Source organism: Pithys albifrons, chromosome 3 (genome assembly GCF_047495875.1).
Source record: "Pithys albifrons albifrons isolate INPA30051 chromosome 3, PitAlb_v1, whole genome shotgun sequence".
Lineage (NCBI taxonomy): Eukaryota > Metazoa > Chordata > Aves > Passeriformes > Thamnophilidae > Pithys > Pithys albifrons.
In genome coordinates this window covers 51,668,528-51,872,782 of record NC_092460.1, presented here as the reverse complement: position 1 = coordinate 51,872,782, position 204,255 = coordinate 51,668,528, and the positions used below count along the sequence as shown (strand labels likewise).

The following is a 204,255-nucleotide window of genomic DNA, read 5'->3' as shown; positions in this document are numbered from 1 at the left end:
AGGTGTTTGCGAGGGAATCAAAGCCCCTTCCACTCTGGGCATGACTTCTAATGAGTGTAAGAGAGAAGTTTGTTTATAGAGAAATCCTGCAGGAGCATCACATTAAGAAGACTTGGAAGACCATGGAAGAAGGAATTCTACATCTGAGGGAGATGGCAATGATGGAAGTGCTTTTTGGAAGGAGTGGGCAAACCAATAATGACCCTGACAAGGTCAGATGCACACCACATATGTGGTGGAGCCTTTCACACACAGGGCCAGCTGAATACACCGATTTCCTGGCATCCATGTATAGGGAAGAGAACCAAGAAACAGTGGGTGCTGTAGCAAATAAGCTCCGGGTATAGGAAGGCATGACCCACAGCCCACTGCAGGCCCGTATTTCTGCTGTAGAGACATTGGTTGCCAAGGTGAAGAATGAGCAGAGGAAATTTAGAGAGGAGATTAGAGCGGAGATTAGGGAAAGTCTCCAAGTGGCACCAGTGCGAATGAGAACCTCTGAAGTCAGAGCCAGACGCCCCCCAACCAGAGGAAGTGGACAGACCTCACGAACCAAGATGTGGTACTTCCTGGCCAAACATGGAGAAGACATGGGAAGGTGGGATGGGAAACCCACCCGTGCCCTTGCAGCCCGAGTACAAGAACTGAAGGAGAATGGAAGAAGGTCAGTGAGAGTAAGTGCAGTCCCAGTTTCCCATGGGCAAGAATCTGACCCACTGGAGGGCACCTCCCAGATGTACTCATTGAGAAAAGGTTCTGACTGCTATGACCAAGACCAGTGTTAGGGGGGCCCTGCCTCTAGCCAGGCAGAGGCACAGGACAACCGTGTCTATTGGACTGTGTGGATTCGATGGCCTGGCACATCAGACCCACAAAAGTATAAGGCTTTGGTTGATACTGGCGCTCAATGCACATTAATGCCATCAGGACATGTGGGCTCAGAAACTATTTCTATTTCTGGGGTGACAGGGGGATCTCAAGAGTTGACTGTGCTTGAAGCTGAAGTGAGCTTGGCAGGGAGAGATTGGCAGAAACACCCCATTGTGACTGGTCCAGCCACCCCATGTATCCTGGGCATTGACTATCTCAGGAATGGATATTTTAAGGACCGAAAGGGACATAGATGGGCTTTTGGAATAGCCACTGTAGAGACAGAAGGGATTGAACAATTGAACTCATTGCCAGGTCTCTCAGAAAGTCCTTCTGCTGTCGGACTGTTGAAAGTTGAGGAACAGCAGGTGCCAATTGCCACCACAACAGTGCACCGTCAGCAATACCGAACGAACCGCGATGCTGTGATTCCCAACCATAAGATGATCCGTGAACTGGAGAGCCAGGAGGTGGTCAGCAAAACCCACTCACCCTTCAACAGCCCCATCTGGCCTGCACGTAAGTCTGATGGAGAATGGAGATTGACTGTGGACTATCGTGGCTTGAATGAAGTTACCCCACCGCTGAGTGCCGCTGTGCCGGACATGCTGGAGCTCCAGTATGAGCTGGAGTCCAAGGCAGCAAAGTGGTATGCCACTATTGACATTGCTAATGCGTTCTTCTCCATTCCTCTGGCACCAGAGTGCAGGCCACAGTTTGCTTTTACATGGAGGGGCGTGCAGTACACCTGGAACCGACTACCCCAGGGGTGGAAACACAGTCCCACCATCTGTCATGGACTGATCCAGACTGCACTGGAAAAGGGTGAGGCTTCAGAACACCTGAAATACATTGATGACATCATTGTGTGGGGGGACACAGCAGAAGAGGTTTTTCAGAAAGGAAAGAAAATCATCCAGATTCTTCTGGGAGCTGGCTTTGCCATCAAATGGAGTAAAGTTAAGGGACCAGCCCAAGAGATCCAGTTCCTGGGAGTGAAGTGGCAGGATGGACACCGTCAGATTCCGACAGAAGTCATCAATAAGATCACAGCAATGTCTCCACCTACCAGCAAAAAGGAAACACAAGCCTTCCTGGGTGCCATAGGGTTCTGGAGGATGCATATCCCAGCATACAGTCAGATCGTAAGCCCTCTCTACTTGGTAACGCGTAAGAAGAATGATTTCCACTAGGGCCCTGAACAGCAACAAGCCTTTGACCAGATCAAGCAGGAGATTGCTCAGGCTGTAGCCCTTGGACCAGTCAGGACAGGCCCAGACATACAGAACATGCTCTACTCCGCTGCCGGGAATAATGGCCTGTCTTGGAGCCTTGGAGGCCGACCACTTGGATTCTGGAGCCGAGGCTACAGGGGATCCAAAGCCAACTATACCCCAACAGAGAAAGAGATCCTAGCTGCCTATGAAGGAGTCCAAGCCGCCTCAGAGGTGATTGGCACGGAAGCACAGCTCTTTCTGGCACCTCGACTACCAGTGCTGAAATGGGTGTTGGCAGGACAGGCTGCCTCTACACATCACGCCAGTGATGCTTCCTGGAGCAAGTGGATTGCCCTGATTATGCAGCGCACCCGTATGGGAAAACCAAATCGCCCTGGGATCCTGGAAATCATCACGAACTGGCCTGAAGGTGAAAATTTTGGTCTAGCGGATGAAGAGGAAGAGCAGGTGATGCGTGTGGAAAAAGCTCCACCATACAATCAACTGCCAAAAGAGGAAATACGCTATGGCCTTTTCACTGATGGCTCCTGTCGCACAGTAGGGAATAATTGCAAATGGAAAGCAGCTGTATGGAGTCCCACCCGACAAGTTGCAGAAGCTACTGAAGGAGAAGGTGGGACAAGTCAGTTTGCAGAGCTTAAAGCCGTGCAGTTGGCCCTGGACATTGCTGAACGAGAGAAATGGCCAAAGCTTTACCTCTACACTGACTCATGGATGGTGGCCAATGCTCTCTGGGGATGGTTAGACCAATGGAAAAAAGCCAACTGGAAACGCAGAGGGAAACCCATCTGGGCTGCCGATATATGGCAAGACATCGCCACCCGAGTAGAGAAGCTGATTGTGAGAGTCCGCCACATAGACGCACACGTGCCCAAAAATCGGGCCAATGAGGAACATCGCAGCAACCAACAGGCAGAACGAGCTGCACAAGTGAAAGTATCACAGATAGATCTGGACTGGCAGCACAAGGGAGAGCTGTTCCTGACTCGATGGGCCCATGATGCCTCGGGCCATCAGGGCAGAGATGCCACTTATAAATGGGCATGAGCCCGAGGGGTGGATTTAACCATGGACATTATCTCTCAGGTTATCCATGACTGTGAGACATGTGCTGCCATTAAGCAGGCTAAGAGAGTGAAGCCCCTGTGGTATGGTGGACGCTGGGATAAGTATAAGTACGGGGAGGCCTGGCAGGTTGACTACATCACACTGCCACAGACCCACCAAGGCAAGTGCTATGTGCTCACCATGGTGGAAGCAACCACAGGGTGGCTGGAGACACACACAGTGCCTCACACCACTGCCCGGAACACCATCCTAGGCCTGGAAAAACAAGTCCTGTGGCGACATGCACCCCAGAGCGAACTGAGTCAGATAATGGAATTCATTTCAAGAACAGCTTAGTTGCTACCTGGGCGAGAGAGCACGGCATTGAGTGGGAGTATCACATCCCCTACCATGCACCAGCTGCCGGGAAAGTTGAATGGTGTAATGGACTGTTAAAAACCACTTTGAAGGCATTGGGTGGAGGGACTTTCAAACACTGGGATCAACACTTAGCAAAGGCTACATGGCTAGTCAACACTAGAGGCTCTGTCAATCGAGCCAGTCCTGCCCAGTCAGAACCCCTTCAGACTATAGATAAAGTCCCCGTAATACACCTGAGAGGTATGCTAGGGAAAACAGTCTGGATTAACCCTGCCTCAGGCAAAGGCAAACCCATTTGTGGGATTGCCTTTGCTCAAGGATCTGGTTCCACCTGGTGGGTGATGCAGGAAGATGGAGAGACACGATGTATACCTCAAGGGGAACTTATCTCTGGGTAAACTACTCATATTACTGTATCTGTAAACATTTAAATGTTTGAAAAGTTTAAGTTTGATGTAGAGTATTGTCATGGGAGAGAATTTAGGGATAATGTTGTAGTTGGGAATTATTATGTAAATTCTCTCCCCTGCCACTAACTGTCCATGCCATTAGTTAACAAAAAGAGGTACCATCTTCTTCTTGATCGGTTGGGTGGGGGCAGGTTGTCTCTTTTGGTTTTGGGGACATTTTTTGACTTCTAGCTCGGCTGAACGCGGAGCGGGGTGTGTGCTGCTGAGGAGGGAAGCCATTTTTTCTCCTGCTCCTCGTTGCTGCTGGCTGCTTGCTGTTGCTTCTTGGGGAGTCATTTCTTCTTGCCACGGCTGTTCTCCTGGTTCCTGGGGACCCGGCCTCTGCTCCAGTCTCACCGCTACTTGCAGCATCACAGCCTGCCCGCCCCGGCTGGGGCAGCGACCTGGGAGAGAGAACTTGCAGCTGCTTTTCCAGGACACGCAGCGGTTCATCCCTTCCAGTTTTCCTTCTTCATTTGGGACAAGAGACACAGAGAGAGAGACAGAGTTCATCTGGGAGCTCACCCTGCCGCCAGCCGGGCTGTGACACTGATACTGCCTATAACTTTTCTCCAGGAGGAAACCTGCTGGTTTGGGGGGGGGTTGTTGTTTTTTTCTCTTGAGGTGTTGGGGAAGCGGTTTGCTCTGGTCTGTTTACATATATATATAGATATATCAGTTAAGAACAATTATCCTTCTTGTATCCATTGTCTGATTAAAGTTCCTTTCCTAAATTTGATAAAGAGTGGTGTGATTATTGTGGAGGAGGCCCCCTCCCTCCCTCCTCCGCTTGTGGGTAAACATTTTGGTTTTTCCCCTCAAACCAAGACAATCCTGTATTCATTACATTCCAGACATGTTCAAACAGATTTCTTCCAAGAGGTTAAAACATATTCCTGAGGAGGAAACATATAAAATATTTACATTTTTTTATCAGATTCTAAAAATATTTCAATGTGTTGCATAAAAATTAGGGAGACACATGTTCATACAACTGTGTAATCTGGAGATCAAGCACCCTGCATCTAAGAAGTATTGAGTGAGTTAAAACTGAGCACTAGTTTCTCAACCTGTACTGTAATAACCATGTTACTTTGCAGGATATTAAAAAAATTATATGAAAAAGGATTTTTAAAAATAATCTGTTTTCCTTCATCAGAAAGTTATCATGTAAATCCTTTATCAGTGACATTTTAAGCCTTCAAAGTGAAATTCTTGAAGACCCAAATCATATTATAGAGAAGTTAAGGTTGGAAAGCACCTCTAAGATTAAGTCCAATCATTAACCAAACACTGCCAAATCTCAAGTTATGTTGTCAGATAGGGATTTATTTTTCTCACAAGAAATATTTCTGGTAATGAAATTACTTTCTGGTATTATGGCATTTATTTTGCCCTGTGTATGAATTGTTTGTAATCATTTCATCCTAATAATATGGAAGAAATACTTATTAATCTAGTAATTTACCAAAGAACAATTAACATAAATTTCAGCGACTCCAAAGTGTCATCTATTTATCAAGATGACCTCTTTAAATACACATTTTCCAGTAATTATTTAAAAATTAAATGTATCAATAAAATTACTATTCTTTCTTTTTTCACTCTTGATAAACATTTCTTATGATCATGGTTTTGTTTTCATTAAAAGTCAGTAGTTGTCTTTATATAAAAAGTACATTTTCATACTGACAACTGTACCTTCTTTTGTGCATCACTTTCCTTTTTTCCTTTTATCATTCCCTCTTGTGACTCTGTGATGTCTTCATCAGCAATTATTAAATCATATGGGAAGAGTTAATATTTTGGAAATATCATGGTGTTAAGTATCATATTTCTAACACAATCTGACATACAGAGAGAAGGACTGTGTAATCAGCTTTCTAGTGATATGTCATTCATAGTTTGGGAGCTGTCCTATAATAGGAAAATGGAACGTTGTATGCAGACTTGAAACCTTAAGTTCATTGGAGAATTGAGAATTCTCCCATGAGGAAGCTGGAGACCGCAGTGAAGTCTCCCCTCAGTTTCCTCTTCTCCAGGATAAACAAAGCCAAGTGACCACAGCTGCGACTCACAAGCCTTTCCCTCTAGGATCCTTCACCACCTTCATGGCCCTCCTTTGGACACTCTCTAATAGCTTTACATCCTTCTTAAATTGTGGCACCCGAAATTGCACACTTGACTTAAGGTGAGGCAACAGCAGTGCAGAGCAGAGCACAACAATCACCTCCTTTGACTGGCTGGCAATGTTGAGTTTGATGCACTGCAGCTCACAGTTGGTCCTCCTGGCTGCCAGGGCACGCTGCCAACTCATATTCAACTTGCCATCAACCAGGACCCCCAGGTTCCTTTCCATGGCACTGGCCTTCAGTGTTTTGTTCCCCAGTCTGTCCATGCATCCAGAGTTGCCCTATCCCAGGTGCAGAATCCAGCACTTGCCCTTGCTAAAACTTCATACAGTTGCTGATTGTTCACTCCTCTAATTTGCCTCTGCCCTCAAGGGAGTCAACAGCTCCTCCCAATTTACTGTCATCCACTAACTTAGTATGCCTTTGAGTCCTGCACTCATGTCGTTCATGAAGATGTTAAAGAAAACTGAGCCTAAAATGGATACCTGAGGAACCCCACTAGTGACTGGCCATCAGCCTGATACAACTCCTTTTACTACATTCCCTTGGTATCTGTAATCACAGTCTACACAGTAATCATTGAATTTGAAGGTGATTTGGTGATCAACAGTATAATGATCACAATCAACAGCATCCCATCTCTTCTAGTAGTAGTTGATGGGTCCCCGTCCCATTAGTTGCTGATCAAATTGTGTCCTTCCAGCAAATGGAGACAGATACTAGACCTGACAAAGAGGACTTTTGAGGCACTCAGATTTTCAGTAATATCTTTTCTTCAGAGATCCAAGAAAGATTTTTGTAATCCTTCATTTCTTAGTGTATTTCTGTATTTTCTATTTATTTGTTAGGAAAAAAAATAATGCTACTGGCAGCAAATTCATACCTCTATGCAGTTTTGACAAACTGTATTTTTTTAGGTAAATAAAACCATCTTAACTCTCCCTTTAAGTGCATGAATTACACTGCACTGAACAAAACTGTGTTGCTGCAATGACTTCCATACTAAGCTAAGTTTGAAATAATGCCAATTGTTATTCAAAGACTGTACTAACACACAGTCTTCTGAAAATATGCATCTTTTAGCCACAAAGCCTTCACTCCTGATTGTCTCCCAAAGGATGTATATGCATGGTCTCTGCAAAAGTGCTTACCAGCAGTGAAATTTCAAGTTAAACAACCGACACAGCTAGGAACTTCTCACTTCTAGATAGTTCTAGCCTTTTCTTTCTGAAATGCCGTTGCTTAAACCTCAGAAAACTCAAACTTCAAAGTCATGTATCCCTTTTTCTAAGACTGTTGCACTGTAGCTCAACAATGCCAGCTGTGAAAGTTTAAGACATTATGGTTGCAAGTTTCTGCCATGCTTCCTCTTAGGAACTGTCATACCTGTAGCTAAGACAGATAAGCAAGATGTATGTTCCCATTTCAGCAGTTCAGGTTTCAGGCTAGTACCACTTCTTGAAGCCCTGTTGCAGATGTGATTGCACAAATGTATAGGGACATGTATATGTTTCCTTTCTCCATTTCTGGCTGTGCAATGAAAACATGTAGCAGCGAGGTCAGGCAAACCACTGGGAATGGCAGCAACCTAAACCACTGCCCCTCAGTGTGTTGAGGAATACATTCAGTGCAGGTAGCTCTGTGTGCAGCTGCAGTGCCAGCAGGAGATTGAGCTCTGGGTGGCAGGAAATGGCTGGAGTCCCAGGCAAGAGGCCATGAACTGGTGTTGAGCCTTGACATTAACAAAGGGCGGGAGAGTCCTGTGGCACCAGCTGGGTGACTGGACACTCAGAGACACAGTAGGAAGCAGTGATTCAGCTGGAAGACCCCAGACTATCGTGCACATAGACTGTGAGGGTCTGAAAGCCCATGTCCCTCCTTGAAGGCATCAACTCAAGCTTTTATTCTGTTGTTGCATCATTATTAAATTATTTTTAGGATCCAGATGTCTGAGACTCTACTCTGAGAAACCTCTGGTCAAACTGGTATGGAAACCTTGTCTGATGTGATAGTGTGGTGAGTGTACAGAGTCAAGTGGGGTACCTGTTGGCTCACTGGAGCTGCTCACAGTGAAGGGGCTTTGGTCCTGGCTCAGGTGTTCTAAGGGTGACTGCCAGACTGGCTCCTGCATGGTCAGACAGGAAAGTTTCCTTCACCAATTCACCACACCCTCTTACAACAGCTGTGTCATAAGTACAACTGTTTCACAACATACAGGCACAGAGCAACCTGTTGGCTAGCCTGGTCTGAATGTGACAGAAGAGAATTTCATATTTAGCTTACTCTTGAAGAAAATAAATGAAGATGCCATTTTTTACACCTTCAGTAAGAATAATGTGAACTTTATTTGCCTTAACAAGGAGGGAATGGGACTCTCCATTACCAAGTCAGTAGGTGACTGGTACATGACTCTAGCACTAGATTAGCACAGGCAGGACACTTCTGCCAAAAAGTCTACATGTGTCCTCCTGTGCTCTTGTGCCTTCCTGTATACTTGCTCTCTCTGCTAGACGTGACCTGCACCTCACAGGAGAGACCGGCTGCTGGCAAAGGTCATTCCTGCCTTTGGCTGTGGTTCAAAGGGCACCAAGTTTTGGCTCAGATCAAAGCAGGTCTCATGGTGTTCTGCCCTCATCCCTGAGGCAGAAATGGAGAGTGGGAAATGACCACTTGTGGTTGAAGTGCAGCTCACCCAGGATAACCTGGGTGCCAGCCAAGCCTTCGGTTTCCTTCCACTCTTGAAACTCAAAGCTGGTTACTGAACAACCCCAAACACCTGAGCTTTGGCTAGGCACAGCCATAGCCCAGAAGTGAGACAAGAGGGGCAGCAAGGGACCAACAGCAAGTAATTCACAACACTGATAATGCAGCCTGGCGGATCTCAGGAGAGCTTTCAAAGGTGTCCCAGAGGCTGCAGAGCCTCGCAGCCCAGGCCTGACGTGGCCGGAAGTGGCAGGAGGACAGGAAGAGTGGGAATGCCGGAAGCGAGGCAGGGAGGGCGGGGCATTCGCGGCACCGCCCTCCGGGCTGCCGCAGCGCCCCCTGGCGGCCGAAGCCGCCGCGCGTCCCGGCCCCGCAGTGCGTCCTGTCGACCGCGCCGTCCGCGAGGGGCGGGGCCAGCGCTCATTTCAATATCTCGCGGATGGTCGGCGCTGCGATTGGCTGGCTCTGAGGCAGCCCCCACCGCCGGCCCCCCGTGCCAACGGAGGGGGCGGGGCCAGCCGCGAGGGGGCGGGGACATGGGGCATTTGCATAGCGGCCCGGCGCGTGCGACGCGGGGAGGCGGCGTCGGCGCCCGGAGCGGGTTCCGAGTTTGAATCCGCGGCGGCAGCAGCGCGGGCGGGAACGGCGGCGGCCGCTGGGGCAGGAGCTGCCGCGGAACGCGGGGCCGCAGGTAGGGCGCGGGCGCGCGCGCGCTCGGGCCGCTGGGGCCGGGCTGGGCTGCGCTGGGTCGGGCGTTGCAGCGCTCGCTGCCCCGCGGCGCGGCGGCGGCAGCAGCGCGCATGCGCTGCAGGGGTGCAGCCCTGCACACACGCTGCATGGGAGCACGTGACGCGGCTCCAGTGCAGCGGCGGCGCGCATGCGCTTTACCGCTGCTTTCGCGCCTGGCGGCGGCGGCGGCGCGGCGACAGGTGGGTCCAGCGGGGGCGCGCGCCGGACACCGGACGGCACCGGGCACGCGCTTGAGCGCGGCCCGCCTCGACGAGGTAGTGGCGCGTGTTTGGGTGGGACAGGTGCGCGCCTGCCCCTCGAGAGCCTTCCCTCGCTCCCTGCCGGAATTGGGGTGGCGTGGCCTGGGTGGCGCTGTGGGCCACCAGGGAATGCCCACATTGGCATGGCGGGCACAGGATGTCACAGCACATGGGGGTTGTGGAAGCAACAAGGGGAAATGTTCCTACAATGATGGGCTGCAGGACACAATTCCTGAGGCATATGGATTCACTCGTTCGCAAGAAACCAGTGTTTCAATGGGGCAACAGAGAAGGCCCACTTGGGCCTTATTTGTGTGATGTCACCAGGAAACAAGGCCCAAACAGCTCATCCAGGTGTCATGGCCGCCCACATCAAACAACATGACACAGCCACATGCTTGAGTAAAGAAGGTACATTCAAACCACTAATCTTCTTCTAACGTAAGCATTTAAAATACTGAAACTCTTCATGGTTTAGCATTTTGCGCTTTTAATTCTGGGGCCTTTTAGAGGTGTAGCTCTGCCCTAGAGCGGTTTCTTGCTTTAGCACGTATTTCCTCTTAGTAGATCTCCCAATCTTTGACAGATAACCAGTGGCAATGCCAACATTAGGATGTTTTGCTGTTTAACAGTAATCTTGAAATAAATTTACGTAATGTGACATCACTGTGACCCTTAATGCAGATAGACTTGTTGGAAAAATTGGATGGAATTGTTGATGGAAAAGTATTTGCTTAAAATTAAGGGGTAAACACAGCTCTGCTGTTCTAGAGAGCAGTCAATGAGCTTCAAACTTCAGTGTGCAGTCAGAGGAAAATGACACTTGTGCAACAAGACAGCTTATTTGACATGGAAATGGGTGCAAGGAAGAGCATATTAACAGATATGTTTGTTCAATATCCTAAATTATGTAAGCAAATGCGTTGTTATCATTATGAATAAATAACCTGGAACATGTATGTGCAAGATCAGGGTACTCTACAAGCATGCAGTCTCTCTTTTGCAAGTTAAAATATATTGTAGGCTGTTAACTGATACACCAGTTTGATATACTTACCTTTATTACAGTTACAAATACTTATATTGTAAGTAGGTTTTTGAAAATGGTAGTGTGAAGAATGTGCTTGACCTCTGCTTTTAAATCCGCCATTAACAAGTTAAATATGCAAATATCAAATCTCAGTGTAAGAATTAAGTGCTTTTCTAATTGGATACTGCGTTTTGCAGTCCTTCAGGAAGGTATGAAGGAGAGTATTTCCTCAGATTTTAAGAATTCCTTGGAGGGATAAAAAGGCAAACACAAACACTAGTGTTTGACATGTGGTCTTGGGCAGGTAATTTGATTTCAAATCTATGCAACGGGCTAATGGTAGCTGTCAGGCCAATCATAAAATCAGTTGCCCAATAATTACATGAGGATCTGGCAACTGCACGCACTAATATTCCTCAAGTATGGCAGTTAAGATAACTTAGTTTTTATTTTAAAATAAATTTTAAATTTTTAAAAAATATTATTTTGTATGCTCCAAAAGTACCAAGTCAAGTTCCCATGTACATATAATCTGGGAAGGAATTGGACTAGTAATTTTGGATTTTCGTTATGTTCTTAGTTAAGAAAATGTGGTACACGTTGCTTGGAGTAAAAGGCTTTTTATCAGCTGCAGCCTTGCTCTCAAGCATAGCAGTGCTGAACTGATGCTTCCTGTGATAATGTGGAACAGTGTTGCATTTTCTGCGTGAATTAATTCAGCAAGACTGTATTGTATGTGGTATAGACTTGACACTGATCACAGCAGAATTGATTCATGGCAGGATACAATAACTATTATATGCACCATTTAAATAGTCATTTTGATGCTTTCATTGAGGGACCTTTCTTATTTCCTATCTATTGCAAAGTCTGTTTTCAAGAAGGTGCCGATTCCAGGAGTTAAAAATGCATGCCATACTTTGGCACATTTCTTGGTATCTCCTGCTTTATCTTGTATTGTTGTGCTCATTTCACATATTTGTAAGATCAACACTAATTCTAGTATGTTAGCTTTCCTGTAAAGCTATTACTCCTCTATTCCTGCTTCCCCTTTGGACATGAAATACATAGGCAAATGCTTTCCTACCAGCACAGGAGGTGATTTTGCCAGCTAAGACATCTAACAACCTATAGCTTAATTTTAAGTACCAGTTTTAGAGTATCTGGTGCAAAGAGTTTACATGATATTTTTAAATCCTGTGTTAATAACCAATTCTTAGTTAGTAATTAAATCCTCCTTTTAATTGTGTTTCTGCATTTTTTCTGTTAAAAAGCAGAAATATTTCCACATTGAAAAGTAGCTCACTAAACCAGATACTTTTATTTTCTTTTCAAAACAAGAAGAAAAATCCCATCCCTATCTAGATGATTTTAATAGTATAATCATTTATTAGGTTTATCTGGACTTAACTGTCAGAAACTATATCTATATAAATATATATATATGTGTGTGTGTGTGAGAAAAATCTAAAATTTATTCCTAAAATGTAAATAGTAAGGCCAAAAGATACTTTACCAGTATGTCGCTGTTACTTAAAAGTTTGCAAACTGAATGCATTTTTTTCCATTTGCTTTTCATGTCGTGTTTTTTTGTATTGTTTACATTATGATTTTGTTTTGGAATTTACTGCAGTAACACAGATGTTCATCATGGATTTCATAAGGGGTATTAGATGAGGAAAATAAGTTGCAAGTTATTAAACTATTATGATATGTGAATGTGGTGAGGGGAAGTGGTGGTGTTTGGTATTCTTCCCTCCCCAAAAATATTTTTATATAACACTTCTCTTGAATGCAGTGACATCTTAAATAGTTAATATTTTTGAGATAATCTGTTGCTGGATTCTTTGGTTCTCTTTAGTATGTGTTATTACTCTGAGAGATCTACTTATGCGCACAAAACAAGTGGGAGCTCATAAACTGGTCAACAAAAATGATTCTTTCATGATATAGAATAGAATCATAGAATCAATTGGGTTGGAAAAGACCTCCAAGATCATCAAGTCCAACCCTTGGTCCAACTCTAGTCCATCCAGATCATGGCACTCAGCGCCATGTCCAATCTGCGTTTAAAAATCTCTAGGGATGGTGAATCCCCCACCTCTCTGGGCAGCCCATTCCAATGCCTGATTACTCTCCCTGTAAAGAATTTTTTTCTGATATCCAACTTCAATTTCCCCTGGCAGAGCTTGAGCCCGTGCCCCCTTGTCCTATTGCTGAGTGCCTGGGAGAAGAGACCAGCCCCCAGCTGGCTATAACTTCCCTTCAGGTAGTTCTAGACAGTGATGATGTATTTGTAATTCTGACATTTTAGTTCTACTCATTGCACTCTATACTCTACTGTATGGAAACCAGTGTTCTAGTTCCACTCTACTGTAAAAAGCTGTTCATCAAACAGCAGTAATTTATCCACATACAGGACAGAGAGTAAGATAGGGCTGTTGCATGAGACAACAAAGTACTTGAGTTTTTGTTGTTTTGAGGTTTTTTTGACAGTTCATTAAAAGCAAAAAGAAATTTAAATTGTTCCCTAAAGTGATCTCTTTAATCAGGTGTTCTTACTGGACTGTCACAGAATGTCTTAATCTCTGAGTACAGTTTAGATATAAATTGTGTAGTACTTAACATTTAAAATATCTCTAGCTCAGTCTTGTTTTGGATATTAAAACCTGGTGGCTGATCCCAAAGAAGGTACAAAGAAGGTAACTATTAACGACTGCAAGTTTTGAGATATTTACTCCAGAGGATTTGCAGCATAGATTTTGTCAACTTTTGAGTTCTGGTTATCTTTCTAAGAGCAAAATTTTGCATGGTATTGTGAAATCTTAGTTTTCATTTACCTGAAAAGATTCTGCGTATCATTAGTACTGCGTTTAGATGTCTTACCTTTTTGGTGTGCATTTTTTTGTTACCTTTTTCCTCTCTATTTCTGTACCAACGAGGGTCAGGAAGTTCTTGAGCTCTTATGTACAACATTCAAGTCTCTTGAAGCATCAGTTCAATTATCAGCCCTCATATCAGACTATAAAAGTGTGTGTCATCAATTTTAGATACAAAGAATCAATATTAGTTATCCAGAAACTGGACCTTCAGGTTGCATTATTTTTCACAAGGGCAAGGGTTGAACTAAACGAAAAGGATGTAAGCAATTGAAGTGTGATTTAGAAAAGGAAGTCTGTTTTGTTTGGTTGGGTTTTTTTGTTGTTGTTGTTCTAAGTTGCATGTTCTGTATTTACTTGATGTTCTAATTCTTATCTCTGTTCTTTATTTATTATTTGTCTCCACATATATATAGGCAAAAAACCCATCCCAAAGTTGAGAGTGGAATTTGTTACGTATGAGTTTCATGCAACTTTGTGTTTTGTACTTTCATTTATGTTCTGTTCCATAGCACTAAACAAAAAACAAACAAACAAAAAAGCAGAATGCTGTTAATAAAAAATGATCATAGAATTGTAGAAAGGTTTGGGCTGGTAAGGGACCTTAAAGATCATCTAGTCCCAGCTCCCCTGCCACAAGCAGGGACACCTTCAACTAGATCAGGTTGCTCAAAGCCCCATCCAACCTGGCCTTGAACACTTCCAGGGATCAAGCATCCACAGCTTAACCACCTCACAGTGAAGTAACTCAGCATCCCCATACTAGAAAATTTTTTCCTAATATATAATCTAAATTTACTCTAATTTTGAAGCCATTACGCTTCGTTCTATCACTACGTGGTCTTATATAAAGTCTCTCTCCAGCTCTCTTGTAGATTCCTTTAAGGTACTGGAAGGTGCTGTAAGGTTTCCACAGAGCCTTCTCTTCTTCAGGCTGAACTATCCCAATTCTCTCAGCCTTTCCTCAGAGGAGAGGTGCTCCATCTCTCTAATCATCTTGATCATCCTCCTCTGGGCTCACTCCAACAGGTCAATGTCCTTCCTGTGCTGGGGCCCCCAGAGCTGGATGCAGCACTGCATGTGGGGTCTCACCAGAGTGGAGTGGAGGGGCATAAACACCTCCTTTGACTTGCTGCCCACGCTGGTTTTGATGCAGCCCAGGACACACTTGGCTTTCTGGGCTGCAAGTGCACATTGCTGGGTCACATCCAGCCTCTTATCTGCCAGTCCTGCTCTGCAGGGCTGCTCTCAATATGTTAAATGCAGGTATAAGTTTCATGCCTGCATGAAACAAAAAAAAAAAAAAAGGATGAATAAAGTTAAGTGGCGTGGCACTTAGAAATTCCATTAAGAAGACATATGTGTTTAACAAATACTAATTATCTTTTTTATTTTTTTGCTTAAACAAACATTGCAGTACAGGTATGTGGCAAAAATGCCTAATTGTGCCACAGCCCTACAAGTATTAATGGAAATCTCCTCAGTTCTAGCATGTAGTTCAATTTTATTTCATCATTGATTGTGAATTGTTCTATCCTTGATAATTCTTGAAAGGCTTGTTGGTTTTCAGTAAATACATGCAGTAGTAAGTATCAAAGATAATTAATTCCTGCAAATTTTGTAAGGAGGGGCTACCACTGTTGCCAATAAGGGAAATTGACAGTTACGTGTTGTTCTGGGGTCTTGTTTGTCAACATGCAGCTTCAGACTAGCTGTGTACCTTCACTCATCCCTTATGGTAAGGTACTAGTGATGACCTGAGTAAGAAGTAGCAAGATGACATTTATAAATTTAGGGGAAATGTGGATTCATTAGTTCCATTGCTCACTCCTTATCTTGTTTAATACCACTGACATGTACGTTTTAAAATTGCCTGAATATTTAACAGCAAATCTGCCCCCCCATTCTATTCCTCCCTCCCTCATTTGGCGTTATTTTTGAAAGTAAAGATTCCTTGGTGGTGTAGCTGAAGGCATAGCAGTAACTATATGGTATTAAATAAATGCCTGGTCCTCAGCTGTATGTCAGATTCCATCACAGATCTGAAAGAATTCACAGCACTGTATATATATATATATGTACATTGTATAAATGCCCTTTAGGTTCCTTTGGGAGTTACGAATACCTTAAGGGAATAAAAGAGCAAACCACGCCCTTTGCTGTATTTTCATTTGTGCATGTTATAAATGACTACAAACTGGATTGATGAGTTACCAGCTCTTATTTTTTCCCATGAACAAACATCAAATCACTTAAGAGCCCAGTAATTTTTTAAAAACAATGTATTTCCTGAAATATTTAGGTAAAATAATAGAGCTAGTTTGATGTGTGTAACTTGGATTTTTTAATACAGGAAAAATATTTTCCTCTTCTAGATGCAATTTCTGAAGATCCTCTTAACTAAATTCACATACTCAATGCACAGGTTTACTTAATTGTATGACACTGGCTGTATCAGGTAGCTGTTAAAATAACCTGTGCTGTCCTAAGCGTTATCCTTCATTTCACAGTTTGAAGAGAAGTTATAGTAAAATATCTAAAAACAGAAACAGGCCCCGAACAGACCAAAATCTGGCATGGAAGAAAGTTCTTCCTAGCTTTGCCTCCAAGTTAATGCAGTTTCTGTAAGGTCATTTTAAAAAGATGTTGCATTCTAATTTATTACTTCTTTCAGAAATGTGTTTAAGCACATAAACATACCTAATTTCAGACTTCAGTCAATACACTGAAAATTTGTTTCCTTGGTCCTACCTATCAAGTGGCTTGGAATTAGGAAAAGTCCTCAAATGTATGCAGACTTTTGACTTTCTGAACTTTAATATTCCTTGTCTAATGATCATCATGAACTCTTTCTTTTCCCCAGTAGTTTTTGTGAAGTTCTTGCAGTCCTCAGTGAGAGCTGACATGTTTCATGATATCAGCCTACTGGCTTCATAAACACAGGAATAAAGGAGGGTTTCAGTGGGTGGTCGTTTGACACTTCAGTTCCACTGCATTCAAATAGTAGTAGTCTCTCCTCACTGAATTTCATCAGTGTAAGAACTGTTTTGAGTAAACACACATGGGTTTTTCAACTATGTATTCAAATTTCAAGATTTTCTGCAGCTGTGCTAATAGAATCATAGAATTGATTGGGTTGGAAAAGACCTCCAAGATCATCGAGTCCAACTTGTGGTCCAACTCCAGTCCATTTACTAGATCATGGCACTCAGCGCCACGTCCAATCTGCGTTTAAAAGCCTCCAGGGATGGTGAATCTACCACCTCTCTGGGAAGCCCATTCCAATGCCTGATTACTCTTTCTGCAATGAATTTTTTTCGTATCTCTAACTTAAATTTCCCCTGGCAGAGCTTAAGCCCGTGCCTCCTTGTCCTATTGCTGAGTGCCTGGGAGAAGAGACCAGCCCCCAGCTGGCTATAACTTCCCTTCAGGTAGTTCTAGACAGTGATGAGGTCACCTCTGAGCCTCCTCTTCTCCAGGCTAAACAACCCCAGCTCCCTCAGCCTCTCCCCATAGGGCTTGTGCTCCAGTCCCTTCACCAGCCTTGTTGCTCTTCTCTGGACCCGCTCCAGCACTTCAATATCCTTTCTGAACTGAGGGGCCAGAACTGAACACAGTACTCAAGGTGTGGCCTCACCAACACAGAGTACAGGGGAAGGATCACTGCCCTGGTCCTGCTGGCCACGCTATTTTTGATACAGGCCAGGATCCCATTGGATGTGCCCACATGTGCCTCTGCATGTTCTTGAAGCTTTCTGACAAGGCAAGATGTTTGCAGCACCTAGACAGTGGGTTCTAGAACATGGGTTCTTGTTTTCTGTGGCTCAGTGAAGTGTTCTCTGAAATACTTTGCCAAGTAGTTTTGCCTATTCAAACCTAGTTAAGTAATTGAGTTTCCTCATATTGAGCTCCAAGCCTTGATGTTGCGAAGAAGGCCATGTCGCACAACTGCAGCTCTTTCGTTCCCCATCAGAACTTCCCTAGGATTTTGGCGATATGTTAGAAAATCTAGGACTGGAGATCAGGATTCACCTTTTGATGTAGGAATTTTGTAGGTGTTCTAAACATAGGATTCTCTTCTATCTAAAACATTGCTAGTGTGGAAATCGTAGTGTATATTTGTTATCAAAATGGAATATCACATTTTAATTTTGAAGTGTTAGGAGTTACTGTAAATTCCTATAAGCTGAAGCTGTGCTATGTATGAGGTTAGGAGTAAGCAACATGGGGTTATAATTGGCTAATGGTAATTGCTGCTTTTCAGTTTGCTGTAAACTTGATTTTTTATTTAGTAATAGGTCTTTGTGAATAAAAGCTTCAGTGTAATGCATAATGTGAAATTAATTGTAATGAATTAGTTCTCCAGTGTTCACATCTTTGTTTTTTGAGACATCTGTCTTTTGGGCATTTGAACTTCAAGTATATTTTAATTTAGTTTTCTAAATCTGTACAGAGACAATAATAATGAATGTAGTCTGTCTCATATGTGGCATGTGCTCTTTAGTGTACTGCAAATCATGCTAATACAAGGACCAAAAGAAAAGCCAGATGGTGTATTTTACCATTTTTTATGTTTGAAATACTGACAGTGGTGCTGATGAGTGCATCAGACAGCTACTGCTGGCATGATTAATCAGTGCTGAAATAAGCAGCTGCAGCTGGCAACAGACATGCAGTTACATAAGTTTAGACATTTTCATAAAAGATGTATTTTGGAGGGTGCGTTCTAGTTTTTGGGGAAGGAGTGGCTTACCATGTTGGGCTAATTTTGGATCCACAAGGACTGTTTTTGGTAGAAGATGAGGTATAATTCAACATTGATTTCCTTCAGAATCACCCCATGTGCTCTTACAGTTATTTTGTTTTAAAGTGAACATATTTGGATTTAGTAGGAGTGAAGCAGATATAGAGAAGCCCCCTCTAAAATTGATCCACTGTTTCTGGACAAGAGTGCACGATTGGTGTTTATGGACAGAATTAGAGCAGAAGCTCTATTGTGTTTAATTCTTTGTGCTAAATTGTGTCATTTGACAACCCCTTTGCCAGACAACAAGATTCCAGCAAAATTCCTGAAGTGCTTCAAGATATGAGTGTTCTTTGAAAAAGTTACACAATATGCTGCATCACTCATGCAGAATTTGACACTTTTTTCCTGCGGGCACTGATGATCTGGCATGTTCTTGGGGTTTTTTGTTAGCTTTCTTATAAACTTCCTTTTTTCCTCCCCAAGTACAATTTCTACTGGGCAACTAATATTACAGAATAATAAAAATAGGTTGGGCTGCAAGAAGGTATAGACCACTTTTTTAAGCAGTTTTTTCTTTTTTTTATCATTGAAATGAGCTTCCTCTTGAAAAGTATTCCCTCATGTTTGTCAGTTCTATGCATAGTCTGGCTCTGTATGTGTGATTGTTAATATGTGACACGGATTCTGAACTGCCTTCCAGTTGGGAGGGATTTGAAGTACACATACAAGTCCTGCATCACAGAGCTAGGAGGGCAGCCTCCTGATGGATTTTCGTTTATTTTACTTTTCTCTGTCCCAGTGGTGCTCTGAGTAGCTGCAGTGTTGCAGCTGTGCATTAATCACTTCCTGCCTGTCCAAGAAACCATTCCCCTGCCTACGCACACCCCTCCCGGGCAGTTTGTTGCAGTGTGGTAAAGAGGGAGGTGCTTTGCTATATGAATGTTTCATTCACTGCTGAGTTGTCACTGAGTGGCTGATCTTGTGTACACTGCAGCCATCTTAGCCTCATTTCCAGTGCAGCTGAGACAGTGCAGTTTCAGAATGGCTGACAAAGAGCTCTCGCTGCCGCAGTTTAACTTCACTCTATGCAAATGAGCAGAGCTGGTGGCATCACGTGCTCCACCCCTGCTTTGCTGAGAAACCATTTTGAACTTTGGTTAGGCAAAATTAACTAATTCTAAGCTGTATCATACACCTTTCCCTCCCCTCTTTCACTGAATTAATTCACAGACCTCTGTTTGGTCTCAGTTACAGGATAGATCACATGGGACAGGACAGATCAAAGGTCATACCTTCCTGTCTTGGTAATCAAATTATTTTGTTTTGGTTTACTTTCTGACCAGACCTATTTTATCCTGTCCCTTTCACAAAAGGCAGCATCAGACTTTTAACTAAAACGTAAAACCAACTCTACAAATTTTATTACATTTATCTAACCAAGTGGTTAATTTTAATTTGATTATCATGTTCTTAAAATGTATTTTTACCAATGATAGTTAACTACAAAGCATTGGAATAGCAATGATTATGTACATGCTGTTTTGCAGATAGCAGATATTAACTCCTCAAAAATAACTAAATTTTTCAGAATTACTACAAATGATAAAATTGAAATTTTGAAATAAATGTTTAATTTCTTTTGTATAACTTAATTGAAATCTAAGTTTCAAGTGCTAACATTTTCACACAGCCTTGTCAGTGTGTTCCTCTGTTGGCGGCCCAGGTGTCACCCTTAACACTCATTAAAATGTCGTGTCAGTGTCCAGGGAGATAAAGGTAGGAGAAAACAACAGTTAACTCTGAAGGAGCGTATAGATTTTTTTTGCACATGCTGTACTTGATTATCAGAATTTCATTTGTGCACCAACTATTTGAATAGTTTTTCATTACTAAATCATGCTGGCCTGGAACCATTCTAACACGGCTTGATAATTTTTGATGTTCCTCTTAAAACTCAGAATTGTCTCACTTTGCACATCTGCATCTTTTGGTAGAAATTTTGGGAACAAACAATTTCAGGCACGATTCTAAATGAACTGGAATGGACTGATGAACAAATGGAATACTGTTTAATGTATGCAATTCACTTTCAAATAGCTGACTTACTTGGTTTTTTAGAAATAAATGGTTACAAAGCACTTAGAACTGTTTGGAATCTTAAATACTTGTTCATGTTATGACCATTATTAAACAGTTGAATTGGACTTTCATTTTTAGCGATGATCTTCAGTAAACTTTTCCAAGTGGGTATTGCTTTTGAAGGAATTATGAATAAGGTTATTTTGTTCTTTCCTCCATCATCTTGATTTTCAGGTTGAGATCTGTCAGCTTCTCAAAATTTGTTTGGTAAATAACAATATTTTATGTAAATTTAAATGAGAAAAATGTGGGGGTTTTAGCATTGATAAGGAGTCAAACTGAGTATTTGCCCTTTCTAGAAGAAAGGTAGTGCAACATTAGATTCTGCTACTGCCTGGAAATCACCCATTTTAGAAAATTTATCACTCCTTTTCTGAAGTAGAAAAGCAGATACAACAACTGCCAGCCCTCCCTCCCCCCTTTCCTGCCTTTCCCGGTGTATTCTGATAAAGGTTTCTGCTGTAAAATATCTTGAAATAAACCACACTGGCTGATATAATGGCTTCACTGACAGTTCTCTGGTTCAGAAATGCACGTAATTTTCTGTGCCTTTCAAACACCACGCTGAGAAAACTTTGGGAATTACTAAAGTTTTATCTGACTTTCATGTGAATAATAATTTGTTCTGTTTCATGCTTTGGAGAAGTTAGGGGGAAGTGGGTGTTCTGGACTCTGTGTGTTGCTTGCAGAAGGCCTAGGGCCTTTCATTTTCATTTGTTTTGTGGTGGGTATTTTTTGTTATTCATTTGGGGTTTGTTGGGTTTTTTTTAGCTCAAGGTACTAGTGACAGATTTCATCATCGTTGGGTCTTGTGGGGTTTTTTCTTTTTATTTTAGACAAACTTTGTCAGTTAAATGTTTTAACATCTAAAATTGTCTGAATTAGGGAAATCACTTTGTGTCACTTTTTTGTGTACTTGTATATTTTGAGATTAATCAACTGAAATTTAAAATCTGAGGATGTTATCTTTGATAAGTACCTATTGAACCCATACAGGTAATAGTGGTTACTTTGAAACAGCTGGCCTTATTACTCGTGACTGACAAATCTTCTTTATAAGGTTACTCTGTGCCAGAGTAGGAAATTGTGTGGATATTGGAGGTTCCTGGTAATTGGCTGTGAGAAGACAAAAGTCCTAATAGCTCTGGGATGTTTCCACTGACTGTATGTGAAATACAGGGAAGACATTTTGGCTTTTTCTGTAGTGGCAGTCACTGGAGAACGTGATTTGAGTGTGCTATAGTTCAATCTCTCCTATTAAACCAACCAACCAAGCCACACCCCCACCGCGCCGCCAAAAAACCGAAACAAAAAACCAAAAACCAACCAAACAAAAGAAAAAACGCAAGCCAAATCAACCAAACAAACAAGATTAAAACAAACACCGCCTGGAAACAACCAAACTCCTCCGAACTCCCTGCTGTGCAGGCTGCGGGAGGGTCCCCGCCTTTGCCGGGCGCTGCCCCCGGCCCCGAGCGGGCAGGCAGAGCTGCCGCTGTCCCGAACCCAGGCGTTCCTGCATCGCACACCCGTCGCTCCTCCCTCCTCTCCCTGCAAACGCTTTGTGTTGGCAAGTAAGCTCTGTCACAGCCGGCGGCGCGGGAGGAAGGCGCAGGGAGGGGTGGGGGCGATGCCCGAACGTTCTAGAAGCGGGGTGGTGCTTGCCACAGGCTGCGGATGGAGAACTCGCCCGCCAGGCTGCCGGCAAGCTCTGGCGTGGATTTCCCATAGCGGACCGGAGCCCAGAACAGAAATGTTCCAAGACTTTTATTTTGCAGTGTCTGTTTTACTGTGTTGAGAATCACAGTATTATTCTGGTATTTGTGCACAAGGCTGTAGAGCTGGGGAGGGTGGGAGGGAGCAGGTGGGGACACGGCTGTATTTGGGAAATCCAATGGGGCTTTTTTGTTTTTTTCTTTTAAAGCAACATTGGTGCCCTTTATTTTTAAGCTCAGAGGCTGTTAATCTGATGATTCATTCTGCAAATGACAGCAGCATCACTGAAAGACATTCTGTGCAGCATTTAATGTGCTAACATACACAGAACAGTTTGAAACTAAGACAAGTCAAAAGATACTGTGACACAAAAGATGTTAATGATTTTCATTTTAATGTTACAGTCATGCTCGAATAATAATTATTTCTACCTTACACATCACTTAAGGTTTTTTGATACAGTAAATGAAGATGAATTGTAACAAACAACAATAATTTCCGTTTCTAAATACTTTCAGATACAAAATTATACCTTTTTGAGATTACAAATGAGCAAATTGTATTATGCTGTAATAACCTAGAACCAGCCATGCAGCAGATTACGCTTGCAGCAGAAAATGGGATGGATAATTCAACTATCTATAGCCTTGACGCTGCTGGCATTCTAAAGAGGAACAGTGAAGAGAACTAGAAGAGGCCCAGAGTGTAAAGCAGGCTCTTTTGGTCCTGAGGTCTTCTGGCTTTGCCCTGCTCAAATTGACAAGCATCACTGTCTCCGTTGCTTAGTTTCCTCACTAAATGGTGCCAGCCTGCAACTACAGATGTACATTGCTAGATGTGTTTCTAGGCAAACTTGATTTTATTCAGGGTTTCAAAAATTCATATTTACCACTAATATAGTAAACAGTATGGTTATTTGCATTGCATTGTTTCCTGCTCTAAGAGTTCCTGTAAGGCAGCACATGAGGGAAAAAGGTATTGGCAAATGATTCATCCTTTACATACGCACACAAACGAAGCCTGGCTTCATTATTTCTCCCCAAAACAGTATAGTGACTTTTAGAATAAGCATTTATAAAATGTAATTAATTTATTAATTTAATTGGACTTTGATTGGAATGGAAAAGATAAGAATTAAGGAATTAACTATGTGAAGTCAGAGTGAGGCTGAAATTCAGGCTTCTGCCTTTATCTGTTACTGTATCTTGGAGGTACTTGAAAAGATAAAACTCTGGATGAGAGGGTTTCTCTCCCCCCATTTCATCTGCCTAATGAAAAAAAAATTAAATGTGAAGTTAAAACAACAAATTAAATGGCCACACATGTTACACCTATCAGCATTAGGCTAAAAATGGATCCTTCTTACCTGGAACTGATATTTATTTGTTGTTGGTAATCTACGAAATACTGGAAATACCAGGTTCAGAAGCATTATGCGTTCCCAAGCATTATGCACACCCATATTTCTGGTGTTATTTCAGTTACTATAGAATCACTGTGAACAGTGCAGTGTGTAGCATCCTACTAGGAACAGGCTTCAAGGTGGAATTTCTTTTGTAGAGGCTGTTGTCAGTTTTCATTTTTATGAACAATAAGAGCAGCACTTGACTTTTGAAACTGATCTGGATTATTAGTAAGCAAATTATTAGAGGATATATTCTAGAACCCACAATAGTCTAGCGAGGGGGGAGAGGGCAGACGCGGAGGGGAAGGCTTTGCTGAGCAACATCCTGGTGCAATTTAGTCTTGAAATGAGGCCCCTTTATGTAAATTTTTACTGGCGCCAGCTAGCTGTAACTGCAGTCTTGGTTTATGCCGGCAGCAACTAATATGTGCCATGGATTTCTCCTTTGCACGGATTGCAGGAGCACTCTGGTTTCTGCACCAAAAGAACAGCACTGATTAGCGTGAAAAGGTATACAAAGGAACCTACATATAAGGAGATTGCTAGTAAGTGAACACACTGTGGAAACTTCAGCTTTTTTCTTTTTTTCCAGTGTGCTGTCTTGTGCTGGGCTGTAATAAATCTATGCTTGGTACTACTGCGTGGTATGTGGGAGGAGGTACTTCACTGCACATAGTTGCTGCAGCACTGATAGTTGGCAGCACAGAAGGCAGTACAAAGAGTACACTGGAGGCACTTGCAGTTGCAAGTTTCCTTGGAAGCTGTGGCATGCTCAGTGAGCTGCACCGGCACTCCTGACACATTCAGCTACTTGTGTGGAGAAGTAAGAATTCCAGCAGGCTTTAACAAGCAAATGGAGGCTACTAGCTGAGAGGTACACTAGTATAGCTTAGGCTGGCTAAAAAACCGTGCTCATGCTGCTGTGTAAACAAAACAAGATCTTAGTATCAAGATGGCCGACCTGGGAGTCTCCTTGTAGCTCATAATACTTATGCAAATGAGCTGCATGTCAGTGGCTTAGTCAGAGGAGGAAGCTCATTGTGCACGTGCCATCTTCTCGCCAGGTAAGAGAAGCAACTTGGTTTTTGCATTAATGTTTTAAAGGCCTTTGAAATTACTTTTTCCACTCAGGTTCCCACCCCCCTCCCCCCCCAATTTGGCACAATGCCAGGACTTAAATATACATAGCATTTTCTGGGAAGCCCAGAATTCATTTTTTCTGGCTATCATTATTTTTGAGTTGCCTTTGTTAAGGGAATGTTAACTAGAAACTACTGTAAAATGTTTATTTCAATAAAACCATGTTAAGAAATATTTTAATGTATAGTTTTGTTGGTAATGTTACTGCTTTTGTTTGGTTCAAACCTCTACTGTTTTGCTACTGTGTTATTTCTGTCTCTATAGTGACACCAGTTGATGCACATGGAGGCTTAGCAATACTCAGAGCTTACCCCTGAAAAGAGTGTAGAATTAACAAAGTTGAATCCACCAGTTCTGGGTTTTTTGGCTTCATGGTGTTATGAAGCATTTTCATTACCCTGACTGTAGTTTTAATTCTCTTCTTTTTGAGATTACAAAGCTGTTAAAGGTATTGGATGCTGAACTGTTGTCCGTGTATCTTTTAGTATAATGCACATTCTCAGGTGCATATATGTACATTTTAAAAAGCTGCTTTTGTAAATGGGGAAGTAGATCAGGATATTTATCTGCTCTCACCCCTCGGAAGACAATAACCTTGTCTTAGAGCAGCAAATTTTACCAAAATTACAGTACTGCTAATTACGTAACATGCTGTGTTGTGGTTATGCACGTAGTGCATGAAATGGCCGTATGGCGCAGATATGCCAGTTCTGCACAAACGTATTTGCGTTGTTTTTATTTTACAAGTCAAAGTAGTGACAGAGTGGGGGACTGGAAAGTGGAGACGGTAAAGAAAATTACTTGATAAGGAAGGTCTCTGAGCTAGAGAAAGGAAATAATTGGAGACGCATAAACAGGCCACCAAACATGGCCACTTGAAGGCAGACAGCGGCTCAAGATAGGGATGTAGACACAAAGTAGACAGGCCCATTTCGGTTGAAGGAAAAATGAGATTAATTGAAAAGAATAAAAATGTAGAAGGGCAAAGTAGGCATGTAGATTATTAGAACTTAAAATGGCAGTGACAGAGACTAAAAGCATTGGCGCCATTCTGAAATGGCATGTGAACTAAGGGCAACTGAGTAAATACGGTAGAGGCAGGAGCGTAACTGGCTGGTATTGAGGAGGGGAAATTTAATAGTGGTAGAGAAAGGTAAACTGCATTGATATGGCAGAGAAGAATGCTGCATGCCAACAACATGGGCCAAATAAGTCGCAGTTTGTAATTAGCTCGTTTACTTTGAAAGCTTTGATAACTTTATGGTGGTAACTTCAGATTTGATATGGACAGAATTTTGCTTGTCACTGAGAAGTCTGGTTATATGCATGTCCAGACTACAAAAAGTACAGAAATGAGGGGAGGGTGGGGGTGAGCGAAAATACAAATATAGGTATATGATAGATTTTCCTAAATAAATTACATTAAAAATAACTGTTAACAATTATAAAGGTTGTCCATAAATGTCAAATACTGTTAGAACCAGTCTTGCTTTCATTGCTATGTGAAAGAAGCAATTCAGGGCCCCTTCCTCCTTTTCTGTGCAGTGTGTGAAGATGGTGGAGGAGAAATGGCATTTAGTGGGGCATGAAAAATGTAGAAGGCTGATTAAAATGTTTCTGAGAGAAAACCTTGACTGGCAAAGCAAAGCATAACAAAAGTGAGATTGTTAAAAATTGAGACGTAATTCTAATGCTGATCTAGGTGGTAATGATAACATGGAATCACAGTGAATGGAATCACAGTGAAAGAGAAAAGGTAGACGATTACAGTACATTTTTTTATTTTTAAATAAAAGTGAGATTACATTACAAGATCACATAGGTGACATAATTATTTGAAACCTAGAAGTTACAAGGAAGATACTAAAGAGTCCATGATAAATATTTCTTAGCAAAAGCTGTAAGCAGGTCTTTGTAATCTCCATCCAGGAGTTCTAAAAGAGTTGGCTGCGATTACTTCTTTTCTGAGATGTCCCCCACAGTAACTCGAAATGGAAATTCCAGAAGACCTTGGAGACTTTTTATTTAAATAAAGGTCTAGCAAGATGACCCAAATAACTATATAGCTTCACATCAGTCCTGAAGAAAAATAATGGAGGGACAACAGAGTGCATCAGCAAAGTATATTGCTTGAATTAATGCTGAGGTGGTTTAATTGTTAAAACACTATTATAAAACACATATTCTTATGTGATTTGATTTAGAACAAAGTTCCTGGGTGTAAATATCCAGTATATATAATGCAGTTATGCCATGATAGTGTCACTGCCAATAAAACATAACATTGATTTTAAGGCCTTTCAAAACTTTTGAAGTGAATGAAAGAGGTAGCAGTCCATGCTCCCAGTAAAGTTTGTGATTGATGATGTAAAGTACTTATATTTGCTGGCTTAGAGGGAAGAAAGATTGACTCTTAGAGAGTCATTGGGATCATATGCTTAGTGGGACCCCTCAAACAGCCTACTATTGCACACCAAAAGCTGAACTTCTACATTTATAGATCATCCATCATAGAAAATACCTGCTTGGCAGGAGACTTTATCCTGGAATTAAGTGGAGATCATACAGACAAAATAGTTAACTAAAGCCCAAAATAAAAAGTTCATGTAAAACAACTGAAATTGTGTTGAATACAAAGAAAGAGTAAGGAAGTCATACTACTTTATTAAGTTATACTCAGGGTTATGGATGATTCTAAATGCTGGTGATGTGAATTATGGATCAATACAGATTGCAGTCCTGTTGTCCTTACTAGTTTTTTACAATGTTAACAAATTAGGAGGGTCCTGGCAAAAGGCACAAAAAATCACCCTGGCTCTAGAATAAAAGAATTTAATATATTTCTTAATGTGAAAGAATTTAAAAGTTAAGCTGGTAATTTAAGTTGGAAGGGACCTCTGGAGGTCATCTGGACTGACATCTTCTGCAAAGGAAGTTAACCTCAGAATTAGGCCAAGTTCTTTCAGGGTTTGTCAAGGGTGAATCATAGGATTTCCTGAGTTGGAAGGGACCCACAAGGATCAGCATGTCCAAATCCGGGGCCTGCACAGGACAGCCCCAGGAGTCACACCATGTGCCTGAGCGTGTTGTTCCAAACACTTCTGAACTCTGGCCAGCTGGTGCTGTGACCACTTCTCTGAGGAGTCTTCCACAGCTGCTGTTGACCAACTGTTTCAGTGTTTGACCACCCTTGTAATTAAGAACTGTTCTCTATCCGTATGGAATTTCTCTTGCTGCAAGCTCTGTGTGTTTCCTCATCAATGTTCTGTGCATCTCTGAAAACAGTCTGGCTTTGTCTTCTCCACAAACGCCAGTTTGCTTATTGTAGAACACAATTAGTTCTCCTCACTTAGTTACTCTTCATGCTACACAAATGCAGCTCATCTCAAAACATCCATCATGTTCTCCAGCCCTCAGCTCTCTTGGTGATCTTCTAGAGATCCTGCTTATCAATATCTCTTTTGCACTGAGTTCCAAAAGTAAATGTACCATATTTCAGATGCAGCTTCACAGGTGCCACGCAGAGTGGAACAATAATTGCCTTTGATGTGCAGGCTTTGTTTTCACTTACACAGCCCAGTCTTGAGTTTAAAAAACCAAATATATAAAGAAGTAATTCCATTGAATATAATCTTTCAGAAAGCAAAAATTACTACTAACATGGGCTCTCCAATCCAAATGGGAAAAAAACCAAAAGCAATGGAAAGTTGGAGACAGACCAATTCATCTTTTGAAGTGGTGCTGCTTTTTTAAATTTTGCTGTGAGTGAGTAAAGGAAGCGGTGAACTTCTTTTTCTTTTATCTCTTTACAGAAAGGCATCTAACTGTGATTTGAAAACGGGTTTAAAAGAATGGCTAGCCTATGGAATTTGGATTGGAACAGCTGATGTATGGCTTGCCCACTGTGGCAACTCTGCAGATGGGTTACAAGGGATAAGGCTCTCATGAAGTCTTCCACATAATCTAAATTTCTGGTTATTGTATACAGTTACCTAGTAGGGTTTCGTACAACTCATTACTACTTTGACTTGGTGATGAGAAGCCACAAAAGTAGTCTAGATCCTCTTCGCGAGAATAATTCTGCACTGTCTCCTCTTGCTGCTTTTAGCTGAAAAAGTTACTTAGATGATAAGTCAAAGTTAGCCAGAAAACCAAGTGCCTTTTTGTTTTCAGCAAATGGACGGCTAAGGACATTTAATGGTCTGATCAGCCCAGAAATTACTCCTTTTGTTCTCATGCTTTATGGTGTCTTCCTTAATTCTAGTTATTCAGTATTTTTCACCAGCCATGGTGATTTTGGATACTTTTGTTTCCCTCCCTCTCTTTTGAAAGGACAGTGGGCAAGGCTTAATCGCCAAGCAATGCAACTTGTTAACTATTGAATGAAAACACTTATGGTCAAGAAAAGTAAAACACCCAGTAATACTCAATCATCATAGTGGTTTGCAGTCAGTGACCTTATCTTGTTCTTATGTACAGATGTATTTCTCTTTTGTTGTGAGTCTTCTTTCTTAACTTGTGGTCAGACCTGCCCTAAAATTTCACCTTATGTGATGGGTTCCTTTTGTGCTTTTAAAACTGCTTTGTTGGTTTGTTGCGGGGAGCGGAGGGGGGGAAGGCAGGTATAATCAAAGAGAACAATATTTAAAACTGTGAAGAGTGGTGCGACTTTTATACTGCTTTGTTTTAGAACTTTGGTGACATTTGGATCATTCACAAGCATAGCTGTAAGTTCCAGTACAGGCCTGTGCGCCATGTGCTGCTGGGGCAGGAGGAAGAGGATCCTTTGTGCTCTGTCAGCAACCTGATAGAGGGAAGAGTGAAACAGTTCAGCTACTCTGAACAGACGATCTGAACTAGAGTTTTTCTTACGAAAGATTATTTGATCTATGCTGCAAACAATGAATATGTTATTTACCAAAAATAGTTCTAAAGTTTTCCATCTTTGATTAAGGTAGAGCATCAGCAAATTCCAGTGCAAAAAGTTGGTTTCATTATGGGGCTAGGAAGGGGAAATTTTTAAGCTCTCTTGCACCTGGATCAGCTATCAGAAGATGTGATGGGAAGAGAATTCTCATCGTGCTGTCCAGCCCAGGATTTTGTGCTGACTCTCCTAATGGCAGCTATTTACATAGTTGACAGCAGTGGGGAGGATGAAACTGATGTCTCATGAGCTAGTTCTCAAATTGAGAAAGCTGTAGAATTGCATCTGCTTTCTTCTCTTGGTGAGGATAAACTGAGAATCATGCATGCCAACATAAGCGCTGCATGTATGTTCCAGGACAGTATAAAAGAATTTATAAATAATTTGTGTTCTCCAGGCTAGGAAATTAGTGGTCAGCTTAATAATGGAGGAGAGGCATTGGAAAACCAAATCCAAGACTGTTCATTTGGGACAGAAAATCCAGCTATCATAGGAACTATAAAAATTAAAATGTTAAAGCTTAACTTCAACGCCATTTGAAGTAGACAATCTAAAATCTCAGGTTTGTTAATGAAAGTAGCATGTACCCTTGACTTACTAGAACCTGTTTGCTGCTGCATTTCCCTAGAGGAAGGTGAAAGCCCTTTGGTGATCAGTTGCAGTAAAACGAAAATGAAACTTCTCTTCCCAAGCAGCTGTGGTGATCAGCTATTCTGTTCAGATGCAGGGTATGTAGTAGTCTCAAAACTGTTGATAGTATCTTTCTTCTCCACACAGAGAAGGATTGTTGTGATACTGATGGAGCTTTGGCATCATTCTGGGAAGGCCATCACACTGTGAACAGCAGCCTTTTCTGTCAATTGTGCACTCTGAAAACAAGATGGAAATTCTCAGGATTTGTTGATTGTTAAAAAAACCACATTTGTCCTCTCAAAACAAATAGTCTGGGTTTTTTTAAAGTCCCTTCAAGCATCAACAATTTCTTACACAGTTTTCACTGGAACTGTACAAGATTTTAAAGAAACTAGTAACTGTTTCCAGAGAAAATGGATTCTCAGACCGCTCTCCAGCTCAACAACTTCTGCTACCCTTTTCTCAGTGTTCTATTATTTAGAGAAAGTCTTCCGCAAGAATGTTCTATGGTGACAAATGAATATGACCTGACCCTATTCACCTTTTGGGTACATAAATAAGATAGTTTTATGATCACAAATGCAAACTTTGGGAAAGGTGGTCACACAAACAGATTTGTCAGAAGAGTCTGTAATTAATCTGAAAAATTATCAGGAAACAGCTCAGCTGTGTTATGTGCCAGCACATGAAAAAAGTATGTATATTGATGTCTTCCCTCATTCAAAGAGAAATTTAGCCTTTGATTTTTGGGGTAAGGTGCAATAGCAGTTGCTCCTTTTCAGGAAGCAAGCAAGCATTGTGGCTTGCTGGTTCACTAGGCTAAAGTCAGCCCGTGAAGGAGGCTTTAAGGTTTAAAGTTTCTTGGTAGAACCTTTCTGGAGGTTGACTTGTTACAGCTAATCTTAAATCGTCAAAATTTAAGATGCTTGTCTTTGAGCTTTTTGAACCTTTTTTCAGTGGACACATTCCTAAGTGTAATTCATCCTGTCTGCTTCTGGGTGGCATTTGGGAAACTTTCTAGACAAGAAAAATAGGGTTTCTTGTCAATGGTCACTCTGAATGACTCTGTGTAGATGCATTTTTCTCCATATGATTTTTTGATGGAATTTGGGAAGTCAAGCAATCTAAAATAGCTGTATAAATTCTTCACGTGCTTCTGTGTTTATGACAGTGGTGTTACTGAATTGTTGCTTCATCTGCTCTTCTCCCTCCCAGGATAGTAAAATTAAGGATGGTTTTTGTTGAGCTACTTTGAGCTCTTCATAGAGCAGTTTTGACAAGTCTTTTACAGACCAAGTGCTAACCACTTCTGAAAGTGCTGGCAGTATCACTACAGCCTGGCCATTGATTTTTAGGACCAGAGTCAAAAGCTTTTTATGGATTGTTCTGTCAGAATTATTGACAAATAATGTATCAGTTAAGCTAAACTTGCAGCTCGTTTTTTTGATACTGTATACTACTGTGAATGCTAGTTCAGTGTTTTATACAGAATATCAATGCTTCAGGAATTTGTAAGGTTGTCATCTTGGTTTTGGAAAATACAATTACCTCATTACTGGAAGAAACTAGTTTTGCCTTTGTTCACTTCCATCCTTTCCACTTAGGAATGCAACACTGGAGTTGGAGGTGGCTCTAGACTCCAGTCTTTCTGAGCAGGACCTGGCCCGTGTCCTCAGCACATCACGTATCTAGATGTATTTCCCCGTCCCGCTAGGCTAGGAGGATGTATGATCTCACCAGTGAGCATCAAAAAACCATTGGTTGGCTGACTTCTGTTCACGCATTTGCTGACAGTAATCATGCACTGTTGATGGTGATGAGTGACTGCAAACTGAGACCATCTTTGAAATAATTCTGCAAGTGTAAATTGATCTCTTTTGAGGCCTGTAGCTTCTTAGTCTAAAGACAGGGGTCTTTACGTAACAGGTGGAACATCTCTGCAGTCTTCCTTTTCATTTTGCATTTGTATCATCCAAGAAACTGAGCCTGAGAGAACCTGCTGTCTAGTGTGGTCAAGAGGACATTTTGCATTTAATTTTTTTCTGCAAAAAGGATCTTACTGTTAAGAAATTGAGGAAACGCAAAGATGGATTATTTCATAGTCATGGAAAAGAGATGCCTTCAGACTACAAATTTTAATTTCAGTTTCTTAGGTTTAGAAGTCCACATTCCTTTGTAATATTAACAATAAGTTGTAATTCACAGAAAATAATTCAGATGCTTAAGACTAGAGTTTTGCTACGGATATGGCTATTGGCATTTGGTCATCCCACAAAACAAGACAGATGCAAGTGCTTAGCAGCTGAACTAATACAACATTTGCTGCTAATTGACTCCTTTTAACTAAGATTCATATTGCAAGATGAGAAAGTGCAATAGCTGCATTAATTTTATATTTATTTGTTTTATTTTGTCATTGAGACATTTGTGTAACATTAGCCAGGTTTGTCATCTATTTCAAACTGTTAACTAGCCACGCACTTGCTCTTTCTTCCCTGGTCACTTTTAAGGCTGTGATTTGAAGGGCTGTTACGTGAAGTGCGGGCGGTCCCGTGGTGTAATGATGAGCACTCCGGACTCTGGATCACAAGGTCATGAGTTCGAGTCTCAGTGGATACCGTACCGGGCAGTTCAATGCCTCCCTGCCATCCCATCCCCTCACATCTTGGATGCTCAGCAGGGTCAGCCCTGGTTAGTACCGGGTGCTGTGACAGTCCCGAGGACTTCACTGTCACTGTCCAAGCTCGCTCGGCCATGGCAGATGGACCTCAGGACTGAAACGGTGGGGCCAGTTCTGTGCACGCTGAGCCTCACCTAAAAAATCCACTGTGCAGGCTGGAAGGGCACACCCACGTGGGGAGAGCCCTGCTCAAATCTTCGTTAGCGAAGTTTGGCCATACCTACATACATACATACCTGAAGTGCATGCATGATTCCACTTATTTAGTATTTCATCAAAACATAGCTATTCTCAGCTCTCATCACAAGAGCCTACACCTAATTATTATTATTTCATTCTCTCCTCTTTCTTCCTTAATGCTTACTCAACCCAAAGAGAAATGCCACAGTATATAACTTCACGTAATAGAACTCTTACCAGACTACAATCAGGAGTATCACTTAATGCTTAAATGCTGCTTAATAAGGACAGGGGAGAGTTTATGAGAACAAGACTCTGTATGGACACTGACTAAACTATTTACTGTGGTAGTCGTGGCAGTGGTGGCACTTCCTCTGCCGGAGTTCTGAAAAGCTTACAGCCTCTTTTGAATACTATTACTGTATGCAAAGGATGCAGAGTAACCATGTGGGGCATAGGATGCTGCCCTGTAAAATACTCTTCAATAGGAAACCTCTCTGAATTAGATGACAGTCAGTGGGGGCAGTCACCTCATAGCAATATTATCCACAGAAACATGTTGACTGCATGGATTTCTGCAATCTGTTTTCTTTTCCTGCCACTGTAGAACATGCTACTTGATATCTGTATTTTGGTGAAGTCACTGAAGGTCATTTATATGGTTCTTTATATTGGTCCTTTCGTTGTAAGATAGACGGAGAACATGTATGGGCTTCATGCATCACACTCTTTGACTGGAGAGGGTTCAATCTCACTCATGACAGTAGGATTCTAATCCACAGTACCATAAATCTAGATAATATGCTGACTGCTCTGTGGTTTGAATTTTTTAATATTGTTGTTCCATGAAATTCTCTACTTCCTGTTCTTGCTTAAGTGGAGAAACCAGAAATCAGAAAAGGCAAGACAATTGCTGAAATGTAGTAGGACTTTCTGTAGCACTGTGGTGCTACATTTCTCACATGCAAATAGTCTAGAGGTATTTTATCTACACATAGCTATTTAGAAAAGCATAGGAAGAAAAGAGGCTTTTCCTGTCTTTTTGCTACCTTGTGATTTTTGGCCTAATGTTCAGACTTGGGGAAAAAAGTCTTTATGGGAGAGAATCACCAAAATGGAATTGTATAGGCAGATTCCTGCATATACAGAAAAAACACTCAGTGGTCCCTGAAAAAAATTACTTGATTGCATTTCATAAAACAGTTGTGAAAAGCTCACTTTTTCTTTAGGTATCTGATGTTATACAATCAGTGCTTCAAATATCTTTGGAAAAGGATTGGAATGAGGTGGGATTATTCAGAGAATGTAAGGTTTCTATGAATATTCTGAAATGGCAACTATCAACATTGCGATGGAACTCAGATGTTGCTAAGCAACTGTGGTAGTTCTGGTGGGCCACAGATGAATACAGTGTTTACAGCGGCGCTGCTGCTGTAAAGTGAGTCTGTCTAAAGCAGGATATCTAAAGAACCTAGTTTTTCTCATGAAACTTTGATTTCTTTCTCATTCTGCTGAACCTTCAAATTACTGCTTTTGTCAAAGATGGCAAACAAAAACCTGGCAATAAAACTCTTTTTGCAAGTTGATGTTTTTCTAGTGATAAACAGCACTTTTTACCAAATATTTTGGTCTTACATTTTGTGTTACAGTAGCAATAAGCTCCAGCTTTCCTGTTCTTTGATTTTTGTAATTTGGTGTGGGATTATATTGGATTAGTTGTGCATAGGCTGTAGTAGCAGAACTGGGAGGAAAAAAGTATTTCATTACACCTGAGTAACATATTCTGCTTTCACTATTTTTTCTTGTTGCATTGTATTTTGAAATCTAACTTTTTCAAGTTGTGAACATTCTTCTGAAATGAAATTTTGCAGAGGGAAAATGGGATGTGAAAGTTGAGACCTATGTATGAAAACGCAGTCTGCAGAAATTTAAAAAGTAATCATTTTAATCAACAAGTTTTGTAGGTCAGTGGATCTCGTTCAAAAAATACCTTGTAGTGTGTTACACTTCTAGTTTATCCTGATGTTTTCACACAGAAAATGTTGTATTTTTGATGGGCACTGTAAAGTCTGTCATTTGCTTAGTGTCCCCTAGTCTGGACTTCTGAAAATAACCTTCTCCTTCTAGAATGGGATCTTTAAGCCTTACAGTATATTTTGCCCTTAAAGACATTCACGGTAGTGTTTATTTGACATCCTGTTTGTCTACATTGTTATGTATGGTATTCCTAAATAAAAATTAAAAATCATTTTGTAAGATCTTGTCAAACTTTAAATTCCTTGCAGTGTCCTTAATTATATTCCTGTATATTTTCATCAGCAGTACTTACTGCCATGTCAGAACAGTAAAAAGACAAAAAAATGAATTAAAGAAAAAGATGCAAAATGAAGCACTAATTTTATTGGTTGACCAAAGAAAGGGAAGTGAGGTGCTTGGAATTAATATCTCATGTCTGACAGAAGTCTGTGTCTTCTATCAATTAGACTCTGTTTCTGAAACTTCATTTCTTATTTGTTGTATTAATTTTTTGCATATCTGACCAGAGATAGCAAACAAGATGAATTTTTTATTCTGGGAGATTGTTGCCTAAAGCTAAGTTCACTTTTGCTTATTTCAGTCTGATGATCTACTGTTTGCATATATTCTTCAGCTTCCATATACAGTTTTATTTAAAATCCTATGCAAATAAAACTAGATCCTTCAGTTCACAACCTAATTACCATTTTAGACTTTTCATATTGTAAGCCAGCTGATCACAATTTCCCTCATCATACATATCTATATAAATACAAAATATATAAAATATATTTTTGTGTGTGTCTATCCACATAACATATTCAAAGAGGTCGGGTTTTGTTTGGTTTTTAATGACTGAGCTTATTTGTAGAGGATTGTTTATCTTGAAAAGTAACTTCTCAACTCTGCAATTACTGCTCTCGCTGAAAATGTAACAGTCCTTCAGAAGACTGGTGAACTACTCACCTGACCACCTTTAGAAGCCCCATTTTATAGGGGTTTTTAATACCTGACAGGTAATGCTGATCTTGTGGTAGTTAGATTAGCAGTATAGCTAAATTCACAGAATAGCCCAGATTGGAAAGGACCTGAAAAGACAATGTGGTCCAACATTCCTTGGGGAAAAGTGCCTAAATGAGATTATGTAGCACCCTATTCAACTGCACCTTGAAAACCTCCAGTGATAGGGATTTTGCCACATCCTTCGTGATGTTGTTCTAATGAATCATTGTTTAATTAAAAAAAAAGTCTGTCTTAAATTGACATGGAAGTTCTTCCTTTTTATGCTTCTTCACCCACCAGCTGATTACAGCCAAATTTTAGCCCCACCCCCTCCATGGTAAAAAAAAATCTGAGACTATTTTGTTCAGCTTAGGCTTCTATTATATGCAGGTACAAGATGTTTATGTATCAAGAAATGGCAGAGGACTGTTGCCAAATGCAGTCTTTGAGTGTCCTTGTTATTACTGTTCATTCAAAAATATCCATAGGAAGAGTAAATTTTTTATTCTTTTAAAGAGCCAAGTACAAGAGGATTTTTCCATTGACTTTGAGGACATCATTCTGGTCCTCCTTTGCTTCTGTTCAAATACTTTTGTGTCTTGGAGTGTATGAGATGATGAGTACATTAGCATTAGGTCTAAGTCAGCACCTTAGAAATTGTGCTTTGCTGCTTGGTTAGGGTGTTGATGATGCAGATCAATATAACCACCACTTAAATCTAGTGTGGCATCATTTCAAAATTTATTCCTACTTGTGTGATATTTAAAAGTGTGGCAAGAAGATAGCAGTGAGAAAAGAGTTACCTCTTATAACAATTAAACCTAGGATGTTACACTTGATCTCAAAACAATTAACGTAAATGAAATACAAAGTCTAAGTCTACTGACTGCAGCAAGTATGGTCAGACAAGGGGTATTGTCAAAGGTTCTGGAAAGGAAGAATTCAGCCGAAATCAATACCCTTTCACATTACTTTTTGTAATCAAAGCCCCTTTCAAGACTAGTTCTATTAATTTATTTCCCTGACTGGAACTATATAAAGAAATTATCTTGGGCTTGTCTACTTTCTTCTTCCTATTCCTTGGGCAACTTAGCAAAGAATTAAGTCTGGCAATCAGTGTCTGCAGAGCTTGTTCTAACCATGACTAAGTTGAAGAATCATCTGTGCTATGGTTGCTTACATGTTTGATTATGAAACTTTTCAAGTGCAATCTGGCTGACATCATGGGTAATTTTTCTTACAAGTCTTTACAAGTTTGAGATGTGTCAAATCTTTGCCTAGCAGCAAATGCAGAAAAATAATTGTCTACCCATCAACCCAAGAGAATTTAATCTGCCGCTGTACACTTTTACTAGGGTAAATAAATCTTACTCTATTATTGAATGCTTGATATAGTAAGAAATAGACCTCCATAGAATTTTATTACAGAGTGAGTGTTTATCATTGTAGGAACATGAATTACCCTTCATTACTTAGGGTCTTTGGCATATTAATACAGTGGGGGTTACCAGCACTGAAAATGTGCTTTTTGATGTTTTTCTTCTGTATCTAGTAATGAACAGAATATGTGGTTGGTATTAGGTTTACAGGGCGTTTTTTCAGTTCCTATCATTCCACAACATTAGTTTCTTTCGGAAAACATTTAGCCTCTGATTAATGAATAAAGGTCTTGAGGTAAGGGGCACAGTTGCTAGTAAAATTTATTAGGAGTAGGTAACGGACATCTGTGGAGTAAGCTGCCTTTCCATAAAGAATGCTTGAGACAAGTAGTCCTAACACTAGGTACATATAATAAACTTTGGGTAAACTGTAATCTTTAGAAGAAACTCCTTTTCTGGGTTTTGGTCTGTTTGGTGTTGGGGTTGTCCAGGGTTTTTTTTTCTAATTTTAGTTTGAAGCTTTCCTATATACAGATTTTTGTCTTACTTCAGTTTAACCTTCCTATTGGGATTTCTGGTTAATTTTTGTGATTCTGTTTTCTTGAGTCATTTAAAAGATAACAGTCACTCTGACCAACTGCTTTGGCCACTTTTCTTCCTTCTCTACTTGCTCAATTGTGACAGCCTTGTAGAAAATACTTTTTTTCATACCAGAGGTGCTTATGTATACCTTACATATCTGATGGCGCTTTTCAGACTGCTGAAGACCTGGATTAGGTGGCTACACGTATCCTGTGTGCACTTGGATTCTCCGTTCCTTTTACGGCATTGACTTTGAGCTGCCTTTAAAATAGTTCCATGATACACAAACCTGGGGGTGAATATGTTAGAAAGTGTGGAAACCTCTTGAGTTTATGTTGTCAGTTCAGTACTATGGAAAATCAAACATCTGTAGATGATACTCGTTGTTTAGGTTGAAATGGTAAAATGCTGTACATGTAGATCATCGCTGCAGTTATCAGGGAACATACATTTATATAATAACTTTGAAATTTTATGCACTTTTTTTATCTCCTTTTGTATTTAATTTTTATTCTCAAAATTCCTTATGTATTTAGGGGGTTTCTTTTCTTGGGTCATCCTGCTCACCCTTCCAAATCCCAGAGTCTTTAGTTCCAACTGAGGAATTGTATGGCTGTGTCTCTGGTGAGGTGTGACTTACCGTAACTCAGGAGCCATGAAGAAGTCTCTGTAACAGTCTATGTTTAGTGAGGATTAGGTTTCATCTCTTGTGGACATTGTGGACTGCTCCACTGCCATCCTCACCAAACTGACATGGAGTATTGAACAGAGTAAGAAAGATGGGTTTTGTTCCTGCTCGCTTAGAAATGAAAGGGAGAAAGAAAACAATGTGCAAATTATAATAGTTTATGTTTTGATTTGAAAAGAGAATTAATTTCAGGAATTATTTTTGCTACTTAAAAAAAACCCCACACCAAAACATTAAAAAAACGCAAAACACAAAAGCTCTGAGGAAGTGAAGTGAACCGTGCGTGCCTGTAACGCCGTGGCAGGAAGGCAGGAGGGGCTGTGGGCGCCTTGGCCCCTGGTGCGGGCCGAGCTGCCCTCCCGCTCCGCCCCGGCGGCAGCCCCGGCGGCAGCCCCGGCTATTTTTAGCCCGTTGCCGGGCGGATTGGGCTGATGCAAAGCAGCTCTGCCACAGCCAATCCCGAGCGGGTATGCAAATCTCTGGCAGTCCCCACCGTCAGGCAGGGAGCTGCTGAGGGAACAAGATGGCTGCCGGGGCAATGCTCTGGCCTCTCTCAGGCACCTACTGAAGGAAAACTCATCGTTTAATGTGAGAAACAGGCAAAGAGCCCCTTCCCCTAAATCTCAGCGTGCTCATCAAGGTTCTGGTGGGTGAGTTTATGGAACTCAGTCCTGGGTGCTCTGCCTGTGTGGGGCAGGTCTAGTGCAGGCAAGGCAGCAGATGCATTACCCTCTTGAGGAACAGTGTTGGCCCTGGGGAAAATACTGATAGAACCCTTCCCACAGCCAACTCACCAACTGCTGTTGGAGTTCCATTTTAAGTCTGATTTTTTTGTTACTGAGAAAACCTAATTTTTGCCAAAAACATCATAAAAGGCACTTGGATGCACGGCAAACACCAATGCCTTAATGCAGTATCGCCTTTTTTGTTGATAGGTTTCCTTTCTATTTCTCCTGGCATTTGAGAAGTGACCTCAGGGAACCGCTGTCAGCATCAGGCAGCTCACCTCTGAATTCCAGTGTCACCAAGCTGCCAGTGTTGGAAAACCAAGGGTTACATCGTCACAGCTAGTTGTATATGGGATACAGGAACTAGTCTGGAAAATAGTGTCGGGGGGAAATACATTAATTTTTTCATTACACTAGTGTTATCCTGCATTGCATCTAATAGAAGACTTGTAAAAAAAATCTGCCTTTAAAAGGATGCAGATCTGCATACATGAACCTTCTCAAAACTGTAACCTGTTGAATTTTCCTGAAATTTTAAATTTATAAATTATTTCCTTATAAAAGGAAAAAATTTCATGTCTAGAAAAGTTTAAGCATGAACAGAACATCTTGCCTTGGATTTTTTTAAGATTGTTTTTCCACAGAGTTTTTCATAGTTTTTGATCTGCATGTGCATGAACAATTAATTCAGGTTGCTCAGGTTCTATGTTTGGAATATCAGAAGTTTGGTAAGTTTTTAATTGTGGATGTATTCTGGCAGTTAGTGTCCACTTCTGTGGAATTATTAGGTCTACGCATATTTAAGAATAATGGTAACTGTTAATCCTGTGCCAAAGAGAGAACTACAGTATAACATTGAAATTATGTAAAATAATACTCCAGAAATGTAACTTAAAATGCACTAATTCAGTAATGCAGTAAATCCTTTTTTTAATGGGAAGAAACAGTGTTTAACCTTGCGCTCAAAAAAATCAGTCTATAAAGAAAGCTGAACTTTGCTGTGACTGCTGTTTCAAACAGCAGTTACTTGTTTAGTGTTTGGGGATCTTGCAGCTGAATTGAAAGCTGATGTTTTGACTTGTTGATAAAAGTTGAAATCTCTCACACTTGTGGGAAGGAAGAGAACACATTATCACAGCCCTGTTGCTCTGGCTGATTTCCAGACAAGCAGTTTTACTAGTTTAATAACCTAAACAGCAGTTAAAATTTAGTTTACAGAGAAAGACAATACTCTCTTTGAAGGATTAGCTTAAAGTCCACGTGCTAAAGGTGTTTCTAACGCACTTGACTTGCTTATGAATTCTTCCTTGTTTCCCATACTTCTGTGTTCCATATATATATATGTATTTTCCTTGTAATAGTTATGAAGGCATAATCTAATGAACACATAAGGACGGACCATTCTGCACACCCACTAGCAGGTGAAATACCTTGGCTGCATAAGTGGACTTGTCAGTCGGGGGGTTTCCCCCAAGAGGAATCAGTTTTTCCCATGAGGCATTGGGGAATTGCAGCCTCATGGAGAAAAAACCTCTACAGTTAATAATTTGGTCTGAGGTTTACAGCCCATGTCAAAGGCAGTATTACCCTCTTGAGGTAGAGAAGAGCAAGACAGCTACTTAATTCATTGTGACGCCAAAGTGCGGTACACAATACCAACCTGTTTGAAACCAGTTTACTCTTGTATAAGAAGCCTTTAACACATAGTTTAGGTGTTTTCCTTAGTCGTAGATACACGTGCCCTTAGTGTTTTGTTGAACTTCAAGAACGCAGTTTGCAAGGGTGGAGTAGAATGTCCCCCGCTTTCGAGGCAGAAGTCATACTGCACTTGTGACAAAACACAGATTTTTCTGTTGGGATACTAGAAAAACACGGGCGCTGTGCAGGATCTGAATAAAGGAGTTTTCCAGCTGCCCTACTTGAACCCAGGTTGGATCTCTGCAAGTTTTTTGATTCAACAGTCAACATGACAGGAATTCAGTGATCTTAAAACCGCCTAAAAATGCTGCTGTGCCTTAAACACCGCTTCTTGACTGTGTCTGTGCCCGGCTGTGCCTGGCACTCGTGGGTCGGGGGTTGTGCAGCCGCGGGTCTCACGGGGAGGCCTTCACTTTCTATCAGGCCGTTTGGAAAATCCCTTTCGTACAACGCGCGCCCCCCGCGGCCGTGCCCGCGCGCGACGTCTGCCGCGTGACGGCTTGTTGCTGGGTAGAACTTCAGGAGCTCTCGTCTGATTGGCTGCGGCGCGGCTGCCCCGTGCAGCCGGTGGGAGCGGGGCTGGCGCCGTGCCCCCGCGGAGCCGCGGCGGGCGCCCCTTGGGGAGGGCCCGGGCACTGCAGGGCTGTGGCGCGGGGAAGCGCCCTGCCCGCCTCCCGAACGTCCAACCCAGCGCTGCAGAGGGGGCACTAATTAGCTAGTCGGGTTTGTAATCACCTTGTTTTGCTCTGTGTGCAGCTAGGTGAAATAGGAGAGGATGGTGGTGTAATTTTTTTTTCTTAGGAAGCTTCTTTCGGTTTCAGCCAACACTAATATAAAGGTAGTCTAAAAAGGAGGAAAACTCAAATCATCAGTGGTGTGCTAGAAATACTGTTTGTGCCTATGATAATCATGGCCTCTGTTTTCTTTATTGTGTTTAAAAACAAAGACATAGTTATATGTGGAGCTCACTAAGCTAGTGGTTTGTCTTCCATTCAGTCAGATCAGTAGACTTGTATTAGTGGTAGAAAAATGAATTATTGGCGCCTTATTTCAGCACATGTTCTGTAAGAATAGGTCACAAACAGGGGTTTTTTTCTTCTTTGAAAAACAGTTTCTAAATTTTTCACATATCAGTATTGGAATGAAGGATTTCAACTGAAAACTGCTTTTTATGAACCGTAACTTAAAAGGTAGGTTCTGTTCACCACTTTCATTCTTTAGGACTCTCCATCTAGAACAAAATACTCATGACCATTTGCTATCTCGCTTTCCTTGATTTGACTGTGCTCTATTTTAAATCGTATTTGAGCACTGATGTTCATGAACTTTACTTCATCCATGTAGTTCTTGTGCTTTGGCAATCATTTTATGGTTGTGGTACTTTTGGCCAGCACTGTGAGCCCCCCAGGATCCCTGTGCCCTTGCTGTTCTAGACCCATGATATTATGCAAACCCTATTATGCACTATTGTTTAGATTGCAGCTTTTCCCACCCCCACCCCTCCCATGTTTCCATGACCTTCCCTTTGTCTCCTGCCTGTTACTAGGCAGGATTCAGGCAGCTTCTTGCTGATTGGCTTAACGTTTCGAGCAGCTCATGGACTGCTTACCTGAGCATACCATACGATCGTAGGCTAATCCAGAGCATCTAACACCTTCCTTTGTTGCTTGAGAGCTGCGATCTCTCTACAGAGTAATAATAAGAAATAGTGAAATAGAGAAAAAACTTTTTAATTGACTTGGAGAAGAGACCTGCCCATGTTCCTGGCTGCACTGGCAGCCATGTAGCATTTTGTGCTATATAGCACACTTTTCATCATGAGAAATGTCCAAGTATTGGAGGGAGGTGCCTAATGGTGTTTGTGTCTTACATACTGAAGTGTATATGACTTTCAAGCTTAAAATGAAAAAGGGAATTTTCATATCTAAACAAATGTAGACAGTGTGTCGGTCTTCCAAAATTGAGTATTGTGTTTAAAAAAAGTCAAAGCCAAAAAATCATCCCAAAACCTACCTCCTTATTTACAGCATTTAACCCTTGCACATGCAGCTCTACGTGCAGGAGTCATTTTGTGCTGCTCTGTACAAATGCCTTTATTTGAAATAAAAGGTGCTCCTCCATTGGCTTGGGGCATGGGCCGCTCATTTCCTCCTTGTTACTTGGTCACATGGTGAGTAAAAAAAACAGAAAACACCCAAGCATCAGGTTAGGGAATGCTTAGCAAGCATAGCTAAACTTTATGTTAATTGTTGAGTATAAAGGGAGACTACCAAAATGCATTCACTTAGAACACTAGTAATTTTAAATGTTCTCTTTGTGCCAGGCTGAATTCACGTAGCTTTGCCCTGGTGGTGCTATCCGAAGGGCTGCCTCCTTGCCCCTTTGAAAGGCTGGAAGGCAGTATTTATCAGATGGCACCTGATTGGCTTACATAGCTGTGACCAAACCTATCTGGACTGGTTACCGATTGATTTGTTTCTTCTAATCACATGAGATCTGTTCCTTGGCTGCATTGTGCTCCCTTGTGGGTATGGCTGGAAACGCTTTAAGGCTGCTCTGCTGTGCTACATGATATTTTGCTGTCAGAAGATGAACACTAAGTGCTGGTTCATCTCTTCTGTGCTTATAATTTTGTCACAGTAGCTTTTATTGAATATGCTTTGGTATCTTTTATTGAATACTCTTTGATTGTAAAAAGTTGGGGGATTGAGCTGAAAATATGCATGAGTCACTCAAATAACCATCTAACAATGGAATTTTGAGAAGCCTATTTTTCTTGCAGGTTCTTTCTAGAACTGTATTAAGAGCTTTGTTTTTAACTAGACTTTGGATAATATCCTAAGATAAAAAATCAACTTAATTTTTAATCGTTAGAGAGTCAAGCAGTTTCATTCGGCATTTTTTAAAGAAAAAAGTAAGGATGCATCAGTATAAAGGTACTCTGATGTTTGACTTTTTAAGGCTGCTATTCCTGGCAAATTTAAAATGAAGTCTCATTTTCTCTGTATTTACTCTTATTTGATGTTAAAAGTATAAATGAAAAACTGCTCTGATGACTAAGGAAACTAGAACAGAAAATATTTAAGTTGTATTTTATGTTTACTTAAGTGATGCATTTATGCTTTTGATTTGAATGTTTCTGTTAGTATATTGTTTGGTCATAGGAAAAGTGAGATAGTGAATTTTGCAGTGTGTTTTGTAATTTCTTGTAATGCCTGTAAAAGAAAGCATTGTAGTCTGGGAGATCAAACTCTTCGCCTGTTGTGATTTTGATGCAAAGGCCCTGTATTCTTGTGCTGTGCTAACAGAAGACTCACTCATGGGTCCCTTATTGGGGGCCTTGGAATTATTCAAGGTTAACCGAGCCTGGAATTTTCTATTTATTTATTTTTTTTCTCAAATTGGCTCTGAGATAAAAATCTGTAACAGCATGCGTGTTGGTTGTAGGGGGATTATATGCATGGAACGTGAGTATGATTATCAGTGTTCTGTTACAGACAATCTGATACATGTTTTTTTAATGATGTGAAAAAATGTGCCTTACATTCTGAGTTCGTGGGAAGAAGGAAGGGATGTGCTTTCAAAAACTGCACGTGCACTAGAATGCTAAAGGTTTTTTACATGCTTCTTGTAATTTCAGGTTTAGAATTCCTGCATTAAATGTGTTCTCTTCTGAAGGAACATGAAAAAACTGTATTTAGCATGTAGATAGCTCTGGAAAGGCAATAACTGCTCACCTGAAATTCATATTTCATCTGACTGAAAATGGCTGTGTAATGAGAACATTTTCTAAAAACAACTAAACCAGAGTTTCAGTTCAGTGTTTCTTTAGGTGTTACATTTTGGTCCCAGTAGTGGCAATGCAATAATAGACAGTCTGGTTCAGAAAATCTAGTTCAGGCTGGCAAAAATTTTATCTTAATGGTATTATTTGGAGTCTATAAATACAGCTGATATAACATTTTGTCAAGAGATTTAGGTTAGAGGTTAGAAAGTGGTTCTTTGCCTGCAGAGTTGGTTGGGCACTGGAGCAGGGAAGTGGTCACAGTACCAAGCTTGGCAGAGCTCAAGAAGCGTTTGGACAAGGCTCTCAGGCACTCCTGGAGATGGTCGTGTGCAGGTCTGAGAGTTCGACTTGGTGATTCTTGTGGGTCCCTTCCAACTCAGTGTATTCTGTGATCTGTTCCTGAATGTGTGAGTCAAACTGTTGTTTAAGTACTGGTAGTAACTCTCCAAGGATTCCAGGTTATCTTGAAGAAAAGAATTGAAATAAACTGGAAGGGAAGCTCAATGTTAAGTTAATAGGAAGCACAAAAATTGCTTTCTGCTATGTCCCTGTTTTTGCCAGGCCATATTAACTGAGTGTAAAAGAAGCCTTTTAATTGTAAATTACGATTTGTCATGATTGTGGGGTTTAGAGTTTGTCTTAGTAGTTGAATTCATACTGGACTGTATGATATGTTCTGATCTTACAATGTAGAATATTGTAATTGGGTATAAATGTTAAATCATTTTCTTCATAAGCAAACTGTTCCAAGTAAACTAGGAAAGAGCAGCAGACCAAAGTGATAGGAGCTTAAGCATGAGGTGGTGAGGGAGCTTGACCACTTTAATCTGCTAAAGAGAAGGCTAAAGGGCCAATCTTAGGACTGCCTAAATAAAACTTGTGTCGGCAAGGTTGGTTACAGAATGGGGTGAAGTCAAATTGTTCTTTAGAGGCTCTGAAATCCGTTTCCTGAATTTTGGGACTTTGTTCATGGAACTGTAGAGTATCCTGAGTTGGAAGGGACTCAAAAGGATTGAGTGTGACTCCTGGCCCTGAACAGGACAACCCCAAGAATCACTTCATGTGCCCAGGAGGGTTATCCAAATGCTCTTGAGCTTGTGATTGCATAAATCCATCATTGATTTGAGCTAGTGTTGGCAATAAACCTACTTTCTTTTATCAATGAAATTTAAAAAATAATTTATATTCCATCTGAAAAGACAAAATGCAGTTTATTAATTAATTTCTCAGCTCTATAAATTAAAATGGATTGGGGGATGATGCAAAATGAATAATACTAAATGTTTAAAATGCATCTTTTGTCTAATAATTTTGCTGTATCAGTGTTATAAAATTGCTTATCTGATGCTTATGAGGAAAAAAATCATAGACCGATAATGGCCTGATTTATTTTCTCCTTTTCCATTTGCTCTAATTAGCTACTGTTACCTAAGTTAGATTTCACATGTTTTTTAGAGACTTAATAAAAGCTGGATCCTAGACAGGAATAACTTCTGGCGGTTTGTAGCTTCAATTGGTTAGCATAAGGTGATTCAAGATCTTAGTTGCTGAGTTACATTTAGCATATAACAACTCCCTTAACTGCTTTTGGCTTCAGAACGTTGTCATATATAATCCTTCAAAATTAGGCCCTAAAGCAAGATCACATGGAGAACAAGATATTTTTTAAAATCCCTATGGATTTGTTTCATTTAATGGAAACAAATAAGATTGTTTTGTATTTCAACAAAATCATTATAACTTCCTAGATAATGCTGAATTTAACAACTCTTATTGATTTGATGAGGTAGATTTTGTAACAATTTTTGTTTAGTTTTTTATAAATATTCTTTTTTTAGTATTTATCTGAGTGGATACAATGAATATAATTATATAGAGGCCAAAACCACCAGTTTTCCTTGAAAGAGGGAATTTTTCTACAAGGTGCTACACCACCTGTAGTTTTTATGGCCACAAATAGTAAAATATTATTGCAAATTGGACAAAAGTGGTCTAAAACCCCAAGTTTAGTTAACCGTAGTATAGATATGGAGAGTGAAGGTCTATTTTATCTATACAGAAGAAAGTATCTTAATGATGCTTTCAGAAATTCTTTCTATATAATATGAGTGTTCTTAAAAATTACTTGATAGAAAAATCTTGTAATTTTTCATGTCAATGATGATAAATTCATATCATGTCAATGATAAATTTTTACTTTCACAATTCTTTATGAACCTTTTTTTTAAGGGTCAAGATGGATGGCACAGATGAACCTCAGAAAAAAGTCTTTAAAGCACGGAAAACAATGAGAGTAAGTGATCGGCAACAACTTGAAGCTGTTTATAAGGTTAAAGAGGAGCTGTTGAAGACAACGGAAGTGAAACTGGTAAATGGAAAACATGAGAATGGAGATTCTGATTTAAATTCCCCTTTAAGTAATACAGATTCTATGGAGGACAAGAAGGAAGTTAATGGTATAGTTGACTTGTGTGTTAACTCTGAAGAAGAACGAACAACTTCTGATGAAATTAGTGAGGCCAAGAGCCTTGAAAGTAGGGCGGGAGACATAGTTAATGACACAGAACCCAAACCTCCAATGCTGTCTCCAGAAAATGTTACTCCTGAGCAAGATAAAGCTACTGATACTGCAATAACTTGTATGTCAGAAAATGGAGTGCCTGTTAGCAATAAAGACAACTTACATGAAGAAAATAATACAAAAAATGATTTGGACCAAAGAAAGAGTGACATCCCATTGGAAAATGAAAGTAAATTAGTCTGTGATATTAGTGACTCTTCTGAAGAGAAGGGAGAAACAAATGATAAAACTGTTAATTCCAGTTCACCTGGTGAGGAAAAGAGGACTGAAGCAGTAACTGTTGGAGAGGGTGTTGGAGAAACAGCCATCTCTAGCAGTATGGAAACTGACCAGGAAAAAGGGGAAGGCAGTGCAGGTCTTTCAGAAACCACTGTTCCGAAGCCATTAGATGAGCCAAGTCCAAGTATCTTGGACAATACTGACTCTATGGAAACAGATGAAATTATTCCAATTTTGGAAAAACTTGCCCCTGCAGAAGATGATCTGAGCTGCTTTTCTAAAAGTTCTCTGCTTCCAGTGGATGACACAGTTCCAGATTTAGAAGAGAAAATAGACAACTGTTTGGGTTCACCATCTAAGCAGGAGAGCAATGAAAGTCTACCAAAAGAGGCTTTCTTAGTACTATCTGATGAAGAGGAGCCCTGTGATGAGAAGGAGGAACGAGTTGAAGGGATACTACCAAACAAGCCAGGTAAGAATTTTTTAAATTGGTAGTTTCGATTCGAGATTTTCTCAATTTCTTAGAATGACTCACTAGTGGCACGTTTCTAAATCAAAAAGGCAGTCTTACCCACCAATAATGTTATGTAGTCTTAAAGTTTTCAAGAGTGGCATTTAAGGCCCAGAAAAAAATAAAAGTAACACTAAAAAACTATTGGTTTAGAAATCTGATTTGTTTTGATTTGGTTTTTGGGGGGCTTTTTTAATACTCTCTGCAAATTTTTGTGCAAACTTGGGTGAGGTGGTGGGTAGAAAAAGAGGAAAGATGAGTAATTGCCAGAGATGGAACAGAAAGATTTGTGAGAAGAGAAATGCATTAATTTACTGTTCTTGAGGGGAAGAAAGGGTTTCAGCTTTCCTTAACGTGGAAGTAATTGAGAAGAAGGAAAACATACATGGAATGCAGGCATACCACAACTCCTATTTGTAGTAACTTTTTCTTTTCCCCCACTAAAAGTATTGGAAGGATTTGATGAAAAACACAAGGCTTTTATTCATTTAACTCATGGTGGTTTTTATCTAGCTTTGATGACTATGGCAACTGAGTAACACTTTTAAATGTTAAGTGTGGGAAGCTGATCCTTTAAACTTCATGTAGTTAGCAGAAGATTTGAGTTAAACTGAATGGATGACCTCTGTAGTCTATTATTGTCAGAGCTTTGTAAGTTTTTTTTCGTTTTTGGCATAGGGCATTTGTTGTCATACTATTGCATTTCTGAAAATAAAACAGATTAATAATTTACAGATAAGTTGATGCTGCTCTTCTGGCTGTAATTAAGCAAGATGTTGTTTGAAATTATCTTTAGGTTCGATTTTTTTGTTGTTTTTTTCTCCCCCCCCCCGCCATAGTTATAGGTTTTTATGAAATAATGGCCATGCTAACCCAAGTGTTTTTAAATACGCTTGACTGGGTAGATATTCCATAGCTTTAACAAGATTCAGGTGTTTTTCAGTCCCTGGAAGTTAGTCACCATAGTTTATCAACTATTGTTTCACAGTTGATGGGACTGTCTTTAACTTATGTGAAATGGCATTCTGAGTCTTCAGTCTAAACAGCTTGAAAACTGGAGGTGGTAAGAATGTCTCTTCAACCAAGTATCAGACTCCTCCTTTTCTGGTATTTACCTTTAAATTTAGGCTAGTTAAACAGACAGAAGGTAGAGTTCACAGTTTCTTCTAAGGATCTTGGTCAAGTGCTAGCTGTTGCACTGATTGCAAAAGTGATACCATTGTTGTGCAATTAAAGACTTCCAGAAACTACTGGAGGTGGGGGAGGCAGGGAAAAAAACGTTGTGTGTACTTGTGTCAAAATTATAGTGTATTATGAGTCCCTTTTATAAAATGAATATTACAAATAAATTGATTGTCTATGTTCTCACTGCAGTTTAAGGGTTCTCTCATTGGAGACATTGGGGTTGCTTTTTCCAATTGTATGAGAAAACAGGTAGAGTTACCTTAGAAGATAAAGAATAACTTCTGTAAAGAGTCTGAAAATTAAAACTGTGTTGATTGCATAAAGATCATTTCAAGGTGCGCTGTTGGAGGCACGGGTGCAGGCTGCACAGTTAGGACGTAAGATTTCAAAAAGTCCAGATGAAAACCAGCGTGGCTAAACAATGGTGGAAGAATGGTACTAGAAGATTTTGTTCAAATAGGCAGATTAAGAGAACCTTTTTCTCAGGTGGAATTAGTTAATATAATAGCTATGTTGTCACAAGTGTTTGTAGTGAGAGATCAGACATTGGTAAACCTCAGAGCTCTTGGGTAAACAAACATACATAAGATAAGGAAGCCTAATTAATGTATTTGAACTCTCTTGAATATCCAAGCACAATGAAATGAAGTTGTCTTTGTGAAATGAAGTTGTCTATGTGTAAGATAGAAAGCCCTCATGGGGGAAATTATCAGTTGAAGAATGAAAAATAAATCTACAGTTACCTGTTCCAGAGACTGCACTGTGTGACGGAGTTAATAATTTGCCTAAAATGAATGGTAAGTAGTGAGGTGGCAGTTTGCTGATGGTATTGTGAAGAGCTGGAGAAGAATTTTACAATGCTGAATGACTGAGGGATAAACGTGGCAGGTAAAACTCATTGTGGTTATCTGCAAGTGGGATGCATAAGTACAAAAATGTTCATAACTTGATAGGAAGGTAAAACTGACTCACCACAGAAGAAAAATTTCTTGGTTTTATAGTAGATAGCTTTGAGGAAACACTGATAGTGCAGCAGTTGAAGAAAGCAGGTAAAAGAACACTGGGAACAAATTAAGAAGCTGAGGAAAACTTGACTGTGAGACCAAGCTCTTACATGTTTTTTATTAATTCTCTTTTTTTCCCACTCCCCATGTCAAAGGAGATAGCACAGAATTTAAAAAGGTACATGAATGAACAACAGGGAAGACCATGGAATTCCAGAGTAACATTAATTCAACCCCTCTGATGGCCTTTATTCCAACTTCCTACTTAAAGCAGGTCCAGTTATATCAGATGGCTCAAGGACCTTGGCAGTTTACTTTTGTGCTTCTCCACGGATGGATAAACCACAACTACTTCTAATTTGGAAGTGAATCTTACTGTGTTGGATGAAAGTTCAAATTTTTGTTTTGAGGGTATCCTCTTATTTTTTCATATCTGCATTCTCTTTCTGTCATTCTTGTTTTTCTTGCCTTTCCCGACATGGTTTTTAATAAGTATTCTAAATGCACTAGTTAAAATAGGACTGTAACGAGACTTTTGGAGTTCTGAGTAACACCTGAAGTTTTTCCTTCTGTTATAGAAGAGATGGAAGAGGAGAGAAGAAAGGAGAATGAGGAGGATAAAGAAGTGGCCCACAAAGAAGAAGAGAAACAGACAGAGAAAAGTATGTAATGTTAAAACTATTATGCTTCACTAGGTGGTTATGTGTTAGAAGCACAAAATCATTGAGGTTGGAGGGGACCTTTGGTGATTGTCTAGTCCCATGTCCTGTTCAAAACCACGTCAGCTAGGGCAGTTAGCTCAAAACTGTGTCCAGACCAGTTTTGAATCTGTCCACAGGTGAAGATTCCACAACTTTCCGGTGTTTGACGACCCTCACAGTAAAAAAGTTTTTATATATTTGAGTGGAATTTCCTGCATTTCAGTTTACATCCATGCCCTGTCACTGGTACTAAGAGTTTGGCTTTGTCTTTGTTCACTCTCCCCTAATGGCCTTCTCCAGTTGAACAATTCCAGCTGATGATGGATAGTGCAGTCTGTAAAACACCTTGATGACTCTACACTCTGTCTAGTATGCTTACATCTTTCTTGTATTCAGAAGCCCAGAACAGGACACCAGACTCAAGGTTCAGTCTCATGTCTCCTGATTAGAGGGGAATAAATACCTCCCTCAAGCTGCTGGCAGTACTCATCCTCAGGTAACCAGCATGTTGTTGGCCTTCTTTGCCAGCAGTGCATATTACTGGCCCATGTTCAACTTCATGTGCATGAAGACCACCAGGGCCTTTTCTGCAAAGGTATTTTCCAGCCAGTGAGTTCCCAGCCTGTACTAGTGCATGGGTTTATCCCTACACAAGTATAGTACTTTGCATTTCCTTTTGTGAAAATTCATGAGGTTCTTGTTTGCCCACTTCTCCAGTTTGTCAGTGTGGCTGAATAGCAGTATAACCATTTAATGTAGCAGTCACTCCTTCCAGTTTTGTATCATCTGCAAATTGCTGAGGATGCCCTCTTATCCCTTTATCTAGGTCATGAATGAAGATGTGTTAGTGTTGGTACTAGAGTAGCATCTGCTGGTGTGCATTGCCAGTGAGGACCTCTAGCTGGGCTGTGTGCCACTAATCACAGCTCTTGGAGCCCATCAGCACACCAATTATATGGGCCTGTCTTGGGCTCAGCTGGCAAAATGCCAACTGCCCAATACAGAGTCAGCCTCCCTCCCTCTGGCCGAGAAAAGGGAGAAGGGGGAAAAAAAAACAAAACAAAAACCTCGAAACTCATTGAAACTTAAACTAACTATATATATTTATACAGAAAAGAAAAAATTAAAAGAAACTACAATATAACTTACACAAGTTAGATGTAACAACAATTTTTTTTTTACCTCCTGCCAAAAACAGATTCCATCACTCTAGATCTATAAGCACCCCAAAAGACAACAAACAGAAAGTATAACAAAAATGTTTCTACTTCCTGAACTCAAACAAAATGTAAGTAGTGGCAGCAGCAGCAGGACCCACTCCAGCAGGGCAGCAGCTGCATGTCTTGCCTCTGCTGCAGCCATGATGGAACTGAGTGAACACCTCCTACTCCTGTATTCATATCTCAGGTTTGCATCATCTGGGATGAAATATTTCTTTGGTTGCTTAAGTCAGGTGACACCTGTCTCTCCTAATCTACGTAGATTCTCTGAGTCTGCTAATTTGAGGCCTAGCTAAAACTACCATAGGGCCATACATCACAAATTTGTCTCTGAGGATGTTTTGGTGTCAAAAGCATTACTGAAGACCAGATAAACATCATCCACTGCTCTGCCCTCATCCACGAAGCCAGTTGTCTCACCATAGGCAGCTATGAGGGTTATCACTGAAAATCATGAAATAAACTCTCCAACCAGTTTGCTAGGTTAGAAAACCAATGTCACTTTATTCATCACGCTGGGTGCTTGAAGATAGCTCCATAAAGCATGCACACCCAGCAACTTAATGGACCATGTTATATTCATGACACTAATACATACTCATCACAACTGTTACATATTCATTACATTTCTTGAATACATGCATGTATACTAATTATTTCCGTGGACTTATTTGGTTATGATTCCAGATCTTCTAATGAATCTTTTTCCCCTTGAGAGTATCTTAAATATGTGGTCAGGTCATAATGCACTTCTTTTATCATTCTTTGCTCTGGACACACAATCCTTTTTCTCAAAAGTAAGACATCTGCTAGTACATATTCATCACTGATATAGGTAAATAAGGAAGTCATAGCTAACACAAGACTGTTAGTCACAGATGTAAGGATCAAAACACTATTGTACTAAAGTTAAAAGAATTTTCTGCCATCTTCCCCCATTGCTGCATAGACTGTTTTTTAAAAGAAAATGTAACTTGTTTGGCAGCAGGCTGATAATGCATGATTTCCCCTTGATAAATCCATTCTGACTGTTCCCCATCACCACCTGCTGAATGTGTTTAGAGATAATTTCAAGAATTACTTCCTCCATCATGTTCCCAGCAACTGAGGTAAGGCTGACCGTCCTGTAATTCTCTGGGTCCTTGTTGTCCTTTTTGAAGATTATATGAAAACAGATGTCACTCCTGTCCTCAGGAACCTTTTGCTGGACATAGTGCCAGGAGCTGGAGGAGTGAATGAGACTTCTTTTGTTCTTTTGTGCTTCGCCACTGTGATGAAAATTACTTTTACAATATGATTCTGGTTTGAGCCTGTTCTTTGGTTCTATTTTTACTTCTTGCCCAAAAAGTAAGAAAAAAGTTTGAATGATTTTTCAGTCAGGCATTGGAGGTACAGGTTAAAATTTCATGGCTGGTAAATACAGTTCATTGCTGGCACAGTTATGATGCCATGAGAGAGACCCCAAAAATGGACTCTGAGCCAGGTTAGAGTGGGATAAGATAAAAAGGTAGATTCTTTAATGTCTAGGCTTAGGGCTTTTAGGAATACATGATGACGTGCCCCCTGAACACTGATTTCCATGGTTTTTATAATAATGTCCATGCAATCCCCAGTTCACACATCTCTTGGTCTAGTCCCCTCATGCTCCTGGTCACACCTCCTCAGGATTTGAGTCTGGGGTCAGTGGGACCCTCTGTTCTTCATTTTTGTCTTCTTTAGCACATATAGGGCTGTTGGAGGTTTTCCAGTGTTCTTAGACCTAAGATTGGCTTATGTTTATGTCTTGTTCTGCAGGCCTTTTGATATTCTTCAGCCTTCTACCTTGAAAAGACGTCTAAACAGCTAAAAGAATTTGAGCTACTGATATGTGGTAGGGATTAGAATAGATAAACATTGAACTTAAGCTGCCAGAAATATTAACACACTACATTTGCTTTTTTACTACAGTTACAAGTACTTCTAAAATCTATAAAAATGGAAAAAATCAAAAACTCCCTAGGCATCAGTTAGAATGAAGTATAGTTTTATTTGCCTGGAATCCTGAGAAGAGGATTCGTTTTTCAGAAGAGGGTTTTGTTTCACTTCTCAGAAGCCATGTTTTGTTATAGGATGGTGCTGAAAGGAACAGGAAGAACTGGAGGGAAGTTCTGGAGAGGAGAATGCTGGTACTGGAGTGATTTTGCACTTGGGGCAGTGATTTGGTGAATCGCGAATAGAACTCGCTGACAGTGCAGTACAGACACCAAAGGGACTGGTTTTTTGCTTTGATGTCATCAAGCACATTGTGCTCAAGGCAAATGAAACTTCAAAGTAATCATGACATTATGCAGATAACCTGTTTTTTTCAAGAGTTCCTCACCAACAGTTACATCTAATTGTTTCAGGTGAAGGATCAAAGAGAAAGCATTCCAAATCTGAGGACCTGGATGATGTTCCTTCTAAACACCCTCGGTACATGGGAGAAGATTATGAAGCAGAACTCCAAGTAAAAATTACAGCCAGAAAGGATGTTGACCAAAAATTACAAAAGGTATTCAGAATGGAGGTGCAGAGTGAAGAACGTACATGCTCCTGTCACTTGTGTAACCATCTTTGAATTGGCTCTCCTTTCCCATGCACTCCAAACACTTTCTCTTTTATGTGGTTGAGTGTTGGATGTAATTCAAATAACAAAGTTGGAGTAATTCATAGAGTCCTACATAGCCCTACTTTTAAGAAACCAAATATAATTTGAAAACTGTGCAGCAGGAGTTATAGTTGAAATGTATAAAATACTTGAATTCTAAGTCTCATATGACTAGACTGAGAATCTTGATAAAGGGAGGTCTTTCAGCATGGTGAAGTTTGTGTGTGATGTGCTGTATTGTGTGTCTAGCTTTAAAGAAAGGCAGTCTCCAAACAAGCCTGCAATCAACACAGCATTTTGCAGATTTTATTAGGGCTGTTAATCACTTATTGCACCATTGCTGTGTAAGGAACGTATGGTCTTGAAGAAAACCAATTGTGCTATTCTTCCATTCCATTCCATTAGTCAGCTACTGTGTTGTAACTTCATTAATGTAGGCTGGCAAAAACTGAACCACATTTGTTGCTTGTTTTTGTTTTCTAAGAAACTTTTTGCATTGCAATAGGTATAGAAAGCAGCAAAAAAGAGTTTATCAAGTAAAATTTTTGGAAATGGGTCTTTTTCCATTTTTAGCTTTAGCAAGAAAAGCAACACTGCATTTTTGCTAAGAGAGAATACATCTCAGAAATAAGGTTTTGTTAAATGTCTTTAGTTTCTCTTCTTTGAATGAGAGTGACCCTCTCAAGAACAGAAAAGTAGGAAGAAAAATTGATTTCTGTAGACACTTTCCTTTAAGAAAATATCTTCTGTTGTTAAGGTTCTTTATATATGCAGTAAGAGTTTATGCAGTTATCATGCTGCTATGAAATTAATTTCTTGAATTAATGGCAAAGTGTATTTGCCAGAATAGATGTTGAAACTCCTTAGCTGTGCAACCACACACTTAATAGGTGCCTATAGATTTATTTGATTGACTGAGCGCAGTGGTTGTCATTGTTCTGTTTATAGCAGGATACTTGTAAAGAGTTGAGAATATTTTTATAGATGGTCTTCCAAATTTTGGGATTACATTGTTATATGATAATTTTGCAGGTTATCCAGAGACTCTTAGAAGAAAAACTTGCCACTTTACAGTGTGTGGTATTTGACAAGACTCTGGCAGACTTGAAAACCCGAATAGAGAAAGTAGAATGTACCAAGAGGCATAAAACTGTGTTTACTGAACTACAGGTGAGTGTTTGTGTGTTCCACTGCATAATAGGGTCACATTGGAAAATAACTTCCTCAATATTTAGTACTAAGGCTTCTAGAGCTGTCAGTAGGGAAGCCATTTTGGCTCCACAACGGGAGAAGAGGATGGGGGGAACAGTAAATACTGATGTTCCTTTTGAGTTGTAAAGCTGTATTTTCCTAATTAGAAAGAGGAAAGCAACCAATTAATCATTAAAAAAAATCCAAGGCAGATCATCTTCTGGTAAACTGATTCATTAGCAGCTAGTAAACTGCTTTTCCATTCTGTTCTGTTCCACAACAATTTTCAAATAAATGCTAGGTATGAAAATACCTAATGCCTCTGTGAAGCCAGAAATTTGCTTAAAATGGAAAAGGGCAGAAAGAAGAGATCAATAGCACTGGACTTTGTTTGAACATTCTACTTTACATGTTGTTTCTTCAGAAACTAAATAATTAGCATGGAAACAAATAGCTGATGTTGAATACAGTAAGCTTTTTTTCTTGCATTCTTAGTAGAAAGTACATACTTAGTGGTGACATGAGGAACATCACAAAAATCGAAGAATTTTAAAGAGACAACACAATTAAAAGTTTGTCATAACAAATTCAAACAGTAAGGCTGTCTCAGTATTTAAAGAAATACAGTTTGCCAGACCAGCTCCTACTACATAACTCTTTCTTCTCCTTGCTGCATACAATTCATGTTGACTTTTTGTGAAGTGCCATCTAAGATGCTTTCAGTATACCTTTTTGCCATTGTTTGCCACTGTCTTGAGCCATCAGCTACACTATCAAATTAATAACATGATATAAGACTTTCATTCTTGTAGAGTTTTATTTAAACATGCCAAAGAGATTGTGCAATTGTAAATAGGAAGCAAATTAAGTCAGGTTGTCTCAAAGATACCTTGATTGTGATACACGTGTCTTTCTGCTGTTCTGAAATAAGATAGTTGTACTGTATTTCAAGGAAGAATAATTTCTCCTCGTATAAGATTGCCTTTGATTTGATGTCTTAGTTATCTGTCTTTTAGTTTGTATCACTTCTTGATGGTTCTTGGGGAGGACATTTATAGATTTGTGTTTTCTTCCTATTTAGGCTAAAATTGCTAGATTGACAAAGCGGTTTGGAGCAGCCAAGGAGGACTTGAAGAAGAGACAGGAGGTAAGAACTAGATACTGTTGTGTTTTGGGGTTTTTTCTGAGTTGCCTAAACCTTGTGTTGAAAAACAAAGAAAACACATATGCAGGAGGGTGTGATTTGGGTGTGGCATTCACAAAGTAGGTTTGTCTGGTTTGGTTAAAGACAGTGGTGTGAAAGAAGTCTTTTAAAATGTGTTAGCATCTGTTATGTAACTGTACAAAAAAACTGTACAAAAGCTTCTTTAGCCATAAACAAACTGTCTGTGGCTGAATCTAATTTATTTCAGTATGAAGAGTACAGTGTAAATACAAGTGAATCCCAGTACCTTGATTCTGGGGGTGGAGAGGCTGGAGGAAAGAGAGGATGTAAGAGAGTGAGGCAGACAGGACCACGGAGATTTAAGGGGGTTGTAAAATATACCAAGTTCTCCTGCAGTGTTGACTTCAGAAAATTAATCTCTCACACAGAAGTGAATGGATATGAAATAGAACAAAATCATAAGTTTGCAAGGTGACTTAGAGTTATTCTCTTATGGCTTTTCTTTCACTCTCCCATATGGTATAGAATTCAGCAAATGCACCTGCATCTCCAGGGAAAGCAGCAGTTGACACTGCAAATACAAACAGTGCCACATATAGGTAAGCAAATCACATCACTGTCACCATGTTAAAATTCATCATAGGATACTTCCGATACCTAATGTTGTGGTTAATCCCAATATTTTCTTTTTTTTAATTAAAGTCTTCTTCCTTATCTCTCATTGCTCTTCAGTTGTAAAATTCAGTTTGCATTCACAGAAGTCATAAATTGACAATGTTTAATGTATTCTTCGGTAAATTGAGGTGTTGTTTCATAGTTAGAAAATTATGGATAAAAGTGGAAGTTTAATTTCAAGAACAAGAAAATTCTCATGGTGAAAGGCAGACTTGGTGAAAGCACTTGAAAATGTGCAAATAATTCTGCACTCTTTCAGTAGGAGAATATCCAAAATTAATTTGCATGAGGAGCAGAAAATGGGTTTAGAAAATCTCAGTGAAAGTAATTGGTATAAAATAAGGGATTTTCTTCACCTTTGTACTGTTCATAAATATACCTGATGTGGCTTATTGAGAGATGCTAATTCAGTCTTCATACCGTAGAAATACTAGCACAGTGAGGCCGATGTTGGAGTCAAAGAGGAATGCAGGACAGAGCACACCAGCAACTTTTCAAGCCCCTGTGAGTGCAGGTAAGAAACTGCCTATGGACTATAAACACATTTCTTAAAATTTTTGTTGCTTTCCATTAAAGAAATAACTAACTAAACAGAGCAAAACCAGTTTTATTCCCTTTCTTTCTGACATGAAAATTCATTATTTTTAGCTCTCTAGCACATTCCTAGTTTATATTTTTGTGATGGGCTTACCACATATGTGAAAAAACGTGTTGATTTGGCCAGCCAGAGTTAGATTAGGGTAAATTAGTTGCTTCAGGGGACTCCACACTGGGTATGACAACAAAACTGGCAGAGTTTTGGCTGCCAAGAAGTGAAACACGTGGCTCAGTCCCCTTTTTGTACTTGATCATAGTAGGATGCTGATATCGTCCCCTCCACCTAATAGCTACAGATATTGAGAGGGAAACTAAATGGCAGTTATAAACCCCATTTCTTAAATTAATCATGTTGAAAAATGGTACCTCTAGATTAAAATTGTATAGGGAATGTAGACTCAAACCCAGCATTAATCACATTCATTGTAGTCTCACCATCCTTGGTTTTAAAAATAGTTTACTTAATATTAAGTAAACTTAATATTAAGTTGTGCTTAATATTAAGAGTGCTGAATTTGTTCCACAGAATTATCTCATATTAGGCATATACTGGCTTTCAGTAGCGTATTATGCTCCTGAGCTTTAGGTTTAATCCTGGAATTTTGTTCTATAAAAGTGAATGTTTTCTCTAATGCATTAATACTTGGTTTCAGTAGAAGCTTCTGGATACAATGTCCTACCTATGCAAGACAAATTAGTTCTAACTGACAAAGGGGTTTTTTCCTTGTGTTTTGTGAAGGACCAGTTGTTTTACCATTTCTGTAATGAGTGTTTAAGGTGCTGCTTTTTATGTTTTTTCAACAGTTAAATTTTGGAACTGTCTTCAAGCCTATTTGTCACAATTCTTTATATTTTTTTCTGGCACCTCTTTCAAGCAGAAGTACAGTATTGACTGTGTCTTTAACTGGGCCATTGCATATCAGTGTGTACAACAGAAAAATAGTGTCTATAGCCTTTATTTGCAAAAAGACAGGTAATCATGCACCACCTTTTTCATAGAATAGTTTGGTTTGGAAGGGATCTTTAAAGATCATTTAGTCCAACCCTGCTGCCATGGGCCAGGACGTCTTTCACAAGATCAGGTTGCTCAAAGCCCTTTCCAGCCTGATTTGAACACTTAAAATGATAGAGCATTCACAACTTCTCTGGACAACCAGTTCCAGTGACTTCACTGCCCTCATCATAAACTGTTTCCATTTTTTGTGTTGCAGTGAAACTTACCACTTGGTTCAAATACTTAATTGGGTTTTTTGTGTGTGTGTGTAGTGCCAGCTTCCAGTCTTGCTGCTTCTCCAACAGTTGTCAGTGGACATCCTAAGCTTCAGACTCCAGTGACATCCGCCAGCTCTTTGACGACAGCAGTTCTTCCCACAGCTAACACAGCTACGGTTGTAGGCACTAACCAGGTGCCCACTGCAAGCACTCAGTCAGTGGCTGTCTCGTTGCAGTCTTTGCCCGTAATCTTGCATGTACCTGTTGCAGTGTCATCCCAGCCTCCGATTTTGCAAGGCCACACAGGGACTTTGGTCTCTAACCAGCAGCCAGGCAGTGTGGAATTTATATCTGTACAAAACTCATCTACAGTTGGTAGCCTTCCCAAAACTACAGTGTCTTTGGCATCAACTAACACAACTAAACCAAATAACATCCAACATGTGCCCAGTCCTGGTATTCAAAGGAACTCTACAGCCAATGCTGGGTCAATAGGCACAACGTTGGCAGTACAGGCTGTTTCTACTGCACATCCTGTTGCCCAGACCACAAGGACTTCTTTGCCCACAGTGGGTACTTCAGGACTTTATAATGCTGCCAGCAGTCGAGCACCCCTACAGATGAAGATTCCCCTCTCTGCATTTAGTAATACAGCTCCTACAGAACCACCTTCCATTGCAGCGCCCAGGAGTGGTAAGTTATGCTTGAATGTTAACACTGGGAGAGGAAAATAATTGTCAAAGGGAAACACAAAACTGTACTTCTGTGGAAATTTGTTCATTAGTGTGTACTGGAAAGATGTTTCTTTCAGGTTGCATTTCTGTTGAAATTTTCAAGATGAAAATTGTCTCTATGGTAGATCTGTTTCAGACACTGTTGACAATAATCTCTCCTTAGGAGGAGTCAGCAGTGTGGCTTTGTAAGCTTTGTTTTATTTGGAACTTGATTTATGTAATTCTTAGCAGGAAGTCAGAAACTCCTCTATTCTACCATTAACAACTTGGAATTTATTTTTAATACAGCCTTTCAAAATAATGGTTGCCTTTCTAAGCACAGAGATACTCAAAGTATAATCGGTAACTTAACTTGCGCAACACTTAAAAGTGAACAAAATAGGAGAAAAAAACACAACTGAAAACGAACCTAGTTCCAAAGAAGTACACTTACAGTATTTGAAATAGTCTCTGAACACAAAAAATGTTCCAATAACGGTATCTAGATTAATTATTTTAAAATACTTCGTTTCAGTCTTTGACCATTCTCTGCACTTTCCATTTTACATACCTTGAATTTTCTTTCTAAGAGGTCTTCAAGATTTGTGAATTGGAGTTATAGCAAATTCCGCATTGGCACAATATAATGTTAAAATGAACTCAAGCAGAGCTTGATGTCAGAACTCGTTTAATTTCATTTTCCCATCTCTTAAGTTACCTGTGTTAAAACATGTCCTCCAGGGAGAGTTGGACACTTATGTTTTGTATTGGTTCTTAGCTGTAAAGCAAATAAAAATGATTTAACAGGATATAAAAAGGGTTGTGACAGATAAGAAAGAGTGACAAAAGGAAGGACTTATGTGTCCAAAAACTGTGTCTCATTTTATGAAGTTCACGGAGCCTTAGTGTATACCTTAGTAGATTTCTTACCAGAATTGAAACATTGATTTGGGCCAGCACTGTTACTGATAAATTCTGGTTAAAATGTAAAATTAAAATGGAAATGAGAAGAGAGAATTTGGATTTAAATGTTTACATCAAATATCCAAGCAATTTGTTAAATTTTTTTAAGTTTAGATACATGTTTGCCTGGGCTAGTAAAGGCAGTCAGTCTTCCTGCATAAATTGTCTCAGTTATATATTTTGCAGTCTGTTTAACCATCCGTTTTTCAGTCATTTTTTTGTACAAAAATATTTAATAATTATATTATTTTTTCAGTTTAGTACCATAATCAATTTGCATACAGATGGAGGAGAGGTTGGAGTTATACTTTGTCCTCAGATAGGGAAGAGTGTTGCCCATAAAATATTTATACTACATTGTCAAATTTAGAAGGAAGGAGCACATTAATCACACTTGAATACTTCTAATTGAAAATTAGGGCTAAATGTTAAATATGCCACATACTGAATTTTCAGTGTCAAACAATTTTGAATATTGCCTCCAAATTTGTGCAGTGGATAGCAGTAATTAGTACTCATTAATACTGCAAATGAACAATTTCTTGACCCCCCAGAAAACCAGACAAGCAGGCCACCAGCAGATACTTCGGCAAACAAGCGAACTGCTGAGGGGACAACACAGGTAGGCTGTTGATTGTTTCTATGTAAAATTCTAAAGTTACAATCCACAGGAGAAAAGTTCTTTACCTTTATTGCTTATAATGAAACAATTTTAGTTTCTTTCTGTGCCATCCTTTCTAGTTTCTGTCCATTTGTATTTTTCTTCTGATTCAGAGTATTATTTGGAGCATCAGAAGTTTTCTGATGGGTTTTGTGTAGGTAGATGAGTTAGTAAATCAGGAACAGGGCGGTCCCATGGTGTAAAGGAGAGCACTCTGGACTCTGAATCCCAGTGGGACCGTCCCCTGGCAGTTCAATGCCTCCCTGTCATCCCATCCCGTCACATCTTGGATGCTCAGCAGGGTCAGCCCCGGTCAGTACCGGGTGCTGTGACAGTCCCGAGGACTTCCCTGTCACTGTCCAAGCTCGCTCGGCCGTGGCAGATGGACCTCAGGACTTAAACGGTGGGGCCAGTTCTGTGCATGCTGTGCCTCACCTAAAAATCCACTGTGCAGGCTGGAAGGGCACACCCACGTGGGGAGAGCCCTGCCCAAATCTGCATTCACGAAGTCTGGCCATATGTAAATCAGGAACGCACTAAAAACGTGTCTGATAAAACAGAGCTCATATACAAAGAAAGTCTGCCTGATCTTTGTCTGGAGGGCTTGAGCTTAAAGCTACAAATACTTTTTAAATTATTGCAGTGCTCTCATTTTCACATTAATCCAGAAGTTAAAATTGGAATTCTAATGTTTGATTGCTAAATGTCATAGGAAAAAAAAAAAGAGGAAAAGAAGCTTTGTTCAGGAATAGCTACTTCATGATAAAGGAGAATTTGCAGTACTTCTGGATTCCTTGTCTAAAATTTGTTGAACTTTATTTGAAATTTGAAGGTTGAAATTAAGCTATTTAAAATTATTGATAAATAATTTTCTTTCTGTATATAGATATTTCATAAAGCACCTCATACTTTTACATTGCTGTTAACCAGAAGTTATTTTATTAAGGGGAATAAAATTAATTTCTTCTAGCCAAAATCTTCAAATTCATTAGTGTTTCAAGGTACAGTTATATTTAAATTGTATTCCAAAGCTGGAAGAAACTATGCTGGGCAATATACTGATTTTCAGCTGTTGCAGAAATAGTCTGGCAAAGGAAGTCAGTATTTTAGAGTATAAATTGTGCCTCACCCTACCTTTTTATTAAGGCATTTTGTAAAGAATGACTGTTTGGAATTTCATTTTTCAATGATACCTGTGGATTATAGCTATTAAAACACTTGTCAGTACTTGATACATAGGAAATCCAGTACCAGAATGGATGATGGAAGTGCAGTTTTAAGATTTAATTTTCAGTATAGGATACGTATTCTGGAATTTTGCTTTAGTTAGAGCCTGAAACCCAGAAAAAACGTTTGGAAAAACAGATTGTGTGTGATAGTGGTATTTAGCAGGAAGGTGAGCAAGGAGGAGGGAAATAGGACATAGGATGTTTTCCGGTTTTCAGTCATCTGTTGTGTATGTTCTAGGTTTGCTTTCCATGAAATCAGTTAAAGCATGTGTAATGCCGTGGTTAAAAAAGACCTGATGCATTTTAATTGACTAGTGAGGTCTGGAATTGACATGCCATGTCATTTGAAAAACCCAGATGATGCCACCTGCTTTTTGTTATATAAAATCCAAAATATTATATATTACCCCACACACTTCACAGCTCTGAGATCAAAAAGTAGTTGGCTGTGTGCCAAATACCTGTGGCATGTTTGATGGTACAACTTTGATCAATTGTTTCGAAAAGCAGTTGAAACAGGAAGAGACTTCATCAGAAAATAAAGCAGCAGTAGAAGCAGCACAGACGAACTTTAACTTCCCTGAGGATGTTCTCTTTGGCTTGGAGGAAGAGGAAGAGGATGCTAAGAGCATCAAAAACACCCACAAGCAGACTGGCTGGGCAGCTAACCTATTAAAACAGTGGCTGGCCAAAAATGGCAAGGATCCTAGCTTTGAATTGGTCCCAGTAAGTGAACTCAATGATACCTTAAAAGAGTTTTATTACACAATAAGAAATCACGATGGAAACACCTACAGTGTGGCAAGCTACAAGTCAATGCGGGCTGGCTTAAACCGGCATCTCAAAATGCCACCTTATAATCGTCAGATTTGCTTAATGAAGGACAAAGAGTTTGCCAGTGCAAACATGGTGTTTGAGAGCGTGCTGAAGATGCTGCGCATGCAGGGGAAGGATGAGACTCACCACCATCCCCCTATCGCTGCCGAGGACTTGCGTAAGATTAAACAGTCTGGTGTGCTGGGTTTGCACAGTCCACTGGCGCTCGTCAACAAGGTGTGGTTTGATTTGCAGTTGCATTTTGCCAAGCGAGGGAGGGAAATTTTGAGAGATTTGGCTCCAGATGCATTTGTTGTTGAGAAGGACAAGAACGGGCGTCGATATGCTATGTTTAGGTATCCTGGCAAAGGAAAAAATGCAGAAGATCCTCATAAAATGGGTAAAATGTATGATATGCCAGGGGACCCAAACTGTCCTGTTTTTTCCTTGGAACTTTATTTGTCCAAATTGCCTCCAGAACCCCCTGCCTTTTATCTGCACCCCTTAAAGCTAACATCAGAGCAAATGCAAGAGCAGCCTGTCTGGTACAAAAGAGAACCGATGGGTGTGAACTACCTAGGTACCATGATGCCCAGGATAAGTGTGGCAGCCAGGCTCTCTCAGCGCTACACCAATCATTCTCTTCGAACTACCACCATCCAGGTACTGTGTGAAGCAGGACTGGGGCCTAGAGAAATAATGGCAGTGACAGGCCATCGCTCTGAGTCTGCCATTAGACACTACTGGGGATCTGCAGAGGTTCGCTACAGGGCCTGGTCGGATATAATGGAAAATAATGCCCACAATTACCTGTATAGCAAGATCCCAAATGAAGTGATAAAAGAATCACTGTCTGGTGCCTCCACCTCTTCTGTTAAACACGTTGTTCTAAAACAAAACAAAATTTTATTTCCTACGAAATCTGTGGTGCGGCCTGGCACTAACTCTGTGGCTTTAGTCCCTGAGGGACACCCAGCTCTGAATTGCAAAAGCCCCATCCTGTTGAGCCACAGTTCTTCCAAGGTCTTTCTCCCCAAGAACATGAACAGTGGGAACCAAACTGCCGGTCCCCTTCAAGGCTGTTGTAACAAACCTGTGTTTATAAATCGTGTGATAAAACAAGAACCAATGACCTGATGCTTCTGTAATAGAACTGATTTCAAATGAATTGCTAAAATGGAAAAATGATCAGATTTGTTTTTTCACTTGGTCTACTAAGAAAATTTCTTATGGTCTAGTGAAGCAAGTAGTATCCTGTTTGCACTCATTATGTGAGCCATGGAACAGAAACTTAGAGCAGGGCTTGGAGTTGGTATGACTTTTTGTGGCAGCTGGGACTCTTTAAGCGGCTGAGCAGAGCAATTTTAAAAATATTAAAGGGAAATACTGATTTCCACTTAGCTGAATTTATGCTTTCTGCACTAAGAGCGTGGCTTTTATGTTTTGTGAAGAGTGTATTCATTGTACCATTTTGTGCCTGCTGGCACTGATGTAGCATCTTACAAATCAAATACTTGATTACTGAAGAGCATGGAGAAGGTAGAAGCTGAATGAAATAGACACAGATACACTACAAATATATACATATTCATAAAAACACCTGGAATTGCTTGACTACTGTCACCCTCTGTTCAAGTTGTTATCAGACCTACCAGAGTATTGTGCCTTTTTTTTCGTGTTTTTTTTTTAGCTAGATAATACTTTTGGCTTAAGATTTCAATCATTCTGTTCTCCAAAGACACTATTTGATAAGCATGGTATTAAGATCTCTTCAGTTGTGCCTGAAATGAGAAAAACATTCTCAAAAGAGCTGAAAACAGGTTTGTTGCTTAAATGGCAGGTAGATTTGAAGTGTTGTCTCTGTGCTTGTGAGAGTTTTTTTTGTGTTGCTTCTCACCCACCCCTTCCTTACATTTCACATCATCTTTACAGTATAGTCTTTGTCATTTTAGTATAAGTCTTCATGTCTTCATGAAACACATCATGTCTTCTCCACAGAACCCTAAACAAATGCTAGTTTTTGATTTTAACTTCTTCAGATTAGTAAAGTGATCCTGTCATTAAATTTTCCATAGATGTTTACAGGTTAGACATTCTCAGGATAGTTGATATAGTAATAATTTTTGTCAGAGAATCTGAAAAATACAGGACCTTCCTGTAAATAAAAACAGAAAACTGATCATAGAATCACAAGTTGTGGTAGGTCGACTTTGGAAGAAGAAACAGCATAGTGTTTAAAACTGGTTTTCCATTAATATTAACTCAATGAAGTAAGAATTGCTTTGCCCTTTTCAAGTGTGTGTACTCACACACACCATGCTAAGGACTTCACTGGAAGTGTTCATGTTACTCAGCAATGGACAAAATAGAGAAAAATCCCAGCTGAAATGACAGAATGACCATGATAAACTCTTAATTCTGTGGAGAACTTCCTTGCTGGGATAGGCTTTCAAATACTGACCAAGATTTATCACTGGTCTACATAGACACTGCTATAATCTGCACTTGATGCCTGAACTTTGGAGTTTTTATCTTGGCTGGTAATGTTTACCCCTGTGGCCTTGGGTAAGTTACTCACATTTAATGCATCAGTTTTCCCAAGTGTAAGACCTGCACATTGCTCGATTTTTTTGCTAGATCACGTTAAAGATTAAAATGTTCTGAAAGTTCTGTAGTCATATTACATATTATATTTACAGTCACTCTTTATTTGCTGCTGTTCTAATTATTGAGATCATTGATCAGATCTAATTGTTAATATAAAAATTATTTCTGCAGAGTCCTGTACTTCCTTAGTTGCAGCACTAACTTAGAACATCAGTGACTACAGGAAAGCAAGCATGGTTCAAGGATTATAATTTTGTCAAGCCTAAAGTAAATAAAAGAGAAATGGTAAAGAAATAATCCTTTCTAATATTTAGATAGAAGAAAAAGTAAAAAAACAAAGAGCAAAAGAGTTCTTAAAATACAGGAGAACAGTGTAGTAACTTATTCTAGGTATATATCTAGATACTTATTTAGGATATGTGCTGGTTTAAAGGCGAACCAGCAGGGGAAATGAACTCACCACGAGAGAGATTATAAGTCAGACCTAAAATTTAATAATAATATTACAATAGCAACACTGACACACAAGGGAAATTGCTTTCAACTCACAAAAACCCAGCAGTATAACCCAGTGTCCTGGGGCACAAACCCAAGGGGGGTTTGTTTGCCCTTGTGCTGAGACCCCTGTGGTTCCCCCAAGTCCAGAGCAAAAGGAAAAGAAAAAACCTGTTGGTGCAGACGAGGGCTGTGGTCTGGGCAAGAGCAGTGATCTCCTCCTGTCAAGGTCCTACTGCTGCTCTGGATCCGACGAGAGGTTCCCGAGGTCTTCTTACCCACCACTTATGTACCCTCAGGGAGCACTCAGTCCCTCCCCCTGGGTGGGGACTCACACAATGGGTGATTCACTCTGGGAGCCAGGGGGTGTTGAGCTGTTGATGGCCCATTAGCAGCTCCGCCCCCCTCAGGCTGGGTGTGAAGGTGATAATGGCTCCCTGGGCAGCTGCTGCTAATGGCCCATTGTCCTTGGGGAATGAATAGAGGGGGTGGAATACACAGGTTTGATCACCACCACACAGGGTTAGCTGGTCCCTCCAGCTGAACTAGGACAGGATAACATAGATTTCCAAATTTAAGGGATTCATAGAACTCATAATTCAGCCACACTGGCCAATTTAATTTCTTGTTTGAAGAAATTCACCCTAAACTTTTACCAGGATGGGCATGTATTGCTTTCCCCCCCACAAAAAAACACTCCTGTCTTTATCTCAGGTAGTTGCTTCTTCCAGCATACTGGCGTTGAGCATTTATCCTGCAGAAACAAGTAAGGTATGTTGCCAGGAGATGGTTGGTTTCTGTTCCCTTTTGCTGTGTGCTGTGGGCACACCGAGCACATGCCCTGCTCTGGTCCTGACTGCATCTGGGTGACTTACTGGTAACAGCGTATTGCTGATGGCTTCATTCTTTAACATAAATCTAGTTGTTGATTAAAATAGAAAAAGGGAATCTTTGGCCAATCTTGGCATGTCTCTGATACTTTTTGATTATCATTTGGCTTCTAACTTGATTTCCATTCTGTTAGCATATAATAGGGTATTTTTGGATTCTGATTTGTTGAATTCTGATTCTATTGGCACCAACTATACAGTGTCCTCTTACTACCTTCAGTTTGAACCTAATACCTCAGAGCTATTGACTGCAGTATTACTGGCTTCTGGGGTTTTGTAGGGGACAATTTCTTTTTAATGAGTATAGTGTTCCTAGTTTGGGCTGGAAGTATTGCTTCACAGGAACTGGGGTCATTGTTCACTAAGCTTTCCATTAATATTTGAATTAATTCTAATTAGTGGAACATCTTTCCAGAACTAAAAAAAATCTTTCTCCTGTTTCCCCTCCCACCTATAGTGTTAAATGAATCTTTGCTACATGTATCAGATTCTAGAAAAACTGAAGTAGACAGAGTTGGGTGTTTTGCTGCTTTTGTGAAGTCAACTTTGGCTGTGAGTGAAGTAATATGGGGAGTAGGGTGGCAAGTTTCAGGTCTGTCCTGCTCATTGCAATACAGGTTATACTTTGTGAACATCATGAATTGTACTTCTCAGTCAGGGTATCAGCAGAGAACTTCAAACAGCAGGATAACAGTTCCTTTTTTTTTCCTGTTATTTGCTCACTGTAAGTGAACTTGGTTGTTGAACCCACAGGTTAAGTACAGTTTGTTTGTCTAAACTTAAATTTAGGCTTTGGCTGTAAACTTGATGCAAAATTGTTACTCATCATTTAAAATTCACTTTAAAAATCTGAATATAATAAATATTCTTTGAAATAAATTTGTCATTTCTCTCTCTTGAATTTTCTAATTAGATCTTTTCCTAAAATAAGACTATTTCATTTTACTTGCCAAAAAAAAAACCCAAACCAAAAAAAACCCAACAAACAAAAAAACCCAGCACTTAGTTGTATCTCAGTTAGCTAAACTATTTTTCTTAATACTGGCTGCTATGTTATTGATTAAATTCCATTTCCCTTGATGGAAAGAGATGACTGAAAACAGTGGGGAATGACTGGGACCTTATATAATACATCCATAAATTTAGATTTGCCTCTCATTTTCATAATTCAGCTTTGGTACTAGTGCTACTTGGGTTTTGTGTGTTTTTCTGTTAAGTTTGGAAATCTCAGCTGTTACTTTTTATGAAGTTGGCACGATATCTGACAGTATGTTAAATATTCTGTGCTGAAGCATCTTTTCTGTACTCTGTAAAGCGATCCATTGTGCAGTGTCCCAAATACCTGAAAGCATTAGAAGGATGCTTTGAAACTGAATGTGTTCTTGGGTTTGTTGTTGTTTTAGTCTGGTATATCTGGTTATCCTAAACTGTACATCTTCTCAGTAATTGCTGTTTAGGGGCCAGCATAGTCGAAGTTTTCAGTAAGCAACTTGGACATATGATTTACTGTATGACTAATTTTCCTTTTCCAGCCTTCCTCTGTTTCTTGGTCCAAAAGGATGGCCACAGGGATGTGAGAGGGGGAATCCTACCATGTTTGTGTTAGTCTCTCATCTTCACCTTTTTCCTGCATCCACAGAAATTTAAGGGTTGTTGTTTAGTCCCAGTCATTTTGCCAATGGCCATTTCAGTGCCTTTGGTTCTAAAGTTGCATTTCTGAAGACATGACAAGCACTTTAATGTATTGGGGTAAATGTTATTGTTACCGAGGCAAAGGCATCTTTAATTATATAGCAAATCTTTAGAATGGTTTATAAGTATTTTAGTATGAATCCCAGTTATAGATAGAGGATTTATATATAGTATATAAAATATATGAATATAGTTATGATATACTGAGACAGTCTGTGAAAGCAGCTTTTATTGTATTGCAACATGAAGTAGAAGTGAACAAATTTGAACAGTATTTGTTGTGTTAAAAATGACTAGCATAAGGCAATCTTCAAGAACAATTGTGTCATATTTATTAAAACACCAGGTCAGGTGAATAGTCTTTTTTCCCCTGTTCCCTGCTCCACATGCACCTTATCCTCTTAAGGAGTAAACTTTTTTCCCAGTCTTAATTTCAGCTGTGCATTTCACTTTTCAGCTAATATTAGTGTTTAAAATTGAAGTCCACAGTGTCCTATCCATTTCCCATTGTTTCTGACATACCTTAATTTGTTTGGTTGAACTACAGTTTAATTTAAGCTATTTTGCTGACTGTTGGAAACTCATCTGGTAAAATGTTAATAAAGTACATTTATAACTTCTATCCCTTTACTTTCTAACGTGTAATAAACTTTGTGAATGTCTCTTGGGAAATAATGTGAGCAAAGTGGATATGTCAGCTTACAATTTATAAGCAGCTATTAATTCTATATTGTTGAAGCGTTATTGATTAATATGTTTCCTTGCATTTCATGGTTTTGTCACTGAAAATAAACATATATAATTATGTATGTAAAATGGGCTACTTGACTTTTGTCTCTGATCCTGGGGTTATGTTTATACTGTTTAAAATGCTACCAGCTCTCATCTACGAGGTGGAATCTTTGCCCGAGACTAATTAGAAATCTAAATTACAAAGATGTTACCAGGATGTCATGTAGCTGAATTGGATGACTGTTTTAAGGAACAAAATTAAAGTGAATCCGTTCTTGTGTGACTTTTAAAGTGATTTGTCTCTCCCTGCAATCATATCTGTGTTACCCTAAACCACACCCAGCTAATGAGAGCAGCTTTTAAAGAGTAAATATACTTGTGTATTGTAGGCTCAAATCTGTCATTTGGGGTCAAAAAATTTGAGAAAAATATTAAAACCATCTAACGGATTGTGTCATTAGTTCAGACATGGAAAACAGATTTTAAAAGCTGCATTAAACCAATCCAAAAAGTATTATAAATGTATTTACTGTTTAATAAGATGGTCTTCCATCATCCAAGATGGGCATCCCATATAATACTATCGGGAAACCATCACTGCACTTTGGGGAAACAAGGTAGATGTTTCACCCTCCAAGAGTAAGAACCAGTAAAGAGATGTGTGTGCACATACATACATACATGTATGTGTTTATTGTATACCCTTGTAACTGTTTGATTAAGGAAAAGCAAATTACAGCAGTAGAAAAGTACTTTTAGCATTTTGTCAAGTGTTGCTTTATAACTTTTAGTTGGAATATTGATTTCTAGTGTCTAAAACCAGCTTTTCTGGCAATTGAGCATCTTATTTATGTTCTCGTTAATAAGGGTAGCTAAGGCAATGCCTGCTCTTTGCACCAAAGAAATGAGAGGGCATATAATACTTAGTGGTTACTATGACTGGTTATTCATTTTTTCCATGCTGGAATTGTTTAGGAAGTGTTATAGTACCAATTAAATGCAAGGGGAACACAACAATCTTGTGAATGCCATAGGTAAAACTTCTCTTAAAAGTACTAGAGTATTATACGGGTATGCAACCACACACTATCAAAACATGTATTGTAGCCCTGTGGAATTTTGTTTGTGTAAACTATGATCTTCATAAACTGCTCACTTCATTGCATTATCATTTTCATTTTTATCTTGGTAAGAGAGAACAAATATGTTTGGTAACTGGTTGAGTAGATTTTCATGACATCTTTGCAAGGCTGGACTAATTACTTCAATTTTGTGGGATGTATTTCATTGGGAAAATTAACTATTAATGAGTGATAAGTCTGATTTGAACAGTCAGTGACTGAAATGTGCTCAAAAATGTATAAAAAATGTGATTTTCACAACTGCTTAGAATGTGCTTGAAATCTGTAGTTTTGTATATGGATGAGTGAAAATGAAATATCAACCTTGTAATTATGCAAACAAACACAGTATTGCCACCCTTTCCACATACACACTATTCCCAAAACATATTTTTAACATCACTCCCCATAATTTAAGGTTGACTTTGCTATTATATAACGCCTTGGTGCGTCATGTATTATTGTGGTGATATGATGCTTCATGGATTGTCTGTTTTACAACCCCCCAGAATTTTTTCTAGTTTGTAGAAACTGAATAATAAAATTGTCTGCACTGTGTCAGTGTGTCATACGTAATCTTCAGAATTTTGATCTTTACTACCCTGGAAGTAATTTTTATTTTGCAGTGTATTTTTTTTTGTTGTTGCATTTTTTGCCCCTTAATTTTTCACTTCTACATACTGAAATGCTCCTTTATAAAAAGCAGGTGGCATTACAATCAATAATATTATCTCTATGTGATGAACTGAGCTGTGGCGTTATATAATACCAAAATTTTTAAATCATATCCATCGTATCTGAATAGAGAAGGGCGTATTCAGAACTTTATTCAAAACACCAACATGGTTTTTCATGTGATACAATCCATGTGCATGTTACCAAGCTGTTCAGTTTGAGTTTTACAGAATCTTTCCCAGTTTTCTACAGTAGTTTGCCACTGACATACATATGCTGTGATGTTGTAAGTTCTGTGTTAAATTTCATAATTGTAGTTATTGTAGGAGGTAACCTCCTTTTCTGAATGTCACATCTGCCATACGTGCTTTGGCCTTTAAATCCCATCTCTTTTGCTACATTTGTTTTCCTTGTGGAATGGGAATAGCTTTTTTACAGACACCTACCCCCACCATTTTTTCTTTCTTTTCAAAATTGCAGTGGTGAATCAACCTAAATTGCAGCAGTAATGACCTGGAAAAGTTGCTGAATAGCAAAGCTGAGGTGATCTTCTTTCTCCCACTACGATGTATTTTACAACGGTGAAGTGGTTCAGCATGTGCAAGAATATACAATTATAGTAGCCTGTCTCAATGTCCCCTCATTTCTACATAGAGATGAGGAGACTGCTTCAGAATCACTCAAACACCAGAGACAGCCTTTAATGTTACTGTGAGGCTGATTCCTTTCTGATTCCCCTTTATTGATTTACTGTTTGCTGGTGTATAGTTTAATTATTAGGTAATGCAGTCAATGAAATACAGAATATAGTGACAATCTTCCAAAAGAAAGAAGAATGTTCTTAATTAAAAACATTTCATTGGTTTTATTACAAATCTTAATTGTGACTTCAGGTTCAGGTGGCCCTGTTCACTGCATTTTTGACAAGTTTAACCATTTTTATTGCCTCTAAGAACCCTTTTATTATTGTAGTTATTTTTTTAATATCTATAATATCCATATAACACTGGTTCTAGAAAGCTGATGTATAATATTTTTTTTTCTCAAGGACAATTATTATTTTTGCTTTTCCCCATAAGTATATTGTGTTTGTTGGTACATCTCTTTCTCAATACTTTCTTTAATTCTTAAAAAGCATGTGGATGGGCTTGGAAGAAAGTAGGTGGTCTGTGGTCCATGTGTATGCAGTAGGAAAATGCATGAATTTCTGAGTATAGGTCATTTTTACTGTTTGTTTGGAGAAAACCTTGAATTGAAGTGTAGTTACTGAAAGATGAGTAGAGATATTATGTAAGTAATTAAAACAAAGTCTTTCTAGTAGTTTTCATGGTAGAGAATATCTGAAAACATTACTCAGGATAATCAGTCCTATAGATCACATCTCAGCAAAACTTCTGCAGTTAGTAGAACAATTAGAAATATCAATTTATGGTATTAATTTGAGAAAAAAATGCAGAAATCTGAGCAGTTGGATTCATTTTATACATGCTTTTTCATTGTTTTACCTTCCATAAGCACCATAAAGCAGTTTCAGTTTCACTGCTGAGGAGGCGTTTAGAGGAGGTTATGGCTTAGCGTCTGTTTCAGGACCCAGCAGGTCTCATTCTGGTATTTGAAAGGGATGAGTATTTCTTCTTCAGTTTTGCCCTTTCTTCAAGGGTCTTTCAGTTGCTGCTTTCACAAGTTACGTGTTGGCCATTAAAATACTTTTCCTTCACCCTTGCCAAGTCAGATGTTTGCCTGGGGCGTTTGGCACACTGACAGATTGTTGCATGTTGGTAACTGCAGTAGGTTGGGATGTGACTTTGAAGCAGCTGAGATCGAGGGGCTGAAATTTGACCAGATTTTCTTTAAAGAGCACGGTTTTTGAAACAGATCAAGATTATAAATTGAAGGGCCTTCTCCTTGGTGGGCTGATTCAGGAAAAACACACAACAGTGAGAATAGCAAAATAACTTTACAATACATTTACCCCCTCCTCCCATATTTGTGGTGGTGCATGCTCATTTGCTGCTTGGCTTGTTATTTTCTTTTCTCCTGCTTACTTTTTTCCTCCCCTGCTTACTTTTTTCACCTTTGTTTCTGCTCTTAATCATACCTTGCAGTCCCTCTTCCCTGGCTTCAAACTCATGGTTTTGCCTTTTCAACTCGAAGTCGTGTGTGTCTTCTTGGGCTGGATGTACATTAGATTTCAGTGTGAAATGTTCAGTTACAGCACACATTGCTTTCTTGCAAAACATCTCAGTTGCAAATTGAAGCTCACCTACCAGCTGAAGAATAAAGATGTGACTATATTAAAATTAGGAAGTGAGAATTTTTCTTGTCTTCTTCCTCATTTTTTTCCCCATATGCATATTTAAAACCCTGGCATTTCAGAGTAGGATTTGTTAGGTTTAATTTTTAATCCCATTTTTAATTCCCTTTTTTTGTGGTATTGTTTTTTGTTAAGATCATTACACTGCTGACTGCCATACGAAAGCAGAAAGAAGTTTAAAGGCAGCACAGATACAGTTGTGGTTAACTGGATGGTTCAGCCCCTAGTGTTGCTACTTCCAGGTGGTACAAACTTTGCTCACCTACTATGGATAAAACAGGTCCAAAATATCAGTGTGAATGACAGTATTTTGAAGGATTTCTACTTACTTGAAATTTAAGGGCATACAACATTAAGATAGATGAGCTGTTCAGAAGGTGGTTTGGCAGTTTACAGGTTTTTTTCAATCTCATTGTAAACTTTTTTCTGCTTGATTACTAGCATTTACCCAGATGCTATTCTGAACAATCAGATTTAAGCCGACTTCTGGTCTGTTTGGAGAGTGGTGGGCTGGTTCTGACAAGTGATGAAAGGGTTGTTTGGGCCAGTTGTGATTTTGTTTGCTGTGGTTGGGTTTGTTTGGTTTTGGTTTTGCGTTTGATTTTGTACCTGTGACATTTTAAATAGATACAAATCACTTTTTATTGATGTGGTTATTTTGTTTCTGTTTCAGTTTATTTGATATTCTAGGGTGACTGAAGGTTTTGTTACTAAGACCTGCTAGGCAGTATGTGAACTAAAGCATCATATGTTTGAGGTTCTCATGAAGTGGTTTTAATTATTTCATTAGTGTGACTGCACTGATGAGGTGTTAAGATTGCAGCTCTTCTGCAGAGATCAGCTGAAGCAGGTTAATGTTGGATTCCTGTGTTTGGAGATAGCTAAAAAGTCATAGCAGACCAGAATGCTTTGACTTTGCTTTTCTGCTTTACCAGTTTCTACCCACATGCTTGCTGAAATCTAATGTTAGGAGCTGAAAAGCTTCTTTCTGAATTCTCTTTTCATTCCTGGATTTGAGATACCTCTAAGTATCTGAAAAATGTGTGCCAACACTACAGGGTATAGAAATGGATATTTCTGCTCCTTTTGAATGTAGGTGGATGCTGCAGGTACTGCAAATCCTGACCTTTATGGCAGGCATAATTAGCAGTCTGTTTTGTGTGGGGATACTCTAGGTAGGAAACACAGTGTTTGGTGTGGTAGAACACAGTAAGGTTGTGGCAGCCGAAAAAGGAGAGGGCACAGTTCGCAGGTGTCACACACAAGATATTTTATTAAATCACTCCAGGAAGAAAGTGAAAAGGGAAAAATTAGGAAAAGGCAAAAGCTAAAGCTAACTTCAAGTTACACAATATATATTGTAAAATCCCACCCATGGCCACCTCCCATTTGTTGAATAGCAATGTCCATAAACTTCATTACAGCTTCTAATTGGATGTCACTCCTTGCCCAGATGTTCTCTCTTCTGTGAGAAATTTATCTCTTCAACATTCCTTTCTCATGGATAGCTTCTCCCAAAACCTCCTTATCTCATTTTGTTTTTGCTAGCCTGCTGGTTTTTCTCACAGGACTAATTAAGTTTCAGTGTTCACATCTCCGTACCAAAAGGTACCAACTACTAGGCCTCTGAGACTACCTGCAGCTCCAAAGGCCTCCCTCAACTCAAAAACTCCTAAAAATCCTCATAGTTTGGCATTTTTAGTTTTTCAAGTTTCCTTAAAATTTTTCTGTGCTCCTAAATTCCATTTGAGGGAAATGCATGGTCAGTGAACTGAGGGGAACCAGCTGGTGAGGCTGGGGAGTCAGGCCTTCCTGGGGTGCTGTGTGTGGAGTAGCTGCAGTGCATGCCCTGCAAACAGGAGTGGGGGATGTATCCCAGAGCACCACTCAAAGACAGATCAGCTTCTAGTGTGGGTTGCTGAAAGAACTCAACTACTTACGGGGATGGCTCCTGTGAGGGGATTGCTATCAGGGTCATTTAGTAGAAAACCTTGAACAGTGTGGCTGACTAAGAGAAGGTCTTGCCTTCTGACAGTTGCAGGTATGAAACCTTGTCAGGTGATTTGATTTAATACTTGCCTGTTTAACTAACTCGAGATTTTGGCCTTCCAGACACACCACAATAAAGTAATGCATGCTGTGACACTTGCTGACTGGGAAGTTCAAAGAACTTTCTCAGCTGGCACAGTCAAGTTTGGCTTCAAAACAGTTAGTTGTCATACAGAGTATTTTTCTAAGGATTTTGATTTCCTTGCAGAGGAAGAATTTAAAGGACATTGCTTCAGACTAATGTATTTTAGAGCGGGAATAAATTCATAGCTTGGTGTTATTTCTTTTCCTTTTTCAGTTCTTCATAAATCTCCCTCTACATTTTTCAATCTTCTTTCTCCTGACAGAGAGAGCTGTAGTTCAAATACACATTGCTGACTGGGAAGTTCATCAAGTTGGAATGACATTCCTCTTGATTTTATGCTAATCAGTTTGTCATTGATTATTTTAATGTGCCTTTTATCTTAAGCTTCAAGTGGGTAAATCAGCTCATCATACTAAGAAAACTGAAGTTAGAAAGTATTTTAAATAGAAACCACTCAACAGAAGAATTCTGTGGTTAATAATTCTGAAATATGTTTATGTATAGCAAAGATAAAAGTCCCTGTAGAGATCTCTTCTATCACCTGTGAACATAAGTACTTGAATATTTCTTACTCAAATTGTGTGTTGTAGTTTATTAGCAGATTTTCGTTAGTGACAGGATCAGAACTTAAGGCAAGAAGTAATAATGTGTAATGAAGGGAACAGTCACATCAGGCACTCCAAATTCAGTGACTGATAATTCCAACACAGCTTTTGCTTGCATTTAATAATCTTTTGCTGGTCAGAACCTTGCCTGTGTGAGAATTGTCTTTTGGGCCTCCTTAAAGGCTTACTTTTACCCCAGTGAAAGGTCACAGAGCAGACAATCTCAGTGCTTAGGCTGTGTGGATCTGTCCCCATCCGACTGCACAGAAAAATCACTAATCGATCTTCCTAAGGTATACCATGTCAGTATTTGTACAGACCATGTGGGTCTGATAACTCTTACCCTTTTTTCCATGTTAACTGCTGAGAGGTTTTCCATAACTATGGGGGTTTTGTAACCCTTTGTCTGTCCTAAGGAATTTGGTATGCTCTAATCCATAAATCAGTCCAGCAAGAAATTATCATCTCTTCCACACAACAACAAAGAAACCACAATTAATTTTTGCAGCAAGTTTAAGGAACTAGAATATCATTCAAGATTTTTTTTCTAAAAAGTGTATTTCAAAACACAGAAATATATAGAATCTCCTCCACCTAAAGGAATATGTTGTTTTTTCTGGTCTGAACAGTCAAGGGACAGCAATTGATCCAGAAGATAAATCTTGTTTGACGGTCCTCTAGGTTTTTTGTTATAGCATACAGCTTTCACAGTACCTTAAAAGATCCCTTCATGCTCTCTAAAGGGATGGTTACAAACAGCTTCATATGTAGAATAATAAAATGCAAAAATTTGTGATAATGAGTGAGAATACAGGAATAACATTACTGGATACAATTGGAGTTTTCTGTTGGCTTTTGATACATTCTGTAAGCATACAGGTCCCAGTGTAGCTTTCCTCTTTTTTGTTATTGTGAAGTCAGTGTCTTTATAAGCGCATAGGCCAGGCTGTCTCAAGATCAGTAATATATTGTCCTGGTGACTGTTCTGTCAAAAGATTATACTACTACAGAGGAGAGCACAGATTACAAGCAGATAAAAATATTCAGAGTCATGGTTGAAATATACCCTACAATAGAATATTTCTATGCATTTACCTGTAAAACAACAATATGCTACTAGTCAGCAGAGTTTTTCACTCTTTAGAAAGCTGAAAACACTTTAATACTTGTTACTCCAATACAGTCACTTGGTTTTCACCTGTTCAAGTCCTGAGATATTTGTCTGAAATTTCCTCCTCCTGCTCATTTCATCAGTTCCTTTCTAATCAATATCAGTTCTGAGACTTCTCCTTCTGAATATGAAATTTGTGTCCCTTTTCCACCTGTATTCTCTGGATTTGCTTTTGCAAAATGAAGGAGTTTTGTCTTTCAGAGCGGGAAGGTCACAGCAAGTGAATCAGGAGGTGTCATTGATCTTACACTGGATGAAGAAGACGATGGCTCCTCTCAAGGTAGGTGGAAAATACTTGCTGGCTGCAGGGGTAATTGAGCTGCAAGTATTATTTTATCATGTGAATGACAGAATAAACTTCTGTTTCTGCTTAGTGTATTTTTTCCCTGTGTTTCAGTTAAATAGGACTTTTGTTAAATAGGCATTAAATAAAATGAATTTTATTTATAATCTCTTAAGATTTTTACCTTTCCCTTAATTTAAGCCTTGTTGCTATTTTTCCTTAAATCTGTTAGGCTTGGGGAGTAATTTGAGGCCTTTGAATTCTTGATAATACTTTAGAAAATTCCTCTGGATGTATTTCTTTTTTCTGTTTACTGATTAATACCAATACCAATTCTACAAGTGATATTCAAGCATTAGATTATTATAGCTTCTAATCTTTTGTTTAACTAAAACACTTTGTGTGTAAGGGTTTAAAGACCAAATGCAAATCTGTTGTTTGCTTCAGGGCTGTATGCCAAGATCAGAGTAAATATAGTTGTGCTCTTGTATCCTTTGGCAGTCTGGATGCACTTCATCTTTTAAAAGAATACACTTGTTTTATAAGTCTTGCATAAATGTTGGCAGATCTAATTATAGTTAGCATTGGATTAGTGAAGAGTTATAGTACTTCAGAGAAGAAATATGAGTCTGTACTAAAGGCTGTGTATTGCGCTGCCATATTCATTGAAAAAAAAAACCCTATGTTTCTGCTACTGGAGATAAAATTTTCCTTCTGTGTGGTCTGTAAATGCACATCCCTGCACTGAATTCTGAAGTCCAACCATGAAGAAGTTTGATTCCTCTGGAAAACCTCAATAGCTATTTGACCAGCTAGTGCATTCAAGTTCTACACAAACATTTTTAATAGCTTGACTTGCTTTGTATTTGTGCTACACAAATTTAGAAAATCATATTGGCACGTGGTGGCATTTCTTTCAATGTGGAAGAAATCAGAGTCATAGAATGGTTTGTATCGGAGGGGACTGTAAAGATCCCGTTCCAACCACCCTGCCATGAGTGAGCACCTTCCACTTGACCAGGTTGCTCAGAGCGCCATCTAGCCTGGCCTTGAACACTTCCATGTGATCTTACCACCTAAAGGGGAGTGCACATGGTATGCAAGGGTTAGCGTTAGGGTTAGCGTTAGGGTTAGCGTTAGGGTTAGCGTTAGGGTTAGGGAAGCATGATCTAATTCAGATAGCTGTCTGGTGCTCTTACCAGTAGAGGATATGTGGTGCATAGTGAATTGAGTATGATCCATTGAGTATGTTCTCATTTCAGTTTAAGTAATTATTCCCCCCATATTGGCACTGACGGGACTACAGCTGAAACGGTGTCCAGTTTTGTCTCCCTGTTCCTTGAGCTCAGAAGGCTTGTGGTAGCACTGGAGAAGGATTAATAGATGGTGTCCAGGTGTCAGGGGTGCATAACCTGTGAGAAGAGATCAACAGACCATGCCATGTGTGGCAAAGAGCAAAACAAGAAAGAGGCAGTGAAATAGGAGCCTACAACTACTTGGAGGATAGTTACAAAGATGATGGAGCACAGCTCATCTCAGCAGCGCCAGATGATGTACTAAGGGGCAGTGATCATGAAATACAAGTTCAGGAGGTTCAAGTTGAGCTTGAAGAGAAAAGAAATCACTGTAGTGCAGCACAGAGGGATGGTAGAAGCTCCACTCTTGAAATGTTCTCAAGACTCAGCAGCTCAAAACCAGAAGTCATTTGAATTAGTGTTGGTAACAGTCCAGCCTCAACAAGAAATTGGACTGCATGGCCACCAGAGGTCCTTTTCTCCTCGGATTTTGAATTGCTGAGCTGAGTAGAATAGCTGTTAGAATAGCTCAGGCAATCAAGTTTCTACCACTGTCATCTCCTCTGAGAGTTACTTCTCAAAAAGATAAAAAGATGGTTGCCCTTGGACTGTGCAAGCCTGTCAAGTAAGGTTGACCTTCTATTTAATATTCTGTAAAAGACACCCAGTGGATAGATTTTCGTGGATTTATGGTATGTTTTAAAGTAATGTGTCTCAGTGTTGTAATGTATATCAGCTAAACTCTTTCTGTCAAAAGCAACATTTTCCAGAGAGTTTTTTTCCTCCCTGTTTGTATTAAGTAGATGTTCACCTCACGATTGCTGTAAAAGAACTTTGTGGTTACACATGCAACTCTAAGATGCTTCTCTAGGTAGAAGTGCTACAGAGTTCTAGCTTCATTACAGTGTAGTAATTTAATTCTTCCTTGGTTTCTTTGTTGGGGCCTGAGTCAGTGTCTTAAAAATATCTCCAGTAGGATAATTCTGAGGTTCTTTGCTCTTAGTTGTCACATTTTAGAAAACTGTCCTTTCATGAGGAGGAGGATTGTGGGCTATTTTCAGGCTGGGTTAGCTCCCGTGTGTCTCTTCACTGCAAAGCAGAAGCTGGACTGCCACTGACAGTCTGAAGCCATGCAGATTAGTTCATGTTTGTGTAGTACACTGCATCAAATTATTTAATAAGAATATTAAAACAATTACTAGATTAAAGTGGCTTTCTAATCTAAGAAAGATATATGTGTACTCTTGAAAACAACTATGTTCCACTTTTTTTTTGTAGGAATAATTATAATACATACAGTATCAGTTTTTTTATTTTGTGGGGTTGTTTTATCTGATGAAAAAATCTGTCATGTCCTGGATCTGTTTTATTTTCTTGTTCTTGAGCTGACTTAAGTTTGCTGTTCTGTAACCCCACTGTGCCTGTTATGAATTAGTACAGTGTTTGAAACTTCTTCGTGCTATAACTGCAGTGTTGTAAGCCCAGTTTCTGCCATGGCAGTTAACCCTCTTCCATTTTGTGTATTATGTTAGGAGTTTTGCTTACACCTCGAGTAGTAATGATCTCCATATTATGCTCATTTCCATAAATCAGATTTTTCTGTCTCCTCTATGTCCATATTTGTTATGAATATAACGCAGTGTTTGTTTAATATTGGAACTGATCCTTAATTACTTTTCACCCTAGTCATGTGCTTACTGTGCATCCAGTCTTCCTGTTTTCCCTGCTGGTTTGGGTTTTTTTACTTACATTGCCTTTGCCTTTTGTTTCCATTTGGTGAAGTCTAGATGGTTATCTTTCATGATTTCCTGTGGCTGGTGCAATCCTGACCTAGTTCCCAGCAACTGAAATGTCAGCAGGGCTCTTGATTTGTCAAGGATAAATTAATTTGCTCTGTGTGACATTAAAAACAAAAGCAAAACTGAAAAAGCACTCACAATTTGCCCAGACTGTCATTTTTCCTAGAACCACATTTTTCAGCAGTAGTGTGTCTGGGATTTTACTTGGATTGTGTAAGCACATCTTCTGAGTCATGAGTGCCCTCACATGACTTAAGTTATTCAGTGGTAGTTGAAATGTGCATCAGGCTGTAAATATTCAAAGTCAACAGATGTGTACATCCCTGTAGGAATCTCCTCAGAGTCAATTAAGTTGTTGAACACTGGGAAATTTCTCATACTCATGGAAAATAAAAGAAGTTTGAACCAATCACGAGGCCTGTTAGTTGATGAAAGAGCAGGAAACATCTCACCTTTTGTTTTCAAATTGAGCATCCCTTTACTGCTCCTTTTGTAGACTTTGAGAAAATAAAGAAAATAAAATTATGTTTTCATCGAATGGCTTCAGTGAAGTAACTTGGCTCTTGAGTGTACAGAAAGGTCTACAATTCATACTGTTTTATTCTTGAGATCTTGAATTTGGGGTTATGGTTTAGGGGTGATTGTTGTGGTGCTGGATTGATGGTTGGACTTGATGATCATGAAGGTTTCTTCCAACCTTGATGATTCTGTAGTTGTGTTTCCTGGAATTCTATAGCAGTTTCTGAAGGGTACTGCCACATCAAGCTGTTAGTGGCTAGTGTTAAAGACAGCTCGGTGAGAAATTGTCTCAAACTGCTAAAAAACACAAAATTTTGAGCTATGCTGCCATTAACCTTGCTCTTGATGCTTTGAAATCTAATTGGTACCCTCAATTGAAAGTTTTTAAATGTGTTCTTCACTCTATTGTTATGTTTTCTCAAGAGTAAAATGAGTATTAACATATTTTTATCTTTATATCATATGCTTTTTTACTGAGTGGCTGCTCTGTGTCCAGTTTTATTAGGGCAAATCGTTTTTGAATGAGTGCCCTTAAAACCTACTCATTTATCTTGTGCTTTTTAGCACTTTGATGGTGCTTTCTCTGCCCACTACTACTCTAATCTAGTTGAACTATCCAGGCAAAAGTTCTCAGTTCTTCTTTACTCAACTTGTGCAAAGGCTGAATTAGTATGGATTTGTCCTCTAATGCATATTTTATGTTGTCACAAATAAACCAAAGCAGGAAAAAATGTTCCTGTAGTAAACTATCGATACAGACACTATTTGGCTCTTCTCACAAGTCAGTAAGTCATATTCAGAAGGTTGTCAATGTGAGAAAACAAATTTTCTTTATAAAGTTTTCTATAAATAATAAAGTGATTCCCCTTTTTTATGCAAACGGCATGAAAATTCAAAACAGCAACAGGACTAACCATCAAACTGAACAAAGGGAAAAGCCAGGAAATAACAAAAAGATGTAGGCATCAAAGCTAGACAAGGCCTTTTCAAGGTTTTAGGAATTTTTTTTTAAATAGAAACTTTTAAAGACTTTGACATAGTGTCCATTACATTCAGGTTTCCAATGGTGATAGTATAAAACTTTATAGAGTGAGGTGGGGGGACATTACAAAGATGAAAATGAGGGGTGGGAATGACTTTTCTGCAGATTTCTTTGCAGAATGAAAAGGTCAAACAAGTATCATGCTCATAAATATCCTCAGTAATCCATAAATGGGGGGAGGAGAAAGATTTTAAAACTGTGAAGTGTAAAGTTCCATGATTCAGAAATGGAACATTTTTGTTTGCTATTGTCTGTAACTTTATTTTTTTTTAAAGCAGATGGTAAGAAGCAGAAGCAGAACCAGAACCAGACACCAGTTACAGGACTGAGCATACCCACCCAGCCCTTGGCTCGGCCCTTGCAGCCCAACTTGCCACCTTTGCAGCCGAGCCCTGTGCAGCAGACGGGTGTGCCCACCAGTGGGCCTTCCCAGACTGCTATACATGTGTTACCTACAGGTACCTTCCTCTCACTTCAGCGCCCTGTGAATGCAGGCGCTGGTTTGGTTTTAAACTAGACTCTTGTGTTGTGTTCTACATTGTGTTAGTATTGTCAAGTGAATACTCTGAATGTTTGAGTCAATTCTTAATCTTTTATTCTAGTCAGTTTCCTATAACTTTTTTCCCCAAAAAACTGATGAAGTCAAAGGGATATTATTACTGGTTTGGAAAGAATGCAGGATCAAATCAACTCCACAGAGAGGAAGAAATCCTGCTAAGGATGGTGATGGAAGTTATTAACTATACTGTTGTTTGTAAAAGTAAAGTAGAAAAAACCTTTAACAGTTGCCTTATTGAAGTAATACGGGATAAAACATTATCAACATCATTCCTACGTCTGTCCTTGTTCACTTGGCAGTTAATCCTTTTGGCAGAGTGAGTGGCAAGGCTGACATTGAAGTTCCATCCCTAGTTAAATGTGATTTTGTATGTAGTGTGAATAAGTTTTCCCATTTCTTTTTAACATAAAGAAACATAGATCCTCTTTTATTTCTTTATTTTACTCTAATTTTTCTGTATATGATTGTTGAAAGTTAATTGGTGATGGTATTGTCTTGTGACTGATCTGATCTACAGACTTTTTTTGTGGTGGGTTTTATATTCTCCACCACTGTCTTTACATTCAGGACCTCTGTGAGTGGTAGAAGCTTTGTGTTTATCTTTTATGTTAGGAATTTGTGTATATATTGACATTAATATTTCAGGTGAAAATACCATTTGTTTAGGCTGTTTTCACTTTTCTTTCATTATCAAAAGCAGATAGAATTTCACAGAGACAGTTTTTATTTTACATGGCTCAGATGAGTCAGTTTTCCAGAGGAGATGTCATCTGGAATAGGCACATAGCTTCATGTCATGGAATCCCATTCCAGGGTGTGCTCTGTCTTTTTTTCAGCTGCAACAACAGTCAATGTAACTCAACGGCCAGTGACTCAAACTGCTCCAAAGCTCCCTATACCAAGAACCCCTGCTAACCATCAGGTGGTCTATACCACCACTCCTGCACCACCACCAGCTCAGAATCCTGTAAGAGGACCTGTCATGACAAATCCAGGTTTAAGGCCGGTCAATCCACAGGCTGGAGGTAGGGGATGATTCCTTCGATGCACTTCTTACTATGGCACAGCTTGATAAATTCTACCTCAGGGATGTGGGATTTAATTTCTTGGTTTGGGTTTGCTGTTTGATTTGTTTACAATACTGGTCCAAGTTTCACAGGTTAGGGGTTTTTCCAGCTTACAGACTTGAGAAAAATCTTAGGCTACTAAGAAATTCCACCATTCCAAATTCCATGTGAATAAAGAAAAAGTTGATTTAAGTAATTTCAGGCACTAGCTCTGCCAATTAAGCATCTCTGGATGACATGCCCAGTACTTTATACAAGCTGGCAAAATGTAATGTGATGAGCACTACATTCCATAGATAGAAACCATTCTTTTTTTATGGTGTAAGATTAAAACATAAGTAGTAAATCATGTTCAATTTCAAGTAGTAAATCATGTTCAATTTCCTGATAAAAGTTACGTTTCTCTCGACATCCTAGTGTAATTCCTTAACAATCTCTAATGTCTTGTGCCCAGCGAATTTCCTTCCTTTCTCTAGGCCTGGACAGATGAAATTTCTTACCGAAACTGGTACATGCTTGAGTTTCCTTGACTTTGCAAACACATAATTGGTATCTTCTTGTAGCAGTAAATTCATTTTCTGAAATGAGGAGTAGATGTCAAAAATAAAGACCTTAAAGTTAAATGATAGTTTTCATCATTACCCTTAGCCACAAGTTAGATATGTGTGGTCTACATGTCATTTTGGATGGAGTGTTGAGCACTTAACCATGTATTCAGTTATGTTAATTATTTTTAATAGAATTTTCTTCTACCAAAATATAAAATACATCTTTTTATCAGAATCTACCAGTTCTTAAAGCAGTTACTATGACTAAATACATATCACTAGTATTAATACCTTTTAGTGTTAGACATGCATGGTAATTTAAGTGTTGTTGAAGAACGTATAATAGGCAATGTCCTGTTTTAAGGCCTTTTCTAGGAGAATTCAGTGAGGCTGGGAATTCATGTGTTTCTCAGGCAGTGTCATCCAACAACAGATCTCTGTGTAATGTGTTTCTGACCTGATGGTCCAGTGGTGCATTCTCAGAAGTCAACAGAAGTTTCCACCAAATTAAGTAAGATTGCAATTATTAGACCCTTAATAACGATCTAAGAGCATTCTTTCAATGAGATGTTGGGCCAGATCGTCTCTGGAGTTCCTTTCAAACCTGGACTTCTGTGATTCTGTTAGGGGTAACTCTGTTACTCTGGCTTGAAGCGTGTCTGTGCATGATACAGCACTGTTGCCTGACCAGCCAGATGTAAGAAGATGTAAGAAAATGACGGTTCCTCCATGGCATTGTGCATTCCCTGTGCCTCAGGACAAGGAAGCCAGATGGTTTGCCTGAGTAGACAGAAGACTAGTTTAGTTAGAATACAGATTATTTCAAGGCTTCACATTTGTGTACTGGGTAGTTTCCACATACTGTTAACAAAAAAAGCAATAATGTTTCTTGATTCCTTTTAGCTATCATGAGTTTTCATCCTTTAGTCTATTCTGCCTTCTTCACTGTTTGTTACACAGCTTTCAGACGTGGTGCTACTGATACATACTGTTTTACATTATCATTGCAACAGTCTTTAGTGCAAGTAGCAGATTCTTCCAGAGTAAGATCTCTGCACCTTGCCTTTCAAAGATTGACTGTGAGAGCCCATTCCAAGTATTCTGCAAGTTGCAGTTTTGTACTTCTGTCTCAACTGTGTACTATGTCTACCTAGAAATAATGCTACATTTGTGCTTTATATCTTACTAAGGCATTTCTGACCATCTTCAGATTACTGTAATTTGAGACAGAACTGCAGTCATACTAAACCAGCATATCTGATTGAATTCTCACAGATGAGAAATAGCCAGTTCAGCTGACTGTTTATCCTACAGGAGTTTGCACAGCTTCATCAGCTTCCTAGACAGATGTGGCAGTAGGCAAAAGACATGAAGCACATACCTAGTGATTAATGCTTTTAATATAAAGTGCTAAGATTTAGCACTCTGAGCTCTGCCTCAGGCTCACAGATCACATAGACTTCTGACATTCATCCCCTGTGATTGTAGCTTGGTGAGTATTTATATAGAGAAGAAATTGCCATCCAGTAGCTGTAGTTTTCTGATACATGTTGCTCTGAAAAGCTTATCTTCTGGAGTATTAGAATGCTTCCATTTCACAAAGGCGAGGAACTAGGAGGTGGTAGAGATTGCCCCAAAACTTTTATTTCTAGACAGAAATGGAGGGACAGCCTAGGCAACCTGTAGCAATGAGCAGAAGCTTTGAATTTACAGAACATACATGTTCCAACAGTGAACAGATGAAGTGTTACTTAAGAGTCTTACATGTAGTATTAAAATGAATGAAAACTTGGTAGCTTGAAAGAGTTTTGGATATTATCTACAAGGCTATAAAACTGCCTAGTTTATTCCTGCCAGTCAGGTCAGTTTGCTGTGGAAATGAATGAAATGGTGATGCCTGTGAGTAATGTTTTGTGAGGGAGAACAAGCTTTGTGGGCAGTGACTTACCTTTTTTGTTTTCAGTGCCATCCACAGCACAGCTTTCTGAGTGGGTATCATTCTGCTGCAGCATCATTTATCTTTTCTGAATCTCAAAGTTATGTAAGCTTCTCATACTTACGCTCCCTGTCTCCCCTGACCTTTCCCTTCCCACCCATTTCTTTCATGCTATAAATTATTAAAACAATGTTCTGTCCCCCCTGCAAATGTAAACAACTTGCTCTCTTTTCAGTTCTACAGTTTCAGGGGTTGGGAGGTGATGATGTTGTTACCCAGTGCTTTATCAGTCTGCTGGAGCTTGAGGAGAGTGTGTCTGTCTGAAATTTGGGTTCATCCAGCTGAACCAAGGAGTCAAGTCTTCCAGTGTTCTGTTTAGCTGATTGTAAGTATTGAATACTCAAAAGTATTTGTTGTGCTTCTTACAGGTATGGCAGTGCGGATGCCTCAGACAGCCTATGTGGTGAACAACGGGCTGGCTCTCGGGTCCGGAGCGCCTCAGCTGACAGTGCACCATCGACCGCCGCAGGCGCATGCTGTAAGTGTGCTCTGGAAGTTACTTGATGCAATTTACCCTTGTCTCTGCATTAGCACCTCTCAGATTGCTTCTTAGTGTGAGCTGCAGAATAATGAAATGCCCTGTAGATGCCTTTCAGCCAGTTCGTGTTCTCAGCACCACCCAATCACCTACAGCAACCTCTGCCCAGAATGGTAAAAGCTGTGCAGTCTGTTAGTTTGCCCTGGCCTTTTCCAAATCACCAGTGGGGCATATTGAAAAATGCTACATCAATTGTCTGCACTGACCTGTGGGGTCAAGGGTACAGAAGAACTGCCACTAAAAACATTGAATCATGGTTTGGCTATGAATTGGATGACCAGTTTTTCAGTACAGCTGTTTGCAAAACTGAGGAAATAGAACAACATACAAACAAGATCCAAGATCACCAACTCTCATATTTCAGAGGGTTTTTTTAGTCACTGTTGGGGATGATTACTTCTGCATCGACTCAAACCCCTTTTTTTAAGTATTTGAGAATTTTCTCTGACTCATTTAATTTCAAATACATTGCCTGCATACTCAGTGTTGGGCGGCCACATTACTTATGGTGTACTGAAATGGTAAATATATTACCAAGAAGGTGGCTTACCATTCTTCCAGTCTAGACACCATTTAATTTAATGCGTTCTCCAGTGATAAATAATGAGAATAAATCAAGTCAGTATCACACAGAACACTTAAGATGCCAAAATCTACCCCAACCTGAAAGACCCTAGGCTTGAAGAATAACAAAGTTTCATACCCATTGTAAACATATTCCTAAATTTATTTTAACTAACATAAACAAGGGACTTAGGACTGTTTTTGCAGTATAAAAAGAAATATCGCTGGAAAGAAATATTTGTGCCCTTATTTAAAAATTTTCTAGAAACTCAGGCAGAGCTTTTGTGATCAATTTAAGGTGATAAAATCCATGTGGCACCATTAACCTTTCTTCCTTTTTCTGACTGAAAATGGGTCTGTTGGAAAGATAAGTTGCCAGTGTAATGCACTGCCTGGGGTGTGTTGGGTAGAGTGGGAACAGCAGCTTAAAGGTAGATTGGCTTAAAGTCACTGTGAACCTGCCTGCTCAGTCATGATAAAGAGCACAGTGTTCTGCCCATTCCCACTTGGCTGGGAAGCAAAGAGGATATAGGGAAATAACTGTGATCAGCTGTAGAGCTAGAGATTTATACGTGAATAACTACTAAGAACTTACAGCATCCTTTGTCCCATCCCTTCTCAACATTAGCTGCTGCTCCCTTGCCTCTGCACACGGGACTGAGAGTTGTGATGGCTGAGGTATTGCAGGCTCATTTGCTCCCAGTTACCTGGGGAGTGATGAATTAAAGCCTCCTTTCACTGCTGTAGACTCTGACCTTTCCCTTGTTGCCCTTATGCTGCTTAGGAGCAACCACGCCCTGTACATCCTGCCCCACTTCCAGAGGCACCACAGCCACCTCGTCTGCCCCCTGAAGCTGCCAACACTTCTCCGCCTCAAAAGCCTCAGCTGAAGCTGGCACGGGTACAGAGCCAGAATGGAATTGTGCTGTCATGGAGTGTCATGGAGGTGGACAGGAGCTGTGCCGCTGTGGACAGTTACCATCTCTACGCCTACCATGAGGACCCAAGTGCCACTGTGCCCTCCCAGTGGAAGAAGATTGGGGAAGTGAAGGCCCTCCCGCTCCCTATGGCATGCACTCTTACACAGTTTGTGTCTGGCAGCAAATACTACTTTGCAGTCCGGGCTAAGGACATCTATGGACGTTTTGGACCCTTCTGTGACCCCCAGTCCACAGATGTGATCTCTTCTCAGAGCAGTTAAACAGGTATCTTTGGAGCCTTTAAACCTGCCCTGCTACCAAGAATTACCCCATTTTGGGGGGGGGAGTTGATCCCATGCATGTAATTCACTTTTAAATGCACGCTGCAGGATTATTTTTTGGCAGTTGTGTGATACACTACATGCATTCAGAACTGAAGGAAAAAGAAAGTCTCACCTGCAGCAAGAGAGCCTGTTTTTCATGTCATGGGCCATTTGAAAATTTCATTTTTCCCTTCCATGACAGCTGTTCCACATAGATACCTACCTACCGTCTGTCCAAGGGCATCCTGAATGCCTGGGATTCTGCTTCTGAGTGGTAATAGTAAATTACAGTTTGTCTGAAACAAAACATACACAGCTGTAATGTCTATCAAGACACCAACATGAGAGCCAGAAGAGATTTGCCTCTTGCCCCCTACCTTGTGGTAAGCAGGCTGTGACATGAAGGATGATTCATGGTCTAACTTTTTGTACTGGAAGATTGAGTGGTCTGGTCTTACTTTACAAACTGGAATGAGCTCTCTGAGGGGAGGGAAGGGAACTTTGAGTCTGGCCAGGAACCCAAAAGTGTGTAAATTTGGAGGGGGTGCAAAAAAAAAACCAGCCCACAACCTCCTACCTCTTAAAAATAAGAATGCTCCTCTACTTTCACCATCCTCCCCTACTCACCCTGGGACTATTCCCAGGTCAGATCTAAAACTGGATTGTAGAGACTGCATTCACACCTCTCTAGTTTAGTCAGTTTCTATACAACTTCCTTCACACATCCAGCCCTATTTTTTAGATTTATTTTGTGCCTTAAAGAATAATTTCAAAAATAAAATGTAGCCAGATACCTTGTGGTGTTCTTTTATTTGCTTGGAGTCATTTTTCCCTTTACCCTTCTAGTCTTTCATTTTCCAAAGACCAGGAAGTGTAGTATCTGCTGATGCTAAATTTGTTTTTATCTGCATTCTATCTGAGTGTCACTCAACCCTTTCCTCACTGTAGTTCTTGAATAGTTTTTTTGTCCTGTCAAGAATATTAGAGTATGCAGGCAGTATTTTCCACCAGAGCCTTTCCCTGATCTTTTGGGAAAGCTGGATGCTGCAATTCAGCCAAAGAAGAAACCTCCGTGGTGTGGTGCCGTGAAAGCTTCTGGCTGTTGGCACTTGGTTTGGATGTTCAGTGAGTACAAACAGAGAAGTTTGCTGCCTGGTCATCTCTCTCTCAGCACCTGCCTGCCTCTGCAGAAAGCCAACACAGCCAAAGAAGTTTAGAAACTATTTCAGACACTGGCCTAAACCTTGTGAGTAACTGCAAATGTTAATAGCTGCTTTCATGATGCTTCTGAGCTAAGAAATTGGTGCATCTGCCCTGCTCTCATTGTTTGCAGAGCCAAATTGTATCTCACCTGGACAAGAAAGTGTATGTACGGTTTTCATTCTGGCAATTTTCAGTTGCATACCTGCCCAACAAAACCAAACAGTGGATTTAGAGGAGAAAGATTTTTTTTAATCCACCATATAGCAAAGCTGCATAATATAACATTTTTTTCATTGCAGTGCTCTTTTTCTTACCACCAACATTGTTAAGTGTAAAGCAAGGTTGGAAAAGTGTCAGAAAAATTAAATCCCAAAACAGGGCTGTTGAAATATGCTATGAGATTATGGGTTCTTTAGTTGTGTTCCTTTTGAGAACTTTAATGGTGAAAGAAATGACATTGTAGATTTTTGTCTGGTTTACTGCATTCCTTCGTGTAGCTGGGACTGTCAAGTGACCAAGAGATACTCTCAAAGTGGAAACTTGAATTTAAAGTATAGCAGTTCTGTTGATCTGGGCAGGCAAAAATCCTGGCTAACTCCAAGTATCATCAGGGAAGGTTCACACCGACTCTCATATATGAACAATTTCCTTTGAACCACAATTGTCCCGTTATTTCTGGTGCCAATAATCAAAAATGCCTTGAATTTTTCTGTATTTAATCACATTTTTGTCTGCTTATTTCAAGGAATAATTACTTAAAAATTTAGTCTAATTAGTCTTAAGTTGGATTCTTACAAAGCCAGTTCTGTAGTAGAGGTTAGAGCAGTTATTTCCAGTTGGTGGCTGTCGAGTCCTCCTTGGGCAACTTTTATTTAATGTGTCTTTGGGGTCGTCCCAAAGAGCCCTTGGCCATGGCAGTACAATGAGGTTTTACCGTTTAGAGGTTAAACACAAGAATAAAATCTAGAATTTATGTTGCTTATTTAATTGTGATTCCAGCCCAAACTATACAGGAGCTTTTCTATAGTTTGCGTTTAGATCTCCATTGTCCTTAGGTTTGTCTTGTTTGGGAGAGGCAGGGGGTGTGAGCCCTGCGTTAGAACTTTTTTCTTTCCTCCAATGGAGGTATTACTAGGGATGGTCTGGCATTCTGTTTGAAGGTTTTGTGGGCTGCATCCTTAGAGAAGGAAAACTCATCTTTATTTACTCAAGATGTAGTTCTTCACTGAACTGATTCTGAAAACTGGCTTCTGGCTTAATAGACCCCTTATGCTAACAACCACAGGAGTATTGCTTAGTTCCTTATCTCATGGCACTTTTCCCTGTGTGCTGGAGTGGCTGGTTATTTTATTACCCTTTACCTCCCAGAAAGAACAAAGCCACTAAAAATCTAGTATCTGCTAGCAAAAACAATCAGAAATCATTTGATTGATTTCATAGGTTTTATTTGAAAGTACTACCAGAATATTTGGGAACACTCCTTACAGGTCTATTACTCTTGTTCTTCTAGACTGGTCTCTTCCATTAGTCAATTGCTGGGGCCCTCCAATAATCCACTTTTAAATATGCTAAAAATCTCTATATGGCTTTTAAGTAGAAAAGTTGGTTTTGGTTTCTTTTCTGCACTTGATGGAAGTTTTTCCATCTGACTTTCAGTATCCTGGTATAAAGTCAATCCTTATTCCCTGTTTTGCTGCTGCCTCTGGGTACATGACATTTATTACAGTGCCACCTTGGATTCAGTTTCCCGTGTTTTAGCAAACACAGCACTGATTCTACAGCTCTATTTTTCATCCTCATTTACTTTCTGGTGGTTTAGATTTTGTTTTCTCTCTGTGATACAAGGATCTCTGGATGTCCAGGTTGAAAGTAATTTGACTTAGTCCATCTACTTGGAGAGGAGCCCTTCTGTGGAGTGCTGATGGCAAAATGCCATTCCTGTCCATTCTATTTCTCCTAGTTACAGCTTCACTGGCCTCTGCTATTTTGTTCTATGCCTAAAAAAGCTTTATTGGATACAAAAAACTAAACCCTAGGAAGGGTGTACTGTGTACTGTCTGCAGTGGCAGCTTCAGAAAGCACTAGAGGGGAGAGGCAGGTTCCCCTCAGCCTGTAATTATTTACATGCTCTGAGCAGCTTCCCTAGGAGTAGCAGTTGGTCTTAGACTTGCTCCTTTGAATTATTTATGCTCCCCTTGGCCATGTTAGATCACTGAGCACAAGCACTGAGACACTCATCCATTCCCAAGGTTTTGAACACTAGGCTGGAAACACGCACGGTGTTCTCCCTGTAAAATTAAGGGGTCTTACCCTACTTGCTTTGAAAACAAAGGCAAAACCCCTTGTGCCTTTACTGGGAGCACAACTGGGCCCAGTAGTAGGGCCTGAATGCCATTTTGTATTGTAACAAAAATAGTCACTCCAGCCTACCCTTTATGCTCTTTGTCTTAACTGTCGCATAAATTAAAATCTGTTTTGTATTGTAGGGATGGGTCACATTTGTTGCTGCTCCCTAAACAGCCAATCCCCAGGATGAGTATTGCATATACTGTACAAAATCAAGCTGTGATTCTGCCTTCTTACAAACTCTTTTGAGTATTTTCCTTTAGTCAAAAATACCTATGCAGATATTTTAAATAGAAGCTTGATATATTAAATATATATTTTTTTAATTTGCTGATTTGGGTTGGGCATTGTATGAAAACACTGGAGGGAGAGGAGTTCAAATGTCACTGAGCCAGCCCTGCCCTCCTAATCTGTGTTCCCTTCACATCTTCTGAGGGGAGAAGAAAAATAATGGTGACTAGGAGAAAGCAAATTAATTTTTCCTTTTTGTTCCTTTTAAGTTAAAAATGCATCTTTATTTCTTATTGTCATTATGCAGGTTGAGCATTCTTTTCTTCTCTTTTCTATATATATACATATGCACATATATAAAAATATATATATATTTGAAGTGATGTCTTAATTTAATGGGGGGTAGCTGTAAATATAACTGGGTAGTAGCTCTTTGGGGAGTCCTGTTCAGCTTTAGTTTATTGGCTACGGGGAATCAAACCTGCAAAATCCTTTGTTAGGAAACTCCAAATCTGATTTCTTGTTTTGTTTTGCAGTTGGACTTGTAAATACAAAAAGAAATAAAACTGTAGAATTGATTTAATGTCCAGTTTAAACCGGGCAACTGCCAGCTCTCCCCCTTTTTGTACGTATTGTAGATTAGTGTGTGTCTGTATTAATTGTAGTGGGGTTTTGTCTGACAAGCCTGAAATTTATACTTTGAAATAAACTTTTGGGTTTTTAACATTTTGAGTCATCTGTGCTTAGTTCCTGATACCTCAGGAGACAACTCTCACAACAAAGAGCCCAGAGCCTGCTCCTCCTCTTCAGAAGTGTTGACACCTTGCTTAAGTAACACTGGGCAGCCATGGTTTGGCTCTTGGTCATTGCCAGGAGGGCAACTGTGTGGTGCTGCCCTCCCAGAAACAAGAAACAAAAGCAATGCTGTAACTTCTGCAAAGTCAGCTTTGTATGCACTTCTGCAAAGCTTGGACAGACGGAATCAAGTAACTTGCACCCCAACGTTGCCCCAGAGGGATACAGCAATGGAAATCCAACAACAGTCTCTCTCCAAGGTTTGACCTCTGGATAAATGGTCACTCTTAGGAAGAGGCTTTGGCAAAGTATTGGAGATGACTTTGGTTTTTCACAGCACCCTTCAGCATTGGTGCCCCGCAGCGCTCCCGGCACTCTCAACTGGCCATGGCTTTCAAGCCAGTGAGCAGCTGTTGTGCACAGACCTAACTGCATCAGTCTGGGGCAATGAAAGGGGGGGGCAAAAGGGTGCAGGGATCAAGAGGGTCTCTGCTGCACACCCTGCTGGTTCAAGGGTAGAAGCCAGGAACAGCACCATGACATGGGACCGGTAAGCTGCCGTACTGGAAGGCAGTCTGAGAAAAGCTGCTTCTTGGACCTTACTCTGTTGCTAAACTGTAGAGGATTCAAAGTACTTAGAACCTGGCATTACAGACATGCCTACTCTGAGTTAGTGCTGACCCTGTACTTTGAGGGCATATAATTAATTTGTTATGGTAATAATTAGTTTCCTTGCACTTGCTAGTATTTGCTTCAAGTCACTGACCAGAACATAATGGACTCTTGTGAAGTGATGCCTCAGCACAATCCCACTTGAAAGTCCTGAGTTTCTCAAACTGCCTATTTAGACTAAGAGTATACCTACTGCACATAGTTTAGAACAAATACAGCATAACCACTCTGCTGAAGCACTGCTGTAATTGCAGTTTGTGCTGGAATAAAGCGAAGTCAGTAAGTGAACATGCAAAGCACTCACTGTGGGTGGCTTTGGCATGGGCTTAGTGGTAGGTCTGGAAAGACGATACAGCCTCAGAGGAGAATGTAAAAACAGCGAAGTGCAGCTCTGCACACCACCGACACTTCTACTAAGGAAACAAAAAACCCAGGAGCAGGCTGAGCTGTAATCTGACCCTGCAGCAAAGCACCAGGACACTGACAAAGGAACGCAGTTGGTTTCTCCCCTGAAGTGCTGTGGAGCCTGGTCTGGGCAGGCACTGGTCGGACCTTGCACAGGTGTTTCCTGCTGCAGAGGGTGCTGCAACACACTGTGGCCCCTGTAAGAGCTAAGGCCATTCTGGGTATGACCAGCAGAACCAGGAGAGGTGAGTTTGGTACTGGATTTCAGAAAAGGGGAATGGCACAGGAAGTGAAAGCTTGCATTACATGTGGCAATTTTGGTGGTCCTGCTAGGAGTCATTTCCCCAGTAGGCATTGCCTAGTGACTGAACAGCAGGTTCCTTCTCATTATTGCAAGAGAGATTGATCACAACCACCTCCCAGTTCCATCTCCCTACCAAGTAAGTGTGTCTCCAGCCAAGCCTGAAAACCTGAAGTTTTAAGAGATAGAAGCCACAGGACTTGGAAAAAGCTGAAAGCTGGGTGTGAAAAAGGGGGCAGCTTCTGCACAAATCATCTGCTTGAGCACACCTTCCCCCCATATTTTTTTTCCCCAAGTGGGATTTACAGAAGGGAATAAGATACTCAAAGAGACCTTTAAAATTCATGCAGCTGCTTGAAGCTTATGCTGTCAGTTCCTTGGGCCCTGTCTGCAGGGCCATGTACCCCTACTCAAAGCCTTCTCCTCTGGTCACTGATGTAGCAGCACAGGGAAGAGGAGCTCTCAATCCAGCTGCTGTGGTCATGGCTGGCAGATCAGCCTGGGCTGGCCTGCCAACAAAGGAAGCGCATAGGACAGCACAGTAAGAGCAACACAGTGGCCTTTAACAGCATAATTTTCAAAGGCAAAAAAAATAGCGACAGTCACAGAGATTGGAGGCCTAAGGGTCATAAGGTCCCATTGATGCAAATATTGAAAAGGAGTCTTAAAATTAGAGCTCTGTTTTTCCACAACTCGGTTGGAGCACAAACCAGCTCCTGCCTCAGAGTAGGATGCTCTAGGTGGGAGAAAGGGCAGAGCTCCCATTTCCATGCATATTTGGCATGTCAAGGGCACATCACTTGCCCGAGACCTCCACACCCTGCAGGAGGAAGCATTTAGGTGTGCCCTGGATCAAGAACACTGTTCAACACAGAAAGCAATCAGCAGCAACTTCCTGTTGCCAGGGGACCAACTTTTAAACAAAACTTCTCCCATTGGCATTTTTATATGATTGCATGAAAAAGCAGTAAATACAATCTCTAATGATTTTGCATTGCCTAGGAGCGACGGTGAAGTCAAGCAATCCCCCAGCCCCTCTGTGCTTCCAGTTTCAAACAGGCAGCTGATTCTTGGTCCTATGCCTGCTGGCAGCTCAGATCTTGCACTCCTCTTCATGACCAAGCTCCACTCCTTCCTTTAAGTGTGCTCCTTAATGCCCACTACAGCCTGTTCAGTTCCAATTCAATTCAGCCTGTGGCAGTGGCTTCACCAGCACAGCAAGGAGGTGTCTGCACACAGAGCTTGTGGCAAGGACAAGGCATCCAGGGGGCAAGGGCTGACACAGAGGCCAAGGCCCCTGCAGCTCCAGCTGTGGGCTAGCAAACACCTTTCCCTGACAGGGAACCTCAGGCAGGTAAAGAGAGGGTGCTGTGTCTAAAACTCTGACCAGGGAAACCTCTCCCCATCGGCTCAGATGGAGAGCACCTGGGCACCAAGCAAACATCACACATTCATCATCCCCCTCTAGCACAGGCACAGCTGCAACTCAGGCAAGCACCATTGCCTACACTGAACCTGTGGCTCCAGCTGTCCAGGTACCACAGGAGAGTCATTTGGCTCAGTGAGTTTTACCCAACAAAGGACTGTACTGAAAAGCAAAAAGCAGCTCTGTGGCGAGTACTTCAGCAGTCAGTCATATTAAACAGCGCTCTCCTAACCCTGCACATGGCACTGATGCTCTCCAGCCTCTCACACCTACCTCCTTCTGCCTCAGCAGCAAACAAATCACTTCAGGCTTTTTCATCAACAGCTTTGCTGTAGCTTCTGGTCTCCCTCTTTCCTTGGCAAAATCAGCCCTACTGTGACAGCCACCTACTTAGGGTAGAACCGTACCCATGTTGCAGTAACTCACTCTTCCCCATCACACACGCTAAAACTCCAGGGGCCTGATTGAAACCTCACACCACTCATCATTCTTCACCTTCGTAATATAGGGCAGTGCTGTGCAGTGTTTGGCTTGGACCATCAAGGACATGTGGAAAGAGCTGTTTATTTTGTTTTACTTAATTACATGTGCAACATTAGCACAAAACAGCCCAGTGACTCGACTCCTCAGCATAAACACAGGTAACTAAGAGTAATTCATCCAGCCCCAGCCCTCGCACCCATCTCACTGTCACATTCCGCTGCCACAGCTGAGGGAGCAGGCAAAGATGGCACCAGGCATGGGCCAATCTATTGCAAAAGGGAGATCCATTGTAAGAGATCCATTGCATCAGTTATGTCCCTGCTGTTATGCTGCAGCCTGGGACAGGGGCATGTTTCCAAAGCATCAGGCTGCTTCCCTTCCCCCTCTTTGGCAAACTGATCATTGCAAGCTGCTTTGGCTAGACAACAAAAATCTTATCAACACCACTGAAAGCCATGCCCTGTACATAACAGACTAACCTCCATGGGGAACACAGCTTTGCCTCTCTCCACTAGAGACATTCCTGGATGGGAAGCAACCTGCAGCGTGTCTTGCAGGCACTGCTCAGATAAAAGGCAGACATCAAACCAGTGCTGAGATAAGGCCACCTGGCTTGGCCCAGCCCTGGAGACAGGTCCCATGTTGCTATTACAGATCACTCACACTGATGGCATTGCTCTTCACTCCAGCTCTGAGAACAGATGATGGCTCAAATCAACAGAAAGCTGTGCCAGCTGCTTCCCATCAATCCTAGTCAGAGCAAAGACCACCCAAACAGCTCAGAATAAAGGAACTGGGCTGCACCAAAGCAGCCAATGTCACTACCAAGTGCCCAGCAGGTAGGACAGGGGAAAGCAGGTAAGGCACAGGGATGTGGACATTCAGGTCGATTTATTACACACAAGAAATAAAATTTTCATTAAAAAAATCCATTTGAGGATATTGATGCTGGTTTTACAGGATCGGCCTCATGGTGACAAAGTCGAAGTTGTAGGATTCCGGCAGGCCCTGGTGCCGCGTGCGGTTGAACCGTCTCCAGGTGAAGACAGGGAGCCCTCCCTGCACCGGGGGGCCATTGATCGCCGAGGCTGTGAACGCTGATGCCAGGCGGAAATCTGACACCTGGAACACAAAGCACAGGAATTCAGCGCTAAAGGGCTGCACGTGTGTGACACATCCCCAGCCCTGACAGCAGACACAGCTCGGAAGATTTGGTAACCCTGAGGAGCAGAAAGCGAGCAGGGGAAATGCACACAGATCAGGCAGTTCTGCCCTGTACAGAGCCAGCAGCAGCCAGCGCTGAAGGGCAGCAGCAAAGCACAAGCTCACACCTGCCCTTCCAGGCTGGAAGAGGCAGCACATCTGCCCTCAGGACAACCTCCCTGGGTTTGTGTGTCTCCAAAAGAGCTGAGACTGGAGCAGGCAGACCAGGGGGTCGGTCTGACCCAAGCTCTGCTGCATTTAAGCACTTGGCCAATCCCCTGAGGCACGCTGGGGTAATTCAGGAATGGAGAAAGGCCGCATGGAGTTAATAATGCTGCCCACACTCTGCCCTGTTCCTTCATTATCTCGAGAGGTCCTCAGCTTGGCTCCATCTTCCCAAACTCTGACCCTAAATTGCCTGTAGTGTTTATAACTGAACAGATTTCACCTCTGCTCTGGACTGTTTCTCTCATGCCCCTGTAAGGTCCCCTATCCAGCCACAGCCCAGCCCATTACTTGGGCATTGCCCCTAACAGTGAAAATACCACATAACTTGCCTAAAATAGATGCTGCTTTCTCCAGGACAGTGGGTCTAAGGATTGTCCCACATCCCTCTAAAATGCAAAGTCATGTTCACCAAACTTTTCAGAAAGCAGTTTTACAGAGAGGTGGAAGCCTGGAGCAGGGTGGCTCATTAGAAAGCCTGGCTGTTGTAAAGCTAAACTGAGACTGAAAACACATTCTTGTGGGCTCTGGGGAGGCACCCGCACAGTCTCCATAAACAGAAGCTGAGGCTGTACAATAGTCACCTTTCCTGAGCGAGGTGAAGACTCATTTCAGCATTATTTTAGGCTCCTCCTGCTGTATGGCTTTGGGATTTAACCCCTGAACACCATAAGTTCCCATGGACGTAGCTGTTTCACACACCTCCCCCTGTATCTTCTGTCACTATGCCAGGGACAGGAAATAGGAATCTGCACAGAATTCCGATCTGAGGATCTGCCCAAGCACTGCGATAGCATGGAAAGAGGGAACAGACATGCCTGGCCATGCCTGCTCTAGTGCAGGGAAACATGCTACAGGCCTGCAGGAGCACGAACAGGCTGCAGCAGATGTTGAAATTGAGGTAATTTACCTTGGAGTCATAGCAGCCTGCAGGCACTGGTAAAGAAGGATTCAGGTCCTCCCGGCAGCAAATGGTGTTGCAAGGATTGTGTTCAGCATAAGGATCACGCTGGTAATCTGAGGCAAAACGTGGTGGGGAGGGGAGAAAAGAAAATAAGTTAGCCCCCTCACAAAAAGCTGATGCATAGCACTGGAGCCACTAAAAGCTGGATAAATGCGTGTGCTCTATTGAATTGTTCTCGTGCTTCTCCCCGGGTACCAGCCAGAAGTCAAGACAGGACATTAAGTAGGTAAACTCCTAATCCCAGACCACACAGCTATTTCTGCATCCCAGAGGCACCACTGCCAAACTCTAACCACAAACATCTGCAATTCCACATGATGAAAGGTTGTAGAAACTTTGTCAGGAGAGAAAAGCAGAAGAGAAAGGAAAGTGGTGGGTGGGTTAGGGGGAAATGCAGGAATGAGAGCCTTTATGTTCCTGTTTTGGACTTAAATAAGTGGCAAGGAGCAAAACCACTGAACACCTGCTGCAGCAGCTGCAAACCAGGAGGTGAAGGTGGGCAAGCCTTGACGTCTATGAGCACACTACTACTCACAGCCCAAGGAGCAACAACAATACCCCACCCTGGGAGAGGCCTCCCAAACCTCCAGCCCAGTAATCAGCAAGCTCCCTATTAACTGGGAATAAAAATATAGGATCTACAGCTATCTGAACTTTGAGATGAACTTAACTAGATGTTAACTAAGCTGGTTTTAATCCAGTTAAGGAGAACCCTGTCAGGAAAAAAAAAAAAGACAGCACACCATTACCTACTGTTTTGGCTTAATCCCAGCAGGGAACTAAGTACCACATAGCTGCTCCCTCACTTCCCCCAACACCCTCCAGAGGACACGGAGGAGAATCAGAAAAAGGTAAAACTCATGAATTGAAATATGAACCATTTAATAATTGAAATAAAGTTAAAAATAATAATGAAAAGAGACAGGGAGGGAGAGAGAGAAGGGAATCAAACCCTAGAGAAAGCAGTGATGCACAGTCCAGTTGCTCAACACCTGCTTACCAATGCCCAGCCCATATTCCTGAGCAGCAATCAGCCTCTTCCAGCCAAACCCCCTCCATTTATACACTAAGCATGACATTCTATGGTAGGCAATGGTGTGGTACATCCCTTTGGCCACTTCAGGTCAGATGTCCTGACTCCCTCCCAGGCTCTTGGTCATCTGCTCACTGGCACAGCATGGGAAACTGAAAAGTCCTTGATTTATCAACAACTAAAACATTAGCGTGTTAAGTAATGCTTAAACTATCAACATTATTCTCATCCTTAATCCAAAATGCAGAACTGTATTATCTACTAAGAAAATTAACTATCTCAGCTGAAAGTAGGACACCTGCCAAAGACCATTTGCCTGAACCTGGAAAAAAGACCTAAAGTTTTACACTAAATCCTCTGATCTCGTGTAACTGTTGCTTAGGGTTAAGGTTTTCAATACTGACAGGCTGTAGATGTATGAGATAATAAGCAGTCCACAAAGTCTCCTGGAGTGTGAGAAGTGCTCTGGAAAAGTCAAACAGCAAGGCCAAGGGCCCTTGTTGTACAAGTAACCCAGTCTTGTCCCTGATAGAGCAATTTTAGCCTGGTTTCCTACCTCAACAGTAAGCCTGTGTTACCCACTGGCTTTGACTGTACTCTGCATGTACAGTAATGTAACTGATCCCTACCTGAGGCTGCAGCTTCCCACTGTAATCCAAGAAACAAAAGTAACACTGCTCACTAAGAGCAGTTCCACAGTACATAAACACATCTTACTGTTGTATCTCATGATGTACTTCATGCTTTCCAAGTTGGTCACCTTGCCCTGGTCTCGACGGAAGATTTTTGCTCTTGGAGCAAGCTCATAGGAGAAATCCATGCCGTACTTGACAACGTATGATGCATACCCACTGAGATTGTAAATCTTTTCATGGAAAGGGATGTTGTACGAAGGCCAGTAACCTGCCAGAGACAAACCCACTCTGTTAATCACTTATAAAAGCTGGATGCTGTTGCTTATACTGGAAAAGAAAATAAACCATTTTCCATGTTGCACTGCCTTAACAGCATATCAAGGAACAACACTGCCAACTGGTTGGAACACAGTAAGGCAACAGTCACTGGCATGACCGGGGTTGACTCCCAGTATAACACCATTGGAGACTGTACCCAGGAAACCCACCCCCAGATGTCCACCCTGAGGATTCATCCTGCAAAACAGCTGAGATCAGACTTGCCTGAGGTAAACACACAGCATGGCCACAGCCCTCCTGCAGAGGTTTCCCTGCTCAGCCTCTGAGGACTGCAAGATCATTTACTTCAAAAAAACTTCAGTGAGAGCCTTGAAGCCACTCCCTTTTTTGCTGCCTTCCCATCTCATCAAGGCAGAATACTACACATGCTGAGGCGTCAGGGATGGGCCAACACACACACACACACACACACACACCACAGAGCACAGAGCCACCTGGGGTGAACAAGAGGCAGGCCAGCACACACACACACTGTGCAGTGGTGGCTGCACACTGTGATAATGAAAGATGGGAGATTGCTGCACATTTGTCAATAGCTGCCTTTGAGGGTTAAGAAGTGACTGATCAGCAGAGCAGAGCCCTGCTCTAACTTTTCCAAAAGCAAGTAAGAGTCCTGCAGTTCTGTTAACTCTGAAGAGTAAAGGATGCCAGGCAGAACTCCAGAGAAGAGTTTTAGGTAGGTAACATAAAACTGCCTAAAACAAGTCTATTGTAGAAAGCAGGAATGCTTGTAAAGAGCCAGGAAACCATCCAGGTTAGAATCTGGGTACAGGAAGTCCTCAATTAAATAAGAATAGATACCTATACCTAAATATTTTATTTTTTTTACAATTTTTTTGCAAGGCAGGCACCAAGAAGTTTTTAAGCAGGATGCAACAAATTTTCAGGTTCTCTCTAAAGAACTAACATTCCCTGTTGTTCCTTCTCAAATCACACATACTAAGACTTGCCTTAGAGATTTACTATCTAGGGACTGGTAAATGCAGCATTCCATGTATGTTAACACCAGCCCAGGAAAATGTGAGGAGTCTGGCTGTAAGATGCTAAGAAAATCAACTGGAACTCCCTGGGAGTGACACACACAGATACAAACCGAACTTCCTGAAGGACAGATACACAGACAACATAAGCACTGGAACACTGCCTGAGCAGAGGCTTTACCAGCTTGGGTCCTGCCTAGGATAGGGAAGATGGGAATACCCTGTCTAGGGGCATTTGCTTACAAGACCTAGAGCCTACCTGAAGAAAACAGGTTGTGTACAGGCTGTGTTGTAATACAGGCGTCCTCCAGAAATGAGCACACTTGCCAGTCTCTAATGACACAGGCCAGAAGATATGGATCCATCAGCTTCCAAACCAGCAGGATTTAAAGGTGTTACTGTCTCACATGAATGCAGTGCAGACAGATGACCCCCTTCTCCCACCTGGAAAAACTTTTTGTTAAAATTGCTAAAACAGAGGAAGCTACTGAGTTCTCCTCCAGCAAGAGCTTCTGTGTGTCAGGCTCTCCAGGACTGCACATCCCATGCAGAGAGTGCAGCAGCAGCCTAAGCCAGGCTTTACCCGAGCGCTGCTGTAAGCCCGTGAAACTTGGCAGGGTGCACAGGGACAAAAAACAAGTCAGAGAAGTTGAAAGGTGGGAAAGGGAGATGACATGACAGCAGCAAAAAATTCCCTGAATCAAAATGCCTTCCTCCTCTGCCCATTAAGAGCAAAAGGCCTCAGCAATATCAAGAAGTAGAGCAATCAGAATATTGTGCATATGGTGGAAGACACTGAGATAGCAGGTTCTGCTCTCATATTGAAATCAGTATCTCATTCATGAGATGAACTCATTCATCATCAAGAAACATGAAGTGCAGCCCAGTCCTGTGAGCTATTCCTTCACTGGAGACAGTGTTGCCCTCCCCCACCTCCTCTAAAGGATTGATTTTTGTTTGTCAACATACAGAAAGTACCTGGACATCTTTGCCTGGAAAGGGCAACATAAGAGATGCCTGGTTTTGAGAACTCACCTGCACTGGCCTACAAAACAAGCTGACAAAAGACATTAAGGAAAAAATCTTTCAATTTTCAAACCTGAACAAAGAAATGCTTCCTTTTTCCTCAGCCCGAAACTTGCTGCAGCAATACTGCCTTTGTTCACCTGAGACTTTCTCATTCTCGGTTGTTTCTAGGTTAATGCTTGAAAGAGACTTAAAAAGGCAAAATCACTCTGACCAGGCTAGTGTCAAAAGTGGACACCACCTACAAGGCAATGATGGAGTGTGCCAAGGTCAGCTACTCTGTAAACACTCAAACCCAACACTGTTCTGGAGAAAGTTAAACCTCCTTCACCTGGGCTGCTCCAAGCACGTGGGAAGAGGGCAGGGGCCTCAGTGGGACTTGTCTGGTGTCCTGCATGGAATGGAGGAGTCCAGATCTGCTGCTTACAGGAGCTGTGATGGCTTACAGCAGCTGAGATCTCCAAGCAGCACTTTGGCAGTGCTTAGCTCACCCTTGTCTTTCTAATACTTAAGATTCCCAGAGACCAAATGAAGTGTTGGGCAATACACACAAGGTGCATTTAGATATCTGGGAAAAGACATACTGTAAAGATGCTGCTGGGCTCAGTCCTGCTGGGAATGCCACAGCAGCTCTCAAATAATTGCTGAAAAGGAACTCAGGGTACCTGCTAAGCCCGGCCTCTCTGCACAGCTACAGCACTGCTGTGATGTGATTGCAACGCTTCAAGGGCCAGAGCTAGAAGGCCTCTATCAGCTTGTTTGTCTGCACTGCACTCCACAGCACAGCACCAACAAGCCCAAGGCAAAGGAAGCCAAAAGAGCCAGAGATGGGATTTTTCCACATAAAGAAACATCTTAAAAACAATAGTGACAATGCCTAGAATAAGCCAAGGCTTTCCAAGAAACTAGACACAAGGAAAAATTTCAAAGGAAAACAACACCAGCTGCTACCATAATTACATTTCCAGTCGTTTTGATGATGAGCAACGCATCTATTCACCCCTTCAGCATGTGATTAGAGGTGGGAGTACAAAGCACCAGACAGACACTTAAGGCTCAGGCTTTTGGTTGCTGACATAAGTGTCTAGTAAATACTTCTGAATGAAACCTGACAGTGGGTCTTTTGCTTCACTTAGATTTTTGTTTTCCATCAAGTTGTTGCCAATCTTGCCAGGGAATTAAAGAACCTTTCAAAGAGCAAATATTTAACAGAAAACAGAGCTCCAGAGAAGTTCAGGAGATGAATTTAACATTGAACTTCTTTCATATTCAAAAGTTCATCTTCTTTCAGGGTGACCCACCCACCAAACATTTTGAGTAGCCCACAGGATCACAGTTATTTAGTGTTGCTGCAAATACGGCTCACATTTTTCCTCATGGGTCTCTAAGAGGGAAAAATAAGACCAGAAGAAAGGCAAGGAGGTAAGCAACCAAAGAGGCAAAGCCTATTTCTCCCTCCTGCTTCTAGGAAACACAGACACTCACTCCTGTCACAGCATACCAGATAAATGAATACAAGGCAACAGACCTGACAACAGAGGAATGCTCACAAAAAGCTTTCTGAGGGTTGCTCACACAAAGCTTTCTTACTTTAAACTCAGGACTAGTGTTCAATAAACCCTTCCCAGGTACAAAACACAATCCTCCATCAGCTGGCACGAAGAGATGGTCTTCCTAAGCCAGTAACTACTACAGGAGCTATTACCTTTCCGGAGAACATTTGTTTGGTCAGAATACTCCACAAGGGTTGGGATCTGCTCAATAATGTACAATGCACCATCATCAAGGCTCCTCTGCAGCTTGACCTTCTTCAGGTCTAGCACCATGTACTGATTGTTGTAGGTCCCTGGGTATGAGAGCAAAGAGAGAGTTACATGTCCTGCCAGGGAAAGGAAAAGAGTGTAACAGGTAGAGGTAACACAATCTTTTTCCTAAGATTCATATGAAAATGTACTTACCAGAGTTGCACCTGGAGAAGGTTTCAGCCCAAGTTTTGCCATCACTTGCCATCATGTTTGCAATGCGGACCCTCTGCCAAGCCAACAGGGACTCAGGCACCACTTGCTTAATGAGGGTTTGGTTGAACACACTGTTGGTAGTCTGCAACATGACCAAGCCACTGCCTAGTATGTAGAAGTCATCCAGGGACACCAAGAAGCCTTAAACAGACATAACAGAAAATTTGTTACCTTTTAAATCTTTGATATACTCAAAGAACAAAACAGAGAGACAAGCCAAGAGTATATGAGAGAGTCAATGCGCGTGTGCTTGAAATCAAACTGTACAAAGATTAAAGATGAGGGTTAACTTCTGCAAGAGCTTTAGGCCCACCTGTCAAGACAGTTTGAAATGAGAAACTCACACTTTTAATGTTTTGTCTAGAGCATTTGCCTCGTGTTTGCACGCCAAGCTCAGAAGTTTCTCCACACTTCAAGCCATGTCTTATTTTTATGCTGAGGATTACATACTGTAAATGTCTGGTGCACGTTCATTTTTAACAAAGATATTCATTTAAAAAATTTCAACAATAAAAACCAAAGTGAAGTACAAACTTCACAAAGAAATTTTCATCAATCAGTTTCAGTTTCTCTTTTAACTCTGTGAAGACAACAGAAATTAATTGATTGAATTAATCTGTTTAAATGAGTCACTTCTGTTTTAAACCAAGCCAAGAAAAAAAAATCTTCCTTCTACTTTAATCTTTTCCAGTCTAACTATTCTTAAAAGCATCTCCAAGAAATGGGCATCTCTCAAATCATAAACCCCATCTTGTATATGAGAGAATCCTCTTCCTACTCCTCCTTCTGACACATTGCCATTGGGTTTTTTTATGCCTACAAGCTCTGCAAAGTCAACTTTGGGCAGGATTCCCTTCCAGGTTACATGCCAACAGAAGTACTCGGTCCAGTTGCAGATCTCACGCCAGGAGGTGGCACTCAGAGCTGCAAAGGTCAGCTCTAATGCCTTGGATAGGGTGGTGACTACTTGTAAAGGAGAAATAACTTGACTTCAAGATTACTCAGCAGATATCTGGCTGCCAGGTTGGGGAAGAAAGGCTGTTAACTGAGCTCCTGATGGGGAACTCATCCAGAACTGGGCCTCTTGTTAACAAGTTGTTAATAGGATCAGTCTTCTAAGAGTACAAAACGCTAAAATGCTGTACAACACCATAATAGTGGAGTTCCACTATGATCTTCTACAGCAAGCTTTATTAAATATTCTCTGCAAAACAAGCTAAGATCACCAGCCTGTGAAGCAAAAAAACCCAGCTCTGCCACCTGTTCCTGGGCTTTTACCAAAAGGCAAGACATCCTTTGAGCAAAAGTAACGTCCAAGGGCTCCATTTCAGCAAATTTTCTTTAAAATATTGAGTTCTTAAATTAGAACAGATCCAGGAAAATATACTTTGTTGTCACCTGTTATCTAAAAATATACCACTATAGGACAGGCAGAGCACCGTGGCAGCTGATATTTTATTCTTGAAGACAGAAAAAGAATGTCAGTAAATTATGTACATCAATATCAGACATCTCTCTCAAATAAGTAAAGACAAGAGAAACCCTCTAAACCTGATTCTGCCAGTCTATTTTACACAAAGACATGGGACACCCAGCAATAAACTGCTGTGTAACAAGTCAAGTGCTTGTGCAAATGGAGACAAGAAATGAAACTGTTAAATTGTGATTTTGAACTGAATACCAATTCCCATGTGGGTGACAATGCCAAGTCCCTTATTTCAAAATAAACCAAACAGTTCTATTCTTCATTTTCAATAAACAGCTGAGACAAAACAGAAAAACTTGACTCAAAACATGTGTCAATACAATGAATGATGCTGAATAACTGAAGGTTGAACTCTGTAATTGCAAAGTTCTGCTAAGCTGAAAACAAGGGGATCTCCTTCTGGGCCTTAGCATTTACCAAGGTTTATCCTGTAGTGTTTTATAACACAAGATGCACTCCATGACACACCATTACTGGCCTAACCCAAGATGGCATATACCATTTTGATTTAGGTAACCCTGAAACAAAGGAAAGTTAAAACACCAGGAATAGGTTTACTCAGAGTAAAGACATCCACAAAAATAAAACCTGGGTAGATAAGTCTAGAGGTATCAGCAGATACCTTGTGTCATTCTTCTGTTTTTAAGTATGTGTGAGAATCTGTTGTAATTGAAAGTGTTATCCCACTGTACACTTCATCTCTTTACCCCTCCCTCCAACAAGCCTGACTCTTCCTACACAGCAACAAGCAAAAGCACTTCTGATTGCATCTTCTGGGTCTGAGCCATTTAGATCCAGTTTCCAATCACCACTGAAAAACTGAAGTTCTCAGAGTCTGGAGTTTCATTCATCATGTCAATATTAATTAGCCAAGGAAAGCAAAAAACGTTTTGCAGTCTGAGCCACAGTGTTCTCCAGAAAGTCAGCACATGGAAGTGCATGTGGGTGGTAACACTTTACTGGCAGCTATTGCTCCTAAAGAGGTAGGCTGTTCCTTTCTGAACCAGACAGTATGAACTTTTTTTGGTGTTTTAGAAGGTCATTGTGCTTATTCAAGTACAGAAAGGGTCAGCATTACAGCCTGGAAGCCAAAGTCATGAGGTCTAGCCCACCTCAAAGGGATGGGAGTAGCTCCCAGCTGAGATGCTCAATGTTCTGGTCTATAAATAGACCATGGGAAAGTAGAAGTATTCTCTGGATTGGCTTTCTTAATCCTATCAGCAGCTGCTTCTCAAGACTAACACCCATCAGCTGCCTTCCACTTGCAGACCTCTCCTAAGCACCAAGAAATAACATGTCCCACACTATAGCTCTGGTCTCTCAGCTCCTAAGTTCATCAGACACTTTCCTTTGCATCTCTCCAAGTTTTAAACAGATGTTAGAGGAAGCAGGGAAGCAAGAAATGGTCTGGCAATGCCTCATGAGCAAGCTGGTCCCCTGAGAAGAACAGCTACTGCCCTTGCTGTGGTTTGTTCCTCCTAGCTCTTGCTCAGGCTGGGGGAAGGATAATGCTGCACTTTGTGCACTAACACATTATTTCAAAGCAAGGGACAGCACATGTATAGCCACCCATCAAGGCCAACTTGTGCCATCTTCTTCCCATGTCATAGCCTGTTTCAACCAAGCTAACCAGAGAAGGAAAAGGGAGCGGTAGAGGTCTTCTCAACTGTTTTGCCTAAAAGGCTAAAACCAGAGTAACATACTTTAACAGACTGTGGCTCAGCCCAGAGAAGGTAGCTCACTACCCAAACCTGAGTACTTCGGTCAAAATGGTAGATTCCCTTTCTCAAGTGGAGTTCAAAACTTACTGTTCATGAAAAGCTCCATCCAAATGTATGGAAATCATGGGAAATACAACCTCCTGACACAGGGACAAAAATTATAGTATAAACATTTTTAACTATGTTTCTTGTGACTTTGCAAAAAGTAACTGCTACCAAGGACTTAGGCATGCCTTAAATGTGCACAATTGAGATAAGGGGGAATTAGGGCCTTGCTTGAATGACAGACTGATAAGAGAAGGCTGGTTTAACACCTCACGATCAACACAGCAGGAGGGTGGAAACCTGGGTGGAGGAGTAGAAGAAAGTATGTTTAAATTGATATATTATATAACATTCTTATATTAGAAAACAGATGTAAACCTAACGAATGTCTGTAATAGATATTTGAAACCACCTGTATAAAGATCACTCGATTTTTGTACATGGTAGACACATACTCTGGGACATGAGCTCCCTGGGTGTCTTCAGCTATGGCCAAGCTGTAATAAAATTGTGCTTTACCATCAGTACCTAGGGTTTAAGTCACTCCCTACTATTCAAGGAAAATTGCAAATTTTGTCAGTTAATTACGCTCATTTCTTTAAATGCCTCAGTAGGGCAGTGTAAAGAAGTGACTGGGGGAGGGCAGAAGGAGAGGTGCAGCTTTCTCTCTGATCTTTTACTAGACATGCAGTGCAAATCTTAGCACCTACTTCCCTCTCTCATCACATTTCTTATTCCTCCAAATGAGCACAGCTTCACTCAGCATTTCTGAACAGTAATGTGTCTGTACCACTGAAGTTCTCTCTGCCATGCACAGATTCACCAGCCACATGAAGCACTTATGTCCAGAGCTTGAAGAAGACACTGAAGTCCAGGGTGCTCAGCACTCAGTTCAGAGACACTTCTCCTTTCCAAAGGTTCACACAACTGTCCTACACGCAACTGTGCCCACAGACACTTTCAAGAGAAGAGGAAGCTAAGACTGTGAGCAGAGTTCAAATGAAGATTAGGGTGGGTTAGCATGGAAACAAGCAGCAAGTGAAGAAATAATTCTGCAAAACCAGATTATAATTCCCATTAATTTCCACTTGACTGCGCTTCTGCAGCACTACTGCTGCTCTGAAAGGGAGAAAGCAGTAAAGAGAAGACATGCTGTTAACAGTGGACATTTGAGCATGCTGGCAGGAACGTGGATAACTGCTGGGGAAGCTGGGATAGGCTGCAATTCCTGCCTGTCCTCCTACCTGCTCAGTCAGAGCAGGAGCAAGGAAGACAAAGGCCCTCTAGCTGTACCACAACGCACACACTGACACGCATCATGGTTAGTCAATAGTCTCAGAAACTCTAAAGTGAGTCACACCAAACATTAAATTTTGCACTCTAGTAGCCTGTCTTTTGAAATTCAGTAAAAAATCCCAAATAATACGGACAATTTTACTTGGTGGCCCCAGGAGAAATCAGGAATTTGGCATATTCCTTCTCAGAAGGCAAATGACTCCTTGAAATTTTTCTGACACAACTTTTGGACAGTAGAAGAGTTTGACTTTATATTCAGTCTACCAGATGACAGGAATTTTAAAACTACTCAGTTAAGTGTCACTGAAAGCCTGGAAGGACCTGTCTTTTAATGCTCTCCGTTTCCTCAAAAAGTCAATACTTCTATGTTCACTAGGATCAGGTTACTATTCAGAAGAGATTCCCAGGTTGCCCTTTCTTACTGGCTCTTAGTGTCTATCATGTCGGAGAATAAGACTGGGAACATGCATGCAGGGAGAAGAGACAATCATCACACTGAACTGTGGCCAGGACCTGTAGGTTCCACAGTCAGATGTACTGAAAATACTATCTCATCCTAACATGGAGCAGAAGAATTTGGCAGTTCCCTCCTTCCTACGTGATGTCCCTTCAGCATTACTAGGCCAGTGCTTTAGTGCTTACTCATCCCCTGGCAAACTGCAAGTCTGTGAACTACACCCATAGCTAATGCAATTTGCTGCAGTCAATGGACCGTGCTTGTCCAGTGGTTGTGATAGCTCCCTGTAATCAGGCAGCCAGTGAGCACACTGTGCATACCACACGTCTCAAACTTCACTGTAGCCACAGGAACTACGCCTTGCAACCATTTCTCACTCAGTTTTGTTGATAGAAGTACACCTTTCCACATCACTGCCAGTCTACACGGCAAAAGCAAGCCTTAAAATAAGCCGTGTCTGCAGACCTCAACAGTCTCAGGGAAGCACACTGGGATTCTGTACACTAATGAGCAGACCCCAATAATTTCAGCTAAGCAGTAGCTGACTTCCAGGTGTTCTCACACACAGTGTGCTCTCTTGGTCTCCCAAACCCACAATATTTGTATTTCACTTTATACAAAGAATCCACAACAGGAGCAACCCCAAGACATCACCACAGATACCCACTAAAATAATAAATGCTCTGCGTGGCTGATTGTGATCCCTGCGTTATCTGCAGCACAATGCAGCACGCAACAGTTGCTGACAGAGCCACATTCTCCTGAAGGATAGTACCATCCTCAGTATTTCTGCTGAGAGAGATGAGAGCCAGAATAACCTTATGAACATTCTCTCAGACAGAAACCTTTGCTTTCTACCAAGTTCCACAGGCTTGGCAAAACTCCTTGGAACAAGCAACCAAAATTTCTCCAAGGCATTCAGAGATAACCCAGGCTCTTGAAAGGCTGTACACTTAACAGACATTTGCCAGAATACCTCTAGTACTTCCTCAAGGAAAAAAAATCTCAGTTGTCAGAAGACATTGCATTCCTGAGGGTCACTGAGGAGGGTCAGAAACCCATAGAAACAGGCTTCTTTTCAATGTGAAATGAACACAACTGCTTCTCAGAACAGTTTCCCAGTCACAGTCTCAGTAGTTCCTCCCATGAAGGACCCTTGCCTTTGTAGTAAGGCACAATAATTCAACAATGCATGTTTTGAAATCATCAACCAACAAAATTTCACCAGAATGTGACTTGGCACATAGTTCATTAAAAAGGTTTGTGAAGATTCTTGAGTGTGTGGCTATTTCTGAATTTGAAATTTCACCTTTAAAAACTTCAGCCATGCAAACTAACTCTAAGAGGGAGTCATAGATACACTTTGGTTTTCCATATTCACGTTTCTTGGTGCTACTCTAGCAAGAGTACATCTTTTACCACAGAAAAATTAAATGCTGGCAATTTCTAACAGTTGGCCTAATCCTCCCAAGGGAGATTTTAAATATTTCAGTTGGTTATATTACTAACACATGAAATAAGCATAAAAAACACCCCCCACTGGAACAGCTTAGGGAAGCTGGAAGAGGAAGATGTGGGTGGAAAAGAAAAAGAACAACAAAACAACTGAAGGTTTGTTAACACAACATCAGATAAGTCAGTAAAATTTCAAATGGTTAATGTTTGATATTCACTAATAATCCCATTAGAGCACAAGTCATGTCCCAGTGGTTATCAGAAGTGTTCAAAACTGTTATTACCCAACATGTGAATGCTCTAGGCCAGGTGAGGAGTTCAACAGTTGAGATGACCAGAGACTACATGAGCAGAACTCAAAGCAGCATGTTTGTGGCAGAGGTAAAATATTTAACTAGTACTATTCAGAGCACCGAAAGTGATTAATCAACAACAAAAGACGACAACATCATGTTCAAGCCAGAAAACTGAAAATGGCATTTTGTGCTCTTGGTGGTTAAAAGTTTTAAGGTAGATTCAAGCCAGTGCTTATTGAGGTATTATCCTTTTCACTGACAAGACAGCTGTTAGACAGTAAAGTGGTCCTTGCCATACTGAACAGCTACATTGCTTTGGTTTTCTTGACTTTACCTGGGTAACTGCTGAATGAGAGTCGGCTGGTGCTGGTGTATGGATCAACTATATTGAAGTTCCAATGCTTATATATTCTCAGTGTGGCTGCATATGTAAACCAGCTGGAATGGGCAAAATATATATTCTCATATCCAGGTAGAACCTGAAAAACAGAAGAAGAAAGGTGAGGAATTTCAGACCCCACTATATTCTGCATTTTTCTACTTGATAGAAACTGGGAGAATCAACCTCTTTTAAGTAGTTTTATTAATTGCATTGCTGAAGAAAGAGCAGATTCTTATGCTTTTAACTGTGTACTTAAAACATTTCTGAAACCCCCAGAAACAATTCTTACTCATGTGTTGTTCTCAAAATAAAACAGCTTAGGGTTATTTTGGACACCTGCATCACATGGTATGTATTTTTTCCCCAGTTTCATTTTGAATACTTGTGTTCGCACATTCAGATTGGATCTTTTCATGCATAATGAGTGTTAACATAAAATATGCTGTGTCTGTGAGAATAACTCTGGTTCACTTTGAATTTACTTGCATTTGCTTCTATACTTTAATGTGAAAAGGTAAATATATTTATTTGTAGCACGTATTTTCAAAGTATTTCCCTGGTTCTAAGATTTGTGGTTAGCTCAGAAACATCTTGCTGTAGGCAAATGCTTGAATGAATGTTTCACAATTTAAGGTGAGTATTGTTGCTCTGCAATACATGGAGTCTTCATGTACTGATTAAATCCCTGATAATTATAACTAAAAAATGTAATCGTCACCATGATGTATCACTTATCTTAAAAATGGGTTTGGTTTTTGGGGGTTTTTCCTGTCACTATTCCCATTGGAAAGCCATTCCAGAGTATCAGTTAACAGAAGAACAGCAAACTCTTGCACCCATTTATTTTTATGTTAGCACTGGCCTCTGGTTTATGTAATCCTTTTCCCTTTCTTCCTACTTATTTGCCCAGTGTATATGTAGTCATCCACAACACCCCCTTTTAGACTTCACTTGGCCAGGGGAAACGAGTTACTCTCTTCCAGTCTCCTCCCCACAGCAGTTCCTCATTCCCTAGTAATTCTCATAGCCTTTCACTATCCATCTCTGCGGTTTTGGTTTGGTCTTTTTCCCTACCCTCGAACACAAGTGAGAAAAACTGGACTCAAAATCCTGTGTTGACACAAATGACAACTGCAGAAATGCCTCTTGATCATCAGCAGTAGTATCTTCATGCACACACAACATAAAGAGGGAGAAATGTAGACCCTTGACACTGCAAATCAAGGCAGTCAGGTTCCTGGTGCTCACCTTGATCAGTGCAGAGCAGTGTCCCATATCCCACTGGTATCTGCCATGGCCTCCTGGCTCCACATTGCATTGTCCACCCCGTGCAGAATACTCAAATAATGCAGGAATGAGGTCCAGCAGGTCTCCAACTGCATTCAGAAACTGGACATCAAAGTTGCTCAGTGGCTGATGAAAGGGAGAAACAGAGAGACCACAAAAAACACTGTGAGACAGAGAAGCATCAAGACAGTCTCACTCATCAGAATTTTTCTTTTGCTCTCCAAGGAAGCTCTTTGGCCTGGGAAATGCCTACTCACAAGGCCCAGATGCTCACATTCAGTGTGGCACCAGGCACTTAGGAAACTTCAGGATCTGCCTCTTACAGTGGCATTACCAATGGTATGATTTCCAAGGAAAAAGGGAGTTGTAAATTACAAAACCTTCACATGTGTTTGCAAACAGCATACCAATCAGTCTGCTGTTACTGATACACTGAGGTAACAGTAAAATTTCATTTTTTGTTTGTTTCTCTAGATGCCTTTGAAGAGCCTTACACTAATAAACACTCTTGGGAATTCTCAGATTTTTATACACATTGCAATTTAAGACATCCTCAGGACTGAGGAGAAAGAAAAAAAGGGGGAAACAAGGTATGTTAACAATACCAATCAAGTCAGAACTAACTGAAGAAGGAAAGCCAGTCAAAAGGCCCTTCGTTACATGCTTTTGAGAACTCTCATGGTTGGAGCTAGTCGGAGTTAACAGGGTTAACTACACACAGCTGGTTGTGTAACTGGCTCTTTAGAACCTCCTCTGAGTGTGCCCCTTCTAAAATAAGAGCTTAACAGTGGTTTAGCCTCAACCTTCAAATGCCATTTTCTAAATCTTTCCTGTTCTTGCTTGCACCATCCATTTAGTTAAGGCAAGGCTTAAGAAGTCAGAACACACATCACTGTAGAGCTGTGAATAGTAACTTTAGAATGGCGCATAATCATAAAGCAAAGAAACATACTGCTTGCAATATAAATCACTGTTATTAAACCATATAGCTGATCTCTCTACAAACCCCAAAAGAAGGGAAACAAGGACATGGAAAAAAACAAACAGTGCCAAATCTATTTACTTTTTATTCAGAAGGATGAATTCTATGTTATCCATCTGCTCTTTTGCCAGAGAGAATAACCAAGAGGAAAACCAGAAATTCTGTCAGTCCATATATCTCAGGGGAAGGAATTAAACCTTCCCACAATGTTTACCAAGCTAAGTGAGAGAAGCCACTCTTGCAAGTAAAATCATTCATGGCAGAAGGCCCCAGCAGCAGCTATAGTTTGAGGAAGGAATTGATGCAGGAGGGGGTTTTTGATTTTTTGATTTTTTCATTTTTTATAGATTTCAGAAGTACTTGTAACTGTAGTAAAATGTAGATTTAGTGTGTTAATATTTCTGGCAGCTTAAGTTCAATGTTTACACATGCCAACCTCTGCCACATATCAGTAGCTCAAATTCTTTTAGCTGTTTAGACGTCTTTTCAAGGTAGAAGGCTGAAGAATATCAAAAGGCCTGCAGAACAAGACATAAATATAAGCCAACAACCTTGGGTCTAAGAACACTGGAAAACCTCCAAGAGCCCTATGTGTGCTAAGAAAGACAAAAATGAAGAACAGAGGGTCCCACTGACCCCAGACTCAAATCCTGAGGAGGTGTGACCAGGAGCATGAGGGGGCTAGACCAAGAGATGTGTGAACTGGGGATTGCGTGGACATTATTATAAAAACCATGGAAATCAGTGTTCAGGGGGCACGTAATCATGTATTCCTAAAAGCCCTAAGCCTGGACATTAAAGAATCTACCTTTTTATCTTATCCCACGCTAACTTGGCTCCGAGTCTGTTTTATGGGGTCTTTAGTTCATTGGGGTTTTGCTGCAAGGATCTAAACAGGGAGCAACATCGAGAGATTGATCTGTGGATACTTTTAAGCAACTCAGAATCATGAATCATTTGCAAATCAGTCCCAACAACTTTTATCTTATTGGACCCATATAGACAGACTTGGTACTGTTCCAGTACAATCTTGCTCCATCCAGCTACACTAAAAGGTCTGAGCGCCCACCAGACAATAAAGAGAAGCTGTTTGCTTTATGTCTGATATTCTTCTTGTCTGATTCATGCAGGCATTACTGTACAAAACCAGTAAGGGAGCAAACAGGATTGCATACGAGAATGCTCAGCCAGCCCTAACACATTTTAATTACACTTGACATCCATTTGCTACCAACTCCATACTCTCCTTCACAAAACCTGCCTTCATCGCAACACCTACAAATACCTACATTGATACTGCTGCAGCATCAGACAGAATTGCCTATATATTTTTTAAGTTCCACATTTCTGTGCCTTCTTACAGTCACTTCAAATCAAAACTTTTGTAACTATCAGGAAATCCATTCCAGTTAGAATAAAAGTGCCAAGCAAGGAAGCTTTCAGGAAAATGCCCAGAGAGCAGGAGGAAGGGCCCACTCAGACACAGCACAGGTTATGCAAATTCTCAGGGCTCCACTGGATGAGATCAGGCTGCTAGCCAAAGCCAGCCAAAATATCAGAGAAGCAAACCAGGTTGTTAAGCACCCACTAGGGTTCTGGTTTTATTCCCCTTTTGAGGGGCAAGCAAATTTTATTCCAGTTTATTTCTAAGACTTCATTACTCTCCTTGAAAAAACCTGGTTTTCTGTTTAAGACTGTACAATCTCAGGAACACCACACAAGCACAGAGCTCCTCTGGAGCCTCAATAAAACAACATATTCAAACAGAGGACTCAGGAATCTGCAATGAAGACCAAATCTGGGAATTTCAAGTGGACTAAGGCATCTGCCTTAAGGCTGAGTGCCCTAGTTTTGGAAAAGCTACAGCTGATTTCCAGTACACAGGGACAAATCTTTTCTAGGAGGAGTTAATCAGTGTCCACTAGCAAGTAATAGACACAAAAACCTGCATCATAACAAGGGCATAATACAGGTCATATTACAATACTTTGTAATCACTTTCTCCTATCTCACACAGCACTGTCAGGAAAACTCCTTGTATATACGGTTTACATCCTGAAAAAGAGGGACTGAGCTGAATTGACAAGGAGAGGTGGTATAGTCACAATAAGAGAAAACGCCGCTTTACTAGAATGTGTGGCTCCTCTGGGTGCTGTTCTGAACAGCAAACCAAACAAACAATCAGTCTGAGTTCAAGTTACATCAGCAGCAGGGAGAAATAAATTTATAAAGGGCAGCAGACAAGAGAAAACCTGCCTTAAAGGCTTGTCTCCATGGGACATTAAAATAGACTAGTTATTCTGTAACAATTGTTTTCCAGTAACTTCTCCAAGCATGAGCATTCTCAATACAAAATAAGGAAGTGCAAACAGAGAGCTGTCCTGGAGTCACTGTAGTATTTAAGACTCTGACACCTCCTTACTCAAGAGTAATATCCCTGCATAGACAAGCCCAAGATTAATCACAGCGTTGGTAAAGCATTAGGTAGATGAAAAGGTTTAATGTTCTTTGAGTGCCCCTCCTTCACAAATTGTCTTGACAAAAGGGTTGGGTTTGTTTACTGGATGTAAAATGTTGCTAAACCAGCTGGAATAATGTCACACTTTACCAGGAAAATATATTCAGATTTTGACATGATACCTGGAATTCAAAATACATTAGTTTACAATTTACATTTCCTTCATGTAGGTCTGAATGGAAACATTGACCTGCAGGAAAACAGACTCCATGCAATTAAAAACAAATTTTAGAACTGTATACTACAAAACCTTTGCATAAAGAATATACATAAAGAACAATAATAATTTTTTAAAATGTATCAGTGCTCCTATCAATGAGTTCAGAGTTAAAATCAAATTTTCTTTCTGCGATAAGGCTCAGTTATTTGTGGCAGACAATAGTACTACAATACTCAAGCGAAGTAAACCTAAAGTTTAGGGAGGAGCAGAAAAACTGAACATTTCAGAGTGCCTTGTGTGCACATAATCGAGCTCTCCTTTAGCACTGTGAATCTGGCATAGTTGCAAACTACCTTGCATTATTACCAAACAGCACGTCAGACCTTCCTCTTGTCTTCCTCAGTAACTGCACATCAATTAATCCACCAAATACAAAACTCAACTACTTTCAAGTTTGAAAAGGTTGTGTGTAGTGCTGATGAGAAAACCAAAGACATCAAATGTGTAGAATTAAAAGCAGATTAGCTGTGGAAACAGCTTGTTTCTATTCTCCTGGAAAGGAAACCATTTTATACAACTCTGGCCAGTGTTCAGTGTTGGAATCCACAGTTCCTTTTTTTATCCCCCTTATCTCTTTTAGCCTATCCTTGTTAACCAACCAGCTTCTCAGTGTTCAGGAGAGCACTTTGTCCATGAACCATTCATGGGCAGGAAGAAAATGTAAGAATTTCAAAATCCATCTCCTCCTCCCCTTTTTCCTCCACCTGCCTCTGATATTTTGGAAGTTAGGGGAAAAAGCTTCCCTGCCTTCCTTCTACAGCATTTATTCTTATTTTAAGCTTAGGGTAGTGGGAGCAATTGCCCTCTGCACATACAGAGTAATTAGTTGCATTTAGAAGTACACATAGTTTTTCCCAAGAGCAGGCAGAACACCAGGCAACAAAATACAGAGTGTCTCATGTCGGGTTTTGGTTGGGTTTTTTGTGGGTTCCTTTGTTTTGTTTGGGTGTAGGTTAAAGAGGAAAAGAAAAACACAATTCACACCCAAGGTATTTTTAATATTTCTCATGTTCATTACCACCATGAATCTAAACTACTGCACTACTAGATTTCAAAAGAAACTTATTCCTGATGATGATAATCCTAAAACAATAAGCACATGTAAAGGCATCTTTTTTTAATGAAGCAAAAGTAGCATCTACCAAAGGAAAAAGGTAAGAAGAGACTTTCAAAGCACTGAGGAAAACATGCAATAGGAATGAGATTTGCTTTTAAAAGTATGTAGAATTTCGGGTGGGTCAAGGTGCGAACTGAGTAACAAACAGCAAATAATTGTTACTGCAGTTGTTGCGCAACAAATTCCAAATCAATTGGATTAATTGAACCAAAGTACAATACTTGAAAATAAGGGGAGAAATCATGTACTAGGTGAATTTATTTGCCAAACATTCCACTTGCTAAAAATCTAAAGGATCAAATAAAAGAACCTTTAAAACATTCCTATAATATGTAGTGGAAGAGGCAAGATGAAAACAGCCTCTTTGGATGGCAGATTTCTTCAATCACACAGAATAAGGAAAATGCTATTGGTCTTGTTTATTTGTTTTGCTTGTTAGTTAAGTTAGGGCTTTTAAGTGCCAACAGTTTATAGAAGCTGTGTTGACTCTCAGGCAAATGGATGTCTCAAAGCTAGAATATTAGTCAATAACTTTGCATGTGCGCCTGTTTCCCTTGTCCAAGTGAGCTTGGAGTTAAGTCTTCAAGCTCTATTTCCAGAAGGGGATTCTAACAGCACTACAGATGTACACACATAGCACAGTTGTTGCCCCATCTCCCAAAAGTATCTGAAAAGTAGCACAGAATCCAACAAAATGAACTGCCTGTACTTCTCAGAGCTGTCATGTATCATTTTGATGCCAAGGAAAAGCAGTACCTAGGTGCAAGAGCAGCTGTCCAAAATGTACTGAGTTAAGAGACTGGTGGCAACTTACTGGTTTTGGCACACCGAGGCACCAGCAGCCCACCTCAAGTGAGAAATACCTGCACAGGGAGCATTTTTGCTTTGAATAAAAAGATGCAGATCTCAATATAAGTGATAATGTCCAAAGCTAAAATTGTGACTGGCATAGAAAAAGAGTCAAATCCCACAAACTGCTGCAGGCACATATGGCAAAAGAAAAAAATATACTCCCTGCATATAATTCAAGAATGGAGGACACAATATTCAGCCTGAACCACATATCTGAACTTTAACTAACTGCACCATTTTAATATAGGCATGCCGATATCTAAAAAGAGAATAAAAATTACTCAGACACTCCAGAGGTCAGTACCTTTTAGTATCAAATACACAGTTAAATAAGGGAGCATCAGGGAACACACCTTGCAGGTAGGACATGCCTGTTACAAACAAATAACTCAGACACAACCTGGCACTTTCCCCTCCTCCTACCTGAATCTAAAAGATTCTGAAGCAGCCAAAAAAACTGTTGAGCTTTGCAGGGCTCTTCAGTGCCAGGTGTTATTAAAGGGAATTAATGAGTTCCCTTCCTAGAAAGTCAAGGTTTCTAGTATTTTCCCCTATAAATAATTCAGGTCCCTCAGAATGGATCACTGCTGTCAACACTTTTTTTTTTTGCACTTTGAGCTGGGTACCCATTCATGAAAGCCCCAGAGTAAATTCTATGCAGGAAAGATATGCATTTTACTAAAATGCAACTCTTTGCAATTCAGGACTCCCAACTTCCCAAAATTCTTGGTATGGTTAAACCTAGAGAAAAAGGGTCAACTAAAATTACTCAAGTCCTCCCTCTCACATCAAAAAAATCTATTGGACATTAGACTTTAGGACAGCATTTTAATTGCCACAGCTCTACTGGAGTTAAAGGAGCTCTGCTATTACATACAAGCTAATGATCTGGAACAAAATTCTAATTGGAATAAAAAAAGAAAAAGGAAACAAAAACAAACAAAAAAGCCCAACCAAACAACAAAGCATGACTAAACAAAACCCCTAAACCTATCCCATTTGACTCGTCACAGGACTGACCATATATGTGGTAACCATATATTCTGGAGATTCAAAAGACAGAAAAGGAGAAGATATTTAGCAATGTAAAAAAAATAGAGAGGCTTTTAGGATTTCAAATCTAATGCTTGAAAAATAAGAATGAAAGCTTTAATATACTCCCTACATGTTGATTCATGCTGTTGCAGGTACTCTTTATATCCACAGAGTCATTTGCTCAATAACAACTGTAAAGTGACAGCAACAAGCACTTCAGAAGTGTCTGTCCTTCCAGCATTCCCTCACAGACACAAAAGCCACCCCCAACATAATCAGCCCAGGGTTCCAAGTCCACTGCAAAGATCTGTTGGTTCTGTGACTCAGGTGCTCAGTCACATTACCTCCATTGAACAGCCACTAAAGATTCTGCAGACTGGCAGGCAGAATGAGTACTTGTCACTAAGTATCTACTTTTAATTTTAAACAGCAGATTCCCTTCTCCCTTGTTTGTCCACTACCACTCCATCCCCAGCCACTGAAAAAGATGCAGAAGTCTTACTGTTTGTTTATGTAGTTTAGCCCACTCAAGGCCTCCCATGTACAGACCATCCAACTGTGCAATAATGTAGCCAGCATGCCTCCAGAACGGGTCATCCTTATTATCTCTGATTTGTTGTCTTGTCCACTGATCTTGCTTCCTGCAGAGGAACAAATAAGTTGGGGTTTTCTTGGGGCTTTTAGAGTATAATTGATAATGCAGGGAGGGGACAAATATATTATGAACCAGAAGGTCCAACGTTAATAGTGTTTGAGGCAAATCATGCTTTGGAAATCTTGCAGACAAACATTACATCCTCCATGTGTAAATATTCAGACTCATGCAACATATCCTACAATTATATGCCTCTACCGGACTTCAGTATCAACGAAAGAGTTAGTTGGACTCCACCTGTGCTGGGGGCTTTGTCATGGCAGGTCCAGCATCCCCACACAGTCAGTAAAGGAAAACAAGCATTTGATAGGTCAGATGAACCATTCCCTTTTAAGTGCCTATTTAAGAATAAAAACAAACTGACATTTGAAGAGCCTAGTTCTCTCCATTAGGTACAAGGGCAATGAAGGCTTTGCTGATAGTGCTCAAACACTGCCTAAGAACCACTGCTATGCTCCTCTGAGTAAAAGGTAGGAGGCCAAGCAACTATACCATGTGTCAAATCCAGGCAAAAGCCAAATAACCCAGGCTCAGAACATGAGGCAACACAAGTTGAACAGATCCTAGGAGCAAGAACAGCCAATATTTATTATAAGGATCTCTCAGAGCTCCCTCTTTTGCTGTTCACAAAGGACCACAAAGAACCATAGGAAATCGGGACCAGATTCTGGCCTCTTCTATCCTTCTGCATCTATCCATCCAGCACTGTGTAAAGCAGCAAAGGAGAGAACGAACTCTTCCAGCAGTATATGGATGATAAAACCAAGCAGATTTAGCTTTCCAGAAGGATCAAGATGCAAGAAGTATGTTTGAGGAAACAGGGATATAGTCAAAACCTTCAGGGCTAAAGACTTCTTCGACAGTGCAACAACGCACATTGCAAAACTGCTATAAAGTAAAGGAGTGATGCAGGACCTGAGGACACAGGCAATAGAAAAACAGTACAAGGGCACCCAGTATTGCCCCCCTCCATCCAGCAATGCATCCCAGGGAATGCATCTACTAAGCGGAGTCATTCTGGAAAAAAATCCCATGCACATTGGTAAGGTAGCTATCAGATTTTTCTGACACAGAGGAGCACAGCAATGCTGAAAAATTATAGCAAGGGAGCGCTAAGATTTTTTGTCTACCTTTTGGATAAGCTACAACCAATCAACTACATGTGCACCAGTAACAAAATTAGTCAGATATATGACCCCTTGTGGAAAGCACAAGACAGGGGAAAGATGTGAAAAAGTCCCCAGAAGTTTCACAGAAGTATTTGTAATGCAAAAAAAAAAAAGTAAGTCTACAGAGATAAAAATAATAGTTAATCACAGCTGAGTTTCCCAATACCTGGCCTGGGATTTCTTCCATTTGTGATCTCCCACCAGTGTAGCTGCATTATTCATGCAGAATTACTTTTGGTTTATACAGCTGAAGAGAAAAGTCAATCAGGACTTTTGTGATTAGAACAGAATTTACATCAGTGGTAGAATAAAACACTAACCTAACAGAAGAAGGAAAGGACACACAGTGCTAAAAATATCAAAGTGCCAGGAGACCACTGCTCAGTAACATTTAAAATACCAGCTTTTAAGAAAAGGATTTTTACTAGAATGACCTTCAGAATTCATTGACATTATCCACACCATTTTGTAACAATGGTATAAAACATTTCTTTGAAAGAATCAGGATTAGGGAAGGGTATATGCCCTTCTTCATGTGTATTTAGAATTTATTTTAATAATAATAACATTCAGAGGGAAAGGAAGCATGTATTTTCTTTATCCCAAAAGAAAGAGAATAAAAACACCTTGAAAAACCTGTCACCCCCCAACCCCAAGTATTAAATAATTAATTTTTAGTAAGTAAATACATACGCCATAAATTTCTGAACTCCACTTCGGACGGTGGGATTCTTAATTAACTGTGGGTACATATTTGCAGCATGGTCATACATCTGCCTGAAAGAACAAGAGCAGCAGCAGTTATTCTTTTGTATCTTTCCTTCCTTCAATTTACCAACCCACTGATCAATGTGCATTGACAGACAAGCAACACAGTCCACACCAGAAGCTTTTCCTGCTCACAGAAAGTACCCCAGTGCGTGAGAAACAGCAAAGGTAACAAACAGATTGTTGAAGTTTAACTTAAAATAAATTACCTTGCAAGTACCTGCTCAAACGGCTGCACAATGGAAAGAAATAAGCAAGAATGAGATTGAACTACTTCACACAAAACTGCATATTCAGGGAATATTTATAGGTGTTGTAGTTTGGGATTATTATGTAAATTCTCTCCCCTGCCACTTAACTGCCCAGGCCAGCGGTTAACAAAAGAAGCAGTTAACTGTGATCGCTGGGGTGGGGGCAGGTTTGTCTCTTTTGGTTTTTTTTTGGATATTCTCCTCAGTCTTGGCTCGGCGGAACGGGGGAGTGGGGGCTCCAAGGAGGCAGGCTGCCCTGCTGGTTACTGCTGGGGTTTTCCCTGGCTGTCTTGCCGCTGCCTACTTCGGATTACTTTTTCCTGCCGTGCTGCTGCTGCTGCCTGCCTTGGATTTGCTGCTGGTTGCTCGTACCTTTCTGCTTCTTGGACGGGGAACACAGGGGGAAGAGACTGAGTCCATCTGAAAGCTCACTGCTCGTCTGTTTCGCTGGAGAGGGACTGAAACTCACTCTGCAGCCAGCGGGCTGTGACAAGGACACTTAAGTATAACCTTTTCTCCCGGAGGAAAACCTGCTGGGTTTTGTTGTTGTTTTTTTTTTTTTTCTCTTATGGTGTTGGGGAAGTGGGTTGCACTAGTCTGTTTACATATATATATATATATATATAGCAGTTATCCTTCTTGTATTAAAATTCCTTTTCTTAAATTTGATAAAGAGTGGTGTGATTATTGTGGAGGAGGCCCCTCCCCCGCTTGTGGGTAAAACATTTTGGTTTTTCCCCTCAAACCGAGACATTTCTTGGCGCCCAACGTGTGGGGCTTGTAAACAAAGAAGGATAACTGCTATTTTGTGGCACCATGTGGGTCTTGAGCTTAGGGTTCATCAGGACCATCCTGTATAATATATTGGCTTTTTGTTGGTACAAATTCATGCCAAAAGGAGCGGCAGGTTTAAGTCTTATCAACAAATCAATGAGCAAAACTCAAATAGCCGCAATTATTATTGAGTTCTTACTCTGGATTTATGGTGCCATGAATTCGATGCCTTTGGATGTCATGTGGGTGGTGCTCTCCAGGCTGTTTTCCTGCCGCAACCTAAGCTGCTACCTCTGGGGATTCAGTGATAATAGTACGGACCCTTGGGAAGGAACAAAGGGGAATCTCTTCTCCCAACCCTTTGTCCATTCCCCATTCAAGTCTGCTACAACAGCTTTTGAGATGTTTAAATTCTCCCTGGATGCCAGAGATATCTTGCTCTTTATGGTTTTTCTGCAAGGTTGTATCCCTGCGGCTTACAGAATGTTTGAAGGTAGGGCCAGGGTTTTTCCAGAATGCATTCAGAAACCTAGCCCAGTGAAGGGGGAAAAGCGAGAGAATAAAACCCCTGATGCCACAGTGAAGGGAGAAAAGGATGAGGCTAAACCAGGAGGACAGGCCAAGCCTATGGAAGTTGCCCCTATTCAGAAAAGGAAATATAAGACCAAATTAGACCATCCAGCGGACGATGAGGGGGCTGCTGCACCTCCACAGCAAGCAGACCCAGAGCCTGAGATCATCACTGAGTCATTGTCATTTGATAATCTCCGTAGTTTGCGGAAAGACATTGCTCGACACCCGGGTGAGCCCATCCTGACTTGGTTGATCCGAGTTTGGGACCTTATGGGTGAAACCTTACAACTGGATGGTGCTGAAGCCAGGTTTTTGGGGGCTCTGGCCCAGGATGTGGCTATTGAACAGGTGTTCGTGAGGGAATCAAAGCCCCTTTCACTCTGGGCACGACTTCTAACGAGTGTAAGAGAGAAGTTTGTTTATAGAGAAATCCTGCAGGAACATCATATTAGGAAGACTTGGAAGACGATGGAAGAAGGAATTTTACGTCTGAGGGAGATGGCAATGATGGACGTGCTTTTTGGAAGAGGTGGGCAAGCCAATAATGACCCTGACAAGGTCAGATGCACACCACATATGTGGTGGAACCTTTCACGCTCGGGGCCAGCTGAATACACCGATTTCCTGGCATCTATGTATAGGGAAGAGAACCAAGAAACAGTGGGCGCTATAGCAAATAAGCTCCGGATATATGAAGGCATGACCCACAGCCCAATGCAGGCCCGTATTTCTGCTGTAGAGACATTGGTTGAGAGTCTCAAGACGCTGCCTGCAGAGGTAAAAGCGATCAGAGAGGAAATTAGGGAAAGTCTCCAAGTGGCACCAGTGCGAATGAGAACCTCTGAAGTCAGAGCCAGACGCCCCCCAGCCAGAGGAAGTGGACAGACCTCACGAACTGAGATGTGGTACTTCCTGGCCAAACATGGAGAAGACATGGGACGGTGGGATGGGAAACCCACCCGTGCCCTTGCAGCCCGAGTACAAGAACTGAAGGAGAATGGAAGAAGGTCAGTGAGAGTAAGTGCAGTCCCAGTTTCCCACGGGCAAGAATCTGACCCACAGGAGGGCACCTCCCAGGTGTACTCATCGAGAAAAGGTTCTGACCGCTATGACCAGGATCAGTGTTAGAGGGGCCCTGCCTCTAGCCAGGTAGAGGCACGGGACAACCGTGTCTATTGGACTGTGTGGATTCGATGGCCTGGTACATCAGACCCACAAAAGTATAAGGCTTTGGTTGATACTGGCGCTCAATGCACATTAATGCCATCAGGACATGTGGGCTCAGAAACTATTTCTATTTCTGGGGTGACAGGGGGATCTCAAGAGTTGACTGTGCTAGAAGCTGAAGTGAGCTTGACAGGGAGAGATTGGCAGAAACACCCCATTGTGACTACCTCAGGAATGGATATTTTAAGGACCCAAAGGGGCATAGATGGGCTTTTGGAATAGCCACTGTACAGACAGAAGGGATTGAACAATTGAACTCATTGCCAGGTCTCTCAGAAAGTCCTTCTGCTGTTGGACTGTTGAAAGTTGAGGAACAGCAAGTGCCAATTGCCACCACGACAGTGCACCGTCAGCAATACCGAACGAACCGTGATGCTGTGATCCCCATCCATAAGATGATCCGTGAACTGGAGAGCCAAGGGGTGGTCAGCAAAACCCACTCACCCTTCAACAGCCCCATCTGGCCTGTGCATAAGTCTGATGGAGAATGGAGATTGACTGTGGACTATCGTGGCTTGAATGAAGTTACCCCACCGCTGAGTGCCGCTGTGCCGGACATGCTGGAGCTCCAGTATGAACTGGAGTCCAGGGCAGCAAAGTGGTATGCCACTATTGACATTGCTAATGCGTTCTTCTCCATTCCTCTGGCACCAGAGTGCAGGCCACAGTTTGCTTTTACATGGAGGGGCGTGCAGTACACCTGGAACCGACTACCCCAGGGGTGGAAACACAGTCCCACCATCTGTCATGGACTGATCCAGACTGCACTGGAGAAGGGTGAGGCTCCAGAACACCTGCAATACATTGATGACATCATTGTGTGGGGGGACACAGCAGAAGAGGTTTTTCAGAAAGGAGAGAAAATCATCCAGATCCTTTTGGGAGCTGGCTTTGCCATCAAACGGAGTAAGGTTAAGGGACCAGCCCAAGAGATCCAGTTCCTGGGAGTGAAGTGGCAGGATGGACGCCGTCAGATTCCAACAGAAGTCATCAATAAGATCACAGCAATGTCTCCACCTACCAGCAAAAAGGAAACACAAGCCTTCCTGGGTGCCATAGGGTTCTGGAGGATGCATATCCCAGCATACAGTCAGATCGTAAGCCCTCTCTACTTGGTAACGCGTAAGAAGAATGATTTCCACTGGGGCCCTGAGCAGCAACAAGCCTTTGACCAGATCAAGCATGAGATTGCTCAGGCTGTAGCCCTCGGACCAGTCAGGACAGGACCAGACATACAGAACATGCTCTACTCCGCCGCCGGGAATAATGGCCTGTCTTGGAGCCTTTGGCAGAAGGTGCCTGGTGAGACTCGAGGCCGACCACTTGGATTCTGGAGCTGAGGCTACAGAGGATCTGAAGCCAACTATACCCCCACAGAGAAAGAGATCCTAGCCGCCTATGAAGGAGTTCAAGCCGCCTCAGAGGTGATTGGCACAGAAGCACAGCTGTTTCTGGCACCTCGACTACCAGTGCTGAAGTGGATGTTGTCAGGACAGGCTGCCTCTACACATCACGCCACTGATGCTACCTGGAGCAAGTGGATTGCCCTGATTACGCAGCGCGCCCGTATAGGAAAATCAAATCGCCCTGGGATCCTGGAAATCATCACAAACTGGCCTGAAGGTGAAAATTTTGGTCTAGCAGATGAAGAGGAAGAGCAGGTGACACGTGCGGAAGAAGCTCCACCATACAATCAATTGCCAAAAGAGGAAATACGCTACGCCCTCTTCACCGATGGCTCCTGTTGCATTGTAGGGACTAATCGCAAATGGAAAGCAGCTGTATGGAGTCCCACACGACAAGTTGCAGAAGCTACGGAAGGAGAAGGTGGGTCGAGTCAGTTTGCAGAGCTTAAAGCCGTACAGTTGGCCCTGGACATTGCTGAACGAGAGAAATGGCCAAAGCTTTACCTCTACACCGACTCATGGATGGTGGCCAATGCTCTCTGGGGATGGTTAGACCGATGGAAGAAAACCAATTGGAAACGCAGAGGGAAACCCATCTGGGCTGCCGATATATGGCAAGATATTGCCACCCGAGTAGAGAAGCTGATTGTGAGAGTCCGCCACGTAGACGCACACGTGCCCAAAAATCGGGCCAATGAGGAACATCTCAACAACCAACAGGCAGACCGAGCTGCGCAAGTGAAAGTATCACGGACAGATCTGGACTGGCAGCACAAGGGAGAGCTGTTCTTGGCTCGATGGGCCCATGATGCCTCGGGCCATCAGGGCAGAGATGCCACTTATAAATGGGCACGAGACCGAGGGGTGGATTTAACCATGGACATTATCTCTCAGGTTATCCACGACTGCGAGACATGTGCTGCCATTAAGCAGGCTAAGAGAGTGAAGCCCCTGTGGTATGGTGGACGCTGGGATAAGTATAAGTACGGGGAGGCCTGGCAGGTTGACTACATCACACTGCCACAGACCCGCCAAGGCAAGCGCTATGTGCTCACCATGGTGGAAGCAACCACAGGGTGGCTGGAGACACACCCAGTGCCTCACGCCACTGCTCGGAACACCATCCTAGGCCTGGAAAAACAAGTGCTGTGGCGACATGGCACCCCAGAACGAATTGAGTCAGATAATGGAACTCATTTCAAAAACAGCTTAGTTGCTACCTGGGCGAGAGAACATGGCATTGAGTGGGTGTATCATATCCCCTACCATGCACCAGCTGCCGGGAAAGTTGAGCGGTGTAATGGACTGTTGAAAACCACTTTGAAGGCGTTGGGTGGAGGGACTTTCAAACACTGGGATCAACACTTAGCAAAGGCTACATGGCTAGTCAACACTAGAGGCTCTGTCAATCGAGCCGGCCCTGCCCAATCAGAACCCCTTCACACTGTAGATGGAGACAAAGTCCCTGTAATACACCTGAGAGGTATGCTAGGGAAAACAGTCTGGATCAACCCTGCCTCAGGTAAAGGCAAACCCATTCGTGGGGTTGTCTTTGCTCAAGGATCTGGTTCCACCTGGTGGGTGATGCAGGAAGATGGAGAGACACGATGTGTACCTCAAGGGGAACTTATCTCTGGGTAAACGACTCATATTACTGTACTTGTAAACACTTAATTATTTGAAAGAAAATTTAAGTTTAATGTAGAGTATCGGCATGGAAGAGAATTTAGGGGTGGATAATGTTGTAGTTTGGGATTATTATGTAAATTCTCTCCCCTGCCACTTAACTGCCCAGGCCAGCGGTTAACAAAAGAAGCAGTTAACTGTGATCGCTGGGGTGGGGGCAGGTTTGTCTCTTTTGGTTTTTTTTTGGATATTCTCCTCAGTCTTGGCTCGGCGGAACGGGGGAGTGGGGGCTCCAAGGAGGCAGGCTGCCCTGCTGGTTACTGCTGGGGTTTTCCCTGGCTGTCTTGCCGCTGCCTACTTCGGATTACTTTTTCCTGCCGTGCTGCTGCTGCTGCCTGCCTTGGATTTGCTGCTGGTTGCTCGTACCTTTCTGCTTCTTGGACGGGGAACACAGGGGGAAGAGACTGAGTCCATCTGAAAGCCCACTGCTCGTCTGTTTCGCTGGAGAGGGACTGAAACTCACTCTGCAGCCAGCGGGCTGTGACAAGGACACTTAAGTATAACCTTTTCTCCCGGAGGAAAACCTGCTGGGTTTTGTTGTTGTTTTTTTTTTTTTCTCTTATGGTGTTGGGGAAGTGGGTTGCACTAGTCTGTTTACATATATATATATATATATATATATAGCAGTTATCCTTCTTGTATTAAAATTCCTTTTCTTAAATTTGATAAAGAGTGGTGTGATTATTGTGGAGGAGGCCCCTCCCCCGCTTGTGGGTAAAACATTTTGGTTTTTCCCCTCAAACCGAGACAATAGGCCAGAAGCATTTTGAAAGCATTAGCACATTAATTCAAAGCATAACAAAAACAGTTTTCTGGAGAGCTATTCTATTTGGAATGAAGACACCCACAGGGGTGAAGATAATACAATTTGCCAATTGAGTTAATTTCATTATTCAGAGAGATAATTTCAGCATGATATCTAGCAGGTTTTATTTGCCATTACCCATGTGCCTTCCTTTCTGATTAAGCTCAATAACCCCATTTTGAAGTGTGTGCAGAATCACAGAATATTCTGAGTTGGAAGGGACTCACAAGGATCATCAAGTCCAACTCTTAAATGAATGTCCCATACAGGGATCAAACCCACAACTTTGGCGTTATTAACACTGAGTTGATCCTGTATGTCCCCCAGAAACTCCCACCTACGCCAGCCCTAAACAGATTCAGCTTTATGGAGACCAAAATTCCTGTGATTTTATTGTTGAATTGGGTTAGCCGTTTCTTCCCCATTAGCTAACAGACACAAAAGTTGAAAGGGTTTTGTTGCTTGGTTGGTTAAGGCTTTTTTGTTTGCTTTGTCAAAGTCCTTCAAGATGAAATCAAATAAAAAAAAGTGTCCAGGAGTCCAGAAGTTAAAGTCACCCTTCCATTTTAGGTGAAATGTAATTGTCTGATTCAAGCCAAAACAGAATTTCTACATTTCTTAATTTGGGTCACACTTAAGTAACTTTTGTTTTCAGTCACTGATTAAATTTAAAGATAAAAAATGAGGAAATCAGCAGAGAATTATTTTGCTGAGGTCTGGAATAGACAGAGATCAAACTACATCAATCATCAGTAAATTTATCTCCTACCAAGTGCTGAGAGAAAGAAAACTGCACTGAGAAACATACCAGTCTCAAGGCAAGCACATGGCAGCAGGACAGAATTCCTGTAGTAAAACTCATGAAGGAAGCTTTCTCTGGGAAGGATACAGCAAGAGCTCTTCCCAGTTTTCCTTAGGGCATAATTAGAGAATACAGATAGAAGATTGAATGGTTTGCTGATGATTAGAGAACCATCCACTGGCCTTCTCCACTCTTTCTGTCCCTTGCCCCATTCCCAGATAACTGCATGACCCTGCTGCTTCTATCTCAGCTCTGATACCATTCTGACTACCAAATCCAATTGTCTGCACACATTCAGGCAAAACACTAACCCAGCAAAAATGTAAATTATTCTTCTGGCAGTTTATAGTTTGATTTAGACTGTTATAATCACAGATGAGCAACAGAGCTGGTACAAAAAGGCACCTCTATACTGTGTAAGATTAACTGATGCATGGAAGGGCAGACACAAGTTGAGGGAATGGATCTGTGGAGGGAGGTGCTGGGGCAAGAGAGGGGAGCATTCAATAGCTTTTCACCATTACATCTTTCATGAAACTGCAGCTACAGCATCAATTTTAATTCTGGAGTTTCCTATCTCCCATGTAATACAGACTACATGATATAATAACAACCTGCTTCCTGAAGAGGACAAGGAAGTTGAAGAGACAGACCAATATTCTTCACAGAGCATTTAGAAAATAAAAATCCCAACTAATTTCAGGAAGGAAATTAAGAGTTTACCATACTCCATGCTAGAGATCAGAGCACTTATATCACTAAAGTGGAGCAAATAACACGAGATGGCCATTTAGTGATTAGAATCAGACAAGGAAGATAAACAGCTAGGACACTGCTCTAACCACTGCCTAGGCCAGGACCATCAGCTCTGCTCTCTATTTTGCACTCAAAGATTAGGCAACATAAGGCAGATTTTACAGTAGCAGTATCTTTAAGCTGTGATGACTGATGTAGAGACTGGTTTAGTTCAGAATCAGGGGATTGGAAACAGCTTCTTTAATGACCTTCCATCTTGTATATGCCAACAGAGGACAGACAATTCCTGGTATTGACTGGGAGTTTTTTAACAGCCAATGTTACAAATAATTTTTCCCCCAGTTGCTCTCTTTAGCATTTTTGCTTTAATAGAGCTTCTATGTACACGGCTTGCATGTTTTGTAAGGGCATTATTTTTTGAAGTAAATTGTATCATTTCAGTAAGGTAAGGCTGTGCAACTACATTTAAAGCCAAAGACAAGGCAATTACAAATCTGGGACACGAATTCAAAGCCTAAAAAACCAGAAAATCATTCAGATTGGTGAGAAAGATGACAGGATTCAGGTCAGCTGAAACTATATCAGAAAAGAGTAAAATTAATGTTGCTTCAAATTTAAAAACGGCTCTTAGGCACCTGGCAGGCCCCAGCTGGAACTGATTTAAAATCCTGTCATAGATTTGGATGTGCTCTGCCACTAAGTAAAGCGAGGCCTCATTAACACTTCTCTGTTTACAGTGGGGAAAGAGAATTCATACCTAAGAAAACTGGAGCAAGTATCTTCAGCTGGATGATAGGCTGGCTCAGAGGTGAGAGACTGGGGATAAAAAAAGGTGCCTGGATCACCAGACACTCAGATTCGCTTTATCCAACCCCCTACTACGTGTTTTCAAAATGTACAGTTTCTCTCTGAATCAGGCGCCAACATTAAAAAGATGACTCATGCTCTAGAAAAGGCTTGTTCCTACCATCACTGGTAAACTGGGCTGACTGGATGAACTATTGCTTTTTCTACAACAGACCTATACAGCTAGAAATGAAATTAATTCTTTCCCAGTCATCTGAGATAAAAGTTCCAGCATGCTTCATATTCTGCACATGCTCTCTTTTTTTAGTCTGGTTGTTTTACAGTCTGCTCAGGTTCCTACTAAGGGCAAAGCATATACTTTTAAGAGAGATACTTGGTCACTCTTTTGCTCACATAATGAGGCCTAGTTGTGTCTCAAAACTCTCCTTCATGCCCTAAGTGTAACGTGAGAACTGAGCTAGCTGAGAATTCCTGAAGGTCTCCAAGTTGCAGGCACAGCCAAACGGCAGCTCCTGCTCGTCCAACAGCTTCTGCAGGAACCTGTGCTTCAGCCTGTGATCAGGCACACAGCATTGCCTGCCTATTAATGCTTCACATCACAGCTCTTCCTAGGAGGGTTTCAGGGTGAGTCACTACCACATATGGATGCAAGACAGCTGGAGACCTTGGAGCTGTTAAGAGGACAGGCAGCCATGTGCTAAAGGGCTGTTCAATTCCAAAGCACACCCAATGTTTTCACATTGGAGGGCTGTGCCTGAGCCACCTGAGGTGCTTGCACAGGCACCTGACAGCAGAGTCTTCACTCCAGCAGCCAAGTGGCTGCTGATGTAAACAAAACCTTCCCCAAAGCTAAACACGTACTTACAGTCTCCCTTGATGTTACCAAGGCCTTCAAAAGGAAGGTTGAGCTGAGTGCAGCTACTGTGGGCACCAGTGTGTGCAAAACTGGAATGAATTTCTGAAACACCTTCTCAAAAGGGACACTGTGATGGTGCTAGTGAGTCTCCCTGAAGACAGGTTGATGGGAAGAGAGTTACAGATTGAGAAAGGCTGTTCCAGTGTTACTTCAGAAAATGCAAGACAGAACTTCTGCCTGCATGTTAATTAGGATCCTACAAACTTCTAGGCAAGATGAAGGAGAAATGGAGCTCTGAGAGCAATCTTAGTATCTGCAGCCTTAGTAAGTTCTACTCCTGTGATTCAAGAAATTGCAAACACCATGTATAAAAGGCGTCATTAGCTGCAGCTTGCCAAAGAGAACACCACCAAGGTCATGCAGCTAAAACTTGATGTAAGAGGTTCTCTGTCTTCTCAGAGGTCAAGAGAGCACATCACTAGTTCATCTCTGCTCCTTACTTGAAGCATCTTGAAAAGGTATTCTTAGCTTCTTTATCCAAAATAGCTTTACATGACCTGACATAAAGAGCTTATGTTCATAACCCCCAGTGAGAAATATGCTTCCCCTGCATTTACAGATGTACAATGGGGCAAGGACATAGCAAAGAAAACCAAATTCAGATGGTATGTGTAATGTTTGATAGCCATTTCAGTGATGGTAACCATTTTCAGGTCTTGTACTTCTCAGAGTATTTCCCTGAGGATTTTGTCAAAAAGTTTCCCCAGAAAAGGCTTCTGGTTTTGCATTTTTATCTACTCTCACACTTAATCTCCTTTAAAACAGCTGAATTTCCCACTTTGTTTAAAAGCCAAAGTCTCAAGCCCTACTTTTCCACACTGATATAAACCCTCAGCTTCACTTCCACAGATTTTAGGATCCCTGTTCATTACTATTCCTGCTATATTCACTTCTCTACAAAGGGCCACCCGGTGCTGGTAGCCCTACAGCAACAACTCAGCAAGCACCAAACCTGGAGAAGGTGAAAGCCTTGAGCAGAATAACTTGCATAACTTCACTTCTGTGAATCTTCACTTAACACCCACAGAGGAAAAATAAAAACTAAAGGGGAAAATCTCCTTCCTCTACAACTTAGCATAGACTATGGCAGCAAATAAGCCTCTGGAGACAGTGGTTCACATTCAAATCACATTTAAAGGAACAGGCATATACTTAAGTTTGTTTAAAAGCCAGGAAGACATAAATCTACAGTGGAGGCAAAAGAGGAACAGGATGTGAGTTCTTGCTACTGAAACACTACTTGACATGTAATCAGGCTTAGCATGGCCTGAGCTACCTGTAGTATGACAAAGCTTAAGCTTAACCACTTCAGAGATGAATACAACTAGGTAAAGCCTCAGTGAAAAAAATCTGTTGAGCAATATTCAATTTTAACAATATTCTAAATGTTATGCTACCATCCCCCAGATCCAGACACAGTTTACATAAACGGATTCAATAGTGCAAAATAGGAACCTCTCATGACAAATAATCCAATAATATACATTCAGATCTCTCATGTATTTCATTTTGTTTCCTGCCTGGAGTAAAGGTTGTGTGCTCAAAACCCTAAGATTCCTTTACTCTTCCTCTCAGAAGTGTTTTGTTTTTGACAAGTATTACTGTATTGAATTTCCCTTATATGCTTCCAGAGACCCAGCTGCCTTGCCAGCAGAGCCTACTAGAGAGTCACATTATCATATTACCCATAAATATTAACTGATCTTAAAAGATCTTCTTAATTAGATGAATATTACGTAATCCAGAAGCCACACCTGACAAACGTTCAGACAACCTTCCCTTGCTGCCTTGTCCAACACAGACTATGGATATTTATTTCCGTGTTCTGAAAGCAAAGCTTGTAAAGCCAAATTCATGTCACTGCAGCCATCACAAGCCTCTCCCAACTACTGCCCAACCATGCATCAGAATCTGGGAATATTTTTCTATATCAACTTAGTCATAGGAAAAGATGTAGCCTGTTGAACAGCAAGCCACATGTAATGATTTTGCCTACATCACCAGCTACACAGAATCACAGAATCATTTAGGTTGGAAAAGACCCTTAAGATCATCAAGCACTGCCACCAGTGAGTATTTCACAGTGTTATTCTACCATCCAACTTAGTCAAGGAAAGAACAAGGTTTGGAAGTTATTTTTTTTCAGTTGGCTGTTGTTTGGGGTTATGTATTTTGGGTTTGGGGGACTTTTTGTTTGTTCCTATTTTATTTTAGAAAAAAAAAGTAACAAACCTGCTCTGGATTCATAACAAATACAAAATTCATTCAGTTCTCACAGCAGGAGAGCTTGAAACCCTCAGGGCTTTCAGGAGAACACTGACCCTTCTAGATATAACACCTGACTGCCTTCAGGCTTATCAGTACATTTTTATTTCTTTTAAGCTGGCCAAGACAACATCCCGTGCTGTGAAGTTTCAGCATCTGCTCCCCAGCAGTTTCTTGACAGCATTTGCTGGAAAAGGTCCCTAAGGAAGCTCTGCAGACCTCGCTGCCTGATCTGCTCTCAACTGTCTCACATGCTGCTGGTCAGTCACCTAACTACAGTCTGGGGAAATAACTACTCTTTTAGCTACCCCTTTTGCAATTATTTACAACACAGGGTTTATGTACTTGCTTACACATACATTATTTTGTGATTACATTAGTTAATCAGTAACACAGATACAGTACTCATCTATCTCACCAGAGTGTCAGGAGAGCCTGCAGAATGAGAAGGGGAGGGCACATCTTGATCCCATAACAAAAAAGCTGTATTTCATGCCTGCTACTAATTAAAAAAACCAGCACTCAACTGCAAAATGTATGGTTAATTTCAATGGATGGGAATTTAGAGGAAACAAAAACAAACAAACAAGCCTCACAAGTACAGAAATCCACTTGAAGTGTCACAAATTGAGCTGCTTCCTGAGATACTTACGGAGCTGTGAGATAGCCTTCCAAGAAGCCAGCAGCATACATGATATCTTCATTGCTTAAGGTCTGACTGCCATAGCCTGCTCTGATCTCCAGGACTCCCCAACCTGTTGTCTGTATACTGTTGTTGTAGAAACCATAAGCATCTCCACTCCTGTCCAGCGTATTGCTGACCTGAAGTGTTTTTTCAGCTCTATTCCAGTATACAGTTGCATAGCGGATTTCTGTGGTGGAGAAAGGAAGCAAGGGAAACAAACAAACATAAGTAGGTATTTCCTATCCAATACTGAAATGTCAAGGCAATATTATGGCAATTTTAAAAAGTTAATTTTATACCTCTCCATTAGATTTAGTTCCATTATGGAGATTAACCCTAAAGTTAATGTACTGACAAAAGGCATGAGAACTAACTGGAGTTTTACAAAAGCGTACAACTGAATAGTCTCACATTATTCTTCTGGAAATTATCTACACCTCTTTCAGTGTAGAGCTCCAACATACCCAAGTGTTGATAAAATTCAGAAAAGAATTTCTTTACCTGGTCCAGAAGGCAACCTATACAAATCTTACTGAAAACAGCTTCAGAAGACAGCATGTCCTAGCAACTGCAAAGGACCACAAACTACTCTGGACTTTCTTTTTCAACTAAAAATTCAAAAAGTTGCATAAGTTTTCAAAACTGACTTTCTGGACAAGTAATCCTGCAGATGGCATAACAGAAGCACTAGGACTCAGCAGATCACAAGCTTAAAGACAAAAGCACCACAGGTATGCAATCCTTTTTAAGACACACAATGCCCATCACTCATCTGGAATAGAATCGATCCCAAGCATGAAATGAACAGGAAGTCAGGGCACTAGACTGCTCAGTTTCACTTGGGCTGCTGTTTTAAGAAACATACCAATGTTTTAATCCTGCTGAGCTGAAGAACAAAGAGAAAGGTAAACTGCTTTCCAAAATAACAAATAAACAAAACTCCCAACTCCCCACACTCTACAATTCTGATTACATCAGGTCTTCATTCAAGACCGATCAAATCACTACTACTGTAATTGAAAAGTGAAAAGAGTTAAAAAATCATGAGTCAGAGTTCCCAGAATTATTTGGAAAGTTTTAAGGGATAAACTCATAAACAGTCCCTCTGAATGGCTGCACAGCCCTCTGGCATATCATCAGCAAACTTGCTGAGGGTACACTCTGCCCCCCAACACCGCTGCCCAGGTCATTAAGGAAGATGCTGAACAATATCAAACACTGGCATATACCACTTGTTACCAGCTTCTAGCTACACTCTGTACCACTGCACACTAGGTCAGTCTTCATGATGTACCAGGGATATTTCTCATGGGAACAGAAAACACATTAGCATACCCACAATTTTAGTAGTGAAAGAACTTTGGGTTTTTTCCCCCATCCTATGAAAACAAGTTGTTATATGACTATTTAGAGATGAAGTAATTTCAGGGACTTAGAACACAGTGTTTAAAAACATGTTTTTCATCTGCCAGGTACTGAGGCTATTTAAAGGACTGACACATGACAGACTTTGGGTAACTCTTCAAGCAGCTATGTGCTTAGTTTTCTCTTGTCTCCTTTACTACCTTCTAGCAATACATGCAGTAATTTCTGCTTTAGGTTAAGGGTAAACATGGGGATCATTCAGACTGAAAAATCTGTAACAGAAGAGCAGGCTGACAAGGGTCATCACTGGAGAGAGCCGAGGGCCACTCTACAAAGCTGAAGCTCACACAGCAAAAAAGTCAGGGAAAGGGAGATCCTGAGAAGTGGTGCAAAGGGTAAGTGCAGAACACAACTCGCCTGTCCACAAGTAAATGGGAAAGCTGATTCCAACCAAGAATCCCACTGCAGGCCAGAGGAGAGACAGCCCATGTGCCCAGTATGCAAAGATGTTGAGGAATGGATAAAAAGAGCATGAACAAAGCAAGGCAAAGCATGGTCATCTTCCCATCTCTTCAGGAGGCTATAGAAAGGTGGCAGGAAGTCAAGAGGAACCAGGGCAGCTGGGTATTGTTATTAGTGCCTGCAAACTAAATAGGTATGCCAGAGAAACCTTCTTCTGCCTAAAGCAAAATAGCTGTTCCTTTCTTTTGTAAAAGAAATTGAGGAAAATGCCAGACAGACTTAATCTGACACAGGTACTGTAGCACAGCAGGCTGGGTTTCTTTGTTTTATGCTCTGCCAGAGCATGAACAGGCAGAGCTATTTTCAAAAGTCAGAACAAACTTTTCAATTACCCTTGGAGTTTGTCCTGCCCCAGCTTCAGTACATGACATATTTAAACTGAAGAAAACCAGGACTCAAAGAGGATGGGAGAGAAGGGGGAACATTAAATTACAGGATAATTTGCAACAAACCTTGAGAGGCCCTTAGAGGAATAGCATCAAGGTAGCTGTCATAGATGTAGTTTAATGATAATGCTGGAAAACACTATTTCCTATTACTGACTTCTTTTTTCAGTCACTCATCATCTCATCTCACCTTGATGCAGTTAGAGTTAAAACTACAAGCTTATAAATCTGTGTACACTTCAAATAAACATACACTACAATGGAATCAAAGCATTTGCTACCACCGAGTCTGTTACAATTTTGTTCTGTGTTCATCTAAACCAGCAGGGCTACTTTCACCAAGAAACTATCCAGAACTGAAGTATGATATGGAATATAAGTATACAAGAAGCAACTGCACATTTTCAAACAATCCCATTTGAGCTCCAAAAAACCAGGAGCCTTTCCCTTGAATAATACTGGCATTCTTACATTTATTTGTGGATGGTGCGGCAGGGGCCCCAGCATCTCTTATCCCAGCAGTATTGGTAAATTCCTTCATATAAATCAAATGCAACATCTCCATAAACCTACAGATCATCCTTTTATCATCAAAGTTAAGACTTCAGAGTATGCAGCCTATTAGGACTCTGAAGAACACAAAAACCCTGAGATAATTTGTGACTATTCCATAACAGCGTTGCTTGGAATAACCTAAATAAACCACCAAAGAAGATGCTATTTACTTCAATGAATGAGTCAAAATCCCAGGGGATAGGGTAGGTCAGTGGAATCACCCTTCCCCTCCCTGCACTGAGCCAGACAGAACTGCACAGCTTCAGCAAGACAACAGTTCCACCACAACCACCAGTGCACTGTGTGATGGGAGAAAGAAGAAAAGTAGAACAATGGCTGAATAGCTTGGAAATAAGAGTTACTTCTCCTTTCTGCAGTCAGTAAGGATGAGTGGGAATCCTTCCTTAAACTGCCTGCTTTTAAAAAGGCATCAAATCTTCTGCCAAATACATAACCAGAAATAAGGACTTTCAGCTGGGAGAGTGATGGAATTTCCATAGCAAGTAAGAAGTACCTGCTTTTTGTCAAGATTATTTCCTAAATAATGGAAAAAGGAACATATATCAGCCATGACTAGGAGGTGGTGGTAGTCCCCTTGGGTTTTAGCTTTCAATGCCAAATCTGTTCTCTGCCTTTTTGGGTCAATACAGGCATTTTCAAGGTTATGTTAAAACTAGAGATTGTCTTTTATTTGGTGGCAGCAGCAGAGTGAAAATACATATATGTGCGTGAGAACACAGAGAGAGCAATTAAAGGCAATACTAAGGAAGAGGACTGAGGCAAAATGAAACACAAAAGGAAAGCATATGCTGAAGAATACATGAAAGAATAGCAGTAACTTGCAATAAAAGAACAGAACTAACAGAGAAGATGAAGAATGAAAGAAAAGCAGTACAGACATGGCCCAAGATCATCTAACAAACACACTACTTGATAACTCTCAGTAGTACTTCTTAAATAAATTATACCTAAAAAAATAACACCTGATATGCCTTAAGAATGCCAGTAAAATTTGTTTGGCAATATGCAACAGGTGTTTTTCTCATCCTTTCCCAGCTATAAGAGTTTTTAAAACATACACGTGCATAGTTAGACTATGGGATTTTGTAACTGGGGAAACAAGTAGAACTCTTTTCCTTGCAGATAGGAGAACTACAAGGTCAGGGGGTGAGAAATAATACCCATATTTTTCTTTAGTCTGAGATATTAAGTCAACTCACAAGCAATGAAACACTGGTCAGGTCACATGTAACAAGCTAAATTAACAACTGTGAGCATCTCCTACGAATATGAAAGCTACTGGCTTCCTTAACCAATAATTTTAATCTATCTGTTCACCTATAGCTGTTCAAATGTGAAGCTTTTTTTTTGTTAGACCTGTTTCTCAGAGATTCCACCTATAAATGTTCCACTAAGTAAGGAAGGTATCACTCTCCTGTGTCACTGAAAACTAGTTTTGCACAGCATTTATATATTTCACATCAACCTGAAATAAACATGTTTCTGATCAATTTTGTATTTTGATAGAGCTTGGCCTATTTTCCCATTAAAAATTTTACAGAATCACAGAATGGTTTGGATTGAAGGGACCTTGAATATCATCTAGTTCCAAACCCCATCCTATGAGCAGGGACACCTTTCATAGGCCAGGTTGCTCAGGATCCCATCCAACCTGGCCTTCAACCCACCAGGTACGGGGCATCCACAGCTTCTCTGGGGAACCTCATGCCCTGCCTCACCACACTCACAGTAAAGAACTTTTTCATAAGATCTAATCTAAATCTGCCCTCTTGCAGTTTGAAACTATTACCCCTGCATGCCTTTGTAAACAGTCCCTCTTCCTTCTTTGCATAAGCCCCTTCAGATGCTGGAAGGCCACAGTGAGGTCTCCTCGTAGCCTTCTCTTCTCCAGACTGAACCACCCCAGCTCTCCCAGCCTGTCTTCAGAGCAGGGGTGCTCCAGCCCTCTGATCACCTTTGTGGCCTTCTCTGGTCCCATTCTACCAAGTCCATGTATTTTTCTTTTTTTAAGAACCATCTTTTAACTATTTTAGAAAGGCTGAATACTTCTAAAAAACAAGTGGAATTTCAAAATACAGTTATGATTGGAATCCACTACAAAACAAATATTAAGTACTTCAGGGCTTCTTTAGAGATTAGCTTAAATCACACAAGAAATTAACACAAAGCCCAGTAATTTCCAAATAAAGGAGTAAATGCTCTCTTGATCTGCTTGAATGTAAGCTGTTTGTGTTTTCCCTTCTACTGGCCTTAATTCATCCTATTTCCTCATGCATTTCAGGTCTAAGTAATTTTTCAATTTGCTTCCAACAGGCCTGTCATTATTTGAAGCCTAATCCCCTGATTTGTGCTTGCATCAGAGAAAGGCAATATTCAAATGTGAACTATCAATTAGGAGTTTCAGTCTCGCATGGTTTTCATTTGCACAAGGATACTCACCAGTAAAGCTCAGCTAACACAGCAGATTTGCCAAAACAGTTATAGGTCTCCAATAGAGGTCATCCACAGAGGAAACAAAAATAATCATTCCACAAGTAGCTTCACTAATCACAGAATACCTCAATTTAAGTCATTTTTATTCAAGAACATTCTCTAGAAACAGTTTCCAAACTTTATGATGAAGAATCTTCAGGGCATTAAAAATGCTAAGGAACAATGAACTAATTGAGAAAAAAAATAAGGAATCTAGACAATTCACAATGTTGAAAGCTACATTTAATTCATTAAATAGCCTAAAGGCATTTCTATTTGTTCCTTAGTAGATTTCTACCAGTACTTCAATTATGGTGTTAGTTTCAGCTAATAACCAACTGATTTCTACTTCATACCCTAAACCTGCTTTCACTTCCTTTGCAAGACTCACAGCTGACCTCTCCTTCTGTCCTGATAATGGAAGTACTGAAGTGTTTGCCAATCCAGGTAAAATTTGAAAAGTACGTCTGCGAGATGAGGTAGGACTGGACTATCCGCAAAATTACATGATTGTAACATTTTGCAAACATTGGAACGGCTGAATTTCTCATTGTTTTGTGGCAATTAATAAATTAACTGGGAAATTCCCAGATGATTTATTCAGCCCTTAAGACCTTCGCTGAAAGCAAAGGAAGAGGGAGATACTGTGTCCCTGTCCATGGCAGGAGGGTTGGAACATGATGACCCCGTCAAGGTCTCATCCAACCCAAACCGTTCTGATTCTGTAAGAGTTCTGAAAACACAGACCATGACCTATACCCACAAGCCAGCAATGAAGTCACAAGTCACAGCACGCTGAAGGCCACAGCACCACAGCAAAGCGTCCATCCTAAATAATTTCCATGCCCGCACATTACATTGAAAGCCAGAACTGGTGGGAGCTTAAGGTAACTTCCCATCTGCGGGATCCTCAGTTGCCCTTCTGAGAACTGGGAGGGTGTTTTGGAAGCGCCAGCGCCGAACGCCCACGAAGCAGCGCGGCCGCTCCTGCGAGGCCGCCGGGGCACGAGGAGCGCCCAGAGCAGCGCGGGAGGCACCGCAGCCCAGCCCGGCCCGCGGGGGGCAGCACGGAGTCCCCCAGCACCGGGTGCCCGTGGAGAGCCGCGGTGCCTCCGCCGGAGCCCGGGCACAGCCGGGCCGGGCTACTCCTCCCAGCCGCCTGGCACCGCCGGGACGGGCAGCACTCGTCGGGCTCAGGCAGCTCGGCTCTGTCTCTGTGTCCCGGCTCAGGCAGCCCGGCTCTCTCCCCGCGTCCCGGCTCAGGCAGCCCGGCTCTCTTCTCCCCGCGTCCCGGCTCAGGCAGCCCGGCTCTCTTCTCCCCGCGTCCCGGCTCAGGCAGCCCGGCTCTCTTCTCCCCGCGTCCCGGCTCAGGCAGCCCGGCTCTCTTCTCCCCGCGTCCCGGCTCAGGCAGCCCGGCTCTCTTCTCCCCGCGTCCCGGCTCAGGCAGCCCGGCTCTCTTCTCCCCGCGTCCCGGCTCAGGCAGCCCGGCTCTCTTCTCCCCGCGTCCCGGCTCAGGCAGCCCGGCTCTCTTCTCCCCGCGTCCCGGCTCAGGCAGCCCGGCTCTCTTCTACCCGCGTCCCGGCTCAGGCAGCCCGGCTCTCTTCTCCCCGCGTCCCGGCTCAGGCAGCCCGGCTCTCTTCTCCCCGCGTCCCGGCTCAGGCAGCCCGGCTCTCTTCTACCCGCGTCCCGGCTCAGGCAGCCCGGCTCTCTTCTACCCGCGTCCCGGCTCAGGCAGCCCGGCTCTCTTCTACCCGCGTCCCGGCTCAGGCAGCCCGGCTCTCTTCTACCCGCGTCCCGGCTCAGGCAGCCCGGCTCTCTTCTACCCGCGTCCCGGCTCAGGCAGCCCGGCTCTCTTCTACCCGCGTCCCGGCTCAGGCAGCCCGGCTCTCTTCTACCCGCGTCCCGGCTCAGGCAGCCCGGCTCTCTTCTACCCGCGTCCCGGCTCAGGCAGCCCGGCTCTCTTCTACCCGCGTCCCGGCTCAGGCAGCCCGGCTCTCTTCTACCCGCGTCCCGGCTCAGGCAGCCCGGCTCTCTTCTACCCGCGTCCCGGCTCAGGCAGCCCGGCTCTCTTCTACCCGCGTCCCGGCTCAGGCAGCCCGGCTCTCTTCTACCCGCGTCCCGGCTCAGGCAGCCCGGCTCTCTTCTACCCGCGTCCCGGCTCAGGCAGCCCGGCTCCCTCCCCGCGTCCCGCTTCAGGCAGCCCGGCTCTCTCCCCGCGTCCCGCTTCAGGCAGCCCGGCTCTCTCCCCGCGTCCCGCTTCAGGCAGCCCGGCTCTCTTCTCCCCGTGTCCTGGCTTGGGCAGCCCGGCTCCCTCCCCGCGTCCCGGCTCAGCCAGCCCCCGGCCCTCTCCCCGCGTCCCGGCTCGGGCAGCCCAGACCTCTCCCCGCAGCCCGTCTCTCTTCTCCCTGTGTCCTGGCTCAGGCAGCCCGGCTCACTCCCCACGTCCCGGCTCTCTCCCCGCGTCCCGCCCACCCCGGCGAGGGCGCTCCATGCCGGCCGCCCCCCGGGCCTCACCTGCCGCTGCCGCCCACAGCAGGACGAGCCCCCAGCAGTAGCGGCACACGCCGCCGCCCGGCCCAGCCATGCCGCCACTCCTGCGGGCGCCAGGAGGCGGCGGGACTTTAAGAAGTTCCCTGGCCCAGGGCAGGTCTGGGCGCTGCCCCCGCCTCCTGCGGCGCCCGCCCCGGCCGCGGTGTCCCGCGCTGGATGGAGGTGGCCCCGACGAGGCGACGGTTTTCCCACGCGGCGGCCGCGGATGTGCCCCGGGATGTGCCCGGGAGCGGCGGCGGCTTCCTGGACCCAGTACTTGTTTGAAGCCCCCAATGCCTGGCTGGAGGAGTGGGAGTCACCCCCGGCCGAGGTCTGGCCTTGCAGGACACTGAGGAGGCCCCTGGGCTTCCCAAGGGTGATTAACCAAAAAGGTTTATCAGGAAAGGCCTCCGAAGGACAGCAGGAATAGGGTGGTGCCTTGACAAACTACGTGCTTTGCATCACAGGAAGAGCAGCTTTTGGCCCTGTAGGGAACAGCAATTGTGTGTGTCCCAGCAGAAAACCTGAATGGCAGACCTTTTCCTTAGGTTTTACAGGTAGAAACAACTTTCCATGTAGTTTTCCCTTGAAACCCATTGGTTCTGATAATTTTTAGGCACTATCATTTTGTCTCTCCCAGTGCTGGATGTTTTACTACTGTCCTAAAACAGCCTTTATTTGTACTTTGTGTTTCAGTAATTGTTTAAGACAGTTCAGATTTGATACCGGTGCCTGCAGTAGCCTCACGTAACACGGTCACATGCCAACCAGTTCAGGGCAAGCAGCAAGCCGTGGCCTCAAGCCCAGGGTGAGCACTGTAACCCCACAGGCTGCAGGGATCCTGCCATGCCATCAGTGCTTTGTTCTGAGCTACTTTTGGGGATAAAGATAAAACACAGTGATGTTACCTTTTTTTGCCTCCCCAGTGAAAATTTACTCTTAAGGGTCTAATCATGAATGGATGGTGTGTTTGCTTTGGAGGAATATTTTCAAAGTTATTTCCAAATCAGAAACTCACCTCTGTCACATGCTTCTCTCAGTTTTACTATGTTGGTGAAGTAAAACAGAAAATTATATTTTCCATAGAATGCCATGTATAAGATTATGATGGGGGAAAAAGAATTTAAAACAGGAGCTGGAGGCATGTGAAGACTAGGATAGAGAGCACTAATACATGATGCTGAAACAGGAGATGAGTGACAAGTGATGTTCCTCAGGGGTCAGTATGGGGACTTGGCACTGTCTACCATCTTTGTCAGCAACATGGACTGGGGTTGAGTGCACCTTCCTCAAGTTGACTGATGATACCAAGCTGTGTGGCACAGCTGACATGCTGGAGGGAAGGGATGATATATCCAGAGGGCCCTTGACAGGCTTGAGAGTTGAGTCTGTGAGAACCTCATTAAGTTCAGCAAGACCACATACAAGTTCTGGACATGGGTCAGGGCAATCCCAAGCCCAAATACAACCTGGGCAGAGAATGGATTGAGAGCAGCCCTAGAGAGAAAGAATTGGAGTGTTGGCCAAGGAGAAGCTCAACATGAGCTGGCAATGTGCATTTGCAGCCCAGAAAAGCCAACCATATCCAGGGCTGCATCAAAAGCAGCATAGGCAGCAGGTTGAGGGAGGTGTTTCTACCCCTCTACTCTGCTCTCATGAGAACACACGTGGCTGTATAGCCCCAAACATAAGTAAGACATGGACTTGTTGGAGAGAGTCCAGAGGAGGACCCCAAAAATGCTCAGAGGGCTGGAACACCTCTCCTGTGAAAACAGACAGAGAGTTGAAGTTGTTCAGGCTGGAGAATACAAGGCTCCTTATAGCACCTTCCAGTACCTAAAGGGGGCTTACAAGAGAGCTGGAGGAGGGACTTTTTACAAGGCCATGTAGTGATAGGACAAGGGGCAATGGCTTTAAACTGAGAGAGAGTAGGTTTAGATTAGAAATTAGGAAGAATTAGGAAGAAATCCTTTACTGTGAAGGTGGTGAGGCAGGGGAACAGCTTAGCCAGAGAAGCTGTAGATGCTCCAGGTTGGATGTGGTCTTGAGCACCAAGGTCTGGTGGAAGGTGTCCCTGCATGTGGCATGACAGCCTTCTCAAGGAAAAGTCTGCTGGCAGCCCCTCCACACAACTATTCCCTTTGATCTTGACTGGGGGGGAAGTGCCTCATTCCTAGAAAAGAAAAAACAATACAAGCCAGAGAGGTTTCTCCAGCAAGTTAATACCTAGTGATTCAAACTGTTTAACAACTTGGATTTTACATTTCTTAGGTGGAATTTCAATTTTTATTTTATTAAATGCTTGCTGCTCTGCTGTTCCTTTCCCTATTTTTTCAGGGGGGTTTCCTTTGGTTAGCACAGTACTTATTGAAGGCAAAGCGTTATTCAATCACTTGTAATAAACTGGCCAGATAAGAGAATTAGAAAGGAAGTGTAAGATCACCGCGCCACTTCTGAAGCACACGTATGTTAGTATTGTGGTTGTTAGGTTTCAGATATTGGATAATGCAGCTGTTACCAGAGTCAAGTTAACTATAACTTCGGAAATTTCATTTTGTGCTGTAGAAGAAGCCCAGTATACTCTATAATTAGGGAATGCAGTTTCTGGGTTTCCTTTAGTATTAATCTTATCAAGATTTCTTATTTAGGAGCCATAAATTAACTTCAGCAGTTTTGAAAGTATCATTTGCTCTGTTCACTTCAGTGATTTTAACTCTTCGCTGCATGGGAAGCATATCCAGTCTCTTGGAAGTTGACTGCATTATTTTTGACTGGATTTCAATCTTGCCTGATTTATGGACAGACTTTGATATTTTAGTAGCAGTTTCTTGACCCTGACAATTATTTGTGTCTTCAATTTTAATTAAGGGTTGTAGTGCTACTTCTTCATTATTATTAGATCTTCATCTCTTGCTCTAAACAGATTTGCTCACTATTTCCCAATTCCTCCACTGAGCACAAAGTTCTGAGTCACAAGATCATATTTTTGAGGATGTTAAGGGTTTTACATCTTGCAATTCTTTTTCTGGTAAGATTCTCTTTCCTTTATGCACATTCCAAAGCTCTGTTTCAAGCTTTTTAACATGGTTTTGTTCAACAGCAAACAGCCTCTCTGCTTCTAGCTGTTTTTTCCTTTTCAGCACCATGCAGCCTCTCTAATTGCAGCCATCTCTCCCTTTTAGAGTTCAACTGAAAGTAAAATTCTTTCACTGAATCTTATAAAGATAGTATAAGTTCATTTTCAAAATTTGTAAGTGTGCCGGTTTAAAGGTAAACCTGCAGGAGAAATGAACCCAGCTCAAGAGAGATTATAAGTCAGAGTAACAATTTAATAAAAAAGTATTACAATAAATGCAATTACACAAAGAGAAATTGATTTTAACCCACAAAACCCAGAAATATAGCTCAGCACCCTGAGGCACAAACACAATGGTGTTTGTTAGCCCCTGTGCTGAGACCCACGTGGTTCCTCTGACTCCAAAGTAAGAGGAAGGGAAAAACCTGTTGGTGCAGGTGATGGTCGCAGTCTCGTTGAGAGCGGTGGTTGCAGTCCTGTTCAGGTTCTGGTCCTTCTCTGGATCTGATGTGTGGTCCCCAAGGTCTTTAAACCCCAAGATTATATACCCTCAGATCCGGGAGGGAAAGCCCAGTACCTCCCCCACGGCGGAGAGTTCCACAATGGGTGATCTAACTCTGTGAGTCATAGGCTATTTTTGGAATTATTGATGGCCCATTAGCAGACATGCCCCCCCTCAGGCTGGGTGTGGAGGTGCTAACATCTTCCTGGAGGGGAGTTATCACAGCTCTTATCTCACAGGCTTCTTTCACACCCAGCTTACATCCTGAGGGGTCAGGTGTGCCCTGGGCAGCCGCTGCAAATGGTCCATTGTTAACAGTTTATGGGAAATGAATAGAGGGTGTAGAATACAGAGCTTTTGGTCACACTCACGCAGTGATAAGCTGGTCTCACCTGCTGAACTAGGATAGTGAGTAACCACTCTTCCATTATCTAAATTTTCTTGCACCACTTCTACCTCAGAGGTAGGAGGGCAACTGAGAAATTTTCTAAGGAAGAACAACAAAATATTTGCTTTAGCCACCCAGATCAGTCATCTTTTTCCAATTCCCACAGAAAAAAACTCACACGAAACACAAAGGGAACTTGGCAACTTAATACACAACTTAACACACTACCTCTCAGTTGGTGACCGTCACACCCAGCCTGAGGGGTCATCTCTGTTCATGGGCCATACTAGGCAGCTGAATAAACCTAGACCATCAAAGATTCCAAAAATATCCCATGACTCACAGAGTTAAATCACCCATTGTGAAACTCCCTGCCCTGGGGGAGGTACTGGGCATTACTCCCTGAAACTGAGTATATGTAATCTTTGGGTTTGGGGACTTCTGGCACCACTTGTCGGATCCAGAGGAGGACCAGAACTTCCACAGGACTGCAACTGCCACTCTCGACAAGACTGCAATTATCATCCTGGCCTGTATCAAAAATAGCATGGCCAGCAGGACCAGGGCAGTGTTCCTTCCCCTGCACTCTGCATTGGTGAGGCCACACCTTGAGTACTGTGTTCAGTTCTGGGCCCCTCAGTTCAGGAAAGATATTGAGGTGCTGGAGCAGGTCCAGAGAAGAGCAACAAGGCTGGGGAAGGGACTGGAGCACAAGTCCTGTGGGGAGAGGCTGAGGGAGTTGGGGTTATTTAGCCTGGAGAAGAGGAGGCTCAGAGGTGACCTCATCACTGTCCAGAACTACCTGAAGGGAAGTTCTAGCCAGATGGGTGTTGGTCTCTTCTCCCAGGCACTCAGCAATAGGACAAGGGGGCATGGGCTCAAGCTCTGCCAGGGGAAATTTAAGTTGGATATCAGGAAAAAATTCTTTACAGAGAGAGTAATCAGGCATTGGAATGGCCTGCCCAGAGAGCTGGTGGACTCCCCATCCCTGGAGGGTTTTAAACTGAGATTGGACATGGCACTGAGTGCCATGATCTGGTAAATGGACTGGAGTTGGACCAAGGGTTGGACTTGATGATCTTGGAGGTCTTTTCCAACCCAATCGATTCTATGATTCTATGATCCTGATCAACAAGTTTTCTTTCCTTTTATTTTGCACTCAGGGGGACCACGTGGTGCTCAGCACAGAGGCTAACAAACACCATTCTGTTCTTGTCCCAAGGTGCTGGGTTATACATCAGCCTTTGTGGGTTAAAACAAGTTTTTCTCTGTATCATTGTATTTATTGCAATCTCTTCAGTAAATTGTCACTCTGACTTGTAATCTCTCATGGGTTGAGTTCATTTCTCCTGCCAGTTTACTTTAAAACCAGCACAGAAGAGTAGTCAAAATTTATTTTATTGTGATGTATAGGTGACAGGTATGTGCAGGGACAGAACCATGTGGAAAACAAACTGACCAGAAGATAGGTCCATCAATTCAGTGCTAAGGTAACTATTTATCTTTAGAAAATGATACGAAATTTGTTATCTGATGAAAGCTGGAAAGAGAAAGGCTGCTGAAAACTAAGCCCTGTTTAAATTAAATTGTTTCAATCAATGTCAGCAGACATTTGCTCTAAAATAATTTGTATTTCAGAAGTGTCAAAGATGGAACCCATAAAACTCCTCTTTAATAATTGACTTATGTCACTTCAAAGACCAGAACAGCTCTGCTTGAGATAGTACCAGTGGGCTTCTTCAGGCTTGGTGAGTCCAGCACTTGCCCCTGCATTACAGCTGCACTTGCTGAGCATATCAGACGCAGCAATAGCCCAGTGGTGCCCAGTAGCGTGGCACTTGCACCCAAGAATGCAGACATAGAGACAAAGCATGCTGATTGGCACCATGAGGCAGGCTTTATACCTTTTTATTGTGCTGATATCCTTTTTAATACATGCCAGGTTTAGAATACCACTACTTTTTTCTATCCTTCTCCCAATGGATGGACACAGACAGAAGATGGTATGGTAGTAGTGCCAGTCCGATTTTAAGACTGGTTACATATAATGTGAAAGCTGTGGCTTTTGATTCTGCTATTTCTGTCTATTATGTTCTTGGGTATAGGAATTTACATTCATTAGGCAAGAGGACAAGCCCCTAAGCACCTCATTATTTAATTTTTCCAGGAATCTTTGCACACCAGATCTATTTACATCTGTGTTGTTCTTTTTGTGTGTGTGTGTCCTTACAAAGCCAATTTATATTGACAAAAAACACTTGTTCTTTTTAAATTTTTTAAAAATTTTTTGGTGTTTACTTGAAAAAAATGCTGTTTAAACCCAATGATTTTGCACCAATTTTATGGTTTAAATACTGACCTATATTTGACAATGGTGGAAAAATTAGCTCTGCTTTGAAAGCCACCAAAAGGCCCTTGCAAAAGTTTCACTCAGCAGATGCTATTTTTTATATGAATGCTGATTTTCTTTTACATATGTCCTCTATGCTTTTGTTGCTTTTTGAAGCTGTTTATTAATATAAATGCCACAGTGTCAGTTAACGAGCAAGTCATTTGAGTAAAACCTGCTTAGTTGTGCAACTGCATCCAAAAGCTGAACTGAAAGATTCTGAGGTTAAGAAATTCATATAATTTCATTTCCTTAATTTCTGTTGCACTTCTGGTGTGGGGGCAGAAGGAGAAGCTGTGGAAAGATATGAAAGTGTCCAGTTTTGGAAAAAAGTTTCATTTTTCAGGCCTAGGAGACTTGGATAAGCTCTAGAAATCATATTTCTGGAGTAATCTCCCAGTGTAAATAACAGAAGTGTTGTCTCTTGAACAAAGTCAGCTTGATGAAACAAAACATGTGAGACACAGGGGAAAACAAAAGAAGAAGCAAAATAGCAACATATCCAGGTTTTACATATGATATATTTGATGTTATTTTGAAATATATTACAGCAAATCTTTCTTCTAATAAAAGTTACAAATTAAATACAACATTTAAAAATCATGACAAATTAAGGTTTTACTGTGAATATTTTCAAAAGTGGATTGTTGAACAGACTATCACAGTTTAAAAAACCTAACTGAAACAAAAAACCCTACTATTTTCCAGACTCAAGTGCAGATATTTTCATTTACCTCAAATCTGGCTGCATGTGTCCTACTGAAGTCATCCGATAATTTCAACGTTACAGTGAAGAGAGGTTTGATTTACTGATATCAGGTCACACGGTAGAAGGCTGCTTGGAAAGATATTTTTTCCCCTCTGGCTGAAAGTGTAAGCCTCCAGCCTTCACATGAAGTTCTCCAGAGAGCTGCTGCAGCTTCTTGAGTCCTACTAGACATGCAGTTTTAAATATATGTGGTACAATTCTCTGTGCTGACCAGTTGCAGGTATTCCAGGGTACCCGATCGGTAGCTGGCTACCCGTGAAAGCTTCTGCGCCTTGAACCCTTCATTTTCCCTTTTCTGGAGACTATTGATTATCATCTCTGCTAAGTCATCTTGTAACCGCTGCTGGTTCTCCCTGAAAGGAACAGGATGGAAAAAAGAATTCAGTGATTCACATGTTTTTAGTGATTGCCAGATCCCCGGTGTTTTTTAAACATTTCTATCCCATGTCTGTCTTAATGACATTCACACACTACTGATAAAAAGTGTGGACAGGACCAAATTTGGGAATAGAAGTCAGGATTTCCACATGAGTTTTCCAGATAGTATGGATGAGTGTCTTTGTGCAGGAGAGCTGTAGCTCTGTCATCATTGACAAAAAAAAATCATGATCATTTACATGAAAAGGAAGGCACAAATTAGATTGAATCCCAATCAAAATAAGTTCTAGCTCTCACACCATTACTGGCACCAGCACTTTCACTATTCAAATTCAGGTAGCCTTTAGTGATAGAGCTGCCATCTTTTCAGAAATTTCTTCAGTATATCTGGCTTTTGCTGTAGTACCACACATATGATAGTTTTTAAGGGACAGTGCTATCTGAGGGAGTGAAAACAAAAACATCACTGTGACTCAGCTCAAGATGTACTTTCACTAGTTGAATTCCAGAAGAATTGCCAATTTGGTAATTCTTAGAGTCTTAACAGACCATACTAATTTTAAAGAAGGATGTCTGAGTTTATGAGAGAGATGCACCCCAGAAGTAGTCTTGACAGGATTTCCTGCTCAGCCCACACACAGGTACTTTCCTTTAGAAAAATAACAAAGTTCGTGAGATTCTGTAGTAGATTAAAAATTTGATTATTTCTGTTTTGCCCTGAGAAAACCCTCATCTTTTGCTTAGCCTCCTCTTTTCTCTGATGTAGTAGGAATAAATGGGCAGCGAAGTTTATTCATGCAATGGACACATTGTGTAAAACTCAGAACTGCAGTAGAAGTAAGCTGTAACATTTACTTGTGCCTTTCAAGTGGGGAACTTTCACATTTAGTGAGTCTGCAGGAAATAATGCAGTACTTGAATGCAAAATACATACTAAATAAATGCAACAAGTTATCCTGGCATCAATTTTGCATAGTTTCTCAGAAACAACCCTTGCTGTATTTTATGCAATTCTAATGAAAAATGATGGCTCAGTTACAGGACAGCAACCTCATTGTTTTTTCCTGATAACTTCTCTCTCATGTGTTAAAAAGTAAGCTCTCATCCAATTTTTAAAGACTTTATTCCTGTGTGACACAGGGACTTTGTTCACTTCCTGTAGCAGAACACTGATTGAAGTCCTGCAAGTTTCATTCCGCCTACAAATTTTCCTACAAGGGCTCACAAGCCTTGGTATTACACAGAGCTGCACATTCAGGTGTGGTTATCCTCTTCTTGTGCTCTGACACACAGGTGCCACTACGACTAAATTTTGGGTAATATTAATGGTTTTCATTTTTCTGTCCATCTTTTGCACTTATCAGCAACTTGTCCTGTAAGACTTACTTCCCTTCCAAGGAAATGAACCTGCTAAATGGTTATAGAAACAAATAACCTTCAGCACACACATAGTCCCATGTCATGATTAATTACATGTTTGTATGTATAGACACTCTTAAGCATCTAACTATTGAAGAAAAGTTCAATAGTATAAAAAATCCACAGGTGCCAAGGAGGAACAATGAAGGCTAAAGCACAAAGAATGGGAATTTCTCTCCCCTTTTCACATATAAAGACCATCTTACACAGAAGGAGGTGTTGGAAGATTGTATTTCTTGTCCTCAGTACCCGTCAACCAGTAGGTAATCTCTGTTCCTCTGCCCTAAATATATATGACAAAGAAAAGAAAGCACAATTTTGGGATTAGAATTTAATTCCTTGTAGTTAATTTATTTAAATAATACTGTATTTCTCATTGCCATGTTTGCCTCTGCTTGTTTTCAGTAACTGATGCTGATGGCAAAGAACTAAATGTGTCAGATGTGAGAAGAAGAATGGGGGAGATTCAGCTGCACGCTCACTCCCTTGTTCCGTGACTTGAAACACATGCCATGGGAGAGGTGAGCTGTGCTACCTGCCATCAGCTCCCAAGGACAGACAAGTGTAACAGATGGAAATAACTGGCTTGTAGAGGGACAGTCAGATATTGGAGCAAGATTGGCAATAGATTCAGCTTCCCTTTCATCAGATGAATTCACTCCAGAACTCTCTGTTTCAAATGGTATCTTTCATTTATTCTTCACATCTTTTTATGATTTAATTTATGACTTAGGATGCTCTTCATTGCCTGCATTGTCTTTATAGAATTCTCTTCAAACATTAGAGACTGTAATACTAATTGATCTGAAACCCTTTTCCCCCAGCTCTTAAGTTTCGGGGTACTCTCAGCTATATAATACTTTTTGCTATCCCTCTTCTCTGTGTTCATGCATGTTCCTGGCAAAAGTTACCTTCAAGTACGTTTCTCCTCTCACTTCATACTGGAATTGGCAGTCTGTTCTTTTCAGGATGTTAATAGTGGAACCATTTACATGAATCCTTAAAGCTGAAGAATAAAGACAATGAAAGCTCAACCTGGAAACTTACCATATAATCTTATTAAGCATAAGTGAAAACTGGTGCTATAGCAGAAGTTCCTTCAATTGTTATCAACATAAATTCTGAGAGTTAAATTAAATGAGAAGCAATTACACTGCTGTACAAAAAAATCTGACTCCACTACATAGTATATCTAGGGAGCTGGTACAGCCACTGATCTGAAATACAGGTGGCAGTGGTATCTGTAGTATTTAGATGCCAAAAGTGAAAAGAATAATCATGAGTGACCTATATAGAGAATGGGAAAACACAGGGTAGAAGGAAGAAAAACTGGCTCTTGGCACAGTTCCCTAATGATGAAGACATAATTGCTTCAACTTAAAAGACACAGTCAGTATATTCACACAACAAAGCTGTAATACAATTCTAGGTCAAACTAAAATCTACAGTTCATAAAGTAAAATTAAATTCCAGACACATAAGTATCATATCTTCCAGAAAAACTCAGGCAGTGAACCAGTCTACAAACTGCCTGTTACCAGCACTGAAGCATGAACAAGGAACAGCTCTTCACTGCCCAGTGAAGTGCCCACTGTCACTTTGGACAGTTAAATAATTGGTAATGAAACCAAATAGGGCCTCTTTATCTCTAAAACTTTTGCAAGATGATAATAAATTATTCTCAGCTGGAAACAGATGCTTCAGTCACAAACTAATCAATAGCCTTTGGTCCCGTTACACTGACAGGTAAAATTAAATCCTTACGCAAGCCTGTGGATTCCATCCTCGAAGCTGTGTTTACTGTATCGCCAAACAAACAGTAACGAGGCATTTTTATTCCAACCACACCAGCCGCACATGGACCTAGAAATGAGATGCAGAGCATTAAAAAAGATGGATTATGAGACTGTTTGGGAGGTGCCTCACTATTGCAGAGCAGTGCAGTGCCTGCTGGAGCTCCGCATTTCTCACCAATGGCAATACTCTGTGCCTCATTTCCCACAGTTTCTTGTGGTCTCTTCTTCCACTCCAAACCAAGCCTAGCTCTATTAGTCTTGCATAATCTAATAAGAGCATAAAAAGGACACAGCTGCACAGTGTTAATTGTATTTAAGCACAATTTCTATGCAGGAAAAGAAATTCAGTTATTAACTGTCAGGTTTGGAAGCAAGAGAAAAACAGAAGAAACTTCATTATGGAAAAGTGCATAGTGGAGCCTCAAGCTGTTTTCCAGTGCCTCACTGACTTTCTCTGATATGTTCCTCCCCTGGCAGCTGGGTTTCAGGTGGTTGATGAGTTCCCAAAGTTGTTGAGCTATCTGGATTCCCCTTTCACAAGAAGCATTTTTATAGATAAGTCAAAACATTAATTCCTGCATAGGCTTGACAGAACTTTTGCCTCCAAAAGCGTAAAACACAGGCCTGTATTTTTCTGTCTAGATAAACATAGCTGGCCATGATTGATCTCCACTTTGGTCAGGGAAGAACAATCTATGAAGGCTTATTTGAAACTACTGGTTTAATCATACCAGGAACAATAGTGGTTGCTCATCCTGACTTAAATTGTGAATGAATGTGTTATTTCACTACAGAGGAGCAAACCAGTGATATTTATGTGTTGCTCTTCCTCCAGGTCCATGTTTTTCAACCCAGTTCCTCGAGGAGAGCAATTGTGTATGAGGTACTACCAGATCTTGTATGGGAGTCAGTTCTATTCAAGAACAAGGCAACAACGTTGTCATTGTTGACCTAGCACTGCTGCGTACCGGAGTGAATTCCAATGCGAATCCAAACAGGCAGACCTGGCAGATGTCTCAGTTCAAAAGATCCCATGAAGCTGAGGATGTCCAGAGCCATCATGGAGATGTCTACTGCATGCCGGTTGCCATTCCTCTTGGGTAAACCACTCACCACCATGTAGGCATCACCAATGGTCTCCACCTGTGGAAACAAAATTAGAACTCACTACTTGCAGACATCAGAAAGTACATACTTAGTTTAAAGCCAAAAGCTTTTATCAGATCCTCCTGTTCATTATTCAGTATTTCTTTTCTGGGGAGGATTGATTAGTTTAAGGTACCTGACACCATTTGGGTATTTGAGTGTTTGTATCCAGCCTTCCTTTTAATGAATCTATGACCACATAGTATAGAAAATTTGGTATAAGCAGGCACACTGGAAGCATATTGAAATGAGGTAATCCTGACCTGTTTTCCTCTCCTTTGTCTTTGCTTAGAAGGCAGAGTCCCAAATCCACCATATTATGCAATTTGATTTGTGTGTCCCCTGGTTGTTAACTGAGCAGAGCTAATCACCTTGTAAACATCATGATGGTCAAGAATGTGGTCAAAGTTCTTGTAGATATCATTCAGCATATCTACCACCTCCATAGGGGTGCTGTATTTGCAGAGTGTGGTGAAGCCAACGATGTCACTGAAGTAGATAGTGACTTCTTCAAATAGCTCTGGCTCTACCAGGCCAGTCTCCTTCAAAGACTTTACTACTGGCCTGTGGGAATGAGAAGGTAGGAAGACAGATGAGTGGTGTTTACTATTAAAGGTATTTTTTCATGCAATCCAACCACATCATTGCTTTCTGTGTAGGAAACATCAAATAGTTTGCTGAAAACTGCCAAGGTATTTATATTTTAGATGCCCATAATGCCTTTCAGCCAGGAACCTCAAAGCACTTACTAATGGTAATTAATGTGCTACAGCCTTACAAAATCCAAGTATGTTAATAGCTATGAGGAAACTGAGACATAGACAACTGAGCTTCTTGGTTAAGGCCAGAAATAGGGATATTAAGTCAAATTTCAAGCTGAAATTCTAAAATTTCTGACATGTAGACCTACATTCTACCCATACAATCCGTAACAACAGACATTTTTTTCTGGTTTTCCAATTTAGAAGTAATTTCATCCTGATAATTACATCACCTCATCCTGATATCAGATGAGGTATCATAGTTGGATAATTTTATGGAAAAAAAAAGTTCAATATCATGACAGTCAATATCTATTCAGAGGGACCTACATTTTCTTGAAATTCTAAATCCAGGAAAATATCTGTTCCTAGTGGGGATATTAGGAGAGAAGAGAATAACTGAAAGAGACCCAGAATATTACAGTTTTTGCACAATGCTGTGATCCATCTACAATGAGACAATAATAGAGTGGTAGGAACAACAAAGAGTGGAAGGAGACATGGATTCCTTGTCACACTGTCTATACAGCCAGATCATTTCAAATTTTCCTCAAAACTGGATTGAACAACCTTTTTTTTTAAGATGAATCAATAAAAGGATTATATTTTTTAAGATAAAATCAATACTCTGACTACTGAAATACCCTTGAAAATAGTCACGACGTAACAGAATAGTTTTACAGATGTTTGCAATGCCAAAATTACTGGTATTACCGATATTAGGATATCAATAATACTTATCCTATACCATACCCTGAAGAATCCATCTAGCCCAGCATGGCCCAGCTGACCTCAGCGCCTCTGTTGCATTGCTAAACCCTAGCCTGAAGTTGGACTGCACTCCTGCTGTGGAGCTGGAGACACTCTCTCTGCCTAGCAAGTACTGCAGCAGAACGGAGCTCTGTGATGAGGGGTCACTGTACATCTGTGTGTTCCAAGGAAAGCAGAATGAAAAAGGCTTGTGCTGGAAAGGGGGATCCTGTGCATGAAGAAATGTTGAGGAAGATTATGGGTCCCCATCGAGATGGGTACCATCTCGATATGAAACTCCACCATGGGGTGGAGAGCCCAGGTACAGCTGCTGCTTCTTTCTTTCCTATCTGGATTAGATTAGAGGGGGGGACATAGAACATTAACATCAATCCCAACACCTACTCTGCATGAACCAGGTGACATATGTAAATAAAATGCCAACAAAAATCCTCCTGGCCCGTTACCTTGGAAGTAACATGAAATTAAGCCTGTCTGCTCTGTCTCGCTCTGCTTTGTATAGCTCTGTCCTTTCCTCCACCAGGTGTTCCAAGTTCCGGGAATACATCTGTAGACGCCGGATCAGGGTATCCATGTAGCTTTCGTTGGTCTGGCCATGGAAGTTACTGCAAATAACAGAATCACACAGGAGTCATGATAGACATTCACTGTTGAGAGCAGCCAAAAAGAGGAAAGGAAGGAGCAACAGGAAACTTCTCCAGTGTTTGACTTCCATGTAGTTAGAATGCAAAATGCCTCAAGTGCATCATTCTTTTACTTGCTTGGAAGGCTTATGTATATGAATTGAAAGTCAGTGATCCATGCTTGTCAGTTGCAACTGGTAGTTCTTAAGGCACCCATCTATCACCTAGCCCTGAAAATACTGTCAATTCCAGATTACCTTGGGTAGTCCATGAACATTCATTTGTACAAAGCAATTGAGAAGCTCAAATTCTGATAGGAAGCTAAAAATAGTAGGTAAATAATTGCATATGATGTTTAGAGGAGGATTTCAGCCAGAAAGATTGAGACAATTTGGGGCTGTGTATTTAGAAGACAGAATATATCAGAACAAATAGCAGCTCCTGGGGCAGTCTTGCTCACAGGATCCTGCAGACTGCAGCCTACTAACAACGCCTGGAAGCAGAAGTATGGTAACATGGGCCACCCAAAAAAACCCTGTTTGTCTGGACAGCCTGCACTTGCCAAAGCAGTCTGAAAGTAGATGGGACCAGGCTAAATGGAAGAGTCAGATTTGTATTGTATCCAACTGGACTTTAAAATCACTCCTACTTTAAACAAATTCTATGTCAGGAATGCAATATTTTAGGCCCCCACAAGGAGATCATCGTACTGCGTGTGGCAAGAGACAGCCTCTTGGCTTTTGTAGGATGGAGGCTTAGGACATGAACCAGGAGGCCTTTCTATTCAGCTGTAGCAAGATTATTCAACTGATACATTCAGTTATGCATAGTACTGTTGTCCTTCTGCCCATGTAAAGTGTAAAATTATTCAAGTACTGTTGAGGTTTCTTGATGGGGAGAGCTTTAAAAACGGGGGAGCAATTGCCCAAGGGAAATGATTAAAAACTCACTGTTTGGTCATCAAAATAATTAATTCATACCAAACTCTTAAGAAACAATGCAGCATTGTCCAGGTGAAAGGCCAGTATAACCCCATAGGGTTTGTCCAGCTATGGCCCTTATTATTTTCCCACAACTTTGTACCATCACAACCCTGTAATCAATACTTCTCGTCAGTTACAACCCAACATTTTCAGTCAGCTTAATTTGGGACCATCCAAACTTTCAAATCATCCTCCAACCATCTATGTGCATTCACTTCCCGAAACTTAGATGACATGAGTCAGTATCCAACTCTTGACTAGAGACAGGGAGTGAATTACTTAAATAGTTTAAATCTCTAATTATCCAGCTTGCTACTTTCACAATGTACCAATTTGCAGTATCCTCACTCAGCTAGTCCATCATACACATGTGTACGTATATATACCCACATGCTTCCCTACTTTTCAGCCGAAGAATAGAAGAGGTTATAAGTGAACACAACAGGCTTTTCCACTGACTGAATCATAGTCACATCAGTTTACACACTTAAAAATGTGAGCTTTCTAACACTTAGGAGGAGTTTGGAGCATCTTTAAACAAAGCCCCTGCTGCTTACCTGAATATTTTAGCCAAAGTACTCTCAATTTTCTTAAAGTCAGGCCTTTTCTCTGGATCTTCCTCCCAGCAGCTCTTCACTAGAGTATACACCTTCAAACAAAAATTTAAGGAAAGTCCACCTGAGTTATGGATATAGACAGAAAGTAGTGCTAAAGAGCACTGTTTCATTAGGGAATTTCCGGTTACTCTTGACTGGCAGCATATTAAATTGTGTGACTAACGTCTTGAACCTATGGTTAAAATACTCATTGCAGGCATCTTAAACTTAACTCTATGATGACTAGTGATCTGATCTTAACTTGAATTTGCAATACACAAATGAAAGGCAAGTAAATGGATCCAGTCTTGCAACTGGTGTCAGATACAGTTAATGCTGTGGTAATTATATTTCCAATACCCTGAGTTTGGGATTTTTCTGAAGCTGGTTATTTAGCCAAAAGGAATGGGGTTCATTGCTGAATATGTGGATGTCTACAAAACAGACATTTCCACCTGAGCAAGAAGCCCTAGGGACTATATAATCAGTGGAGAGAGGTATACTCAAGGTGTGATTCATCCCATTTCAAAGATACCTAAAATAGGTCAGAAGAGTGGCACCATATAAGTCACTATTTCTTTCCAGTGAAACAATTTCCATGAGTTGTATTCCACTTTGATGGTAACAACTACAGAACACCATTTCTTCCCACAAAGTTAGGGCATTTGGCATAAAATGCATAGCTTTCACACTCCCATGATAATGGGCTCTAGTTTGGCCAGGACTTCCACCATTCACCCAGAAAATGCCCTAGTTAATTATTAGCTTACTTCCATCTGTCTTTCTCCCACTGTCTCTAAAGTCAGGTCTGGTCGGAAAGGCTTCACTCCTTTGCCGCTCTCCACCCTGTAAAGTTTCTCTAACATAGGAAAAAAATCAAGGTTTTAAACATAAGAAGGACATTGTTTATGGATAGAATTCTATGATAGAAAGTCCTGTACAAACACAAGTGTTGAAGACAGTTCCCTCATTTTGATGTGAATTTCAGCTTTAGAGCTTTTCTAAATATGTGGCACAAGGGAAAATGAAAAGGATCTGTGAACAAGCTTGAAACACATTTATTAATAATGTCTGATTATTTTTGGGATAGAATTTTACTGAAGGAAACATAATGAAATGAGGAAGGTTTGTAATGCTGGTAAGAGCAAATCTAGAGCAGCTAGGGTTGCCTAAGTATGTTCACTATGCATGATAACCTTAAAATGATGCAGCAGCTTCCAGTTTTTTGGTATAGAAATTACAGACTAGAGAAGGTGCAGGAGACCTGAGTCTCCCAAATGTTACAGAATGGAGGGACTGCAAAGAAGTCTTCTGTGGGCTAAGAGACAGGAAAGTCTGCATAGGGCTCATGTATGCAAGGGGACTGTGCTGGATTTCTGTGCTACACACACACTCGAGAGGAAGGAACAGCAGCCATTAGCAGCACTGCTATTAGCCAGTGGCAGAAGGGAGCGGAAGGAGGCAGCTTGAACTGAGTTTTGGTACATGACAAGGTTTCACAGTCTTGAGCAGGGAATGAGGTGTTTCCGCAGAAGAGTGTAGCAATCAGATGGGGAACAACTGTCTTGCAGAGACATCAATGGACTATGACCTAGTTACTTTCATACATTAGAAATCCAGTTTTGTATACCTGTCATCCCGTGGGACTTCTTTTCTTTCATTAGTAGCAATATTATTGTACATTAAGTTGATTTATACATATTTTCAGCTTGAGAAAATCGGCTTGCTGAGTAACTGGAAGTTGAGTTTCATTTTTCTAAGTTGGTGGATGGAGCCTAGGGGTTTTTAAATAAGTCTTTTAAAATCCAAACACAGTCCTTGCTGCTGTAAATGAAGGCCTGGAGAAGCAGTTATATCAGTTGTCCTGAAATATCAGTATCATGTCTCCTAACCTGGGAAGACTAACCTCTGATAGCCTAGCCATTGAAAATCTTTATCCAGGTAACTTAAAAACCAAGTGAATCTAACATGCATCTGTGGCGTTTCTTTGTCTGTCACCATTGACTCTAATTAGGTGTTCTTTTCTCTCTTTTTGTCTAAAATATTTGTAAATTAAAGGTCACACCAAGTTTCAGCTACTGTCTTCCAAAGGTAGATGATGCCACAAACAAAATTCAGAGGTGTCTGAGTAAGTGTGGTTCACTGTTTTGCTCATCTTGGCTCATGAATGAATCCAGCCATTTAAATAAGGAGCCGCTTCAGCAATACATGATAAAACTTACCCTTTCCTTTTACATGAAAGTCGATCAACTGATGAACAAATTTAGTCAAATTGCATAATCAAAAGTCAAGAATAATACCAGAAGCCATTAGATTAGCAATATATATATATATATCTTAGACATCTACTAATGCTTTTAAGGAAAAAAAACTTTGTGGAGAAAACAATCTCCTCACTGAATGGAAAACTTAAAATTTCAACTGAAATTCACAAAGCAGACATTTTTTTAAGTCGCAGTGGATCCCAGCTTACCAGACAGGCTTTATACCCAGTAAGGTTACTGCTGTCTTACTCAACATGCTGATATGTGACCATCTCCAGCAGCAACAGGATTTAGGTGCTGTTAGGTTCCTAGTTAGGTGCTAAATATTCTTTCAGTTTGATGAATTAACATAATGCTATTTGAAAGAGACAGTCTTTCCAAAAGGACAAAATGTAGTTTTAAGAAACAGGTCAAAGATAAAACAAGGAACCAGGTTCTGACTATGACAGCCAGGGTCAAGCACAGAGCAGTGAGTATCCCATCGTACCTAAGAAGAGCCACAAAACACTGTGTCTGAGACTAATTTAATAATCTCTAACACAGCACAGAATTACTACTCAAAAAGTAGTTAAAAGAATATAAACTGCTGTGGATTTGCTTTACAAGTCAAAATGAAGAAGGAAGGAAGGGCATTGCACATTCTCCATCTCTGTTGGTGATACATGTAAAATCCTTGCATTCATAAGGATTGTGCCTGCCTCTTCCCAAGAAAAAAAGAAAAGAAAAGCTTTTATTTTCTCTACATTACATTAAGCACGGAATCCTGAAGAATTTGCTTTATGGGGAACAAGCATTTCTAATCTCTTTTAGATCTACATTTATATTAAAGAGATGGTACTGTGAAATACTATGTTTCCCCAAATATGAACATAGATTTGAGATAATGTAGGATGATGAACATGCCCCAGAAATTATTCTCAAATTTAACTCAGAGCTATTAGGCTGCTGAGCTGCTGCTCTAGATGCTTTAACAAATGTGAGGCGGATCTAACAGAGTGACTCAGAGTAAAGGCAATGTCTAAATTTGTTGTTAGTAACTGTCACTAGGAAAATCCCAAACCCACACATGTTTTGATGTCAGTTCTAGTATATAATAATTTCTGGATTCTGGGAATTGGGATTGACTTGGCTATTAGCCACTCAAAAACAATGTCACAAAATGCACAATATGGGGTTTAATGGATATATTACAGGAGGAGATGATTTTTCTGACAGAAGTTAAATTGCTAAAATTAATTATAACAGGCCTGAATAAAGTCTGAATTGCCGGTTTTTAAATGTCAACTGTTCTTGTGTCATGCTGCTGAGTTTTTCTTGTTCTGTGTTGACATTGCTCATTTATGCTGCCTAAAATGAGTGACATATTATATGTTGTGCACAAGTCATGATAGAAAAATCTTTGTGACCTTTAATTGTTACAGTAAGTCTTGACAGCATTGTAGAATGTTAACTTCTGTAATGTTACAGCCTAGGTGAGGAGAGAGGAGAAAGGGCAAGAAAACTCAATGCATATTTTATTTACAGAAAAAATAAGGACACTTGCCCCCACAGTGAGATTCTTCAGAGGTTTTTCATTCATGACACAGTGAAAGAAGCAGCAGCTCAAGCAGTTCTCAGAGATAGTGCCTTTCACAAAACACAGAGAATGGGCCAGTTATGGCTACACCATCCCAGAAGGCTACAATGGAGGAGAAGTCTGTGGATTTACCTCTGCTGTTCCGGCAGTGTCTGGTGTAGAACGTCTCTCTGCGTAGGATGATTTCTTGGGCAATGATCCCATAGCTGTATACATCACCCTTTTGAGATACATCAGCGTGACGGAGATGCTCAGGGGCTGTCCACAAGTCTGAAGATCCAGATGGCAACAGGGGATGAGGGAAAGAGGGGTGGGAGAGAAGTAATTGAAAATGAGTAATCCTCCTCAGGACATCCACTGGCTATAATGATATTTCCTTTTACTCTTTCCACATCCAACCCAGAGCCAACAGGTATTGTTTCTTTCCTAGTCAGCATTTTTCTTGAAAAGCTGATATCAATACAGTTAGATAAACCTCTGGTAGTTTTCAGTTGTCTGGGATTTGCTGACCTGTCTCCTTTCCACTGTATATGCAGACCCTCACACCTTCAGAAAAAATATGGTTATTGGCAATGAACTTGTTTTTCTTGGCTACCTTTCATGAGTTTCTTAGAAATAGCCTGTGCATCTATGAAAGACCAAGGAATGCCAGTGCTATAATAAAAAAAACCCTGAGCCATAAATTTTTGACCTAGATGCAAGGAGTTTGTTATACAAGGTGTCAGGTGAGAAGACTGCAATATTTCCCAATGATGTCATGAAGCTATTGAAATAATTCTCAAGTGCTTTTGAACCTGACATGATATTACCTGCTTATAACCACGTTCTTTCTATAGAAATTATTAATCTGTATTTCTAGTGCAAGGAGCACTATTATACCTCAAAACCAGAATGTTGCCGTGGTACAACAGTTTGTTGTGACATGCTGGTGATGTTTCAAACAGTGACCTGAACACAGTAACCCTGAAAGCAGCATTATGATATCAGGCTGCAACATCCAGCCTCAATGAATCTGCAGATCTCTTATGAAACAAGAAGTTTTCTTCAAGGAAAGAGATCTAGGAGCCAGAAATTTTGAGGCTGCTTATGAACAATAAAGCAAATAAATATACTAAAATACAATAATTTAAATTTAAATATTAAATTTGTAAAATGAAGAATGAGTAGAGCATTTACCTTCAGTGCACTTTTATTATTCCTTTTTTATGTTCTTATTGCTACTTTTGAGCATGTTTATGCCTGAATGTAAAAATCTTCTCCAACCCAGCCTAGTTGCAACTACAGTGTCTTCTCAGGTCATATGCTGCAGTTATGACAAAGTGCTGTCCTTGTTACACCCCAAGCTCTACTAGAGGTCACACAAATATGACATGATTTCAGATGGGCTCATCTTTCCATTCCAGATCAAGTGAGAAGACAAGATGAGTAGAAAGGAGTGCTCTATTTTAGAAAATTGTTCTATGAATGTAAGGTGAATAGAAAATGTAAATAAAAACTATTAAAATTATTCCAGTCTGGTTGCACACGTATTGCTAGATTCCTACCTAAGGAATGAAAAACAAAGTTATCATTGTATATCATTACAGATTTTTTTAAGGATTATCAGAGTCATGACTGTTAATGTTTAAATGATATCACAGAGCCCTGTGGTAACACATCTGTCTAATCAATGACAAGATTACTTGTACTTAACTCCTTTTTTTCTTCACACAAGTTCAGCATTACTGCTGAAGAGAGCTGTTTGCATGAAGGACTTGGATGCTGGAAATGTTTCTTTCACCTCAGCCACATGTGAAATCTCTGTTTTCTAAACTAAAAGTTCAATATTCATCCTTCCTTTCCTTCTCACTCACGCTAATTTCTTTTTCTACCTGCTAGTAATTTTCTTTCATCGTGTTATTTACTACAGTGTTTTCAGATATCATTTGTATACTGGCTGCTACATGAAATAAAATCATATTGTACATTTTTTACAGTGTACAATATATAATTAGGCCATAGTGGTCTATGAAGATAAGGAAATTCCATTGGGTTGGAAACCATGAAGGAGAGTCCAATTAGGCACTGTTTTTACCTTTCCTTGGAGGCAGAATTGAATTGCAGCCAAAGTCAGTGATCTTCACTACCATGCGATTGTCTACTACACAGTTTGTGGATTTGAGTCGACCATGGACTTCAGTTTTGCTTGAGTGCAGGTAAGACATCCCCTGGGATTGACAATAAAAGAAGAGGAAAGCATGACTATATGTGAGACACTCAGCTGTTACCAGACTCAACAAGAATGTGAATGTGCTAATATCTGTCCAAGTCATAAATGGCCTTCATCTGCAATGGATATGCATAAATCACAATGCCCTTTCATATTATTTTACAGAGGAGACTTTCCAAGACAATAGGAACAGTCAATGTTAAGAAATGAGAAAACAGATCATGTCATGGAAGACCATCCTTCCTCTTTGTTAACAACAGTCTGACATTACATTTTGGGTTTTGACAATATTAGAACACTATTAAGCAATTAGAGAAATTTTATTTCCTCCAACAGAAGTTTTAATTTCACTTGCAATAAGTGTCTTTTTAGTAAATTTAATATGGATTTGTTGGCATGTCACACCAAAAAAGTTCTTCCAACTACATGTTCATCCAGTGGATATCCACAGGTGTGAGAGGAATTGCTCCTTATATCTAACATCTTTTAAGATTATCACACACCGGAGACTTCATACAAAACATTGCAGCAGATCCACTTCTGCAAATCAGAGGGCTAAAGAGGGGTCAGTGCAGAGTGTTAGATGATGCACTACGGCTTATTTAAGGCAGGGGATCAGACTAGGCAATCATAAAGGTCTCTTCTGACCTGACTGATTATGGTTCTCTCTGAACAAGTCAATACATATCAGCTATCTATGAGCTAAACACCAAAGCAAACGTCATGAGGACTGGCCAATGCAATTTCATCTTTATTTCCTGAGATTCAGACTCCTGCTTCACAGCACACACAGGCATACAGAGGTGTACAGTTTGCCTCTTTTTACTCATTGCCTCTGAAATTATCTCATTTAGTCTAAGACACTCAAATACAGTGCAATACATGTGAAGGGGCTAGCACTGAGGCACAGCAGGAAAAGAACATTATTAAGTGGGTGTAAATGAAGAAAGGAGTAGGTATGCTAATTGGCACCCTCTTGCTATTATTTATTCTGTTTCAGCTCTCTCTTACTACTTACACTCACACCTACTTATAGCCTACTGCTGATTGTTTTTCTTCCTCTAGTCCTCTTTCCTTTGTCCTCAGTATATGAAGCACAATCTATATCCTATTGAAGCCAGAACAGTCATGTCATATCTGTTTAGCTTCTTCTCTAAATGATCTTCCACTTTATACTCCTACATGTACAGCTCATCCTTTTGTACAACTGGAAGATGGAATTTAATCACGGTTACATAGCTCACATGGTCATGAATACACTGTTTGACATGCTGGCTTTTCTTTTCAAATACTGGGCACCCATAATTTGGAATGAATCAGCAAATGCTACAGCAGATCACTGAGACATGAGCTGAATTTTAGGCACAGCAGATGTATGTCTGAGACACAAATAGCCTGCAAAAGATGCAATCTCTGGAGAATGTTGTTGGACTAGTTATCCTGGACATATCTAGACCATGCCGAATTTACAGAGATTGTGTGCACACCATATCCAAGGAACACATTTCTTGATTAAGCTGCTTTTAGCATGCAGCCCTGATGACATTACCCAGGATGTTTTGCCTGAGTTAGGCCCTATTTCCTTCAGCTGTGCCTTCTTCTAGCTCCTGCTTTCATCAGCCAGGAAATATTCCCATTGCTACAGCAGAATTCTCAATCAGTTTCAGCATCAAATGAGACAGGCAAAGGTAATTTTGATTTCCTTATCCCAGGGCTTTCTTGTTAAAATTTCTGGAGGCAGAAGTCTTATAGATATACCTGATAAAATTTTCCTCTTTCCTTTCCACTATCCTATGCACCTACCTGAAAACAAGAACCTATTAAGAACTCACAATGTAATTTTCAGAATTTATAATGACTTTCAGTGCTGTACTTCTAAATACTTCAGCATTTTTGTAACCTCTGCTCTGGAACTTTGAAGCTTTAGTTCTGACTGGGAACCCTTTTCCTGACACAATGCAAGAAATATTACAGTCCCTTGCACAATATCCTGCAGCAGCCCCTTATTTAATAAATAGTTTTGCAATGACAAGTGTATGCACTAATAACTACAAGCTTTGACTACTGCAATTCCTTCTTGGCAGACCTTTCCTCAGAGCTCTTTGGTCACATGGAGCCAAATCCATGTAGCTACAGGTGGTGCCATCAATCCTAGAGACAGCTAAGACAGAAAAAAAAAAAAAGGAGGAGTGGAAGTAAATGGAGTAGATTTAGGGCTTCTCCTTTCCCACCTCACTTTCTCCAGTGAACTAGGGACTGCTCTAGGAATAGTCATTACTTGGCTAATTGCACCATGGAACACAAGTGATCCAACCTTTGTCAGAAACAGATGCGGCAGCTTCTGTGCCAGATGAAGAACAGGCAAAGTATGAGGATTGTTTGGTAAAAGCAGCGTGTAGGAAAGTGGTGGTGTGGAGAGGGAGAAGCATATCAAAAGGAAGGCAAAGGGACTGCAGGAGCTGGTCATAGGGATTTTAACAGCCTGGAGAGCTGGGGCTGGACTTGAAGTGGATGGATACTGAGATGAGAGGAACTGGAGCTGAAACGCCATGAAATGACTTCTGTAAAAAGAGAACCTATTCAGGGTGCTTGGAGCTATGGTTTGGGAAAAGCAATACAAGAATTTAATGGAAATGTCTAGGTCCCAGAAGCTTCACCACAGTCTCAGGTCAAGGAAAGGAGAGGCTGGCAGATCATCCAAACAACAGTAATTTTCCTGATATTCCTAGGTACATACAAGTTTTCAGGAAGATTTCACAAACGATCTCTACTAATATAGCTAATAATGCTCAGGAGCCATTCCAGAGAACAGTTGCTGTGTCCCAATCCATCCTCTGATGCCATGTCCCCTTTACCAAGGGTGCTGCAAATGACTGGTTGGGAAGTCTTGGTACCAGTGCAGTCACTGGCCATTTGGTCACTCCCTTCAGAGGGACTGAGATTTCTCTCTCCTTGTAAACAGAGGCAGTAGTAGTTCCTATTTTCTAAGGAAACATCTGAAGGTGAACTGCAAAAGGTTAAAAGATACCCTGGGTTTTGATATGCTGTAAGGAGGAAGGGAAATCCACTGCTGCTATTTGAAATGAAACTTAATGCTGAACATTAACTGAACTTGAAAGTCATTAAAAAGGCCAACAAACTGTGACAATTTGGATTAAGGGGGCCTTAATAAAGTACAAGATTTTCAATATGTCTTTAGAACAGACACAGTGGAGTCATTCATCTTGGAGACCAAATCTGAACTGATGCTTGTAAGGAAAGAGGAGGACAGTCCAAATGCAAACCAACAGTAGGAAGAGGAGAGCAGTTGAGCACTAGCCAAAAGACAGAGGTGATTCTCTACATTCATCTGCAGAGGTCTAAGGAATTATTATACCTGTTAATTACAAAGGCTTCTTAACTACCAGCTGAACAGTTACAAGTCTGCAGTGTAGAACAGAATTTCTTTACTGTGCATATCGATTCTTCCTAGATCAAGGACCTAAAATGCAAAGATCTGTTGAAAGCTGCTGAAAAATAGCCTTGGTTTCTCTACAAGATTAATGTCTTCCCTCTCAAACTACTTGAAATGGATAGCTGTAGTGAGAAAATGGAAACTCTAGCGAGAAAATCAGTATATTACATAAACAGTTTGTTTAGAAAAAGGTGATCCCATCTCTGGATACAAATTAGAATAATTCTGTCATTTGCCAAAATACAGTTTTGCTTTGTATGCTTGATCTGAGGCCAGAAAGTAGTTAGTGTGTTTTGCAGATCTTATGACTGCATAAGCTCTGCTAATCAGAGCCATTGGTCAACAGATTGTAACCCTCTGATCTTTGGGTCACATTTCTTTGGGGCATATTTTATTTGTCTATTTATAAATAGCTCAAAGTCAACTCTTGTCCCTATTTCTTCCTTCAGTCTGAGAGCCACAGGTTTCTCCTACCTCATATACCTGTCCCCAGAGCAGAGAAGAGTGGAAGGGCATATAGCTCTAGCAAAGAATGAGAAGACCTTGAGAGCTACACTTCTCACATGATCAGTTTTGCAAGACAGGACAGGTTGATTAACATCACACTGTCAACAGTCCACTTACCTTGGCAATATCATACATGATGGAGATTTTAAATTCCCAGTCCATGAATGTGCCATCAGGGTAGGAGATTTTATCATTTAAAACATCCTGTCAAGAGAAGGAAAGTTTTTCAGGGAAAAAGCAGAAGATGAGATATGAGCCTTTCAACCAGCAACTGCATTTTTTACAGAACAGATGCTGACTCAAAAAATAGGGAATATGAAATATAATTTAAGTTTACATAGAGCTGGAAAAGTGGGGACACCAGAAAAGAGGCTTTTGTGCAATTAAAGACAAATTATGAAACTGTTCTTAAACCTAAGTCTTTAATAACACAAAATAACTGTGACACAAAAGGTCAAGGTGTGCAAGAGGAAAGGAAAAGATTTTTTGTATTTTGTGTTCATAGTCCATTTCCTACCAATTTGCTCATAGCCTTGTAAGAAGACTCTGCCTTTATCTTAACCTGCCAGTCATTTTCACTATGACATCCATTGCTAAAAGTAAACTTCCCTGAGTATGCCAGTTTACAAGAAAAGAACTTAGAGAGGGAGGTGTTATTTTGCTGCCTTGCTGTGAGTTTGTTCCAGACACCACTGCTGCTGATGGGAGTCTTTGTATGAACACAGCAGCAGAGACAATATGTGCCTGCAGAAGAGCTGATGCCACCATTACTTCATGATTAGCAGTGAAATAATATTGGTAATAATAAACCATAAGTCCTTACATAACTTTTGCCAGACATCAATTTACCATTTCTTTTTATAAACAAAAATTAATCATTGTTGTCCCTTACAACACAGAATTTGCCATAGCTGTCCCTTATTAATATGGAATATATTCTTTTCTCTATTCTTGCACATTCTGGGGGCATTAGCAGAGATGACAGCTAAAATTTGGAAAATGAAGAAGTTAAATTCTATATTGGGGACACAATACAAATATTAGCTGTTGCTGTGGTGTGGGCAGAGCTCTGCCCATGTTTTTCCTTGCCTCAATCTCACTGCATCTTCTCACTGCTGAGAACCATCAAATTGACACAGCAGCACCTGGGGAAGGCTGGAGAGAACCAAGCAAAGGATAGAAAACTTAAGAGTCAGAAACCTGCCAACACTTGCTCAGTCCATATCTGCTACATGAGGGCCAGAGACATAGAGGTGGGGATCTTATTTCTTACTTTGAAATTTGATAATTTGGGGGTTGAATGAGACCTTCAAAATTCTTTACCCGCAGAGAACCTCTTTCGCAGTACTCAATCACTCCAAAGATCATGGTGTCTATCTTCACAGTGCCATAGAACTTGGTCAGGTTGTAATAATCAACCTGTAGGAGCTAGAGCAGAAACATTTAATCTGTTTTTAAAAGCAATCACTGTTAGTACAGAAACACAGGTCATGGATACTTGCATGACATGGCTTTTTATCTCAGGCTCTGATAAGATGTGTGAGTTTCTCTTAAACCAGTGTGTACTAAGGCACTGAGTGAAGTACTTGAAGACGTTTGTTATTCTAGAGCCTTCTGAATCAGGGAGATAAAAGTGGCTACTGTTGGATACTGCAAATTAATTCCAGAGCCCACTATATTATCCATTATTGTCTCTCTACTCAAACCTCCCAGCTGACCAGAATAACCATTATGAGAGAAGGAATGTTATGAATCAATCAGTAAATGAGAAAATAATAAAAACTTAATTATGGTGCATTATATTATGGACTTTGTCCATTTAAATAGACAACTGTAGTTTGCTTTCAGGTATTTTTAGAGCTTATTGAATTAACAGTATAGCTCTGTTGTGTAAAAGGAAAACCATTAAAAAAAAAATTGCAATACTGCAGCCAAATTCATCTCCCATGTTGGAAGAGTCTGCATGCACAAGTCAGCAGAGTGCTACTTATATTTAAAGAACTGCACTTGGCATTCAATAATAGGATTTAACTACAACATTCCACTACTGATGAATTAGCGTATGAGCTAGAAGAGTGCATTGCCATTTAGCATCAGATATAAAAATGTATTTAGTAAGGCCATATGACAGAACATGAATTACTTCAGCTTCACTGGCATACAATTCAGGCTCTGAACTGGCAATGAGATCACATATGCAAGGAGGAAGTTCATCAAACAATATCCTTTGAGGAACTCATTACCCATCCCCCTCACAAACATGCACAAGCTGTTGGAGCTGACAGTGGAAAGCAATGATTTCCCTCATGGGCTTCATCCCACCCTGCTGTGTCCAGTTGCTAGTGTGACAGTTACCTTGTTCAGTTCCATTTTTTGTTTCTCTGAGAAATTACCATCACTGTTCTTGAGATCCTTTAGGATCACTACCTGGAAGAAAAATAACCAGTGGGAAAAAAAAATCATAGGTTTAGTACAACAGCAATTCATCCTTCTTTTCCAAGAAATGTCCATACAAAGAAATACTTCAGAAACACCTGCCTACTCCTTCACTATTGATGCTTCAGTTAATCAGCTAATAAGTACCAGAGCTATATTTTCTTCAAAGGATTTACTATTTAGAGCTGTCAATTATGCAGATTTCAACTCAACATGAATATACCTCAATCAGGCAGACAGCTCTACTGAATGCGTAAGAATCGTGCATATAAATGGCCTGTCCTCCATTTATCTATTAATCCCCTCAGTACCAAAATGTATCAGATTTCTGGTCCCTGTGTTTCTGCTTCTGTGCTCCTGGACTGGGCTAGGGATTCATGGAGTCTAATATTTTGCCTCCTGTCAGTAAGCAAAATACAAACCCACCTGACAGGGAACAAATGGCTTATTCCTTCCATAAGATCAAGGCATTTTGCAAGGTCAGGGGAGGTGGAACGATCTCCTCCCAGCAAGAGCCCTCCTAAGGGCAAGAAAGTGAGTGTGGACACTGCAGTCAGGTTACCTTCTTGTCATATTTGCCCTGGCGCAGTCTCTGGGCTGTGTCACGTCTCTTATCTTCATCGATCTGAGAACAAAGAAGAATAATTAACTTGCAATTATCACCTACTCCCCACTTGACAGATCCAGAGAGATTAGTAATGTCTGTGTGTGCCACACAGAGAAGCATGAGCCTCTCTCTGAAGAGAGGGCCACACATGTCACAGAAATTTTGGACATCCATGCCACTCCCAGGCCTGCTGCTTTCATGCTCTTGGATATTACAGAGGAATAACAAAGCACAGGGAAATCATTTGTAACAGAGAGAGACTGGAAATCAATGCCCAGCCCATTCCCCCATCATAAAATGAGCTTTACTGACAGGAACAGGTATATTCTATCAGAGAGCAATAGATGGGGAATAATCTTTTTCTTCAATATAGCAAATGAGGGTTAAAAACCCCCCAAAATTAACAGATTCTACCAGAGCAGAGTCTGTATTGTAGTCAGAGCTTCTAAACACCCTGGTATTGATCATCTTCAGATGGCAGAATCCAAGACCCAGCTTTGGGCACCATGCTTCTCTTACCTTCAAACTAACATGACTTGTCTCACTGGTTTCCAGAGGCAAGATTTCCTCAGGTGGTATATGGGACCATTTCTTCCACCGGCGCTCATTATCTCTCCTGTACTTCCTGAAAAACCAGTGAAGTTTTTCAGACTGTTCTCCCAATGAACCAAACCCCATAACAGGAGATTAGGACAGGAAAGCTTCTAGTGTCAGGATGACACAGGTATGGTGTGCCAGGATGACACAGGTATGGTGTGTCATGCTGACAAGCCAGGGGCACAAGCCCTTTGGCTCTCCTAGAGCTTTCCAGTTTGAGGGTACTCTTAATTCCCCTGGCTTGCAGAAAGCCTAAATGCTCATTCAATTCTGTAGCAGAAGACCAGAGCAGATGTAGCAGAACAGCTGCTAGGCAATTGACAGTCTCAGGGAGGGTCAGAACAATTGAAAGCTTTCTCCTCTGTGTTGTTGAATATGTTCAGAAGAGAGTCCCACAAACAAATGCAAGCCAAAGGCATCAACAGTGGGTAATAAGAACTTGTGTGAACACAATCCCAGGAGAGGAGGTAAAAACGGTGTTGAGATGAGATGCCTTTTTGTAGGTGTCCCTTGTACTCTGCACATTTTGTAAAAATGAGGGAACAGCCCTTGGAACAGGGAGAAAGAAACTGCTGTTTGCCCTGCAGACATTCAGAGCAGGCACTTTCTTGTAGAGAAGCAGAGGATAACTGCAAGACAACTAGTGGTTGGAGAGGCTGCAGGGAAATCCTAATGCACCGATGACTGCCGGCAAATGCTCCAGATGGGAGAGCACATACTATTGAGTAATAACATAAATATTCCCTTTCCCAATATATTTTTAACATATATTTGCATAAGAAAGAGAAGACAAATAATTGCAGTAAGAACTGTTTTTCTCAGTTCTATTTTGTAAGGTGTGTGTGTCACCAGGATGCACTGCAATTCAAACTGGTATCAGCTGGTGATTAAGAACATTTAAAACTGAATTAAAATTAGGCCTAATATTTAGTTATATATTTTTCAGGACTTTTGTCTTTGTACTTTGCAGTCAGAACTACACAGGTGGTTGTGGGATAGTTCAAGTGTCCTAGAAACCTAGGAGATAAAGAAGGAATAATGAGGTATTTTGCTGATTTTCATAGCTGAGTTTCTCTTCTCCCTTTTTTCTTAGGGGATAATCCCCAGTAGAAATTATAATTGAGAAGTTTAGTATTGTTTTGACACCAAGAGGGCAAGATTTACTCTAAAAAATTCTCAAACATCTCTTCCATGTTCAATGCTTGGGAATATTACAATTATATGTATACATTGATAATCTAATAATCTAAACAGAATCTTTAGATTTTGTGCATCTGCAAATATGGAAAAGTACAGTATCTTTTACAAGTCCATACTGTCTCCAGACAAATGTTTGCTAATTTTCATAGCCACTTCAAACTTTACATGTCTGTTTATATGTTAGTGCTTAGATGTGGCAATGATTAGCTTCTCCATTTCTTGAGTGAAATTGGATGTGTAAGAGTTGTATATCTTCATCGTTAATTTTTCCCTTGCTTTAGTTAGCAAGGCAGATTGGTCTAAGAGAGCCTGGGTAGCACCTGTTTCTAATCAAGTTTCTTTAACACCCCATTTTCTTTCTTTTTCTGAAGTTCTCTGTCATATAACAAAGATATAGACTGAAAATGGATGCACAGGCAGGACAATTTTTTGAAGATTAAGACCATATACTCTGGAAATGGGTGGGATTTTTTTCCATCAAAAGGAGACATCATTGATTTCCATTTCTGTTTTTTCCATCATGATAAATCTGGACTGCATTATATTAATGAAATTCCAAGCTCTTAGAAAAATTGTTATGCAAAGAGTTGGACTGAGCCAAAGGAATGGATCCAGGCAATGAAAACATCAAAACCTCATGGGTTTTGACTCCCACAGTGACTCAAAAATAATACCTCATTCTAGATCAAACTTTTATGTCACCAATAGGATAAAGAAACAAATTGAACACCAAGAAAGCTAAAGATGGGCAGTAAAGTGGAAAAAGTCTGAAGATTGGTCTAGATACATGTTTCTCTGTATGTATCAGAATCAGAGCTTTTTAGCAGATGCAAGAACACTGAGCCTTGCTGTGCCTTCTGTCGATTATTTTAACCTGTCATAACAACACTACAGATGCAAGCACTACTTGGCATATACTAAAGAGGTCACACTGAGGGCAACTACACAGGTATGTAAGGTTAAGGTAAGCTAATGAATGGCTCCTCGAGGAGAGATCAAAGGTATTGCCCTAGGAGGAAAACTGTTCAAGGACAAACAAACAGAAAGCCAAAGGGGTTGGTACCTTAGAATCAACAAAGAGATGATCAGAACCAGAACCACAATTCCCGTGAGTGTAAAGACAGCAATAGTCAAGACGTGGGGGCCTGCAGAAAAGAAAAAATGAAAAATAAAAAAGTTGACAGAGGATGATAAACAACAATGTTGTGTTTAAGAAATTACTCTCACTCACAAATGCACAAGTCACAATAGCTGGCCAAGGATAATTTTTGGTCACGTTCAAATTGAGAGGTTTGATCCTTTTATCAGTGTTGTTTAGTGATGACTTTCTGATTCAGGCTTTATAGTGTTTGTCTTCTCCTTTCCAGTCCTCCTGGGTACCCAACCAATGAACTCCTGGTGGTGAATTTTCCACATCTACCCATACCTTCATCACTCAGAGCCTTTACTGATACAATTTGCTTCAAGATGGGATATACCTGAAGCTTCCACACAGAATTTCAGCTGATACAGAGTACAGCCACTTATGGATTTGAAAGGCATTTCTCACAGGAACTTGTTATCCAAGATGAGGTAAGGAAGGAGAGCATGGTACAGCTTTTAACATACACAGACTTTTCAACGTTTCACATCTGGGTTCTCCCCTTATTGATCCAGTTGTTTAAAGTCATTTTGTAGTTGTAGACAGAGCTTTGGAGACTGTGGACTCATTTCTGAACCCTTCTGTAGACCCTGTGTTGGGATGACAGTGCTACTGAGCACTGAAGTCTTCAGTAGGAAATTAATATGGTATAGAGGCAAATTAATCTGGTGGCAGCACAAAGTTATTCAAATGTCCTTGGAAGCTGCCAGCTCCAAACAATTTGAAAATCATGTCACCCAGGAATCTGAAACTAAAGCCAAAATTACCACAATCACTTAGACCCAAAATCCACAGAGCACATGAGAGTTCTAATCCTGAGCAAGCAGGCAGGGTGAACAAGGCTGGGAACTGACTATTTAAGGCTGTAGTTTTGATTGTCTTAATGTAGAAGTGTGAGCTGAAGCCTTTTATCTGTTCTTGGAGCTCAGGGGTACTGGGAAGGAAAGGTGGCAGCCACCAGCTTCCTTTGAAGAGTAACAGGCTATTAGTGAAGAGCTGCAGCTGGTGTACCTACTCCACTGAGCAAAGAAGGCAGAGCAGAATTCAGTTTTGCAGATTGCCATATTGGTTATGGACAATAAAAGAGCTGAGTTACTCAGCCTTACTGAGGCTAACACACCTCTGTCTGTGCCCAGGAACAGAAATAAAAGCATGCATAAAATTAATAAATAAATAACAAAATTATGTACACTAGCTGCCTTCAGAACCAGGCAGCAACTGAGGAAGGATTTTCAACATACCAGTTTGTCTGCATCTGACATAGAATTCAGTTTATTAACTTCTCTGGATTTTGGACCCAGTTTTCTGTGTGTTTGTCCCAGCATTAGTCTGATCCTCTCTGTTGAAAACCATCAGTACCACTCTTTCCCTCCACCAGGAAGGGCATTGTCAGTACTATTAATCGACAGATACAGGAGAATGTGCAAAGCCATTTTGTAGGAATTCTCTCTAAGACTTAAGGTTTGTGAAACGTGGCTTGCAGCTCAACAAGGAGCAGGTTGCAGTTTCCCATGAAAGCGCTAAGGGACCGTAATTTCCTTTTCCTGAGGCTCTGCTACCACCTCCTGGCTCTTATTATTACAACATGCAGATAGAGAGTGCATGACAAATTAACTGGTCCTCTGGAACCATAAACACTTGTGTATTGAAGACTAATCTTATCCAGATTTAGAGTGAGGGCTAGAACTCTCTGAATAATGGGAAAACATGGATGAAGCCCCTTTATTTTTCACGGGATGCCAGAAGGAAGGTAGGCAGCAAAACTGGTTCAGCTGTTCTTAGTTACAGTTTAGGAAGGATCAGGGCTCTGGTTACTCTGTTGACCTTCCTGGAGGAAAAGACACATTTCTGGTTGGAAAGTTTTGACTGGCTTTGGCAAGGCATGGTGATTACTTAAACTTTGGCCATCTTCTTTTGGGGGAATATATTTATTTAGAATCACACTGAAGAAAGGTTTATTTTTTAAAAAAATGTGAAAACAAAATAAACAAGTACCTGTGGGAGAAAGTTTTGCTTTAGTTTAGTATGGCTTGGCCACAGTGTTAGGCCTTCATTAAGCACTGGATGTTAATCTACTGATTTGTGGACACTGGCTTTCTGCAGTTCCCATTTTTCTTTTGCCTTTGTGGAGCAGCTTCAAACAAGAACATACTGAAGGGAGTATTTGAAAGATATGCAGATCCACTGACAAGACAGCATGTTGTGTGGGCCCCAAGGGATGGATGGGAATGGGACTGGAGCCAGAAAGCCCATGCCCTGGGGAGACTCCGTGGCTGATGTGTGCAGAGCTGCTGTCCCTGCACAGGCAGGACTCATGGTCATACCAAGGGACACCAGAGATTTGACCAGAGATTAAAACTGAAAGTTCCCATGCTCCCTGTGCTCTTCCTAGAATTGTCTAACTGGACAGAGCCTTATCAGAGCTCCTGCCTTCTCCTGGCAGCTCCCATGTGTCCCTGGCAATCAAACACTACTCCTGCTTCTCTTAGAAGTGGTAAGACCTAATTTGAGGCCATCTGATTTACTTTACTGAGGAATAAAAATGTTTGAATCCATTTACAATCTTACTATGAATGGATGCTTACAATTAGCAGAGGGTGTTTGTTTCTCCAGTTATGGAGGTAAGCAGTACAGCAAAATATTGGGAGGCCTTTGGCAGAGACCTTTAACTGCAGCATCTTTGGATTCTCACTTATGGGAATGACTCAGATGAACAGTAACACACTGTACACTAACTCTTGCAGCCACTGCCACTGCAATAATTTTTATTCTGCACATCATACCTGAAGCACATGCCCTTCCATTGCCAATCACTATGTGGCAGCAAGTCTTAAAGGGGGAAATAATTTAATGAGACTGACGAGGCTGTACCCTGCGATGCTAAATAACAAGGGGCTTCATCCATTCTATCCAAGAGTCACCAAAAACTCAGAAGAAAAGGAGATGGTGATTTCTGGAATTTCAGATTTACACTTTTCATGCAGATAGAGCCATAACCCAGTTTCCCACTGTCTTTCCATGAAGAGTCAACTCTTCTCAGAGACTCCTCCAGATATGCACCCTGAATCTGCACAGCACTGTGTCCTCTCCCCAGCTCCCTACAGAAAGGATAAAGGGGCAAGCAGAAGCCACCATCCTCCATCAGCAATACAGAAATGCAGGGTCAGATAATGCATTGTGACCTTAACTCTTCTGCCTTTCCTGAAGAGACTTTCAAGCAACTCACACCACCTCCATCTTCTAGTGAAGGTTATTTGTTTGGGGAGTGACCTCTTCTGAAACACCCCATGGTATTCCCCACAATCACTGATCCAGTATGGAGTCTACAAGAGACTTACTAGCAGTGCCTGAACAGAAAGGAAGGTTAAGAACTGGGCTGGATTCAGAGAACACTGGGGGATGGGGCAGGAGAAGCAAGGGTGCTGTTCTTCACCCAGCTCCTGGCATCACTGGTTGGGGGCAGTGTGAAGGTAACATGCTGGATTGGACAGCAGGTGGATCTTAAGACTGTGTGACTTGTCTTCAGGGAAGAGGTAGGTTTAATGAATGTCTCACCAGTCCCTGGAGTATCACTGGGCAGCTTGTGGTTCTTCCATATGAAATCCGGACTGTTAGTCGCCTTGTATGTCTTGTTGTTTTGAGTGTTGAAGTACAGAAGAGGTTTGAACTATGGATGTAGGAGGGAAGAAATGCAGTCAGCAGCTGTGCTCTCCCTCTTTTGTCCCTTGCTTCAGACTACTCCTAATAAATGTACTGCCCAAACTCAAAGTTATTCTTTCTCTTTCTGCTACAATGGTGCATCTCTCAGCATAGCCATACGTTCAGCTGCCATGTTCTTCCTCATTCTCCTCCCCTCTCTCTGAAAATAAATTTACTGATCCCACAAGATACCAGCTGCACTTCACTTACTGAATCACCAGATGACATCAATCCTGTCAGTCTCCAGCACACCTCACATGACCCCTTCTGGCACATACAGCATGCCTTGGCACTCCACCACTCCTGCTATAGTTATTTTCATCATTCTTATGCAATAGTACAGGACACTTTGTTTCTCTTTTCATAGTTAAGGTCAGACAGTTGCTCCCTGGCCATACGTACATGCTTTGCAGACTTTGAAGTGTACAGCAGGGTCAGATTGGTATCAATGTCTCCAAATTCATCTAGAGTCACAGGACCCAGTACACCTGCAGACACAAGGAATTAGTCAGAGAGCTTGTGTTTTCAGAAACACAAATGGGGCAAGAAGGATGGGATAAAAAAAAAAGCATTTCTGATACTCCAGGTATTTTTCTTCTTCATGTACATGCTAGAATATGTATCAGCTCAGTATGGTGCTACTTCTCCGTTAATATCACACTATATTTTCTCTATAAAAATGGGTTGAACTGACTGCACTGAAGAGGAAAGTCTCCCTCTAGCTATAGGAAAATATGTTTGTCAGGTTTCTTCAGCATAACAAGAATGTCAGACTAACTTCCCTTGAAGGAACCATTTCAGAAGTGAGAAGGGAAATCATCTATTTCCACCTGTAGTTTGAATCTATCAGCTAGTAAGGAAATACAAGGATCCTCTCATTCCCTTTGGTCTTTTGGAAACTGCATGTTTGGCTCTAATAATATTTTAACCAGTTTCCCAAGTCCCTCCGCACAGTTTGATTTTGCTCCCATGAAGTTGGTTGTCTCAATGAGAGCACAAGTTAAGCTAATAACCACTACTCCCTAAAGTTCCACCTTCATTATCCCCCTTCTTTTTTACAGGAGGGTCTTTTTTATCAGCTTCAGATTGCTCTTTTGCTGCTCTTGATGATAACTTGTTTTATTTTTCCTAAAGTTCAGTGTCATCATTATTTTAGCTCAGGAACTGCCTTCTCGCTTTTCACTTCAAAAACCGATGCTTAGTTTTCCATGGTGCACCTTCTTAATATCAAAATAATTATTGGATGGAATCCCTACTGTATGAGTGTCCATCACAAGAAAGAATAAAGGTCATTCAACACCTCTCACTTTTAGGATTTTTTTTTAAACTAAACCTATAAGTAATGATGAGCATTGCAGTGCAGTATTTCAGATAAGGAAAAAAGTTTGTGCAACTTAACTTTCAAATTTAGAATTAAACTGAAGAGATGAGTCTACTGATATTCAAAAATGGATGCTGTCTTCAGGAGGAATTAGTAAACTGTATCTTGCTAGGTATGGGGATACCATGGTTAAAGCCAAGATAAGACCAAAACCTGTTAGGCCCTCTTCAAAAAATCTGGGAAACTTCTACACATGTGTTTGTTGAACATACTTGAGACATAAACAGAAAACTTTGAGTCATCATTTTGGTGCAGATCTCTAATGTGAAACAACAGCTGCAACTGTACTCCCAGAAGGGTAATGATGTCACTTCTTTGTCTAAGTCTTGCCTCTGCTTTTTCCTAATGCTTGAATTCTGTGATTTTAAGTGCATGGCCTACAAAATAAAAGCCCACTGTTGCTAGACAACCTGTGAGAGGAACCTGTGAGAGAAAGCTGACTAAGAAGAGCCAACCCGTTGTCAGCTGGCCTACACTCAGATGCAGGCACCCAGACCTACATGGCTTTGTAAACTGGAAAAGGTTGAAACTACTTCATTAAAGCTTAGCTCGTTGACTTCAGAGTAACTTTGAACATCAAGTACTGAAGATAACATCCTTTTAAAAATTACATATACATTAAAAAAATTCATTAGAGGGCTTGGTCTTATTTAGTGTAGAAGTGACTTATTCTAAGAGTGCTCAACTCCAAGTTTCTTTCCCCTCATCAATTTAGTAAACTCTGCACAGCACTGTTTTACCTTCAAAAGTGGTATTTCTGAATTCATTGATGAAACTGAGAGGTGACACTGGGCTCTGGGAGACGACAAATTTCTTGAGAATATGTCCAAACAGCAAGACTGCATTAAAATAGCCAGCAAGAAAGTCATCTTCCATCTAGAAGAAAAGAAAAATAAAAACAGTTTGAGAGTTCATGATTCTGCCTTAAAGCTACAACAACTTTGATTGTCTGCATCTGGCAGAAACTCCAGCATGGAAGACCAGAATCTGCTGAACACTGAGTGAGTGCATGGCCAATGCCACACCAGTGTTCTCACATGAAAAAATAAAGGAAAACAAAATATATGTTTGGTGTATGAAGACAGGGGGGTGGTGAAAACTTGTAAGAGGCCAACATAAAGGTCTGGCATGCTGATTCTGGTGCAAAGAATTCAAGAAATTCTACACTGTAGGTTCTTGATGGGTCTGATCTGCTCAGTGTCTCCCAAAGATCCTGGCTTTGGATTAGATTTTCTGTGCAGATAATTCAGTGTGGTGCCAGCAAGTCTGGGCTTCCAGATGGCCACAGCTAAGGGGCAAGGAGCTATGTCAGAATTTCCAGCAGCCTGCCATAGAGCTGGCACCCAAAAAATATTGAGTCCAGGCTGGGGGATCTAGAAGCCTTGTAAATCCAGCCAGAAGCTTCAGGGTGCCTCCTGAAAAGCTGGAGCTCAACACCACAAATCCTGGGAGGAGCTCTACATGAAGGGGCTGGTTCCTAGGCAGATGGCAGGAGTATCAGTTTCACTAAGCAGATACAGCATTTCCATAGTTATTGCTTTTATGGAAATAAAAAATATATATTTCCTACAGGGAAAAAAAAATAAGTTTCCTGTTTATGAAGTTTATCTGAAAAGCCTCTGGACAGAAACTGCAATGGTTGTCACTTCTTAGACGTATCTGCACAACTAAATCAGTCAACCATTATTAGTTCTGGACTTTCCATGCCTCATATCTCCATTACACATACAGAACTTTCTTGAGTGATGCCTGTAAGATTGTCAGTCACTCAGAAGTGGAGTCAGAAAGCCATGTACCTGTAAGTCTCCCTCACAGTCCATAAATACGGCACTTGCAGACCAAATGAAAAGCTTGAGTTGAACTTCACAAAGCAGGAACATGACAGCCTGCATGTTTGCCTTACAATACTATATTTTTACATCGTTACCTCAGGACAAAATGTCATACCGCAATAATACAAGAAAATACCAGCATAAAAGCATGACAGGGAATGATAACAGCTGCATTTTTAGTTTTCATTTCCTAGTGCAGGAACATGAATGAACTGAATGCAATAATCAGATATAAAATAGTTACCAGGATGTTGTCCTCAGTCTCTATGTAGTCTTTAATTACAGTATTGTAGCTGTAATTAGCTGGTGGCAGAGTCAGGACAAGTACATTCTGCATGTAATTAGCTGAGCTGTTCTTCCTGAAGTACGTGTTACTGCAAAGCAAAGCACAAGAACACCGCAAACTCTCAACAAAAGCGTCTGTGGTATCCACAACAGAATCACTCGCCTCTTCCCAATGGTACTGTTATTTAACAGGTTAAAACAGTAGTTCTAAAAGTAAAATTTCATCATGCACACAACTCTTTATATTGTTGGTTCCTTGATGCCAGCTTTTGTGATTAGATATATTAATAGGTAATATCAAAGAGATCTGGCAATCTGACACTCAAAGGTTGCAGCAAATTATTGTTATTATTGTAACTGTTTGGTTTCTATCCTGCTTATCTCTTGTTTTTTTCAAGCAGAGTTTATATTTACTAAAACTCAGTCTCTTCTTGGAATCCACAATACTGCAATCATAGTTTCTTCATGTTACTGTGCCTGTTTCTGACCTTTTCAGCACTCTTTTGCATGTTACTTTAATTTTAATAATTCCTACTAGAACTGAGCACAGCAGCATTTGGCCTAAAACCATTTAACACGAGGGCATGAAACAATCAGAGAGGTGCAGAGGGCAGCTTATTGATTTATTTGTTTAATTCAGTGAGATAGGAAAATCAGAGCAAACTGTGTGAACTTGAAAACTATGCTGGAACAAGCAGACGATATTGTAGCTTTCAGGTCTCTTTGGTTTCATCACCCTGATAGGCCATCTGGAAGTGCTTCACAAACAGGCCACCACTGGATGCACATATTAAAGAGGAATGTAGCAACAGATATTAGTGTCAAGTGGCAGCAACTGTCATTGCTATAGCTGGATCAATAAAAAGAAAATAATTGCATAATCCTTCTCTCGTTATTCATGTTTGATCATACTTTTATTTTTTTCAGTCAGTACAGTACTAAGACGTTTTGGGCACCACAGGCTCTGCTCCATGGTCATCTGATGGGATTCTGACACCAGAGCCCCATCCCTGCCTTTTACTGAACCTTCTGACTTTTATATTACTCTTTTTACCCTGAAGAATTTCAAACTGTTTTTCATCCAGGCTCAGACTGAACTGGCCAGTTGGAAAGGATACTTCATTAGATTCTACCAGACTGGATAATCCTACAGTATTCCACCTTTCCTGAGGGAGGCTTAAAGACTGTTTTGTGTCCTGGCTGTCAGATGGTTCAAAACTAAAGAAAATTTCAATCTATCACTTTGTGTGAGGGACTGCACTCCTGGAAAAGCATGGGCCTTTGCCTACTATAGCTTCAGTGCCCATCTTACATGTGTCTGTAGTTTGCTTGTTTTAAGAAAAATAATGTGACTTGAGGCACGCAGCAAAATCAGGGGCACATAGCAAATTTGAGGGCAGCAGCACATAAAACAGGCTGAGGTACTGGATGTGCCAGAAGGATGCACATCACAGCAGAAAAGCCCCTAATCACTCTCACCTAATGCAACCGTGCTGAGGTACTGGATGTGCCAGAAGGATGCACATCACAGCAGAGAAGCCCCTAATCACTCTCACCTAATGCAACCATTACACATGCAACACCAGTAAGTTAAAGCACTCACATATTTAGTCCCCACTGTGCATTTGCAAAGAAACAGGAATTGTGGTCAGTTGCCTCAAGAAAGCAACTGGGGATTCCTACTGCCTACATAAAATGGTGGAATGCCTAAAGCTCAGGCACTTCTGAAAAACATATATGGTGAATCTGAAAGTGTACAGGACAGAGAAGAACCTATTAGAACCTGAACCACAGGATCCAGTTTGGACCCAAAGGTTAAATGTCTGAAGTCATTAATTCAAAGTTCCTCAGACTTGACTTGTCAAGGTCAGCTTTAGACACAAGGAAGTCCCACAGGCCCTGGAAATTCATGGATTCTTTTTGCTACACCAACAGTGAAATAAGTAAAACCAAGACATGGGCACATACATTTGCTGTGTGATCATCCATCCATTATGCTGCCAGCACAGTCCTGGGCATGTTTTGGTCTAGGCCAATTAACTTTCTCCCAGACTGTGACTTGCTATGGCAACTGCAGCCATACTCAAAAAAAAACAGTTTAGGCATCTGTACATAGCCATGCCGATGTGAGCTGTGCTCTGTTGATTTAGGCTTCGGGCCAAGGATCAGCTCTCAGTCCTCATATACAGCCCAAGATTTTGAGGCTACCACTGATAAGGCCAGTTTATGTTAGTCTTCATCTACAAAGATTTTTGTAATTAGCAATATAAAGAGGAAATTAAACAAATCAAAACTTAAGTTGTATACTAAGAAACTTCTCTTAAAAGTTAGATTTATGTGGTCATAAAGATGTTCAAGAGACAGAAATAAAGTACAAGATTTGTAGAGCGGAAAAACAGTTGTATCAGTCATTTAAATAATTTTAAAATGGAATAAATGGAGCCTAGAAAAATATACTTCTAAGTCACATGTACATAGTTGGCTGGTTGGGCAGAGTGTATAAAAAATGTACAATATCTCATATGAACAGCTCACCACCATTCTGACTTTGGACTCAGTACTTCTCTCATGGCTTCCTGCACTGAGGAGTTAACCCTGCCTGCTCTGTCATTGCCTTAGAAAAATATTATGAGAAATAAAGGGGATGTTGTAGAGGATGTGCCACAAATTAAACACTAAGCACCTCAGATAAATGGTGAGACATGAAGAAAGACGACAATAGAAAACATTTTGTAAAAGAGCATTTCTTCAACAAAACAAACCCAGACTATTTCCATTATCTGTATCCATCAGCAAACTGCAGAGAAAAGAGGAAAAGCAAAGGTGATACTTTACTTGAAGAGATCTATCAGGATGATAACAATGTCATTATCCACTTTTCCCGTCCCTAGGTCTGTCCTGACATCCTCTGGAGACCCACACATGATGATCGCTACAGATTGGGAAAAAATGGAGACAGATTGGTGAGAGATGCAGACAAGAAGATGACATTTGCCTGCTCCCCTATGTTTGAGTAGCAGGTAGTAGAGCAATTCTGGGCTAAGGTGCATTTATCTGTGCTGTGTTGGGACCCAGGCACAGAGCTACAGCCTCTCTGCATTAAGAGTAGGATATTTGAGGGTAAGTGGTGAAAGGTGCCTCAATAGCCGCATAATTTCCCATCTGACTGCACCAGAGCACTACCTTTATCTCACTCAAATACGCATTAGGAGTCCTGATGCCATATGGCCTATTGAAGCTGAACGTTTCTAGGTTAAATGGCATTCAAGTAATGGTTTCATTAGCTTGCTTACTCTCACTCTCACTGGGCCTGCTGATGCCAGGTGCTTAGTCTTAGGAGAAGATGAGGTATTTAGTCAACCACTTTTCTAGTTTAGATGAGTCATTTCCAGAAGTGCCCCTTGATGGCAAAACGAGGCCCATATATGTATCAAGGCTGCAAATACATGAGTGATAGAGAGCTTGTAGTATCTATATTCTTGTAGTATTTAAAGCTCTTCTTAGGACAAGTTGTGATTCCTGGATTTCTGAATCTTTCAGAAAAAGGAGCTTGTGCCTAGATGGGATAATTCAGAAGCTTTCTGGAACCAGGGTATTCCCACGTATTTTATGGGGATAGAGAAAGGAATCTAGGAATGTTGTGCCATTTTATGTTTACATCCATTTAAAATATCTGTTTCCACCATTTCTGGTGACAGGCTATCCCTAAAACCTAACTAAGGGGTAAGTTTGATTTCCTGGGAAAAGCAACTTACTTGCAGGGACGGTGCACCCTCAGCCCCTCCTTACCATTGCTCTTCCGGTTTGGATTTTTCACAATTTTTTTCAGCTGCTCTGGAGTCCTTAAAATATCTTTGAACTTCAGTTTTTCGGAGAACTTTGTGATTCCAGCATCTAAAGCATTCATGTACCTGACATAAGGGAGCACAGATATTGTCAGAAAATTGCTAAGTCCTCACATTCTCCTAAATCATCCACAGTGGAAGGCAGGCTGATTCACAGCACACAGGAGTGTTTAGAAGCTGGTAATGAAGCCCTTTCTGCAGCAATACAAGTGAGAAAATCAATACATGGCATGAAAGACACAGAAGTGCTCGAAACGTCAACCAGAGGTATTTGAGCCTGGTGGTGCAAAGGATGGATTTGGAAAATACAACGATGCAACAAGACATTAACAATTAAGGGAAAAAAAACAGGGATATGGGAAAATTACAGTAAATCAGACTAACAGGGAGGCAGAGGCAGGAAGTGGTAATCTTAGAAGACACAAGTGAAGCTTCAACTGAGTAAACAGGAGCTGCAGAAAGAACCAAGATAAAAAGCATACATGTACCCTGACTGTGAGAGAAGAAAGGAAGGAAAGTAGCAACAAAAAAAGCCTATACAGAGTCAGTTAAAACTTGAAGGGGAAAATGAGCACAGCAAAAAAAGCAACTAAGTGAGTAAAAGCTTGCTAAAAGATTAAGCAAAAACAGTCAGCTCCTAAATCCTATTCTTGCTTCAGCATGTTGTGTCTGAGAAGAAAAATTCTTTTTGAAATAAAGTTTCTGCAGAGGGAAAACCAAAAGAACTCTCTGAGTTTTCACACTGCCTAACTTTTGATTTACCAGCACTGAGATCCCAGTCCTAAGAACTACCAAATATCTTTTGCTTCCTTTTTTTTTTCAGTAACAGAACCATTAACTATTAATTTACAGGAACATATGCACAGTTGAAACATAATCTGATTTTGTTATCACCATGGGTATTCACTTATTTTTATATGTATATAGGAAAAACAATTAGCCCAAGTAGTACAATTTGTGCTTTAGACAAAATGGGATATTTTAAAATTACACAGTTCAAAAACCTTCAAGTTTACAGTTTTCATTAAAGCAGAATTAGATGCATAAATTAGGATGAAAAATGGGGAGAGACACAAAATTATTTTTTTTTGTTAATTCAACAATAAGTGCGAACAATTCTGAAGTCATAAAGAAGGTCCTGAACAGAAGTATTAAAAAAGGCAAGGTAAGAAACACTTGGAGAGGTCAGAAATAACTTATATGCAATTACTTCCCTAGAAAGTATGACACCTGCAGGGTTAAAGTGATTTAGTTAATGTGTATAGTGCATTGGCAATTATAGCTGCAAACATGGAGGAATAGGGACTGTAGTAAGAGATAAACAAAGTGCTATGATAGTTCAAAACATCAAAGAGGTAATCATAGCAATTACATCATGTGATCAAATTGCTGTCTATACTAAGAAAGAAGGAAACAATAAAAGTCCCTAAATACATAAAAGAGAGTGAACTGGAGATCAGTTTTAGGTCCCTGAATTCAGAAAAAAAGGAATTAAGTATTATATTCAAAATGTTCCATAAATATATGCTTATATCACTCTGAAGCCAATACAGTCATAAATTTTGCTTCAAATTCTGCAATCTCCTAAGGTTATCAATTTGAAATATATATTACAGTTATTTCCATGAACTTTTTGCTGCCTTTGAGCTACATTTATAAAATTAATAGGAGAAATTAGATTACAATCAATCACAGGCTGATGTTTCAGGTCACAAAGTGAAAACTGTCTCCTTTGTTCCAAACTAGTAAGAGCATAGCCCAAACTCTGCAATCACTGGAGTCATTTTGTTTGAGGAAAGATACAGTTTGAACAATAGGGCCCACAGACTGAGGCCATTCATGTGGAGAAACACTGTTGGAGCTTGGTAAGACCCTGGTATGAGCCTCTCATGACACACTATTTATATCAAAGAGGCAATAAAAAGGTATTTCCATCAGAGACAACATGTAGGCTATGTTGTCCACAGGAAAAGCCAAGGCTTGCAAATATTTAAAATAGGCTGAAAGGAATATTCAGGTATGCACTACAGCTAAAGAGTATCATTCATCTTTTCCTTCGCTCATTCCTTGGCAGTTGTAAGGCACCTCCCAAAGTGTAAGACTCAAAGAACAGCTTGTAAGAACCATGTCTGAGGGTGGAGACAGCGTTTATCAACACTTGGGTCAGAGGTGGATCCAGATCTTACCAGAAGCATGCTTCTGAGGTTTCAGTCCTCTTGTAAATGTAGACAGATTCCCAGGTAGTGGTTTTGAATGGCAGCTGAGAATCTTTCCAAAAATAAAAGAAAAATTCATTCACTTTTCTGGCTGGAGTCAGAAGGCGTGTTAGGTTCACTTTGTAGTCACAGGACAGTCCAAAACTCCCTACAGAGATCAGAGGCAGGCTCAGTACTGTTTCAAGTCTGAAGGGAGAGATAAGAGGACAAGTCTGAACAGATTGCTGTTGCACCAAGGCAGCTACTACCCTATTTTCATCCTCCAGTCCCTCTCTTCTTGTGCCCTGCATTAATTTAACAGCAATTTAAACCTAAGACAGAAGGCTTCTCAACAATACAAGCAGACTTCAAGTCTGTATTGGCACCAAAAAGCCCTGTTGAGCCGGTCCAGGAGTTTGTCTCACTGCCCCCAGTTGCCCATGCCCTTCTGAGTACCATGCACCATTTCAGCCCCAAGGGTTGTGACAGGAGTCCAAAGGCTCAAGGACCCATCTGTTTCTGCTCCCTGGCTGCCATGGATTTAATGTCATTAGTGGGACAGTGCTGCAGGGTCACACCTTTTTGCCATCAAAAAAGCTTCACTCCTACAACTCAAAGGAAAAATCCTTCAGTTTCACTATGGAATATTTCAGGAGCTGTACAACAGCAGCAGTCAGGGAGAAAAAACTACAGTAGCCCTCTGCTGACAAGGAATTTGTTAGACAAAGATATTTTTATACAAAGAAAACAATATGCTTTTAAAAATAAAAGTATTTTCCTGGATGCTGCAATCCTATCAGACTAGACTAAAAATATTTCGGTTCTTGTATGTTGTTTTTTTAATGACACTGAATTTTGCCTGCAAAAATCATGGCCATAAGAGTTGTTGGCATTATTGTGATAAAACTTGACCTTCCAGGTAAATCACACATCAACTTACAGGGTTTATACTTGTTGCAGCAGAAACGGAGAGAGATGATGTAAGAAGTAATGCCAGGAGAGTATTTCACTAATTAAATGGGCATTTTTCTGACAGACTTGAAATAGAACAGAATCAAACAGAATGAACTATTTCAGTTCAAAGGGACCTACAGCAATCATCTAGCAGCACAATACCCACAGCATATTTCCTACACTGAAATTGTTGTAAAGTGCTTTTAACTGAAAGAGGACAGGTTTAGATTAGATGTCAGGAAAAGATCTTTACTATGAGGGTGGTGAGGCACTGGAATAAGTTGCTCAGAGAAGCTGTGGATGCCCCATCCCTGGAAGTGTTCAAGAACAGGCTGGATAGGACCTGGTCTGGTGGCATGTGTCCTTGCCCAGGGCAGGGAGTTGGAACTAGATGACCTTTAAGAGCTCTTCCAAACCGTTCTATGATTCTATAAAAGCAAGGCACTTGTTCTGATTTTCAAGGCTATTGCACCACAGTTAGTGTTCTTCATTGCTTTTCATGAACTTCCGCTATCCACACTTTTTACTGGTCTCACTGTGTCAGAGTCCAAGGAAAAGACTTTGGCATCATTCCGGGCATCTCCATATCCACCAGATAGAAAAGCAAACATTAAGTTGGGAGGCCCAGGGAATGAAATAGTGTATCCTGCATAATATTTTACCATGGTGCTATACATGTATGAATTATTCTTTTGATTCTTCTATAAATCAATCGCACACCTTCACCAGTAACATTGTATTCACTTCTGGCCATGCCACTCAAAAGTATAGAGCTAAAAGCAGACAAAGCTTGAGCTAAGGTGTCTCAATTCCCCCAGTTTCTGTCAATGAAACCAAAAAGTTACCAGAGTTTAGAAAGGGAAGTGATTCACCTGGGTAACCATATGAATTTGTACGTCCTAACTGATTGGAGATTTTAAAATGATTTACGCTAAAAGTCTGCAGATCCAGCTTACACTTTTGCTAGCATCTGAGAATGAATATATTAATGTATAATATAATATAATATAATATAATATAATATAATATAATATAATATTATATAGAATTATGCATGTTCATGTCTAAGACAACAGTAGAGAGTTTCATTCTTCAAGAATGCTTCCTCAGGCAGAAGAGTTCAGATGACACTGTCTGCTCCCTGTCTAAACATTTTTTACTAAAAATAATTGGGTTTTTTGGATCTTCTCTTGGCAGATGTAACTCAGGCTCCCCCTCAGTGACTGAACACCCACCCAGAAGGAGCCCTGTTGCTGCAGTACTGCAAAGTCTCCGTGCCTCATGCTCACATCCCTGACCTGCTGCAGTTGCTAAAGAGTTAGGGCCTTTTGAGCCCTCAGTCCGTCCGTCCGTCCATCCATCCATCCATCCATCCATCCATCCATCCATCCATCCATCCATTACTGTCAGGAATTAGAATTTTCCCTGCTAGCGCTGGGATTTCATCAGTGGGTTCTAGAGGGGGATTTTCTTTACCCTACCAAACATAGTGGCTATGCATAACAGTCTTACTGCCCTGACTGTAAACCTCAAGATGTCTGATGTCTTCTAAACTCAAATGTCTCTCCAGGTTTGTTGTTTACAAAACAACTTTGTTCAGCATTTGGTATCTTTAAAGGTGGTACTTACGAGACCATTTGGTAGGTGGCATAAGTGCATGCAGGTCCTATGACAGCACAGCCCAGAGTGCCAGAAGCCTGCAAGGGATCAGAAAGGTCTTTAGGGGGCAGTGCAGAGAACTGGCAGAGAGAGGAGGATGGGAGAGTGAAGAAAATTCTAGAATTGAGTCACAGAATTTACCTAGAAAAGGCAAAGAAAGAGTAGGAAAGAAGCTACAGGAGGTTTAAAAGAACAAACCTAGAGTGGAGAAGGAAGAAATCACAGAACGACAAAAAAAGGCAGAGGGCAAAATAGTTCCTGTGAGTGTGACCTTCATTAAGACACAGACAGCACGAGAGGATTAAAATGTTTCTACAATTGCACATTTGAAATTATGCACCCCAGCAGTGTTTGCATTTGCAGAAGACAGGGTGGCTGGAATTCCAAGGTACTGGAAATTATTAGTTACATGCATATGAAGCTAGTATCATAAAAACCCCTTTCATGACCACCAAATGAAGCCTGACCAGTATCTTTGTGTGTCATGAGGGACAGTTTCTTGGCAAAGACTATAGCATGTGCTTATAGATCACTAGACTTGAGAATTCACATTGGATTGACTAAGTTTCATTCAAAGGTGAGGATATCCACTGAAACAGGCCTTCTTGCAATGCACCAATTCTAACTGAAGCTTTTGCTCCTATTAAGGCATTCACACGGTTTCTCTCACGTGACTTCTGTGATTTCTAGTGAGAAGCAAGCCCTTCATCTTTGCCCTTTGGCCATAGTTTCATATCCATTTCATTGGTAACAGTGCCAGCTAATGATTTCTCTGCCCACATGTTCCCATCTTCACAACAGCTCTTTCTTTTGTGTGCTGTGTAAACTGATGGTGAACCAGATCAGGCTCTGATCCAGTTGGAAAGGGACCTTCTTTTTTTTAATGGACTTTTAATGGATTGCTTTGGCTATGTGTCTACACAAAGAGCTGTGCAGATATAAAAAAGAGGACAACTGAAGCATAGGAAAAGGAGCCTGAAGCTGAAGGCTGACAGTCTCTGGGAAGCATTCATAGAATCTCTCTCCAGTATTTGCCTGCTTCTCTTCACAAAACATACAGAAACACCTTCTCTTTGAAAACTTCACTTCCCTGTCAGATTAGTTTGAAACTGAGCAACAGGATAAAAATTTAATAAGGAAAGACAGAGACACACACAGTGCACACACAGGCAGAATGAAAGAAATCTGCTACTCACATAAATTGTCTTGATGAGCTCCACACCTTCACAGGTGCTCGTACGACAGCCTTGTGAGACATAGAGTGATGAGGTAAAGGTGTGGAAGGTGGCATTGACTGTAACATTTTCTCCTGAAATGCAAACATAAAAGTAAACAGTGTCATGAGGTGCAGATAACAACTAAAACACTATTACCCCTCATCTTTTGGCACAGTCAGAACAGTCTTACTTTAGGAGATCTCCCAGCAAAAAGCTTCTACAAAATCCACCTACAACCTAACCCACACTACTATGGGTATGAGTCCATCACACAAAAAATTTGCTCCAGTGTGGACTGCTGACTTCTGATGAGTGTTAATACCTTCAGTACAAAGTACTTTTAGTGTTGGTCATTACTAGAGACATTTTTTAAGGTTCAGTAAGAAGTAACTGAGTTCACTTTCCAGTAAAATTGGACTAGAGGGCAGAAAGAGAATAGATATTATTTCTTTGGAAACTGTTTTTCCCACAATATTCTAGAGGGTGACAGTAGATTGGTGATGTTGAAAAGAGAGGTAAGACACCAAAATAAATAAAACCATCATGATCCTAAATAAGGGAAACCATAAGGACTGCAGATTCCTCACACCTGAGGTGTGATCAACAGATGGGACCAAGAGGAAAATTATTTTCAGAAAGTAGAGACTAACCCAGTCAGGAGAGGAAGCAAGGACATCCCAACTACTGCACTAGATGCATTACTGATCTTGTCTGATCCAGTTTAGCAATTCCCATATTCCCAAATCCAGCAGCACATCTCCAGAAAAGCATGCAGGAAGAGTCTGCCCAAACACCATGAAAACATACATGGTTCTGCCCATCTGTAGAGCACTTCTATATTTACAGAGAGAGGCCATTATTTCTGTAAGACCTATATAAGATGAACAGACAGGCAAGGAGCCTGTCCGAGGAGCAGCTTGCTGAAGGTCAGATGAGTATAAAACTGAGACATGAAGTGTGACAACAAACCACAAGAGAGGGGTAACCAACACCCGTTGCCTTACCTGTTGTCTGGAATTCATTTTGTACCCTTTTCAAGGCTTGTTTCACAGCTAATTTCAAACTATCAGTACTTGATGGGAAGTCCGAGTAATTCATGAGCATCACATTGATCACATAACTATTGTTGCTACAGCGATTTGAGCCAACTTGCTGCAGCAGCTGGAGCGAGGAAACCAAAGGCCAAATGGCCAGAACCAGTATCTGTTGCTTCATTATCAGTTCAGACCCATTGTGTGTTCTCTCTCATTTCTTTTTCTCTTCCAACTCTCTTTCTTTCAGATTCTCTACAGTGGTTTTGTTCATGGATAGAACAAAAGAGATCTCCACTCTGTAGGTGCAAAGACAGGCTGTATGATCCTTCTCTCCAGCACTTCCCTATCCCCTTCCCTGCCTTCACCTATGCCCGCCCCTCTGGTGTGGCACTTCAAGGTGAAAAACTAGCAACAGCAAGACTCAGGAAAGGAGAGAGGCTAAAGGTTGCTGTGAATGTTTGCTCATGGAAAGGCTGAGCCTATAAAACTGAAACATTACCAGAAACCTTGCCTGATAAGTGCACTAACTCTTCATCACAGGGATAAGCTGAGAAAGGGGAGGGGACAAATCGACTGTAAAGATAACTCTTTAAAATGGAAATAAAACATAAGGTCTCTTAAAGCCTAGAGGAAAACAGATGGTTACTTCACATTTGCATTGTCCTACATCTCTGATTACATTGCCACACCATCTCTGCAGGCTGAGCTCATAAATCAAGGGTGTATTTTCTTCTGTGATAAGCTACCAATTTCATTCCTTTAGCTTATAACATTGAAGTACTTTTCATGTTGGCAAAAATGTCCAACTTGCAGTTCTTCAGACCAAAGCCTTTGTTCTACTTACAGACTCAGCACAAAGATTGTCCACTCACACTGACCGAGCACTGTGCACCAAAGTGCCCCAGGTCTGCCCCAGGCAGCACAGGTCTCATTGCCCATTCACACCTTCCCAGGTGTCTCCTAAAATGGGCAGTCAAATATTCATACTTTATGTGATGAACCTCTTGCATCAGCTAAGGATTAGCAAAGCTGAAGGCCACATCTAAGACCTCTGTGATCAAAGCTAAATTGCAACGGCATCACTAAAAGACACACACTAAAGGACACCTCAGTGCTGTTCCCAGGTAGGGCTTTCCTGAGTATTTTTCCTTAGAATGGTCTCAGGAAAGGTAGGCAGAATGAAAGGAAGACCAAAAAAACCCCAACCAAAACAACAACATCAATTCCACGATTTCTTTCAAAGCCTATATTTAAAAGGTGCTGGCTACACTTCAGATATATTTGCACAGATCTTTTTTATATATGATTCCATTTTAATACTGAATTATTGTTGCTTAAATCTTTCTTATACCCAGAGAAGACTATAAGCCACTATTTAAAAGTAGATCTCGAACACCTCAGCATAGCTAGCCTAGCATTTCTGATTAGTAATATAGTAATTCTAAACTAGCAGAGTGTCATGTAGACAACTGGACAAGTATGGCTGGCTATAGCCACAGATTGAGAATAGAATATAGCTTTTCTAGTGGAGACCATCTGCTCATCGCTGCCCCATTTTATAGGTATTTCCAAAATCCTTGAAACTTATCCCATATAAGTCAATAAGAAATATGTCATTAACTTCAGCAGAGCAGGATTTGCATTTTTATAGCCTGTATGAGAGAAATAGTCAGCATGGATAATGCAACTAGAGCTGAGTATTTTATCTTGCTGGTCACACAGGGAGTATGTAATGACACTGAGGTCTCCGTAGCTTTATATCTATTAATGTATTTATTTGGTTTCACAGCAGCTTAAAACGATTCTTTAAAAACAAAAGATAAAATCAACCATAGCCTTAGCAGAGCATTTCTTTTTACTCTCTCCCTTGGCCCTTACCTTCACACAGGGAGTCCCCAGCCAGAACATAGTGTAAATTAATTGTTGACTTTTCATTTGAATTTCCTGGTTTGTGTAGTCTCTCTGTGCCAAGTCTCAAGATGGGACCATGCTTTGGGCACCCGGTGACATGGAGCAGCAGGGGGTGCAGCAGGAAACAGCAGCTGGGATGAAGCAAGCTCTCCCTAAACCTGCCACACTTTCCCTTGTACCTCGGGGCTTTGGACATCAAACACAGTTGCCTGGCAGACTGATCAGTAACATCTGCTTCATGGGATAAGGGAGACAAAGAAAAACTGCGGCACTGTACTGTAAACATGAGAGTTACTGATATTACAGATGATCCTAAGGGTGGAGAGAAGAAAAAGTAAATGAATGAGTCAGATATGTAAAGCACAAAATTTGATGGGACTGCCACAAGCAAAAGCAAAAGCTTCTGTATGTTTGTGTTTGTTGCTGTCAGTGCCAGGGGGATGTTTAATCCCTGAGGAATAGATGAGGTGAGACACCAATGCCAGCCCATTCCTAGTATCCTGTCTGCAGAACAAAGCTAAGCTTCCAAAGATCCCAGCCAACTTCTAATTCTTTCATAATGTCCAGTCAAGCAGTTTATAAACCCAAGAGGTTACCAGTGATACAAACCAGACAGATATCTAAAAAAATTTTCCATATCTCTCCAGGTACTGCCTCTACTATCTCATAACTTTTCTCCACCTGTGAGCCAGCTCTCACACTTCAAAGATTACTCAGTGAAGGATACAGTCCAGAAACCCAGAAGTCAAATAATGTGGGCGAGAGGGGGAAGCTTTTTGACTCCTACAGGTGACTGCAGCTTTAACTAGAAATACTGGCTTACAATGGAACTACAGGTAATGGGAGCATACTGAAGGCAAATGCCTTCCCCTGAAAGAGTGTGATGACATGGAGAAGCAGAGCAAAAGACTCAAACACAAGCAATATCCTGTTTAAGGTAACTTCTCCTGACAACCCACAAAATTCATCCCAAAAAGCATCTTCTAGAACTGCCTATTGCCTCTTAACAATGTTGAGGAAGGAATAAGGAATAAGGGATAAGGTACTAAGAAACTGCATCTGACATCCCCAGTGCATCCTTTCTATCAGTGGTTTCTATGCATTAGCTACTGTTATTATCTTGTCAGAAAGGTTAAAAAGACACCTTCACTATCTGTGCAAGTGTCTATCCAAAAAGTCAGTTTTTAAATGAATATCAACTTGAGTACCTCATCTTTGTGATCCCAGCATTACTAACAGCCAATGAAGGTGTCCTCCTGAGTCACTGAATATAAACCCTGTAGTTTGTATCACTTATTTTGCCTTAATAAGCACAGGGATGATTAAGATTCAGATAGGCCAGCCTGTATTTACTTGTCAGAAGACAAAATTCAGTCCCTCACCACCACCACCATTACCAGTGCACATATTGCATAGCTGCAAAACACTGTAATAGTTCTCTGTGAGTGTTCTAACAATCTGTGTACGATTAGAAATACCAACTCAAATTAACCCCCCAGAGAACTGTATCATTGGTTTTAGTGAAAAGAGGCTTCTAGCATCTGGTTCTACAGCACTTTAAAGCACTGTGTTTGTTCTACTCTCTCTGTCTTATTGGATAATAACCAGATATTATTTGAAACTGATAATCAGCACTGACTTCCTGATCTAAAACTGCTCTGAGAAGTTCTTTCAGTCTTCCAGAATATTCAAGGACACTCAGATAGAGAAAAAGAAGAGTAAAAAATTCCAAAGATTTGCTCCTCTAAGCCTCTCAGCCCATGTAAGATAGTGCTCTACAGAATATTTTCCAGTTCTTTTTTAAGTGTGCATGTGACAGGGCTTTCCTCGTTTCAGTGGCTTCTCTCTTTTTTTGTGCTAATCCTGAAAGTCCTGAAAAAGGGGAATGATAGACCAGCCTGGGCACCACAAAATCCCTTTGTCTATCCAGCTCATATTGTAAAATTGCAACTATATGATGCACTGTCTTTTACCACATTCATTTTTAGTATCTTTTTACTGGCATGCAACCTAATCTATTTTGTACTTAATTACAAATTATTATTTCCACATGACCACCCATAGAAAAGAAAACAGAGAGAAGATATGGAATGAAAATTCCAGAAATCTCATAGGAGCCAAAGAATTAGGGGAAGGTATCAGCTGCCCCCAGTCAGTCAACCTGCTACTTGTAGTTAGTACCAATAGTCCTAATTAACTGGAGAGCAGAAAGATGTTTTCTTTAATTTTCAGTATTAGAGAAAATACTAAGGACATGAAATAATGTTTTTCTGACTTTGAAATTATTTTTACAATACTTCTACTATCCAGATTTAGAAGACAGTAATGTAAATTATTATGAACACAGCTGTATAATATACATATATAGCAACTCTATACATGTATTGCAGTTGCATAGCAGCTATGTTAATTTTTCAGAACTGACCTTTTTTTTTTCTTATTTACTACATGAGAACACAAAGAAAGACTTTGCAAACACTGTTCTTTGAGACTGGAACCATCTACTGATTAGCAACAAGCCTGTAAACCAGCATATAAATATGTGGGTCAGGTGATCATGAACCTGATAGTACAGCATGATCCTGGTAATATTGCCTTTCCCATACACTATTGAGAGTTTAGGTTGCTGCCATAATTAGCTGCCACAATTTAGTTGCTGACACAGATTACAACGACATTATACAGCAAAGCACTGACTGTTCTCATTAGAAGTTACCAATCTAGTAAGAGGAAAACTACAGACAAGGATAAGGGAAGTTGTAATTGGAATTGCATCATACCCCCAGCAGCTTGGGCGGTGGCCACATCCTCCCATTGATCTATGTTGCCACATATCAGAAGATGAAGCTAAATATGTGATGTGTCATAAATATCTAGCTCAATTGAGAAAGTCTTCTTGCTTTTAACCCTTTCCCAACACATACACATTTTGATGTGAGTATTATTCATCCACCCAACTTCTATGCTACCAATAAATAGGAAGAAGTATCTCCTCTTAACTGCTGTTTTCTATCTCTAAAGAACTTTGCTTCCAGAGTGACAAGGCATATTTTTCTTTTCAGCATAAGCGTTTGCCTCTGTTCTTGACTCCACAGGATACAGCTCTGTCAAGTGACAAAGGTAATCTATCTGTAATGTGCAAACATTTGTTCTGCTTTTCTTTAAAAAGGTAAATGGTTTGAGTGTGTAGTAGTTTATGTCTTGGACATATATTTAAGTTCCCTCAAACTCTTTTCATTAAACAATATACGTGTTTATAGTATGTGATGGTATGGAGTTAAGAGATCTTCAAGCTAGTGCACACTTGATCCTGTAAATCCAGATGGCAGTGGAATACTGTGCAAATATATCAGCACACATCCCGAACCAGTACAACTACATTCTCTGGGATGTAGCACTTGCAATTATGTGGCTTTCTGGTTTGGATAAGTTTGTGTGGTTCCAGCTAACCACGCATTGCATTTTCAGTTCCAACACTGACTTGTGCTGGATCAGGTGATTGTCTTGCCTCCCTTCCCTTGGTTCTACACACCTAAGCCTCTAAAAACTTACCTAAATCAGATGCTGAAATCAAATAAAAGGACAGCTTTTAAGTTACTTTTATTAACTTGAGTGAATATTGATGATAGGTTGGGTGCTGGAAGTATTAGGAAAATTCTGAAGGTGCACTTCCCACAGATCCATAAGATCACAAACATAAACAGCAGTGAAAACTAAAGAAAGAGTTTCCCCTTCCAAAATACAGATAAAAACTATGAATTTTCACTTCACCATTTGGAGTCTTTAACCAACATGGCTGTTGTTTGCTTTCATGAGCTGAGCAATAGAGACCAGACAAAAGTGTTAAACATGCACATGATCTGTCAGCTTATGTATTTCTCTCCTCATGGGTGGCCTTTCCAGGGTAGAGCAAGGCTCAGAAGTTGCTGATGTCCTTGAAAAAGAAGTGAGTATTCTTCAAGTTCCTTGCTTTTAAAGGTATCATTTCCCTTTTTCTCATCTAAACGGATTCCTTTTGAACCTTTAGTGGGGACCATTTCATTGCTCTCACTTTTACATATCATTTATCTTGAAATGTTTTCAGATGCATTTCCAAAGGCACAAGATGCAGAAGCATCATTGCTGAAAGGACATGATCTTACTCAGACATTATGGAAATTGAAGCACATGATTGTTGCTGATGCAAAGGTCACGTTGTAACCTCTTGCTTTTGTTATATGATGATTTTTTTCCACTTCCTGATTTTTCTTTCTCTCCCTTTTTTTATTTCCTTCCCCTCCTTCCTTACTTTTTCTTACATCTCTTTTTCCACTCTCTGACTTTTTATTTAAACACTCATTGCACTCTCTGATGCTTATCTTGGTGTTTAGTCATGGGTCCATGATTTCACTTTTGCTGCCATCAGTGTAAGTCAATTCCCATTTCCTCAGCAATTTTGTGTGGAAATAAACGTGATCATTAATCATTTTACAGCTCACAGCCTCCAAATAAAGGCAGTGGTGAAGGTAAGAGCTGCAGCAGTTTTCCAGTATTATGCTAAAGTGACCAACTTCTTGACATACCTTCAATTTATGAATTTTCATCGTAGTGTTTCATATGAAGAAAAGATTATAACATCTTCACCTACTTTGTTCTGCATCTTAATAATAATTTGTATGCAAGACATGCTAAAAATATTTTGGTCAACTTGATAATGCTAGAACTTTTTATTTTAATTGACACTGTCCTTCTTGTGCCCAGAGAAAACCCCTGGCACTGCACATCTGTTAATTCTCATGCATTCCCCAGCTTTGCATCCACCACATATGAATTCAGGAGCCACTGAGAAATGGGAGAAACCACAGGAGCAGCTGAGAGCTTTCTTCCATTTGAGTAAATATTTTAGCTCTATTTAATATGTTGATTCTTAGGACAGAAGGATCATGTGAAAGAATCTATGTAAAAATCTATGTAAAAAAACCTGAAGAAAGCAATGTAGCAAAATCGTATTTTCAGTTTTTATATTTTTCTTTGTACTGTCTGCTTGCTTGCCCTTCAGTAAAAAAATGTAACACCTTCATCAGTGACACCTTCTGTTTCTTCTGGTTTTCCCCCTTTATCCAATTTACTTTGGCTTTTCTATAGTAAAAAACATTTTAAATCAAAATCTTCAGTTTTCTTAGTTTATTGTACTGAGCCAGAATATTCTATGGCACAATTGAAAATTACTGCAAGGTATTTACAACCACTATCATTTCCTTTCAGTTTGAACTGAAGTACTTCTGAGCCATTGTTTCAAATATGAAAGGAAAAAGGCACCTCAATATCCTTGTCAGTCTAGATGTTTTTCTTGATTTCACAATGTTCTGATGGAGGAGACTCTTAAGTCTTCTAGCCTGATGAAATTATTTTTCTGTTAGATAATAGAAAATTCTAGAAGACTTATAAGAGGACAGATATCTATATTATATGAATTAGTCTATATATACAACCTTCACAACATAAAAAAACCACTTAAAATCAAATCTCTTAAAAGGCAAATAATTTCAGAATTATTTATGGAAAATTGATTTTCTCCTGACAGAAATAATAGAGAAGAGCTATAAAAGGAGGCCAAACCACTGGCATTTATTCTTTATCACTCTGAATGACTAACTGAAAATTAATTTCTTCCAGAGAAATCCTTTGTGGATGAGTGGATTATTTGCCTTCCTTCTTTATGGCCTGTGGTATAAAAGCACGTGTATCAACAAGGGACACTGTCATAGTGTTGCTGTGGCTCCTGGTGCAGAGTAACCTCTCGGAGACAGTTGCAAGCTGGGTGCATTATTCCTGGGTCAGGTCATCTTGAAGTGATTGTGAGACAGTGAGTAAGGAACCCACACTGAAGAAGGAGCACGCAGTTCTTTACTGCTGGCCTATGTTACAGATGATTGCAGTATGACAGGATATATTTACTAATACAAACAAAAAAAAGCGCTTTTAATGATGAATTTTCTTCTCAAGGAAGTAGGAAAAATGGTAGAACTACAGATACCTCATAAGCCCTGTCCATGAATATGTGGTTTTTAATTAGTCAGCAGTAGTGAAGTGTATTGGTCCTCTGCACTGTAATTTCTAATCATAGAATCAGTAAGGTCAGAAAAGACCTCTAAGGTCATTGAGTCCAACTATCGGCCTAACACTGCCAGGTCCATCAGTTACCCATGACCCCAAGTGCCACATCTACACATCTTTTGAACGCTCCAGGGATGGTGATTCTACCACTCCCCTGGGGAACCCGTTCCAATGCTTGACCATCCTTTCAGTGAAGAATTTTTTCATAATATCCAATCATAACTTCCAATGGCACAAGTTGAAGCTGTTTCCACTTGTTCTATTGCTTGTTACCTGGGAGAAGAGACCAACCCCCACCTTGCTACAAAGCCCTTTCAGGTGGTTGCAGAGGGTGATAAGGTCTCGCCTGACCATCCTTTTCTCCAGGCTAAACAACCCCAGCTCTCTCAGCCATTCCTCATTATGTTGCAAAATGTGGAATATCTAAAAATTTTCTTAACAAAAAATGTTCTTTGATGTTTGATCTTTGTATACTCTCACACCTAAATCAACAAGAAAGGATATTTAATCTATGAAACAGCAGCTAACAAGTAAAGTCTAAGTGATGTCCGGGTATTAGAAAGCCAAATTACTTGTTGGTAGAATTATCTCAAGGTTTTGAGCTTGACATATTTCAATGATCTCAGACCTAAGGGGAGGTTACCAAAGCTTGAGAAGCAGGATGCCCACTGACAGTGGACCAAGGAATGCAGAATTTTTGGGCCACAAGGACATTTGGCAGAACGTCCAAGATAGCGAAGAAACTAATAAGGACAACTCAACAACTGTGCTCAATCAGCTCTGATTGGGTGAAAGGTATTTCTGGCAGGGGGAGGTCACCACCACCAACCCAAGAGAACCACCAACTTGAAAGAAGAGAAAGACTGAGGATGTGGACTAATTAGCGTGAGAAGCAAGAGAATAATTAACCAATAGAAGATGGAACACTAATTAATAAGAGAAGGAGGTAACTTGTAGACAATGAACACTAATGTCTTTATTTGCTTAAATGTGTGAATAGTAAAAAGTTTTGGCAATAGCCATGCTGGCTTTGTGGATTTGCCACCCAGCAGCCCCTTCCACGCTGCACTGAAGATAATGTCGACTCAGTGTGTGTTTTGGCCTCCTGCACACCGGGTGGAAGAACCCATTTTGGGACAACAATTAGACTTGTGTTCCAAACCCTTCAGCAGCTTCACTGCCTTCTGCTGGGCACCCTGCAGCACCTCAGTGTCCTTCTTGTAGTGAGGGGCCCAAAACTGGACGCAGGATTCAAGGTGTGGCCTCACCAGCGTACAGAGGCTGGCCACACTGTTCCTGACACAGACCCGGCCGCCACTCGCCTCCTTGGCCACCTGGGCACGCTGCTGGCTCGTGTTCAGCTGCTCCCAACCAGCATCCCCAGGGCCTTTTCTAACGGGCCGCTCTCCA

General features: G+C 40.9%; 3 protein-coding genes and 1 pseudogene across 12 annotated transcripts; 1 reads left to right on the top strand and 3 right to left on the bottom strand.

Annotated features, from left to right (window-relative positions):
* Positions 1-9,364: 9,364 nt before the first annotated feature.
* Positions 9,365-94,824, top strand: ATF7IP (activating transcription factor 7 interacting protein). Of its 10 annotated transcripts, none has more exons than XM_071551932.1 (15): positions 9,365-9,511; positions 47,392-48,434; positions 51,244-51,324; positions 54,968-55,113; positions 56,242-56,379; positions 57,482-57,547; positions 58,091-58,164; positions 58,666-58,754; positions 60,104-60,742; positions 62,280-62,347; positions 79,069-79,147; positions 84,084-84,263; positions 85,201-85,389; positions 88,344-88,453; positions 89,862-94,824. In XM_071551932.1, exons 2-15 carry the CDS (start codon positions 47,399-47,401, stop codon positions 90,276-90,278), a joined length of 3,312 nt encoding a protein of 1,103 aa, XP_071408033.1. In that variant the 5' UTR covers positions 9,365-9,511; positions 47,392-47,398; the 3' UTR covers positions 90,279-94,824. The 10 variants fall into 10 exon arrangements, with proteins under 10 accessions (XP_071408033.1, XP_071408031.1, XP_071408030.1 ...); XM_071551930.1 differs by having other exon boundaries at positions 84,081-84,263; XM_071551929.1 differs by having other exon boundaries at positions 51,241-51,324.
* On the bottom strand, positions 16,913-22,333 carry LOC139669576 (uncharacterized; annotated as a pseudogene).
* Positions 94,825-99,056: 4,232 nt separating the features above from the next.
* PLBD1 (phospholipase B domain containing 1) lies at positions 99,057-145,548 on the bottom strand. The gene is made up of 11 exons (XM_071551923.1): positions 145,135-145,548; positions 137,267-137,486; positions 124,272-124,355; positions 122,257-122,395; positions 114,992-115,156; positions 113,696-113,840; positions 106,546-106,746; positions 106,293-106,433; positions 102,325-102,510; positions 100,521-100,627; positions 99,057-99,304 (listed from the first exon to the last, which is right to left on the bottom strand). The coding sequence occupies exons 1-11, from the start codon at positions 145,202-145,204 to the stop codon at positions 99,137-99,139; spliced, it is 1,626 nt and encodes a 541-aa protein (XP_071408024.1). The 5' UTR covers positions 145,205-145,548; the 3' UTR covers positions 99,057-99,136.
* Positions 145,549-152,012: 6,464 nt separating this feature from the next.
* GUCY2C (guanylate cyclase 2C) lies at positions 152,013-195,019 on the bottom strand. Its single transcript, XM_071549892.1, has 27 exons — positions 194,809-195,019; positions 193,784-193,896; positions 192,558-192,625; positions 189,966-190,181; positions 187,724-187,845; positions 186,770-186,866; positions 183,894-184,023; positions 182,558-182,693; positions 180,839-180,924; positions 180,293-180,404; positions 176,660-176,741; positions 174,319-174,424; positions 173,755-173,817; positions 173,112-173,183; positions 172,080-172,184; positions 170,874-170,960; positions 166,661-166,793; positions 164,719-164,856; positions 161,517-161,605; positions 160,708-160,799; positions 158,991-159,149; positions 157,384-157,576; positions 156,835-157,009; positions 155,835-155,933; positions 154,982-155,076; positions 154,277-154,353; positions 152,013-152,626 (listed from the first exon to the last, which is right to left on the bottom strand). The coding sequence occupies exons 1-27, from the start codon at positions 195,017-195,019 to the stop codon at positions 152,452-152,454; spliced, it is 3,231 nt and encodes a 1,076-aa protein (XP_071405993.1). The 3' UTR covers positions 152,013-152,451.
* Positions 195,020-204,255: the final 9,236 nt, after the last annotated feature.

Bases quoted from the DNA above. Each gene is read 5' to 3' on its own strand.
- ATF7IP (XM_071551924.1), top strand. From the start codon at position 47,399: ATGGATGGCACAGATGAACCTCAGAAAAAAGTCTTTAAAGCACGGAAA. The intron at 55,114-56,241 runs GTATTCAGAATG...ATAATTTTGCAG, and splicing joins TTGACCAAAAATTACAAAAG to GTTATCCAGAGACTCTTAGA. The intron at 62,348-64,122 runs GTAGGCTGTTGA...TGTTTCGAAAAG, and splicing joins CTGCTGAGGGGACAACACAG to CAGTTGAAACAGGAAGAGAC.
- PLBD1 (XM_071551923.1), bottom strand. From the start codon at position 145,204: ATGGCTGGGCCGGGCGGCGGCGTGTGCCGCTACTGCTGGGGGCTCGTC. The intron at 122,396-124,271 runs GTATGTATTTAC...GTTCCTCTGCAG, and splicing joins GGAGTTCAGAAATTTATGGC to GAAGCAAGATCAGTGGACAA. The intron at 106,747-113,695 runs GTAAAGTCAAGA...TGTCTGTTTAAG, and splicing joins CTCATTCAGCAGTTACCCAG to GCTTCTTGGTGTCCCTGGAT.
- GUCY2C (XM_071549892.1), bottom strand. From the start codon at position 195,019: ATGAAGCAACAGATACTGGTTCTGGCCATTTGGCCTTTGGTTTCCTCG. The intron at 190,182-192,557 runs GTAAGTACCACC...CTCTCCCTTCAG, and splicing joins GCCACCTACCAAATGGTCTC to ACTTGAAACAGTACTGAGCC. The intron at 174,425-176,659 runs GTACCAACCCCT...CTGGTTTTTCAG, and splicing joins ATCTCTTTGTTGATTCTAAG to GAAGTACAGGAGAGATAATG.